Raw genomic sequence first — 288,358 nt, 5'->3', positions numbered from 1 at the left:
GGGGACATGCCAAAGTGTCATGAAAGTGTCCGTATTGTCCGGGTGTCCGTATTAAGCGGGTTCTCAGAAGAAACGACAGGTAGCATGTTTTATCGTCACAAAGAATAGAGCAGACATTTTTACGGTTCTATTGTTTAATTTCTCAACTGTAACTGAAACAAGTTTAAAATAAAGAAACCTTATGCTCATTTATCACAGTGTCGGACTAAAATTACTTAATTAATTGTTCTTGAAACACGATAACGGAATCAAAGTCATATCACCATTCTCATAGCGTCATAGCGGCAAGCAAAGAACGCGAATGAGGAACAAGCCGGCTATACAATCAATGACTGCAGCAAAAGACCAAGGAAGTGAAACTTTCTGCTTAGTAGGCAGAAAACTTTATTAAAGAACTGAAACACCGGAAGAAAGGCAATCTGATCAAACGCGTCACGCGCTGTTTTGATCCTGTGAATAATTCGTAGAAATCTGCCATTAAAATTTTGTCCTTATTGTAATTTTTCGAAAACGGATGAGCGTGACGGATCAATCGTCAATCGAGGGGCAGTGTCACCTATTTGTAAGCTAACTTTTAATGGCCAAAAAAACATTTGAATCGATGGACACGTTAAAATAATGGTTCAGCTTTTAGAAAACAATGACCCCTACAAGTACACAGGAACTAGGGTTAATTATCTTTGGCTACGGATGGCCGGAATTGAAATAGATTGTAACTTGAAAAAATTGGCCAATTTTTTTTTTCACGTTCTTCTTGCATGTGCATTATGGAGAAATCGCTTAAAAAAAACTGATTCTACTTAGTTCTTCCCAGAAGAATCTTCTGGTGCTCCGAAAGCAATTAAATGTTAGAGAAATGTTCCTCAGTTGTCAAATACTTTTGACCAAAACACAGAGAAATTGCCGTGAAAGCGCCCTCAGGGCATGTTGGTCATTTACAAACAGACTGGATGGATTAAAAACTGATCAGACAAATGTCTCAAGTTGCTGTCCCGGGGGTTCCTCGTCGGAATTTTCTTCCAAACCTTGACTCTATCAGATCAAAATATGTAATTTCAGACCTGGCTTCTCAATTTCATATCCATTTTCAGACCGGTTTCTAGAATCGATACCCGTTTCTGTAAAATCCGGCATACCTGTTTTCAGACTTTCAGACAAAGATGGTTAAAATCTATACCCTATTTCAGATAAAAACGGCTCAAAAACGTGGGTCCACACGAGCGGTTGCCGTTCAGTCTCCGTTATACTAGAAATACGTGACTCAGTACAATAGGATCATCGTGTCCTTAAGCCCGTAATAGCAGAAGTTTGTTTCCGTAATATAAAGCGTTTGCCGGAGCTTCAGAGCCGTAATGTCGTAATGTAAAGTGCTTTGTAGGCGAGAGTGTATTGCTGAAATCTCCCGCATGCGCATTAAGGATGCTGTCTCGCTACGCTGCGCAATAATAAAAGGTGTATACAAACAGAGCGTAGGCAGGCAGGAAATTCCGGCGGGTGAGCTATGCTTGCGTGAAAGTTGCCTACTTAATAGAGCTAAACACAAACTGCTAAACGGTGTGTAGCAAAACGTGACACCAGGAATTAAAAACTCTTTTCAATTTCTTGAATTCATACTCTGCTGCAATTCCGCTTGGCCTGATCGTGAAAGACTTCCTGTCAATGACAGCTTTCATATTTTTTGTTTTCAATTTAACAACTTCCTCTACCTTCGTTTGCGCAATCAACTACTCCTTTAGTTAACAAGTGTCCGGAAATACGTTATACCCTCATCCGTGCATCCCACTACTCTGTGACATCTGTATTAAAAGTTGAGTAACCAAATATCGCGACTTTTCTACGAGAATCCAGAATTCAAGGCTGCCCTGAGAGCTTCTGACGTACTCGCTTTCAAAAAAATCCTCAGAAAATCGAATGGAGTACCATTTAATCTTCCTAGTGTAGTGCAATTGATACCGAATGAAGCATTTTTTATCGACTGATAAGTTACATCTTAAAATAGAAGATCTTTTTTCGGCTTCATTCGCGCGCCACTGAGACCTTTTGTTGTAGCCTCCAACTAGAATAATCCTGACAGTGCTCGCCATTATCCTCTTTATTATTATTGAAATTTGAGGTCTAAAAATACTGAAGCATTGTTCAGCTGGCAATTGACCGGCCGGTGACCGGCTTATGACATTTACGATAAAATGCTTAACCAATTCCGCGAGGTATTGTGTTTGGAACATCTAGCTCAGTGTTGAATGTTGTTTCAGTCAAAATTCACTCAATCTTGGATAACTGCCACTATTATTCACAGTAAACAATGACGAAATACCATAACTCCTTTTGACCACTTGAACAAGATTGCTATGTATTGACTCCCAGAGCCCACATCATAACAATTTTGTGAATATATTACAACTGGGTGGCCATTTGATTAAATTTTCAACAAAATAAACGCGAGACGATTCTTTGCCAGTCAGGTTTACATCCGTTTTGCCCTTATCATAGATAAGATAACCGCACACTGTTTCGCCTAATACGAAAAGTGAACTTTGCCTCTGCGATCTTCGTTACATAAACAATGTGACAGGCTGGCCAGCCAGCTGGCTTCACAGTACTGACTACACTACATTTACATTCGAATTTACATTCCGATAATCTTATCCATAACGTACAAGTCTATTTTTCAAGGTTTTTGGTAAGGGTAGTTCATCTACCGAGTTCAATTTGTCCAAAGACGCACGAATCGTTCTTATGCATACTTGTTGTAGTGCACGTGGCTGGTGACTGTTTACAAGTCTCCCTACACAGGGATACATCTCTGAATACTGCATTTCCCAGTGAAAGAGGCAGTCCTGTTGAAGAGGATTCAGATCTGCTAAATCATCCATTTCATACTCATTATTAAGGTGCTTCTTTAACGAATACGTTGCTAGAGCGCGGCTGGCATCCCGGCCGGCGAGGCAACTGAAAGGCCCGTCAAGAAACTGAATGCCCCCTGTATTTGTGGCGTCAAAAACCTTGCCATTGACTGCAAAATAAATTCTGCTGTGTTGCACACCATCATACTTTCTCAACTCTCTTACGGTAAAGGATCGGGAATCACAGCCTTGTGATGGCGACAAATGGGTCGGTTCGTTTGTCACTTGCTGCTGTGAAATGGGAAATATTTTTCTCCACATCACTTGAAGGGATAGTAAAACTGAGCCGAGTGAAAATAATCCATCTAAACAAATTTCAAGACACCAAGTTAAAATGTCGTAGAAACCGAGTTGAACATCAATGTCTTGAGCCTTAAATCGGACTCGGCAACGCGATGTAATCCACTTGTTCATGTCGAAGCCAAACATCAAATGTTGTGCGGAGACGTTAGCGGTGTTGTGGTTCGCTTCTGAAATGCATAATCAACTTTATTTACAAGGATATATATAACACTCAAGAGACTATGGACATGTGATGTTATATTAGTCACACATGACAGAAGAACAATTTCCGGCAAGATAACACACATAGTTGATGTGCTTATCACAAAAACCATTGTTCGCCTCTCCAGGAGAGAGTGTCTTAAATTCCACCGCTGCTCTCTCCACTGACGTAAATATAATTGTGTTATTTGAATGGCGCACGGGATGTAAGTATTTCCTTTGCGGCCAGAAGGTCATAACAGATTATCCTTGTTGTTTGCGCGGCACGCTGTCATAAGTCTCCTAAAAGAGCTAAGCTGCTACAATCTGTGTATGCATCACAACAATTCACATCGACGGAAAATAAATAAACTGGAATGAAACAGGTGACCTCGTTTCACAATGAAGTAAGGAAAATAAGCTTTAAGCTTTTTGTCATTCTGGGGCAGGAGAGATGTGAAAACAATGTTTCAGTCCGCTATGAGTGGGGATAGCTTGGATACGGAAATGTTTCAGGCATCTTGAGATGTTGTTGAACTCCTATCACATGCCGATTTGCACGGATACACTGATCTAAGTGACATGCCAAACATAACAAACATTAAGGCTAAAACTGCACGAGTCAGATTTTTACATAACTGTTATTGCGACTTCACACGTTTTGCAGCGCAGGTTGAAAACATCACTGAACATAGCGGGAATAATTGCTCCCTGAATATGACTTAATTTTAGTCTTGTAAATAGTATTCTAGAACTGTAACCGTTCCCTTATTAGTTAGAACGCTCTTATAAATGCGAGGTAACGCCACTTTGCCGTAAAGGTTTAATTACGCGTCGTATGTTAGCTTCCAAGTGTGGAAAACATTAGGCCTCGACACTCGACTTGTAAATAGCGCACACGCTTTAGTAGAATACAGTCACACGCTGAACCGACAAAGGACCGCATTAGGAATATAGACAATATATATAGGGAAGGAGGCAGATAAACTGATTTAAGTTAAACATTGCAAACTTTTAACTTGTAAACAGTAAAACCCTTTCCAAGGGCTACTTTTTGTGACAACTGTGAAACCATTCCACAATAATTTCTTGTAAAAAGACCCAAATACTGCAATGAAATGACAACACAGATTGCACGAAACAGTGGATTGCGCAATATCACGCGCAGCCAGGCGAGGCCCAGAATTTAAGCACAGGTAGCCCAAGCTCGAAATATGAGCGCTAGTTACGCAACGGTTGAAAAATATAAGGATTTGTATGGGAAATAAACGGTTTATTTTAGAGGCTAAAAATATGAACGAATTCTTAAATAAAAATCACCTACTTTATTTCTCTTGTGTATGTCTTGCCTGCTATGTGGTTTTTAGGGCGATTTAGCGCGATTCCAGTGAGTTTTAGCAGTGTTTTAGTACCATCGCTCTCTCTCTATATATATAGAGAGAGAGAGCGATGGTACTAAAACTCACTGGAATCGCGCTAAATCGCCCTAAAAACCACATAGCAGGCAAAACATACACAAGAGAAATAAAGTGGGTGATTTTTATTTAAGAATTCGTTCATATTTTTAGCCTCTAAAATAAACCGTTTATTTCCCATACAAATCCTTATATTTTTCAACCGTTGCGTAACTAGCGCTCATATTTCGAGCTTGGGCTACCTGTGGTTTAAGACATGATCAAAAACTTAGAAAGTTACAGTGAAAAGTAAAGGTACGTAAGAGAAGACAGGATGAGCGATAATTGGTTTTCGAGAAATGGAACCTCGTGACACCACGTCAGAAGAGATCATCACGTATCAATTAACTGAGTAAAACACCCTTCCTTCACGAATCCTGTGACAAATAATTTCTGTTCAAATTTATTTTGTAGATATTCAAACTCGGCGAACTTGGTAAAATATTTTGCTGGTCAAATTTGAGAAGTACAGGTTTGGTGGAAAGTTTTCCGACAAATCTAAGAAAAAGCCAGGGCCAACAGTCGATTATGGGACTAACACTTTTACACCGACAGTAATATCTCAAGGCAGACGCCATCACTGCGTTTGAACACTTGAGAGATTGATTGATTTTGGGGAGTGCAGAGATGGCGCAGAGGTGAGAGCACTCGCCTCCCACCAGCATGGCTCGGGTTCGATTCCCGGACTCGGTGTCATATGTAGTTGAGTTTGTTGTTGGTTCTCGTCCTTGCTCCGAGAGGTTTTCGTCTCCAGGTTCTCCGGTTTTCCTCTCTCCTCAAATACCAACACTTCTAATTTCCAATTCGATATGGAATCTGAGGGCCACAGGTTTATCAGTAGTAACAGACTGTAAGTGACACCCTCGTTAAACAAAGTTGATTCGTATGCCGGAAATAATTTGTCATTGGATGCAATGTCAAGCCTGGTTTTCATATGATCGCAAATGATGGCAGAGAATGTTCACTTCTTTGATCATAATCTGTGATCACCATTGATTATGATTGATCGCAAAGAGCTGTCCCCATACAGTACAGCGAACGATCGGAAAGATAGTGATCTATTCCAGTTGAAACCTTTCTGGGCGCTATAAGAATATTGAGGGTCTGATATATCATATGGAACAAATTTAGCCGTTATCGAGGGTCAGTTATATTATATGGAACAAATTTAGCAATTTACGACTAAATTGGGGTTTGTATATATTATACTAACCGAGGAAGTTTATGGCTAGTCTCTTTTATATTTGTAGAATGCGTTTGTTGCAAAGTTCGTTGTTGTCTAAACTCCGGAATAATATTTGGGTGTGGAAATCTCAATATGATCGCAGATGATCGCAGAACATGGTTCTATCTTCTGTGATATAGCCCGCGGGGTTTTGGCCCTAAGCCACACTGGACGCATCCTTGAAGTACCCGCGTGATAGTACTTACAGTTGAAATATACTGTTCGTTCTCGACTTTGCCTGAACAGGGTGCGCAAGGAGTATATGGGTAATTATAACGTCGCATACGCGCATCAAGTAAATACACGAAAGGAAGGTAATCGACAAATACACATAAAGGGCACGGGTGGGGGGAGGGAGTAGTCCGAGCTATAAGACTGCGTTATTACCCGGTCGATCAATTTTCTGCTTGTCATTGAGAAATGGCCGAATCCAGGGAGTTTAAAGTGATCAAATCATCCTACGAGGACGCTCAAGGACTATTGGACGACTTAAGAAATTCAGAGGATTTTTGAAAGCAAAGCCTACATAGATTTGCCATCGCGAGATATCATCCGAATAGCAGACTTTTCTCGAAAATGCTTGAGCGCTTCTCTGAACGAGTAAAGTAACTTATACATTATTCAGATTATTGACTGGGAATTTGCACCAAAAAAATGTTTGATCAAGATTGACTGGTTCTTTGTTTCTTTTCCAGCAACTTTCCTAACTTCTTTTCACTCTAACAGCGAAATTTTTGAAAAACCTGCACATTTCGGTTAAATTAATACTGCTCAAAATGACTCCACACCGAGTAGAATTGTTCGCTACTATCGCGTAGCTTTTCAGAAGTGAACATGGGCTTATAAGAACAATTTGTCTCTCTTTCTATGTTTCTCCAATTCACGAAAGCTCGTAAATAATCAATACATATGTAACAAGGGAACTGGCCATAATAAGTTTTTTCGAAGGGGACCCACTTTGTCTGGGGTAGGGAACACCACACAGCGTTAGCCCTAGTAAGGAAATGGCAGAGCGCACGAGGCAAAGAGATCTCAAAGCTTTTTTCCTTTTTATGCCCCGTGCGATTTCCCATTTCCTTCCTAGGGACAACGCTGAGTGGGAAGTTCATGGGTTCACTTTAGCGCTTTAACGTAAACACATACCGAGTCAATTCTCTGATCTATCATTAATAACAGCATGAATGACCAATCTTATCGGATGTAAAGATGCGAAATGCCACCACTTCATCTGACTTCCAAAAACGAATTCTTCGCGCATCACATCGCAGAGGAGGGATTTATAACAGATTAATCTCAAAGAGCGGGGCAGTTGTAGTAACTTCCTTCCATTTCTATGGTATTACATGGATGCTACCTGTAGCGATTGTAGAAGTTTGTTTCCGTAGATCTCAGCCATCTTTTCAGTACATAAGTTCTGCGTGTCTCAAAAAACTATAATTTCCTACGGAAGGCGCCTACAAAATCAAAGATATTTGCATGGTTTATGACTACGCGCGAAAAAAAGATCTTTAAAACAAACCCAGAAAGAAAATTGGGGCAACCACGCATTTTTCAGAGATTGGAAGAAAAGTCATACCGCTGTACATTGTAAAATTTATTGTTGCTTAAAAACTGCGTGGTTGCCCCCAATTTTCTTTTTGGATTCCAGTAGCCCTTTGTAAGATCTGCTTTTCCCGCATAGTCATAAACGCAGCAAAAAAATACCTCTGCATTTGGAAATTGAGGAAGCACCGTGCTTAATTCGTGCCATTTTTGCTCCAATTCAAAATGGCGCCCACTTCTCCTCCCAGCGAGTTTTCAGCGTGTAATTGTAATTTGGGTATTAATGACACCAAGGCCTGATTTTCACTTGCGAAGCAAACACAAACGAATCAAGAGTCCTTAAAAACAAACATTGAGAAACGCATGCGCAAGCACTGGAACAAATAATCCAACTTGCAGTTCAGTGCGCGCGTGTATTCAATAGTTTGTATTGTATTTTGCTTTTATTTTGCTTTTAATTTCCGGACTGATGCCAGAGGATTTTCTTTTTTTCTTCACGAGAAACAGCCGTTCAACCCGTGCGGCGAAAGCGTGATGCAACTTGAAAACAAATGGCCAGCGGCAACCACTTAAAAACCCCTTTGGCACGGGCCAGGATACTGGATTGATGCCTCAGACAACTTACTTTTATTCGGTACAAAAATCTGTTTGAAGGCTTACCTTTGCCTGTATATATTATTTTGTCCAAGAAACGAAGAAATTGTTAACTTCTTAGAAATTTTCAAAAGAGGACAGTCTGCAAATACAATCGATGAGAAGGATGACATTTCTCTATACTGATCGGGGAGATGTTGGCTGTCATATAATTGTTTCATTACTGTGACTATCTTGGTCTTTTCCGTAGAAGCTTGAAAATAAAGGCGGCTATTTTCTCGTAGGCGACGAACATCAGAGCTGCTGTCGACACAGTCTGTAGAAGCTTTGCCTCGAGGCCTTTGTACATTCCCGCTAAGCCCTGTTCCCTAAGAAACAAACAACCGTCACAACCATCAAATTCTGTCGAGGCGTTACCTGAATTCAAGGCTAAAGTGCTGTCACGATAATTTATACATACAAGTTTCTCGTGAGAATTGTGAAAGAATGGAAATTGAGCCGTATAAAATCTACACAAACAATGAGTAGTTCGGAAGGAACCAATTGTATTGATGTGGGTGTATTGATGAAAGCGGCCATTCAGAGTTTATGGCACTCTTTAAACAGCGGACAACCCTCTGAAATCCTCTGGAATGTTCAACAAACACGATGCGGTCTTGCTTCTAAATAAGCGCATCCTTTTTCGTGCAGTGTAACCTTTCAGGTATAATTTACTATATTAATTCCCTAAACACCCGCCGCTCAATAAAGGATTGATCATCACATTACTGATACAGGCTCTTACACTGTACGTTACATTTGAGGCCTGTGAACAAAAATCAGGCAAAAAGTTCTAGTCTTAGTTTTGTCTAATCAACCTCTTTCCCATGGTCTCTGTTTAGTCACAATAGAATGTTCTTTCATATATCACGGCTGCATAATCTACTGTTACAAGGCCGTTCTTTAGCGCTGGAGAGATGTCCAGCAAAGCTCTTGAAGCCCATTTCCCAAGGGATGATACCTTGACAACAGCCATCAGGCAGCCTGTCTATCTGGTATCTGTCTATCTGATTTTCTTAGTACCCTTCCTAGGTCCCATATCCACTCCTTCTTCAACCAAAATTTGTCTTGTATGTCTTCTCTCTAATTGTTGATGACCTCTCTTTGAGGTTTCTTTTACAATTGATCCCTTTGGTCATGATTGGAAGGTGTGACCCTGGGTTCTCACTCTTCAGTATGGTGTCCTACCAGGCAGCGTTTTAATTTTTACTTAACACTAATGTATGTTGTTAGTGAAAAAAAAAACCCAAAAAAACGAAAAAAACACGATTTGCAGATGTACCTTACAAGTCTTGCCATGAGGGAGAAAATATCTGTCTTGCCATTTGGCGTTTTTTGCCCAGACTGTGGAAAAATTTACAGAGAAAATAAACGTTTACAATGTACCAAATTAAACATGTGCTTCTAGAGTGGGTTTGCTTCATAAACACAGCCATCTGAAAATGTCTTAGATGGATTAAAAAGAGAAAATACCAGTGACTACTTCAGTAACGACGTATATGTATGTTGTTACCTGTCTACAGGGCTGCAACATCCTTACACCACAAATGTATAATTATAATGATTAAAAAAATAAACTAAGAAAAATGCAAAATTCCCTGACCGTTTGGCGTAACAAGATCATTGAACGATGTTTAACAACTGGCTTTTAATCCATGTTGTTACTTACCCTCTGTCTGCACTGCGCCACTTGTAGAGGATACGTTAAAACTGTAGAAACCGCTTTGGCAATTGCACCCAATACAAAATATTGCCTTCCACGTAGAGCCTGCAAATGATTAGATTCATATGGGTTTAATTAATCATCATCAAAAGTTCTGAAGGATTTTCACATATTACTGCATAAGCTTTTATTTTCGGACTTCAAAAAAGTAGACTGGTTGTATTAGTGGGGTGACAAAGATAAAAATAACCTATTCTATATGGACAAATTACAAAACAGTGGAACTGAACAATAAAACGGTTCGAAAAGGTCACCATGACAATATATTAAACTTCTCTCATAAATCATAAAAAATTACTAAACTCATGGACAGGTTACATACCTTCTTGTCGTCATCCATTAAAAATTTTTTTATTGCTTCATAAACCATAAATTGAATAGCAGGATTTCCAGCAAGAACAAGAGATGGGCCTGTACCACTCCACAAGGATCCAACACCTTCTTCACGGCTAATTTTTTGCAACCCATCTATAAAACAGGCAACAAAAAGAAATTAAAGCACAACTCAGAAAGTATATTGCACAGTAGTTTAATGAATTTTCAGCAAAATTGCTCCTATCTGTTACTAGATCATTATAATTTTACATTACAAAAAGATTTTCCAGTGCAGCTCAGCCAGCTCCACTTTCTCGGGTTATTGATGAGGGGAAATCACCCTATATTTAAATCATTTGGTTGAAGAAAGGAAAAAACCACAAGTTCTGCAATTATCTTGTAGTACCGCAGTGGAAATCTCAGAAAACATAAACATGAAAATTAAAAATAAAAACCTAACCAAGTGTACGTGGCTGCCGCAAAACTGTCCTTTTCTTTGAGATCACACTGAATGCATGCTAACCACCAAAATCAACATCTGTAGCTTAATTTGAATAGCCACCAAAGCTGTCTTTTGATAACAACCAAGTAATTGCAATTGATATTTGTTTGGAAACTGCAATTTTTCTATGCCACTGTTAAAAATGAAGTGGTGCGTGAAATAAGGCCCTATGTGACTTTTGATGTAAGGTCAAATTCTCCTTTTGTTTCACAAGCAAATACAAGGAAATCTGGAAGGAGAATCTAGCAATTTATCAGAAGTCACTTAGGGCTTTTTTCCAGGCACCTCTTCAAATTATGGTTTAAAAAGGATTTCTTTGTTTATTTTGTGTAACGCAATAGACAGCCTTTGGCCACATACCCCTGGGCTTCATTGTGTGATGAGGTTGACTGGCTGTTGAGCACTCCAGCATCGCAATGCCTGAGTCATCGTTAATCTAGGTGCTAATTACACACCAAGCCAACCTCATCACCTAACAAATTCTAGCAGTAAGCCACTATGTTGAGTGACAAACAAAAAGAAAGCTATCATCTTGTGATTGTTCTTCCAGTACTATCTGCTTTACTAAAAGACTCATTTCCATTCTCTAAACAAGATACCACAACCTGGAATGCACAAAATAAACAGCAATTAATAGCTGCAGTTTGTAAAGCCTTCATAAAAAAGTTCTTATTTTACACACAGTAAATATACCAGCATGTTTACCCTTGAGTGGGACTAATAACATGCATGGTTATGCACTCTTAGCAGTAATGTTTTAGCCTCCTTGTTTCTGATTCACTCACCAATGATTCCTTTGTATTTCTTTGTTTTGTTGTTTTCGAGACCTTTTGTCCTAAACATGGCTCCTTGTAACTTTAACCGAGTGTTCACAACCCACAGTGGTGTTGTCATAAGAACATTAACAATGCCTGAAAATAAAAATTTACTGTCAGTACTCAGAGCCTGAATATCAGCCCTGGCCTCGAATTTTTCCAAAGGACTTTATTACAACACTTGATAGTTTGCAGGAGTTTTATAAGAACATAGAACTTTAAAAACTGAAGAACAGAAGAACCAAAATCTATTTCTGAAGATCATCTCCCCTCCCACAATGTTAGCGGCTCATGTGTGATGGCTCAGCTTTAATATCATTTTTTCTTTGAATGCTAAATAGAGTTTGTTCATCCTTGAATCATAAATTAAAACACTCTCCAGAATCAAACACATTTAATTGAAAGGTTATTGTTCTTATACTCTACAAATAAACAGCTTGTTAAATAACAAAATTTATAGTTTTAAAATTACAAATAAACCTAAATTCATCTGTCCAACGGAATCACTGCTATTTGAGTCTGATGTGGCTCCATATTGCCATGACAAACACATCGCTGCTTTTTCAAATAATTTATTCTCATAATTATTGGACTTCTGTAATGTTTCACATGGTTACAGTTGTTTCCAATAAAATATGCATCATTGTTCTTTTTTTCTCCACCGCAACCACTTCGTTAAATTATACAACCAACTTGTTATTAAGACCACTTTTCTGTGCCCTGAACAAATTGAAAGTACAGTGTCATTTCCATAGTTTTACAACCTCGTTCATCCGACCACCCTTTTATACAACCACATTTCAACGGCCCGAAGGTGGTCGTAGTAACCGGTTCCCACCATACAGGAAGAAAGTACTACCCTGCAAAATTTTTAAGTTGTAATTTCAACGGAAAGCTCAACAATTTCCACATTCAGTTTGCCACCATTACTTAAGTAAAAAATGTCCATGAACCAAAAGGAGAGTTTACTTTTAAAGTTAGTGGTTGCATTTACGCTTTTTAGGATTTTTAGGTTCTTTTCTTTTTTGCAATGCCCTTATTGATATCAGCATTTTATGCTGAAGAGGTCACCCTGGTTAAATAACATTTATTATTATTATGAGTAGAATGTGACATCATCTTATCCCTTCACTTCACTGAGAATCATCCACATTGTCTTCAAAACTACCACTTGCATATTAAGAACTGAATTATCAGTGCCACATTTGCTAGCACTTTGACAACCATTTCGACTGCTTTTTCTCGCTTTGCAATGCCGCCAAGATAATAAGATAGATAGATAGATAGATAGATAGATAGATTATTATGGATAATCATATGGCAGCCAAAAGGCTGAATTGTATAACTATTTACATAATATTATACTTAAATATTAAGAATATTTAAAAATTTAAGATGATGTCATGAGAGGGAAGCCACTGCACAAAATTTGTCAGCTCAATTTGTTGCTGTTTGAGTAACTGCAGACGCATTTAACATACTTTTGGGCAGCGTTTTTAAGGGTTTACTTTTGTCAGGTTGGTCTGAACCATATTTTTCTTGCAGTTTTACATGTAGGTCTAAATATTACCTTGAAGCCCAAAAATCCCTTAAATAAAATTTAAGATTTTTGTCGCAGTAGCACTTTAAGAAACCATAAGGAAATTTGAAGCACCACAAGGATACATCTGTAGCTATATCTTCTTGTGTGAGAAAATAATTGCTACTTACCAGGAGATCTACGGTAGCATTAGTCAATTTTTAAAATACAAAAATGAAATATGCCGCCATTTTTAGAAATTTTTGTGCCCTGCACTTGCTTAGATTTCCCACATGCTTTTAGCGTTCTTCCGCTCTGAATTTTGGAAACACTGAGTGCTGAACCTTTCCTTTCAAAAGATATTTAGTAATTTCCTTTGTTAACTAAATATGTAGTTACATGTACCTGCTAAGTATCCAAACATCAAATCCTGCAGTGATGAAGATGTTTTACCCTTCCCTACAAAAACAGTCTTGAGGCCATTAAAGGTGTAGAAATAAAGGAAATTTGAACAATAAAGGCTGCACAGTACAGGAAGGAGGCCACGGTACAAGGATTGCCTGAAAAATAAGGGACCGCTCATTAGTTATCAGACAGGGATTATGTCAAAAACATATAAATATTCCATCATAATTTATTTTGTGATTGGAAATGGGTAATGATGTCTTAAAATGAAGTGAATCTCCAAACAGAATAAACGTGTAATGATGATGTACACTGTAGCACCCTTGGAGATATCAGGTGATCAATACCAATAGCTTTATTGACACTCCCTTGGTGGGGCTTTCCAGTGACAACACAAAATACTACTGTGTTTATAAAATGTAAAGCCAAGTTACGAAATAAAAAATAAATATAAATGCCCATAAGGGGTCCAAGCTATAAGACTGCCTTGTTCAGCCTGCCTGTAATGCTAGAATAAATTTTGGGTGAGTTTTTCTGCCCTGATCTGATGAAACCTTGAGAGAAATGACAGAACTCATTCAAAGGAGAGCAAAGCAAAGAGAAATTGCCACCATGAAATATCATCTGAATTTAGCAGGCTTTTCTTGGAAATGCTTGAGTAAAGTAAATTACATGCTTGATTGTGAATTTGTGCTAAATATTTTTTTGACTGACAGGTTCTTTATTTTCCTAAATGCACCTCAAAATGACTCTACATCAAAGTAGTGTTCTTGGCCCTGTTCGCAGGCATCAAGTAGTTTTCCAGGAAGCAAAAAAAAATTTAATGTATTTTTTTGCCTCCTTCAAGGCACAGTATCTTCATTCATGAAAGCTCATAACTTATCAATAAGTTATAAATTTATATGGTAATGTGATGTTAACAAATTGGATCCTCTGTTGCAGCTTAATGTTTACCACCAGTGTGTCTACATAAGAAAACTTATAAATGGAAAATTTTTCAAATCGTCAATAATTTGTGTTTTATAAGAAAATATCATGAATATTCCACACAAGGTCAGTGGTTTTTTTTTTTTTCAAGTCAACTACTAAATAAGGAAACAACTACTGCAACACTTACTGTAAATACAAGTTGGTTGCATTGTTATGTAATCGTTGTGTTTTTCTATGATTTCGAAGAATGCCCATATCATTACAGCACAAATGACCAATCTTGTCACTTGTAAAGGCTACAAAATGCAACCACCTTAATTTTGAAAACAGAATCCTCTTGCATCCAATTGGCCTCCCACATAGTTGTTTTCAAGAGAGTTGTACTGAAAGGAGGTTAATAAGATTCCCCTAGAAATGACTGCATGAGAGGATAACATCTGATTCCAGATTCTGTGTATAAGTGATTCATAACAGACTGAGTGGGGGTAGTTGTAGTGTAATTAAAACTATTTGCAGTTTTAACTTAACTTGGTTGAAATTTCACAATTTAGCTCATGAATGGCCAGCCTAAAACCTGACGCATTGAAGTGATGCCTAAACAATTTCTTTCTTTCTCCGTTTAAATTAAGCCAAAGAATATAACTTAACCACACATCAGGACAATCCTTCATGACAGGACGCAGGCGGGCTCGACTGTAAGTTCCGCAAAGGAATGCTAGTAGAATCTACTAGCATTCCTAACATTCCTCAAATTAAGACTCACCGGGTTTCTTTTCTTTTGGGACTTGCAAGGTGTCGTAATCTGTTTTTATGTCATGGAGGATGTAATTAAATCGAAAGCAGACCAGACAAGGTATAAGAATATGATCTGGACTACATGTCACATCAAGAAGTGCCAAGAAATAAAAACGTGATGTGAAATTAGAGTAAATGCAAATGTACAATGTAATTGCGCTACTCGAAATGGCGGACGCGGCCGACTAAAATAACTCGCAAAGGCGGGCCATTTACTGGCGCAGAGATACTCATGAAGAAAGGTTAAGGCAGAAGAGAGGAAGGAAAAAGAGAAGACGTGAGAGGGAAAGAGAGGCAAGAAATGCTGTAGCGGGATCCTGCAAATGATTTGATAGTGTAAATATACGGTTTCGATTACGAAACAATCACGCGCATAACAGGACACAGGCGTTCTCTATTGTGAGTAACGTGGTGCAGAATTTACTAGCATTCCTAGATTATTCTGTTTTGAGACCACAAAATTGTATGCCGAAAGAATAAGATCTAAATTTAATCATCGAGCAAATGATACGTTTTCTGAAATGAAGTGGAACTTTTTCCCGGAGTATATTCAAGAGGGCAGACATAAATCAGGCGCGCTATTAAATCACCTTGAGACACGGTTAGAAGAAACATAAAAAAAGACATCGTGAGCTTGGGAGTGAAATCCTGAAAAAAGTGATCGCACGAGTGTTATTGTCAACACAGTACAATGACAAATGCATTAATTATGGTGAATCTTGAAGAATATGCATATTCATGGCACTACCATAGTAAACAGTTGCTCTCTATAAGTTTACATTTACTTTAAAATATTATTATATTTGTAATAAAAAAGTTGAGCCGGGTAAGGAAGTCTTATGTGGACAAAATTATCAGATCCCATGGCATTTGACGAGCGGTCCTGTTAGTGTTGTGACTAGTTGTCTCTCTTGCGATACCAGATACACTAATTGTCTCGCGATTTTTCGAAGGGGCTAAAAGAACCCAAAAATTGAGTACGATATTTGCACCAGAAAAAAAAGTTAACTTTTAGACGAAAGCAAAATGCACACGCACTTTTCCATAGAAGAAACACCAGACTGGCCCCGCAGAACAAGCGTTATTTTTCGTGTGTGTTTCGCGGGCGAGCGCAAAACGCGAGGAAAACGCGCACTTCAAGTCACGCACGACAGGAGTTGTGAGACATGTACATGTATATGCATACCTCTGTCTTGTTCCATCATATGAACGATGCTATAGTAAACTGTACAAGGAGAAACAACCTTCAGTCTTGTGGAAATAAATTACTTCATTATATTTTAGAGCGTGTATGTAAGGGGGGAAGAGGGGGGGGGGGTATCCACCATTCTGATCGATATCAATTGACCGATGCCTGGCTACACTGGTGACTGCATTGTCACATCATACCATGTAAAATTAAAGGCTGTGTTTTCGTATTAGCGTTTTTTTACGTTACACCAGACCGTGTCAGGTGGGTCACCCGCCATTCTGATGGATAAAAAATTAAAGGCTGAGTTGCTGTATTAGCGTTTTTTACGTCACATCAGACCGTATCAGGTGGGGCACCCGCCATTCTGATGGATAAAAAATTAAAGGCTGAGTTGCTGTATTAGCGTTTTTTACGTTACATCAGACCGTATCAGGTGGGACACCCGCCGTTCTGATGGATAAAAAATTAAAGGCTGAGTTGCTGTATTAGCGTTTTTTACGTTACATCAGACCGTTTAAGGTGGGACACCCGCCATTCTGATTGATAAAAAATTAAAGGCTGAATTGCTGTATTAGCGTTTTTTACGTCACATCAGACCGTATCAGGTGGGACACCCGCCGTTCTGATGGATAAAAAATTAAAGGCTGAGTTGCTGTATTAGCTTTTTTTACGTTACATCAGACTGTATCAGGTGGGACACCCGCCGTTCTGATGGATAAAAAATTAAAGGCTGAGTTGCTGTATTAGCGTTTTTTACGTTACATCACACCGTTTAAGGTGGGACACCCGCCGTTCTGATGGATAACAAATTAAACGCTGAGTTGCTGTATTATCGTTTTTTACGTTACATCAGACCGTATCAGGTGGGACACCCGCCGTTCTGATGGATAAAAAATTAAATGCTGAGTTGCTGCATTAGCGTTTTTTACGTTACATCAGACCGTATCAGGTGGGACACCCGCCGTTCTGATGGATAAAAAATTAAAGGCTGAGTTGCTGTCTTAGCGTTTTTTACGTTACATCAGACCGTATCAGGTGGGACACCCGCCGTTCTGATGGATAAAAAATTAAATGCTGAGTTGCTGCATTAGCGTTTTTTACGTTACATAAGACCGTATCAGGTGGGACACCCGCCGTTCTGATGGATATAAAATTAAAGGCTGAGTTGCTGTATTAGCGTTTTTTACGTCACATCAGACCGTATCAGGTGGGACACCCGCCGTTCTGATGGATAAAAAATTAAAGGCTGAGTTGCTGTATTAGCGTTTTTTTACGTTACATCAGGCCGTATCAGGTGGGACACCCGCCGTTCTGATGGATAAAAAAATAAAGGCTGAATTGCTGTATTAGCGTTTTTTACGTTACATCAGACCCTATCAGGTGGGGCACCCGCCGTTCTGATGGATAAAAAATTAAAGGCTGAGTTGGTGCATTAGCGTTATTTGTTTTGTTACACGAGACCTTGACACCGATATCAACCACGACATTGGCTGTGCATTTTTTTATTTTGCATTTAATTATTTTTACGAGTTTGCTTCATAGTCACTTCCTTCATTACTTCACCAGTTATATAGTTGCGTGTTTTTTATTGCTTTTTTGTAAAATACTGACCTCACTGATAAAAGTGTTCTATATAGTCCCCTCATTATGGTTTTGTCTGGTGTGAAAATACAATTTGGACATTTCGAGCACAAAGTGAATTTGTTGTGCCCCCTGCTCTGAAAGTGAGTATGGATTGTTCCATTTCATTGTAATTTCAGGAGTATAAATTTTAAGGGGCGCTCTGCTACACTATGAATGTTATGGCGCCTACCCCTGGAACAATAACCCGGATGATGCACAATGCAAGATCATGTTGGTCGTGTTTATGTTAAGCGTGAATATCCAAAATTGTGGTTGTCTAGGCAAATGCTCTTCTGTGATAACTTACGTCTTCTTGACTAAGCGAGACTTACCTTGGTTCTGTCCCTTGTATTTCCTTTGTTTCAATGCCTACCATTTCGCATAATTAACACGCGCCAATTCCAAAGCAGAAGAATACGTCTCTCAGGTTTTGTCTTTGCATCTGTCCGGCTTCGCTTTCATTAGCGGCTCTTAGCAATCGCTTCCTTTTATTTCTTGCTTTGCGCATCTTCCTTTTTTTTCTCTAATGAACTTCCACGCGACTTTCGTGGCTTGATCGATCACAATTTCGGAAGGGCGCGCTTCCTTCTCGTTCCCGCTAAACAGTGCCGTAATATAATAACGCGATCGCATTTCAAGATGCTTGTATATGTGCCCGCGTTTCCACTCAGTGATAGTTATTATCCAAATTTGAAAAGCCAGCGGCTTATCGCAAAACAATAGAAACATTAGCTGGGAATGTTATGTTCCGGAAGTGAATGTACAACTAGTAGATCTAAAGGCCCGGTCAAAAAGGATGGCGATTAGTTTCCGAGCTTTGTGCACAGGACGCATCGTACGAAATTCAGGCTAATATTTTTCTCACCATACAATTGCAGCGAAATTTGCGCAAATCGATCTTGTTGATTCATTACAAAACAAAGTACATGGCCAAGCAAAGCGTCATACAATCTTGGTATTTTGCCGACGCGTCCCTTTTATATGATTAAAGGTATATATATATATTTTTTGATCAGTATGATCAACAATTGCTTGGTACCTCTCATTAGACGGTACGTACATAAGCACTGGCAGGCCACAGACTTATTTAATTCGAATTTATCCTCGCCATCTTCCTATATGAGGAGTAATGCGGTAATTTTGTATCGAGTTACGATATTCAAAAACACTGTCCAGATCGCAAAGAAAGAAGTGAGAATAACATGAGCCGTTCATTCTCTGTCATATTGAATGAGATTACAGACGCCTCAAGGAACCACAAAGATTAAATCTCTGCGTGACGTCGTACTTACAGTAGACTTCCACTGCGTCCTCTCATGGTTTTTGTTTCTGGATTTTTTTGTTTGCAAATGCTGTGAGCGGGTTTTTGAATTCAAGCTTTTAATATTATAAGCTACATGGAAATAATGTGTATACATACAGTCCCTCCTCATTAATGATATCCATTAACACAAGAGCTGTGTTCTTGGCCTTCCTTTTGTCATCAACTGAGAAAAACAACAACAACCTTTAGTGACAAAAGTGTGACTTACTTCCTAATGGGGTCTGCTCGTTGTATTGTGAACAGTTCCTTTTATTTTTTGCACTAGGATCATTGGTTATCAGTCAGTTGTGCAGTTGCCAGCACCTTGTGAACATTAGGGGAATGAAATCTAGTTCACTTAATAGCTTCTTTAATTTAATTTGCAGCTAGCTGCTCACACCAAGAACTCATGTCACTGGAAGCAAGTAATGTATGCGCCACATGCATTTTGTCTTGCCAAACAGCTGTTCAACTATTTTTTGCTTTGATAAATAAATGGCCCAAACCTTCACTTTTGTTTCTGTCAGGATTTTTTTCTTGATGAGATAAAACCTTGTTGCAATGTAAAACTGCTTCAAATGCCACAGAAACATATAACAATTTGATGGAAACAGGATAAACTTTTGCATGGGAAAAAAAGTCAACAGATCACTGATTAGAAGTATTGCTAGACACTTTTAAGGCTGGTTCATACATGACACAAATGCAAGCGCAAACGCAAGAGCAAGCGCAAGCGACATTCACACGTCGAACGCAAACGCAAGCAAAATGAGAGACACATGCGCATTTCAGTATCCCAAGATGGCAGCAATCTTTTTCCCATAGTCTGCATTACCCTTGGCAAGCAGTCAGGAAACAAGGACTCTGGGAACGAGATTAAGATGGCCGGGGAGGACGCCATCTTGGTTTGAACGTAAACCATAGAGGCATGGAACAAGTATTTTTCATCTTGCATTTGCGTTTGCCTGTGCGTTGCCTGGGTTCACACGTGTGAAATGCAAAAGCAAGAGCAAGGAAATGAAAACTTTTCCATTTCTTGTGTTGGCTCTTGCCCTTGCATTTGCATTTTTGTTTGCCTTATGGTAGTTTACACATGTGTTTGCTTGCGCTTGCACTTACATTAGCATTTGCATTGCTCATGTGAACCAGCCCTTATAAGCTATTACAAAAGTAATCATTACAAATGAATGTAACTGTGTCCTGAAAACAAATGAATATTTTTTCTACCTTTCTTTAATTGATTTTGTAAATTTCTTTTCAGCAATTTCTACCTGATTTTTTTAAATTAACGTACAAAGCAAAAGCTAGAATTTTGAAAAATGTGTCTGACCAGGCAACTGCCAGGTACTTTACTTAATATTTTGACGCAACTATACAATTTAACCTTTTCACCAACCTTGAAGCCTGGTTCTTGCAGTATCCAAAGGATAAAACACAGTCATGGCAGTCACACTTCCCTAAAAAAATAGAACAGACAGCATAGAACTAATAGAATGCATACTAAATAATTCATAAATTAAATTACATAATTAAAAAAAATCTAAATTCTTCAGCACCACAGACAGACAAATATTGTTGAGAGGGGTCTACCTACTTCTGGAGTGGGTTTAAAAAAAAAAGGCTAGGGGGAAATTTACACTGACAGACTGTTATAATATTATTGTAATTAATCTTAGTAAACATACTATAGGCACTCTACCTTCATCATTAAAAGCAGTGCTTTTAACTGATATTAATAATCATGAATTATCTCTCCTGTGATTAATTACCATGCATGTTACAGTTTATTATGTCAATGGAGAGTGCAAACGTTTATTAATTAATAACAATGTGATCTAGATAATGTTTATATCATTTGGACAGCATCACCTTTGGAACTACATGTATTTTAGAATTTAAGTAAATTACAGTCAAACCGTTATTAAGCAGCACTGTATCAAATAGTCACATTCTATTAAGCAGTCACTTGTCAAAGTCCCAAAAATTACTTCTGAGCCATTAATTATTCTAATTTTGACCTCTGTAGAGTGGTCACCTCTATTAAGCGGTTGCAGTCACCCTTTACTATTAAAGTCCGAACAATCTGTTTCAGTCTATTGTTTAAAACGGTCACTAAATGTTAAAGGAAACCACTCAAAATTATTACAACAGCAGTGACAATGAAAAGCATGCCAGGTAATCGAGTTTCTAATCACCTGCAACACTGACTGTGGGATCTTGGCTCAAATAATGTTTGATCAGACAGTCCATCTTTGTACTTTGTATATGTTCCCCTTGGTCATACCATTTTATCATTGGAGTTTCTAATTCTTAACAGAGTAAGTGATTTTGTGAATGTTTTTGTGCATAAACTATACATTAATTAAGTTACCAAATGTTGAATGAAATGGTGTTTTTATAATAATTATTTTGTTTGCCAATCTAGCTGTTTGAAATTTCTGATTGAAATGCCAACATACTAAACTCAAGTGAAAGAGCGATTTTTGTTTGACTCTGAAATGATTACGCTCATGCATAATAAATACAACAAGCGAACCAGAATTATCTGGATTGGTTAAGTGAATGTAGGCAAATGTGCAAGGCTTACAGTTGGTATATCGAACACATACATAAAGCAATGCAAATGGCTTGCAAGCTAAAAAGTAGCTATTCTCTCTGGCATCACCCACATTTTGGCATTCTGATACTAAGGTCAGTCAAACAAAGCTATTTCAAATTTGGGGATGTCAACTGCTTGTGAGTAAAACAAATTTCAGCAAACTCAAGGGAACACTTTAAATTCCAAGGTCATAAGAATTTAACCACTATATTGAATTGCTTAATGTGGCCAGAACCAGCTACATACACTGTATGTATATTGCTGTTCTTGATTGAAAGACTACTCAGCGAAATTCCCCACCCTCAGACCAGAGGGGCCAGATTTTCCTAGGGGTATGTCTGGGTGGGGAGGATAGTAACAGCTTGAATATATATTGAACCATACATAACGTTGTATTTTTGAGAATTCATCAGCGACATTGATCACCATCCCAAGACAAACTCAAAGTCACATTGAAAGGCTCAACATAATTCAGAGTCACCTCTCAGGTAAGACACTCACAAATGAAATACGTGTAGCAAAGAACACAAATTTGATTAACTCGTGACTTAAAATAACCCTTGGATCGAATCGCGCTTCCAGTTCTGACAAGTATTAAAAAGTCGCCCAGTAGCCTGTCCTGATTTGTTTCCCTTTGTTTTTGGTATTATATGTTGTTCATGCTAGTCGTTCAGTAAAACAGAAAAAAAAAAGAATCGTTAAATAATGTAGAGCCAGTTTTAGCCATGTGCTCGATTACAAAATGATGTAATACTTACCACGGCGCCGGCCAGGGCATGAACGAAGTTCCGATACGAGAACAACATTTTGAGCGTATCTGGCAGCTCCAGTGCCGGTAAAAGAGGAACCAGATCATTGAAGCTTGCAGTTTTCGAGAATACGGTCATTTTAAATAATCATTTGCTTTCCAAAAACGAAATAATCACTTGTGATCACCACTGATATAGAATTTTCACCATATTTCTGTGATGGTTGCACAATAACCAATTTCTTGGTATATATGAAGTATATACCAATTTCTTACTCGTTTAGCTGGATTAGGGTAACGCGGGCTCCTATCTAGCCGCTGACCAGCCATGGACTTCTGATCCGTACGCGGGCCATCGATGGATAATGATAATAATGATAATGTTTATTTGTGTTTTTTTTTTCTATTTACATGTTGATTATTACAATCTTTTAGTGGTGTTATATAAATTTAATTAATTATTAGTTAAATTAATGTGTAAAGCAAGGAAGCTAAATGGACAGGCTCCCAAGTGGGGTATGGGGCGAAAAAAGAATCGGCCAAAACTAAGACCCACCGGAAAAGTAACATATCAAGGAAAAAAAGTTCTTAGTTTTCGGGGTCATTACTCCCATTGCCTCTGGTGAGGAAGGGCTGGAGGAACCTGGACTCAAAGCTTCTACAAAAAAGCTGTAGTCTTTTAAAACTGTTTTTGCATTGTAATATTTAAAGCGAACTCAACAGTCAGCGAGAAAGAATAACTTTTCAAACCCGAATACTGCTTAATTTGAAATATATATAAAATACCATAAAGTTCATTTCTCGTGCATTCCTGCACGCCAGCGCAGCCGGACAATAAGAATTTGTCTTTTTATTAGACCTGTTGCACTGAACAAATGACTTAAACGAAATTATTCAACTGACTTATTACAATTCGCCTACACCCTTTGTGCAAGGACTGGGTTGTGGAATGACATGTGGTGCGGTGGATTGAAAGAAACGAACAATGGCAAAAGGCGACATGGGTAAGGATTGAACTGAGAACATACCTGTGCATTAGTAATGAATATATTCATGTAATATGTGCTTTTTTGCGCTTTTTTTTTAATGGCATGGCCCCGAGCGGGTATTCATACCCAGAGTTTCAGTACAGGATTCTAAATGGTCAGGCACCTACATAGCTACAAAAAAAACCCTACTGACTAATAAGAACTCGGGCCGCGTATTAAGATCCTTAAACAACCAGTTAGTTACAGTACTTGACGATCCTGTGGCTAATCTGCAAACATATGGCGATAGGGCATACTCTATTGCGGGACCGAAACTATAGCTAACTATGGAACAAATTACCATTGGACGGAAGGAAAACATATATCATCAGTTACCTTATTTAAAACTAAGCTCAAGATTTACCTTTTAAAGACGCGTTTGATTTGTAATTTTTATTTATTGGTACCTCATTTTGTTGAATGATAATGTAGTTTTTTAACCTAATTATAAGAGTAGTTATAGTATTGTAAAGCGCCTCTTGACGAAAGTGAGTGCTGTTACGGAGGGGGGGGGGGGGGGGGGAAGGCAGAGGGGGCAGCTGGACCCGCCAGGAAAACTCTTTTTTTTTTTCTAACATAGTGTTTGAGTTTGCTGAGGTATTTCTTGTAGCTATATTAGTCCGAAATTACAAGAAATTGACTAAAAAATCCTTCAATGTGAATTCCAAATAACTGTTTTGGGAAATCTTTCGAGGCAACAGCCTTATGAAAATAATGATTTTGTAATTTCGGTTGCCTATGGCTTAGAATTTGGTGTGTAAATAAAGAGTGACAAGCCTAAGCCACTACCTGGAACGGGTTTTAGCCTTTTTAAATCTAGCTTACACGAGTATCTTTTTTCATATTAGTTTTTAAAGCCTGCGCTACTCCTAAGTATTTGTAGCGGGTTTGGAGGATTTGATAGAGACTTGGATTTAACCATCGTATGTTCAATATCACAGGTCATTTATGCCTAATGAGTTTTGATTTTCAGTCCTCTTTTGACTGAATTCTCTTCATTTTGAATATGACCTCTTATTCTGTATCTTCAACAAAGCTGTTTTTATGCCACATAGAGCATTTAAGCCGGGTTTGGTTTGGTTTGTTTACTTGGGTGATGATTTTAACTGCCTTTCCTGTTGAGATTTGTGTAACGTTACGACAGGAATTAATCATTGCTTGTTTCGTGCAATGAGCTTTCTGTAGTTGTTGTAATTACTGGCCCGGCAATTAGTTTTTGTCACAAGGTGTTGTGTTTCTTGCCACGCCTATTTGGGTTTTTGGTTCTCTAGTAATCGTTGTAGCGTGTCATAGAGCTATGCAACGTGTCACAGTAACGAAAGGCTTGAATTGTACGTAAATCACGACTGTGTTTTTGCAAATGCTTCGTTCCACTGTTATAGTGCGTTTGAATTGTGGGAGCTCAGTGATTTTCTCCCTTTGTTTACAGCAGTGCATCGACTGTGTTTTAAATTTACTATTAGATGAAAGGCAATGTTTGGCTCGAGCTAAATAAGGTGTTTATGCCATAAAAAAGCATCAGTGTTTGTGTGTGTTTTGTTTTGTTTTTTTGTTTTTTTCTTAAAAGGCCTTAGAGGCAGCTTTCCGTGTAGGGGTGCAAACAAAACGTCCAATTAGAAACCCTGCTTGTATACGGGAGACCCCTGTGAGGGATGTACGGAGTTTGCTTCCCCCCCCCCCCCTCCACCCCCAGAAAAAAATCCTAGGTACAGCCTTGTTTTTGCTATACCATGCTGACGAGAGCCATACAGCTCGAAACAGCTGTCCCCTCTACCATGTCGCTGTCTCCGCGGTCCGATCAGCCTAGCAGAAAATTGAGTTTTTTAACACCTCACTTTTCCGGTTGGGTTTTAGTTTTCGGGGTCTTACTTTCGTGACAACCCAAGAGACCTGCTAGCTGCTTCTGTCCGGCACTTTTTGTTGGAAGAACTAGAGGGGATGTTGCGGCTCACAGGACGCATGGTTACCAAGCACGAATGACGTCAACTCGACCGTCAACTCAAAATAGAAATATAGCACAATCGCAACGAAGAACTAAACGGAATATTGAAGTATTCACCATGTCTGTGAACAAAATTATCTGTAACAGTGGAAGGCTTACTCTTCATGGTGACTAGTAAGTAAATCAGTTATACTCTTGAAGCATGTCCTGTTGCTTCTTGTTCGTCATAATGCTTTGATGCCGTTTTAGTGTTGTGTACCACCAAGATGGCGTCGAGTTTACCCTGGAGGGAGACGAGATCCCAGGCTTTTTGAAAGGTTCTAAGAAGGGAAATGTTTTCATTACCACTCAGAAAGTAAGTCCTTGTTACAACATTTAAATCTGAGGTAAATCTTGGAAACAAAACTCTCGTGATGTTTGAGGCTCATTCGTCATTTTTCACAATGTACTGTACTAAATTCCACTTGTTAATTTTGCACATTAATTTAATTTGCTAGCATTTTTCTCGCATTTTAGTGAGGCGAAAGCATTAAGCATTATTCGAGCATTTTAGTGGCATTTTCCCTCAAAAGGATTATTTTTTTGAGAGAGAGGGAGAGAGAATAATACTAAACTGAAACTCGATATTAAACATTTCTTGAATGAAACGCCAAGCAGCCAAGTATCAAAGCCAGAATGAGTGACTTTATTCTTGTTGTGTTACATTGTATTTGTCTGTATAAAGCAGTAATGAATCATTGATTTATTGTGGTAGGAGTCAGTTTACACCCTGTTAATTAGTAAGACTGATTAATCAAAAGCAGGTGTATAGTGAATCATTATCCAGGCATTTAAGTGAATTTTTTGAAATAGACCGAGCATTTAAATGGCAGTAGCAGTTCACGGCTGGTTCACTATATAGCTTCACTTTTTCACATTTTTCTTCGGGAAGGGGGGGGGGGGGGGGGCGGGGGGGAGTACGGCTATCTGTACAAAAGATTTTAATTTTTTTGTAATAGACCGAGCATTTAAATGGCAGTAGCAGTTCACGGCTGGTTCACTATATAGCTTCACTTTTTCACATTTTTCTTCGGGGAGTACGGCTATCTGTACAAAAGAGAAATCTATACCCGTTGTGGCTGGGACTCAAATGATCTTATGACCTTTCGGGCTCACTTTGAGAACTACAACCTGTCCTGGGAATCTGTCCCTTAAGGCATAATTCCTTCGCTGTGAATTCTACTATTTCAACCGTTTAAACTGTGGAGTACTTCTTAGAAGTTTAATGTGGTCTGCCCAGGGCATCCAGCATAATAAAAAGTCTATTTCAATGAACAATATACTCACATTGGATATGGTACTTGCTCGATCTCTCATAACTGTGTTTTTTTTTTTTATTCCTTGGTCTACATTACACAAGTGGTGATGAAGCAAATGCAAAATGCATGGCTTTCCGTCCACTGCTAGGGCTGCACCTCTTCTTTGCAAGTTCACAGTCACTAATTTGTCACTCTCAGTCTCACTAACACTCAACTGTCACTCTTATCATGCAGTGGTTTGATGAAGATGAGGATTATTAGATCCTCATCTTTATCAAACCACAGCATTAGCTTTATTAAATCACTGCATTATTACTGGCCAAGCAGTAAAAGTGTAGACCACATTCAAAAATGGAGACAATAATATTACCGGTATTGTTGATTTTCATCTCCAGAAGAATTATTTTTAAAGAGAATCTAATAACATGTTACAACTGAAATAGATTGTAAGGTTACAATCATTTTGCATGATGTGAAAATTAAATAAAAAATGGAAGGGGGCTAGATTTTCAAAGATAGCATATTATACTGTGTCATACAGTATTCTTTGCATGAAATGTTGGAATGACTCCTTGGTAATTCAAAGAGCTTTTGGAATAATTTATGGTTTATAAGATAAAACCGCTATATTCTTTAAAGTCATGCAGTGAATATTAGCCACATCCATTTGTTTTTCTAGTAAAGGATTTTTGAAATGAAATTTATAGTTAAATTATTACTTAATTATGTCATAAAATGCTAAACAGTGAGACTCCTTAAAGTTAACAGGGTGATAGGAGTTCAAGGGGCAGGGTACATGTATCTCGTGCCGGGGGGGGGGGGTCACTTACAACATAAGGGGGTGGGGGGACTTCTAAATATGTACCATCTACATTAATTATGAACCCTCCCTTACTGTAAATTATATTTCTTCACCAGGTGATATTTGCACCAACTACAGGCTGCAATTATGGTTCATTTGCAATGAATTTTCACAGCATTCGAAATGTGGAGGTAAGCGAAGGTGTAATTTCATCACTGCCATTTCCCCCAGGCTGCCCCCAGGCACTTATCAGTTTTTGAATGATAACTTGAGTGTCTTGTTTTACAACTGTTTTTGAAATTTGGGGATTATTTACCGGTAACTGATATTGTCAATACTCAATAAAAATCTGTACTAACTAGCAGTACTTATCATTGTGTGGTTCCAGAAAATATCCATACCCCATCATGGTAGGTCATTGGAAATTTCTAAGCGCTGTCATTTTCAATGGATTTATTTCCAACCGAAAATTTACTGTGGCCACAAAATGTGTTTTCTCTTTAATGCAATCTTTCAAAAAAAAAAAAAGATTTCTTTATAAACAATGTTAAAGTTTATTGACTACCGTACCTACATGTAGAACCAAGTTTGGAACACAACTGACACTCCTCTTACTTTGTGCTCAGGGCTAGTACATAAATGATTTTTGTGGGTAGGGATTGGGGTGGGCACTTATAAACTTTTTGGGCTTTCAGGGTGGGTGCTCATTCAAAGGTGGGTGGGTAATCAAATAAATATGGTACATTTTTCTGTGGAGATCATTACAGAAATACAGAATTTGCAAAGGCCATTGATTTAGGTGAAAAAGAAAAGTAGGAAATTCCTGGGGGTGAGGTTCTTCAAAGAACTCCCTCAAATTTCCATTCCAGTGGGGTAGGGGGGATCTAAATTGAACAAGCTTCCATGGGAGAGGGGGGTATGGGTATTTTCTTGAAACCACACATTAGAGGTGCCAATGATGAAACAGGGAAATTAGGTGTTGTGTCTTTACTAGATGTGTTAATAAACAATGCATACAGAATTCGGTGGTTTATTTGTTTTTTCTTAATGCCTGGAGATGTGCCATGATGGGAAAAAGGTGTGTGGTTTCTTTACTGCAGTGTTACATGGAAATAGGACCATTCTTTTTGTAATTATGTCTACATGTCATAGAGCTATTTATTTTATCCTACTATCTAGTTCTATGTAGAGTTTCTGTTTTAATTTGTTGGACTGGAACTTCTTGTTTTCAGTCACAGAGGTTTTTTTGTAGCAATAGTAGTGATAAATATTCAAGTAATTGGATTCTTTTTTGGCCAAACATTTTTATTTATAATGTTAAGAAAAACTCTTAACTTTTTTATGGCAGGTCAAGCAGCCAATGTTTGGAGCCAATTTTGTTAAAGGGGATGTAATTTCAGAGCCAGATGGTATGCTAGTTTTTCTCATTTAGTATGCAGATTTATTTATTTGTAAAGTTGAAATTCGAACAAAGAATCAAATATGTAAATGAAGTTGGCTCATGAGGTTATAGTGGACACCCTTTGGAGATTTTCAGGGGCCTAAATGGCCCTTGCAACTTCTCATAGAGAACCTATGGATTAACAATAAATTGGTAACTGATGTCTATATGACATGACTTGTATCTAGTGTTTTCTGGTGTACAATGAGAACAATCTCCATATGACTGTGGTTGCAAAAGCTATAAGTGGTGGTGGGCTGGACTAACAGCAGATGTACTCCTTTTACATTAATTATTTTGCTGAGAAAATAGGACCGGATATAGGTGCAGATTACTGCAGCTGCTATCAGAGCATTTGTTGGTCCCTCTATGATTGTGGAACAGGATGAAGTAAATGAATGAACTTGATATAGACACCAGGGCATGGTCACTGCCAGAGTCCCTGGTGGTTCTTTTATTTCCCGCAAGAGTTATTAGTGAAAGTGCTGTGAGATGGGGCCTATGATTTTTTGTCCGTGTCAGAGAAGACTAGAAAGTTTAGACATGTGTATATGTCAGAGCAAAGGCAGCACTTTCTCCTCAGTTGTTTTAAGACCCTGAGTGTTGGTCCAGCTTGGAATCTAACCCAGGCGTACCACTCTGGAATCTGATTTCACCAATGTTCCTATACCTGCAAAGTGGTTTTGCATGGTTGGCCCAAATTTTTGGGTACCGTACCCAAAAATTTGCCATGGGCTAACCAGTCAGTGGTCATGCAAAACCGCTTTGTAGGTATAGGAACATTGGTGAAATTTTGTGAGGCATGTTTGATGCACAGATTCTATTTGCCAACATGTTTTTGTGTGTGATAATTCTGCAATGGAACACTCTGAACACTCTGAACACTCTATTGAGTCAGACATACAAATATATCACAAGAAATATAAAATCTATAAGGTCAATATTTTGTAGCATGTATACCTTTAAGTTACTGTATTAGGGATATGTTTGAAAGTTTTTTCAACTTTTAAATCACCAAGAATTGTAATGTTTGCTTAACCTCAACTTGTAGCATACGTACGACAAAGGGGCAGAAGACAGCAAAAGTTTTATATTGAATAAAGTGGCCAATGTGGCTCATTTTGCAGACTAAAATGGCAAATGTATAGGCTAAAATTGATGTCAGAAAATAATATTAATTACAATGTTACAAGTGCATCTTGGACTGCAAAAAGATCTGTGTGGGCCAAACTTAATATCTAATGCCTAACATTGGACTCTGTTGTTATAACTTATTGTTTCAAGGCCATTAATATTGTCAGTGATTGAAGTATTTTTCACTCAGTTTCACAGAACTCATAACAAGAAAGAAAATCAAAGTTCTCACAACAGGAGTCAAACCTATGATTTTTTGTTACTAGTTTAGATGTTCTACCACTGAACTACAGGAGGCTTGCAGGATCTGAGCCATTTAACTACTAGTTTCATGTTCAAGTGTTGAAAGAACCTGGATTTTCTAAAATAATCTTGTTCCAAATACAGCTGTTTCACTGACTGAAAAAATACCTCAGTCTATCATTAATTTTTTATTTTACTCACCAGGGTTAAAAGACATAACATCACAATTCTTTCAAATATTAATATAATTGTTTTTCCTTTCTTTACCTTTTCTAATCTGTAGTGGATGTTGGTTTTCAGGTGGCTGGCAGGGTAGAGGAACATTCAAAGTGACATTTAACAGTGGTGGAGCTATAGAATTTGCTCAACATTTCAAACATGCTGTAGCAAGTGGTATGTTAAGTTTGAGTGCCATACTAAGTAATGTTATTTTTAGCAACAGGTACCAACCCAGCTAAGTCAAGTTTCAGAAGCTTATATTTACAGCATGATACATACATGTAGCAACTATTCAATCTTAAATCGAGGATAGCTCCCAGCAGGCCACCAAAGTTCACTTGTGCCCAACACAATAATTTTTGGTATACTGGAAACCAAAATCCTACATTTTGTTAGTATTACAATGAGAGCCTTCCAGCCCTTCAAGTTGTGGTTAATTTAGTAGCCAGTTTCAGGCTTCCATCAGGAATTAACTGTCTGTAGTATTAAATAATTTGTCAGTCATAGATTTGATAAGTAGTCTGGTACAACTCTCTGCCAATGTCCCAATTTTAGTAACTGTTGTTATTGTGTATTGATTTTTCTTCTGGTGGTGCAAATCGAGGCCATCATACAGTGTTTATCCCTAACAAACTTGTAATTTTGTGACTAAATTGAACCTAAATCAGTAGTCACTCAGGCCACCTGCAAAATCAAGGCTCCAGCAATGAAGCATATTCATCCACAACCAGTATTATACTATGGCCTTTAATGGCAGCTTTGTACATTATGTCCACACTGTGCACAGGCAACACTTTTATAGTACTGCTGCTTTCTCCAGCCCACAGGCCTGGCTCTCAGCCACCACCACCAGCATCTGGGCAGCCTGTACTGATGAATGGAAATGGCTACATGTACAACAATGTATACCAACCTCCTCAAGCTGGTTATTATGGAGCTCCAGGACAGGCATTTTACCCACCACCACAACCTGGGGCATATCCTGGCTACCCACCACAAGGTAATGTCCCTGTTAACAACTAACCTTCCCGTAGGCCAGCGTGCCAAAATATTTTGTTCCACAAACAAGGGCCATATAGAGTCTGGAATTTTTGAAAACATCTGGAAAGAATCGGAGAAAGTCTAAATACTGTAGTTTTGTTCAAAGCTGCAACAAGTGCTGAACTGCTAAGTGAATCTTTGTCAGCTAGTTGAATTTCACTTAACTTTCATCATAGCCCTGTTGTAGAAGTGTCATTTGACTCAACCTTGAGTGTGGAAAAGGTCAGGAAAAAGTTTTGAACTTTGCATACGAAAATGTGTACGAACCTAGCACAAGGAAAAGCAAAAATTATTGCTTTCCAGTTTTACATATATTTTGATATCCAGGAAACATTCCACTGCATAATAAACAGTCAAGCATACAATTAAGGTGAAAAAAAAAATAAATAAAAATTATAGCAGAGAAATGAATCTTAACTCTTGATGTGCTTTTGACATTGGTTGTCAGTTTTTATTTATAACCTGAATTTTTTTTAGGCTTTCTTTTCACAACTACTTAAGTTGCATACTAACTGAGAGAATCTTTCTTCTATTAAAAGTTTTTTATTTACTTTGTTTTTTGCAGTTGGTGTCATGGGTCAGCCCCCACCATACCAGCCACATGTAAGTTTAAACATGGAAGAATATCCAAATTCATTACTTGCCACTTTTGTAATGTGATTCTATTTGTTGGAATCCCTAGAAAAGAAAATTAATATGAAATGAAAAATATTACTTAACCATTATGCACATATCATCAGCAAGATTCCCATAGGGTTGGCTCCCAGGGCAACCACAGGGATATGTTATGGAATACAAGGGGATGGATTGGATTGTTTACCCCTGGGCAGGGGGAAATTCTTGAGATTGTTTCAAGATAAAAAAGTACGAGGTAGGGGAATTTCTGATTTTGTCAAATCACGGACACCAACTAAGGGGATATCACATGGATTTACCACTTTTTTAAACTCTTTCATAGAGCTGAAAACTGGGAATTTGGTGATAAGAAACCATAGAATTTCTGCAGAGTATAGCTGTCATCTAATCTAGTACCCAGATCTCACTGCAGGTCTGACTGTGGGAGATCTTGGTATGAGATTAGCTGTCTCGAAAACGAGTCCTCTGCCATCTTAGTTTGCCATCTTAATTAAATACCCAAAAGTCCTTGGGAATGTCACACACTCGTTGCTTCATGTCTTTGTGACGATGGGGCAAAGAAAGGTGAGAATATTTGCTTGAATTTATCGTCATACAGTTACGAGCAGAAGTAACCTAACAGAGAATGTTGGGAAGAATGCATACTTAAAGCATTCTGCTTCACATTCCATTTGCATTCCCCTAGTGTTCACTGAGCATTCCAGTATAAAATGGAGCCCAAAAGATAATGTGTTAAGCTAATTATCATTAGGAACTCATTCCTTTTGACACTTTTGTGCACAGACTAGAGAACCAAAAATGACTTTTTTGTGTGTCAGAAATATAGGCAAACTCTCACTTTTCGCAAGACAACGCATTGTAAATTTACATTAACTCAAAAAGAATGTTTGCCAATGCAAACAGCCAATAAAATAAGGGAAAGAGACAACATAGACGAGTCCAGACCAGAATTTTAAGTTTAAAAGTCTTTTCCTTTCATGTTTCAATCAAATGGGGAGTCATCATGACAATTAACCATGGATGGGATGAAACAAAAAAAGTGTCATCCGACTTTTTCGTCTCATCGACAAAAAGATGCGAGGAAACAATAAACTTTCTTTGATTGAACTTGCCTTTATTTTGCTGTCACACTGAAACATCAAAGTGTCTCTCCAAATTGTCAGGCGAGTACTGTACGAAAGAAATCGTGCTGGACCTGGGGTGGGACAAAATATTGCAAATCTATTGTCATTTAATTTACAGTTTGGGTTCTACATCACATACTCGATGAAGGATAAACACTGAACTATTCTTCAAATAAAAACCTCAACAACCTGTTTTAAAGATTTCCGTAAATCAAAATCTTTTAGGAAGAGATAAATCTCACTTACGTCCAAAGAGGATGGGTTGCCTTTCAATTTATCGTCAGATGGCAAAATATATCGTCATACATCAGGATACACAGGCTTTTCACTCGGTTCCCACAAGGTTCTGAGGCCTAAATAGTTTTCTGAACAAAAATCAATTCTTCTCTTCTGGTTTGAAGCCAGCTTAAATGTGTAACAAGCTGGGGTAGGAGATTGGTGAGCCTTCGAGCTACATGTAGCATGTACATCACATTGAACCAAAAATGAAATGCTTAATTTCTAGGGTTCTCTAAGCATTCCCTTTGTGTTCCCCTGCATAATTTCTAGTAACATGTTCTCTATTAGGTAGCTTCTGCCTGGTTTTGTACTTGAAAACATTAAAGCACAATGCGGGGTGAAGAGAAATCAGTTAGAATTAGTGCTGTAGTTTACAGACATGTTTGTAAATCATTCTTCCTTGTCACAAAGCAAATCTTTGATCAGGTGGTATTTCAAATCAAGCTTATATCTTCATGATATGGGGTAAATCCTGCCATTGCTACTGTATAAAATCTATCTTCATATTTTCCTTTGATTTTAATATTTTTTAAAATAAAGATGTGTGGATTCTTCAAATCTAATGTGGGTTGTTTAAATCACTCTCAGACTATAGTTAACAAGTTCCCTCTTTCCCCGTTTATATAAGAGGGATGTGAGGGGGATTTTCTGCTGAATAACACCTGACCCAGGGGACTTTTTGTAACAAGCTTCCCCTACCCCCAGGGGAAATTCCTCAAGTTTGCTAGACTGATTTTACAATCCCCGTGATCAGTCCAGGAGTCGACCCCATGGGGAAGCCGATGACATGTGCATGCATTACTCTGATGTGCTGCTGTTTACTCACACTTGTACTTTTATGCCATTATTTTTTGTGTCAAGTTTGGGGTTAAAGGATCATTTAACTGAAAGACCATAAAAATATTGTACCACAACAGCTATTCAGAGGGACTTGTTTGAATTACATGTCTCTGAACTAACTGACTTTATTACCACTATTACCACTAACTGACTTTATTGCTGACTGAAAAACAACTAAAACCTATTAACTTTTGTGAGTCAACTTTCATGCCATAAATCTTATGGAACACAATCTTGAATATGTTAAACAACAAAAATGAGAGCCATTTACAACTCCTTGAGCAGTGACTGTATAGAAGATATGCAACAGTTCTTGAGCTTACCTTTGAGTAGCCTCAAACGGATGGCTTTCAGATTGTCTTCAGTGTACTAGTTACAAATACGTACATGCCTATATACACAAGCAGAGTCAACTGCTGGGTTTTTCCTGTCTGGGCAGTTATGACTTTAAATCTCTTTTGACTTTTTTCTATTAATTAGTGATTGAAGATCATTTTTACTTGTTTCACAGGAAAATCCCCCACCCTACCCTGGTCAAGCTGCGCCATCTGCCCCACCACCATCTGATGCATACTCAAGTTACACTTATGGAGGTTTGTAATGTGTTCGGCACTAATTAGGAATCAGATTCCAAATCATTACTGAAGAGCATGTATGTCAAGGAAAAATGTTCATATTTATTGTGGATTGCAACATGCATGTACCCATTGTCTTTTTGAGCTTTTTTAGTAAATCCCCTTTTCAAAAAAGACCCAAGAGAAAGGTCTGTTGTTGTAGACATCTCAGACTCACATAATTTGGAGGAGTGGTGTTGCTTAACTGACACAGGTAGACCATTGAATGTGTTTATGAAATAATTGCTGTGTGGGAATGACCAATAAAACAACTTAATCACAACTGAAAACCCCGATACAGGACTCTGCATTTCCCTGTTGTTTGTGCAATGATTTAATTTCAACTCAGATAAATTGTTTTGAAAAATCTAAGCCAGGCTGGTAAGTGAAGTGAGTCTGACCATAATGAATGCTGGGAATACTGTGGTTCCTTTAACAGGTCCAAAGGCAAGGGAAGCTTACAATACAGGACAGAATGTCTATGTACCAGCACCACAGGTAAGATAATAACTCAACTAGTGTAGATAGATTGTTAATGATACTAGTAATAATCAAAGATTAGGGATTGCGTTCGATGATCTCGATCCCAGGCTCTCTCTCCTTTTCCAAGTATCTTCCGCCCCAGTAAAATCTGCGGGGATGCCAGATACACATCCCTGGATCCATTCATTCTTTCCCTGAGTCAGCGTTGTCCCATGCAATCTCGACTCCATTCTGCATTAGGAATGCGTTCTTACTACGTCGAACGCAACTCCTGAGTCAAGGTAGATTGCTAATAGCACTACTGAAGTGAAGTTAGATTACTAATAACACTACTGAAGTGTAGGTAGAGTATGTTTCTGCATCATACGAGCTTATTGGTATATAAATTTAGGTTTTGTTACTATGCTTTAATGCTAAGCCAATGCTTATGATCGGAATCTACGTGCAACACTTAAGGTTTTTTTTTTTAACGGGTGTATGGACAATTTTGTTGAACTGTAACAGTCAGAATTCAAATCAAACATGATTGTAGAGGCATCCAAGATTTGCGGCAAAAACGTCTTTCTAAGTTTTTTGATAAACGTTTTGTTTTTAACGTTTTTTACGAGTCAGAGTCATACACATTTTAGATGACATTATGTCCATTCCTGACTGCAATTTTAGTATTTTTCATTTGACTAATTTATTGCTTTGTTTGTCTTTCTTTTTGTGTGTGTGTAGCCTCCACCGCCATATGCACCACCCCCATACAGAGATTCCGACAAGAAGAATGTGTAATAACGCCACCCGGCTAATCAATTGGAATTGTTTATTATCAATTTAAAGTCTTACTATCTAGCTGTTAAATTCTGTCGGCTGTCGATTTGATTTATTCAAGAGTTCCGTGTGTGCCGTGGTAGAGACTTGCTTATACTTTTCGGTTATTTTAAAACTGTCTTTTTTGCTCCGGTCCAAAATATTCTTACAGCACCGAGGGAAGAAATCAAGTGCATGATTTTGTCAAAGGGAGAACAAACTAGAGCGTTTTTTCCTCAGACTCGAGAGAACAACTTGAAAAAAAAAAAAAAATAGCCCCGTTTTGTTAAGTTGCAATCCATTCCCATCCTGGCCGCCCGGAGCCTTGTTAATACACGGTCAGAAACTAACTAGCTAAGTAATTGGGCAAAACGGAACCATTGTGCTTGGTTTTCCTTCGATTTCAATGTGACTTTCAGGGTGAACGTCTTAAAGTAATACTAGAGAATGGTGACAGCCTCTTGAATAGTTTTAGTAGTATTAAGTAACAATTATTTATAGTTGGATGGTTGATGTAATGAAATGTTATAAAGAGATGTAAAAACAGATTTAGTGTGATTTTCAATGTTATGGCTAATTTAACATGTACGAACGCTTACAATAACACACTGGAAATGCAAAAATACGTTAAAAAAGCGCAGTCTGACAAATTCATTTGTCATATGTCGCACTGTGCGGCAATCAGGTGCGAACAAGCCATTATTTTGCGCAGAAACACGCAACAGGCGAGTTTCAGGCGAGCTGACGGGGTCCTTCCCTCAGTCTAAGGCAGTTATTGTAAATGTGTAGGTTTTTATAATGCTTACCGATCGTTTCGCTACACCGCAGTTTAGTCGATTCACTACATTTTAATCTTGACATAAACTCTAATATTTGAGCTCAATTTACTACTGACGCTACCAGTGTGAAACGCAGAAATTGCTGCGATAATTTTTCACCCGAATTCACTTTACGAACGAGAAGTAATCGTACCGAAACGACTTTGTAGCGAAGCGACCGGATACCTAATTTAGAGCCAAAATCTAAGTACTGCTCAGATATCCTGACGAGATATCCTCACCAATAAATATACACTTCAACAAATGATGGGCCGTTGTTTATTTCTAGTTTTAGAAGCTTAACTGACCAACAAAATAGGTGCAAGTGAAAATTTGAGAAGCCAGGCGAGGTGCTGCGAACTTTCTCTTCCACGGATTTCGCTATGAAATCTTGGAGCTTCTTATGCTTCCCGTAATGTAGGAGGCCATGAAGTTGTGTTCATTTGATTATCCCCGGAAAGGCTTAGGAACTAGTGAATACCTAGACGGCGAACAGTCTCTTTTTCTGGATGAGAAGAACAGAAAAAACTGGGCGAGGGGAAAGAGTAGCGCGGGCGCCGGAAGGCGAGAGAATTTTGCGCTCACGCGACTCACGACATGGCAGCTCCTCCCTTGAATATCTTGAATATCGTGCTCGCTCGGGTTTTTGCGTTCTTCCCCCCGGATTTTCCAGCAAAAGACAGACTGTTCGCAGTCAAGTGAATACCGAAAATTGATTTATCACTTGTTTAGCAGGTACTTTGCTCCCTGCGGCAAGATCAAATGTTTGGCTAAACTATAGAACACAGGTACAGGGCCACCTCTAACCATTTACAGGACGTCAAGTTGCCTTTTTTTCTTTTTGGAAGGGGGGGGGGGGGGTTACATGGTACAAGAAATAATTTGCATATACTTGCTGGAAAGTTATTAATAAAATTTATAAATGGCTTGAACAACTGCAACCTTTAGACCAAAAGGAGCAGTTTGAAGCCTGTTTGAATGATTTTTTTTCTGACACTTGTGCATGCCCAGACTTTCTCATTGCTTTTTGTAGTATGCAAGGGATTCTGGGAAGTTCATTTGCAGGCACCGTCCTTAAGGTTACTTCCATGTTTCGCGAGTGCCTTCAGGGAAATCTAGCGTACGCGCGCTGCTTTCAATAAAACCACGGAAACCTATATATCACTGTAAAGCTGATAAATGGAAGTTTGCGAAAATATCACTGTTTTTTTATTTTGTTGGATACATAAGCGCTCAGAGGCCTGCAAACTCAATACTAGCGACGTGTACTTAACTGAATTACCCACTCTCACGTAAAGGCGCACAACCAAACAGACTGCACAATATCAATCAGGAGATAATAGGCTAACAAAGTGTGTCAGGCTTTTTCTTTATTCCTATTGGTTTGTGAGAAAACCCATTCTAAAGATGGACTGGAAAATTTTTGTAGTCCCGTCAGATGTTAACACGTCACGGGAAAAATATTTTGAATTTCGTAAAAGCCTGACACACTTTGATGCATTAATATCTGATGACCATTTTGGCCAAATTTCGTTGAAATCTGGCAAATCTACATACCCTATTAATTCATTTGAAGATGGGGAATTCGCGCAAAAACAAAAGCCGTGTTTTCGGCCTTGAAACATTTTCCGAGTTTTCGCACCTCATTAAAATACTTGTCAACGCGCTCAAGCCGCCGGCCAATCAAACACAAAGAAGCATTCCGTGGGGAGTTCTGTAAGCATTTAGTGTTGATGTAAAGCGATTTTTGTATGGGAAAAGTTAAGTCTGGCGTGAGAGAGCCACCGGCGAAACCAAAACAAAGAAGAAAACGGCAGATAGACGCAGAACATGAAACTGGCAGCCCCAGCGGAGTTGACACGAGGCACGCACTTCTCACCGCTATCAGTACACGAGGTAGCCTCCCACGCAGTCGTTTTTAGGGGACTCGTATTACCTCCTCCCCACAAACGCCTGCTTACCCAAGCGCCACATTCCTTTCCCATTGTTTTACTCCCCAAGCACCCTAGCCAATCACCATCGAGGCATTGTTTAATGACATCAAGTTACAATGGTTGCTTCCGTTTCCTGCGAGCTACAGTGTCTACAGTCTCTGTTACGGTCTTGAGAGATGCGGGAGTTAAGTTGGAATATATATATTTTTTCACTTCTGGAATGGCTGGTCATGACTGAAACACCAAAACAAATATCGAATGTGAATACAAGCGCGCTTCTTGTGCGACGTTTAGACACTGCTGGGAGAGTCAAAAGCTTCGGGAAAGTGTAATCGATCTTCCCCGCCTGATCGAGTTGACAATCGGTGAAGATATCGCCTCTTTCGGGTGCGGAAACTCTGGAGCAGATTTGTTTGTTTGTACGAAGTGCTACGGCAGACTAACTCGATTTGAGAAAGCAAAGAAGAATGTAAAAGGTATCAAGGGGAGATCTGCAGTATTTATCAGTTCATTAAAGACTATTAAACGGAAAGTTAAACGACAAAGAGCCGATCATGTGGTCCTTGTGGAAAATGTCGCACATGCCCCAGAACAAATTGCAACAACAAAGCGAGTTTCAACTGCAAAATCTTTAAAGTTTACCGACATATCGGGTAATATTTTGATTTCCTCCACACCGACAAGGTCGACAAGATTGAAGGCAAAGCTTAATAAATATAAAAGCGACTTTGCGTAACCAGTCGGCAAATGGACGAAAATATCGCTATTTCCCGTCACGAATTTTTTTATTGCAGTCAGTTGATAGGCATTTACACGAGAAATTTTGAACGTAGGGCACACGGTGCTAAAAGCTCACGTAAGCTCGGCCAATTTCACTGTTCCCGCGAGAGGCGTTCTGAGGTCAATGTCAACCTTCCAGATTTTAGAAGGTTCACTGTGATTGGCTTAGCGGCGGAAAGGAATGTGGCGCTTGGGTAAGCGGAGAAGATAATACGATTCCCCTAAAAACGACTGCGTTGGAGGCTATACACGAGGCTTCGCGCTGAGGTTCGCTGCTTATTTTCAACCGGTTAACAACGGCGAAAGTGGCTGGATTGTCGCCGGCATCTCCGATTTCGGACTCCGAACTGATGTTCGACTCTCCTCTATCCGATTTTTTCGTCCTCGAATTTCTCTGCTACCAAGGCAGTTATAGAAAATCTGACTGGTTGTACCAAGAACCCTTGTCGCTCTCCGCCAGCTGAATTTTTTTGGCTTCGTCAAATCATTTTTCGACCTTCTTTGGACCCGGTTTTTTCTTAACTGTCACCCAAGGCGACTTTTCTAGTTTCGCTTTCTTCATAACAACCTTTTACGCAATGCTTGAATCCAAAATGGAACGCTGTTTCACAGTAAAATTTGACATACAACGCCGTGACATGCGATGAACACGATGTAGACAAAAACATGCAAATTTGCCGGTAATTCGAGATCGCGGGTAAATTTTGCCGCGTAATAACTCAACACAGTCCCGCATAAATTGGATTATGACACCTTCACTCGCTCACCGCTTTTCCTACAAAACTTTGTTTTTCAGATACCTCGCGTTTTTTTTTTTAAGATGGGGGTAAACGTGAATTTGAATGGGATTTTTAGAGGTTTGAAGAAGAGATAAAAGAAAGAAAATGATTTTTAAAACACCAACAGACAGTCGATAACCACGCAAGAGCACCCCAGGTTGCTAGTGGACTAACTGGGTATCCGTCTATTAATTATTAACTACAAATTCTAATTTTAAAACCTCACTAAATCTTCAATATTTCTTATTTCTCTTAATTTTACCAATCCTTCAAGAAAAACTATCTCCTCCCAAATATACCCAAAATTCACCTAAAAATTCACAAAACACCCAATAACATTGGTTTCCGTTTTAAGCAGAGAGATTTTGGATTGCTTGAAGCGTGAACGAGATATTTCCATGAAACCGATTTTAATCGGCATGAAAACGGCTTTAAGGTTTACCCCCGCCTTAAGCTTTCTAACGGCTGTTTTCACGAAAGTTTGCATCCCTTTCTTGTTTCAACAATTATCTAAAAAAAATTATTTGAGAAAAATTCGACCTTCCTTCCCTAAAAGTAACCTTAAGCTGGAGGACAGTATTCCAGTAACGATCAACCCGCTGATAAGTATCAAGTTCAGAAACTTCTTGATCTGATTGTAGCAATGTCCACTTATCCAGAGACATCTAGCAGAGGTTGACGTTTCCGGTAGTAAGATTCTGGATGGAAGCATCTTTGGATTTTTGGTTCTTTTTCAGAGGATTTGGGAGTTAGGACCTGCCCAGCTGCAAATACATACTATTGTTACTGCGCATACGTTCTGCGCATCGCGAGATACTCGGGTTTCCTATGGGTGGTGCCTACTAATACAGGAATATTTTTTGCGCGGTTTAAAACTTTAGGGAGAAAGCAGATCTTACCAAATGCTATTGGGATCTCAAAAGAAAATTTGGGGCAACCATGCATTTTTCAGAGATAATTAAGTTTCAATTTAGGAAAAAATCCCATACATTGCTTTATACTTTGGCGTTTTTTAGAGATATTACTGCTAAATTGTCCCTGAAAAATGCGTGGTTACCCCCAATTTTCTTTTTGGATTCCAATAGGCCTTGCTAAGATCTGCTTTTCCCGCATAGTCAAAAACCGCACAAAACTATTTCGGTATTAGTAGGCACCTTCCTTAAGTCAAGAGAGTCAACTGATAATTTTAAAAAAAAGTCAAATGCATGGTACGAACATTTACAGCATTTCATTATTATACTATCAACCATAATTTGTAAACATCGATACAGTATTATAGTGTCTAGATAATTTAAACAAGATATGTTTCGTTATGATTGATAATGTGAGGGATTGTTCCGTTTGGCTGGCCCACCAGTTTTAGTGCAAAACTTAACTCTACCAAAAGGCACAGTATATGAGGAGCAGCGTAAGAACATGTGATCTAAGGAGTACATATCAGTTAAGCATTGAAGGCATGCTGATTGTCACAAATTTTGGTTCTTGGCAGACTTACCGTATTTTCTCGATTAAACGCCCCGTTTATTTAAAATTCGGCAGTTTTGATCTGCGTTTTTTCGAGGCCGGCGTTTAATCGGAGTCTGGCGTTTATTAATGAAATGCGATTTTCAGCCATTTTTCCAGGTTGATTTATTATTACCGATCCTCGGAAACCTAGGGGCAGTTTGTCAGTGCTGGACGATTTTTCCCTGGATTACCCATGCAAGTACGACTCATGTGCAATGGCTGTTTATAGTGAGCATGGACCTGGTAACCAAAGGATAAATGTCGGGCATACACGTATCGAGCTTTCTCGACTCTTCGCTTCTTCGTCAAACATGGAGGGAACATCAGCTAAAGTGAGACAGAAAAACTATCGAGCAAGCAATTTGGAACAAGGTGGCCTTGAAGTCCCTATTACTGTGCAATGCGCGATTTTCTCCCAGAAAGGACAACTCATGAAAAGACTGAAACAACTTATAAACAAACGCTGGAGGGATCCGCGCGATTCAAACGACACTGAGCACTACAATACAAGAAAGAAAGTGCGTCAATAATACAATACGAACAGGGATACATTTTTCGCTGTGCAGCAATTATCCCAGTTATGTTACGCCGGTATTTTTCCTTTGGACGTTTATTAAAATACCAAAACAGCATACCGTACTTGGTATGTCGTAACAGTGCCATTCAAGCGGTTACTATTTACTTCTAATCGGTCCTTGTGACCTCGACCCCTTATAAACGCCGGGACCGCAATTAAACGCACCCGGTGTCTATTTAGCAATCGGCCGTTTTGACCCGGCTTTTATACGAAGCCGGCGTTTAATCGAGAAAATACGGTACTTTGATTGCAAATGATGTTGTGGATAATCTTATGCTGAAACTAATGTTATTGTTATGTCATTTTTGATCTGGAAAAGGTAATTGGTACACTTAATTTTTCTTTTTTGGTATTTTATTTATTCATTTATTTAATTTTACTTTTTAAAAAGGCATTTTTAATACAAGAACATACAGAAAGATACGGACAGACATTATAATGCTAACACACAGATCACCTTACTTACAAACTACAGGGAAGCTACCCTGAGTTTCACTACACAACAACCAAGAATTATATAACTACCGTAAAGTTCCGATAGTAACGACCCCCCGAGAGTAACGTCAAAACTTTGTGGCTTCTAATAAATCCCGAAAATAGCGACCCCCCCGAAAGTAGCGAGTCCCACAAAAAGGAAGCGAGACCAAGTTTTTTAAAACTACGTTGTACACAAACCGAATACCTTTATTGTTTGCCAATCTTTAGTCAAATTTTTAATGTACAATACTAACATCTTCGTGCATGGACAAATTGATCACGATAGGGCAAGGGAAAGCCTTAAGCCATCATTCGTCCTTGACATCAGTTCACTGATGGCGTAATGTGAAAACTAAACTGTTTTAATTTCGTATTAACAACATGGAACGTTTCTTCCAATTAAAATTGAAAACTCTATATACTGCAGTATAAACGCATTGGTGTCTCATGGACTAAAAGCACTGAATTTAGCTTTCCTCCCCTGAGTCAGAGAAGAATTCGATTTCCTCTTCATCGGCTGATTCATTCATGCGGTAGTCCGTTAGACCATCGATGTTTATTTCACTGCCCCTGCTTCCAGAAATGGGTAGCGCAATACCACATTTCACAATTGAACGGATAACTGTGTCCCACCCATTTCGTGAAAAGCGCACGCCGATCACCAGCGCTTACTTTTCCACTCATAAATAGCTCTGGATTTGCGAACAAGTGTTCCGTACTGAGTCTGTCAACACTCTTCTTAAATTCCGCATTGAATGCAACATCGAGAGGTTGTGTCATGGTTTTTGTTCCCCGAAAATAACCACCCCCCGAAAGTAACGACTCCCCGAAAGTAACGAGCCCGAAAGGCTGCTAATTCCGAAAGTAACGAGGGTCGCTACTATCGAAACTTTACGGTAATTTGAGTATAATGAACAGAAAGACGAGAAAAGAAAAGAAGGTTAGGATAACGTGTATTAAAGGGAGCAAGGGTTTCCATTTTTGTCGTGGAAATCAAGTTTGTTTTTTTTTTCTCGCAACAGAACGTTCGGTTTGAAACGTTTTTCTAAATCTATCGACCAACGGTGTTCCCTTATTTAACTTAACAGCGGAAACAGCGGAAAATAAAGTATTTACTTTCAAGGACAATATAGTTGACCAGGATCGATGTTTATATCGTATTGCTTGCATCAAAATTGATCCCAAAATGAACATCCCGATATCACTAACGGAAATATTTGAAGAATTAAGTGCAGCCTTTAAATCGTCCCAACAAGTAACACTTTTGTGCAAAAGAAGAAGGGATGTTCTATGGTCTCCAACTCCTTTTCACAAAAAAAACGCATAAGGGGGATCGACTTTTTTAAACCTAAACAGCATCTCGTTTGGTACACTTAATGAATGGTTTCATGAGAGAAACCATTATATCTTAAGATCTTATTTTCTGGGTTAACCACGTACTGGAAGAAGAACAGGCTGTCGACGGATCCTGAACGAAACAAGGAATTACTATGCTATGGTGCAAGCCGATAGATCTTGTCACAAAGTTTGTGTATAAACGTTTCCGTAATTAATAATAATCAAGTCATTTTCGAACAGATAAACAGTCACGCAAACTTACGAGGTAAAGAAATCAGTATTATACTTTTTCTGATTCTTATTGGTACAAAAATATGCTCACTTTTAAAGACAATGTGATTCTTTTATTGAAAATATAACAATATTACCCTTTACTTGCATTTGTAAACAACATATGAGTCTATTTAACAATTATTTTACAACATCAAGATTGTACCCCAACACACGCCGATGTACCTCTAAGGTATATTAAGAGCTGGGCTACCTCTTCAAAGAGGTGCATACAGTGTGTACAAAACTTGACCACAGCTTATCAAACTCAATAAGCAGCAAAGGAAAGAACGACAATAAACAAACAAACAATCGTAATACTTCTTCCCTAACAACGAAATAGTTAACCTTGTAGGTAGCTGAAAAGACGCCCTTGTTTTCATTTATAGTTGCTGGCAGAGCTATGTCGCAGTCCTCTGTTAAACAAATCTGTTCGATAGAAATTAGAAAACCTCTGCGACACCGATCTGCGACACCTGGAGGAAAGACGCCAGGAGCAATTGATCACGTGATGTTTTTGGCGCAAGGATATCTTTGATTCCCTTCCACGTTATCAAAGTGTGCAATTTTTTTTGTTTCTTTTTTATTTATTTATTTATTCATTTATTTATTTATTTATTTATTTATTTATTTATTTTATTTATTTATTTATTTATTTATTTATTCATTTCATGATCAGTTCTTATCTATTTTTTGTTTTTCCTGTCGACTTTTATTTCCCGTCACTGGCTTTCTCTTTCTTCTTTCCCTGTTTGGCCATGCTGATGGCGACCAACCGCTGGCCAAAGATCCTGAGGACTCTCTGGGCGAAGTTGTAACCAAGTGAGCACAAAAACTTACTCACCCTACCCTCGTAGGGAAGTCAAAGAGACGAAAAGGTAAAGCAAGCAGAACGAATCCCTGGCCGAGAAGGTTCTTTGTGGAGGCTGCACAGCAGTCCTCTAACTCAAGCAGCATGGTGCATGATCGAGTAGGGAATGCAAAACAACAAAGTCAAAGCAACAAGCAGCGGAAGAAAAATACTGATCGAGTTCGACGATCGCGGCTCAGTATGTTCGATTCAGTACGGTCTTCTTCGAGCGCTATATTCTCGCAAAGTTCGTCAGGAGAAGGAGGAGACGACACAGGTAGGTGGAATTCATTTCTTAATCAGTCTTTTTGTTTTATTTACGCGCTCCCTTTTGCGGTAGACAGGAAAGGGAGGTCGTAAATATATAACAAGGTTTTCGATTCCTTAACTTTGCTATATTATCAGATGATTTAAAGTACGTATTAGTTGCTCCCGTGGAGTAAAACTTGTCATTTTGTTCTGCGAACTTTTCTTCACTTTTTCAGGCTTTGTACTTTGTTTTAATATTGCAGAGTTTGATGTCGACGATGAACTGCCCGAGGACGAGGAAATTGAGCGAAGATTTTCTTCTCTACTGGTATTAGAGCTGATTTATTGAAAACTACAGTTAGAGAGTTGCATGTCTCGGCACGGCGAGATGAAAGTAAACAGCTCTTAATTACAATGTCAACTCATCTGTTTTGCACATAGGAAAAAATGACACTGCCTCCAGAAAGAGCTGCAGAACTTGCTAAAAGCCCGAATGCTAACAAATGGAAAATGATTAAAGCGAAGGTAAGCCATTTCGTGAATCTTTAAGTTTAGTTTATTATTAACCCTCTTACTGACAGATTGTTTGATTAGTCTTTTGACAGACTTCGACGAGTTCCTGTGTCAGTATAATTATAGAAACCACCTATGTCAAAGTTTTAGACAATTTAAGCGTAATGTAACGTGTCTCTGGGATTGCGTGTAAAAAGTATTTTAAAAAATTGCAGAATTGATTATTTTATTTCCCACGCAAGAATTTAAACTCTTTGTATCCATGACATCGTGCGTCAGGTGTCGCTAATTCATGTAGATTTATAAACTAGTGCGTTACATTAAATTTTAATTGATCCCTTGTCACCTTGAAAGAATAATCTTACAATAGAGTCGATTAAAGCTTTGTATTGGCAGCTCGCTTCCCACGACTCAGATCATTTACGAATTTAAATGTAATGTTTGCAAAGTAAGCTCTCTGTCTGTGACATTTCCTAAGTAGGAAATTGTTATGATTGAAGGTTGCTCTGTTTCTCTTGGTTACCTCAGCCTTGACACGATGGTGTGTAATTAGTAGCTTTGCAGGTGGCAGGGCATCAAAATTTATTACGACAAAGACCTACCAAAACATTTTTTACCAAAATTATACATAGCCATACAAACCAATGGCTGAATTTTGTTCTCCCTGTTCTAATTTGAAGTTTCTCATCGGCCTTTCAAACTTTTTTAAAAGTCACTTGATTTTATGAACACAAGTTTATCACCAGAGATCCTTGTCTGCATATTTTCCACTTAATGATCTGAACTGAACTCAATAATTTGTGTTACGTCTTACCGGTAATTCTGAATATTTACATGGATTTCGAAAAAGAAGGATCGCCTGCTTCAGAAACAAGCACATCTGAATCAGACAAGACAGAAGATGATGTTAGTATACTGTGCTGAGATTAAGAATTTCTTTGTCCAACTTGATCTGACTTTAAAGATACTTAGGTGTTAGATCTGTTCCCTGGAAGAACATTAGCAGTATCAAACATGCAGTAGAACATTAAAGGTTCTAAGAATGTAAACACAGTCAGGGAAAATTCCTTTTTTTTTTTTTGCACCCATAATTTTCCTTTTAATACCACTCTGATCTTCAGTGTTGGGTGGAATTAATTCTAAAATATCTCCCATGGTGTTAGTTTTTACAACCCTAAATATCAAACCAAACTTCAAAAAGATAATGTTTTGGCCATGATTGATTATATATTACTGCATCGTAAGCTAAAAATGTGCTATTTTCTATTTTTTTTTTCCCTCTCTTAATCTTTTAGAGGAGTACTTGGCATCTGATAAAAATGTTTCCAAATACTGAAATAGTCATGGATTTATCTGCAGTAGTTAAAATTAAGACTGTCATAAAAGACTCAAAGGAGAACTTTCACCTGTGATGCCATTGGTAGTTTTTAAGGTTTCATAGTGACATTTTGGCTCAATGTTTTACAATATTCCACAGAACTTTAGGTGTTCCTGCATGCAGGTTCAAATTTCGTTTTTTTTTTTTTTTTGATTTGCAAACTTTCATGTGACCTCTTGATATCTTTAATTTTAAAACAGAGCAATGTTCAAACGAGTCCCAAAAGTAATCCAAGTTCAGTTGCCCTTTCCTTTGTGAAACTTGTGAAAAAGTTTTCCCCAGTTTTTCAGCCAGAGCTAACAGTAGGGCCAAAATCACTTGCATGATATTCCAGTGCTTGGTGCCAGCTGTTTCATGTATTTGTTTCAAGTTCTGATTGCAGGTGTATATTGGGTTTAAGTTACAGTAAATCTGTCGTGATTGGTCAGAGCAAGTACAGTGACGTTAGATGAATATGTCTGTTTCAGTTTTATTGTGCTCTCAGTTGAAAACTGTTCTGATCTCAAATATAATGCAGCCATTACGACTCGATTGCCAGCCGTTTGTTAATCTCGTTTTCATCCTTCTTCATTTAATATCATCCCCATCCGAAGGAATTAAGCCAGGCATACAGAATAACTTGCAATGAAGCCTTTTTAGGACTTAAATTATCACAGAAGTTACTAAAAACCAGCCAGGTCACTTATTTATTCAAGAGAGTAACACATGCTCAACATCGATATATCGTTAAGCTTTATACACTGCTAATACTTTTCGCTTCACTGTCAACCAATACTGGCATAAGCAACCATTTACTTAAGCATCAGTCATTTCATTTTCATGTGTTGGTGTTTTGCAGTGATTTTTGCAATGCCAATATTAGGGCAACAGATTAATCAAAATCACAAAGGAATCAAATGGGATGAAATATCTACCAAAATACTATGTTCAACTTCCAACAGTGAACTTTGAAATGGTCAAACATATTTATTTATTGCATGCTGGTATACATAGCCGCCAAGCATTGGTTTTAAAACATTTTTGGTAGTATTCAGCTCCTTTGTGATATTGTTGCCCTTAAAATGCTTAAATTGGAAATTTAGAATTTTGAGAACTGCACTGTGTGTATAAATCCATACGCTATATCCTTATATTTAGCTTCAGAAATTCCACACTGAGCACACTCTTAATGTCAATCCTTCCAAATCCAGAATCATCAATCCCCCCCCTCCCTTTGGGGATTTCCCTTTTGTTTCTATCCCCTTTGCAATTGCATGTTTGATTCCCCAACAAACAAGGTTTTTTTTCTGAACAGAAACAAATTGGATTGATTTATGAAAAGTCTTGTGCTAAGTAAGACATCCAAAACCCCAAGTTTTGCAAATCACAGATCTCTTAATAGAAACTCCTTGGTGTATGATTTACCTCGGGCATACTCTGTCTACTCAGGCACCATACAGTACATATAAATTTTATTATATAAACTTACTACCACTTGGTTTATATCTGAGTGTATAGTTGAGTTAATAAGCAACATTTTACAGTGCGACTTCTATTATCGGGGTCACTTAAAACTGGCCAATCAGATCACATTATGATACAAACAGTGAATTTAACTGTTGTTTTCTGCCTACTCGTGATTGGTTCAATCGGCTTTGGTGACCCCGGTAACAGTTAGTCGTACTGTAGTTTAGAAGCTTAGAAGACTCAAAGTTAGTTTTTCCAAAAATTATAACAAGCACAAAATTTACCAAATGAAACTTAAGAGCAATTCTCCAGGAAAGTGAAGCAAAGTTGGAAATGAAAAATTTTAACCCCTCTTCAATTTTTGTGTGTAGGTAGGTTACCTTGGGGGATAGACAAAAACAATCATATTTGGATCGGCAGATGTATCCTTGCCATGGTAACCGCACTATATGACATCGGCCTTGGGACCATGTTTTGAGCAAAAGTTCCACTCTCAAAAAGTAAAAGTAAACGAGTCTGGTTCTCGGGTGCATGTGAACCAATTCAAATGAAATTCATACAGATGGTAGAACCACTCTCCCAGTTTATAAAATTCGCCGTTACAATAATTTGGGCTTTATAAACAAGAAGAAAATGCTCGTCCTACTATGTTCCCTGTCAGCCATTTAGACAAGCAGGAAAAACAAGCACAACGATATTGGTTATTTCTCCGAAAGTACTCTTTCCACATAAACCAAATTAGCAGCAGAGATTACATAGATATTGACGTTTATAAATATCATAATATCAATTTGGGGAAAACTATACTCTGGCCATGGGTGCTGAAGACACCTGGGACAAATTGCAAAAAATTGCAAAATTGGTAATTTTGAGAGCTCTAGTACTTAGCTCAAACAGGCTTTAGAGAGAGAAAATCAGCTTCAAAAGTATCTTTTATCATCTTGTCTGCTACCTACATTTAGTAAATAAGGTTTTGGCCAACAAATTGGATGAAATATAAATTGATACAAAACCTACCTTGAGGGTTTTGGGAATTTCTTCAGGATGCTTTCGTCGCGTGGTTCTCTCCATTATCTCTCCTTCGCACGTTCCATCTTTTTGACCAAATCTAGCGCAGACTAACAGTTACGTCCATCGAACATCCAGTTTGCTGTGTTTCAGACCAGGGATGATGATACAAGTAGCCCGCATACACTTGACAAAGAATAGTAGACAAAGTCAAAAACATGGTCGTAATGCTTGCGATTTCTGCCGTCGAGCTCCTAAATTCATCAATATTATTCAGCCAGGAAGTAAAGTAAATGTGTCGAGATCGATGTACAAAGCAAATGCATGCCTTTGAACAATCCAAAATAACGTCTTTGGCTAAAATCGGGTCAGATATTGCGATAGTGGACAAGCCAAAAATGGTAAATAAACTGAACGCATAGGCCGGAAGTTCGAGAAGCACGACTGCTGACCGGATGTAACACAATGTAATGGGATGTAACACCGGATGTATGTGTAATGATATCCTCCTGTAATGGGGTTGTTTCACAATGGCAATGGTGAAGAAAGCCAAAAAAAGAAAAAAAAAAATATTAAAACAAAACGAATAAAACAAAAACAAAGGAAATGAAGCTGAACTGAAGCTTGGGTGAAAATTGAACGCATGATCATAATAGCCGCCCCCCCCCCCCCCCCCCAAAAAAAAAAAAAAAAAGATTGCTCTTTAATAGACTGTGAAAATGGAATTACAAATTCAGTTATGATAAGCTATTTGTGACAAGAGAATGAAAAATTCGCGTGTGAAATCTTATTATTATTTACCAGCACGGCAAAGAATAAGATCCATTTTGTCGCTGATTTCATCACGGTTTATACTAAGTCCGTAGGCTTGCATGTGCCTGGAAATATCCCTTTGACATTGACTGAGTTTTATATTGTTTCCACTGCACTCACAAACCGAAACGTCCCTTTTGGGATTTGAAAGAGACCAACTTTCCATTGTCCCGACCAGGATATCTTCCTTCGCACGACGATATGCAAATTTCCCTTACAGTGTTTTTGATCGACGGCACAAATTTACGTCCGGTCACCCTTCCCTCCACCAAAAAAAACAACAGCAAAAAATAAATAAATAAATAAATGAATAAACAGAAAGAATGCCAAAATTTGGGCAGGTATTAGGTACTGAATGTGAAAATTTATCGGCTTGAAGAGGACTTATTTATTTCTGGAGGAGAGGCGGGTCAAAAATTCCAACTTCGTAACTTCTAATGTGTACGCTAATGCCCCAGATCAGCGACGTATCTTACATGCAGGCCATCCTTAACATCCAATAAGCAATGAATTAAAAAAAAACAAACAAACAAACCCAGGAAACATGGGCGGCTTATGTGGTTGCGTAAAACGACAAGTGAAGCGCTTTTATTTTGTCCTCTTTATTCACCACTGTAAAACAGTCATAAAAGTGGATCAAAAGTCGTCCTTTTATCCCCCTATCAATGATATATTGTACCAAAAATACCTAAAGAAGAGATAATGCCATTGCGACAATTAGCCGAAGCTACAAAAACAAACAAACAAAAAACGCGTGTATCGCATTTAAAACTACATCCGGTCAGCAGTTTTGCTACTCACATTTCCGGTCTACATACGTTTGGTCGTAAACAAGCCGTAAACAATGATTTCTTCGCTTCTCAACCATGCACCACGGAATGTACGGCTCGATTTAGCCATAGACGTTATTCAGAATCGTGGCAGACATGAATTTGCTCAGCTGTGATCTTGATGCATCTATTTAACTTCCTGGATGGATTGTATTTATGAATTATTTCGATACTCGACACACGACTGTGTTTGACCTGTTCGACTGTTCTTTATTCGGGTTAATGCATCATCTTCTTTGGTCTAAAAGTAGATGTTCGGTGAGGCTAGGCAGTTAGATTTGTCCTTTCCGCTAGAGTCTGTGCAAGATTTGGTCAAGAAAATAGAGCGAGCGAACTGAGGAGAGACCCATCCTATACGACAAAAGCATCCTGAAGAAATTCCCAAAAGTTTCAAGGTAGGCTTTGTTTTGATTTATATTTCATCAAATTCGTCGGCCAAAACCTAATCAATCAAATGTAGATAACAGATAAGATGAATGAAAAAACCTCTGCAGCTGATATTCTCTATCTAAAGCCTGTTTGAACCAAATACTGGAGACCTCAACATTTCCAATTTTGCAATTTTTTGCAACTTGCCTCGGATGTCTTCAACACCCATCTGTATGAATTTCATTTGAATTGGTTCACATGTACTCGAGAACCAGACTCGTTTATTTTTACTATTTGAGAGTGAATTTTTCGGTCAAAACATAAACCTCAGGCCGACGTGATCAAGTGCGGTTTCCATGACAACGACGCACCTGCCAATCCAAATATGGCTGTTTTTGTTCATCCCTCCAGGTAACCTGCCTCCACACAAAAAATGAAGGTGGGTTAAAAATTTTCATTTCCAACTTTGCTTCACTTTCCTGGAGAATAGCTCTTAATTGCAAAGTTAGTAGCCACCGCAAAATTAAATTCTGATTGGTAATGACTATCATTAATTTTGAAATGTTTTATGCAAAAGTTATTCAGACCAACCAGAAATGATTAATGATATACCCATTTTCAAAAACACTTTCATCCAGAGAAATATTCACAGGTAGATATATACTTTTATTTACTACTTTTCGCTTGTGAGTGTGTGTGCGCGCTGAAATAAGCTCAATAAGACGAACAGGAATGATTGACATGTTTATTCCACTTGTTGCTCAACCGAGAGCTGAGCTACATGAGCTTGTAATCGAATGCCTACAATCTTATGTGCACATGCTTATCAGTAAGCAGCGACACCATGTAACATACGATGACACCAAATATTTCATCCCCCTTTTCCAGCCATTTAAACACAGAGATATTGTGAGGTTTAAATGATACTGTTATAAAACACGTTAGAGCACTTACAAGCAAAAGCTCAGTTCCTTATCACTCGACCATAGCTAGTCCAGTCGTAATTGTAACTAGCGTGATATAGGAAATTAAAATGAGGTGAAATGAGTTATTGAGTCAATCCATGTACTTTGGGTTGGGCCTGATAACTCAACCATATCGGCTGGCGCACATACCAGCTTGAAGGTCTACACTTGGCTGGGGTTTCAGCAATTCGGAATCAGGTTGCCAACAAGGTGAGTTTGGAGACGTTGGTTCAGATCCATCAGAGTTTTCACTGTATTCCTTTACCTCCTCAACTGGTGTTCTTTCCTGTAATCTCATTACGTGCCTCCTGTTGCAGCAGTACGCTGCACCATCTTCTCAGGGATGTCTCGTGTTTCCGCACAACCACTGCTGGTTCCCATTTTGCTTGAGGAAGGATCTCGAAGCAAACAGTTTCTCTTTCGGTCAGAACAGGCAATAGTCTTGCTGTCCGGTCGTAATATTTCTATTGAGTTTCTTGATTTTTGATTCTTGCTTAACAGAAATCTTCCACATTGATCATGGCTGGCCTCAGTTGATCATAGGTTACAGGAAGCGCTGCCCTCAGGCGACGTCTGATGAGTGCTTGAGCTGGGCTGACATCATCGATTGGTGTATTTCAGTATTCTAGCAGAGCGAGATAGGGATCTTGATTGGACTCTAGTGTCTTGTCCAGCATCTTCTTAATAGTTTGGACAGTTCTTTCATACAGCCTGCGAGACTGTGGAGATCTGGGACTCGTTGTGGTATGCCTAAAGTCATAGTCCCTGCAAATTGTTCAAATTTGTGCGAAGAGTATTGAGGACCGTTGTTGGATACTACTTCTTCAGCTAGACCATGTCTGCTGAAGATCGATTTTATCTTGTTTATGACCCTTTTTGATCGTGTTTTTCTGAGCTCTGAAACTTTCGGGTATCTGCTTTAGTAGTCAACGACGACTATGTGGGTGGGACCCTTCCAGTTGAAAAGGTTGGTGCTGACTCACTGCCACGGTTGTGTTGGTAGCGGATGGGGCAATAGCAGCTCCCTGCTATTTGGATTACAGTGCAGGGGCAGGTTGTGCATTTCACAACTGCATCTTCTATGCCCATCCATAAGATGCACTGTCTTGTCTTCTCCAATCCCTAGTTCAAAGTGTCACTATGCAGCCTTGGTGGGACAAGGATGCTGTGGATACTGTTGTTTTTTGGGACAGCTCACCCTTGGAGGGGTAATATTCGCGGACTTTTGCTTTGTCACATAGCCATCCACCACAAATATCTGAGATGAGAATCTACATGCTGTTGTCTCAGGTAATCTTGCCTTTAATTTCAGCTAGTTTTCTGTCAGTCACATGCGCAGGTGCATGTTGTTCTCAGACTCAACTTCTCGAATTTTTCTTGGACCATTTCCGATGGAAATGCTCTGGATAAAGTATCAGCTAGGTACATTTCACCACCTCTCTTGTAAATGAGGTTAGTGCCGTACTTCTGCTGTTGGAGAAACTTCTTCTGTAAGTGTTGTGATGCTAGCTCGCGAGAGTGGTTTTAGGAAGATTGCTTCCAGGATCTTTTGGTCTGTCTCAGTGGTCACAAGTTTGCCATAAATATACTGGTCGAAGTGCTTGCAGGTTCACAAAGACAACTGCTTGTAGCTCCTTCTCAATCTGTGCATACTGTTGTAAGAGTTTCATTCATCGCTTTTGAAGCATAGGCAACCGGTCCCTGATCTTGACTGAGTGCTGCACTGAGCATGTCATAATACTTCAGAGTTCCGGGAGTTAGGAGTAGCTGTTTGACATCTGAGAAAGCTTTTTCATGATGTTCTAGCCAGTGAAATTCCACATTCTGCTTTGTTATAATTCTCAAAGGGATGCTGTGACATCACAGTGTAATGATTTAGAGAAAATTAAAGGGGCCAGTATTTGATCACTGTAGGTCCCAGATCTAATCTGTAATCAGACGTTTAGGTTGAATGTGTAGTTTAATTCTCATTGCTCCAAGAGTTTTTCTGTACACTCTGGCTTTTATTTTTTACCATCTCCAGGATGTTCAACTTTTTCTAATTAAAATAGAATTCTATCTTGATATAAAAGATCAACCTCAACAAGATGAAAACCACTCAGGGTAATATGCCTCGATCCCTCCTGAAAACATCATCATGATGATGATTAATACTCAGTAGTTGTAGTAGTTTCAATTGGTAAGTTATATATAGACTATAAAACAGTTTGCAGTTAGGTTTCTTAATTTATGGATAGATTTAAAACCATTCTTAGAATGGTAGGTTTCATTATTCTGAAGAGACAAGCAAGTGTTGATAAATTAATTTTAACTAGTATTAATAATACTTCATTCTTCATACCAAATTTTTCCAATTCAAGGCAATTTGACCTCACAAATTTTTCAGTATTTATACCTAACAAAACTCAAACTGTCAACAATATACACTGAGGACTTGCCATCTATAGGCCTGAGACTTTGGTCAAGGCTTTAAACGCTAAAACTAACAAAGGAAAAATGCCTTTTTATAGGAATTAATGCAGCCCAAGTATTCATCAGGCTTCTATATTGACCAGTTAAGGACACACAGAGACATTGCATTGAACAAAACTGCTGGAGCAAACCACAAGAAACTGCTCAAAGGTTTGGAGCCTGTTGAGATGATATTGAGATCCCTGGAGGTTGACCTTCGGACACATCCAAATACTACGTGAGTCAATTATTGTATAAACTGTTTCTGTACCAAGCTTGGTACTGTATGCTGTAAGTTAAGAGTGTATTCAGTTTGTCACTCTGACCTTCTATACACCAGTCAGTATTGCTCAGAGCTTGAGGGAAGACTAATAGTTGTAGTACACTGCCTCGTTTTTAAGGACACCTTTTTGGACCACTAATTAAGTCTCATTCCTCAAATTCTGTTCCAGGGGCTACGACATCGGGCCATGCACAGTAGACGATTAGCTTAGCCTCACAGCACTACGCTGAAGAACATAACACAGTCTGTGGTCAAATTAAACCAGGCTTTGAACTCACAAGCTTATAATAGGTTATGAGTCATATACGCTATAACTACTAGGGCACACTAGAGCACTGTAACATTCAAATGACAAAGGTACTTAAATACAATTCAACATGCTTATTTTATAACTAAATTTCAACGAGATCAAACAAATGTTTTAATTTATTTTATTCATTTCACCACACACGTCACAAAAAATACGTGAGCAGAAAAAAATATTACAGTGGTGAGGAATCCTTAGGAGAAACGATAGGACTTATAGAATAAGGCTTCCACATCACAGGGCTGTTTTTAATATTTAAAGATTTTGAGAGGGTTAATGGATTATTACAGTTGAGAGGAACCACATTGATTTTACTTTTTACTTTGAAATGTTTGTTGTGCATTTCTCTCTCATTGGTGGGATTGTGTAACAGCTAATACTCAGTTTCAAAATAGTTAATTAATATGAATTTTTCTTTCAGCTGGTTACGTGAATTTATAGATGATCCATTTAGAGGACATGTTACTTTGGTGGAATTTCTGCAATACCTTCACTTAAACCAACCCTCTTCAGAAGACTCAGATGTTCCAAAAAGAAAAGGCAAGCCAGATGTTCTTGCCAGAAACTTTGTAAGTGTGTTTAATAATATTACTGGTACATTGTCAAGTGATTCAATTTCCATGTCACATCGTCAAGTTCTCAGCTGACTGGATGGCAATAGGCCTTACTTCAGGTCAGCTGACTCTAACAATGATCACCAAATTTTCTCTCCAAAATCGTGAGATGTGAATTCAAAGTTAAACTTTGCCAAGGAACTTGTGAAAACATGCATGGTTAAAAGCTGGAGACCTTGGCAAAATAATTATTCAAATTATATCAATGTGCTTTGGACAAAAAAATTTTACATCAAATGTAAAAAATTAAAAAGCTGTTAAGAAACGGAGATACTGACCCTTGACTGTGGAAAGAGATCTGATATCTGATATGTCATTGTCATACCTTTAATAGTCGTAGAGTTGTGGAGGGGGCAAAATCCCCCCATCTCACTGGCGCCAGAAGACGAAATGAAGTCGGTCTAGATAGGGTCAATAACCAAACAGTGTAAGCCTGGTTTAAACAGTGTTTATTAAATATTGGCCTTTTTGATTTACTGTTTACTTGTTTAGGTTGATGAACATTTGTGTCTGATGTGTTTGAGAGTGTTAATGAGAAACAAGGTAAGGGGATATTGTATTAAACTTCCACAGCTTCACATGTATGTCAGATCTTGGATACTTGTAAATGCATGACTGCCCAGGAATTGTTCTTTTGATATTAATTTTAATTAATGATTGCATTGCTGTTAGTTATTATCACTAATAGGACTCATAGAATATTAGATAGAAATAGATTATAGGTACATGTACATTTGTTTAAAGTTTGGTTTGCTCCCTGAAGAATTGAACCAACTTATAATAATTTAATGCAGCCTGCATCCTGATCAGAGACATTCAGTAAACATGAAATGATGTCCAAGAATTGGAAACAAAATCAATTTTTGGCCATTTTTCACTTTTAGTGTTTTTTGCATATCTTAGAATAGCAAGTATCTTTCATCTTGCTTAGTAAGCAACTGAAAGATAGTTTTAAATACCTGCAACGTTTTCTGGTTATTGGCAAAAGAAATGACAAACTATCTACAACTTACTGTTAGTAACTTCCAGTAGAATTTAGCTGTTTTGTTTCGCAGAAGGCACATTAAAGTTCCAAAACAGTCAATATATCGATCTTGGATTGACTTCTTGATATCCCCCATATGTCAGTCTAGATAGGATTAATTGATTAATCGTTCAACACCAGGTATTTTGAAACAAGCATGCTAAGATCTAGAATACCAACAGCTTTTTAGTGGCAATGTTTCAGCAAACAGAGGCATAACAGGAATTAAGGATAAACACCAAAAAAAGTATGCAATAAAATTTTTATGGTTTTATGTTGCAGTATGGTTTCCAGTCAGTCATGGGTGTGGAGGACAGCCTCAAATCCATTATCCTTTGTTTAAAAATCAACAGTTTAAAAACACAAGCATTGGTGGTTAAGGTATGTGCCTGATCTGCTACATCACTGTTTGAAACCATTTCAATCTGTGAAGTATACTGTTGCAGAGAATTAGTCAGAGTCAAAACCTAAAATATCAAATAATCAAATAATGGCCAATTGACTTTGGGTCACAGGGGTGGAGAGTCAAGGACCAACAGGGGGTCCCTCCTTGGGAAAGACCAGATTGGTTGATACCAGAGGACAAATGGTTCACATCTGTCCCCACTAGGATGGGACTCATATTCCTAGTGACAGGGAACTAAAAGGGAGACATTCCTTCCCACCCCTGAATTAAAAAATCCCAGACCTGTTAACAAAGTGTTCTTTTAGCCTTATAATGTGACGTGGGATAAAATACAGCCAACAGCTGTATTTGCCTGCTACAAATTCTTTATTATTCATTTTTACTCTGCCTGGTGTTCAGTTCAAAGCAAAAACGTTCTTTCACTAACAAAGCTTTTAATCAGGCAGAATGAGAGGATAAACAATTATAAGCAAAAGCCTTTGGAAGATGTATGACCAATGGAACAAAATTATCCACTGCATCAAGATCTACGAGGCTTCTGTGTTAACACAAGAGGAACTCCGTATTGGACTTGAAAGTGCCCGTCATACTCCCCCACCCCAGCTAACTATGTACTCCTATGTAATCCTTTCATAACTGATAAAATCAGTTGTCACCAACAACAGACTTGCCAACTCTCCCAGTTTTCCCAGGAGTCTCCAAGTTTTTCATCAAATCTCTCGGTCTCCCAGTTAGAGCACCAAATCTCCCGGGACATACCTACCGTGGCCTTTTTCAAATTTTTTCATTAATTTTGTTATTTTTGAGATGTCAAAGAGGAAAATAAAACAAGAAGTGGATTTAGTGTTCTTATTTGAGCTGTTCTCGATCGGAAAACGTAAAACAGAGTAATAAAATTTATATATATTTAACAAGTATTGTCATTGGTCAGAAATCAACCAATCAAATTGCACAATACATGGTAGTTAAATGCTGTTCTAACCGAGAGACTTTGGGAACATTGGGATGCTACATGTATAACGATTGTGCCTTTCTTTTTTCTTTGGGAACATTCGGATTATATAACGATTGTGCTCCCCGCCCCCCCCCCCCCCCCCACCCACTGAAGCCCTAAATGTAGCCTTGATGCCACGTCCCTCATAGGCTCTTCTCTGCCCCCTCCCCCCCTCCCCCAACCCCACCACGGAAGCCCTAAATACAGCCTTGATGCCACGGCCCTGGGAGGCTCTTCGCTGTTGCTGACACGGGTCTGCTGGCTGCCCCTGAAGATTTCTAGAGTGTACTCTGGGGGTTGGCAGGTATGAACGATGTCTTGCAGCGATGACCAAAGAAATGCTGCACTGGACTTGTGTCCATTTCCTCACACAGGGCATTGCGCCGCCAATCAAGAAGCTCTTGAAATTCACTGACACCAGCAGCTCAGCATTTTGTAAAGAAGTGCTTAACAGTACCTATCACATTCTCGGCCTTCCCATTGCCCTAAGGAGAGCAGGGACTCAAAGTAACATGTTGAAAGTTCTATTCACTGGCAAACTCTGCAAACTGTGATGACGCAAAGCACAGTCCATCGTCAGTGACCACGGAATGTGGCACTCCATATCGGCTAAACATGGCCATCAGATCACAGCCTTGAAGGTTTCAGTAGAGAGAGAATCAACCTCAATAAAGTTACTGAAGTAGTCAGCAACAACTAGAAGAATTTGGCCTGATAAAGAGCAGGGGTCAGCAGCTACCTTGGCCCAAGGATGTGGAAAAACTGGAGAATTTACTCCCTGACTTGCGAGTTGCAGGGAGTGAGGCAAACATCGCATTGACCAACAAAGTGTTTCATTTGCAAGGTCAACCCAGGCCAGAATATGCATTCTTGCAGACAACGAAGACAACCACCAAGGCCAATGTGACTTGAATGAGCCAAAGACATGATTTCTTTCCTCAGAGCCCTGGGAACAAACAAACTAGAGCCACGAAAGATCAAGTGCTCTTGGACAATCAGTTCCCTACAGAACTGAAAGAAGGGACAAAGGCAGAATCACAATCATGGATATTGTCTCGCCGGCCTTCCAAGATGACCTGCCAGAGAGATTTCCAGACCTGAACTTTGGTGGATTCTCCCTCAATCAGTGCCAGTCAAGATGGAGAAACACAACGCCTCAATGTGGTCCACAAGCTCTGGAGACTTGACTTCTTCAGAAGATATCGTTCCATGAAGGTATGCACTGTTTAGGGTATCAGCGAAGTATATCAGAGGGCCTTTCTTGTACCTTACTTCGAGATTGTAGCACTGAAGTCATAGAACCATTGGCTGCAGTCTTGCAGGTGCATCACAGAGACTCTTCTTAAATGTTTCCTCGATTGGCTTGTGGTCTGTTTCCATGAGGACAACATCGCGCTCAAAAATATACTTGTCAAACTTCTTGCAAGCGAACACAATAGCCAGTAGCTCTTTCTCAATTTGAGCGTATCTGGTCTCAGTTTGGGTAAGGGCCCTTGACGCAAGGCTTACAGGCTGCTTAAGCAGAGCAGCTCCTAACCCTGTATCCAAAGCATCATATTACATTGTAACCTCATCATTTTTTAAAGCTGTAGTTCTTGACTGCATGGTGCCTGCGTAATGGCATCCTGTTTTGATGTCATTCCACACTTTCTCCTATGATTCTGACTATATCCACTCAGCATTCTTCACAGTTAACTGGTGAAGCGGAGGGGAGATTTCTGACAGGTGGGAAGAAATTAAACCAAGAACTGAACTGTACCATTGAAGTGCAATGAACTTTTTTGGGGCGTGGCATTTCAATTATGGCACGCACCTTGTCAGGGTGAACATTCAAGCCCGATTTAGCTGCGTAGTTGCCTATCAACAGGACTTCTTCTAAGCACAGTTGAAGTTTCTCCGCTAAAAGCTTTACCCCACACTGGAAACACCACTGAAGAAACGTGATGCCTTGTTGTGATCACAAACAGCTTCCCATGGCTTCCTCACAAGTGTCCCTAAAAGCCCCCACTACAACATCATCTGCTACATTACTGTGGTGCTGCTAATACCCTCAATCAGTTCATGCATTCATCACTGAAGGTATTCTTCAGGGGCAGAACTTCTCATCTAACTTCATGTGCCAAAATCCATTTTTTTGTCTTTGTGACTGGAAGAAGGGAGGTTGAACACATCAACCCAATGTTAAAAGAGCTTGGTTGGGCCAGTGTACAACAGTGTACAAAAGCAGCTCCTATGGAGAGATGTAGTGGTGATTCACAAATGTTTGCATGGCTTAGTGCCCATGCAGGTGCCTGACAGAAAAAATTGACTTTGGGACCCGATGTCCATAGTTAAAACCTCCCTTTTTCAGAGGAGTTTATAATTGAACTTTGGCAGTATGTTGAATACAAACCCCAATTTGGTATGGGATATTTTAACTGGTGTTCAAGGGAATCCTTGCTTTACTCAGCCATGCATGCATTGAATGCACAGATTTTCAGAGGGGTTTATATTTAAAATCTTGCAATATGTAGAATAAAAACTTTATGATATTGGCTGTTTAACCTGGTATTCAGTAGTCAGAATTATTTGCTTAACTTAGTCATGCATGCATGGTATGTCAAATACGCCAATGTCTACCACATTATGGTTACCATTGCAATGGCTTGTCTAAGTACAATAAGTACGTCATGATAACGATTACATAGTATGGTAATAAGTCACGAAAAGATGACATGACTTTGACTTTGTTGTTTGACTTTCCCTCGCGTTACTTAATGTCATACTGTACCAGAAGTTCTGGGTATGTGACTGACAGAAAATGAAAGAAAAGAAAAGAAAAAAGAAAGAAGGGGTAAATAAATGTGCAATTCCAGAAAATATCCATACTCCCCCCATGGAAGATTTTTGTTTTGCACCCCCCATCCCCCCCAGGAAATTTCAGTTTAGCTTCATACTTTGCTTCTAAAATTTTGACTTTTAAGACCCCCCTCCCCTAAGGAATTTCCGCTGATTTCCATGGGGTGGGTATGGATTTTTTCTGGAACTGCACATTACTAGAAGCAAAGCATCGCCTACGTGACGGCTGCTTAATTAACATCAGTTTATCCAACAGTTTAGGATGTAAAATTCTTGAGCAAAGAAGCTGTGAAGGGAAAATGATGATCATGATGATCCTATTCACCTTAAGTGCCTTAAACTATAAAGAAACACTCCATTATTACCCACAAGTAAGAGAGCTCTTCACAGATGCCAGCCTGTGTGTACATAATTTTAAGCTGTACGTGACAGCTGTTATATATATATATATATATATCTTGGTGTGATTTCCTTACATATCAAAATGTGTTGTAACACATCCATAAAGTGCAGGCTTTTTATTGTTTCTTTTTCTTTTCTGGTCATCATTTCTACAGATGCTAGCACAAGCCTGCATACAGGCTGAATATTATGAAAAAGTTATTGATGCAGTGAGATTCTACTCAAGAACAACAAGAGAGATGCGACCATTTGAAACACTGGTGAATTTGATGTACCAGAGACCCATATCACCTCAGTTCCAGGTAAAAAAAAAAAAAAAACTTGGGGGATATAATCACATCAACTCTTCTTTTTTTCTTTTTTCAATTAAGACTTAATAATTGGATTACAACATCAAAGACCTAAAACTGTGACATTCTTTCTTCATTTTTCTCGTCTAGAAAATAATATTTGAAATTGTGTGGCAGTTACCAAATCAGATGATTGTTATCATCTTAAAATTGCCATCCAATTTTGGACCTTGTGAAGCATTTTGTCCGATGAGAACAATACATGTAGAAATTATGTCTGGACTACAATGTAGAATCTGTGTATTAACTGAAATCTGTGTGTTTAAACTATGAAGACAATGTAACTCCTTTGCTGGTAAAGAACGAGCCCTCTCAAGGCGTGCTTCTTTGAGAGTGCATTACGAATGCTGGCCTAGCTAAATAATTATACTTGTTAGTCACAATTTTCTTTCCACTTGTTTTTTTTTTTTTTAACTTTTAATATTATTATACTGTCTTATAAATTATGGGTTCCTCTTTAGTATTAGGCAATTAACGTGAATTAATACCTTAAATCTGTATTAGTATGTAAAGCTAGCTTAATGTCTTAGTTGTTTGTACTCATCATTAGTATTTTTCTTTTGCCTAGATTAATTAGCTGTAGCTATTTGCAGGACAAGCAAGCCACTGCTTACATGTTATATTTTTTAAAAAATAAACATTGACAGACAGACAGATAGATAGATCATTGACATGCCAATCACTCTCTGGCTGCTTGTCCTTCATAATGTAACATAATGTGCATCTCTTTCAGACTCTCTGTTTGCTTTTCTTCAACTCCCTGGTTAGCATCACACCAACATTTAACAAGAAAGTGTTTCATCAACAAGAGATCGAAAATGCAGGCTTTGATGTGGAACATCTGGAAAGGGTACAGTTGAGCCGACAATCAAAACAGAATAACTAACAGACAAATAATAGACAAGAACATATATGAACTATGAAGTTTGAAACCCAGCAAACATTAATTGGTATTTTTTCTGTATCTATTGTAAAGACAATCAAAAATGGAAAACTGTAAGGCCACTGAGTATTTAAACCGAGAAAATTAATTGACCTTTGGGTAAAAGTGAAGAAAAGCTCAACTCCACCGACTGTCGGTCGACTATCGGTTGACCTTTGGCCAGCTATCGGCCGACAGTCAACTAAGTTCACCTAGTTTAACAACAAATGGCTCCTCTAGGAGCCACCAAATGAAATATTAAGTCTAAACTAATACTGTGTCCTTTATTTAGCAGCATGTGCAAAATCAATTTTTGAATAAACAAGTTCATAAAGAATTATACATGAGCACACAAAAAATAATTTATTGACCAACATTAGGTGGTGGTGAGCTGTTCTTCACTTTTACCGACCTTGGGAATCCTTTTCATTTAGTCATTGATAGTAATCTTAAGTTGATTAATGAATTGAAGTTTCTTTGGTGAAGTTTTTTCATTGCTTTAAATTGTAGCCAGATGATTTTGAAACTTTGACTCTATTTACTGTAGACTTTGGAAGGCATGGAAGCAGCATCAGTGCGGGAATCCTTAAAAACCTGGCAGGACAACTATATTCATGTACAAGCTGTCATGGATGAATTTGTGAGTCTCAGGGAGAGAACCAAATATCTAAGAGATGAGGTAAGAAATAATTACTTATTCTGTCTGAATTATACAATCATAAATAGATTAAATCTCTGACATTTTAGTGGAGTCTATTTGTGCCTCTCCTAATTCTGATCCAGTTAGGTAATAATTCTGAATACAAGCTCAGTTCCCCCAGCATGGCTCAATAAATATTGCAACAGCTTGTCAGGCTGTTTGTTCTGATGCTGGGAATTGACCTGTGAAAAAAGCTGCTGTGTAGTAAAAGTTGTTTTCAACGAGGAAGATGAACAAGGAGCAAAGCTATCTTGAGAAAACGCAAAGGGGTGCCCTGTTCATTCCAGCTTATAATAAAATGGCTCTTGTGCAGCAGGCTGTAAAATTAACGTTTCATAGGAGAGCTGAACTTATCAAAGCAACAATACCTTTGATTGATGATAAAATATTTCAAAATTTCAATGCTTCAAACTGGCAGGAACTTTTCTATAGTCTACTGACACCCAAGCAATCTGTAATCATAGCACATAAGCGTACATAGTTCCAGATCCCAGATATCCAGTTTCTGGAGTGGGTATGGTAAACAGCTATGATCAGTAGTTGATCTTGCAAAAAGGGGAAAAAGGCAAGATGTCCCAGTTAGACTTTTTTACGTGACAGTTACAAGATTGTTGAAGCAACTTAATTTTTTAAACATTGCGGTAACGTCTTGTTATTGAGGTAGGTACAATTTTTTGCTCAACTGATTTTTTCCTCTGTAGGTTGATCTTTTGCAAACAAAACTTGAGGTAAGTTAAATTGTATGTTTCTTTGCTTTTTTTCATTTAAAGCGACCTTGGCTCCAAACGTCCATTCTCTAAATCAAGACTGAAGATAATTAAATCACGTTGATGATTAATAGAATCTCAGCATCTTGCGCCTCGCCGTCCCAGCTTTGCTGCACCACTCACCCTCGCAGGCTCCACGGGTATTACTAAAAAATAATAGCCTCTGCTACCCGACCCTGAGTATTAAAAAGCTTGTCATGCACTATTTTTCAGTAATCATCATTGGTGACCTGTCAATTTGCATGGTGCACAGCTCTGGGTTCATTCAAGAAATAATGTTTTCTTTGCCACTGAGTTGTTTTTGTATTGTTTCTAATCAGGAGTTGCAGAGAGAGAACAACGAGCTCAAACAAGCAAATACGGAGGTGAGAGGGCAATTAAACAAGATTTATTGCTGATAAAATACAGCTTTATTTATTTCTCTTGAATATGCAGCTTTTCTATTTTATTCTGATCACCTGCATGTGTTATGGTATTAACCTCTGGTGATTTTAATTCAGCTTGATCAGCGATCTGAAGAATACAGGCTGCGAGCAACAGAATTACAGACAACCTTGGAAAATGTTGTGGTAAGCAATAAACCACGGTCACTTCTCTTCTTTTAATACGTTTAGTGAATAATACTCAAAAAGGTGATTTTAACCAACCAATGCTCTTCAGGACAATGTATGTTTTATATCCAGAAGCAAAGACCTTCCTATACCGTGGAAAGCAAGACCCTCCCTTCGTAAAGAAAAACACGTTTTGAAAATGAACTACTGAAAAGTCGTATGGAAATCAAAAAGTGATGCATTACGACTCTGGGGCAAGATTTACAAAGTCCTCCTTAGTTGAGATGTATTCTAAGTATTTGTTCTTAACAATATTCTATAGTTAGAAACAAATACCTAAGACCAATCTTACCTTAGGAGGGCTTCATGAACTTGGCCCTGGTATACTACAAGATTTATAAAATCCTCACGCTGAGGTATTTTTTCATGGCAATAAGTTAGTGGATAAGAATAGGGCGCATCTCCAAGGCTTGCTTCTTTTCTTTGGTATCACTGATACGTAAGGGAACTGGCTCTCCATGACATGTAGTTTCCTTCCACTTTCATCCTGAAGTTGTTTGTTGTTTTCTCTTGTGAAATAATAATAATAATAATAATAATAATAATAATAATAATAATAATAATAACACTAATAATAATAATAATAATCATAATAATAATAATAATAATAATAATAATTATAATTATAACAATAATAATAATAATAATAGTAATAGTACTAAGATTGAAGGTAATTTGTTGTTGCTGTATAGAAACAAGTCAAACATGAAGCAGACCAAGTTGAATTACCAGGTGACCTCATCACCAGTGTCACAGAGGCCGCAGCAGCAGTGGCTGCACCACCTACCCCACCCCCGCCGCCACCCCCACCCCCTCCACCACCAGGATCAGACGGTAAGAGAGGACAATTACACTAATATCATAGACGCTCAGTGTGCTACTCTTTACTTCTCATGTGATGTTTTCTGTTGTTTTGTTTTACTTGTATGGAAGATGTATTAATGTGTTAATATTTACTTCAAATGCGACGTATTAGCAAACTAGCTACGGGATTTAGCAACGACCTAAAACCCAAATTGACTAGGAATTTTCCCATGACAAAAAAAAAAAAAAGAAAAAGAAAACGTTCAATGTGTGGTGTGATCTCTTGAATTCTCATTGTTACTTGTATCAAGTCAGTAAAGCGGTTTTCAATTGAGTGTGGTAAAACCATGGTAACTACCTCTGACAGATGCAATGAACCAATCAGAATTCGAATTCGTGGCAAAACGCATACCAGCAAGTCACGTGTTTTTATTTACTTCTCATTGGTTAAGAAAGTGGCGCGAGATTTGCTAACCAATAGCCTAGGAAGTAGAACAAGACAAAACAAACACGACACTCAAATCAAAACCGCTCTATTAGTAAGCAGTGGTTATAGCGAGTTTCATTTATGCACGTTTATTCACTTGACGAGGTTTTATTTTACTTAGAATATATATTTTTCACAGGCCATCTGGTCCCTCCTCCACCACCTCCCCCAAGTGTAGGTAAGTGAGTGGAACAGCTAATAAATTCATTCTACAATGTTTTCCAATTGTTCTTATTTAAAAGTGGTGACAAAATAATTTCAAGAGTGTCCCATATGTAGAAATTTGCTTACTTACGGCTTCATTGAGAATGATGTATTAATCAGTAAATGATACAGGCATACTCGGAATAAAAATCCGAGTGCTTCTATCAGGAGTCGAACCTAAGACCTTCCGATTACTAGTTCGGATGCTCTACCACTGAGCTACAGGAGACTCATGGGAGCGAAGGCCATTAAACTAGGTTCATGGGACAAATATCCTGCATACTGCTAGGATTGGAATGTCAATGTGTGGCATATGCGCGATGTAAATAATGTGATGGAATATGCTAAGCCTGGTGAATAAATGAGAATGATGTATTAATCAGTAAATAACAAATACGGCTTCATTGTTTTCAGACGGGACTCCATCTATTAGACGAAGGGTAGCTGCGAATAAAGTTCGCCTCCCCATGCTTAACTGGACTCCGATATCGTCGCAGTCAGATGCCAGCTTATTCTTCAAGGTACACAGTCGTGGCAAGATCATACAAACGCGATTGTACGCAAAACGTCCATCTTCTACTATTTACATTTACATTGTAAATGTAAATAGTAGAAGAAGGACTACTATTGAGTTACAAAGCTAAGAAAATTTCAATTCACTGGAGAATCGCTCTGTGAAGCCTTCATTTTACTTTGAGTGGCAAAGAAAAGAAAAGATTTGATTTATCAGTTGCCACTGTAGGTGGTTTGCAACCAATCCCTGGATATCCAAAAAGACAACGGTATGGCGGCCATGTTGGATGACAAAACAAAAGGTTCTGTCATCCAACATGGCTGCCACACCATTGTCTTTTGGATCTCTAGAGATTGGTTGCAAACCACCTATAGAATAACACATAACTGAGCACGTCCATTCCAATCACGTTTTCCATTTTTCACTGCAAAGCTCCATGCACTTAATATTTAGATTTGCTGTAAGCGTTTTCGGGGCCCCTATGTTTCAACCGTACATGTCATATAAAATAGACAACTGAAGTACAATATGTTGCTTGCTCACATCTAATCAGGAAATCAGAGATGAAGAAGTCATGGAGACGTTGGACTTTGCTGATTTTGATAAAAAGTTTGAGTTAAAAGCCAATGAAGCTTCAGAGGATCTTATTGCAAAGAAAGAACAAGGCAAGTGCGGCACAGATTTTGAAGTTAGCGAAAGTTTTACCATTTAACAAGGAGGAATAAGAAGACAAGTGAAACGATTCTTTCGTTCAAGACTTTGGTTTACGCAGCTTTTAGTTGGCTTTAAAAGTGATTATGTGAAAATCTAAATATTTGAACTGCGGAAGAAAGAATGAATAAGAGAATGAACATCGCAGTTATATACGCAACTTAAGCAGTTTCGAAAAGAAAGACTGAAAAAAATTCAGGCTTGAATGGGATTCGAACCGATGGATGACCTCTGCGATACCGATGCAGTGTTTGTTGGCTAATTCTTCTTTCTACTGTGATCCTGTCTTGGAAGTTGAAACTGGGAGAGTCACGTAGCGATAGTTATCTCTGTACATGTGCAAAGATGTTCAATAATATGAGAACGGGACGCTTGTCAGGCGTTTCTACAAATATTTTAAAAGATTAGGAACCAGTGTTTAGTTGCAAAAATTGAGTATCATTGGGTTTGAAATGCTCATCTCATTGCCACTACTATCAGAGAAATCAGCCGCTTCCCGTTGTTTCGTTCACTGATTGTTTGTTGTTGTTGTTTTCACTTGACAGCCTTAAAGCGAGCAGCAGAACAGATCACAGTTATTGAACCTAAGAGAGCAAGAAACCTTGGTAAGGTATCATTATTCATTAATTATATTCTGCCAGTGTTTTGGGCAGTACATTTCGTCTTTGAACGTGAGCTACAAGCAGTGTTATCAAACAATTTTGAAGCAGTATAGGCAGTAATTTTTAGATCTGTTTTTTAATGTCCATAATTTTAGTTATCCAATACCAAGCGTACATTCTTCGTTCGTCACGGTGTTATATGGCTAAGTATGATAAATTAATCATCATCATCCTCGAATCTTCCTCGGGAAATGTCGAAGTTTTTGGAGTTACTCTGGAGTCGTCCGGCGTCAATTTTCTGCCAGAAACCATAAAACATTTTTGTAGAGAAAAAATTGTTCCTTGATCCTGTCGTGTTGTATCAAACAAAAAAGTTTCTTTTTCAGGATCGAAAATTTATATTGAAATACAAGCTTTCGATTCCGTCTCGGAATCTTTATCAAGTGGTGTAGGACGTTTTGTCACATGATTTTAAAAGTTGGTAAAATGTCACGTGACAAAACGTCCCGGTAGATCGCCAGGAGCTCATAGACCTTTTTCATAAATGGCGGCCGATTTATTATTCTTTTCAATATATGTTAATTAGCCCTACTAGCCTCATTTCAGAGCAAAAATTCTTTTGAATTTTGCACATGCTGAGGAGGCTAGTAAGGCTAATTTTCATGAAAACAAAAGAATAATTTATCGGCCGCCATTTATGAAAAAGGTCTATATCCAACGTCGCGATTCAATGTCGGAGCCTGGCAGTGAATTTCAATAGCCTCTCTAATTCTTCTCATGAAAGTGTCGTTCTCCCTTACAACAGTTGAATCGCGACGTTGGATATGAGGTCCCTGCGATCTATCGGGACCTTTTGTCACGTGATATTTTATCACCTTATGTAAGTGTCAATGGTTTTTAGCGCAGAGCACTTATTGCGGAAACATTCCAGATCGAATTGGAATTTAGAAGTGTTGGATTTTGGGGAGAGGGGAAAACCGGAGTACCCGGAGAAAAACCTCTCGGAGCAAGGACGAGAGAACCAACAACAAACTCAAGCCAGATATGACGCGACATAACTACTGTATATGTTTTGGTTTTCGAGAGCTACTTTTATCAAATCGCTATTTGTAGGCTTTATTTGATTAAAAAGATCCAGCTGCTTTAATTATTCAAGACGAATTGCTGTGACAGTCCAAAATATTGGTGCTTTATTTTTTCTTGTCAGTTATTGCCCGCCGCCGTATCCAGCACTCTACAGAAACAATCGGAAATCTGATTGATCAGTGTGACTTGGTGGAACTGCCACCCGAACATGCTGAGTTACTCCTCAAGTTTGTACCCACCAAGGAAGAGGCAAGAAATCACGCCAAGGAAATTATTTTCCCGGCGATTGCTTGACATCATTTTTATGCGTTTTTATACGTTTCGACGTTGGAATGCTATCGTGCGCAACGATAAGAAGAGAAGCGAAAATTCATTCAGTTCAAAAAATCGCTGTAGTAGTTTTCTTATATGTTTGTTTGTTTTTCGTTTTCGTTTTTGTATTGTTATTCTTTTCTTTTTTTTTTTGGGGGGGGGGAGGTGTTTTTTTTTTTTAACAAAATAGGGTATAGGTAACTTGTCGAATTTCTTCTCTGACCTCATAATATATTTGTCTTTGTCAGTTGTTTTTCTTTACTACCCGTGTGGTTACCCTGTTCCAGATGGTTTGTCCCGTTCTTATGCTCTGTTTGTGTTTCCATTGCAGCTGGCAGGTCTGGCTCAACATGCGAATGAGTTCTCAAAGCTGGCTGAGGCTGAGCAGTTTCTGTTTGAAGTAATAACATAATCATGCATGCATCTAAAGTTTATTCACTGTGATTTTATTGTGTTTCGTGTGATAATATTTGGTCACGTCCTTGCTGACAATGGTTGTGCTTACACAGATTGCAAAAGTGGAGCGGTACGAGGCTAAACTAAGCGTGATGGCCTTTATTGGTGTGTTTGATGAGCTCATGCGGACTGTAATGCCGGTAGGTTTCGTTTGTATATTATTTGTGTTAGTTATTATGGTGATTTAAAGCATAAATGCTTGTGTAAAGGAATTGGTCAATTAACCAACCGGGATGGTTATTTCATTTTGGGAGTTAAACAGAGGATATTTATTGGAGACAGGGCGTTTGTTCATTTCTGACACCAACATCTCAGAGTGTAATAACAGCTGTCGAACAATTGAATATGGTAACCTGAATATGGTTTTAGAGCTTACACGATTGGCCCGTATTTCTGCAGTAGCTTCCAGTATATATCCGGGAACTGGGTTAACATGACAGTAATGGCAGAGCAAAAATAGTGTATCCATAGAATATGAACAAACATTTTCATAGAATAGGTTTCTATTTAGGCAATCAAGAAATGATTTAAAATAATTTCTGTGAGTTTAGAAAAGAATCCACGTACGCATTTTGACTTTTCCCATTTAAATTCGTAGGCGAAAACTGGAGTGGTTCACCATAGCTGTAGTTTTCGGCAGTGATATGAATTTCATTCGTAACAGTTTAGATTTATTTTGTATGGGGTTTCTTATCTAATGGTGTTAGAAGTGTTTTTCATATTTGTCGTTTGTTTTCAGCAAGTGGATGCTGTGCTGAGAGCAGCGACATCCATCGTCAACAGCGCGAAACTCAAAAAATTGTTCAAGGTAACGCTTTGTCGTTCTGTCTGGTTTTCCTGCCGCGAACTACACTGATGAGAATGATGTATTATTCAGTAATGACACAGGCAAACTCGGAAAAAGAAATTCCGAGTGCTCACCATTATACAAAAAACATACAACAACAGAAAGAAGACAGTACGCACATCACCTCTTGGTAACGTTGTAAAAGTCTACCCTTCCCCTCATTTTCTAGATTATATTGATATATGGAAACTACATGAATAGCAGTAGAAGGGGACTTGCGTATGGATTTAAGCTGGAATCCCTTAACAAGGTAAGATTTGAACTCATTTTTCATCAACTTGTCTGTTTAAAAGTGGTGTGATGGCAGGAATGTTTGATGGCGAGAGCGAACTTGTAAAGTATGTCAGTGCTTGTACCATTTTTCAAAGGAAAACAATTGAATGATTCCCCAAGCTTTGAAGGGTTGGAAAACTGCAGCGTTGTAGGTTAGCGTAGCCCGGTGTAGCTCCTCTCCCCGGGCGGGGGGGGGGGGGGGGGGGTACTCCCTTATATGGGCTATATAGGTATGTGCGGCGCCAAAGGGTATGGTTTTTCGACTGTTTTAGTCATAAATGGGGTATCGATTTTAGCCATTTTGCCGTCATTTTGGTAATAAATAGGGTATAGATTTTTGCACTGTAGTCCTGGGCTCGTTTTTTTTTTAGAAGAAGCTACTTCAGGTCATAAATAGGGTAGGGAAAATCGCAGATTTTGGTCATAAATAGGGTAAGGGTTTTGGGAAGCGGGCCGCACACCCCTACCCAATTTTTTTTTGAGTACCCCCCCGGGCTCCTCTCAAATGTTCTCAGTTTCAGCTGGCAAGTAAAGGAACTGGATTAGACTTGACCATGCTGTCCTGACAACTGATTGAACCAATCATTTCTTATTTCCAGTTGGAAGACACTCGGACTACAGACAGAAAACAGACCTTCCTCAGTTACATCGTGGATGTTGTACAGAGAAAGTTCCCTGATCTCCAGGACTTCGCCGAGGAACTCTACCTTGACGGAGCAACTACAGGTAAACATTGTACTGGACTTGTTCTCAAATTACAAATAAACTGTGCACAAGCGTTTCATGGATAGCTTGTTTTAATCTCAGTTGTAATAGAAATTTATTTCTGGTATCAGCAAGCAATTGTGGGTTTATTGGCTTCACAAGTGCGATGGATACCCTATACTTACTGAATCTTGAATCTTTTGCGGTAAAAAGATTGCCACCGTCAAGCATTGTCTCTTAGTTTTCATTTGCAGTTCCTAGTGCCTCACTAAGAGTTGCTTCAATAAAGCTCTGCTCGGTATCTATCCGTCTCAATTCTCCCAAATTTTACCGTTTCTTTGCCACCTTTACAGAGTTGTCCAATTTAAAAAATTCCTGTTCCACATCACAGAAGCCAGCTGGTCTGCTTCCCGGCCTCCAGATGGGAATTTAACTTCATTTGTGATTACTGTACACCCTCTTTTTATAAGAACCTTTTTTATAAGAACGTTGAGGCTGAGATTAAGCAAATTTTTAAGAACACACTAAGAACACACCCAGGCTGAGAGTCCGATAAGAATCTTTAGCTTGATCATTTGTTTGTTGTTGTTGTTGTTGTTGTTGGGGTAAAGGTAAAAGAAATGTAAAACTGTAGTCGAACAGGACAATTAATTGAAATACTTTGGGACGTTTTTTAACATTAACAATGTGGTTTTCTTATTGCATGATACTCTGAAGAATAACTCAGTTTGTACTCTCGGCATCAAAGCAAGCCTCACAAACATGTGACAAGCAACTTGATATCACATCACAGCAAACAATGCACTTTGATAGATTTCCTGGTCACGTCCGCATTGATTTATTGAAATACTATACCACACAATTTTAAGAACATCTTAAGAACTTTTCAGGCTCAAATCGCAAAAAAAAAAAAAGAACATTCAGCCTCAGCCCCAAAATTAGACGTTCTTATATGAGAAAAGAGTGTATTTTAGTAAAGGTCGTGTACACTAGCTTGGCTAAGCAACGTATTTTACTTTTTCTACATGCGTGGTAGGAGAATCGGAATGGAATCTTGCTGGCCTCCGTTTGTTGCTCGGAATACTTGGCAAATAAAATGTCACAGAGTAGGATCGCCTATGTTCTTGTCAATAGTGGACTAGCGATAGTAAACTGAGTCAAATTAAGTTCAACATGTTGGTATGGAAAGTACCCTGAGACCGGCTTTCGAGGGTGGGGGAGGAATAACCCCTACTTCCTCCGCTCCCCTGGGACTAGATCGGGCTCATCACTCCGAATAGCGGCTGGTAGTCGAGTGCAGGGGAGGGGTGCTTAGCTAGAGCCCGGCTTTTAACCGAGCAAACCTCAGCAAGCCTGTTGATTGACTCATCCTCAAATGACATTCTTCCCCAGTCTCCTTGCAGACGTTAGCAGCTGATGTACAGGGATTAAGGAAAGGCCTGGACTTGACCAAGAGTGAGAGAGACAAACAACCAGACAATTTCATTATCTTTGTATCCTTCAACCAATTCTTCCTGGATATGCAACATAATGCAAAATACATCAGCCACTCTTGGCTGTAGAGAGGTGCATCGTGGGGAGGTTTCAGTGAGAGTATTGAAGTCATGAACAAAAGGATCAGAAGACGAGGAGCAGCGTGTTATTTGTCTCAAAGATAGTAGAATATTTTACCCGCTTCACTATCCTTGAGAGAAATAGGAGACTTCTCGTTGTTTAGTGGATCAGTGTCGTACCAGCCAGGACAAACCAGGAACTATTACAGACGTTATAGAGCGTATTGAAGCTGATACTGAATCCCCATTTCAATTTACGTTTCTCTAGACTTGCTCGACTCTTAATGTCCAAATTGGTTGCGACCTTTCGTTACGATATTTTCCGTTATTCTGACTTCTGCAAGGAGGCATCAAACAATTACCACAGTAAGTAAATATCTGAAGACAGCAGAATGTTTATTGTCAGAAATGTGATCGTCGAGGTAAATTTGTTGGCTGTTCGTGATTGTTCTTAAGTACTGCTTTGTTTAAGTGGGAGTGCGTGATGTAGTTTTATTCATAAACGTTGCTAACTTTTGGGAAGGTTTTTCCTCCAAGTTTTCAGTTGATAACTGTAACGTGTGGTTGGTTTTATTTCCTTGACGTGCATGTTTCATTCAGACATTTTATAATGCGGCATTCAAGAAAGTCCAGCGTGTCACGGAGCGCTACCGAAAGATGGAGGAGGTGTACGCGCAAGTGTGTGTCCTGTTTGGTGAAAATCCCAAGGTGGTTGAACCTTCAGACTTCTTCAAGACGTTCATTGACTTCATAGCTAACTACAAGGTATACAATTTTGTTTATCAAATAAACCAATTTATTCAAATAGACCTTACTGCGGATACAATTTACGGTAACCATAAAATTTAAAATTGTGAATTTGAGATGAGACCCAATGGCTTTATGGGTGTAAGTGTACTAAATTTATTTGCATAATATTCTATTCTCGTGCGACCACAGGCAGCCCAAGCTCAATATCAGAGAACCGTTGAATTATAAGGATTTGTATGGGAATGCAACGGATTTGTGTAAATGGCAGAAACCAACATCGTTTTCTCAATAAAATCAACTTACCCTGTTTCTACTTGTATTCTTCGTCATTTATCAGCTTTTGAAGCCGATTCGAAGCGATTTCGGCGAGTTAGCGTCATTCGGGATTCCACTGTTAAGTGTAACGCGAGGCCGAACAGTATTTCAGCCATGCCCGAAGCACGAAACGGAATAAATCCGTTGAAATCATCTCTAGTGTCCCAATTCCTGTATAGAATCAAAGTAGAGATGCATATCTATCCTGCCAGTGCAACCCCGACTCAATTGAAGCCGTATCACGTTTGCTGGAAAGAGTTTAATTACATAACAATAAAGATTTTTCAAAAAGATTTTTGTCCCGAGGTTTTGACGTTGACTTTTCTTTACCACTGGCTTAAAATTAGAGTTAAAAAACAATTTTAACGAGCGAGCAGAAAACCTTCCGTTAATTTTTAATCGCGGATTAACGTTCATCGGCTTTCGAACAACCGGGCCCTGGGCATTCGGCGAAATGGCATGACCAATGGAATGGAAAATTCGAGGAATTTCCAAATTTCTGGGAAAAAGGACATGTTGTCCATATATGTGATTCTGTACGGGAAATTTAGGTTGAATAGTCTGGTAGTAATTTTGATTGTCGATGGAAACAATGGTCTTTCGACGGTCTTGACAAAAAGGACACGAGAAGGCCCCGGGAACAAATCTGTTTGCCTGTGGACAACTGCATGCTGGCCGCTGTTCCCCCCGTGCCAGGGAACCTTTGTTACCCAGCGTGCTGTTCGAACGTTCAATGTGTCCATGGCGTTCTGGCCGCGCATCTTTCGAAATCTCAGAAGCGAGCTGACTTGAAAGAAAATCTTTCTAGCAAACGTGATACGGCTTCAATTGAGTCGAAGTTGCACTGGCAGGATAGATATGCATCTCTACTTTGATTCTATAAAGGAATTGGGACGCTAGGGATGATTTCAACGGATTCATTCCGTTTCGTGCTTCGGGCATGGCTGAAATACTGTTCGGCCTTTCGTTACACTTAGCAGTAGAAACCCGAATGACGCTAACTCACCGAAATCGCTTCGAATCGGCTTGAAAAGCCGGTAAATGACAAAGAATACAAGTAGAAACAGGGTAAGTTGATTTTATTGAGAAAACGATGTTAGTTTCTGCCATTTTACACAAATCCGTTGTATTCCCATACAAATCGTTATAATTCAACGGTTCTCTGATATTGAGCTTGGGCTGCCTGTGGTGCGACGGTTGATAACCAAAATTAGTTGCACGTGGAGAATGATGGAAACTGTTCAAGCTTTCCTAAAGTGTCAAGTTGGCCAACAAGGGCCAATTTTTAAACACTACCCACCAGTCCGTTGGGTCTCATCGTTCATGGTTTGTGCTTTTTAGTTGTCAACGTATTTGCAATCGAGTGTATCCGGGTAACAGCGCTTTTAACTTCGCAGTTATCTGGTCACGTCAGAAGCATGCATTTTCCAGAGTCAATAGTTCCCAGATTCCTATAAGCGGCATGGTTTCTATCTGAGCTTCCTCGCCGCTTTTTTTGTATAAAAATTGATGCACATTTATTTAAAGCCGCCGTTACACGTTGAAACTTTTAGCTGAAACTTGTGTGCAACGGCAAACGAGACCAGTTTCACGAAGTGGTGTTACACGGTGAAACTCTTGTTTTTTCACCACTGAGACTGCTGCGAGCCGTTGCAGAAGTAGAAAGCGGTTCTACTTTTCGTGAAACTTGTCTCGCAACGGAAGTTCGAAAAAGTTTCACGAAACCGACCATGTTAAACGGCGCAACGCCTGCTGAAACTTGCTTCGCAGCGCCGTTGCAAACAAGTTTCAGCTAAAAGTTTCAACGTGTAACGGCGGCTTAATAGTGACAAATGAAGAATTGCTGAACATTTTTTTAAGAACACGTTTGGAAATGCTAAGTCAGTATTAATTGCGTACACTGACTAGTGATGGTAAGAGGACAAAAGTACGTCTCAGTTTGTAGAAAAACCTACTTCCGTCATTGTAGCCTTCACCGCTTTGTTGGATGATAAAACGATAATAATTTCTCGCCAGCTTTCGCGTAATTTGGAGCTTGTTCAAAGTGAGCTGGTATCACAAGTACGTATACGTCCTGGCCAACAGAGTAGCAAGTTTCCAGTTTGATATCTGTTTTGGAATAGTGGTGCCTCAAAGCGCGCTTTATTTTCTTCAGTCAATATTTTATTATTAGATCATAATTCGATGGTATTTTCTCACCGCAGAAAGCTGCGAGGGACTTGGAGGTATTAAAACGCGAGAAGGAGGCAGAAGTCAGTATGAAGCGCATGTTGGATAGTGGAGGTTCAGAGGCTCGAACGAAGGTTGCCAATGCAGCCGCCAATGAAGGTCAACGGAGATCCATGTACAACAAGAACAACCGATTTTTGGTCTCGTGAAGGATCTCTGCCTGTTTTATTTATAATATAAGCGCCATGTAGTTTTTGAAATGGCTTTAATTTTTGCGTCAAGGACAAAAGGAACTAAAATGGAGAACATTGATATAGATGTTGAAATGTTTCAACACTTACAGTGTAAATTTACGGTACTTTTTATAGAGAAAATATTTTGTACATAATGTAGTGTCCTTGATACAGTATCACATATATAAACAAGACGAAAATACAAGAACATCAAAAATCGGAAAAAATGTAAAATAATTCGGCGCTTAGCAGCTTTGTTGTTGTTGATAAGTTAAACGTGCTGGATGTCTTATCAAACGCTCCTTCGAGGGTTTGATTTTTAGATTACAAGCCTTGAAGGAGGGATATAAAAGGAGCGAATATCTGAAATCGCAGCTATTTAAACTCAGTTTATGACTTATTTAAGTCAAGTTATTTGGCGCTAAAAGCTATTTATTTAAAACCTGTCACAGAGTGTTCAATCTGAATTATCAGATGTCTTGTCTTCCTAACCCTCCTTAGGCGCGCAAGAGAGAGCTTGGAAATGCCGTCCGGTGTCGTCAGGAAATACTTTATGACAATGTCAGATAAATTTTGGTCTGTTCCATTGCGGGCCTGCGATCGGCACCAGTCTTTCTCACAGAATGTCCTGTGCCCACTGGGGTGTCAGTGATAAAAGTTTCATCTTTTGTAAACTAGTGGCATGAGTACAATCGTTTTTTGTTTTTTTTTATGTAGAATAAATCCAATATGCATACCACTCGTTATCTCAGAAAATACTTTTTTCCCCGAAGACTTAGTTGTTTTGTACTAGATTAACGTATATTCTTTGGGGTGAAACTGAATTCGGCGAATTTATGAAGGAAACGAAGAACAGCTTGTTAAACAAGCAAATTTAAAAACGCTCACTGTAAATAAAGGAGTTACGATATTTTGCAATCACCATTGTGGCCTTGTGTGAGTAAGTGCATTAATTTCTTGTAGTAAATAAAGTCGAGGTGTGAACACCTTTATGAACTATGTTGTTTGTTTGTTTTTGATTTGTTTTTTGTTTGTTTGTTTTCAAATGATGCCTTCAGAGAATAAAAGGCACTTTTTCATCAGTCAACTTTGAAAGATGCGTTCAATGCGTCGCAAATGCATTGAATGATGCTTGGGTATTCAGTGAGTTTAAGATTAGTTCCTTTTGAAACTGCTTTATACGGAGGAGTTTCGAGTCGAAATTTAATTATGTTACGATGTGCCCTTTTAAATCCTTTGGTTCAAAGGAATCATGTAGAGAAACAAGCACTATCAAGTCAAATATTGTAGTTGGTTAATCCCATAACCGACTCAGAGGGTTCGTTGTCGAAAACCTTGCTATCACCAATCTGTCAAAAAAATAAAGCAACCACAATGTTCGTTATATCGAGGTATAACAATTGTTTTTAATGGTGTTACGTTACACTATCCAGCATTTCTGGAGCTGAAGAATTAAATAATGTTTGTGCTCTAAATGTCTGTATGAAGCTACAATACACTGTACATAGCTACGGCACTGGAAAACTGTACAGATAATACCTTACCCTATATGTGTAATGAGCTGTTGACTGAGAAGTTTTTCTTTTCTTACAGGATTAAAAGATTTTCATCGCTTTTACCGGTGTGTTTCGCATTCATCTTTTGTTGCGTGATGACATTTTATTTGATATATCAGGTTAGATTTTACGTTTGGGCTTCCGGGTTGTGTTTGTTATAACGGGGATTTCTTCGTTTTACCGAGGTTCTGTCCCATACATTTTACCTGTAACATGTGCCTAACTTTGGCCAGCGTAAGTGACAAGCCAACTGCTTGATAAAGTGCACATGCGTGTTCAAGTGTACTTCCAGTAGTTTCCAGACTTCCTCGGTGCCAAGAGCTTGAAGAGATCTGAGGTTATTTCTGAATTTGCTGACCTGAAGTTACTGTTAAAGTTCATTGTTACATACTCGCCAACTAGAATCGTTTGTATTTTGTCAATAAAAATGCGAGGTTCAGACAGACTGTTTGCTTTGGGACACCTGTAAATTGCCAACAATTGTTTTACCGGTACCGGTAAAAGATGTTATCCAAGTGGAACCGGACGATAAGTGACAAAATAATTTGTGTAACCTACTTTACGATATATCGTCAACTCGTTCTGTTTTCAGTAGAAACGTTTGAACCACGAAACGCACAAATGATTTTGGCATTGCTTCTCCACCGCGGCAAGCGACGATTATAGAAAGGGCGTGGTTCACCTCTACTGCAGACACATGATACGAGGGCGGCTGTGAGGATTGTTAATATAGTCAACAAATTAATTTATCCATGAAGCAGAACTACTGAGTAACGAGATCACATGAAAGATGAACACCTTCAGTTTACAGGAATTCCATTTGATATGAATTTTCAAACAAATACGATTTAGCAATTATTCAGAAAGATCTAAGTGGAGTTCTCGTTTTCTAAACGCAATCCAGATTACATAAAAGCATCAAAATACGAGTAATACTTTGCAATGTCATGGACTAAATCCTAATAAGGTGATTATCCCCCTCTAATGGCCTGACCTGTATTATCAGGGATAAAAATAACCCAGTGCAAAAGATCTTGAATTTAGTCTTGTTGTCAAGTGCTTCATTATGGCCGCACTGGATTCCAAAGTAACGTGCAAGATAGGAAGTGCAAGAGGACTTTCACACATAGGCTACAAGCACAGAAATATTTTATCTGTCCACTCCACTCCTCTTTCTCTGTTAGTCTGTCTGGCTAGCGGCATTGCTTCTGCGCTAGACGTAAAGTCTGCTGGGTGGAGCTGTGAAAACTGGCAAGCAAGCCATTGAGAATATATGAAAAGGAGGCCAGTTACCTTACCACAATTCATGAGAAAGATGTCGGCACAGTAAGAGATCTTCTCAAAGTGCATTCGGAAATATAAACCTGGGATATTGGTATATTTACTCATACTTACCAAGGATAAGGTTATAATTATTTGTCGGCAGGTAAAACTAACAGGTTTTTTTATTTGTACAACAAACAGGCCACCAGATGATACAAGGGTTTAAATGTTGTCATTTGTTGTTCAGGTACTGTGATCAGTACCGTGAAATACTTGAAAATATCATCGATCCTGTTAATCTATTATTTCATAACAACTGTAACACAACGGTAGCAGTTTAACACTTCAAATCCCAGTTTTCTTTTCCAAGGATCTCCTAAGGTAACATAAAGTAAGAAATGTTGGCATCTGTGTTTACATCCATTTTCTTGTACAGGTGTTTCGTTCTTTCAGACAAATTAACGTCAATTGTCCTTTAGCCGTTGTTTAGTTTTTACGCACCAACACGTGTATTCATAATTCTAAACGTATCCGTCTGTCCAGCTTTAAAAGTGAATGTAAAAATCACATTTCCCAAAGAACTGATTAACTAGCTGCGAAGGAAGCGTTGTTTTTAAGCAGAAAGTACTGAAAAGTCTTGGCCACAGATCCGCGAGTCAGTCTTTGGTTTTCTTATACGTGTTTGTGTTTAAATGCGTTTTCTTTGTTCAAAAAGCCACTGACCGAACATTATCGTGTTCGCATAAAATAAGGCTGTCAAGCTTTAATACACCAGGAGTAATTGAAGACTAATTTCCCTATTCAAGTCCTCTATAACTCAAAGTACTTCTATTAAAACACATAGTGCATTGTATAGGAAGAGAAAATAATGTAACTCGCCAACTAAAATACCGAAATTTTAGAATGGAGAGGCAAACAGTTCACACCATACTGATACCTTAGTGAGTTAAACACATCACATCAGAACATGAAAATGTATTGAAGATGCCAGTTACAAGTGTTGTTCATATGCCAGACACCCGCTTGTCAGGTGCACAGAGAAAGTACTGGAGTCTAGTACATCAGCACTCACAGATGGAACAACACAAACGTGACCTCTGCAAACAACCTTAACACTGGAATCAGTCACACATAAATGCATCAGAAATAAATTTGCCAATTTCATCAGTTTGAAATAGTATTGCTTACGTTCACTGATGTGACTGTCTCTCAATTCAAATTTCCGTTGGTTACATTTAACAATTATTCCACGAACGCGCGTTGGATATGAGAAGACAGACAGCCAACGAGGCGCGTAGCGCCGAGTTGGCTATCTATCATCTCATATTCAACAAGCGTGAGTAGAATAATTGTTTTATTAAAAGCAATCAAGAAATATTGCTAGATTTTGCTGATTTCGCTTGGCAAGAACAATTAGAAGACAACTTAATGGTCCATGTTTCTCGAGCATGATATAATGCCTCATATACCATGACCGCTAAGCCAATCAAATCGCTCGAATTGCATTATACAACGATCCAGTTCTTAATAAAATCTATGATCCACTTTTCAGTTTACTATGACTTACACTTCAGTTTCATTCTTGCAGGCCTGTTATCAAGCGCACAAAACATCATGTACCTGTTGATTCCATTTTTCCTGTGCTGCTGCTGCTGTAGTGGTAAGCAGTTCTGTACGATTCCCTTGTTGCTTTCATTTCAGTGCTGCTTTTATCCGAACCGAATAAAAATAGCAAATGTTATCGGGAGTTTGACCAGCCAATCAGAACGTGCAAAAACAATATCCACTAGTTTCGAATGTTAGTATATACCAAACCAGTGAATATTGTTTCTGCGCGTTCTGATTGGCCGGTTAACATTTCTAACATAATTTTGGTGTCATATTGTTTGAATGATCCACTACCTGTTTGCAGGTTATGTTATTACCATGTTATTGTGTTGTAGTTTCAGCCAGTCCATCACCGCAGTGGCTCTTTGAGCAAATACATGCTCTTCCAGGCAGTGACAAGGACTACGTGACAGACGAACTGCACGCAAAGAAGTCTGAAATTCCAGAACACAAGAAGAGAAAAGACGGTGTCAAAAGGCTGTTTAACTTTCTGGATTCCGCTATAAAGGACAACGGCAGCGGAAGTGGAGAAGGTTCAGCGACCGAGGAGCATTCAGGTTCAACAGGTTTGATTGAAAACCAAGTTACCAAGAACGAAGGTCCTGAACAACAGGAGAAAACAAACTCAAGTGACTCGTCAAAACAAATAACAAATCAGCATTCAAGCAATGAACATCAAGCAACAGCAACCAAGGCGAAAACGCGTTTGCCTATTTATCACCAGGGAGGTGCAAAACGCGTGCCGGGCTTAAGTGTCCAAAGTATTAATCACTATACGACGTCAGATCAGCAAGGACAGCAAACGGCTTACTACGCTCCACAAAGGACAGTTGCATATTCGGCTTACACTGGACCACGTACAGCAACAACACAGACAACGTGTAAGTAGGAGAATTAAGCCCTACCTCTAAAGCTGCGGCACAACCCTTCCTATCTAGCACCAAAAAACACTCAAGCAATCAAAACGAAAATAATAAGGTCGCCAACATGCCAGTTAAGCAAATAAACTATAACAAAAATATTCAGGGTGAAAACAAACGATTTCTTTTTACCCTATTTCTCCTCAGATTTAACGAGTGTTTCTCCTTACGCTCGCTCAATGCAACGCCAGCAAACAGCTTATGGTAACCCAGTAACTGGTCAGCATCTGCAGTCTTATGATACAGCGTCGCGTAGGCGACCGCCAGCTATCCCCGTGCGAAGTCAAGTCAACACTAACAATTTATTGAGTCCACAGCAGCCTGCAGCTACTGTGCAGCGTTTTGTTGGTATGTCAGTTACTTAGCTTTTCACACGTTATACCTTTTGTTTGTACGACATCCAGTTCAGCAAGTGGCCCATGTATCAGACGTTTTACTGCTGCCGTGTGCTTATTATTTGTCCCTTATAGTGTTCAACAATGAACCCTCAGCACGCAAAAAAAGCACTCAAAAAACTTCTTTTTTCTTATTTTATAAACTTGTCCAATTTGCACAAATATAAGTGAACAAATGAGGTAATACAAAGAAAAACAAACAAACAAAACAAAGTGCTCTTTGCCGTAGGGTCTGGGAATTAACACGCATCCCTTTGTGCTTTTCTTGTAGGAGGTCCTCATAGATCAAATATCCAGACACCGTATTTCATCACAACCACCTTTATTAATCCAAACCAATATCCCAGCTACGACATTAACACACAGGGTATCCCTGCAGCCGACGGAAAATCACCAGAACCTTTACAAGAAAAACCTTATGGTCAGCCCAAGAGACCACGTGATCAGTTTCATCAACAGACGAGAGGTCGTATCCCTGGGAGGGTCCCTGTCAGGGCTTTTAATCGGTATCCCTACCCTCCCCCACCAGCGAATTTCCCTGGTCAAGTCCGACCTGGTATTCAGCACCGTTTTCCCTACCCACGTGCAAGTCTACTGGCGTCCCATGCTCGCCGCACGTCTGTATTACAGCATCCTGTGGTGTCTTCGCCAAGCTTCTCCAGACAGGTTTATTACAGGAACTTAATTCCACAGGGGCAGGCAGGCCTCACATTCACTACGCGGATGATGCGAAACCATGGCTACCCGGTGGTAACGCAAGCGCCAGTTGGCCGGGCTATGATAACCCGAAAACCGCAGACTCGCAACGTCTTAGCGTCACTAACTGCAGCGGCAGCGAGGCTCGTTGTGCCAGCTAGATCAGAAGCTTATGAAAATTCAGCCGCCGCGGAATCGGTTTGGTCCTCACCTGCTCCGCAGCTTAGAGCACATGCCGTCTGATCCAATACGCATCAAAGAAATGTGTCACAATAATTCCTTAGGTACAAACACAAAGCTTTAATAGCCATGATGCTGCCCTGACACACGCGACCAACATTTAATGAACTTTTAGATCTCCAATTCACAAGCGACCACTCGCTGGTTTCCTTTGCTTTTCCACATTGGAGGAAGATACATTGAACAGTATCTCGCCCATGATGTGTTTAATTGCAAAACAGTCCATTTTTAAGTAGTAAATCATAACAAGACGCGGGGTACACGTTCTCCCTCTGTACGTGAATCTTAAGAGAAAAAATCAACTGTTGTTAGGTCCATGGTTATCCCTTCACCTCAAAACAAAGCTGGAGATACAAACGATTCTGCGGAGTTCGCATACAGAAAGATCAGGTGTGATTATGCAAAGGAGACTTTTCCTTAAGATGTGAAGGTCAGAGGTCGAAGTTTTTGTACTTTTACAAGTGATAACACTTTTAAACGGTTAACAACGCCTCTCTTTTCAACATAATTCCTTCTTTTTTTGGCTTTCGGGAAGAGCTAAGGTTTTGATACAAAAAAGCCCAATTTACATACCTTTTAGTTTTCTTTAATGAATGACTTAGTGAACACACAGTGTAACTATTATTTGTAATCCTTTTTTCGCTTTACTTAATTATGGTTTCTTCTAAAGAAAACAGATTGCCATAATCATTCATTATAATCAAATCTGGGTGTCATGTAGCAAAAGGAAGTAAATGATTTACCTGTGGAAAAATTCTCAGCTTCAATTACCCTGATATAGTTACGCCCACTTTGAAAATCGTTCGGAATTATTCTCAAACTACTAAAGATAGCAAACTATTGCGTCAGATAACAAATACCGCTCGTTGTTTGAGTTACTAGTCATTCCCATAATCAAGCGACATGTGAACGGTAGCCGTTAGGAAAGGCTGTAAGTAAAAGCAATAAATTGCATTCCCTACCAACTTTGTAGTCAATTATCTATTCGTGTCATCTATTCTCATCTGTTACAGAAGCTGTATCTCTCACGTATTATTATTATTATTATTATTATTATTATTATTATTATTATTATTATTATTATTATTATTACCAGTCACAAAAAAGTGCAAAAGACGCTTTGCGCAATGTCAAGAAAAATAACAACTATACTATCGAACTTCCCTGTTTTTTGGGGATAAAAACCCTGTCGTCCCATCTGCAGACACATTGGAAGAACGAAACTAATGGATCCGTTTGTTTAAAATCTGATCCGAAGCCCATATATTACGGCCCGATGTGAACTGAGCAGTGTGTTGTATCACTAACTGCAGACCTCGAATATTCACCAGTTGCAAGTGATCCAAGACTCGGTGACCGTGGCAGCCCGCTATCACTGACGGAGGTCAGCCGCCTCGTTACACTCTCCTCACTTCGATCAATGGGACAGAGTGCGACATCGCTCCTGTTCCGGCGGTGTCCAAGACCAAGATGGCGGGGCAAGGCATTCGGAGCGCGTCTCTCAGCAGATGCGCTTGTACCTTCTCTTCCCGCAGTGTTCACAATTGAAGACACAGCACGAACACCATCGCTGAAGTTGCGTCGGTGGCCCCGGACAGAACGGTGGGGAGTGGGGGAGCTCTTCCGGCAGGGGGATGGACTGTATCTGGGTTCGTGTTCACTTCGACATATTCTTCGGTTCGGCGGAGAGGGTCTCACGTCAACTGCAATGAATAATGGCTCTTGGATTGTTCTTCGCTGCTCCAAAGGACTTGCCCGAGGAGTGCGTCTTCGTCCGTGGGGAATAGAACTTCCAGGATCATCTAGGTTTAGCGGACAGCGCTCCTGCTCATCTACCGTTTGATAGATGGGTTCTGATTCAGCCTGTGGGTTTGCAGGTCTGGTGGACTCAAGCGTGACCTGTGATTTGGAGGTTTTCTGCGGAGCTGACCAGCACCTCGCAAAAGGCGTTTTATTTAATGGTTGATAAATCCCACTGATTGACCGTGGCCTCTCATTATTCAAAAGCAAATGAGATTGGCCTTCACTGTTAAGACTGAGTGATTGATAGATTCCTTGAGATGGCGAAGCGGAGTCCTTGTTGTCTTGGTTCAAGTTGGGCACGTCGTTCAACACATTGTCATGGTTGGGTGGAGTCAAGGACTGATACAGTTCGGTACTTGATGAAATAAGCTCCTTTAGGTAACCATGCGGACAGTGTCCACTTATTCTCCGGTGCTCATCTTCAGTCGTATCCTGGTAACTTTGCCTCAGTGACTGATAAAAATTCCCTGCTTCGCCTTTGTCGTCTTCAGTCTCTCCCTGTTTTCTCCGACCGTCTCCAGGTCGCTCCAAAACATGATAGAGAGGCTCTGTTCCCCGGCCTTCAATTAACACTTCGCCATTGTTTTTGTCTTGAGCTCTGTTGTCGAGACGGCAAGAAATGTTTTCTTTTATGCAATTCTTTGCGATTGACTCAATCGGAATCCCCAATTTCTGGGTGTTGCCAGAAATCTCCTCTTCCATACCACTGTCATTTAAATCCTCTGATTCGCTATTGGTAAGTGTTGGACTTTGTTCCAGTTCAAAACTGGGAAAGAGATATTCTTGAAGGGCGTCATTTGTTCCATGCGTTGGTGGAGAAATAATTGTAAGTCCTGAAATAAACAGAACCAAAAAAGTTTTATTAGAGCAGTTTTAAATTGAGTGTTGAAAGTAATTGTCGTTTGCTTTGGTTTCGGTTTTCTTCGCTCTGTGATTGGTCAGCGAAACTGGCTCCACATTCTCAACCAATGAGATGTAAAACCAAAACCAATTCTGACTTGCTTGTACATATTTATGACACTCATTTGCAAATTCGGCCAAAACTAATCAGAATGTCTCAAATTTGCAAGGCAGTTTAGAACAAATACAACCTTGTTTGCTCACCATTGATCAATGCCGGATTCAAATGAGCAGAAGGATGGTCCTCACTTTCAGTTGCCCCAATGAACCTGTTGTTGTCAGTGGAGTGTAGCGATACTCGGTGAAGGTTTGGTTTGCGACTCTGCAGCAAATCCTGAATTGATCCAGAGTTGCCAAATCTGCGCACTAAAAATAAACAGAACCTAAATGAATAGATTCATTTGAAATGAGATGACCAAGTGATAGTCTAGGAGTCTTAACGAGAAGTTAAAGGAGACAATTGATATGAAACGATATAACTGATGAGTTTAATGTTAATGGCCTTCAAAATAATAGACAAGACAATTGATGGTCTGATAGTCTTAAGAAATGAAACGAAATAAATCATGGTTTGATGGCTCTAAAGTTAAATTTGACAGCCTTAGGAGAAGAAGTTACGTTACAAAATGATAACTTGAGGTCGATTGAGGGTCTTAAAATAGCAATCCAAATTCGACAGTTGATGGTTTGAGAGCCTAGCAATAACTTCAGTTAGTGTTTGAAAAGCCTTAAATTGAAGTCAAACAAAATAAACGATGGCCTAGGAGCCTTAAAGGGAAGTTAACGAGACAACCAACTGATGATCCGAGATTTTCTTCACTTTGTCTCCCTGAGCACAGTTCAATCGCTGATAGCTACAATAACACCAATCTTTATACAAAGTGGCCATCGTACTACCTTAGCGCGTTCTGAAACAAGGTGAGCTAGCCAAAATAAAAAGTATGCGATCTTGCAAAAAGCTTGTTCACATTTGTTGTAAAAAAAACTGTTACAAAGGGCTCATTCATAAATCATCAAAAGATCTAAAATATGAGGTGCAGAAAGCATAGTGCACGCCACAAAGGTTTACAAAGATTAATTCGTTTAGCCGTGAACAGTTCTAAATCTGACTAAATCTTAATACTTTCAAAAAGTTTTTAATTCGTGAAAATACATGGATACTTTCGGATACCCAAGGTTCATTTATGATTGCAATCATGATCTATGATTGCAATCAGTAAAGTAAGTAAATAATTCCTTTAATGTCAATAACACGAGGAGTACTTAATCATTATAGTTTCAGATAAACATTTGAGAATAAAAATTAGCGAAATTACAAACGTTTCGATATCATCATATTATTTTCAAGTGAGGAAATAAACTGAATATGTTACTTTAATACATATACTAAATAAACGAAACCTTGTATAATTTCGCTAATTTTTATCCTTATGTGTCATGATTACGCGAAAATACACGTTTACTGGTTGAATGCATTACCCTGCACAACAACGGGCGCTGACTTCGGTCAAAACAAGACTTTTTCCATCTTCGACCTACTATGCGTTTAAGCGGGGGCTTCAATGATGCCGCCTAAGGGTTTAAAACCTTCGAGGCAATAACAAAATGGTGGATTTGGGAAAATTAAAGCCGTAAACATGTTTAAATACGCTAGTTTTAGTTCCATCGCTGCCCTGTCCCGCTTCTCGGCCCCCAAAGATCTAAACAAAGCCTCTTATAAATGGAAAACAGCCGCCGGTGTCTTGAAAATTGAAATGACCAACTAAACTTTTTCTCCAATAGTAATAAAAGTTTAATCGTTTACGCACCGATACATTGTCCAAAATTTAAGCCAGTTTGTAATTGTTAAAAGGTAAAAAATAAGCACCCAGAACGCCTTTTTTCGTGGAAATATAGTGTACTCATAAATTTCTAATGACGAAGAAACGAAAGCAAATGTTGGGATCCTGTGGTTTTTATACCTGTGATCGGTCTTGGAGGAGAAGACATTGGTCTGTAGGAAAGAAAAAGAAAGCGTGTAAGGTGAATTATATTCACATCAGGGAAAATTTCCTTACAACAGTGACAAGTAACAATGAAACAAAGGATTTATTTACAAAGGAGTTAACGTCTATGAATTCAGTAATAAGCACCTGGCTTCAACTGGTTTCATTTCAAACTGTTCAGAATGGCTGTCGGGATGGGATTTCAGCCTTATGCTTCCTTTCCTTAGTCTGTAAATAGAAATAAGTAAATGGATAAGTTTTATTCTATCTCTCAATTAGTACGTGTGGTGTGATTGGTCAATTTTCCGGGCTGTATTTCACTGTACGGCCCGCTAAAATTCAACTACTTCCCGCGCGCCCGATAAACCTCGGAGAAATAATAATTATCTCCACGGAGTCCCATCTGTAGGGCTGCTTCGTCCTCCGAATTTCCAATAAAGGTGCGAATATAACACGTTCACGTGAAAATGGAATAAAATAAAATCTGAAATGTCAGCATATTAAAACTAAAACTTGTATTTCAAAACAACGTCAGTCGTATTAAGATCTTCACCTTCGTCTGGTTTGTCTTTTGTAGCAGAACATCGCAAGTACAACAAGCAGCAAAAGCAAAACACTTCCTGCTACTGTCCCATAAATTAGCATCATTTTACCTGAAAAAAATATTCACGCAAACGAAAGTTTATTAAACACGGATGAGCATCTGGTGAAAGAAAGATAGAAATTATTGCTAATGATTGACAAAATAGAGGAAAGGAACAGGGGCAAACGGAGATCTATCACACGGTTTTCATCTTTCACTTCCCTAATATAATATGAAATATTTATTTTAATGTTCAAATGCTTTATCCCACTTGTATCTTACGGCATAATCTTATCGTTAAATAGATCATTTATTACTTAATCACATATTATGGTCGTTTTAATTGACTTGACAACCGTAAAGAAATACTGATTTATTAGCACCTTTATTTTCCGTTTCAAGGGGCATGGCTGAACCCTTGGTAGTTTGCTTTCGGTACAGAAAGCTTGACAGTGAAGGCTGGTGTGGCACTCGATTGTCTGTGGTGTACTGTGTAGGAACTCCACTTGATACTTCTGTAGATAAACGTCTAGTGGGGGATGATGTCACAGGAGCTAAGGTTGTCAGAGGAGCCCACTCTGTAATAAATTATATGTTGAATTAAGTTTTCGTACAAAAAATTCAGTAGCAAATGGGTTAAACCACCGCCTTAATCAAATGATGCTTTTACGGTGCTTGTGCACTGGACTCCATGATTGGCTTAGAAATTCCTTAATGAGTGCTATGTCATGGGGTACGTTTCACGTACAGTACACGAAATGCCCCCCTGCCACAGGGAAGAACAAACCATAATTAGTTTGACATTTTTATTTTCCTGGGACACGAAAGACGAACTTAAAAATAGCATCCTTACCCAAAGACACTTATTTCAAGTTTCAGAAAACAAGAAGAGTCATCCAAGAGTTACTTGGAGCTCACGCTATGTCAACAGGAGGGAATTTTTCTAATAGCACAGAAAACGCCAGCGTTTTGGTATTTACTGTTCTACAGTATAATTATGCGTGTTTTTAATGATGATAAAACGGTTTTCTTTCGTGCATTTGTACTAATTGGTCAGATGTGTTCAATCATCGAACACGACTCTGTTGTCGAGTGACGCTGTCATAGTGAGAACAATATACCAACCTAATATGTCAAGTGTTATAGGAGGCGAGCAGACTTCATCCACTGATGTCCTCGCAAAGGCTTGGTAGAACCCGTCATCGACATGAGATGCATTCTGTATTAAGAGGCTCCCATTGGCTGAAACAGACATTCTGGGGTTTGGTAAAGACCGAACGCTGATAGCATTCTTATACCACGTGACATCTCCAGCCAATGCACGGCAGTCTATTGCCAGATCCGTGCCGGCAAAAGATTGGATTAGTGAGGGGAATCCGGGCTGAAACCACGGAACAACTGAAATGCAAAAGAATGGTATCAATATTAATGTACCTGAATGGAGACCTAAATCACAAGTCTCTCCAGTTCTCAAATAACCCTACGCTTTAGCTAACATTACAATACTACCGCGCTAACATCTTATGCCACTCTTTGCCATCATGTAGCCGCTTTCGCCCTTTGCTTGAACCTAACTACAACCTACAAGTACCAATGTTAAAGGTTCCCCGAGTACAAGCTGTCTACAGCTTCCTGTTTGATTTAAAACCGGTTCAACGTCGTGCAGCTTTCAACTTGTCCAATCAGGAATAACTCCAAGAAATGCTCATTGAGTTTGTCATTATTTGATTTACTCCCAGTTTCTGTCTCCATACCACTGTCAAACTACAGGTTCGGCGCCAGAACCGGGCCAAAGGTACCCATTCGTCATACCTGGTTTATGTTTAACAATAAGCTGAGCCTGTGGTGAGGTGATCACAGCGGACCTTGTCGTGGCGATGCATCTGTACCAGTCAGAATCTTTGATCTCCGCGTCATTAATGACAAGTTTATGGTGTGATCTGCCGCCATTCGGATAAGAGTACTTCGGGTCACGGATGGGGTCTAACTCTATGTCATTCTTATGCCACGTGATTAAAGGTATTTCTAGACTGCGAAAAAGAACGACATGCAGAATTTAGACTTACATTACTAAGTGTTACGTATCTAGCGATGTTGTTTTGGCTTGGTAAAGGAACACCAAATAAGTATTCAAAATAGTTTTAACGTGTTGCATCCTATAGCTTGCTCAACCAAAAGTCTTTTTTCATTGAGGGGAGGGAAAACCTAGCTTAGGAACAATAAATACGTTGAATGTGCTCAACAATTATGACCTTTCAGTTTAAGTTAGATTGTGAATTTATTTAACAATTTCGTCAAGTTTTGTACATTAATTTAAGTCTGATGTCCTTTCTTCTGATTGTTCTTGGAAAATTAAGTCGTCAGCTTTTGATTGGTTATCTGTCATTCCTTAGTTGTTTTGCTATATAAGTAGCATATAACTCCTATACGACCAGGATGATTGGGTGGATTCACAAAAGTGAGTGCGTCACAAACATTATGTACTCGTATAAGTATTTCATATCCCATTTATTCATCCAACCCATAACTACACTTATAACCATGAATACACCCATATCTCATGATCCCTGATCCACCTCATTATCGCACCCATGAATTTGCACAACTCATTACTTTAGTCATATTCATGAATTCACCCATGCACATCCCACAAATTCATCCCCAAAAGACACCCATAATCCAATGAATTATCCTAATTACCATATGGATTGATAACCATAATTATGGCTACCATCACTACCCTATGAGCCACCCTATGGATTCACCCACACCAATGAAGTTACCCGTAAATTGCGTCATGAAGTCAACGTTTATACATTCTCCCAAATGTACCTTAAATCACTCACAAATTCAACCAATTTACTTGTGTTATCAAAAAACATTTTTGATAAAAATCCTCATGTGTCCTCCGAGACCCATAGCCACTTCAGAGGCAGCCGAGACAGTTGCTTCGGTAAAAGTTTCTAAGTTCATGTTCAATCCGTTTTGGATTAAGCGCAGACGTTTCCGTTGAAAATTAACGTTTCAGAGAAATTGTTTCCTAAAGATTTAAATACGTACAGAAGGATTTTGGTGATCGCCAGCCATGATCGTTGGCAGTTGTATCCGAATGAGTGGAAGAAATTACTTCTTTCCAGAATTAAGTTACTTACTAATTTATTGTTTACTGTCAAATTTGATCTAAGTCTGTCACTTTTGTTTTAGGGATTATACAGGCGCGGATCCAGGATTTTGAAATGGGGGGTGAATTTTTGTAATAATGTAATTTTTTATAGAGCCAAAGCCTGGTTGAGGTGTTTGAGGTCTGTGCAGCGAAGAGCTCTCAAGGAGCTTATTAACGTTAACAACAAAGAAATTATTCTCAAAAGAGCAGATAAAGGCAGAACAACCGTCGTTATGAACGGAGAAAACAAAATCAATGACGGACAGAAACAATTGGATGATAGAAATAACTGTCAGCCACTAGACGAACCAATGGTTAGAGACACATCCCAGAGAGTTAAACACCTCATTAATGCCCTTCATCAAGCAGGGTGCATAGACGAAATGACGGTTAAATGGTTTAACCTAACACCAAATCCGCCTCGAAGCCCAGTGTTTTATACCCTCACAAAAATTAACAAACCGACATTAGTCGAAAGTCAAGACCTATCATATCTGGGTGTGATGGCCCAAAAGAGAGCCTATCATCATTCGTAGACAAACTACTTCAGCCAATAGCAAAAATAAAGGACTCGTTTCTTAAAGATACGACACATTTCATAAGGTTTATTGAAAGCACTAGGGTGCCTAGAAACGCTTTTCTAGTCTCAATGGATGTCACTAGCCTTTACACGAATATCCCACAGGAGGACTGAAAGAATCACTATAGTATGCAACGCATACGAGAACCTTCATGCCAATAACCCTCCTATAGCTACAAATTTCCTCAGAGAAATGCTCAGCCTTATACTGAAGGAGAACTCCTTCCAAACGCACGGAACTGCCATGGTCACTAAAATGGCAGTAGCTTTTGCCAACATCTTTATGGCATCTATAGAAAAGGAGATCTTAAGGCAGAGCGTTCACAAACCACTAATGTGGAGAAGATTCATTGACGATGTATTTTACTTGTGGGATACAAACAAAGAAGAAATAGAAAATTCATTGAGCAAGCAAATTCGTACCACCCTACCATAAAGTTTACCGCTGAAGTCTCACAATAAGAAACAACATTCTTGGATACAACAGTCTATAAGGGACAGAGATTTGAGAAACAATCGATTCTCGACGTGCCCACACATTACAAACCTACTAAAACATTTCAGTACACAAACTACAACAGCTGCCACCCAGCAGGCACTTCTGAGGACAAACGCTTCTAAAGTAGTGTTTGACGAAAACATTAAAAACTTTAAAACACGCCTGGTATCGAGAGCTTATCCTAGTAACCTGGTGGACAAAATCCTCTCCGAAGTTAACTTCGCAGAAAGGAAGAACGCTCTTACACAAAAACAGAAAGTGCACAAGAAAATTCTACCCTTCGTGACACAATTTCAACCATCACTGCCATGTTTGAAAAATATTCTAATGGACACTGAATGGCATTTAATACAAAACCAGCCGCTACTAAGAGAGATATACAAGGAACCTCCCTTTATCTATTATAGAAAAGGGAAATCGCTTAAAGACATGCTTATTAAAGCAAAATTATAAAGGCTTTTATCAACACAATGGGCACACAGCGGGAGTCGTGTAGGTCTGTCAACCCCATTTCAACAGGCTCAAAATGAATAAATTGATTGGTAGAACCAGTCATCGCTAATGCACATTCTCCACCTCAATTAGAGAAATCAAATATTATTTCAATATTTGACGGATAAGGAAAAAAAAAAAGGAAGGGGGCTCAAAAAAAGGGGGGTGAAAATTCACCCATTTCACCTCCCCTGGATCCGCCCCTGTTATATGACATTGAAAAATCGCTTGACTCAAGCAAAGGGGGAATTGCTTCGTTTTTGTTTTGTTCGCGCATACCATCATACTGATTTCTTTTCTTGTTTCGCGACTCTCTCGGTAAAATTTTAATCTGGCTACGGACTTAAGGACGGTGCCTGCTAATACCGAAATATTTTTGTGCGGTTTATGACTATGCGGGAAAGGCAGATCTTAGCAAGACCTAGAGGAATCCAAAAAGAAAATTGGGGGTAACCACGCATTTTTCAGAGATAATTCAGCAGTAATATCTCTAAAAAACGCCAAAATATAAAGCAATGTATGGGATTTTTTCCTAAATTGAGCTTCAATTTAGGAAAAAATCCCATACATTGCTACATTTGGCGTTTTTTAGAGATATTACTTCTGAATTATCTCTGAAAAATGCATGGTTAACCCCAATTTTCTTTTGAGATACCAAAAGCATTTGGTAAGTTCTGCTTTCTCCGTATAGTTTTAAACCGCGCAAAAATATTCCTGTATTAGTATGCACCACCCGTAGGAAACCCGAGTATCTCGCGATGGGCAGAACGTATGCGCAGTAACAATAGTAGGCACCGTCCTTAAAAGAGAACTGAATAACGAAGAAGAAAAAAAGGCCCATTCAGTACGACCTGAAGAAAAATTAGTACAAGGAATTGGAGCCTTTGCTTGTCTCAGTCAGTTTGCTCTCCGTCTGTTGTTTGCCGGTTGCCTGCCTGTCGAAACGACTTCTTTACGATCAACTACTTTGTATTAGTGTTGAATTAGATTCGTTGTCGTACCTTCCCCTTTCCACCACAGGTCTCACAAAGCACTCCAATACCACTTGAGCAGTTCCAGCTGTTACCTCGGTTGTCATGGGCGACAGAAGAAATGACAGCGGTCGATCAACAGCTCCTGAATTTGACAAACGTGTAACCAGATTACAGCATATAATGTACCAAGACTTTAGAATATTGAATGACGAACTTTTAAAGTTAAAACTAACACAGTTATGGCCAGTTGTGTGATTGGTTGAGCGAATCAGCCAACCACTCAATGCTATGAAATAGATGATGTGTACATGTACACGATGAAATTCTCGGAAAAAAATTTCCGAGCCCTCAGCAGGAATCGAACCCACGACCTTCCAGTTACTAGTCTCGATGCTCTAACCGGTGTACTCGCGAGATGCGAAGTCCTGAGACCAATAACCCCAAGCCTGTGATCTGTTCACCATATGAGTCACCCATAGCTCAGTCTATACAGTTACTAGTCTGCATGCTCTAGCATCCAGACTAGTAACTGGAAGGGCGTGGGTTTGATTCCTGCTGGGCTCGGAAAATGTCTTTCTGAGTTTTTTAAAGGTATTTTTATTCGATGCATTAAATAGAAATAGTTGTGGATTTACAAGCTGACGAACTAGGCTGTGTTCCCCAGTCAGTTCAAGTACATTAAAGAAAACAAATTTTGAAATTTTCTACCTACACGTCAACTTTATTGATCTTAACATCCATGTTTTTCAATTGCAATAGAGCGCACATGTCAAACCCAGAACTCTGAGAACTGAGGAAGCATACCTTTATTGAAGTTTAGGATAAAATGACCAAAAAGGAAAATCGAGTTATTTGCAAGCAATTTCTCTCACATCGTTGGTTATCATCTGTACTTTACACGCCTTGCGTCGAATAGGGCGGGGTTTTTTAAAGCAAATTAAAAACATCACGCAGTAACAACTTAGACAACTTCATCAAACTGGATAGACCTAGACATACCTTCTAAAACGTTCAGCGCAAAGTCAAAAGAGATTTCTTTCTCAACAACTGGATTTGTCACCAGACATCTGTATGCCCCAGAATCCTCTTCCCTAGCACCAGTAATATACAGGTCTCCTGCCTGTGAAATTAGCAATCTACCATTCTCTCCGTCAGCTATATCATCGAACACGGTACTCTGATATGTTCTCACTTGCCAAGTAAACTGTGCCTTGGGGAAGCTGTTTATCCCGTTCATGGAAAATTGAACGGATGAGTACATGGCAGCCGTGATGGTATTGTTGATAGGATTGCTCATATGAAGAACTAAACAAGAAGCACAATTTCATTTACGATTAGAAGGAAAATATATGAAATGCCTCTCATTTTTTAGCGCAAAGAGCGAATAGAAGCCGATCGGATGGCTCTGAAGAGGGCATGAGACAGAGCAGTGGAAAAGCGTCTAGAATTTGTCAATACAGTGCGGCCATTGTGCGCAGTTAAGTCCAACCGGTACCGATTACCCTTATGACTGCTTTCAACCACCTGTATTCCGTATGTGAGTCCCTTCTGGTGATCTGATCAAGAACATTGATCAGCACTCATCATACCTTATTGGTTTGAGATGAGAAATTACGAAATCAGCGAACAAGAATATACCTCGGGACCAACTTGATGCTTAAGATTTAAAAACTGTAATGACCCCTAAATTCAATGTGACTGCGTTCGTGATTCTTTAGCGAAGAAAAGTGGGATAATTTGATGCCACTGAGCTTGTTTAACCGCCAGAAAATTCAGCATCGATCACTCTTTTCTTTTAGTTGGAAGAATCTGGCTTATGACCACGAGATGACCAAGTTAGTTACGCTTATAACAATCAGTGTACTCACAAGCTATCCGCACTTCCGCCTTCAAGCTAAGTATGGAGCCTAAGTCACTGCTTGCAATGCACCTGTATTCCCCTTCATCATTCAAGGTAGCGTTAATGATAGTTAAATTTCCACCCGGCTCCATCAGTCTGTAGCGTCCAGTGCTGGGGTTAAGAATCAGTGGTGTGTTATTGTGAGTCCATGAGTAGGTAACTGGTGACACGCCGACAGCCATACATGGAATGACAGCATTGGTCTGCTCAGCAACTGTCATATCACTTGGCTGCTTGACAAACGCGAGTACGCCGGGATTACTGGAATCTGTAGTGAAAGTTAACACATGAAATGATCATCGCCACTCTAATAAACAAAGGATTGTTTGGTTTTAACAGAGTTGATGAGGTAATTTAGACACCGTAAAGAGACTCGAATGCTGACTTTTGAGCGTTAGCCCTTCGTCAGAACGAATCAAGGAACATGGTTGGGAAACATCAGTAATTAAAGTGCCTATGAAGCGAAAATTGTCTTTAGGTAGTTATAAAATTAACCCTGTCAAACATGCGATTTCAAAGTTTGAGATTGCTGGGGTACTGCCAATTTTGTGAGCGCTCAAAGTTGGGCTATTTTGCCCTCAAAAATAGTATTCGAATCGCGCGGCCAAAATGCTAGGTAACAATAACCGCTGACGTCACGTTGGTGCCAAGAATTGCAATTCATCATGGCGGAAGAGAAGAAAGATAAGCGACAGCGAGGCGGATATTGTGTTGCTGGCGTCCGTAACAAAGAGAGTTGCCAGAATCGATCGTTCACAGAATCGCTAGTCATGTTTTACTCTTTCTACAATCCTTTTTGGCGGCAAGAACAGAATGAGAGTAAACAAACTTTTGGCACCAACGTGATGTCACAACTTGGAATTCAGCATAAAACTTGATCTAGTCCTCCGACCATTTTTGAGAGCAAAATAGCCCAACTTTTACCGTTCGTAAAATCCGCAATTTTTACCCCAGCACTCTAAAACTTCGGAATCATATATTGCAAAGTGCAAATTTTATAACTACACAAAAACAATTTTCGCTTCTTAGGCACTTTAATTAATCCCAAGATAAAATTAAAAGAAAGTACAGAGCAGCTTGCAAGCTATACCTATGATTATTATCACCCTAAGACTGACAGTGTTCCCCTAATTAGGCTTTAGTATTAAGTTTTCAATATAAAACTACAGAAATAGAATCAAAAGATGAAAGGCAAAAACTGAGACACTAGTAAGATAAATAGACAAGTTTAGTCTTCAAGTTGAAGAATTTTTGCCAGTGTCGGCCATAATCATCATCGAGAAGCAATCGTAAACAATCAATCTATTTCTATGCACAGGATTTTTTAGTTCTTTACCAATGAAGTATCAGCTCTCAGGGTCACTGAAATCATCATCGGTGTCTCCATTGTGTTCCTTCTTTCAGTTTAATCTCCTTTGCCGGATGGTCTTTGTCGAGTAAGACTACTTGTTGTTTGCACAAAGACAACCCTTGCCCTTGAGGGGGTGATCTTCGTAATTCCTTTGTCCCCTGCCATCCCGAGAGATTCGAATGTATAGCTTTTGTTTTCGTTATGTTTTTGTGTTTGTTTTGCATGTTGCATCTGTTTGCTGATCCCGGAGACTTGGGCCTTGTTCACGAGTAAGAGTTGATAACTGTGGCTTTCTTGGTTCTTCCAAATATTCCACACCTTGGGTCTCTCTTTACATTCTTCAGTTTTTCAGTTTGTTTTCTTGTAAGATTTTTTGCGGAATTGGTGTGGGCATGGGAACGGATTGCAATTTTCGAACGAAAAAATCTCGTATACCCCCTGGCCAAATTTTTTTTTAGCGTACTATAGGGTACAATTTCTTGGTCGAAGTTTTTCTTATCATAGCTCCACCTCAACCCCACCCCCACCCCCACCTCAACCCCGGTTAAAATTGAATACACAAACAGCGATTAGTATTAGAAGAATAAATTTTAAATTGATACGTATCTCACAGTTAGCGATTATAGCATAATCCTCATGTTAGTTAAACAGTAAAAATTTCCTAATTAGTGTTGCTTTTTCTTCTGTGAAGACGTAATGTCTAAATTCCAAAAATCACTCTAGGCAGGGAAAAATAACAAATTTGATTTGCTTTTTGAGAAGTAAACGCCCCGTGTTGTCGTTCAGCAAGAAGATAATATTACTGGAATAAATGTGATGGAATATTTGTTTTATATATTTGTTTAAATCGTCCCAAAAGTGTCTCAAAAGTTCATGTGAATTTGCCACTAAATATACGACGAAAATTCCAGTATGAGCTCCGAAAAACAGATTTTTTTGTGCCATCACCAAAGTTGAAAAATACCAGACGTGATCGGGGTTAAATTTTTATATTAAAGGTAACTCTTGAATCGTGCAAGGACCCCAAAGTGAAGCCGGAGCTTTGTGTAGATCAGGATCAGCAATGTTGAATAAAACATAAAATAAAATGCAATCTTTACTTCGCTTTTTGCAATCCCCGAAGAAGGTTAGTTTTGTCTAACCGAGATATTGGGCAATAAAATTATTTTAGCTGTCCGATCATTCTTGCATTTTATTTTACGTTAAATTTTTATGATAGAGTTAATATTTGTTAAAAAGTAGGGATTCGCTTGAACGAAACTTCGCGCTTAACAATGACGCGCGAATCTTGATAAAATAGCAAATCTAGCAGTCTAGAAAAATAGCAGTCTGATGGGCATTTGCCTTGCGTTTATGAAGTCCCGGTTTAGACGGAGAATTAGTTGACTGCTTAGTGGACCGGCGATCTATTGATATGTTGCCCTTTATAATTTTCATCTGACTTACCTTTCAGAGCAGCGTATTTAACCAGGAAAAGAAATCCATAGCAAAACATAATATACACTGAAGTAAGCCTTAACATTTTGAAGAAACCTTGATTACTAAGTTTGGAACCAAGGATCAGCGACGGTAGTCGGGTACGAGCGACATATCATGTACTCGTGACATAACCAGATGACAGTTTACATGCAGAAACGCCCCTTCCGGAGGCACATACAATGCCCAGTTTGGGATGATGAAAATTTTCCAGAAATAGCGCTACAGTAATCGTCACGCGTCCAGCTATTCTTTCTCCCGCAATACTGGTAATAAAATACGGTAAACGTACTTCTTTGATCGTGATGCAGGAAAAAACGTTGCGTGACGGAAAGAACAAAGTGAGGTTACAATAACAGCGCCGCTGAAAGGTAATGCAGGAGTATGTGACACGAAACTCGTGTATTTCAGTCACATGCAGGGACTGGGGCACTCCATATAAAAGCAGTAGCCCGTCACTCCAAAGGGAGATTCTGATAATTTGTTTAAGTACAGTCAACTCTCGCTTTGCGGAAAAATCGCTATTACGGACACTCTAATAATACGGACAGCAACTATATCTCCGGCATAGGTACAGGGTGTCCCAAAAGTTCGTTCCCCTATTTTAAATGGTTATATCTCAAGAACGCAGCTTTATTTCTATACACAATTCTATAAACAAAGCAATTATATTTCAACTAAGTACAAGTCTTCCAAAATTTAATATCCTGAGTGCCCCCCCCCCCCCCCCCCCCCCTATTTCTTATCACATTTGAAGCCTGCGTGGCATGGAATGCGACAAATCGCGCAGCGTAGATGGCTTGATGTTCTTCCAGGCTTGTCTCAGGTGCCTTTTAGGTGATCCATGTTCTTAGGAGAAGGGTCCTTGTAGACCTCGCTATCCATGATGCTCCAAAGGTTCTCTACAGGATTGAGATCTGGCGAATTGGCTGGTCATTCCGTCTTAGCGACGAAATTCGGCAGGTTTTTACCGCACCATGCTTGGTGGACTGCTTGGGTAGCCTTTGTCGTGTGGGCTGGTGCTCCGTCCTGTACCAGCGTCATCTGCTTGTTAGAGCTGAACAGTTTTCGCTTGTCTACAGCTTCTGTTGTACTTCTGCGGCGTAGCAGAAGCTTTACTCTTTCTTATGGATGTTTTCGATGTCATAATCGGCAGTCACAGTTCTCCTTCGGGGTACAAAATGAAGAGCAGTCAAGCCACCTCCGGTCATCCCACCCCAGATCATCCATTTTGAGCCGTTCTTAAGTTGGTAAGCTTGCGGAACTTTGTCCTCTTGTGAGCCCCATACGATGTAATTTTTGGGGTTTGGAAGTTGAAACAGGTATTTGGGGCATTCATCTGAAAATAGGAAATCCTCCCAATCTTCTGCAGTGAGCCTGATGTTTAAACGCCTTTGCGAATTTCAGACGCGCGGTTCGCTGCTTTGTATTGAGGAGAGGCTTCTTTGGCCGTCCAAGTGCTCTCCATCCTTGGTTTTTCATGTACCTCCAGACAAAGTTTTTACCCCCATCAAGGCTTTTTCTTTCGAGCTCTCTTGGAGTAAAATTGCGTTTAAATGCAAGCTTTTAAAGTTTAACGTTTAACTGAAATAAATTCCCGCTATTACGGACTCTCGCTATTAAGCAGAGACCGCGGAGGGGGAGGGGCTGGGGGACTTTAGCCCCCCCCCCCCCAACGTTTTGGATGGTTAAAAAATATTTCATTTTATTTTACTTAACCATATCCATCACTTACAGAAAGAACTTACCCCACATATTATAAAGTATACTAAAGTTTTCTCCCACAAATCCGATCCGACAATTTCAGATAGTTTGTCGTTAACTAGTTTCGCTGCTGAACGGACGACTACATTTCAACCGTGAAATAATGGAATTTCAGCTGTTGTTTCTATTTTTATTCGTTTTTAGATCGGTTTTTCACGAAGATAAATTTTCATCACTGACTAAGATCGAGCGAGTTTTTGTACACGGGCATTCATTTATGAAAGCTACTTATCGCTTTTACGCGTAAATATTTGAAGCGGAGAACTATGTACAGCTACGGTCATCCTGGATCATTCAATCCCGCTGTCATAACGAACAAAAAAGCACACATGATTTACGGAAACATGAACAACGAAACTGGGTCCTCACAAGCTGATGGCTTTCACAAGAAAACAAGTAGAAAATTCCTGCCTCATCAGCCTGTTGTGTTGGTCAAATGTAAGGGCCAGACTGAAGCATTGACTCCTTACTTCAAAACTGAGAAAAGAAAGCATATTTTAGTTGATACAATTAAAATTTACATTAGTTTTGACAATTTTTGATACATTTCTAGCCATTTCAGAAGGCTTAACTTCAACATTTTTACGGGGGAGCAAGCACCCGGACCTCACTAGTTCGTCTCACGCTAACGCGTTTGCTTAAGCCTCCGCACTCCAAAACCCGCTCCACGGGCCCTGTTTTAACAGGGTCCTCGCGATCCCGAGGGTGTCCGCAATAAAGGTAGTTGACTGCATAATGTTTTGAGGGGTTTTGGTCTAGTGTGTGTGTGTGTTGGGGGAGGGGTTGGGGGGGGGGGGGGGCATAAAAAAAACCACATTCAGAATGCTGAATTCAAGGTGTGGGGTTGGTGGTCCACATTTGGTTCTGCCACAGACGCTTGATTGATCTTTTTTTTTTAGCTACCCGGAGGTATTAAAAAACGAACCAATACAATGGAATACAAAATATTTAGTTCGTTCTTTATTAACTTTAAAACAGGAGGCGCAGCCAAGTGTTTGAAACTTGATAAAGCGCGAACTGCAAGTCAGTATTGAACGGCTTCAAAAAAAGTCATGCCGCATGCAGGGATCTGGGATTTAGGTAAGTGACATGAATGTAATTAAAAAAATAATTATTTTTCCAGGGAATGAAAGTTGTGCGGTAATCAGCTTGACTGAGACGTGGTTGTTTTTTATGTCGTTGAGGCTTAGTAACTGAGAGCTAAAATTCTTCAAAACGCGCCTCTCGCGAACAAACTGAAAGTGCACAGCAGGAAAAAGCTCATTAATACAGTCAAACCCCGTTATTACAGACACCGTTGGGACCAGAAAAAGTGTCTGTATTACAGAGTGTCCTTATTAAGCGGGTTAATTTTAAGGAAATTGTATGGAGCGGGACCAAGAAAACTGTCCATAATTATAACAAATGTCCGTATAAAGCGGGTGTCCGTAATGCGGGGTTTCACTGTATTACGGACACCCCGATAACATGGACAGCAGCTAAACCCCCGGCAAAAATAGAGTACAGACGTTTGAGTGAAATAAATTCTCGCTATTAAGGACACTAACTCGCGGCCCTGAGGGTGTCCGCAATAAAGGGAGTTCACCGTAATTAGCCGCTAAACTTGTGTTCCCAAAATGCAAAAGATGACGAATTTCTCCGTTTCAAACGAGAAGGCGAACATACCACAAAAATGAAATTGTTGATGAAATCCCACTTTTGAGTAAACCAGGTTCAACAAATCCTGTTTTTATTGGAAAGGCAAAAAGTTAGCGGTAGTGTTGACTAGTATGTAAACCAGTTTATTTTTTTTCTCACCAGCATTTTCCAACATTGCTAGAGACCCGTAGCTTTCGAGAGATTGAACAAAACACGAGGATTTGAATATTCGGCACTTTTGCTTGTTCGCACTTCCCTCCTCAGATGTTGAAAACTTCCCCCTGACCGTTAACCGGGGAAAAAGGGGAGACCGTAAATTTAATCCCTGTTTACAGCTATCACTGTTAGTAAAGTGCGCACCCCGGCCGCGCATTCTAAACACAGCGCGGTTGTCACGAAGCTACGACCCCGAAAACTAAGACCCAAGACCTAAGACCCCGAAAATTAAAGACCCTTTCATTTCTTGATATGTCACTTTTCCGGTGGGGTCGTAGTTTTCGTAATAAGCTTTCGTAATTACGAAAACTAAGACCCCATCTAATTTTTCTTGTTTATCCATTTTATTTAAGATGAGTCGGGGATGAAAGAGGCAGTGTTACTTTCCCTTATTTTTGTACTTTTCTGAAGGTGAGCAGAAGTTTATAATTCGGTCTTGACACTGTTATTCGTTCTAGCCAGTTGTAGCTGAACGAGAGTGAATGTTGCTCAATTCGCACTGAAAGGCACTCGTGCCAAGGAATATATGTCGGAACTGCATGCTGAAGCTCTTGGTATGAATACCCGTTCGGGGAGATACCAATTAAAAAAAAAGCGCAAAAAAGCACGAATTACATGAATATAAAATTATTAATGCACAGGTAAGTTCTTTCTTCAGTCCGAACCCTTGTCGCCTTTTGCCATTGTTCGTTTCTTTTAATCCACCGCAATACATGCCAGTCCACAACCTTCCTTGCACAAAGGTTCTAGGCGAATTGTAATTAGTCCGTTTAATCATTTTGTTTGCGTCGATAAAAAGACAAATTGTCCTGGCGTGCAGGAATGCACGAAAAATGAACTTTATGCATTTTATATAGTCAAATAGGCCATTTTCACGATGGCGTCACTCGACTACAACTACCAGAATTCATTTCATTTTCCTTTTCAAATTTTTATCCGTCTATTAATTATTAACTACAAATTCTTATTTTAAAACTTCACTAATTCTTCAATATTTTTTATTTCGCTTAATTTAACCAATCCTTCTAGAAAAACTATCTCCTACCAAATATACCCAAAATCACCCCAAAATTCACAAAACACCCCACAACATAGATTTACGGGATGAACATAGAGTTTTTGGATCGCTTGAAACGTGAACGAGATATTTCCATTAAAGCCATGTAAAGTGCGGTAAAATGGCGTTTACGTTAAGTTGCCCCTTAATATGCGGGGGTGATGGCGACTTTTTTTTCATTATTTTTTGGATGTTGGGAGGGGAGGGGTTAGAAAATTGAGGCGGGTATATGTATCAAAAACAAGGTCAGCATTATTTTTTTAATGAAGGTATTAGGCTTAGGTATTTGCAATAAAATGTTACAATACAAAAAAATTAAACAGAAAGACTACAGCTTTTTTGTGGAAGATTTGAGTCCATGTTCCCCCATCCAGAAGTTCCGTTCGTCCCTGGTAATCAATCAACCCGAAAGGACTGGGTAAGAAAGGAGAAAAACATGGAGGCTGATTCGTGCGGAAGTCCCTTTTCCTTCGTTTCTCGTCGATCTCCGGTTGTTTCGTTGCATGGAGCGGTATGTTCAAGCCAGCCACTAGCTACAGGCGTAGGAACACAGATTCTGAGGGCTGGAGGTAATGCAGCTGATGCAGCTGTAGCTGTGGCCGCCGCCCTTAACGTGACGGAACCATGCAGTACTGGGATAGGAGGGGATGCCTTCTGTTTGTTCTTTGATGCTGAGAGAAAGATTGTGAAAGGAATTAATGGAAGGTACATGGTGTATTTACCAATAAGATTGACATTCTAATAAGAAAGGATTTACAGAAACAATTTCAAAATAAAAATTTTATAGCACAATCAGAGCCAATTCGTGCTAAAGAATTGTCCCGGGGGGGGGGGGGGGGTACTCCTCGGAAATCTTGGTGGGGGTGTGCCGCCCGGGTCTTCAAATCCTGACCCTATTTCAGACCTAAACATGCCATTTTCCACACCCGTTTTCAGACCTGACTTCTAAAATCCATACCCGTTTTCAGACCTGATAATTATGCATCAGTGCCGAACGGAAGTTGACGCAAGGAGTAAAAGTAAGCTGGAATAACATAGTTTATCTATTTCTTTTTCTCGCTATCAGTTAGTTGTTCCAGTTACGTACTGAGAAGAAAAATATGTTTGTAAGCTTTAATAAATGTTCCCCGCCCCAAAAACCCGACCCGATTTCAGACCGTAATTGTCAAAATCTATACCCAATTTCAGACCAAAAAAGGCTCAAAAACCATACCCTTTGGGGCGGCACATACCTATATACCTTATATAGGGGAGTACCCCCCCCGGGAGAATTGTATAAATTAACTCCACTTGAACATTGACCTTTGTTTTACTTGAAAACGAAGCCAGGATGTTTTCGAAACGTAGTCTCTTTTTGCTAAATTTTATTTTAGAGATTGACATTCTCAGAATTTTCCGTTTATTGATCGACAAAAAATTTTCGCATTAGTTTTAAAAAATTTTTAAGCTTGATGCAAATCTTATAAAATTAAAAAGTCGATATTTACGATTAAATTGATATCTGCAATTGAAAAAATTAATTCAACTCTCATAATAGACTGACCCTTTTATCGATTTTCAAAACAAATGATCGATTACTTCAAGCACTTTTACCAATTTCCCATCCAAAGTTGGGTAATCACAGAACTGAGAACTGTCATCTCCATAGTTGGCTGGGGCCAATAAATTTATTTCCAGGCATTTTGTGTAGTTTTGTTTCTTTGGTGACAAATGAAAACAGAACATGCTTAATTTAGCCTTATGTTAAAGATAGGGGTATTGGGGGTATTTGTGCTCAAACCACAATCCTACAAAAAAAAAAAAATCGGCAAAACCACAATACCGCCAAAAAATCAATGGAATACCACAACTTCAAAACTGCTGGGTTACTCTTCACTGTGTCCTACATCTAACCAGAATTAACTCAGTTACTAAGTGAACATACTTCTGGGTATTAATAAACAAGTGAAAAAATCTGGTGCAAGATGGTACATAAATAACCTTTCACATTTTTGATTTTAAATTTTTTACATCAAGGGTTACAAATGGTATATTGCACCAGGGTAGTAATATTATTGGTTGTTTGTGTTCATTTGCCCAATTTTCAAAGTAAGTGTGTGCAATATTTTTCTCCAGTATTACAACTGCTTATTGACTCAATCAAAGCAATCCAATTCAGCCTGAATAAAAATTAAACCCAATACTTGCCAATCATGTATTTCACGTTAAATAAGTCTAGACATAATAAATCACCATAATCAATATTGGATGTGAAACCTTTTTTCCAGTGGGCGGGCTCCATCTAAGCTGACGTTAGATCTTTTGGAGAGTAAAGGTGTTGTAAATTGTGGAACTACCCATGGTCACCTGCCATACAATTCTGCTCATACTGTCACTGTCCCTGGAGCTGCTGCAGCCTGGTGTGATACAGTGGAACAATTTGGCAGTGGAAAGGTAAACGGAATCAACTGACCAATCTTGCTAATAATTATTTTTGCTAATATTTTGTTGTGGTAACATTAGCATTATTTTTTGGGGGGTCAGCAAATGTTAATGCCATCTATGTTTTTCAATGGCTGATTAAGCTCTTTTTTAAAGTGTACCAGAAACTCAACTGACATGGATTCTTGTTTGTCTTAACTGCTCAATGCTTTAGTGTAGACTGCTGTACCTGGTGTTATAAAGATTTGAACAAAACTAGAAAAGTTCATACTCAGTAAATTTCCTAATTTTTAGATATGCATGATAATGTGGTGAAGTTATCCGCACCGTAATGTTGTCTTTTTGCTCAGCTGGTTGAGGAAACCATGCAGTTAAATCCTGCCTATGAACAACCACTTGACAGAAATCTTGTTATTTTAGTCAGTTTTGTCTTGGTCACAGACCATATACATTTTCAGTAACATTAACCTGCTAAAACGTACACACCCTTTAACAACTAGAACATATTTTCTGGTATCAACAGTGTGCAAAATAACTGGGTTGTACTGTAGTTACCATGGCTCCCAGTCTCATTGCCCCGCAACATAATTTGTGAAGGCCGTGTTCCCATATAGGAGGGGGTTCCGTTGATTGACAATGTTTGAGCATTAATAACTCAGTGTATTTTGCTCTAAATCAACATAATAACAAATTATCCACCAAGCACTGTTGTTTTCTTTAGTTATCAATGGAAGATATTCTGCAGCCAGCAATCAAGCTCGCAAAGCATGGTTTCCCTGTTCACCCAGTGGCTGCACATTTGTGGAATGCAGGCAGCCCTCTTTTGAAAGATCCTGCAAACACACATGGTTCTGATTTGCTGTTAAATGGACAGGCTCCCAGACCTGGTGATGTCATGAAAATGCCACTATTAGCTTCAACATTTGAGGTAAACCATCTCCTAATTGGATGATCAAATTCACTGTAGTCAGTCAGCTCTTTAAAGTTGAATAAAATACTTATGGCCCAGTTACATAAAGGTAAAAATACGTGTAAACTATTCTCAAGTGTGGTTATGAGGAGAAAGTGCTGCCTTTGCTCTGACATCTGCAAATGGTTAGAATTTCTAGTCTTCTCTGATAAGGACGATAAACCGTAGGCCCCGTCTCACAACCCTTGTTTGTAAATAACTCTGTGGGACGTTAAAGAACCCACTCACTGTTCGCAAAGGGTAGAGGACGTAGTTCCCTGTGTTGTGGTCTGGTCTTTGTGTGTAGCCTCTCATGGTTGGGTGGGTAAATGCTCGGAGATATTAGCTGCATTAAGCTACTCTGTAAATCCGAGGGTAAATAAAGATATGTGAATGATGATGATGATAATGATGATGATGATGATGATGATGATGATGATGGTGATGATGATGATGATGATGATAATAATGATGATGAATGGTGACAATGATGATTGTAAACTTTACAAATTTATAGAGGGTAAATTACTTAACAGTCAAGGACCAAAATTTTTTAAAGCTCTTTTTTAGCAACTGTGATGGTCTTCCATGTCTTGCTTATAATTTATAGATTTATTTGTTTATTTTTTTTCCAAGACCACCTCCTGAAAACACTCTTGGGCAAGGCTGCCTCCCAGTGAAAGATCATTTTACCATCATCATCTTCATTATCATCATCATCATCATCATTATTATTATAATTACTATTATTAATATCATTATTATTATTATTATTATTATTATTATTATTATTATTATTATTATTATTATTATTATTATTATTTCTTTCATCTGCAGATTAAAATGATGAAGGGCTAGGAGTATCACTGACCTGTATAATTTTCATTTTCAGGTTGTTTTTTTGTTGTTTTGGCCTTCAATTCTCTAGGAAACATTGGCCTGAGATTTTTTTGTTGGTTTTTTGTTGGTTTTTAGAGTATAAAACCCATGATTATGGATAAGTTTTTCATTTCTATCACAAAATAAAGTCCAAAGCAGTGGATAAACTATCAACTTTCCTGAAGGAATTAAAAGCCACATGCAATAATGTGAGCCAAAACAACAACAAATGGTCAATAATGCGCTATAGGTATGTGCACACCCTTCCAATGTTTGTACTAAACAGGCTGATCTGGCTATTTGCATACACTAGTTGAATCATTTAGAATATCGACTATCAGTCTACGCCATCGCCTGATGAAGACCAGCAGTATAGCTGTCGAAACTTCGTGATCCACATCTATGTGACATCTATTGTACAAATTGGACAAAGTAATACATATTAATTCCTTGATTTATTGTAGGAGCTGTGTTCAAAAGGTAAAGATGGTTTCTACAAAGGCCGCATAGCCAAGGCTATCGTTGATGTTGTTCAGGAGCATGGAGGTGTGTTATCCCTTGAGGACATGGACCAGCATCACAGTACATTTGATGAGCCCATCTGTACTTCATATAGAGGGATCAATGTTTGGGAAATGCCACCTAATGGACAAGGTATCACTGCACTGGTGGCATTAAATATCCTGGAGGGTTTTGACATCAAAGGTTAGGGTTAAAAAAGCAAAACATGTTTAGATAAATTTGTTGTAAGAAAACATTGTTTTTGTAGACTTTGTAGTCCATAATTATAGACCTGTATGTTGTTTCATACACTGTGTGTTGTAAAAGCAGTTTACTGTGGAAAGTGACAGCACTGTTGTGTTAGCAGTCACTCTCGAGTTAGTTTATCAACTCAGCTGTTCCCTCTACCATCTTCGTAAGCTTGGTTTCCAAAATCTCTTATGTCAATGCAAATAATAATGTCATAAATGGTACATTGTTCTTGTCTTAAAGTGCACCTAAAACCACCCATAGGAGTACTTAAAGGGTACTTAGTCCAAATCACATTCATTTGCGCGTACTTTACAGTTCAAGCTGGATCTTGTGCCCCCCATCTGTGTGACCAGTAGCTCATCATGAGTGTTGAGTGTTAGAGCATCCAACCTGCAGGTCCGGTGTGTACCATTCCCACTGTTGACTCCAGAATTTTTTCTGAGTAACTTGACTTGCAATAAACAACACGTACTCTTCTTCGCATCACCAGTGTGAGTGCTTCGGCACACCCAAGGGGACTAGTAGCAGGGACTTGTTACATGGACTAGTCCCCTGTAGTATTTATATAGGAACATTTAGGACGCTTCAACAGAAAGTCGCGGAAAAGTAGAGACGAAAATGGAGGGGTGCTAAACAGTGAAACCGAATTTACTAAATTAAACACACAACACTAAAATAAATCAGGTCAATAAAACCGCAAATCTAAAAATTAGCCAGTGTTTCATTTGGAAACGGAGACGGAGCTGCAATGATTTTAATTCTCATTGAAATCATCGAGCTGTTTATTTACTTTTATTTTAGAACATTCTAATCGTTCTTCTCTCCGACTTTTGTAGGAATGGTTCATAACTCTAGCGAATACATTCACACCCTAATTGAAGCACTGTCATTAAGCTTTGCTGACACGCTCTGGTATAATGCTGACCCAAGCAAAGTTGAGGTCCCTGTGAAAGGATTGCTGTCCAAAGAATATGCTGCAAAACGACGGATGCTGATCAAACCAGACAGGTTTGTTTTGTGTTGAGGAATATTATGTAGACATGTTTTTACACACACACACTTATAATTACCAAAGAGAGGCTACTGTTGAAAGAAAGCGACTGTGTGCAAAGACTACTCAGTGCAACAAGTACCACACAAGTGGTCGTCAGTTATGACAACATGCCATCTTTTTCATTTCGTTAGGCTTATTTGTAGGCAAAATTAACTGACCACGGGATGTAATGCAGCCTGTTCCAGACGTTCAAGTTGTGGGGTTTGGGAATGAGCGAAAAATATAAACATAAGGTACAGGAATGAAGGAGAGACAAGTACTTGAAAGCCAGATACAGATTAGCTGTAATGAATTTTATTAGAAACCTCTTCATGCTGGAATGCTCTGCTTACAAGTGAGGCTGTCTAGCTCAGTCTGTATCTGCATTTTATGTTTGTTGTGTTTTTTGTCTGTCAGAGCATTAGATGGTTATAAACGCGGATCCCCATTCAGTGGAAGCGACACTGTGTATTTCAGCGTAGTTGATGATCATGGTAACGCATGCTCCTTCATAAACAGTAATTACACAGGTTTTGGAACAGGCCTGGTTCCTGAGGGCTGTGGATTCACTCTTCAGGTCAGTGTCACTGTGGTAAAGCACAGGGAACCCATGTCATGGACAGGTTTCTAAAAAAGGCATTATAATTAGAAGTTATTGTGTGATTTTAAGTTTTGAATTAATTTGACTGTTTCATTTGGCGAATTTCATAAATAGATGTTTAGACAAAAACCTGAATAAGGTAATTTCTTGTTTGATCTTTTCGATATTTGACATTAAGTATTCGACGTTAAGTGTTCCCTGGTCTCTTTTGTCTCTCGTTAGTCATATCTTGTGAAAAAATAGGGAAAAGGTAAAATGATGAAATGCGAAACTTTTAATTAAATTATTTTAAAGGAACGGTCTTTCTGATGCTGCAAAATGACATTTTCCCCTGAAAAATAGTCAAAACTACATGGTGATAAGACTTTTAATTTCGCGTTCCAATTGTTTGTGGATTGCAAAAGTCTTCATATATCAAAATCGCCTCATACGCCTTTTTAACTTTTCTTGCATTTCAAACTGTTTTGCTTTCCGCGATCCAATCAACGAATACTTGATTGACGTCATTAATCAAATAGTCGACAAAATATCCACGGCCGTGATATAGATTTCTGTAGTATCGACAACATAAACAAAAAAACATGCATGCTGTGTGTATGTAGGCGGTACGATCAGGGGTATGACGCAACACCCATTTGACGAGTTTTAGACTTATCACGTGACGTGCATTACCACACGTGATCGTCACCATATCTTTATTTGGAGGAGAATAACGCGAACATGTTTTTAAAATCGTCGTCAATACTTTCACACAAGGTGTGGTGGTCCAGTCGTTTTACTCGCAAATGAATTGAAATCCCCTTTTAAACTTCTGTGGTCTTTCATTCCTAGCAGTAATTTCTCAGTCATGCAATGAGATTCTTATAGTCGGTAAACATCTGCTAAAACTATACCTCTTCAGCAATGTTCAGCGTGCTGCTTCTTTTTCTTTTTGTGTTTTGATATCTTTGAGCTATAAAAAAAGGAATGAAAAATTTGATGACATGAATTTATGCCAGTAAATACTTTTTTCTCTCCAGAATCGTGGAGCTCTTTTTTCTCTGAACACTGAGCACCCAAATGCCTTGGAGCCAATGAAAAGACCGTATCACACCATCATTCCAGGAATGGCCACACGGATGGACACTGGCGAGTTACATGCCTGTTTTGGTGTCATGGGGGGCTTTATGCAGCCACAAGGACATGTTCAGGTAAAAAAGAAAAACCCCTTACGAATAAATTCCTATATTGCCTGGAATTTGAATCCATGAACTGGTCTAAACTCCAGAGTTGATGTTCCGTTACCAATGAAAAATACGAAGGTAAAGGGAAAAGGGGAGAATTGTAGGCGAAACGTTAGCATGCGAGAGCACACGCCTTTCCCGGGTGAAACAAAAGCGAGAAGAGGCGTTCCGGGTCGGAGCACAGGCCATGGTTGAATCTCATCCACTTTACTGTTTTACACCCATTCTTATTCCAGGTCTTGCTCAATATGATTGACTTTGGAATGGACCCTCAACAGGCCTTGGACTTGCCTCGATTCTGTATCAACAGTGGAGAACAAGTCCTTTGCTCCGTTTTGTTAGAGGAGGGCATCTCAGAAGCTGTCGCTGAAGAGCTCAAAAAGCTTGGGCACAAGATTGCATATCCTGTGTGTGGACATGATAGGAGTGTGTTTGGTAGGGGACAAATAATCGCCCGTAAAATGGCACCCTGCAAAAATGGACCAGATAGAGTTGTTTACTGGTCTGGATCTGATCCCAGAGCAGATGGGTTAGCTATTGGATTATGACGGGATAATTAATTACAATATAAATTATATAAGACAAACAACAAGGGCTTGACCGACACCATCAATGATACCACTCCATGGACACCAAGAAGTTTGATGCTTGGTCAACACGTCATGCATGTACACAGGAATCCGGCTGGTAACAAGTGTATAATTGATGAAAAATCCATCCTCGCAGACCCAGGGGCAGCTAGTCGGGGCGATGTCTATTTTCCCTCTCTCCGAGAAATTGTCGAGACTGAACAAAATTGGCAGAAAATCATTGTAAAGGTTTATGTAATCTATGATCAGGCCTAATATAAGCAGCCCTTTTATTTGGTACCAAACAGCGGTAAAAGGAAAGCGTGAGCTTGCTTTTCCAGACGGCTATTTTCCTGCCGCATTTCGTGGTAAAAAATGGTGCAATGTCAAATTTTCACTTGCTTAGATGGTCATTACTCGAAAAGGGTGTGAACCTCAAACAGACCGGTGATCAAATGAAAAAAAAAAAGCTCGTACCGGTCTGACCTTTACTTACCCTAAATTAAAATTTACATTAAAAAAAATAAGATTCCAATAAGAGAGTATTTTGAAATATAATTAATAATGAAAATAAGCGAAAAAATCCGACGTTTTGAAGTGTATTAAAATAAGATTCAACTTTTCATTTATTAATAGATAAACGAAAAACTAACACAAATAAAGTTATTTCTTAAACGGAATAATTTCAATGTTTATCTTTTGCACCTTTCGTTCTGCAGACTTTATGCTTCCTTGTAGCTTTTTTCTACTTTACAACCCAGACCTGTCCATCGCAGTGTCTATAGCCGCTACCCACCCCTCTCAAATGTTTCTTAGCGAGTGTAAATTTTCTGATCCATTTTGGAAGGCGTTAATTCCAAAACCCGTCAAGAAAATTCAACTTGCACAGTTCATTTGTCTGGCCACTGTTCATTTTACAAATCATTCGTCCCCTGGAAGCGGTCTCGTAAGACGAGTCACGAAAGAACTGCTTGGGCAGGTTTGGATTTTATGTTGGAAAACATAGCAGATTTTTCTATTACACACTAAGAAACTGCCAGCTCATGAAACCAGGATAGCCTATCTTTAGTGTGATTTCGTTCAATTTATTGATTTTTTTACGAGAAGCGAACAGAGATGATTTGCGTTTGATATCTTTGTCAATAGATAGATTACTTTTGCCCATCTATAGCATTCACACGACCATTAAAGTAAATTCATAGACAGGAACAAATAAACTATGGCTTTGTTTCACACTTGGTCATAATGAGAAAATTGAGACTTGTGATCAAAAGCTTCTCACAGGTCGTTGTATGAGCTCACGTTCTACTGTCCTTGCCATCCTGCTGTCCACACAGCTCTACACTACACGACTCTACACTTACCACGACATTCCACCGTCCACTTCATTCCATTGTCTACAACATTTTATTGTCCATAACATTCGATTCCTCTATCCTCGCCACTGTATAATTTTTCTCGGGATCATTTGCAGCCCACTATGGCGATCATTTGCGGTTCAGTTTAGGGATCATTTCTGGTCGGGCTTCCTTTTATGGCTCCGGGATCATTTGAAAATGCGAGTCATTTGAGCGTTTATATTTTATATCATATATTTTTAAATTCATTTATTTTCTTTTGTGTCCCCAATTAGTAGAAGGTTTTTTTTCCTTCGGCTAGTCTTGTATTTTGACACAAATAAGGTTGTCATTCATTCGTTCGATCGTTCGCTCGTTCGTTTCGCTCATAATCTAATTGTTAAATAGAAAAGTGTAAAACGAAACGGTCTAGCCAAAACACAAATGGACTAGCATTTCATATCGAAGCAGGGTATAAAAAAGTTAAATAGTCGAGTCAAATAGCGAATAGCTTACCCTTCATTAGTAACGTAGAACAGACAAAACGAGAATGGGCTAGTTCCCAATTGTAATCTAGGAAGGGTCCCTTCCTCTTCCCGACTTATCTAGGAAGATCGAAGGGCCTCTACTCGCAGGGTATCGTAACTATTGTAAAAGCTGCCAATATTTTCGATGAGGAATTGAGGTATCATTAAGAATTTACATTATTTAGGTCTGACAGAGCGTATAATTTTAGCCCAACGTTTTTGGATAAATAGCTTATACGCCTATAATATTCGGATGAGCATTTTTATTCGCTAAGATTTTCGCTTAATTTTCGCAGTCACAGGTATAGCGAAAAACGTCCCCTAAACTTTTCTAATAAAACTATGGCTACCACGTTCCCTCGAACTTTCGACAAGACCCAACATGATAGTTAAAACTTTCGGATGAGACAAAAAAGGCCCCTCAAACTTTCGACACGACTAACAAAGTTCCCCTAAGATATCCGAACAGATAAATATTTTTAGGGCAGTTCCAAATTAACCAAACAGGCGTCTAAGGCATACAAAAATAAATTTTAGGCTCTTCTGACGTATTTAGGAAGATTTGGTCGTTGGGTGCCCCTGATTTGCGAAACTTCTATATTCGACTGTCTTGACTGAAATGTGACGCGGATCGTTTGCGATGAGGTCCCTGACAAATGAGCTCCACTGAATTTCATTCCCTTTATATGCGAAGATATAGCAATGATGGACTGCCGATGATGCAGATCGACGTTTGGGATAAGGAAAAAGAAAAGAAATAAAAAGACACACACAAAAACTTAATTAATTAATTAATTAATTAATTAATTAATTAATAAAACAAGAGACCCCGACCCCGGTCCCGCGGTTTACTGACACCCCTTGTTAGCTCCAGACCAAACAGTTTACCGGATGTAAGTGTGTCGCAGTCTCTCACAGTCTCTCAGAAGAACTGCAGCGTTTGTTACATTCAGATAGAATTCTAAGCAAATCCAACAAAGGAGTTTCCGAAACAGTGTATATCATATCCAGTTTGAACAACCGATTGCAGTATCCATCGGCTTTATTCTGCCGCTGCAAGATAGATAGTCAAGAACCCACACTCCAATTCGACTCCATTAAAAAATGGTAAGTTAAATTTCTTCTCAAATGAATTATGGTTTGAGAAAATGAGTTATTTCGTTGGGCTCATTTTACTGTGATCGGTTGCGACTAGTCATGTAAACAAACACCCCAAGGTCAATTTAAGTCAATTTTAGCACAAATTTCTTCAAATTGGTCGACTCATTTTGAAGCGCTCGCTGGAAAACCCAACCAAACTTTAATGTACGTAAACATATAATATCTCAAGGCTTCAAAACCAGAATTTGGGGCAATTTGGAGGATTCCCACTTATCAAGAGCTCGATTTTAGTTTTACCTATAAATTTTCGCATTTGTGAGCTCTTGTCAACTAACCCTAACTAACCCTAACCTAAACTCTAATATAGCCCTAACTCTAAACCCTAACCCTGGAAAAACAGCGGCCATTCGGTCTATGTGAGCGTTCCATGAAAGGTCATTGGTTATCGTAAGACCTGGTAGCTTGATACTAATGACCACCTCCACCTCCTTTCCATCGACGATGACTGGATCGAAGGCCTGTGATTTTTTAGCAAATGAAATTCTAAGTTCTTTACATTTGTTGGAATTTAGCTGAACTCTGCTTCATGTGTCCAGCAGATGTCACGGTCTGCTATACACAGGGCATTGTTAACACTGCCCTTGGGAACAATTTCGGACTTTGCAGTGTCATGTAAAAATTTCCATAGGTACGGTGAACTGATATTGAGGTCATTAATTATTAGAATAGACATTTGGTACCGTGAGTCCCACTCTGAGTAGCAGCCTTTCGCTATTAATCCTCTGAACTCTATTGGAGAAGAAGTCAGCAATCCAATTAAAAACACTTCGTGGTATACTCATCCAAAAAAGGCGTTCAGTGTTCTCCGACTTCTCCGACAGGGGTCATTTCTGGACGGGCAGGATGAAACTGGTCCGTATTCTTGACCAGGATAAAGACATAATGAAAACATTGTAAGGGCTGTATGTTTCTCGTTCAAGTGCTTTTCTCAACATCCGAAACTTCAAAAAAACTGACGAGAAGGAGAAACACTTGGCAGGACGCAAAAGGCGTGAGTTTGAAAAGGTACTCGGCGAGTAGTTTTCTCCCTTACTACTGCGGGATTTTAGACGAACATAATGAGAGTTATAGAGTGAGATTTTGCGTGAGTTAACACGTACCTGCCCCATTGTTTTGTAAGATCAGAGGTCTGTGTCAATTTCACGTCTCATTCCAAAGCAAAGCATAAATAAAATGAGTTTCTTTCGATATCTTTCATTGACTTTGCATTCTCATAATACACAGTCCGTAAGCCCTAATTCAAGTCTTATTGGCTAGCAGAGGCCTTCAATGAATGAACGAACGAACGAACGAACGAGCGAACGATCGAACGAATAAATAAATGATAACTTTATTTGTGTCAAAATACAAGACTAGCCGAAGGAAAAAAAACCTTCTACTAATTGAGGACACAAAAGAAAATAAATGAATTTAGGGACTGTGCAATAATTATCAGGAGGGGGGGGGGGGGGGGGGCTGAAAAACCAGAGGGGGGGGCATTACCTAAAATTGCTGCCAAGATAGGGGGGGTCAAAGTAAAATCACTCATTTGACAGAGGGGGGGCCTTAAGTTTTATTCGAAATGTAAATAAACTTAAACGCAATTAAAGATTCTCAATACAGGCCTCATGATAGACTGTAACAAATATCAATACGAACAGCTGTTAAACGATTATTGAAAAAATTCCATCAAAATGAAAAGATAACTGATTAATTTTAACCCTTCTTCTATTTAATTAAGCTGACCCTATGTAAAGCAAAAATCATGCACTTGTTTTTTAGCATCCCCCGTAAAACAATGGGAATCAAACAGATCTCGTAGACAAGCTTTGTCGGTTTTTGATGTGAATAAAAGTAATGTTTCTTCATCGACTGAATCGATTTGCTGAATTCCATACATCTCTGGCTCATAACAAAGTTCAACAGGCTCTCCTCCCAAGGATCTAAATATAATGCAAGCCCTTTTTCATCTGTTATTTGTTCAATCTCCTGTTCTTTGATTTTTTTCTCTGCTCCTTTCTCTTTCTGGCTTCAGAAGTTTTGGATTTTGAGCCAATGTGGCAAGCACCCCGGTACTTAGCAAATGCTTTGTTTAAATCTTCAATCAAGCGATCAATATCCTTCTACAGGAGGTGTGTGAGAAGTTGATGGTTGGTGAAATCACTCTCAAACGTTTTGTTCAACACCGTGAGTTTATTGCATTGAAAGCTAAAAAAAGGGAAGCTGAGCGCAATACCCTTCCAGACATTAACTGGAAAGAAGAAGATGAAGTCAAATCCCTCACAGTAAGACAAATTAAGATCTATCTTAAGCAGAATAATCTTCCTGTATCTGGAAGCAAAGCCGTGCTGGTAGCACGTGCTCTTGATTTCTCGCAAACTGGAACACGAAACAACGAAAGAATTAGTGCCAATGACAGTCACACAGAACTCCTATCCAGTGATTCCGAATGCGACTCTGATTCTCACACAAGCACTTCCGAAAACAACTCTGAGTTGGATTCAGATGACTCCGAAACGGATGGCTTTGTTCAACACTCATATGAGGTATTATTTGTTCCAGACGACGACATCCAACAAGTAAGCGTACGCTTACAGTAGCATGACAATATAAAAGGCATGCACTTAAAGGCATCTATGGTAATGGTGGCGGCGAGGAGTGAGTGCGTGTGTGTGTGTGTTGGTGGGGGGGGGGGGGGGGGTGCGACGTTATTTTTAACATAACAGAGGGGGGCTTAGAACTAATTTTTTAGTTTTGGAGGGGGGGGTACTGTCTAAGTTTTTGCTAGATAACTCTGGTTTTTCAGCCCCCCCTCCTGATAATTATTGCACAGTCCCTTAAAAATATATGATATAAAATATAAACGCTCAAATGACTCGCATTTTCAAATGATCCCGGAGCCATAAAAGGAAGCCCGACCAGAAATAATCCCTAAACTGAACCGCAAATGATCGCCATAGTGGGCTGCAAATGATCCCGAGAAAAATTATACAGTGGCGACGACAGAGGAATCGAATGTCATGGACAATAAAATGTTGTGGACGGTGGAATGTCGTGGTAAGTGTAGAGTCGTGTAGTGTAGAGCTGTGTGGACAGCAGGATGGCAAGGACAGCAGAACGTGAGCTCATACAACGACCTGTGAGAAGCTTTTGATCACAAGTCTCAATTTTCGCAAAGAAAATGTCGTCCCGTCCCTGGGTCGTCACAAGGGCACCATGTTTAAAAATAAAGTGCGTACATTGTGGCTTTCTGATAATTCAAGTATAATCTGCCACGTACTTTAATAGCAACGATGAAAGTCAATATAAGATCCAAATCTACCTCGTTTTTCCTTTCGCCTTCATTTTTAGGATCTTTGTCAATATTTCCAACTGCACATACTTACAGGAATAACGCCCAATGAAACCACTGATAAACCTTATATGACAGACTGCTTTGTTTTCTTGGCTGGATGTCACTCGGATTTCACAGCGGCTCTCTCTCGTGACTGACACTGCAGCACCAAGGAATATACTTGAGAAATATTAAATACGTTTTTTCCCCTTTTTTTCTTTAAGGTTACCGTATGCCTTCAGAGGTGTCTCGGGTCCAAGCGATGTAGCGCGTCCAGTTAAACTGTAGATAACCTAAACCCCTATATCAAATTAAAGCTTATAGAGCTGGCTATCAAACTATACCAAGAATTTTGAAATAAAATAAATTGTCGAATTTTTCACGACCTCTAAATGCAAGCGTCCGAATCACCTTTTGAAAGCTACAAGTCTAAGCGAATTTTGTTTTTCGCTTATTTAATTTGGTCCTCAGTTTCCGGACCCAAAGCGCTAAAAAACGTGTCTGCGTTTTGCCATATTCAATCGCAGTGAAAAGTTACAGAACATTTTCAAAATAAGATAAAAAAATGTGGAGTGATCGTACAAAAATCGCCCTCGGAGAAACAATATTTCGAAAGAAAAAATTCGCAGACACGTTTTTGTTGTTTACATGTTAAACTAGCTACTGTCTAAATTTGAAGGCAAACGAACAAATTCCCTTTGAGTTTTAGTTCTTTAAAGTGTCTCCTCGAAGTGAAAAAATTGATTCAAGAAAACAGTGCTAAAAATTCGGCAATTCATTTCATTTCAAAATTCTTGGTATAGTTTGATAGCCAGATCTGTAAGCTTTAATTTGAGGTGGAGTTTAGGTATCTACAGTTTAAACCGGACGCGCTACATCGCTTGGGCGCGAGACACCTCTGAAGGTATACGGTAACCGTATAGCAACTGTGGCGTTTGTCTCCTAAAATTTACCTGATCTTACTTGACTAATACGCAATTCAATTTTGGTTCCTTTCTGTCACTTATCTTTTTTGTCACATACGTTCCTATCATCAGAAATCCACGCAATTCCATATTCTGCAACAAGACATGGTGAAAAAGGGGGGTCGAAAGATTCATTGCTATGATGATGGTTTTTGGTGTAGGATTTAACTTTTTCTCCGGTTGGGATCTAGGAATCAGGGCAGTTAATGGGAGAGTCTTTCAGAGTATTTTTACTTCCAGGGATCGTGACTGGAGATTTGTTGCATCCCCTCTCCCTTCCCTTCCCTCCCCCACCCGCCAAAAGAGAAAAAAACGTATTTGGAATTACAGTAAAACCCTCATTAAGCGGACATCATCTATTAAGCAGACATCAGCTAGGGTACCTACAGGATTTTCTTCCCATGTTTACTGCAGAACTAACCTACAGTATAGTCAGAGCGCCCCTCTATACAGTGTAAGCGGACACGAAATCCAAAATGAACCCATTTTGACACGAGAAACCTGCATTAAGGGGACATTACTCTTGGAGTGTTGTGTGACTACTGTCTACTTCTGAAGGTATGTTTGTACCATTATTACTTGGGCGGAGCCCAAGGTATAAAATAGGATCAAAGAGGGGTCTACTGCGCGTGCGCTACGTGTTGGCTGATTCTGGGACTTTTCTGGGACTGTTGCTGTATCTCTCGTCGATGGATCGCGAACGTGACAAAGTTTAAGTTACTGTTCTGTTATAGTCAATCCAGGTCACGCGTGAACAGTAATTCCAAGAATGAAATGAACATTCGAATTTCTCTTTGTAATGTCCGACGTGTGAATGAAATGTTGGACATCTCTCTGGAAATCGTTCCGAAAAAGACGCATTAACTGAAAAAAAGATTCAAAATACTTGGGAAACAATTGATATTCTTGAAATATTCAATTTTGCAATGTAAAGGAAAATTCATAGCTTTATACTGTCAAAAAGCTAGGGAAATTTATACGGGAACTCTGAAATATCGTTAGCGATTTTGAAAACTGACATGTAAATTTCAAAACTCCGTTCAAATTTCAAAAATATCGTTCACGCGTGACCTAGCCTGCGAACGCAGACGTATTTCCGGCCGTCGCTTCACTCCGCCGAAAAATAACGTCTGCGAAAACGAACCCACAAACGATTTCCATGACGTCATTCCCTTTGTCTCGTTGTTGACCAATTACGTTCCGCTTTAGAATGGGTCAGATTCCTGCGCGCGAGAGCGCGCGAGGAAAGACGAGAATTTCAGCTTTGGCATCCATTTACGAAAGCGATGGATGAAATTCCAAAGAAATTGACATGTTCCGAGGAGTTTTGCTTTCTATGTAAAGATTATTTTTCGCTGCCTAAGTCTAAAATCAGAGTGTTGGGGAAAAGTGCAGTGGATATTCCGTCATTAATCCTCAGGGCGACAAAAGTAGATGTCAATGTTTACGTCGAGAGAGAACGCTTTGCTATCTGCCGCACGAAATGTTATAATCGGCTCGTCCGTTATCAAAATGCTCTTCGAAAATTTGAAGAGATCGGTGCTGAAATACAGCAAGATTATCAATGTGATAATTCAGTCCGCGTCAAAAGACTGGCTAAAGAACCAGGGACATTGCCAGAGGCGAAAAAAAGCCTAAAGTTTGAAGACACGTGCATTGAAATACGCCGTGAAAATTCACAAGTCCAAGATGTCTGTCCTTCTATATTCCCTCTCGCTCTAAGGCCGGGAATTGTTACATCCTTCGCCACACCGTCTGTCTTTGCTTTTGGAGCTGTTAGCCCGATAACTGGGATCCAAAAAAGCGGTCTGATCCAGAAAGCCTTCGGAGGTTGCAGCGGTGGCCAAATGTTTACTTCTACTCCGCGCCGTAAACCCGCAGAACCTGTGCTGGAAAAACAAGTATTATCTGTGACAGAACTCCAGGAAACGCAAGTTCATATTTCTGTAACTTATCCCTGTGGTAAAACAGTTCGTAAGGAACTCAAAAACGATCTTTCAGTCCTTGGTAAAGCAATCGCGCATGGTCCTAATCAGCGAATTGCGACCGCGGTTCTAAAGAGTGACACGCTTAAACAAATGGTAGTGGAGAAGGTTCTCAAGTTGATGACTTTGCAACTAAATGAACTTTGTTCCCGCAAACGACCCTCCATCTTAAGGGCTAACACAAAGGAGGAAATAGTGAATTTCGACTTTGAAAAAGCTTGCCTTGAATTAAAAGCAAGAGCCCCAATATTCTATGCCTTTTTGATGACCAGTGCATGCATTGGAAAGGAAAATCCTGAGTGGCTTCCTAGTGTAGCAGTAGCAGGGTCAGTCCTACTTAAACAGCGCAACTCACATATGAACGCCTGTGCCACAATAATTGGAACTCTTCTTAAGTCAAGATCTCTGGAGGTTAGGATTAAATAAAACTACATTATAATGGAAATTGTAAATGATGCACGTCTGAATTTTTTGCAAACCATTGGCTTCTTAAGGTGGCTGATAAGAGTTTCCCGCATATTTGAGCACCTAAACTTTGTTACATGTAGATCAGCACCACCACTCTAACATAATATTATTATGGAATTTAACAATTGCCGCCTAATCATTGTTGAACAAGTTATTATCCTTTTCTTGGCATTACAGGTATCATGACAACAGCAAAAGCATGTTAGTACCCTCAACTTTGCCCTAGTTGCAGATTCAGTGCCACCTTTAATTGTCAAAAATTCACCGTTAATAGGGTAAATTGTGTTTCAAGCTTTTGAGTCTGAGTACCAGCTTGAACTTAATTCCTTCAAAGAAGTGTTGCCAATACAAATCATACATGCCTATTTCTGCATTTTCAAGGTTTAATTGTTATGCTGTATTCTTGAATGATTTTCCCAGGCAACTATGGATAGACTATCAAAGATGAAAGTGGCATGCTCAAGTGTGCGAGTTCGTGCAAAGCTTGATGTACTTGGAGAAAAACATGACCAAGAAATATTGGATCTGCAGCAAAAGATGTCCAAGGAGGAACAGTTTGTTGCTGGCAAGGAGAAAGCTCTTACCATGCTCACCAAAAGCTGTACTGCAATTGGCCACTGCTGTTCTAACACCTGTGCCCAGAACCTTGAAAAAGCACAAACAGAGCTTAAAGAGGCCAAGCTGAATCTACATCCAGGCTTTGTTATTGCATTTGATAACATTGACGGAAAACTAGAGCGCAAGCACATGACTAAGGAGAATCAGAATTTTGATTTCCACTGGGTCAACCATAAACTTATATTGAACAGAGTTTCTGGGAACAAGCTAGATACTTCACCAAGAGAGATTAATGGTGTACCTAACATCAAATTCCTTCCAAGTGTGCAGGACGAGAAGAAACAACGATACAACTACATTGTGCTTGTGGCTAGAATTCTTGTGGATCACTTAGAATGCTTCTCATTCTTAAGAGAAGTGTGTATCAACCATATTCCCCACAAGTATTCCAAGGAAATGGCTCAAAAATCTGTTTGTGTAGGTTTAGATAATGTCAATTAACCTTGTTATGATAAATTAGTGTTAACCAACAAATAAATGAAGATTAATAGGGTACATATTTCCCGGTTAACAATTTCGGCTGCCCAGAAACACTGGGAGAAAGGCCACCTGTGTTAGCAGGCCACCCCATCTATGTCATGACCTCCACTGGCAGCAAGGGGTGTAAACATAAACACATTGGGAAGCAGCAATGTTATAAGTGAATTAATATAAGGTTGCATAGGTGGTTTTCTTATTGAAAATATTGTTTAATAATATTATATTATTATTGAAATATTTATTTCAGTTACCCATGGGCATATTGTTCAAGAATGAGAATATTACTGAAGACATCATTCATATCCTGAGGCATTTCCAGTCATACCTCCCATTTTCCACTAACAATGGAGAGAAGAAGTTTGTGAACCAGCTGTGTGTTGGAGATCAGTTATCCATTGAGAGGGCAGTGAATGCAATCCATTCAGTTTCCAATGGATACACAGCCGAAGACCGTTTGGAAGGCTTCAATCTTCAGCTTGGTGACTGGCACACAGGAGTTAAGATCCTTGATGTATGTTTACATGTTGATTTTACAAGTTAATTTTTACTACTATGTGCTTTGTCATTTGGTTTATAATGATAAATATAAATTAGTTGCACAGCGAGCCAAAGGAAAAAATTTTTCTACAGAATTTAATTAAGTGTTTTGTTTATTAAATCCTCATCAAGTTGTACCAAATAACACATTATCTGGACCATTAGCAATTATTAAAAGCAGCTTAAAGGGCCTTAATTTTTAATGAAAAAAGAACTAAAGGTTATCAACTAACTATCTTTATTCAGTTTACAAAATATAAAACCATACAGCTGAGTTCATTGAGGGTCAATTTCAATGTCTTTTTTGTTCTGGTTTCTTTTTTGCATTAATATAAACAAATTCTAATCCTATCCCTACTACAGCTGTTATACAGACGTTTCTACTCTGGGGGTTCTTCAGGTGACCAATGCACCATGTTTGCTGATCGCAATTTGATTAATCGCCGTAATGTACGGGAAGATCCTCACACTGCCTACAGAGCAGATAGAGATTTCATGGTCTTGGTGGTAACAGCTCGTGTTATTGCTGCTGCCTTTCATGTGCTTGGATTGGATAGCAGACAAGGCAAGCCCAAACATCTGCCTATTCCTAAAGATCTTAGTAATCAAAGTAAGCTGCAGAAACTTCAGTTTTTGCACAAGGCGGCTGGAATGATTGTTGATGAGCTAGTGGTGGATGAAGGAATGTTGAATGGCTCCATAGAAGCCATGGTATCAGCCCAGGAGAGGCAGGAAGTATTGCAACAACTCCAGCTAAATCCAGATGGGCGTTTCCCTTGCCGTTTTCCAGGCTGTGCAGTGTCTTTCAAGTACAATGGCAAGAGTAGGAGGAGACATGAACAAGGACATGATCCACCAGTTGATATATCAGATAATTTGCCTTCCACTCCTGACAAGTCCATACCTTCACCATCTACGGAAGCTGATGACATGTTGAATTACAACTGTGCACTTCTTTGTGAAGGGCTATTTTTCATGAATTTCTTGGATGCAGTGTCTGAGGGTGATGGTGAAAGGCTTATTAGGCAGTACAAGTACCTCATGCTGCTGTGTAAGGCAGATGGTTCTCACAGTACAAAGTACGCTCTAGAAAGCTTGTATCAGTTGCTGCTTGTCCATGGGCTTAGTGAGAAAGAGGCAGAGAAACTGATATGGAACAGAGGTGTAAACAACCATGGTGGCCCTGGCAAGAACATACCCCATGACCTGGAAGTGGAACACAGCAACAATTATATTAAACAAGGGATTGGCAACTTGGGTGTCAATGTGAATGAGAAAGCAGTGACCCGAATCTCCAGGGCTGAAAAACCAGCAAGAGAAATAACTGGCAAGGTTGAAAGAAGCCTTCATCGATTTCTACGCTCAGGGAGACATGTTCAGCACTTCCCAACTGGAGACTTGGATGAACTGCTAAAGAACTTAGTACAGAACAATGCTTTTAAGTATCAAGAGGGTCGCAAATTTAAACATTTCAAAGGATTTCAAAGGGATGTATTAGAGCATCTAGACATGTCTAAAGCATATATGTGGATCAATGAGCATAAGCAAAAACTTTCCTCAGGTGATAAGGCCAGATAAACTTTATTAACGTGTTAATAAAAGATCTAGCAGAGGGTAAGCCCTCAGCTAATAGGGGACACCTAACTAAGTGTTAAAAAATGTATGAAAACTGAAACAAATCTGTATAAAGCTAAATAAGAAACTAAAACTGTAAATGTATAAAAGATTAAGAACCAAAGGAAGAAAATCATACAGTGCCAGTAAGTAAATAGTCATGAAACAGCAACATTGTTCACTACCTCATTTCCTCAATTCAAATCCCATGATTATTTTAATTTTCGTTTCAAAAGGGGGTTATTATTTCAATATAAAATTTACTTCTTATTCCTTGAAAATGGACTTGAGCATACAAACAACAGGAATATTTCTGTGGTGCTAAGAGTGAAAAGCATGTACATTATTATAGAAAAAATTGTAACAACCTGTATTTGTAATATTATTATTGTTTCTGTTTTAAAGATTAAATCAAAGGTGTTAATTCTTAACTTGACAGGGACAGGGTGAAATAAAGGGGAGGGAAACAGGAAAGAGAGGGGGTGTTCTTTGAGGTAGGCAGATGGGGGCGATTACTTCCACCATTCTCACCCCACCAATCCACTGTACTGAAAAAGATGGCGACTGGTACCTTTACCCATAATTCTTAGCACAACCTAAAAACACTCACTCAAACGCACAGAAACTAGAAACTTCAAACCTAGCATACACAATGTTGTTAGCACAGGGACGAACTTCGCCAAAAAATAGGGTTTTCTATGTGCCTAATGGCTGTGTTACATGTAGGCTCTCAAGGTATTGTTGTAAACTGTACAGCCTACTTTTTTTTCCGTATGGTGGATTGTTCCAGGTGGCCATTAGTCAGGGATGACTGTTACTCATACTGACAGTATTCCTAGAATTTTTTAAAGATTTAAAGTTTTCCCTCTCTTTGCTATTGAGCCAATGCTTTCTGTAAATTGGTAGAATCGAAAGGTTAGCAATACTATATTCTTGGAACTGAAAAAGACATATTGTCAGTTTTAAAAATAAAAGCCTGCAAACAGAGACTGTATATTTTTAGAAGTGTGAAACAGCAATTCTGTTTCCAAGCTAAAAACTTAATTAGCCTGCAAACACAGATGGATTTCTGGCTTTTGTGTCATGCGGTCAAAAATACAAAAGCTGGATTGAATCCGCCTGTGGGGGCAGACAATACTTTAATTGCTACAAACTGTGTTAGCTGCGTACATGTAGCACCCATGCGATAGAAATGGAATTAAATAATACCTTACTACCCAAGACCAGGGCTGACCTAGTAGCTCAGTCGGTTGCAGCGCTAGTAATGTACTCCAGAGTTCTTTAGTTCAAATTTTTCTTTCACCTCAGCAAACCAAATCTCCTTCACAGGGCTAGTAAGCCCAGGCAAATGTCAGACAGAAGTACTCACTTTGACACTCAAAAAATATAATTTAATTCCATTTCTAAAATTTAATTGAATGAACACATTTTTCTGATCAAGAGCCTACAGTAGACAGCATCAAAGCTTAAGTTCATCACTGCATTTAAGGCAGCAAATGGTACTGCACTATGTGCATTATCCATTGATGCATTGTTTGAATCATCCATTTGGGATAGGCTAAGATTCTCAATTGCCATATCTGCTAATTCATCATCCAGGGCAAGATCATTCCAGTCCTCTGGTAAGAGCTCTTCCTCATCAGATGACAGGTCATTGTCTTCTATGTGAATGTGGCAATCATCCATGTCCATGAAAATGCCATTCAAAATTTCATAGATTTTAACTGCATGTTTCAAATCCCATATTTCAATCAGGTTGCAAATGTCATTCATTGAAAACATTTCGGGGCAGTGAATGAGAACTTGTGAAATCTGAATATCAGAAAATCCCAGAAGAAACTTGGGGTGAGTGAAAGATTTTAACTTGCAAGTTGAATCTCTTTTCAGCAGATTTGTAAGTAAATGTTTGTGGTAGATGTCAAGTTCAGTCCTAAGTGTCTCTCTCTGTTCATCTGTCACATCACGTTTCCTGGACAGCTCATTCATAGCAGGCTCCAAATATGCAGGATAATTCAAAACCTTGCAGTTTTCAAGACCACACTTACACATTACAGACCAGTTGTCGCAACACAAGTGAATTGGGTTGGGTTGGTGAAGATGTTCTTTATCAAAGTACTGCAGGAGAAAGTTCCGTCTGCAGTCTTTGTGTTTGACGTACTCCTTCATATCTTTTTCTACGTGTATTAATTACATACTCTGATATAGAAAACAAGCAGTGCTGCGATTGCCATCCCGTCCAGCCCTTCCACTCTCCTGCATGTAGGATTCTACATTCTTTGCTGGTCCAAAATGGACTGTTCTGTACACCTCCTTGCAGTCGACTCCCATGCCAAAAGCAATTGTAGCCACTAAAATACGGACAGATCCTTGTTCTCTTTGGAAGGACTGTAAATTATTCTCTTTGTTTGATGCAGGGGTACAGGAATGGAGCATTTCAAGAACCACCTTTTGAGGCTCACTATTCTCAGAGTTCACACAAATGTGTTCTCCTAGAAGGGACTTGATAGTTGAGTAAACCACTGCACACTGTTAAATAGTCTGGCAATAAATTATTGTTCTAGTAGCTTCCCTACCACGTGCAATAACTTCCTCAGCTATCCAGGCAAAGTAATGTGCTAGGTCAGCATTCTTCTTCATGTATTGGACTACATAACTAATGTTCCCTTTATTCGGGCTTCCAACAATGAAATGAGGATCTCTCATTCCAAGCACCTCAAAAATTGTCTCCCTTGTATCTGCTGTCGCTGTAAGGGCAATGAAAGGGACTTCCAAATGCAGGGACCTGAACTCATTAAGTCTTGAAAACCACACTCTGAAGGCTGCATGTTTATTTGACTTTGATGTACCCCTACAAAAATATGAAAACCACATAAGTTGGACTCCTTTGGGTACTGGATGCAAATGAAATGAAGCCAATGTTGAACCATTGTTTGTGTATTTGGTGCAATATTGTTTCTATTATTTTACGCCAGACGTGATATAATTATATAGTTGTGTGTTGTAGACATTGGCATTAAAAAATAATAAACTGCGACATGGTAGAGGCCAGGAATATATAAAGCATAAATACATTCGCATGAACCTTCCCATAAATCACGGTGAAAACAACAATTTCAACAAATAAACAAATGTACTGCATGTATCACCTTCTGAATTTAAAGGAGATGTCATGTTATCAAAATAATTTGCATGCACTCAACAACAATTTCGATTTCATTGTCTGAAATTGACATAATATTAATTCCAAAAAAGTACGAGGAAAAACAGCCGAGTAAAGCTTGACCTAGTTAAGAAGCGTGATTTCAGGTAAACAACAAAACAAAAGAAAATGTCGATCTCAGACATTCTGAAAGATGCTCATTTCACAATTGTTCATTTCGTTCCATTTGGAGGAGGCAATAAGTCAAGTAAAAGTCCCTGTATAACTTACCAATGGGATATTATATGAGCTTCATCAATAGCCACAGCTCGTACGGACTTCTTGTAACTGTCACTTGCGACCATTTTACGCCACCTTTCATCGCCCAACCATGTTTCTGGCGATCCGTAAACAATAGAATACTGGCCATTTTCCACTGCTTTCCTCTGCGATTCAGTGATTATATCGCTCAGACAAATAGCACTTATTCCGAGCCAGGTTAATCGACTCACTTGGTCTTTCATTAGGCTAACTAATGGCGAAACTACGATTACTATATTTCTCTCACGTGCTGGCTGCAGCGAAGCAAACACTTCGGGTAATCCCTGAAATATCATTGACTTTCCAAATCCAGTAGGTAAATTCACGAAAACATCCTTATTATCCAGAACGATGCATCTTATGGCCTCTTCTTGTTGTTGATTGAGCTTCTGTATTCCAAATCTTTCACAAGCTTTTCTGAACGCCAACTGCACACAAGACGCAACATCGTCCGCCATTTTTTTTACACGCGTACTCGTGTGCCTCACGCTAGACACGCGTGTTTAGTTCTGGACTTTTCTGAACCAAATTGTGATTGGCTCAAAAAGAATGACGTCATGGAAATCGTCTGTGGGTTCGTTTTCGCAGACGTTATTTTTCGGCGGAGTGAAGCGACGGCCGGAAATACGTCTGCGTTCGCAGGCTACGCGTGACCTGGGTTGACTGTAAATGGTATGGGTACGTAGTAATATTCATAAACTTCGCGGCTAATATTTTGGATATGTAAGAAACTGGTGTTCCCGAGTGGTTAATTTTCTGGAAAGAAAAAGGATGATTTCAGCCGTTGCGAAATGTGGCGCGTCAGGAGCTTCAGAGTGTTATGTGATTCAACCAAGTTATCAGTGGACGAAATTAAAAATTCTACAGTGTTCCATAGCCGGGCGACACGTTAAACGCGGCAATGTGTCAAGCAATGATTTACAACTTGAACCCGTAAGGTGTTTTTGTTTTCGTGCCAGAGATGACCACGTGACTATGTTTATACTTCATTAGCCGCTCGCTGTTTTCAGTTATCAGAAGTTTTTCTGGTGATAATTATTTCGCACTATTCTCGTCCAAGGATCCTTGATTCTTGTCTATGTACTCATTTTTTCAAGAAAACAAATCCGCAAATCTCACGTTTGCTCTCTAAAAACAACGAGCGAGCACGAAGCAGTCAATTATAGAATGAACGGGACACTTTTGCTTGTTTTGGTGAATTGAAGCTAGTTTATATATCGCATCGAGGGATATCCACAAATCAAGCGTTGAAGTAAGTTGAAAAAACGAATGAATCTGTGAGACAAAAGGCCCGTTTACACGACAGAAAAAAATAGAACGGTTCGAACAAAAAGTAGAACGGCACGAATAGTTTCTTTCGTGTAAACTATGCGTACCCGACTTTTACCCGAGCCGTTTTTTATCCGTGCCGTTCTACGACGGGACCATAGGCGCCTATGGTCTCGTCGCGGAACGGCACGGATAAAAATTGGTTCCGGCCCCATCCTTTATGGTCTTGAGCATCGTGTATACACATACGTACCCGCTCCACTTGATTTGTTGCGAGCCAGTACTATTTTGTTCCCAGTCATTTGCCCTTGTGTGCATGCGTATTCGGCTTTACTTCCTTACGACAATGGCGGAAAATCAAGAAAAGGGGCAGAAGACGAAATCGAGAATAAAAGCGACCCAAAAGGACGTTTGGGCTGATGAAGAAATTGACATGTTGTTGAATATATTTAAAGCATCTTCAAATTCACGAATGCAAATAGAAACAATTGCCCTGGAAACCCAAAAAGAAAGGTTGGAGACCGATATCCCTCAGTTGAGGCTATAAAATACAGAAAAAAGGCAATATTTTTTCTCACTTCAACGGCCTTCCACATTACATGATCTTGACGTATTATGTCCATTTGCAGTTCATCAACAAGGAAGTGGAACGTGTTCCTGGAGATACGGAAGTTTCTATACCATTCATCGTCAGAGTAAGGGTCGCATGCCAGGTAGAACCAAGCACTTCTAGTTTCTTCTGTCAAATTGCTCTTTCCGCAGTGGAGTGCCCTATTACTAATGCTAGAAGAACTAAACTGAACTTAAATTTTCGTTTCCGACAAAATCTTTCTTCCAGGCATATTTTGGTTTCACATTGCTTCAAAAGAGATCGACTTGATTTCCTTCTAGACAGCAAACGCGACAGATAAAGTGACAATCCATCGTCCGTCGCCATATTGCTTCACAAGCACGTGCGGTTTAAACGAAATACATTGATGGGCTCAATCATTTTCGGTCCCTAAAAATTTTGTCGTGTAAACAGCCCTTGCCGTTCCACCAACATTTGGGGACCGGTGCCTCTTTTTATCGGAGCCGTTCCCTGATATTTCTCGTATAAACGGTAAAAAATTATTGGACCGGTTCTTGTTTCTATCCGAGCCGTTCCTCCTTTCCTGTCGTGTAAACACGACTAAAATGCGATCCTGGAGTGATAACGATCAAAACACCATTTGTTTGTTTACCTTGCGGTTTAAAGCGGCATCCCAGTTCAGACGCCGAACTTTTCATGAGCCGAACTTAATTCAAATTTATAATAAGGTCGGCCCAAATCACAAAAATCCCGCCTTTTGATTCAGACGCCGAACTTATAAGACAATGAGACAAATTTTTCGATTTTACATTGCAACATAAGAAGCATTATAAATAAGCATGCTGATTTTGTTGACTACCTTGATTCCTTAGATCACAAATTTTCGGTGATAGGTTTAACAGAAACATGTTAAATAGCAACAATGTGAATGATTTCCCATTATATCAATACAGCTTTGTCGGAAGGGTACGCAATCATAAAATTGGCGGTGGTGTGGGATTATATGTAAAGCAATCCTACCAGTACCGTGAACGACATGACCTCTCGATTAACATAGATGATGTAATAGAATCACAATTTATTGAGCTGGCTAGACCAGACAATATACTTGTAGGAGTAATTTATAGACCTCCAAATAATAATTTAGATCAGTTTAAGGAAAGCTTATTACAATTACTTCAGAAATTGGATTCCCAGAAAAAGAAGTGTTTCCTTATGGGAGACATAAATTCTGACCTGCTTAAAGTTGAGGAAAATCGACATTCAAATGATATTATAAATTACATGTTTTCATCGTCTTTTTACCCACTCATTTCAAGACCCACTAGAATAACAAGCACAAGTGCAACACTAATAGATAACATTTTTGTTAATAGCTTTGAAGATAATTTTACTACTGGTCTACTATTAACAGATATCTCTGATCACCTACCTATTTTTCAGATAGCGACTACCATAACTAATACTAACACGACCCCAATCAAAGAAACAAAATATAGAAAGATAACAAGTGAAACTCTCAAACTCTTAAATCAAAAACTAAAATGTGAAAACTGGAAAGAAGTATACAGAGAAGCAAACCCACAGTACGCCTACACTACATTTTATAAAATATTGTATAATGCATTTGATGAAACAGTACCACTAATGAGACGAAAAATTAGTTTTAAGAAGTCATATCAAACCCCGTGGATCACAAAAGAAATTCTGGCCTCGAGGAAACTTAAAAATAAACTATATAAAAGATTCATTAATAACCCAAACAATACAAATGAAAAAAATTACAAAACCTATCGAAACAAATTTAACAAAATTAAAAGACTTGCAAAAAAATCGTATTACAACGGCAAATTTCAAGAATCACAAGGCAACATAAGACAAACATGGAAACTAATAAATGAGATAACTAATAAAAATAAATCAAGTTCAGAATTACCAGACAATTTTATGAAGGATGGTAACATAATTACCGATCCTAACGAAATAGCAAATAACTTTAATGAATACTTTGTTAATGTAGGACCTAAATTAGCTGAAAAAATACCACCAAGCAACGTGAATTTTAGCTCCTATTTACCTGCGAATAATCAGGATTCAATATTTCTAGACCCTACTACGGAAAATGAAGTTAAGATAGAATTTAATCAATTGAACGTCAATAAATCAGGTGGCAATGATGAAATGTCCCCAAGGGTGATAAAAGCAATTTCAGATAACGTAGTGAAGCCACTAACATACATTTTTAACCAAACCTTTCTGACAGGAATCATCCCTAATGAATTTAAAATGGCAATTGTTACACCAGTATTTAAAACAAATGATAAGGAATCATTTTCAAACTATAGACCCATTTCCGTGCTCCCATGTTTTTCAAAAATATTAGAAAAGTTGATGTATAAGAGAATCATAAAGTTCCTAGACAAACATAATATTCTAAACGAACATCAGTATGGCTTCCGTAAAAAGCATTCAACAAATCATGCAATATTGGAACTAGTAACTAAGATAACAAATGCAATTGAAAACAATCAATACACGATGGGTGTATTTTTAGATCTGTCTAAAGCATTTGACACAGTGAATCATGCTATCTTGTTGCATAAACTAGAACACTATGGAATAAGAGGAATAGTGCTGGAATGGTTTAAAAATTATCTACAGTTTCGAAAACAAGCTGTTAAATATAAAACAACAAAATCAGATAGCTTAACAATCAGTTGTGGAGTGCCTCAAGGCTCTGTGCTGGGGCCTCTTTTGTTTCTAATCTACATCAATGATATATCCAAATGCTCCCAAATATTATCTTTTATACTATTTGCAGATGACACAAACTTATTCCTGATTCATCATGATCTAGAAACTCTTATCAGAATTATGAATGAAGAACTAAAAAAGGTAGCATTGTGGTTAACTGCCAACAAGTTATCACTTAATGTAAATAAAACACATTTAATGATATTCAAAACTAGGAAAAAGAGGCTAAATTATAATGCACATGTAATTTTAAATGAAAACCCCATTGAAAAAGTCAAGTATACTAAATTCTTGGGAATAATCATTGATGAAGAACTCTCGTGGAAATATCATATTAATCATATTGCAACGAAAGTCTCAAAAATGGTCGGCATAACGGCAAAAGCAAGACATTATTTATCCCTCAAATTACTCTTAACACTTTATAACACCATGATTTATCCATATTTAATATATTGCAATGTTATTTGGGCAAATACCTATTCTACCAGGCTAAAGTCTATTTTCATGTTACAGAAGAAAATTGTTAGAATTATCACTTTCTCAAATTATACAGATGACTCGAGACATCTGTTCAAGTCTTTAAATATACTCGATATCTATGAATTAAACATATATTTAACTGGGATTTTCATGTATTGGTATTACCACGGTAATCTTCCAGCATATTTCACAAATTTTTTTACCAACAATGAAAGCATACATTCTTATAATACACGATCCGCGACAAAAATACATGTTGAATTTAAAAGAACAAATTATGCAAAATTTTCTCTCAGGTGTAAAGGAGCAACTATGTGGAACAGTCTACCTGATGATATCAAGAACATTGATTCTTTTGATCGTTTTAAAAAAGGCTTAAAATTATATATTCAAAATCAGCCGTGTAATTAATAGTAGAACAAATAGGGTTAATTAGTAAAATTATACCTACAATGTAATTAGTTTACTTGTCATTAGTCCGCCTTCTGTAATTAGTCTTAGTAAATTGTGTTAATACTGCGGAGATCTTTTAAAAAGCTATGGAAGGCGGAATGGTGCAAAATTCAAGGAATCAAAATCGCGTCCAACATCAACAACCAATCTGCAGTTCAACATTTTCTTTCTAGATCAACAATAAAATCCGTCCAACTTCAACGGCAAATACAATAACCAACAACGAAAGTAAGTCAACACCAACAACAATTCCTCTCGTCTTCAACAACGAATCACCTTCAAAACCAACATCGAACAGCGTCTCAACTTCAACAACACAAAATTCGTTCAACAATTTGGGAACGAGCGACTGGCTATGGTCGGGGGAGGTTGGGACCGAAAAAATCCATCGCTGGGAAATAGAAGATGGCGGCCGGCGGAGCTAGCGCTGCTAGCCATAGTATCGGATGGGACTTGTTTTTTATAGATTTGGAACAGCTAGTCTTAGATTATGAGCAATTGAAAGCGTCAAACTTTACTACAAACTATTCCTTAGACGAAACTCTTCTGGAAAGGTTTGAAAATGTTGTCCAAGCTTTACGAAACGTGTTTCTTCATGTCCATCATTCACATTCAGTTGCTGCTATATTGTCAGAAATTGCACACAATCTCCAGCTAATGTACTGGGACTGTATTCGTCATGGTTATTTTCCTTGTCGCTCGAGATGCTCTCAAGTAGCAGTTTTATCATTTAATTTACCAGAAAGTGTTAAAACCGGGCATCCAGGAAGACCCAAGTTTGATATACATGAGGAAACTCTAATTGAGCTGAGGTCACTGGGCTTTAACTGGAATGAAATTGCTCGAATGTTATTGGTATCACGCTGGACAATTCAGCGCAGAGTGGCTGAGTTTGGACTAGAGCATTTGTCAAAATTTGACGAAATTAGTGATGATGAGGTGGACCAAAAAGTTAGGAACTTTATGCAAGAACATGGTTGCTTTGTTGGATCATCCATGATTCGTGGATATTTTCGCTCTCAGGGAATCAGAATCCAGCGAGATTGCATTCGTAAGAGTCTAGCAAGAATTGATCCAAGAAATGCAAAAATTCGATGGGCCATTACCATCTCTCGACGTGCATACTGTGTGCCTGGCCCAAACAGCTTGTGGCACCTAGATGGCCATCATTCTCTGGTATCTTGGGGATTTGTTATACATGGAGCTATTGATGGCTATTCACGTTTAATCACTTATCTTCACTGCTCAAGCAATAATCGCAGTGAGACAGTGAAAGAATTGTTCGTAGATGCCATCCAGTCATTTGGCGTTCCGTCAAGGGTCCGGACAGATCAAGGTGGGGAAAATGTTGGTGTCTGGCAAGAAATGGAACAAAGAAGAGGCCCAAACAGGGGAAGCTACTTGGCAGGCAATCAACCCACAACCAGAGAATCGAACGGCTTTGGCGGGATGTCTTTCGTTGTGTGGCCCACATTTTTTACTACACATTCCAGGTAATGGAAGAGAATGGTTTATTGAATATGGATAACCCAATTCATAAATCTGCTCTGCATTATGTGTTTCTACCCCGTATAAACAGAGCTATTACAAGTTTTAAAACAGCATGGAATAACCATCCTCGTAGAACTGAGCACAACTGGAGCCCACAGAGAATCTGGTCCAATGGTATGGTTGATATCAGAAACCGTACTTTGACTGCGGTAGCAGAAATCGCTGAGGCAAAGCCAGCTGTTGATGATTTAGAGTGGTATGGATTTGATCCAGCTGCACCTACACCAATGGATGAAGAATTACCCACAGTGGAAGTTGATGATGCCACTCTACTTTCAGATCGTATCTTAGACCAGCTATGTACTATGGTTAATCCACTACAAGAATCAAATCGTTATGGAATTGATATATACACACATTGCCTTACTACTCTTCAAGGTCTAGTTACTAATGAGTAATGTACACAGAGAAAGACTGAACATTTGGGGGTCAGAAATTCCAATATGGGCCCTGCCAAGCAAAAGGGACCTTTCACTGTATGTAAACTTTCAGCAACATTATTTATCAAAATTTTGCATGACATCCTGGAGATTTGTTCATCTGAATAATCAAATTTTGTGAAGGACTTTTACACTATTTGGTCGGAATAATGAATTTCTGTAATTAGGTCCATTCTCAATTGGCAGGGTTTATATTTAATCTTAGGTACATGACCAAACAAAGCTTATCCTGTGGTTGACCACTACAGTAAAAACCTGCCAACAAGAATCTAGAATTTTAGCCTAGAAAGGTTCTTATAGTATTGGTTTTTACAGGGAAATGAGGGATCAAAATCAACAATTTTAGCCTAAAAAGGTTCTGATATCTAGGTTGTTATCTGTGGGTTTTAATGTCTTTTTGGTAATATACAGTACAGTACTAGTACAGGACCTCCTCCCCTTCTCTCAGAGATGTTGGTCAGTGGGGTTGTATCTTAGCAATCTGTGTACAACAGCCCCCCTCTCATTTGCCCCTCCTCGCCTATACTGCCTTCATTGTGCTTGGATTCAGAGAATAATGGACCATAGAAAGGAAGCTACTAATTGAACAGTACATGTTGGTAAATTTCTCACATGTTTATTACCTACTTGTTACAGCTGTTCATGGACTACAGACCAATAGTAAACAGATTGCTTTGGGTTTCCAAAGCATTGTAGGCATGCTAACAGAATTTGAACAAATGCATACATGTAATGCTTGAATATGAAAATATTATTTTACTTAACTCTCTGGATTGGAGTGCAGGTATCAGAACCATGAAACTCTACTAAATCAAAATAGCACTATTTCTATTCTGTGCTTTTGTTAGCTGTAAATATTTAAGAGTATTTCATGTGTCTAATGTCTGCACTCTAGCTTCTAAATGCTTTCCTGAGTGTTCTGTTGTGTTTACAAATACGCTTTAACTAAAATCACATTGTTTGTTTTGTACTAAACAGTTGTGTTCAACTCAACATGAAAATTTTACAAGAGAGTCCACAATATGCCCACAAACTCTGATTCCCACTTAAGTTTTTCTTGGACTCCTGAATTCTAAAATAGCTAAGAATTCCTGAATATCTAACGTTGGATTTTAACATCCCGAATCTTGTCTCACCAGAAGCTTATATGTTGTAAAGTGGAGTAGGAATTAAGTAAAATCCCACATTTTACATTCCTTAAACCTATTGTGTACCCTCCAAGAACTTACAATTTTCATAATGTCAATTTAGCAAATGTATCTTCGAATGTATCTTATTCTGTTTCTTAGTTTAAAATTTCAACCTTTGTCTTGTAAAATAAATGTTGCTCTGATTTTAATTTCAACTATTGAATTGCAGGGGAAGGTCCCCATGGTTGCACTCCAAAATGATTGGGAGGTGCAAATTTGTGGTAAATAAATTATAATCCCCCAAACTCCCCCAGGCTTGAAGGAAAACCTGAAAAATCTCGTCACCAAAAGATTTAGATGAAAAAAATATCACAATCAAAATTGGATCTGCAAAAAGTCAATGATAGATTAAGGGGGAAACAAAGATGACCCAAGTGAAAGATATTAAGTGTTCCTTGTGCAAAAGAGAATTCAAGTGGAAAGCGGCAGGGATATTTTTACTGTAGAACTTTCCCCCGGACTTTTGTGTAGCCTATATGTTTGAGTGGTCATTGAGTCATCGGTGATTGCAAACAGTGCGATGCAAATAAATCAGAAAATAATAGTTATTTTAATATCTGCCTCTTTTCTTACACAATGCCCCTGTCAAATATCTATTTCTTTACGTATTGAAGCACTCGTTTACTGCCAATTCTCCATTGTTTTCAATAAAAAAACAAATTTCCTTGTAAAATAAAACTACTCCAGAGAATTCACAGCAAAAATTTCCTACCCCACACCCTTAAAAAACATGGCAGATTCCAAATCCCCCAATGTATCACACCTCCTGTGGTTTCAAACCTGGTGTACCCCTTTCGGGGGAAGGTCCACCATGACCCTGACAATGAATATGTCAAAGGGTTACTTGAAATGTGAATGCTGAAAAGAACTTTACTTGGGGATTCTTGCATATACTGCAGTCATTCTATTTAAAGTGTAAAGAATGATTAGCAAGAGTTCAACAGTTATTACGCAGAATACATCCTCAAGAGCATTTTTTTTTTAAAATGAGGAAATGCCAGCAGATTACTAAATGTTCAAAGCTACATTACGAGGGGGGTACACAGAACATGTCAACTGCTGTGATAAATGCAATGCCAACCAGATAAACTGTGTTACATGTAATATAGCAGCAACTGAATGTGAATGATGGACATGAGGAAGCACGTTTCGTAAAGCTTGGACAACATTTTCAAACCTTTCCAGAAGAGTTTCGTCTAAGGAATAGTTTGTAGTAAAGTTTGACGCTTTCAATTGCTCATAATCTAAGACTAGCTGTTCCAAATCTATAAAAAACAAGTCCCATCCGATACTATGGCTAGCAGCGCTAGCTCCGCCGGCCGCCATCTTCTATTTCCCAGCGATGGATTTTTTCGGTCCCAACCTCCCCCGACCATAGCCAGTCGCTCGTCCCCAAATTGTTGAACGAATTTTGTGTTGTTGAAGTTGAGACGCTGTTCGATGTTGGTTTTGAAGGTGATTCGTTGTTGAAGACGAGAGGAATTGTTGTTGGTGTTGACTTACTTTCGTTGTTGGTTATTGTATTTGCCGTTGAAGTTGGACGGATTTTATTGTTGATCTAGAAAGAAAATGTTGAACTGCAGATTGGTTGTTGATGTTGGACGCGATTTTGATTCCTTGAATTTTGCACCATTCCGCCTTCCATAAAAAGCTCATTAGAGCTTGCTGGATCTCCTGCCTTATCCGATACTACATGTATATGATTATGATGTATATGTTTGAATGAAAGAAGGCGAATAAAGAAACTGATTCTTATTTGAAAAAAATAAGCCGAACTTAATTTAAGCCCCATTTACACTACAGAAAATTTTTGGCACGGCTCGGATAAAAATGGCACGCGTACCCAAAAAAAAGGTTCGGCTCGGGTAAATTTTGTAATGTAAATGATTTTGCCGTACCAAATTTTATCCCTGCCGGCCCAAAATTTCACCCGTGCTCGGCCCTTCTGAAAAGGTAGTCCGAGCACGGGTGAAATTGGTACGCGTTCCCAAAAACTCGGCCCGGCTCGGACGAAATGTGTAGTGTAAACGATTGACCGTGCCAAACCAATTTTTTCCTGACGGGCCTTCGTAACTGTGGTCAGCACCATCTGTTGGAGCATGTGTAGTAATTCCATTCAACATGGCGGAGTCGGCGCGCCCTGCAACAAGCAAGTCACCAAGAAAATCTCACCGTCACTCTAAGAAAGGAAATGAAGTAAAGGAATACACTCCCTGTCCCTGAATACTGTTTCTAGCAACTCAAATCAGTGACCATTACGTGTTAACATCCAAAATCGTTGCTCGATAGGACAGTTACAAGGCAGCATTGCTGCTATGACAATGAACATATTGGCATCTTCACGCCTTTTCTATTATTCTGGAAAGAAGAACAGGAAGAGACTAATTTTCGACGTCCCTGCGACAAGATGTGTGGCCTTTTTAGAAGTAGACACTCCAAATACTTCTCACCCGCCATGTTTGAATGAAAGAAGCCATTGGCCGCATGCGCCCTAAGGAATAATCGCGTACGCTACCCAAGATGTTGAGCCTTTTACCCGTACCAAAACATTTTCTCACGCCGCTTAGCACGGCAGAAAAAAAGACGTGTAAACAGGGCATCAGTGCTATAGTTTTTGGTACGTGTACCATTTTTATCCGAGCCGTGCCAAAAATTTCCTGTAGTGTAAATGGGGCTTTACTTGAACCAAAACCAATCGAAATGTTAGCGGTTATTTTTTTTATTTGAAATACGTTATGATAATTTATGCATTAGGTTCGGCTCATGAAAAGTTCGACGTCTGAATCAAAACCATTCCAAAGCCGAAATTCCCAGCTGAGCCGTTCCAAATTGAAACAGCCGTTCTCAACTGATTCAGACGCCGAACTTTTCATGTATTTAATTCGAGGTATTAGGTTCGGCTCACGAAAAGTTCGGCGTCTGAACCGGGTTAAATTTGACACTCAAGCAAGTCTATATTACGTTGCTGTTTTGCTTTAATAGGTCCGGTTCATACGTCGAACTTTACATGACCCGAACTTAATACTATTTAAGGTCGACCCAAATAATTAGGCCCGGTTCATACGTCGAACTTTACATGAGCCGAACCTAATCATTTGGTTCGGCGCATGTAAAGATTAACGTATGAATCAGTTAGGGTCGACAGATTTGTATTTGGGTCGACCCGCCGTTCTATTCGACTGCGCCAGTCGAATAGAACGGCAAAAGTTCGACTTCGATTCAGACGCCGAACTTTTCATGTGCCGAACCAAATGGATACGTTACGTAAAAATTATATAAATTATATCTATCCCAGAGGTCTGTGCATTCCATCGACTTGGTATGTGCGCAAAGGACTTCATTCTGAACAAGATGACGGGCAAAGAGGAATATGCTTGTTCTTCTTGTTTCAAAACAACTAAATATACTTGTCTGAGATGCGAAAGATAAAAAAAAAAAAAGAATCTATTCTTGAAGTGCACACGCACTTCAAACCGACAGAAACTTTCTAATAAAGGCTATATCAAAGGTGAAGCGTCAAGACTTCTCAGAACAAACTCTTCAAAAGCAACATTTGAAGAAAACATAACTCTACTGATTCAAACAGAGATTACGCAACAGAGGTTACCTCGATAACCTTATAAATAAAACTCTTTCAGAAGTCAACCTCCGCGAAAGAATGTCGGCACTACAAAACAAACTAAAGATCCGCAAAAAACATTTTGAGGTTTGTTATGGAATATCGCCCTTCTGTGCCTAACCTAAAACTATTCAGGGATGGAGACCGTAAGCGTGGGTCCACGCGTCACCAATGAGTTGTACCAAAAAAAAGAAAAAATTGCCCCCCCCCCCCCCCCCCTCACGTCATAAACCCGCGTGAATACACGCAAATTTGCGTGGGGCTACTTCCTTCTATGTGACACGGAAAGCAGCTGAGAAAAGATAAAAAAGTCCTTACCTGTCTGAGTACATGTCCGTAGAGTGTAAACTTTTTTCATTCATTGAACAGTAGCAACGCACGCAGCGCCACCGTTTTTGGCGCCTTTTTTACTATACTGTGAGAGTCATGTGATCAATAGGCCGCTTATTCCAACTTTCCCGTCTTCTTTCAATTGTAACCTTTTCTTTGTGAGGGTCTAATTCCTTAAATGTGGGCACTGAGGAGATATTCCCTGGCAGAATTTTTAAATTTGGACGCCATTTTGAACGGGGAGAAAAAAATTCAATTTCTCCACGCGCGATCCTGGCCGTTTACACGTGTGCGCGCACGCGCGTATGGCGCAATTTTTTTCTAAAAATAGTTTTTTTGGTACAACACATGGGGACAAGCCTACAAGTCAAAATGGCATCTCGTTACGGTCTCCATCCCTGATTATGGCTCCTGGTAAATGACACTTGATAGAAAATCAGCCTCTGCTAAGGGAGATCTACAAAGACCCTTCCTTACTTTCGTACAGAAAAGGGAGATCTTTGAAAGACGTACTCGAAAGAGCAAATTAATTTCGAAGTTCATATTCTTCCTATCTCGACCAATAGTTAACTAGAACTTAATTATTTGTTCGACCTTAATAGGTATTAGGTTCGGCTCATGTTAAGTTCGACGTATGAACCGGGCCTTAGCTCGGCAGTTGATTCAGACGTCGAACCTAACTGGAGTCGAACTTAATTAAAGATAAAGTGAGAAAATAGATTTTCGTGGTCAGCGGCTGTTGTTTTTACTCAACAAGATTCAAATGCAAGCACGGCTCCTATTGGTCGAGATAGGAAGCATATGACTTTCAAAGCTAATTTGCTCTTACCAGTACGTCTTTCAATCAAAGATCTCCCTTTTCTGTACGAAAGTAGCGGCTGTTGTTTTTACTCAACAAGATTCAAATGCAAACACGGCTCCTATTGGTCGAGATAGGAAGCATATGACTTTCAAAGCTAATTTGCTCTTACCAGTACGTCTTTCAATCAAAGATCTCCCTTTTCTGTACGAAAGTAGGGAAGGGTCTTTGTAGATCTCTCTTAGCAGAGGCTGATTTTCTATCAAGTGCCATTTACTCACCTGGATTGTTTTATGTTAGGCACAGAAGGGCGATATTCCGTAAAAAACGGCAAAATGTTTTTGTGCGTTTTTTGTTTGTTTTGTAGTGCCGACATTCGTTCGCGGAAGTTGACTTCTGAAAGAGTTTTATCTATAAGGTTATCGAGATAACCTCTGCAGCGTAATCTCTGTTTGAAAAGAGTAATGTTTTCTTCAAGTGTTGTTTTTGAAGTCAAGATATTGTTCTGAGAAGTCTTGAGGCTTCGCCTTTAACATAGCACTTTTTGGAAAGTTTCTGTCGGTTTGAAGTGCGTGTGCACATCAAGAATAGATTCTTTTTTTCTTTGTTAATCTTTCGCATCTCAGACAAGTATATTTAGTTGTTTTGAAACAAGAAGAACAAGCACATTCCTCTTTTTCCGCCATCTTGTTCAGAATGAAGTCCATTGCGTATGCCAAGTCGATGGAACGCGCAGACCTCTGGGATAGATATAATTTATATAATTTATACGTAACGTATGCATTTGGTTCGGAACATGTTAAAGTTCGACGTCTGAATCGAAGTCGAACTTTTGCCGTTCTATTCGACTGGCGCAGTCGAATAGAACGGCGGGTCGACCCAAAAACAAATCTGTCGATCCTAACTGATTCATACGTCGATCTTTACATGCGCCGAACCAAATGATTAGGTTCGGCTCATGTAAAGTTCGACGTATGAACCGGGCCTTAGGCCCGGTTCATACGTCGAACTTTACATGAGCCGAACCTAATACCTATTAAGGTCGACCCAAATAATTAAGTTCGGCAGTTGATTCAGACGTCGAACTTAACTGAAGTCGAACTTAATTCAAGCTAAAGTGAGAAAGTAGATTTTCGTGGTCAGCGGCTGTTGTTTTTACTCAACAAGATTTAAAATGGTGGGAAAGATGAATTCTGACATGGAAGAGCTTGTTTGGTAAAATAATAAAGACAGGCCAAACACGGCTCCTACTGGTCGAGATAGGAAGAATATGACCTTCAAAGCTAATTTGCTCTTTCGAGTACGTCTTTCAAAGATCTCCCTTTTCTGTACGAAAGTAAGGAAGGGTCTTTGTAGATCTCCCTTAGCAGAGGCAGATTTTCGATCAAGTGTCATTTACCAGGAGCCATAATCAGGGATGGAGACCGTAACGAGATGCCATTTTGACTTGTGGGCCTGTACCCATGTGTTGTACCAAAAAAATCTAATTTTAGAAAAAAATTGCGCCATACGCGCGTGCGCGCACGCGAGTAAACGGCCAGGATCGCGCGTGGAGAAATTGAAATTTTTTTCCACCCGTTCAAAATGGCGTCCAAATTTTAAAATTCTGCCAGGGAATATCTCCTCAGTGCCCACATTTAAGGAATTAGACCCTCACAAAGAAAAGGTAATAATTGAAAAAAGACGGGAAAAGTTGGAATAAGCGGCCTATTGATGACTTGACTCTCACAGTAAAGTCAAAAAGGCGCCAAAAAGGTGGCGCTGCGTGCGTTGCTACTGTTGAATGAATGAAAAAAGCTCACGCTCTACGGACATGTACTCAGACAGGTAAGGACTTTTTTATCTTAAGTGAATTTTTTCTCAGCTGCTTTCCGTGTCACATATAAGATAGTAGTAGCCCCACGCAAATTTGCGAGTATTCACGCGGGTATATGACGTGAGAAGGGGGGGGGGGGGATTTTTTCTAAAAATAGACTTTTTTGGTACAACTCATGGGGATGCGTGGACCCCACGCTTACGGTCTCCATCCCTGATTATGGCTCCTGTATTTACTCATCTGAATTGTTTTAGGTTAGGCACAGAAGGGCGATATTCCATAACAAACCTCAAAATGTTTTTGCCGGTTTTTAGTTTGTTTTGTAGTGCCGACATTCTTTCGCGGAGGTTGACTTCTGAAAGAGTTTTATTATAAGGTTATCGAGGTAACCTCTGTTGCGTAATCTCTGTTTGAATACAGTAATGTTTTCTTCAAATGTTGTTTTTGAAGATTTTGTTCAAAGAAGTCTTGACGCTTCGCCTTTGATATAGCCTGTATTGGAAAGTTTCTGTCGGTTAGAAGAGCGTGTGCACATCAAGAATAGATTTTTTTTTATCTTTCGCATCTCAGACAAGTATATTTAGTTGTTTCGAAACAAGAAGAACAAGCACATTCCTCTTTTCCCGCCATCTTGTTCAGAATGAAGTCCTTTACGCACATGCCAAGTCGATGGAATGCACAGACCTCTGGGATAGATATAATTTATATAATTTATACGTAACGTATGCATTTGGTTCGGCGCATGAAAAGTTCGACGTCTGAATCGAAGTCGAACTTTTGCCGTTCTATTCGACTGGCGCAGTCGAATAGAGCGGCGGGTCGACCCAAAATACAAATCTGTCGATCCTAACTAATTCATACGTCGATCTTTACATGCGCCGAACCAAATGATTAGGTTCGGCTCATGTAAAGTTCGACGTACGAACCGGGCCTTAGAAGGCGTGACTGAGTTAAGTGACGAAAAATGTCGTCTAGTACAAATACACATGCCGTTCACGGTAGACCCACACTAACAGATGTTGGGCGTTTTCGGAACGGGTGAATCTCAAAGAAAAAGTAAGAGATATTTAATGATACCAACTGGACGAATGGACAGATTGTCAACAAAGCAAAATGGAAAGCAGTTTTTTTTTTTCATTTTTTTTATTATATTAATCAAAAACACATAGTTACTTACATTGTTCCTACCCTATTTACAATACGACGTGTACTCTACTTACAATAAAATACAATGCAATACAATACTTACACGTTACCATGCAAAGCTAACATACGGTCTACAAAGGATACGCTTACGCTACAATACAATGCAATAACTTACACTATTATCAGTTCTTACTTACTTACTTCTTTGTTTTATTCCTATTATTTATAATTACAGCGTTGCAAATTAGTATATCGCAATAACCAACAACACTACACATAACCTATTATTAATTACTTACAATTGCAATACACATTTTGAAACGATCAATAAGTAAAGTAATCAAAAGCAATTCTGAAAAAAAAAAATACATTACTGACAATTACAATTAAGAAAACGCTGCAGTCATATTTTATTATTTTATAATACAGTACCTATATATACAAAGCAGTTTGTTTTTTTTTTCTTGAATTAAGGGCAGTGAAAGCGGAGCAAATGTACCCAAAGTCAAAAAACAGGCAAAATGTACAGTGGATCGAGACACACTGATAACTAAAAAAAAAAACCAAGGCTTTCTAACAAAAAGTGTTCAAAAATTCCCACTTTTTGGAATGAGCGCATTCCGCATTGGCCTCCATATTGGAAATTGATTTCAAGTATTGTGGAAAACCTTCTACCTTTGGTGCGGTTTCTTTTCTTTTGCTCATTGATTTGCTGGTAGTTCTTGGAAGAATCCGGCTTTAGACCGAGAGCGACAAGTGGGTCTATTATGTAATGTTCGGGAGCAGTTGCTCCACTTGCTCGTTGCAGTTGCTCGTACCTCTGATTTTTCTGATTGTTGTATTTTTTTTTTTTTTGTACATATACATATATTTTTTGGCATGTTCCACAAGTGCAATGTTCGCGATTGTGCATCATCAGCAAAATCTGTTGTAATTGTGTTTGGTGATCGTAGTGATGTGTTGGAGAAAACTATGAAGATTACTGTACCTAGTTTACCGAAGGAAAATGGTGTTCCAGTGAAAATAAACGTAATTTTATTGAGATTTCCTCAAGCGAATTTATTTTTAGCAAAAATAATCGCGTTGGATTCGACAGGTGTGTGTTTCGACGCGATCGTGCGCCCAGATCGTGTTACCAGTGAAAAAGCTGAAACATCTGTCACAGAAAGCCCAGAAAATAAGGGTATCAGGGTGGAATGGTATTCGCACAAATACTCCGTTGTCGCCAAAATTCAACATTATCTTAGGTACACTTCATGGTTGCAAAATTCGACATGTTGAGTAAGAGAGTAATGTTTTATCATTTTTGTTTACTCATCCTTTGGGAGACATTTTCGGTTGAACTACATCACGTTTATCGCAAATACAAAGTGATGCCTTAGATTTTCAGCGAGTCTTTTATCGTTCACCTGTCATCAAAGACTGAACTAACGTGCATGCTCAGATACTCCTAATACAACGACGCCCAAGTATACGCTCCACAGCGTCTTGTTTTGTAGACTGTTACAGTTAGGAAATAATGATTACAAATTATAAATTTTCAATTGAAATGTAACGAAGTACGGTTCCAAAATTTATCAGAACCTGTATAAAATAAACACTCAGTATTACACAGATGCTAGCAAGTGTCATGACGGTGTCCACTTGATACAGGTTTCATTGTATGAGGAATGTACATATATTATACTTGGAGATGACAGGATTAAGGAAACCTATAGAAGCTAGCTATGATTTCAGTGCAGCAAATCTCTGCAGTGCCGTAAGATAAAGTGAAAATAGTTTACTGTGCACTGCCTTGATTTAACTGAAAAACACTATTCCTCTCTAACAAAAACTTCACAGCATCAGAATTACCTTCAGCAGCTGCGATCATTAAAGGTGTCTTACCGTCAACGTCTTTAGATTCAATGTCAAGTCCAAGAGAAAGACACTTCTTTATGATGGTGACATCCCCACCTTGTGAAGCATAGTGTAGACAAGTCCTGCCAAAGTTGTCTCTCAAAGTTGGATCTGCACCATTGTCAAGGAAACAGTCTACCACTGTCACATTCTTAGTGTAGGCTGCAAGCATTAGTGACGTCAGACCTTCAGTGCTTTTAATGTTTATGTCAAATCCACGTGAAAGTATGGCTTTGATGATGTCAATGTCACCTCCTATTGCGGCAAGGTGTAGTGAATTTACACCAGAGACGTTCTCCACAAATGGATCAGCCCCCTTGTTAAGAAGACAATTCAAGGCCTCCAAATTCTTAAACGCAATGGCAACAGCCAAAGGTGTCATACCTTGGCCACAATTATCTTTAATATCAATTTCAAGTCCTTTTGAAAGGAAAGTCTCAATAATGGCAACATTGCCACCTTGAGAAGCAAAATGCAACAGACTCCATCCACCTTTGCCTATCAATGACACATCTGCATCTTTTTCAAGAAGATAGTTTACAGCCTGAACATTGGCACAGGCTGCAGCAACCATCAATGGTGTGTTGCCCTCGTCATCTCTTGAATTAATGTCAACAACAGAAAGCAGTTGCTCTAGGAGAGCAATGCTGCCATATTTTGATGCAATCAACAGCACGTTCCTTCCCAATTTGCTCTTCAAAAGTGGATCTGCTCCCTTACGAAGGAGGTATTCAACAACCTCTAACTTGTTTTGAAAAGCAGCTATCATTAATGAAGTAATTCCATTATCATCTTTAGAATTTATGTCAATGTTGTTAGAAAGTACCGTTTCCACAATTAAGACATTACCACCTTCCACAGCAGCATGTAGCAAATTTCTTCCTTTGTTGGTTGTTAGGAATGGATCTGCCCCTTTCTCAAGAAGAAAATTAACTGCCTGCATTTTACCACTGGCAGCTGCAACTAACAGCGGTGTTCTACCAAGACAGTCTTTTGAATTTAGGTCAATTCCAAGAGATAGCATGGTCTCAATTATGGCAACAACACCTCCCTGTGAAGCCGAGTGCAGCTCATTCCATTCCTTGTTTTCAGCGGGTGGAGTCTTTTCCTTGTCCACAGCTTCTGCATCACCCAAGTTTGCTATATTCACTTGATATGTGGCACCAGTGACATCCTTGAAGTCAGCAAGAAAAGAAGTCATCTTGTCCTTGCCTCTAGAAATCCCTGATGGATCTATCAGTAATAGCAACATAAACAGAAAATGGAGTAGAAAATAAGCATTGCCCAGTAGCTGGCTAAAATAGCGACCTTACAACAAATACATTAATAAATAATATTATCAACATGTATGTACCATGTGGCCTGTTGAAATCAAGAAATGCAATTATTTCACATTTTTATCTCATGGCTGTTGATTAACAAGTTTTTTTAAAGTTTGCAATGTGATGCGTTTCAGGGGAGAATTGTGCCATTCCAAACAATGTTTGCAGATTTGAGTCATATATAATTTGTTCATTCATCAAGGATTTCAGGCTTAGAAGTATTTACTTTTTTTTGGAAAATTAAATAACAATTTTTCATAAACTGCCCTCAAAACGTAGGCAAAGAAAATATTATTCCAAACTCACAAACCAACTATGTAGCTAGAAATAAACTATTTTTACCAAATTTCGTTGTCGAAAATGGACAGGTTACTGGGTTATGCATAACCTGGAAACGATTTCACAGCTTGCTCACACTCAGTTTCAGTCTTTAAACTTTGATAGTGTTCTTGGGGTGACTATTTGCTGATGAAAACCTTGACCTTGCCTAGTAATTGTTAAATGGATAAAGACTGGCCAAAAAGCATTAGGGGACTTCACCCTTGTCACCTTAAGCTGATTATGTCTAAGAGATCTCAAACTCCTTTATGCAATTGTTAAATAAAGCATGGAGATTTATACCTTAATTAATATAGATACTATGCTAAGAGTTTCACTGTGACTCACAACTTACTAAACATTATTATTATTCAAGACAGGAGAGCTTGTTAGAATAAAGAGGCACGGACTGTGGAGGGAGAGGGGCTGGGGGGGCTTGACGACTACATTTCAATCGTGAAATAATGGAATTTCAGCTGTTGTTTCTATTTTCATTCGTTCTTTGATCGGTTTTTCACAAAGATAAAGTTTAATCACTGAATAACTTGGAAGGAGTTTTTGCACAAAGGCATTTTATAAAACCTACATGTACTTTTCACTGTTAAGCGTAAATATTTGAAATGGAGAATTATGTCAGCTACAGACATCCTTGATCATTCAATCCTATTGTCATAATGAACAAGGAAGCACATAATTTATTCATTTACGGGAAACATGAAACACGAAACTGGGTCTTCACATTAGCTGCTGGCTTTTTCAAGAATACAAGTAGAAAAATTTCTGCCTCATCAGCCTGCTGTGTTGGTCAAATGTAAGAGCCAGACTGAAGCATTGACTCCTTACTTCAAAAGAAAAGAAAACATATTTTAGTTGATACAATTAAAAATTTACACTCAGTGATGACAGTTTTTTATGCATTTCTATCCATTTCAGAAGACTTCAGTTTAATTTTTTTCTGGGGGAGCATGCCCCCGCACCCCCTAGTTGTCTCATGCTTCAAATTGTCTCATACTCCAAAACCTGCTCTGCAGCCCCTAAGAGGTACACACCAGTGAAGGTTTTTGGAGAAAGGTCACTTTCTAACAAAGAGTACCAATAAAGTGAGAAGTCACAGACACTTGAAATTTTGAAATTATGGGATTTGTTAGTCAAGATGTTCACAAAGAGAATCATGAAATATGCCTACTTGCCAAAAATCAGCATCTTATTGCAATTTGGGGGTGCAATATTAGTATTGTTACATGTATGCTCCAATGACTCCATACAAATCCTTCTAATTTTGTTTCTGTTTGAGACAAAATTAGATAGGATTTGTATGGAGTCATTAGACTGCAAGCAGTCCTACTTTTTTCCTCGGATCATGTACACAAATTGAGGGTAAAATTATGCAAATGAAAAAAGTGAATGAGGAGATTGGGGAGAGGGAGGAAAAAGGGCTTGGCTGCTCACTTCAATACAGCCATTATGTGCTCTCACGGGCTACGTAACTTAGGTGAAGAAAGAGACTGCTCACGATCTAGGGAGTCACTGGAGCATAACAAAAGTAATATCTCACCCCCAGATTGCAATAAGATGCTGATTTTTGGCAATTAGGCCTTTCATCATGCTCTTTCAAAATATCTCAACAAATCCCCACTGAATTTCGGAAATTTAGTTTTTGTGATGTCATCACTTTTAGTACTTTATATTTAACATTTAGAGAGGAACACTAAAGGTTACTACAACTGTGGTCAAAACTTGTTAAAAAAAGTGCACATTTTGTGCATAATTATGTATATATCAATCAACCTTGAAGAAAACAGTGCCTGGAGAGCAGCAAACCTTCACTCCCCCCTTACCCTAACTCAATGTTGCTTTGATGGCCAGACGATGATCCAGCCTTTTTTTTCAGCGACAGAGCAACATTGATGAGGTGGAGGAAGGGGGGCTGTGTTGTTGGCATATTATTGCAGCGGTCAAATTGGGAGATCGACTAAAAGTTTCTTAAGTTTTGTCCACAATTGTAGAGAAAGAGAACTTAAATAAAAGCCGATTTTTACCATTTTGAGATACTGTTCAAAACATATTACTGCACCAGCAATTTCTTTTAGTTAGAAATCGGGCTAGGAGGACTGGGGACTAAAGGATTTAAACAACCAAGTTGTAACTTACCCATTCTCCTCAATTTAGCTGAATGAGATGGTTTGTCTGTTAAATCCTGTATCATTTTTTGGAATTTCTCACATTGAGTGTTCCAAGGGTACGTCTTGTGGTAGTTCTCTCTGAGACAAGTGGCATTGCCATGTCTTTCTCCTGGCTTCTGTTCGGACAACTGCTTGATTTTCTGGGACCACTCTTCTGGATCTTCTGATTTAACAGTAACAGAATCTCCACCATCTACTTTCTCTAGTGCTTTGGCTATTCCAGATTCACTGGTAACAAGAACTGGTACAGTAGCAGAAATGGCTTCCAAGGCCACCAGGCCAAAGCCTTCAGTACGAGATGGAAGAGCAACTAAGTCTGCTTCATGGAACATCATCTTCAACTCCTCTTGATCACAGTAACTGCGAATTGTAACTTGTTTACGTGTGATCTTTGTGTTTTGTAGAAACCAATCCTCTATGCTTCTGTGTTGACCTTCAGGCGAACCAACAAAAGTCATCTTAAATTTCTCTCCAAGTGAACCAATGGCATCAGCAATAATATCGTACCCTTTCAGAGATAGATCTTCGTACGTTCCTCTGCCAAAGACAAAGACACTAAACTCCTCTGGACAAGTAGCTTTGTCTAGCTTCTTCTGATCTGACAGAAGAGAAAACTTTTCCAAAATTCCAGGTGTGATGACTTGTACCTCTTTGCCTGGGAGGCATCTCCTGTACTTCTGCTGCAGCCTTGAGCCAACAGCAACAACTGCATCTGCTGCTTTGCTGAGTTCAACTTCTACTTTATGCTTCTTCTCATTATCTTCAATTGTATCAGTTACAGAGCTTCTGGTTTCTTCTGTTTGTTTGTATTTTCCAAGGTCTTCACAATAGACATGCACAAACTGCACCCACTTGCAGTTTGTAGTTCGCACAATACAGTGGGCAGGGGTACCAAACTTACGTCCATGACCTATCACAATATCAGGATGTGGAAGTTCTGGAGGTGGAAATTTCAGCCAATCTAGGGGATCAGAAGCTCCTGGAATAGTCTTTGCCGTGATTAAGTTCACTCCATTTTTCCTGGCATCTTCTCTGTCTGATTCATTGCTTTGAGAGACGTAGCAGTGAACCTTAATCTTGTCACCTGATGTTTTAGCCAGATTTACTGCAAATTCTCTGTTGAAGGTTGGCAATCCTCCCTTAGACGACACCCACTCCTCACATAGAAACATGACATTGATGTGCAGCTGTGACTCATCGCTACTTGATGTGCTTGGTCCCTGACCAAAAGCTTCTTTGTGAACTCTCTTCATACCTAATGAAGATGCACACTGTCAACAAGTTTGGAAATAACCAAATACTTCTTTACATTTAAGTTAATTACATTGTATTTAACTACAATTCACCAGCCTATTGCCAGATTAACAAAACTACTGACAAATATTTTTTTGTTAAATTATTAATTTATCATTTTTTAACTGTACTGTAAATGGTTTGATACCCAGGAATCATATCATAAGTACATATATTATGATCATTGATGTGAGTGTAGTCCTGAGAAGGACAGTTTGAGGTGACATTGACTGATGAGTGACAACCTGAGCGGAAGTCATCATCAGAGTCAAGCAATAATAATAATAATAATATAATAATAATAATAATAATGATAATAATAATAATAATAATAATAATAATAATAATAATAATAATGATAATAATAAAAATGATAATAATAATAGTCTTTATTAATTCATAAGATAAAAAACTACATATCTTTTTTTACAAAACAGTTTAAAAATTACAGCACAAAATCATATTAAAAAATATAAAATCACAAAGCTAGGTCACATTTAAAAATTAGGCGATTAAAATAGGAACACTTCAGTTGATCCGTGTTCAATTTCGGTCGGTGACTAGATTTGTGTCTGAGATTGTATTCTGTGACCTTTATTTCAGGCATTACGTTTTCCAGAGGAAGTTTCTCTTGCCGTTTGTCAAAAATTTTCCTGTCTCGTTTTTCTAATAGATCATAGATGTTAACTGCTTTAGATATGTATCTCTGCTTGTGACACCGGTCCAGGAAACACTGTACAGTTGTAAGCTTTGTTTTAACAGCACTGTAGACTGATAGACCATGGGTCAAATTAGGGATAACTACATGTCTGCCTGAGTATAACCCTCCTTTCTTAACTATCTCAGTATATAAAGACATTTGTTAGCTTTAATTATGAGTAGCTTGTTGCGTACATGTGTAGTAAATTGGCAATCTTCCTGGAAAGTAATACCAAGAATGGAGAGTGCTCTGGTTTGCGAAATACTTGACATGAGAGGAAAAACCTGTGTACAACTTTTCATCCTAAAAACAATTTCTTTGCATTTACTCAGATTACAGGACATACTGTTATTGCTGGACCACTCCATAAACTGTTTAACTATTGTCTCAGATCTATCAGACATATCATACACAGGTGATATTAAATTAGAATCGTCTGCATATTTAGCTAACACCGGCTCGTCTAAGAGGTTTACCTCAAGGTCATTAACAAAAATGTTAAATAAATGCGGGCCACTGACACTCCCCTGGGTGGTACCCTTATTTACTACTTTCTATTCACCAACAAACAAGTAAATTGTGGAATGTCTGTATATGGTATAAACGTCTCTGGTTATTGACCTAACTTTCAACTAAGTCTAGATGTTGTTGGTAGTTTGTCGGTTAAGCTATGATGTCATTAGCTGTAATGACTGCAACTCAAAAGTCTGTTTGTAAAATTAGTCAAATTCTCTATTGTTTGCCTGTTTTGTCGATGTTATCAATAGTTGTTTGTAAGGTGTAGGTCATTCAGAGCATGTACAAATCTGTACTTCTCTACCTTTGAAGCAAGAAGCTAAATTGATCTTGAATTGACTGCAGATGTCTGCAGTTCTTGGTGATCTTTGCTGGTCTTGAGCAAGTTAATTGAAATCTACCAGCCAGATCAGTTGATTGCCATTGAAACCGGGCACAAGAATAAATAAAGATGCATAAGATAGCTTTTTCTTTGTTTGACCTTCAGTCTACAAGCTTCCCATTTTTTACGCAAAAATTTGCTGCTTATGGGTTGGTGAAACATAACATAAAAACTTCCCTCTTACATTTAATTATCGAAGAACAACAAACTCTTTTGAAGGCTCACTTGAACACAGTTCAACTCGAAGAAAGTCGAAAGCTTTCACATAGCGTGTCTTGAAGGAAGGGGAAGATAACCTACATGTACTTTTCCCATTCTTGTCACCATGCTCTTTTGTGACATAATAAGTTATGTAATACAAAACAGTAATTCCACCCTACTATGAGTCCCTACTGTAAGCTCCAACAGTGAAACTGCAATTCAAATATGATGATGAAGGTTGTTAAGCAGGCTTGTGACGTCACCCTTAGAAAGCAGAACTCACAAATATTTTAACATCTGGTTATCTCTGGCTGATGCAACAAAATGGTGCACAGATTTTCTGAATGTCATGTATCAACAGGAGTCTTCACAAATTGTTCCATATGGCATAAGATTACAACTTTTTAAACTGAATGAAAATTGACGCACAATGGCTGTGGCTGCTTTTTCAGGTCAGTAAGCGAGTGAGAACCAGAAATCTTGTGAAAACAATTACTTTTCCGACTTGCTTAAAGTGAAGCAAGTCAGTGTACTTCAATAGCATTCTTATTAAATTTAAGCCACCAAACCATGTAGCTTAAGTGACTGAGTCAGTAATTAATTTCCACCTATAAGGAGCTACTTGCAGTCACTCATTTAGTAAGGCTGCATGTCAAATTGGAAGAGTAACACATGTTCTATGCTACTCACTTCTCCACTGACTAGAATCATTTGTTGCATGTTTGTATCGAGTGATAAAAATCTGCGAGTCAGCGAGCCATGCGAGCCAAGGTGTGAGCCATGCGAGCCATGCGAGCCGTGCGAGCCATGCGAGCCATGTGAGTCACGCGAGTCATGCGAGCCACCGTATAAATGTTAAGAATTTTTATTTGTTGTATTTACATTCACATAAGAACAAGAACAAGAGCATCGGAACAAGATGAATAACATCGCAATATTTAATTCTTACAGTGGGACAACGCAAACCATCATATTTCAGTTGTTTGTTACAGTCAACCCAGGTCACGCGTGAACGATATTTTTAAAATTTGAATGGAGTTTTGAAATTTACATGTCAGTTTTGAAAATTGCCAACGAGATCTTACCGTATAAATTTCCCTAGCTTATTGACGGTATAAAGCTATGAATTTTTCTTTACACTGCAAAATTGAAAATTTCAAGAATAACAATTGTTTCCCAAGTATTTTGATTCTTTTTTTCTTTTTCAGTTAATGCGTCTTTTTCGGAACGATTTCCAGAGAAATGTCCAACATTCCATTCACGCGTCGGACATTACAAAGGGAAATTCGAATGTTCATTTCATTCTTGGAAATACTGTTCACGCGTGACCTGGGTTGACTGTAATTGACACGTCAGGACTGATTGTCAGTGTCATTCCAATCTTGTAAGGTATGATAAATGAGTACTCAAAGATGAGCGAAGTCAATATTGTTGCACTAAATTCAATTTGAAAAGAAGCAGCGTAACAGAAGCATTTGTCGTCAGCTGGTGGGTCGAATGCTATCTCGAAACCAGCCTCTGCCACTCTAGTGGCGAGTTTTGAAGAAAGACTTGTCTAAGGGAAAGGACAACCACATGCAGCAGTCAGCCAACCGACAGAGTTCTGATAACTCTGATTCTCCACTAAAGACCAAACCTGTTAAAATGGCGCGATTTACTCACCATTTTTGACGCCAACACATGGAGTCAAAGTGCTGTTCTTTTCTTTTGTTTTTTTTGTTTTTTTGTTTTTTTCTTGAATGAAGTTCCACGTGGATATCAATGAAAGACATGCGTCAATAGATACCTATTCGAGTAGCGGTGCAGCCGTATGTTTTTCTCGGATTTTTTTTCCCTGAAGTCTTGAACCTTAATAAATTTTTGCGTATTGTTTTTATTTTTTTGCGCATCTTGGGCGATTTTGAATAGGAAAAATTCTCTCCAAAATTATAACAAAAACGAAAAAAAAAAGAAAACCAAAGAAAAAAATTCGTCCAAAATTTTCTCACGCGAATGTAAATAAAACAAATAAAAATTCTTAACATTTGCACTGTGGCTCGCATGGCTCGCATGACTCGCGTGACTCGCATGGCTCGCACGATGGCTCGCATGGCTCGCTGGCTCGCAGATTTCGCAGACCCGTTTGTATCTTGTCTTACTGAATGTGGGCTAACCAAATCACAAACAAAATGGACCATTTGCCTCCAGATCCGGAAAATAATGTTCCTGCCAGATATTTTTTTGTACTGGTTAAAAACCATATGCTTGAACCTGAATTATGGCCTTTCAAGAACCCTTGCAATTTTCCTTTTACAATGTTTCCTCCCAATTGTAAAAAAATTGCCTCTGTTCTTCTCCTCCTGCTTCTAATAATTATTGCAAGCAATCTCTGCAGCCTTTAATGAAATCGGTTCTTAAAAAAAATATTATAGCTGATCAAGGACTGGGTTACAAGTTTTAAAGTAGTTAGTTTGTTGTCATTATATGCTCAGTTGTGATACCTGCACCAAATATTTTTTTAGCCACCATATAAATTGCATGCGAAAACTGCTGCATTTTTATTCGTTTATGACACCGTATTGCAAAGAAGCTGAGGACCCTTTTGTGATCCTATTGTTTCCTTTCCCAAAGTGCTTTCTAAACGAAATATATGAATTCTTAATCAGTTGGTCAAATAATGTTTGAGCTTGAAGGATAAATAAACAAAATTTACTTTATTCAAGTGTTCCGTATATTTAGAATGGAGTACTAATTGGGTACACTATCACAATAGAACTGGTATTTGGAAATGTTCGTTTTTGAGGAGAAGGAAAATCCGTAGTACCCAGGGAAAACCTGTTGCCTGTCAATGACGGGAACTCAAGCTACATATGACGCCGAGAATCAAGCTCGAGCGACACTGGTTTGGAGGTACAGTGTTCGCACAATTATTAAGCTAGCCTTCTCTGTAAATAAGAAAGAACCACCTTCTAACCAACTTACATGTTTTGGTCATCAGGAACTCTTTGCATGCTAAGTAATCTTCTTGAAAAATAGTAGTTTGTAAATTTACACTTTCCACCTGAAATCTTTCCTTGATGTCATTGGTCAGTAAGCATTTCTCGGCTACGACATTCAGGTAACCAGAACAATAAACTTTCCACAGTTTTTCAAGGACTTCTTCATTTCGACACTCCACTGCTATGCGCATTCGTGACTCATGTTGACTTCCATCTGCAGGTATTGAGTCACGGAATTACTTTAATGTTCTGCAGGTACTCAGGCAATGCCTCAGCCTGCAATATTCCTCAGACAAATACATTTGTGGTAGGTCGTTTCTGTCTGTAGGAAGTGTTTACCAACACACGGTGCATGTAAAACGAGACAAAAACCCTTGGTGAGGTCAGTAACAGAAAATCCGCTTAAATTCTTTCGAATTCGAAACAATATCAGAAAGAAAGACCTGACTGTTTTTTAAGTCGTGGACACGTATGTCAATTGTAATATATGCACCACTTGATCACATATAGTGCAATCATTTCAATTCATCTTTTTAGTGACGTTGTATATTGATTGATTATTGCTTATAACGTTTCAAATGTAAATATTTTAGATACGAGACAATTTCAATTTTAAACCACAATTGCCATTTTTTTATTTTGAATATTCTTATAGTCTGCACTATTAGCTAGCAAGCTAAATACTCAGAGACTGAAATAAAGTTCATTCATTCATTCATTCATTCAGTCAGTCAGTCAGTCAGTCAGTCAGTAGTGAGTCAGTGAGTCAGTCAGTCAGTCAGTCACTCATTTATTCATTCATTCATTCATTCATTCATTCATTCATTCATTCATTCTGTGACAGTCCACTAATGACGTTGTTTTCTTTCTAATTATCGTACGTCCACTCATGATCAGCACACATATTACAAGAAATATTTGTCAAAGCTGCTTACTCTACCACCACTTTCACCGAAACTGTAAAACATAAGAGCAACAGAAAAGACGAGTAAATACTCTTTGCAAGAGGAAGAAAAGCAAAAAGTACAATTGGACTTATTATATACAGAATATATTTAGTTGACTTTTATTAGTTTTCATTGACATTAATTCAGTAAGTTACTGCAAGAGAGCTCAATAAACTATTATTGTTATTATTATTATTAAATTACTATTACTATTATTATTATTTTATTTTTAATTAAATAAAAATAATTCTTTATTAAAATATTCCACACAAATTGCTATTTACAAGTTAAAAGTATATAAAAAAAGAGCTATTAAAAACCTATTCACATTTCATTTCGATTTATTATTATTATTATTATTATTATTATTATTATTATTATTATTATTATTATTATTATTATTAAATCATCGTCAGTCATAAAATTAGTAAAGTTGAGTCCAGGATCATAATATGAGGACTGAATTTGGTTCCATTAATTTTTAAAATTCTAATGCAAGTACAAAATCAAGTAAGAGTGTAGAAATTCCTGCTAAAATTGCTCCAATAACAAGAACATTTTGAAGCTCTCTGAATATGTAATCCATTGGCATACGGCCATTGAATTAATCATTTTAAACTTTTTTTTCTTTTTGCTATTAGACTTCGCCTTCAAAATAAAAACTACAAACAGGACATGACAACATAAACAGAAAATAAACAAGTACTGGGTTAAGGCAGGGTGACCACGACAGCTAGCGCCAAAAAGAGTCTAACTTTCCCGACACCATGTCAATGGGCGTCGGCGAAGGGTTATCGACACCAACTCGCACGGCCTCACACCCCGCTGATATCGCATCTATGTTCAATGCGTACTTTACGTCTGTGTTTAGTACCAAGGACCACTTAGACCCGACACCAATGATAATGTGTGCTCCGAACTATTAGGATTATTCCAACTCTGGCTTAGCAATAATTGAATAATCGGACTAAAATTTCTGTTGACACATCTTGACCAAGGTGACCTGAGAGCCAATTCATCTGGACACGCTCATAACTCGTCAATAGGTAACTTCAGTAATTTTGTCCGGTAAACAAACAAAATTCAATTACATCCGCTGAAGCACGTACGAATGACGTGACTATATCGTGGGAACAATTGCAATTGTGCATGCTTGATAGGGTTTTTCCACAAGTTTATTATATAAACATTTATATCGAGTAGACTTCAACCAACTCAAAATTAGTGATGCATTAAATTGACAATTTTACAACACATTTTGCCTAGAATACTTACTTAAATTTAGCCAAGTTTGTTCCCTTTTTTTTGGTTTTGTCTTTTGCATTGGTCAAGACGATGGTTAGATTGAATCTAGGGATGGGAATAAATCTTTCATTGCATTCTGCAGCATCTCTAGCTATAGATACTTACAGTTAAGGTGATTCCATCGAAAGAACGTTTGTAATGAGAATTTTTTGAAAATCTCTACAGATGTTAAGTACATCTAGTACATCAGAAAAATAAAATAAAAAGAGGGGGTCACCGTGCTTGTTTTCACCCTAGAGGGCTGTAGTATCTCACTATTTTCTAGGCATGTGACCTCAATATTAAAAGGGCTAGTCTTCAGCGAGAAGTGCCCACTACTTCCAGAAAGTTAGTACTGACAATGAAATACTAGCATTTTTCTTATAACAGTACTGTAACTTTGTAGTAAAACGCCATAAAGTGGCTAAATAAATTAATCCCATGGCATAATAGGGGACATTCGAGCGGTTGTACGCTTCCCGCGAAAAGTCCAAAATTGATCGTAGTAGTGATTCCACAATAATTTTTCGAAATTGAATAATGAAAAATTATTGAAACTGGGATATAACTTAGAGAGTCGTATTTTCTTTAATTTCGTTGAATAAAAAATGGGGGTCACCGTGCTCGTTTAGAAGAAAAGGACCATTTATTTTCCTGCCGAGCTTAACGTCAAGAAAATCCCGCAATGTTGTGCGTGCGCGCGCTCGTGCGCGCGCTAAATGACGCGAAAAATTATGCGCAGCAAGGATGCGCAATGCAATTCAGTGGAATCACCTTAACAGTGAGGTGCAGACTTGTTGGATCAGGTCCTTGAGTAGACTGGGTATTAGTTTCTTCGGCAACTTGAGGCTGACCTTCAGGAAACATTTCCTCTTCACTTTCCGTTGAATCTTGGTTGCTTTCTGAACAATATTTAAAAAAAGGAGCTGTTAATTATCTCTTTAAAGTTCATATTTTGATGACGTTGATACTAAACACAATTTCTATTGAAATGTTTTCAATTACTTTTTCACCACAATAAACACTGCTTCCTACGACTACGTGGGAAAAAACTGGCTGCAGGAGTTGAAGCCCTGAGGTGACGCTGACCACAATCTGAGCGCTATACTACACCAAGTGAAGGGAGGGAAGGGGGAGGGGGAGAGACTATACAATAGACGCATGTGCTAGCCACCGAGGTACAGGAAGACTCGGGAAGGTCCAACAAAATATGACACCTTTTCGGCTGATATACAATAGAGGTCAATAGAGATTACTCACTTACCTGGGACAACCGTGACTTTTCGATGGCTTGCAAAATCAAAATCTTTACTAACTATTGACCAAAGCGGGTAAACCTCGACTTTACTTAAATTAGAAGCAAATCCACGTCTCCCACAAAATAATATTTCTTTTGAAATGAGCTAGCGTACTATTTCGGTGAACACTTCTTGCAAAGGGCATTGGTAACAGTTGTTTTCTAATGTGCTCATCCAAAGGTTAAATTTGCTTTGCTTTTTGAGTTGTACTGAAGTTCCCTACGACAATCTACTTTGCACTTAAGCCACAAAAATTGGCCTTGGTACCAACTTTTTTTTGCGTGACGCTTTCAAGAGCGCTTGTAAGCAATCCGACATAACAAAATTAGCACTTTCTTAGGCTCAACCTAAATCGTCGCGCCGATTATGTCATAAAAATGAATGCAAAAGTTAGTCAGTCTGCTTACACTGCTGGGAATGATCTACTAGTGTACTACGATCATCCTGCTCTCCTGTAATCAGGCCCTATCTGCAGCTTTAATTCGGTATATTGTCAGTTATGATAGCGCAGCATTGACAAGGGTTCACTTTACAGTTAATCAGTCACTATGAGTTTATTTTATTGTGGAGTTTGCATGATAATGGATAATAAAAACTAAGGCATTCAGGTTTATCCTCTACAGTCTAGATAGGGCTAGGTAATGGGAAATTGGTAAATGAAATGACCCCTTACGCAAAATAGAATTAAAACACAAACTGCTTTTGTAGACTGACTCACGTGAAAAATGCATGAGGAACAGCTTGCAAATAAAATAATCTTCTTCTAAAATCGTTGTCTCCAACTTTACAGACTCCACGTTTAATCTCTCCTTGATTTCATCCGTTAAAAGGCGTTTCTCAGCTTCTACATTCAGGTGACCACAACGGTAGTCGTCCCAAAGACGTTCAAGAATTTCCAACGTTTTGCACTGGACTGAGATGATTAAACTACCCTCCTTTGCCTGTCTCTCGATTAGCTGAAGTGCTCCTTTCAAGTAGTAATGAAGGCTTTGACCCCATTGTTCAAATGGAATGCGATCTACCTCAGTTTCAATAAAACATTTTGCCATTTCTTTCATGACAAGGTTAGGATCTCCACTTTGGCCGTCTTTAAAGGTAACTTCTTTCATTTTGATTTCCACCGACACAGTACCTTTAAGCAAAACCGTAAAATTTAAAAAAGGGTTAGCTTTTCTCACTACATTGCTTATAAGTTACTGCCAGACACCTGGTACCTCGCACTGGTACACTGATTTGATTGTTAGAATGAAAGTCGCCTTAAAATTGCTCAGAAGGAATTGATGTGGTTGGCACCGGTACACAGCACTTAAACTTGAGGGATCAATACTACCACTGTTTATGAGCTGATATCACAATAATGTTATCAAACAAATGCCTAATTGTTGGCCTAGATGTTTCATCGACTTTGAAAGGTACCATAGCAACAATAACCTATTAAAAACAGCACTTAGTTTAGCTTCAAGTAATCTTAATTCAAAAATGAGCATAGCCTGCGAGCAAGCTCTCTTGGGGGTGGGAGGCGGGAGGGGGAAAGAGGAGAGAGCTTGCAACGATGTCTCAGGAATTTGAATGCCGCCCCCAATACTCCCCGCGGCTCCCTGACGGGAATCCTTGCTGACAAAAACTATAGTTTCTCTGATCGAGTATGCCTACGAAGTGGCACAAAAATCAGAAAATTAATTGAAGGATTTTACTTAATTGTGAGTACACCAAAAGCCGATTGACTAAAAGGTCGAGGTCACAAATGTCGTCCCAAGGGTCAAGCGAATCTTGCCGACTGCAGTGTCAACGCCACAAAACTACTGGACCTAAAAAATGACGAAAACTGGACACAGTCCGGCCAGGAAAAAAAAAGCAGTGCAAGGAAATCGGAAGGATCTCAATTTTGCAGCTGGATCTCCGAGAACGAGAACGCAATTCTCAATATCGACAATGTGGTTTTATTGGAACACTCAACTCGTGTGAAATTTGTGATGTTGTGAACGAGTAGCAAAGCAGACGTGAGAGTGCCAGATCAAAAGGAAATCATTGCGCTTCTAAAAAACGTTGCCCTAAAAAAGCTAAGTTATTTAGAGAAATTCTTGCAACCTTCACAAATAAAAACTCCGCCACCATTTTTGTGTTGTCAACACGACACCGGCGAAGAGCAATGACGTAAGCACCAAATTCAATATCCACCAATCAGCATTTTGCGTCGAAAAATTCAACGCAGAAATGAAAATTCCTGAGACATTGTTGCAAGCTCTCTCCTCTTTCCCCCTCCCGCCCCCCACCCCCAAGAGAGCTTGCTCGCAGGCTAAAATGAGCACGGAGACCACCCTTTTTTTTATTATCAAATCGTAATCAGCATGCCAAGAAGCAAGCTTTTTCAAAGTTTAATAATAAAAAAAAAGATATTGTAAGGAGAGGTTCAGAGTTACGTTCGAAACGTAACGTGGCTCAGACCCCCTTCCTTAAAAGTTTTTCGTTGCAAAAAGTTGCGTCTCGACAGCAGGTTGATTACAATTTAAAAAACAAAATCACCTAGCTAGTTTTTGAGCTACCGGTATACAGTCTAACCTCCCTGTGTGATCACCTCTCGTAATTGAGACCAAAATTTCCCGGTTAAATCACCATAGTTTTGGAAATGACCACCTTTCGTAGGCTACTGCCACCACTTGAGTTAGGCTGCTGCTTTTTAATTATATGTTGTTTTAACCTCTTATAAGCGACCACTTGATAGAAGGCCCGATCTCACGACGGGTGCTTATTCGTAAATGAAATATCTTTGAAGATGCAAGCCATAAACGTTGAGACATGTTGTTGAAAGCAATGAACTGTCTTACTATGTTTGGTAAGGTGAGTTTTAGGCTTAAACTATCAATTAAATATGCAGAATTAAAGCTTATATGATCCGTGAGAGGCTAATATTCATATAAATTGTACTTTTTTTAATTCAGAATTCTTATTAATATACAGCACACTGAATATAGAACTGGACTTGGCACAGCCAAGTTGTCTGTGTTAAGATGTTCTTCTTCATCATCAAACCTACCTCATAAGCCATATTGAGTAGATAATACGGCATAGTGCTCTCAGTTCGGCAATCATGCAGGAAATGGTTTGTTTTCAGCTTATGAGTCGTCACTTGAAATGTTAAAAATCTTTTCTACGACATCTAAAACGATATTGTGCCGAGGTTAGCTCCGAGTTAAATATGCATTTGTAGACCTGACATTAGCACAGACCAACCGGACTGAAAATTAGACCACCTGTGGTCTGACTTCTTCTAAGCGACCAGGGGTCCGTTTCTCGGAAGTCCCGGTAACTTATCGGGCCCGATAAGTTGCTTTGCTGTTAGCTTTGAATACTAAATTTTAAAATTTTATAATTCTATGAAAACATTGGCCAAGTACCATGTCTGCAATCAGTGTGTAATCGGCGAAACAACATTCAAAAATAAACTTATCGGGACCGGTAAGTTACCGGGACTTTTGAGAAACGGGCCCCAGCCCCGCTAAGCAACCTCCTAGGCTTGGCATTTTGGGTGGTCGTTAATGGTGGATGGACTGTATTTACCCAAACCTAAAATGAGAGCTGTTTTTGAAAGGTTATATTGTTAATGTTATCTATCAAGTCACAACAATGACTATAACTTGTTTATCAATGTTAGGGTATAAATTGGTGTGATGTCTCTCGACTTTACTGACTTAATTAAATGTAGATGTAGATTTGTTTGACATAATTATTGTGGTATCCGCTGATAAAGAGTAGTAGTAAAGATAAATCAAATTGCAACTGAGGGGAAAATGCTGGAAACCGTTATGAGCCACGTTAAGACATATTTTACAAATGTATTTCCTCTCAGCTATCTTGTAATTATTTATGAATAGGCTAATCAGTGAATAAACGGGAAGTGGAAGAGTTCATCCGCGGGGAGACGCTATCATGAGACAGGGTTGATGGGGCAAATATCCTAAAACGGATAGTGTCCATCCGTGAAGAAACCCCCACTCCCCTTCCCCTTAGGCTTCTTGTTTTAATTTATTAACAAACCGGTTGCTTTTATGGTATTTTTATCGTGAACTTTCCATTCCAACCTCTCGTTTTAAAGGTAAAATTTGTGAGCTTTCAACTAGAAATGTGAGCTTCAGTGCCATTTCTGTGGAATAAAATTTGGTAGTTGACAATAACAGACAGGGATCTCTGGGCGCAGTGTAGTCTGGTTGTTACTTTCTGTATGGAAACTCACTCCCTAATAGGGTGCATGAACATGTTGCTAAGGCCCGGTTCAAACGAAGCACTACTGCTGTGTCGAAATTGTTTAATTGATTTCGACACGGCCGACGGTTAAGAGTTTGAATCGGTTGTCGATCTTGTGCCGCAAGTTCCACTGGTTCATGGTTATGTCGCATTGGCCGGACTAACGTGCGGCACCGAATTTCTGCCTTGTCAAAAGATAGCCGGCACACATTATGATGTGTGAGCATTGATTTTCATGCAAAAGTATTAAATATGGCATAGAGGTCAAATGTCCGCATAGTTCACGTTTAAATACGAGGAATGAATCAACAGCTGCAGTTTTACCAAAGTTCTGAGGAACTCCACTTATTAAATTCGACACAGCAGAAGATGAACGTTTGAAACGGGTCTAATTGTCAGGTGCAAATGATCGGAATGAAGAAACCCTTCTAAGGGCCTGATCTCCACGCGCTGACTTAGAGGAGTGGTTTATATATTCAGCTAGTTTTCTGTCAAAATTGATATCATAGTTACACTCAGTGTCCGAACCCATCCCTGAGTTGACAATCAACAAAGTCATACTCTTCTTTGTTTTAGTGTAGATAGTGAGATCCCAATATTTCGTTGGGTAACCGCCTTATGAATAAAAATTTCATACACACGCAAAAAAAATATCTGAAAAAAAAAGTATGAATCCGATAATTTTTGCTATAAGGTAAACTTGTACAAAAAAATTACCTGAGTTGACCAGAAGAAAGATTTTCTTTACAATCTCACCACCAGTTGAAATAAAAGCTCTATGTATCTGCTATTAGCATACCTCAGTGACCAACTATCACGTAAACGCGCAATCTGATTGGCTACACAGGTGCCGTCTATCGATCGATAGACGGCACCTGGAGCTGTTGAAAATGGCTTCCCCTTCGCGTTTTCGTGAAGTTTGTGAAGAAGACGCACAAAACGTTTTGCAAAGTGAGATTCCAGAAAAAAAAAAAAGAAAGCTACAAAGTATTGAATAAAGATTTTTAAAGGTAAGTGCCGAACAATTTCCGAAATAAAATGCTTTATTTAAAACCAACAAATTTAAGTTCGTAAGTAAACAAAACGAAGTGGTCAAAGAAAAGTAACAATTGCAGTTCTTGATTTGCTTTAGACTGGTTTTCAACCCAAAAAGAAATTACAACACCCATTGAACAACAAACCAAAGCCGCATTAAACAGGTGTTTGCAGAGGTTTTATGTGTCAGTGAGACAAACAAATGGTGAACCGTTTAAAGTTTCTTCACTTAAAGCCATGCGAGCGGCCATTGATAGATATTTGAAGCACAGTTCTACTAACTATGTTTGAAGCAAGCACCTATTAACAAGCCGGGGTCTATCATCGGTGATTATAAATTTAAGAACTGAAGCAAATGATGTGCTAAATGCAGTCTGTAAAAATCTGATGAAAGAGGGAAAAGTTCGTCCAGTTGTTCATAAAACTCCCATCACAAGCGAGCAATTGCAAAAGTTTTTTGAAAGTAGTCAACTGGGAAATGCAGATACAAAAGATCCTAAACAATTACAGCAAACCACGTGGTTTTACACATACCTGTATTTCAGGAGGAGAGGAAAACAAAACCAACGCAGTCTCACTCCAAAGATGTTTATAATCCGCCAAACACCTCAGGGTAGACGATATTTTGAGCTGCAAAGAGTTTCCAGGGGCGGTTTTGACAACAAAAAACCACCAAGGCGGCGTAAACGACAACACCGACGAAGCAGACGGCAAAATGTTTGTCAACTCTTTTCCAGAATTTGAAAATGAAAAGGATTTTGAAATTAAGCTTAGTTTGAGCTTAAAATCATTTTTTCTTCCACGGTTTGCAAGTTTCTGAGACTGCGCAATGTATGGCGAGATCAGTGTGTAGCTTTGTTTTAATTGATGAATGAACTTTGATGAATGAACTTTGCAAATGCGCCAGTTTGTCAGAGCGCGCGGGATTTAACATGCATCATTGCACAAATGTATCAAAATTTATGAAATAAAAATATTTTTTGGCTTGATAGATCGATCACTGAGGTATGCTAAAACAATTAGACGGCTCGCTCTCGGTTTCTATTGCCTTTGATAGTTGGCTCGGGGCAAGCCGATAGAAACCTCGAGCTCACCATCTAATTGTTAATTAGTAGCTACCCTAATGTCGGAAGTACTAATATCCTACAATATCGCAGTTGTAGGAAGGGAATTTTTCACAAATTATTGTACAGAATATTATTATACAATACCTGGATCGTGCTCAGTTGAGTCGTGATCTTGGTGAGATGTACTTTGCTGTGCTCTGCTGTGACATTTTAAAGAAGAACCTGATAAGAGAATTAAGCAGGGTAAGCTAAATAAGAGCAGGCCTTAATTTACATGGCCTGAATACATAACCCGGCTAATAGGACCACCAAAGGGCCTTGGAAGGATGGTTGGGGTTGCAGTATTGCATGGTACATCATCATTATTGGCGGGGTTGGGGTCCAGCTTTATTCTTATTCCTTCTCAATTTTTTGCTGTGTCGGCATTTTACAATTCTAGCCCTTCAGTTTTTTATTTAATGTTAAATAATAAGAACCTTCCCAGAATCCTTTGCACCTGAAAAAAAGCAGATGCTAATTAAATAACTTTTACAAAACATGAAATAAAACTTGCCATAAAATATCACTCATATCAAATTTAGCGTGATGACGTCATCAGTCATGTGACCACACCCAAAACGCGTTTGAAGTCATTGCAAAAACAGACAACTGTCAATTCGAAAAATAATCAATATAGTCAGCAAGAAATTGGTGTCAAGTATATAGAAGGGGCCATCAACGGTCTTGCATCCAAGGGGGCTATGCACACAAGACACAAAAACCGAAAATCTGGGCGACTAGGTCGAAAGGCATACCTTCGTGTGTTAGAGGCGCGGTATTGCAACATAAATTTGCATGTGTTTGATATATTTAAAGGAAGTGTCTTCCATAGCAAAGCTACCGTGGTGAAGTCATTGGTCACGTGACCAGGACGCTCCAAACTTTTCTCATACAAATCAGTTGAAAATCTCCTGTTTGGCGCCTTATGAAGTTTAAAATAAAAGCACACTTGTCAATGAGATTTTAATGTCGTGGCTAGAATAGACGTAATTTTTTTCCAGTTGTGGTAGCCTGGAAACGAGCGAGGAAAGTTAATAACATGACCCTAGAGAGAGGCTTTTATTTTGACGCTTTTTTCTTGGCTACCATTCAGCTAGCGTACATGCGCAGTGGTGTTCCATCCGGCACTCTCCCCTTTTCTCAGAGGAAAGCGGTTTGCAGAATTATTTCGCTCTCTATTTTTTTCATTCTTCTCCTGTGAAAAGTTATGAACAGTTTATTAGACAGTGGACAAGATTTAGTGACTGCTACGCAAGTCAAGTCAGCTGTTCAGGAAAAAAAAAAGCTATGTACGATATTTTATTCCTTCTTCTACAAACATAGCCCGGGATACGAGTTAAGAACGTGACTGGCTGCTGCAAATGGCTTATTATCAATAATTTTTAACTCTTGATTAACATATTCCAAGCTATTTACAAGTTCCAACTCACAAAAAATTGACTTAGAAAAGTTCGACGCATTAAAAAATAATTAACAACAAAGCTTAAATTATGCCAGAAAATCATCCAGCAAAAATTCCGAGTACAAACCCCAAGACACACGCGTTTGACTGGAAATGTTTAACCTGTGACAGCATCTCGTTTTGAAAAATAAATTTCTGTTCAAATTAGAGCAGCATAAGATAATTAGACCATAATATAATAATAATAATTAATAATGATGATGATGATGATGATGATGATAATCATCATAATCAACGTACCCTGGTAAATGGTGTGCATCGTTGAAATAAGCACTTTACTTTGTTTCTCCCAGCTGTACTCCTCCTCGTACTTCTCTCTTAGTTCTTTAGACTCTTTTAGTCGCACCTTTCGGCTTTTGTCCCTAACATTCTTGATACCTTCAGCCCATACTTCCCACTTGTCTGAACCAATCAATACAGAGCCACCAAATGGTATTCCTTTTAGAGCTTGTCCAAATCCTGAGTTGCGACTCACAAGGATAGGTAGGCCAGCCGATAACGCTTCAAGTCCTGCAAGCCCAAAACCTTCTGTTCTTGAAGGCATGACGGCAAGATCCGCTTCACAGAGCACCTTTTTCATATCTTCCCGACTTTCTAAAAAGGTCCTGACAGTTAAGTCATTGACAGAAATGCCACACTCGACGAAATAACTTGCTACTTCCTGTTGTTTCCCTTCCGGTGCACCAACGAAGATAAGGTGAGTGTTATTTAGTGAAGTGACAGCTTTGGCTGCGATGTCAAATCCTTTCAATGAGAAATCTTCGGCCTCCCCGCGGCCAACAAGAAGTACTTGGAATTTTCCTTCCCTATCAGGAACCTGAGCAACTTCGGAAAACTCCTTGAAAATACCAGGCGTAAAACTGACAATTTGATCCTTCTTACACGAGCCAAGATAGTCAAGATAGGAACAAAACTTCTCATTCAACTTTGGTCCAATGGTCACGACAAAGTCGGCCCTTTGGCAAAGTTCTACCTCGGTTTCATGCTTTTTTTCACCAGTTGAAATAGCATTGGCATATTTCTTATGCATTCCGAGTTCTTCTGGGGCGGTATGTACTACATGAACCCATTTACACCTGTGGGACTTCCTTATGACTTGTGCTTGGGGACCAAGCTTTACTCCATGACCAACAACAACATGAACGGGTAAATCATCTGGTGGAAAGCTTAGCCAATACAGTTCATTCATTCCCGGAAGCCTGTCTGCTTTAAGGAGATCAACTTTGTGATTATGAGCTGCTCTCTTGTCCTCTTCATTCAATTGTGGAACAAAGAAAGTGACATGAAATTCCTGATGCCTCGCTAAATTGATGGCCAACTCTCTGTTGATGGTGGACAGTCCCCCTTTACTAGATCCCCATTCAGATGCAAGGATAAGAACTTCTAACTTTGACGATGGCTGAGGTCCGCCGTATTCACGACATTCCCCTGAACTGGTTGCCATTTAAAAATGCAGAGTATCTTCACTCCTAGAAAATAATTAATTAAATAAAAACTCTCACCAGTAACATTAGTCATGTTTCACATTTTCAGCCCTATGTTGAGTAACGTTTAAAAATTAAAACCATTCATGAAAATAACCAAAAGACCGCGTACGGTTCATAAAATAAAATAAGTTTTCTCATTTTCCTCTTTTGAGTCTTTAAGGTTGTGCACATAAAGCTTATCTGCCAAACAGTGTCTTAAATTCAAAATTAAAATGCAAATGCAGTCTGTGACAGCGAGAGCATTTCTGATGCAGTCACTTGATCGAGTTACTTCAGTTGTGTCCCAAGACTGTATTCAACACATTTGATTCCCTGAACATAAAAATTCTTCAATGTGTCCTGCAAGAGCTGGATTCACGAAGCCCTCCTAAGTGAAGATGTGCCCTAAGTATTTTTTTGGTTATCATAAGCCTTTTGTTGATATAACAATAGAGTAGACAATAATAAAAATTGTTTAGAAACAATACTTAGGATATAACTTAACATGCGAGGGCCGGCCTCGTGAATCTAGCCCCTGGAGATTTCCAATAAAAGGTAATCCAAGACAATTTTCATCATCATTATATTCATCATCATTATCATCATCATCAATTATTGTCCTCAGTAGAAGAAAACATTCAAATTACAAGTCAAGGTAGTGGGGAGGAGACATTAAGAAACCACCAGGCTAATAAGAGAGGCCACCTCGGCTGTTCATGCCGCGTAAGTGTGGCTTGGTCAATTCATGATTTTACAAATAAAAACTCCCAACATTTTTTCCTTAAAGGTGAAAAATCTATTTGAAGAAGTAATTGATATCGGGAGAGAGTTCCAGATTTTGGGACATTGGTAATAAAGGATTGTAAATTGCTTAAGATTTGTGCGACAAGAATGCCATAGATAGCGGTTGGCTGTTCTGGTTCTATAACTGATGCACTTGGCTACTTGAAATCTTAATGACTTAATGTTGTTCATGTGGAGTACCGGGCAGACGATTCTGGAATACATGGACGACATTGTTTTGCTGGGATTTGTGGGGAAAAGGTAAGAAAACTATGTCCCCAGTTATTACTGCTTAAAAATGCTACATTCAGGAACCCCTCTTAAATTCAGATGTATTCCAAGTATTGTTCCTTTACAATTGTTAAAAAAAATACTTATACGAGCACTAAAATAGCCTTTCTACATGCCTTTAAATTTCCATCCCTACAGCTGGTTATAAACACACTAAAATAAATAAAGACAGGGTTATGGAACTTTCTTTTCATTGAAACATTTAGGATGCTCCTATGTCTATTCAACTTTTCTCAATTTAAGCGGTGTTTATTCTTTAAAACGTCAAATTACCAGTGGACGCCTTTTTTTAATTTAATCTTTTTTCGTCTTAATTGAGTTTTTGAAATTTAGTAATCGGCGACAGTTTGCAGTGCGGAGAAATCACTAAGCGTGAGCGAGAATAAATGATGTCAAAGAACGGAGGGCGTGTTAATTGACTTTATATTACTTAACATTAGTTTTACTGTAATGAGATAAGAGAAACAATCCCAAGCACAGGCATAAAGGGGGAGAACCGACACGTTCATATGGTCTCTGAGTATTTAGCTTGCTAGCTAGTAGTGCACAGTATAAGGACATTCAAAATAAAAAAAACAACAATTGTGGTTTAAACTTTGAAATTGTTTCGTATCTAAAATATTTACATTTGAAACGTTATAAGCAATAATCAATCAATATACAACGTTACTAAAAAGATGAATTAAAAGGATTGCACATCAAGGCGTAGACCAGTTCCATAAATGACGGCCAATAAATTGTTCTTTTAATTTCGTGATTATTAGCCTAACTAGCCTTGTTAGCATGTACAAAACTCAATAGAATTTTTACTTTAAAGCTTTGTTAGTAGTGCTAATTAACATACATACATTAAGGAATAATGGAATTTACACGTTTGAATGAGTTTGTTTTACTCTTAAAAAAAGGTGCCTTTGCGACGTTTATAGCAGATAATCAATTTATGTTTTTCCCTCTGGGCTTCTCCTATAAACTTAACTAGTGAGTGCTGTATAGACTGAGCTCGTTTATTGGGCACAATGATCTTACTCTCACACAAAACATTTGGAGTAAAATGGCTGAGGGAAAGCCCCAAAGCCGCTTTTATTAAAATAACCAATTCATACTTCATATAAAATTATAATCTGTTAAAAATATTTTGGCCCAATAAAGGTGAGGGCAACCAAAACGCCATGCCATATGGCTAACTTAGATTTCCCTATAATGACTTTCTATGGCTTCACTGCATACCTATTTATCATAATATAAAAACAAAGCTCCGCGAAAATGAAAATAAATGACCCGCTAGGCTTCAGATTTATCAGCATTTTCTTGAGATTTGGCGATCGAAGCGCAAAAAAGATGGCGTGACATTCTGTCACGGGTACAAATAGTTTTTCTTATTAGAAAAAAATGAAGCGACATTTTTAAAAGGAAGCATTTTTCATTCGCAGTAGAAAAATCTTTGGATCGAAAGTTCGGTAGAGTTACTGACCAACATATATTGCGGCTGCTTTTTATAGATGGAAATTCCAGAGTATCCGTTCGCTCTGTGGCTGAGTATTATTGTGTTAAAACAAATAATTGGAAAATTTCTTTGCCTCTTTCTTTATCACTGCCATGGATAAATTAAACTAGACATAGGTTAAACGCAGCAGATTTGAACTACATTAATCTGATTAAAAATTTCGACTGTAATGTTAAACTGCATCGTTTGCATGAAATATACGTGAGAAGTACTGATTGTTTTACTCGTCCGTTGATCACGAGCGCGTTTTTGAGATCTCTGTAAATAAAGAAAAGGAAGAGAAATAGCATAAAGGGTCCATCCCCGTTTTTGAATTATAGATTTGCAAAAGAAAGAACACGCACACACAACGACAACAACAACAACAAAAACAAGACAGAATTCTGAACGTTGCTAAGGGAAAAAGTAATAACAATAAAATTAAAACCGTTACAAATTTAATGAAACCAAGATAGTGGTCAATACTCATGTTAATGTTATTTTGCTGCGCTTTTTGATCCTGAAATATTCTTTGTGTGAAGATGAACGAAATTAACTAATTAGATTTTTGAACGTTGCAGTTTTGGCCTATGAATAAATTGAATTATTATTACACCAGAGAAACAGTCAGGAACTGTAAACAAAACGGCGAGCATGGAAGTTTGCTGTTCGTTTAAGTCGATAGTTAGTGGGCCATGTTTGTTTACTCGCAGAGGCAGAACAAGGTCCAGCGAGATAGTACCTCTGCTGTCCTGAGTGTGTCCTGTACAAAGAATATTGACCAGCACAAGTCATGTTATGGTTTTCAACATGAGGGGAACGAGGGCCATGTTTTCAACGCCAGAAAACATCAAGACAATGACGATTTGGGCTTAGCTGTTGAGAAACATATTGGGCCCGGTAAGTTACCGGGACTTTCAAGAAACGGGCCCCTGGGCTTATAAGCCGCGGCAGTTTACGGTATTCCTGGATAAATAGGAGAGAAGGTAGACACAGAAATACCAAATGTAGAAGCCGTAGCATGTCCTTATTGCTACTTCGTGACTTAATATTGTTGACACAATGTTCTGTTTAAGTTCTTTTTCGCTTCTCTCCAGAAAGAAGTCCTTTCCTCTCTATCAGGTGTGGGACTTATTAACAATAAACGTACCGACCAAATTTGACAGCATTTAAATGGTGATGTTATGCTTTGTTGGTCTTCGAATATAATGTGCCTGTTTCTGAGTATTTATTCTGCGTGCCAAAGTATGGAAGCAAACGGACATTAGTTACAAAACTAGTCCCTTAAAATCATCCGTATCCCCACTGAAACATACATTGAGACATTGCGTAAACATATAAATCTTTATGGTGACACTTCCAGTTCATGGTTGTCACGCAACAGTGTAGCTTGCGAGTTGTTTATTAAAAAAAAAAAGAACAAATTAATTCGTAAACTGGACTATTTTGTTACTCAGAAGGTAAGAGTACAGAAATAACCCCAGTGCGGGTTAATGAAGAATTCGCTGCTAAATTCTTGTTAAAACATGCATGAAATGATCATGAAATACTGAAAACCTCGTCGTCGACACACTTATATGCTTGTATCGAACGGGAATAGATGAAGAAGATGGCCAAAACTTATGTTGGATTTTTCATTAAGGTATCAGCTTAGTTTCCATACCTTTGTGAGTCAAATTGACGCACGTTTGTGATTCTCTTTTGGCTTTCGTGGTTCGCGGTCACCGGCTATGTCACGCCATTGTTTACAATGCGAATGCCAGATTTTCGACAGGGTAGGTGATAAATTCGAGGCCCTGCGGGTCACTTAAAATAATTTACCCAAAGTTTTGTTTTAATGTTATGATTGATAAGTACACAGTGAAGCCATAGAAAGTCATTTTACGATAATCTAAGTTATCGCCCATGGGTAAAATTGCCGGTATTTCAGTTCGAAAATTTGGTTGTTAAAAATTTGCATTTATAGCATGTTGTTCTAAATCTGTTTTGGGCATAAAAGTAACCTAGGTTTTGAATGTTTTTCTGTAGAACAGAAGATGAAGACCTAGAAAAGCAATAGATGTTATTTCATGATCCGTGACTGGCTGTGGATTGATATGCAGCCGGCCAAAGTTAAGAAAAATTCCACCCGACCGTAAGAAAATTTTGAACTCAACTGAACTGAAAATCATTTTTCGCTTGTTTACGCGTAAGGAAGCCGTATTTGGAAAAACTAACTACAGCCTGATTTGTTTCTTACTAAGGCCTACCTATGAGCACAATATGAGCTAAATCGATTTTTTGACTTTTGCCACCAAAAGTTGAGTTTGGTCGATATTTGTGGAAAGCCGCTCTTAAGAGCTAGCCTAAATGTATTACAAGTAAAAATTAAGGCATAGATTGTACCCTCCGTCGTCTACGCAGCTGCAATTAGAAAGAGCTAAGGCGTCTCGGGAAATGGGCATCAGGGAACAAAATGGTACCCTAACATAACAGCTTCAGTTACTCATGAAAAAACCTATGATGTTTACGCTTAATTGACTCAGTAAACAAAACACCTTCAGGAATGTTAAGCGAGACAACCAGCATTGCAAAAACATGGCCAGTGTATTATATTGTTTTGGATAACAGTAAATGCATTGATTTCACTAGCTCAATTTTCTACAACTTAATTGTCAGGGAATGAAAAGTATTCTTAGATTTGATAACTGTAATATTTTACTTACAACTTGATAACTAATAGAAAATAATATTTATCACATTACATAGGTTGCAGTTGGGTTTCAACATTAAGCAAGTCACAGGGAGTATTCAATGAGCTTGCCCTTTTAAGACCATTCACCTTTAAAACCTATTTCTATGACACTGCACATGGGGTGTCAGGGAGTTCTTCAGGAACTCCTGGAAGAGCACATCTAGCTCCTTTTGGTAATAGATTTGCCTATACAGGTGTACATAGACCTGGGAAAGATGGAAAACAAGAAGAACAGACAAAGATGATTGGTCTATAAAAATAATATCAAGAAATTTGGAACTATTTTGACCTTAATTTAACTTCAATAATTTTTACATAAAAATGGGAACCATTACTTAGAGAAAAGCCACAATGAACTAAATGATAACACATAGCCTTGAGAGGACTGTCACAAATCCTGGCTTTGATCCACTCTTTGGTCATGCTTTGCAGCTGTGAATTTACCACTTAGAAGCCTGGGTACATGTATGTCAGACATAGCTATTAAATTTAGAGCACCCCCCCCCCCCCCAAACAAAAGCATTGTTACAAAATGGTTAATTCCCAGCTTCTGTTATGCTAAATGAATAAATCCCTGCAATGCCCTGGGGATTGAAGGGCTAGGATTTCAATTGACTGATGCATTTATGTTTGTGGCTGAAATGTGCACCTTACAAACAACTTATTGATGGCATCAACAAAAAACAATAGACAGAACAACCTGTAATGAGTATTAAATTTCACCAACGTTAACAACAGAGGAATAGAAGATACTTGACTAACTGCTGAGAAACATTAGAGAACGTAAGCACAGAATTTTGCAAGTCATGGATGACAACCGAAAGTTGAATGTTCCACTTGTTTGTTTGTTTTTGGTTCTTGCCAAGGGCTGCAAACCTTGCTTCTATGTCGTTCAGTGGCTTGCCACTGTACTACGGATGCAGTAAGCAGAGTAAGGTCAGAATGTACCAAAAGGGAAGCATTCAACGGTGGCCCACAGATATCTGTTACTCCAATGCACTACATAATTGGACTTTTAATACTCTCCACAATAATCTCTACAGAGACTGGTTCAACTGTAATGAAATAAGCTTAAGACTGTACTGAATTCGAACCAAACCGAAACAAGCCACTTTCGTTTCAGAAAACATTCAATAAGTTAATTTCCATTACAAAGGAATGGAAAGCTTCAATAACATATTTCCGAGCGAAATAACCTGATCTAATCGGCAAGAGATGCAAAGGTACCATGAACAGCCTGTATTCCAAATCCAAAGAGCGGCACTGGTCAAGAGTCCTGTGAATTCAACGAAAACCTGTTGCTGAAAGCAATTATAAGCTCCTCGTTCCTCGAAGTGTCTGGAAACGACCCAGACCCTGGCGGATATGTTAAGAGTGCCTGACTGTAACTTTCGAGAATCGCTGGCCAAGCTTGAAAAATCGAAACTCTTGATAATTTGCCTGAAGTTTACTTTTGGGGAACTATCTTCGAAAATATTATTTGAATGTTCTGGAAATTTTTAGTTTTCGAGAATTTTGGAGAGAACGAAATAACGGGTTTTGCCTCATTAATTATGCAAAAATCTCACTCAAAATTAGCCAAGTTCAATACGCTTGTGTTGAAACAGTACGCAACGCTAGAAAGCGAGGTCGGTTTTGAATAAGAGCATAACTCACCTACTTTCTATCAATGGGACCTATGTAAACTTTTGTAGAACTTTGGAGGGTTTTATGGCTCTTTGAAAAATTGACATTTTGAGGACTTCGCGATGAGGCGAAAATTGAGTAAGTTTGAAGGTTTAAAATGCATCTTGGTATGTCAGGTATCGACTCGAGAGGAACTTTGTGATAAGGCTTGGGTCTTCGTCTTTAATAATACGAAATAAAAAATCTGGGCAATCAATGCACGCGCTGACGAAAACCAAAGTTAGCGAGGCTTCGTTAACAAATTTGCATAATTCGCAACTGTTGAGAAAATGCTATGTTGTGGCGACTCGGTGAAAACATTGACCCAGGCTATCTTCAAATGGTTATTTTACCCACATTGCATTTGTCTGTTTCTCTTTCTTGTTTTAATAAGGTGTTAGAAAAGGTCTGGCAAAAAATGCGTGATCGGAAAAGAAAATATTCGTCAAATTCTGGTGGGAAATTTGCATAATGCAAATCTTCCAATAAATCTTTCTGCAAAGGAATCTGATTGGGAAGGTTTCGTTAAGAGACCATTTGACCGAAACACCCCACATAAAAGGAGTCAAAACAACGTTTAATAATTCGATTTTAACCAATTATTGTCGAATCTTAACCTTTAAATTAATAGTGCCAAAGTGATACTCGCTATTGCGTTATCTGCGTCACGTCAGTAGCTGTCGATAAGTCTTAGAATATAATGCCCACAAACCAACTTGTGCTGCGAAATTGCCAATTACGACAACTAGAAAAAAGACCTTTATTTACTGGCATATGAGTGGTTTTGATAAAAATAAAACGTTCACATGACACTTGAATCACGTTTAAAAGATACATGCTTGTCAAATGAGATGCGAAAGTTGGTCAAAGTGAATATTTTTAATTAAATCAAGTTTGTTTACTGGAATGCATGCTTTTTCAAATAGCTAGTCCAACCTTCTTCAGTGGCCTTCCAAATAATGATCACCCAGAATTGGGTCAGTCAAAAAAGCTCTCAATTCGTGTTGTTTGATACTGTACCTTCGCAAGTGACTGAAAAACAATGTCAGCTGGCACGCCATATTTTAACGTAATTACTGGTATGAAATATCACACATGCACGGATACACGCTTCAAAAAACCTGTGTGCTAATTTCCGTTTAACAAAATAATAACCTACCTACAGTCCACATTGGCTGTAGGGCATGCATTTATCTTTGTCGAATGTCAACAACAGAAACACGGGTATCTCAGTGACACTGTATACACGCAATGTCTACTGCATACATCAGAGGTAGCCGAAGCTCTATGACCTTTGTTTGACCTTTATATTTTGATGTCACGATGAGTGTTACGCAATGGCGTAAATCGTTACGGTTTGTATGGGAATTTAGGAACGTGTTTTGGAGTCGAAAATAAAGGACATAGATTGAACAAGAATTGCTTACCTTGTCTCCTTGATCTCTTGCCAGTGTTTGTGCGCCATATTTTGGCCATTTTAGTACGATTCCAGTGGGTATTTAAAGGTTTGTTGAACATTTTCCTTGCTCTATATCCTGCTATATATGTCCCCAAAAGGTTGGTCACTTCAGTAGCAATAGTTTTCGTTGCAACGTCAACAATGAGGTCAGTACAAATTCTGAGTTGCAGACAAAGGACTGCGGACCACGGACTGGGTATAAAAGAGAAACTAAAGTAAGGGGAGGACTTCGGACTACGGACTACGGACTACGGACTACGGACTGGGTTTAAAGGAGAACTGAAGTCTGAAAATCATATTTTTCTTGTATTCATTCTCAGTAAGTTTAATATGTATCAAATCAAGTTTCGGTAGTTGTTTTTGTCCCTTTATTGTTTTTTTTTTTTTTTAGAAACAAAACAAGGACTTGGAATAAAATAGTGAGGATCGACAGTGCAAACATAAAATCTTCCTTTATCTCAGCGAAACAGCTGGATTTTAAATACGCGCTGAAGAGAGCCGTCATTTTAGTTTTAAGCATTCATCTCAGGGTTCGATATGGTGAAAACTGGCGTGATTAAATTCGCAAAAGGATGTTTGATGATCATGATCGTGATCAGCCAATGAGCCCACGTGCGCAATCATCTAGATGTCGTACATAGACATGTATGCAGTAGACATTTCGTGTATACAGTGTCACTGAGATACCCGTGTTTCTGTTGTTGACATTCGACAAAGATAAATGCATGCCCTACAGCCAATGTAAACTGTAGGGCGTGCAGTCAGTCCATAGTCCGTAGTCCAAAGTCCTCCTAACCTAATACGAACTTTATCCCCACCCCGTGGTCCGCAGTTCTTCGTCTGCGACTCGTGTTTTATAATGACCGCGTTGTTAACGTTGCAATTTATTTCAAAGAATACTATTGCTACCAAAGTGACCACAATTTTGGGGATATATATCTATAGTGGGATATCGTATAGAGAGAGGAAAATTTTCAGCAAACCTTTAAAAACCCATTGGAATCGTACTAAAATGGCCAAAATATGGCGCACAAACACTGGCAAGAGAGCAAGGAGACAAGGTAAGCAATTTTTGTTCAATTCATGCCCTTTACTTTCGACTCCAAAACACATTCGTAAATTCCCATACAAACCCTTATAATTTACGCCATTGCGTAACACTCATCGTGACATCAAAATATAAAGGTCAAACAAAGGTCATAGAGCTTCGGCTACCTCTAATGTATGCAGTAGACATTGCGTGTATACAGTGTCACTGAGATACCCGTGTTTCTGTTGTTGACATTCGACAAAGATAAATGCATGCCCTACAGCCAATGTGGACTGTAGGTAGGTTATTATTTTGTTAAACGGAAATTAGCACACAGGTTTTTTGAAGCGTGTATCCGTGCATGTACACGTGTCATTTCATACCAGTAATTACGTTAAAATATGGCGTGCCAGCTGACATTGTTTTTCAGTCACTTGCGAAGGTACAGTATCAAACAACACGAATTGAGAGCTTTTTTGACTGACCCAATTCTGGGTGATCATTATTTGGAAGGCCACTGAAGAAGGTTGGACTAGCTATTTGAAAAAGCATGCATTCCAGTAAACAAACTTGATTTAATTAAAAATATTCACTTTGACCAACTTTCGCATCTCATTTGACAAGCATGTATCTTTTAAACGTGATTCAAGTGTCATGTGAACGTTTTATTTTTATCAAAACCACTCATATGCCAGTAAATAAAGGTCTTTTTTCTAGTTGTCGTAATTGGCAATTTCGCAGCACAAGTTGGTTTGTGGGCATTATATTCTAAGACTTATCGACAGCTACTGACGTGACGCAGATAACGCAATAGCGAGTATCACTTTGGCACTATTAATTTAAAGGTTAAGATTCGACAATAATTGGTTAAAATCGAATTATTAAACGTTGTTTTGACTCCTTTTATGTGGGGTGTTTCGGTCAAATGGTCTCTTAACGAAACCCTCCCAATCAGATTCCTTTGCAGAAAGATTTATTGGAAGATTTGCATTATGCAAATTTCCCACCAGAATTTGACGAATATTTTCTTTTCCGATCACGCATTTTTTGCCAGACCTTTTCTAACACCTTATTAAAACAAGAAAGAGAAACAGACAAATGCAATGTGGGTAAAATAACCATTTGAAGATAGCCTGGGTCAATGTTTTCACCGAGTCGCCACAACATAGCATTTTCTCAACAGTTGCGAATTATGCAAATTTGTTAACGAAGCCTCGCTAACTTTGGTTTTCGTCAGCGCGTGCATTGATTGCCCAAATTTTTTATTTCGTATTATTAAAGACGAAGACCCAAGCTTTATCACAATGTTCCTCTCGAGTCGATACCTGACATACCAAGATGCATTTTAAACCTTCAAACTTACTCAATTTTCGCCTCATCGCGAAGTCCTCAAAATGTCAATTTTTCAAAGAGCCATAAAACCCTCCAAAGTTCTACAAAAGTTTACATAGATCCCATTGATAGAAAGTAGGTGAGTTATGCTCTTATTCAAAACCGACCTCGCTTTCTAGCGTTGCGTACTGTTTCAACACAAGCGTATTGAACTTGGCTAATTTTGAGTGAGATTTTTGCATAATTAATGAGGCAAAACCCGTTATTTCGTTCTCTCCAAAATTCTCGAAAACTAAAAATTTCCAGAACATTTAAATAATATTTTCGAAGATAGTTCCCCAAAAGTAAACTTCAGGCAAATTATCAGGAGTTTCGATTTTTCAAGCTTGGCCAGCGATTCTCGAAAGTTACAGTCAGGCACTCTTAAGGTTTCCCGTCACGTGACGTCGAAGGCGGAAAATAACGGTCTTTACGCGGGATGCCCACAGGGCTGCCGTGTCTAGGTTTCGGTCGGGTATCTTTTTTTTTTTCTTCGTCTGTCCTCGTCTGGTAGGGATTTATTATTCTGATTGTCTTCATCAAAAGCGACCCAATCAAAATCTATTATTGGTGCTCATGTCACGAAGGAGGGAACCCACTCATCCTAGACTGTTCACAGTCACCCTATTTTTCCGTGGGATTCTCGAGACTGGTACGCTTCGATGGAACTGCCGCCATCTTAATTTTTAAAAGCGAGTGCGATCTGGGGAGAGTGTCTAAACTACCGAGGGGAGCGGGAGTGGGGGTTAGTTGAGTGGATGAGGGGAAGCGAAAAAATAGCGGGACTGTAATAGCCTGCGTTGCAGCCGGACTTGTCACTCAAGACCTATAGAGAACTCGATATAGTCCGGACCATATCAGGGATTGTATAGACTGTCTGCGACGCAGGCTAGACTGTAACAGCTTCTCGTCTCGCATTCAAAAGGCCCGTTGCACCAGCAACTAGACAATAGTAATTCTGAAGTGTTGACAGCGTGACTGACGTACCTTTCACTAGCCTGAGTATCAGGCCTTCCTAAGGGGAGGGGGGAAGGGGAGGGGGAGGGGGAGGGGAAGGGGGAGAAGAGGAAAGGAAGGCCTGACACAAAACCTTTCAGAAGTTTGTGTCGAACGTCCGAATTTTGGACGTTGGCGCTGATTGGACGAAACACAAAAGGTTACGTCACACCGCCGGAAACAAAAATTATCATGATAGACTAAACAATGCAACTGTCGCATGTTTTGTATTTTGATATCAAAGGTCATTTCTGACATGTTACTACAAAGTCGTTTCGCTACACTGCAGTTCAGTCGATTCGCTACGTTTTAAAATTGACATATTTTCTAGCGTTTGAACTCAATTTACTTTTCATGCAACCACTGTGGAACGTAGAAACAACTAAGATAATTTTTCACCCGAACTCACTTTAAGAACGGGAAATAATCACATTTTTATACTTAACGGTATAGCGAAACGACTTTGTAGCGAAACTACCGGATACCTTTTAAACTGGATGTCGATTAAATAAATGTAAATACATGAAACATATATTTGACCTGCGGATGAATGATCAAGTATTAGAGAAAGATCCTCGCACTTACTGCACAACTTAATTAAAATTTAAGAAAGCGATCTCTGGCTGCAGTCTTCGACGGGTAAATAATTCACCACTCATTTTACCCGTCGAAAACTGCAGTTCGGGCAGTCGGAAGCTCGTAGTTTTTAAATATTTCAACCAGCGATCGCTTTCTTAAAGTTTAACTATGTTTCATCCTGGCTACGGCCCCTCAATAATTTTACGCAACTTAAGTTACGATCACCTCGCCACCAGGGAGTTTCGCCACCAACCAACTCGCCACCACGGAACGACCTCGCAACCAGCCAACTCGCCACCAAGGCAAGTCTTCTCGCCACCAACCAAAACTAGAGTAAATAAGTCGAGGAGAAATAGCTGTTCGGGCGACTTTAATATTCATCGATTTGCTTGTCTGTATGCAGTTTCGATTATATTCGATTGCCGAACCAATTTCAAAACAATCGAACGTATTAAGTCTCTCAACGTATAAAGTGTTTGGCTATAAAACGAAAAAGGACTTTTAAAAAAAGACAAAAAAAAGGACCACACAATTAACACACAAATTTGTATTGGTCATGACTTTTGAAGATTTGGTGGCCCCCCACAGGGGGCCAGTGGCTCCTAAAGGAGCCGTTTTTAAGAATGTAACGGTTCAGCATCTGGCAGAAGGCCCGTTGATGTAGCTACACAGCTTTAGAAGGCGGCGGGCTGAAATTTCGTCGGCGTTATAGTCCTCCCAGTACTTGAAAATCTTGGACTGCAACAGGCGGTACTTCTTCCTCTGGATGCGGGACAGCTTGCCGTCAGACACTAGCTGTATCTGGATTGATACGAGCCTAGCTTCCTTGTGTAGCAGCTCCACTAGCAGGTAGAAGTGAAGGTGGACTTGGTTGTTGGCTCTTCGATTGAGACTGTGGTGCCACCCCTCGATGTCCTTGTTGGTTCTCATGGGCAGCATGTAGACGGCCGGACCAGCAGTCAAAAGTGTAAAACGAAACGGTCTAGCCAAAACACAAATGGACTAGCAATTCATGTCGTAGGAGAACATGAAATAGTTAAATAGTCTAGTCAACTAGCGAATAGCTTACCATTCATTTGTAATGTAGAACAGACAAAACGAGAATGGTTTAGTTTCCAATGTTCAAACAGCACATTGTATTCTATTAAATCGCGAATGGTACAGCACAACATCAAATAGATTAGCGATGCGTGAAATAGCGTAGCGTAATGTAGAATGGTTTACCGTAGCATTACAAAATAGCAGAGACAATTAAAGAGTGACGCAGGCAAAGTACAAACTGTTCATCTTTCTTTACTAGAATAGAAAAGTGAAAACGAAACCGTTTAGCCAAAACACAAATGGACTAGCAACTCAGAATTTCAGTCGCTGTTTCCATCACACGCTCGGTAGATCGCCTGTGTGCGGTTCGAATTTGTCGTTTCCTTGTGATTTCAGTTGCCGAATTTGCTTGTCTTTCTGTTGCCCCAGTCAGGAGATGCAGGAATGGCTGTAGACTTTCCTTTCTTCCCCATGTTTACGAAGGCTCTGTGGTTTGCTCAAAGATTCAATTAATCTAGTACCCTGATCTCAGCCGGTCGGTTCTGGAATGTCGAATTCAATCAGAATGTTTTCCTGAATTGTTCAGAATGCTAGGCTTTCTTCGTAGATTTTTCGATCTATCCAACTGGACCATGTAAGCATTCTTCATTTTCAATCGAGCACATGGGTTTTTCTATCCCATGATACTAGGCTAGCAGCGTGTTACAAAGATAGGCCCGGAAAGCGTGCATAATCCTAACATGCTAATCCTGTGACATGCAATCCCTAATAACTAGAGGTGAATCCCCGGGGGGGTACTCCCTTATATGGGCTATATAGGTATGTGCAGCGCCAAAGGGTATGGATTTTCGGCTGTTTTGGTCATAAATAGGGTATCGCTTTTAGCCATTTTGTCGCCATTTTGGTAATAAATAGGGTATAGATTTTTGCACTCTAGTCCTGGGTTCGATTTTTTTTTTAGAAGAAGCTACTTCAGGTCATAAATAGGGTAGGGAAAATCGCAGATTTTGATCATAAATAGGGTAAGGGTTTTGGGAAGCGGGCCGCACACCCCTACCCAATTTTTTTTGGAGTACCCCCCGGGGTGAATCCATGGTTACTATGAAGTAGGATGGGGTGCTTGGTTGTATATGGAAGTTCAGCATGAGACATCCTGCCTCTGCACCTTAGAAGACCATCAGAATCAGTAAAGAGATCAAACTCCCGGATTACAGAAAAGAAAAAAATAGAGTTTCTGTGTCTTGCCTACTTCCAGGGAACAACGGAACCGATCAAGCGGGGTTTGAACAATATAATATCCAAGTCGCTTTAAAACCACACCAGACCATTGGTAACCTATTTCTCAAGCCTAAAGACCCCGTTCCAAAAGATCAGGCACGCGGCGTAATTTATTCTATTCCTTGCAAAGTTTGCGACAAACAAGGGGACAAACTCTACATCGGGGAGACCAAACGGAAATTTAATACTCGACTCAAGGAAAACCAAAAAGCGGTCGAACAAAAACATCCCAAGAAATCTGCACTCGCCGAACATTGTTTACAATCTGGTCACACTATCTCGTGGGAATCGTCTACAATATTACGTGCCAGCTAAAGTTGGCGAACCCGACGCCTTTTGGAAGCATGGGAAATCATCACGTGCAATATTCCACTTAATCGCGATGACGGCATGTATCTGCCCCAAGAGTACAGGGCCTTAACTTTATTGCACAAAAACTAACTCTAATATATTCCGTTTTTACAAGCAACTACGCGATCTTAAATAAACTTGTCACTTCGCTTGCATTTTATTACCCCTGAAGAAGGCTTGTGCAAGTAGCCGAAACGTTGGGACATTAAGATCTTTTTAATACCTTTTAACCAGTGTAACATTTTTATATTTATAATGGCAAAATGTTTAGCAGTATTTCATATATTGAGTTTCCTTCGGTGAAATTTTTTTACTCTGATTTGCTATCTTGGAGAAAACATCACAGGGTTGTTGGGCCGATTGTGCCAATATAACAGAATTTCCTATTTGTAGTACAAAGGAAACTCGATCGCAGGTCACGAGGGCCTGCGTGATGAGGAAACCTCCAAAACACAACACGGCCATTGAACTTAAACGTCTATTCAACCGTTTTCGCATCCTATCCTCTTTATAGTGCAGTTGGATCTGTCCAGGCGCGCAAATGATCCTCTGACGGGAAATGATCTAGTCTCACCATAAATATGGAATGGAATGGACTCAAATTTGGACAGTGGATTTAAACTTTATACACTTCATTTTTTTTTCTTAATAACATTTAAACTATCAAGCTTCAATGTAACAGCTTAGTGCAACAGAAAAATTTACCTCTAAACTGGAACATACATTTTTTTAATTATACCATTACAACGCCTAAAATGTCCACGAATTGTACGAAACTCCTCATTTTTCAAATACAGTAGGGCTTAAAATACCTCAAATTGGGGATCATTTGCGGGGCTGTACAGATCTTTTAATGCCTTCAGTTTATCCAAGATATAATGACGACCTCCATGCAATCATAAACAAGGTTCGACGTTTAGGGCCTTGCATTGTTTCATGAAATTGAAAATCCATCAACAGTAAATTGAAGGAGAGTCAGTTAATTCGGTTTGTCATAAGCTATCATGACAACATTGTCTCCTCTGACAAACAACTGATTCACGTGACGACGCTTAAAAATCAAACACTTGTTGCGACCAATTAAGATCGGTTCTGCCTTCATGCAGTCAATCTCACTTGATGTTTCCTTTGAATTATCCACGCACTTGTATTCAGCAACACTTTTGATAATCTTCTCGTCTCTAACTGTGGCCATTTTATTTCCTGAATCCTTCATTTTAGTGCTGCAAGGTGCTTGATTATTGCTGTTACATTTGGCAATCTTAGTCGTTGAAGAACCAGTTACCAACTTGATAGATGAATCAATTTTCTCTTGGAGTCGTAATTTCTTACCTTGCCTCGTATCTGTGCTGTCTGCGGATCTGCTTCGCTTCTTGGGATTCCCCAGTCGGGTTTCGATACCACTTCCAGACTTTGTTTTCATCTTGGAAGCAATACTGGCAGGTGATTTCTTAAGACCTTTTCTTACCGCAGTTCGTGGAGATACTTTTAGTGCAGTCTTGGCTTGTCTAGTTTTACTTTTCCCAGTGAGATCACCTTTAGTAACATTACTAGCTCCGACAGTCTTTGTTCCAATTTTCACCTTGGAAAGCCTCCCAAGTTTGCTTTTCTCTTCGCTATCTATCTCACGAGGGGCTGGCGGTTCTTTCACCGCTTTCTTGGCCTCGCATTGGCCTTTCCCGGGACGATCTTCAATTTTGTCCCTCCGTGGACTCTGTTTCTTCATCTTTTTATCACCCAGCGAAGAACCGTTAAGCTTCCTAGTTGTTTTACTAACAGAATGAGAGTTAGTTCTTGCTTTTTCACGTCTAGACTGGGCGCTAGCATGCTCGCCTTCTTTGGAAGACTCTTGATGATGCTCTTGTGTCTTGCTTTTTATCAGTTGAGAAGACCGTCGTGGCTTCTTACGCCCATCACACGTGCCGGGTTGTTTATCCTTTCCTTGATAATGTTCTTTTCCCTTACTAGGTTTATCCGAACGCTTTTCTGCACTTCCATTCTTTTTTATAGCTTTGCCAACAGATTGCGATCCAGCGAGAGGACGATCAGTTTTCGTTTCTCTTAAAGAAGGAGTTTTACTTTTGGGTAAAATTCTCAGCTTTTTCCGAGCTTCACGCAGCTTCGTTCGTAGATCAATGTTTCCAAGAACAGATGAAGAAGGTCTTCTTTTACCATTTAAACTTTCGGGCAGTTGTGAAGAATGTCGTCGTCTGGCTGGGAAGAACTCTTCTTCCTCCTTTTCCAATATATTCTTGGTTTGGGAGCCTTTACCAAAGCTTGCACCACACGTTTTCACAAGCGATGTTTCAACAGCAGCCTCTGCGTCTGAAGCAGATGAAGAGAGCTCACCTTCCTCCTTTTCTTCTCTGGTAGGCTTTCCACACGCAGGAGTCTCATCCTCTTCAGAGCTAATCTCACCTTCTTCTCTCTCATCTTCACCCGCCCATTTTTTAGCCGTTTCATTGACTGTATTAAGCAGTGGGTTATCCATTTCTCCTTTGGTTTGTCCGTCTGTTTTTATGCTGTTACAGGGCCCTTCTGCACCTTTAATGCAAGGCATGTCTCTGTTTTCGTCCATTGTCCGCTCTTCCGAGTTAAAGCCCTTTTGTGACAAATCCAAAGTTCCCGATTCATTATTCACATCATTCTGAGTCTCTTTTCCTGGTGGATAAACCAGGTTATCAACAGAGGATTCTGTTTTATTCTTTAAAGTCGCAATAGCATCCAACGTATCAATGTCTTTAGCCCTATCCTCACAAGGCAAAGAATTACCGCCTGGCTTCTCCAGTTCAACTGGTTTGTCAAACACTTCACGTTCCTTTTGATCTAAGTATGTCTCCTCGTCTTCGCTCAACTCTTGTACAATTAGTGATGTCCCCAGTTGAAGACCATCTGCATTTACATTACTAAACTGCTCATTTACGCTCGAACTATGTTCGTCAATTTGTTGTCCAAATTTATCATCCCAAAAGTGTCTATTTTCTTTTCCTTCTTGAAATGAATTTCCACTCAAATGAAACTCTTCACTCTGGAAAAGTGGTTTCCTGGAATTTGACCTCGACCCAGAACACTGTGCATCGATTGGCGCTGTTTCATCCATCTTGGATTGACTTTCAGATCCATTCACTCTTTCATCAAAAACGTCATTGGCGGGTTGCGAAGAAACAAAATATAAAGGGAGCTTCTTTTCCTCAGCAAGACTGTTATTGGTAGCAGTTATGGATACTTGAGGGGTTCCGACAACCAAGTGTTCTAGTATGTCGCGGCTGGCATCATCACCCTTGTCGGATTCATTGGAAACTCTTTCGCTCACATGTCTTTTCACGTCAATAACAGTAACACTACCATCTAATTCCATTGGGAAAGTGCGCGTCTCCACATTTGGAGAAATACAACGATCTTCTTTTGCGCAAACAAGCGGAAATCTCGATGAATCCGTTGGAAGGTCCGCGTGAGAAGATATATTGACTGTTCTGTTTTCTTTCCTTGGACTCTCAACTGGATGTGTCACCAAACTCAAGCAATATTCACTGAGTTCGCTTCTTTCTCTGTAGTAGAGCTCTACATTCGTTTCTTGCGATTGAAGTGAACATTTTTCGTCATGGGAAAAGCCACCGTTACTTTGCAAACAGCATGAACGCTCAGTGTCTGCTTTTTCAACAGATTCGTCTTTCACGTGTACTGCAGTGAAAGAATGCGCTGTTTCGAGAGCCTGAGTGTTCTCACATCTGCTTACTTGATGTTCAACCATTTCACTGGTATCTATCACATGCCTTTGTAAATGAGCCTCACTGCTGATATTTTCAACTTGGTTCAAATTTCCAGTGAATTCTACGTTCTCGGTGCATTCACCAGTTATGCTCTCGTCAGGAATATTTAGTTTGCTGTCAAACAAACTTGTTTCTTGTACTCTTGTTTCACTGTTTGTGTTTCTCTCAATGGTTTCTCCACATTCCTTGCTAGTGCATGGATGCTCGACGTTATCAACGTCTTCAGCCTTCATCATACAACAACTGATATTATTTGCTGAACGGACACTTTTCTCCATAATTTCTTTCTGCTCAAGTTTAATGCCATAAATATCTTCATTCGCCGGCAGGATGTCAACTTCAGTGACGTCACTATTGTCGTTCATAATAGTTGACATCATCGCTGTTTTGTTACCACGGTCTTCATGTAATGCATCATCAAATGTCCTCTTCTCATTCTCCGTGATTTCCACATAAATCATATCTGGCTCACTGATCTTGGATGGGAAGGACTTTAGATCTGTCAAGTTCACATCGCTATTATCGCAGTTCTCTCCATCTTTGTAGCTCAAGATTCTGTCGTTATCGACATTGTTCTTTTTGTTCACTTCTGTAAGGTTAACACTTTGTTGAGTTTCATCAGTTCCATCCTCATTAATTATCTGAACATTTGCGGCCACAGATGAAATGTCACCCTCACTGATATGTTCAATGTGATCATTCACACAAGCCAAGCGTACTGTTTCAGGCTCCGTAGACCCCGAAACCTGACCAACAGAAAAAGCAGCTGTTTGCAAAGCTGTACTCAAAGCTTCCGCAGAAGGCGTGGAAGATTCGTATTCAGTGATGCCCGTAGGAAGGTCAGACAAAGTAGCATAACAGTCTACAAAGGTGACATCTTTACATGAAGTGTCCAGTAGAGGTTCATGCGTTTTACATACAACCGTACCTTCTCTGTCAAACTGATTATTAGTGATGAGTTGATCATCAAGAGATTCCTGTATTTTTTCTTCACAGCATGAAGCTTTCTCTAATGCAGAGGGTGGTTTGTCAACAGCGTCAACTTTCAAGGTTTCAGAAGGAAGTTCACTTTGACATGTAGTATTTTTCTTTTTCTTTTTCTTTTTCTTTCTCGTTCTCAGTGACTCTCCATTGAGCTCGTCTTGTTTAATTCTTTCCTCTAACGTGTATACCTCATCAACATCGAAAAGAGCCTGCAAAAGTTTAAAAAAAATATGGTCAAAAAGCAAAACATATTTCTACATGATCCTCTTTATGACATAAAAAATCACAGTATACAACCTAAAATGATCAAAGGTTAGGACCAAGCACAAGTGGTAGGCGTTATCTCAATGCTTTCTGATATATGACGTGATGTGTTGTAGCTTTTATCATCCGGCAGAATGTTAATACATCATGTGACATAAATCTCTCTCTCTCTTTCGTTTTTTTTTTAATTCTAGAAGAGAGGTTTTTGCTGTGGGCCCACAGGCCCCACCTCACACGCAGTACTGAATCTGTCAGTGCTCGGTATTCTGTCATGACAGCTCCTTTGCATACTCACCCGGGAAGCGACAGCCCCATGCAAAATTCAAGGACAAAAAAGACAGGAAATTGTTTTAAAACACAACACCATTACTCCGACCATTGTCGACATCAGCCTGCTAAATCAGAGTCAGAATGAACAATAAAAATACAAACAGGCACCTTATGTCAAGAATCAAGAGCAACGAGTATGAACACTCACCAGATTCATATGCTTATCAAATGCTACAAGATATCCAGACAAAACACTGCGCAGTCCCTTGTATCTCCTGGTCCAAACCTTCACTCTCCGCCTCTCAATAAGACAAGTATGCAGTACACTAAATGGTCCTTCAGTATAAGCTATGAAATTAGAAAAAATGAGATCAAAATGAGGAAGTGGAGTGATATCCTCCGAATTTTGAACAGGCTTATAACTGAGGACTGTGCGTGGTAGGATTTTTATGAAAATAACTTATCAACAAAACACTTGGAATCAAGGATACAAACTGCAACACAGTGGGTTTTTTTTTTCATTTTATCCCAAGTTCCCTCCAATCAGGTAATATGCCATGAATTTTCCTGCCCTTGTCATGAATATTATTTTCGAAAAATTGGTGCCCTTTTTTCACAGAAGTGTTGGAACACACAAGCTCATTGGAATAAGGCAAAAAAAGTAGTAAGAAAGGAATGAGCACATGAACAGGGAGTGAGTGTTTAGGAGAAGGCTTTTATCCACAAACTGAAAACTGGGCATGTTAATAAATGCTTCCTTACAAAAAATTCTTAATAATAGTACCAAAAGACAATGAGCTGGACAGTTTTGCAGATAACAAAAATTGCCAAGCTGCTAGCAGTCCCTTCCTTGAGGGTGCATGATACAGGGAGCTATGAACCACAAATGAGCAAACCAGCTGAAGAAAGACCTGGGTTTTTTTTTAAGATTTTTTACCCTACTGTATTTTACAGTGCGACTACTATTTACCAGGGTCACTTAAAACTGGCCAATCTGATCACATTATGATACAAACAGTGAATCATTCCAACAGTTTGGGTTTTAACTGTTGCTTTCCGTCTACTCATGATTGGTTCAATCAGCTTTGGTTAAATTCATTGTTCTTGTCCTGCAATCTGATCGGCCAGTTTTGGTTAAGTGACCGTGGTAACAGTACTCACACTGTAAGATGGGCACAAAAATTATGATCAAACAGAAACAGCCTCTACTAAATTTCAAATTTTTTGGAGATTTCCAGGACACTGATGCCTCACCAACTTGGCTGACCCTGTGGACAGCTCCACTCTTTCTTTAATGTCAGGGTTATCCTTTAGCTGGTGCAAGACTGCAAATTATAAGTGTTTGCTTATTTACCCCGGGGTTCAAAATTACCTTCCATCCTTTGTATTACGTTCATCCGTTTTTTCTTTGTTTGTTCTGCTTTGAAGGCCTCCTCAGCCAACATGAATTCCTCTAGTTTTGCATCGTCCATTCTTCCTTCACTCTTTTTGTCAGATTTTCTTTTCTCTATTTTGCCCACTTCAGATTCCGAGATGATTTTAAGCCTTTCTTGTAAATCGTTCTTCTCTGCTGGTCGGTACTCTGGCTTCAGGTTTCTTGTTCTACTGCCAGTTTGTCTTGAAGAAGCCTGAGTTTTTGAAGGCTTCACGTACTCGCTGGACTTTATCTTGCCCTCTTTGATGGCATTTGCATATTCTAAGAGGTTGTTGAATATGTGTATGTTGGGTACTGGTGGGTGAAGGTCTTTTGAGTACAGAGCCTTCAATGGGTCGAACTTTGGGGATAAAAAATTCAATTTTTCATCAATCTTTCTTCTCGAAGACGTTTTGGCCGCCATCTTGAAATCGGTGTTAGTTACCAGGCTCCTCACGCTCAACTTTGTCCCCAGTCCTTTCCCGCACAGTTTGCACGATCGGCAAAAAGACCACTGGATTTCAGGGAATAGGCTGATCATGAGAGATAGGCATGATTCAGTCAAATTTTTATTTATATCAGGGTCTAGGACTCTTTCCACACCAGCAATTAACGAGCACGCGGTGGGGAAGCCGACAAGCAACGAAATTAAAACGCAACTATAATTTTTGCTATGAGCAAAGATACTTAACGCAGACGATCTTCATACTTTGATCACATATTTTACAAGAACCTTTTAACCCCTTTTTGAGCTATTTAAAAAAAAAGCTCTATTGTTGTCGTGCGGAAAAAGTTTTTGATTGGTTTTTCCTTACTCAATCACGTGATCGCTTGATCGCAAGGCCTGTGTTTCAGCTCTTAAGCAAAACCATGAACTAAACAGAAAATCACAAACTTTCGCTTTTCCTCCTAGTCTTGGATGCAAAATTTATCCTTGTCAATTCATGTTTGTAGAAAATTACGATATCCACGTAATCCAAGGGCTTGTAGTGATGTAAGCTGTATTCAAAGGCCGCATTCGCAATGTCGGCTAGAGAACAAACATGTTCGTCTCGATTCGTCTCTGTGGTGTGGTTGAAAGGTAAGATCCTGTACACCACTGATGTTTAAGTTAGAAATTTCTTTTCATTATTGATCCCAAGGCTAATGTAACGTCGCTTAAAATTAAAAATTCAGGTCATTTGGGTTCTTCGTGATTGTTTCAAGTCCTTTAATGTGGGGCGAACTAACCAGGAATTAAACCGCTATTGTTAATTGTTATTGTTGTTATTATTATTATTATTATTATTATTATTATTATTATTATTATTATTATTATTATTTACGTGTTGTTCACGCGTAAATTTTCAAGCGAGGCTCCAATATGCCGTATTCCCTGAATGAAAACAAACCTTTCTGAAACGGTAAATCAAAAGAATAAGTTCTAAGGAATACTCGACAGTTTAAACGGCGAAATTATCTCATCCCAGCACGACTTATTCATTATTACTATCAGACTGAGAGACTGAACAAGCCGACCGTTTGATGTAAATGGATCCTGCACCGTTTTGCCCAACTCATTAGTCACATTAGTGGCTCCGGGGTACTGGAAAGAGGCTTCTTCACACTTTGCCTTTTGACTGCAACAGTAATCAGCGGATGCGGCCAAATCTAGTCTAGACAACAACAACAATAACAACAATACTTTTATTTCGCATTTCCTTTAAACGTGATATTCTATATGTATATTTAGTTAATTAAGTTTTATAGTTAATAATAAGACTAACTAAATATAAATATCTACGGTGGAAATGCCCAGTGCCTAAGTAAACCGTATAGTTTTCCAGTTTCTTGCCCCTTTTCTTGGGAAAGTAGAAAAACTGGGATCTTTGATATCTTGTGGTAGTTTTTGCCAATGCTCAACCGCTAGAGCTGATAACGTTGTTTTCCCAATATTAGTCCTGAAACGTGCTTTATAGAAGTTATCTTTTGAAGCGTATCTGGTATTATATGTGTGAACTTCACTGACGTAACGAAAGTGGTTTTCGAAGATGCTAGGGAGCTGCTTTTTATGCCACTGGTAAGAGAACTGAAGTAAAAGAAGTGTAAAAATGTTCTCTACTGTGAGTAGGTCTAGTAAGTTAACTGTATTTTCATCATATAGAGTAGCAAAGAATATCAGGCGATGATATGATTTTGCTTGACTTGAATTTCCTTAAAATGCGATGCACACGTGACAGGCGCTACCCCAAGCAAGTACCGCATATGACAGTAGAATGTGTAAACTTTGATCTTTACCTATAAGTCAAATGAAATTAAATAGTCCTGCTCAAATAACAAATAACATTAATACAGACAAGCAAAATTTACCCATGCAAATCAGCATACTGGAATTAGAAATGAATGTCGATTCAGTTCAATTTAATGTTTGAAGCTTGCAAAAAGCTGATTACGGGCTGCTGTTGGCTTTCAGAAAATACTAACAATAGCTGCCCTTTTTCGCACTTTAAAGACGTATTTGCCTCTCCAAAAACTAAAGGGATTAGGTTTTTAATTTAGGTGACCTTGCACTACAGAAAATGCTAATTTTCCTTCACAATTTAATCCTAATTTCTGAGGTGGGTAATGTCAGTCTTACCAAACAGATATTCCACCGAGCTATTGGGTGTCCCTGTGACATTTCGATTGAAATTTTCCATTGCCTAAAACATCATTGTAGACATTCTGTGGAATAAGTTTTATTTGGGTTAAAATCATCTTAAGGTTACCCTATACCTTCAGAGGTGTCTCACGTCCAAGCGATGTAGCGCGTCCGGTTTAAACTGTAGATACCTAAACCCCTATATCAAATTAAAGCTTATAGAGCTGGCTATCAAACCATACCAAGAATTTTGAAATAAAATGAATTGTCGAATTTTTCACGACCTCTAAATGCGAGCGTCCGAATCACCTTTTGAAAGCTACAAGTCAAAGCGAATTTCGTTTTTCGCTAATATAATTTGCTCCTCAGTTTCCAGACCCAAAGCGTTAAAAAAACGTGTCTGCGTTTTGCCATATTCAATTGCAGTGAAAAGTTACAGAACATTTTCGAAATAGGATTCAAAAAATGTGGAGTGATCGTACAAAAATCGCTTTCGGAGAAAAAATATTTTGAAAGAAAAAATTCGCAGATGGGGTTTTTTTGTGTGTATGTTAAACTAGCTACTGTTTAAATTTGAAGGCAAAGGAACAAATTCCCTTTGAGTTCAAGTTTAGCTCTTTAAAGTGTCCCGTTCAAGTGAAAAAATTGATTCGAGAAAGGTATACGGTAACCTTAAATTGGCTTAGCTAGAGCTCAGTTCCGGACAGAAAATTGAACGCTTGAATTATTCATAGCAACCAGTTACATTTTGAAATGAAGTTTGTTTGTTTGTGTGGCCCGACATGAGTGCTGCTAAAAAGTGCTGCTTTTTCGTGTCTCTTCGCTGGTTAAAACGGGTTGTATCATGTTTTATCATCTTTGGTTTGGCCATGGCAATTGTATTTTTATTATTTCCCGGTGAAAATGAAAAGAAGAATCATTCTGTGAAAGACAGTCAGAACGCAGCTGGTACTGTTGAATACCCGCCTCAATTACTAAAAGAAGGATTTCACGAGAAAAACAACACTGTGTTGAAAGGAAATACAAGACACGTCTGAAGACTTCAAATGAAGCCGAGTCGATGTTATGTGTTGGCGGCTTGCAAAGGACAGTTGTAGGGGGACGCGAATTGTTCATTATAAAAAATGAATGAAAATCGACAAAGGAAACAAAACAAACCACTCAGACCGATTTATTCGACTCTAATGGAAGAATCGGTTGCTCGTCAACAGGTTACGATCCTCACGAGGGGAACGTTTGTACTGAGAAAGCTGAAGAGAGGTTAGTGATGGCTACTACAATCATTGGGTCAAATCCTCACTTAAAATCGAACAACACGTCACCTCTCCCTACTAAAATGGCCAAAAGACTGGTGCTTCCGCCTTCACTAGACCACAATAAACAATCGGAAGGTGACTTTTGAGAAGTAGCTGAATATGCAAATACATTTTGACTAATCTGGGAGACAACACGGAATCAACATTCTGAGCATTATATGGGGTACAATATATTTCAGAGGCATATTAAATTTAAATTCTATAATTTCAGCAGAAGTAAAAATATTTTATTTTTCTACCCTTTTGTACTTGTGAATTTATTATGATGTGCAAATTATGCACAAACATGATAGACACCAGTATGCACGTGGCAAGTGAATTATTCTGTGAGATGATCAGATGGTCTCCATGGAGATCATTTGGACCTTAAGCAGCATCGAGGGCGACGGCAACGAGAGCATCAAAACACAATGGTTTTCATTAGCAAAACCACTGGCCCAACATGTGCGTGATACACTTTGGTACTTTTCTTTGCCGTCCTCCACAAAACAACAACGTGAAAGTTTTGAGGAGAACTTCATCATACAAGGGTGGATTTTCCTTTCTGTTTCTCTTCTGTACTTGAAAACCGCCCCTACGAATTCAGCACCTGTACAGTTTGGCCATATTACGCAAATTAAATGGTTTGAAATTATCGCAAGTTAGTTGAGAGAACGCGAATTTTTAAAATTTCTAGGTTATGCGTTCGGTGACGTCGTCCAGGTCGTCGTCGCCGCCGAATTTTCCCAAAATTCGACATTTTTACATGTACATGGTTACATTTAAGCTTTCTGGCTTGATTTTGCACTGATTTTTTGCCATTTCTCATAACCAACTAAGGTGAAATAGTGAAATCAAGATAGCGGATTTGCTGACGTCATACGACGTCAGCGCCATGCAAAATATATTTTTATCTTGTAGCGCAAGCTAATGGTTTTGCACTCCATGTGAATTTATTTTACTGTGACTAAATTTAAACCTTGGGGGTTGATCAACATCCCCCCCCCCCCCCTTTCAAATTGGACCGGGTACGTGTTTGCTGACGTGAAAAATGCTTGCAAGGCTTATAATTAGAGCTTCCTTAAAAGAAAAACATTCGTATTACTCGTATGTATTCGTATGTATCCGTATGTTAGTCGTATGTATCCGTATGTTACTCGTATGTTACTAGTATGTTAGTCGTATGTTAGTCGTATGTTAGTCGTATGTATTCGTATGTATGCGTATGTTCCGTATGCCGTACTCGTGTGTTACCCGTATGTACTCGTGTGGTGTTTTAATCATGATCCATCAAATCGTTGTCATCGTTGTCACTGGTCATTGATGGCCGGAACTGGTACGGAAGTATGATTGGCGCATCACACATGAGGAACTCCGATGCTGCATGTACGGAAATTCGAATATCTGGCCTCCGTTTTTATCCAAGGACAGCGGTGAGTGGCTAATAAGTTACACCTTCACTTAATAGCCGGTCCTAGTAGAATCTTTCCAAACAATTAGAAAACTCTTGGCTCCAAAACTGGAACAATGTTAGGGAAGCCGCGCCAAGGGCTTCCACTATTTTGATTCCCTGAATGCTATCAATTTTTAACGCACTAGTTGATAGTGTTTTTCTCGCGCCCTGATTGGCTATCCAAACGCAGGATAGTAATTCCTTCTTACCTCCCGGCATGGTCCTGATCTGCGAATGCTTTTTCACCAATTTCTCAGGAACAAGAACAAGAGGCTAGAGCTACCGTACACTTAACACAAAGAGTATTTACAAAGGATCATAGAGCTTTGGGTATATATACGTACCTGTGGAAATACGCGACACCAAATTAAAAAGAATTCGAACGCTGGCCATTTCCAGACTTGTGGCCTCACGCACAAGTATTAACTGACTAATTGGGGCTGGTTATTAATATACATGGGTTTGATATATACTAAAACAGTTATTCACTATCCATCTCCACTCCGGTGATCGTTTGTACCCAAACGGAGTCGAGTCGTACTTTTTGGGAGTGATGCTCCTTCTTTTGCTGTCCAAGGTAATTTCTTGCCTCAGTAGGCCATGGAGGGACTCACACAATCACACGCACTAAAAAACGAGACACTGATGCGTGGTTCACGAGACCCAAGTCACGTTTTTACTCAGTAAAAAAAAAAAAAAGAAGTGTCTTCGTGACTCGAGCTGAAAAATCCAGCCAGCACATTTAACTTTTAAAAGAATTTGCAGAACAAGTTACATCTTAGTTACCGATCAAGTAAGCGGGTGGTCACGTGCCATCAAAGCCTGTTGGAAAAAAAATCGCGAATTCAAAGTTCTAAACCGTAACAGTTAATATACCATGTCGGTTAAGCATGAGTAGTAGGCGCCAGGTCTAGGAAGACGGCATTTGTTGTTTTCAAGGCATTTCTTGATAAGGACCAGTCTTGAAAGCAACTTAGGTGTGCAAGCGTGGACTTTCCTTTCAAGTAACCAAACTGATTTGGGTTTAAATAATGCGCACAATGAAGTAGACAATTCTTGTGCACATTCTTTCAAGACGCGAGGCGAGATCAGATCAGGCTAACTTCACTAGCTGCCGAGGAAGGCTGCTCAATCTATCGCTTGTGGGTAAAATACTTTGTTTTTGTGAAAAAAACGGATGAAAAATATAAATTGATCTCTTGTGCAACAATTGTGCGTCCGTGATTTAATTTCCACCTTGTCCTTTGTTCCTTCTCGTTTTGATTTAACGTAATTTCCAGAATGGTTTCAGATTGTTGTCTGACTTCCGTTTGTCCGCTAGTTCCTTTGAGGTGTTGCCGTTTCGTCGAATTGTATTTCTTTTTCAGTGAGTTGTTTAGAGCTCGATAAGCAGCACCATAGTATTTATTTTTTAGTAACAAGGACGGTATCTACTATTGTTACTGCGCATACGTTCGGCGCATCTTGAGATACTCGGGTCTCCTACGGGTGGTGACTTCTGATATAGAGATATTTTTGCGCGGTTTAAAATTATTCGACGAAAACAGAACTTAGCAAGCGCTCTTGGTATCCAAAAAAAAAATTGGGGGTAACCATGCATTATTTCAGAGACAATAAGGCTTCAATTTGGAAAAAAAACACCATACATTGCTTTGTATTTTTACCTCTTTTTAGAATGATTGTTGCTTAATTATCTCTAAAAATGCGTGGTTACCCCCGATTTTCTTTTCGGATGTCAGTAGACCTTGCTAAGAGCTGCTTTTCCCGCATAGTCATAAACCGCCCAAAAATACTTCGGTATCAGTTGGCACCGTCCTTAACTCTAACAGGGAAGAATCACCAAGGATAAACACAAAGTGATTTTTTTATGTTTTATTACAAGGATGTATTTCCATGTCTACAACAAAATAATGAAAGTTCAAATCCCAGGATGGCAACTTTATTCAAACAATGATAAAAATACAACACTCAATGACTTGCTTGCAAGGCAAAATTATGAGCACCAGACAATGAAATAATGACACCATAAAATTGCCATTAATGGCTCCAGTCATTTCTAGCAATTTCTTCCTCTGCTTTTTTCCTGATTTCTGGATGAAACTCAAGGTATTCATCAACCTTGTAAATAACAAAACGACAACAACAAATTGTGTAACTCTGTAATCTTAAATTTCAGTCTGGCTAGCATAGAGTAAAAGTAACAAATCAATGTCAACAAACTCCAGAAAGCTGGCAAAACGTCAGCCTTTACCAAATTTGCAATTCTCCAAAATATCAAAGTTATAATTCAAATCTCATGGAACAAGCTTACAGTCAATCTACATCACGTATGAATGGTGTTTTTGAAATTTAAAGGAAGTTTTGAGCATCGCCAACGAGATTTCAGAGTTCCCGTAGAAATTTCCCTAGTTTATCAACGGTATAAAGCTATTAATTTTTTCTTTACGTTACAGCATTACGTATTTTAAGAATAACAATTATTGTTTCCCAAGTATTTTAAATCTGTCTTCAGTTAATGCGTCTTTCTCGGAAAGATTTCCAGAGAAATGTTCAAGATTCCACTCAAACCGGACATTACAAAGAGGAATTTGAATGTTAATAATAATAATAATAATAATAATAATAATAATAATAATAATAATAATAATAATAATAATAATAATAATAATCTTTTATTAGGAAGCTTCCGTTCACTAAACGTGGTTTTCAGAAAGGTCCTATAAAGATTAAATATCAAAAGGCTAAAAAATACAATATATAAGACAAAATTTCAATATGATAAAACCAGCAATTCAAACTAGAAGCTGAAACTACAAAGATATCGATGGGGTTAAAAACTTCAAATTGATAAAAAATAAAAAATGATAAAAGCAAAAAAGCTAAAACTACAAAAATTCTCACCGATAGGCTTAATTAAAAAACCTGGCAAACATGTTTCGCTTAAAAGTAGCAATATTCGGTGCATTTCTGGTCTCTCTCTCTAATTCATTCCAGTCTTTTAGAGAGTGACGGCAAACTCTCTGCTTTCCCCAATTTCTGGTAACACGGGGTAGTCTGAGCATGTCTTTGTTCCTTGTATTATAATTATGAATGTCACTGTTTGTGAGTAAATTCATAGAGTGGTCCATAAGTCCATTAATGCACTTGTAAATATATATATACAACGATGGTAAGATCTACGTTGTTCTAGGTTCAGCCACTTTAAAGTTACCAGGGCATCAGTAGCTGACGAATAAAGTGGCCTGTCTAGAATAATTTTTGCAGCCTTGTTCTGCAAAACCTGTAGGTCATTTCAATCTCGGAAATACTGGTCACGCGTGACGTAGACTGACTGTAAGAGGTAGTATAGAAGAACTTCTTATGATATACTTACTGTCATTTCTTCAAAGGGTTTCATAGATCTGATTTTCTGCAACTGGAAAATAGCAAAATTAATAGTTCCCTCATATGGAAGCAGCCATTGCCACTATCAACCCTGTGATAGATGGCTATCTAGCAATAGAATCCTACATTAACCATGTAAGTTTTTCTGTTGTCTGTGACTGTTCCAACCGTATGTTATCAGACCTGACTCAAGGTCAAGAATATGAGATATCCACAAGTTACTCTTTTAAGCAGACGAATGAAGTCCAACATTGCTGTCAAGGTGAAGCAGTAAAAAGCCTAACCTTTTTTTCCTTTTTGATTCCACAACTCAAAAACAATTTTCACCTCCAAATGTGCAATTTTTCTTGAATTTGACACATTTTTTTTCCAAAATGGATGTACCCTTATTCCTCCAAAGTGTGCCAAAACCTCCCAAAAGTTTTGTGATTGAAATCAGTAAAATTTATCTGTAGAAGTATTTGTTGTTTATATACCTCAGCTTCCAAGTGTGCAATATCCTCATTAGCCGCCTTGATTGTCTTGACAGCATGCTCCTCCTGTAAAACAAATAACACATGTACAACAAATCCTTGCTGAGCCCACAAGTACCTCAATAATATTTTATTATTGAACGATAACAGAGAAGGTAACACCAACATCATTGTGTTACGAGCCAACCCATCCATTCCCTATTACACCTCCCTCCCTCCTCAAATCAAAATAAAAAATTGAAAAGGCTTTACAAAGAAAACCATACATCATATAATTTTGGTAACACTAAAAAATCCCCAGATGCAACTAAAAAAATAAAGAATTAATTATAGCCACTTAAAAGCAACTCTTCGTAGTTTTTCCATTTATTGCGAAACGAAACAATTCTATTGGATTTAAATGCAAGATATTTTTCAGTTTCGTATTTATTTTCAAGAATTTTCTTGAAGTGGCTACCAGACGGTTTAATGTTTTGGTGCCTACAACTCCATAAATAGGTTTTCCCTAAAATTATTACATAATTAACTAGATCCATTCCCTCCTTCAAGATTCCTTTGGTAACGTCACCCAGTAAAAGACAACTGCAACTACTAATGTTCTTCAGAATGTTTGAAACAACGTCCATCCAAAAAGAGTGTGAAAAGGGACAACTAAACAATATATGATTTCTAGTTTCAGTGGTATCTTGACAAAAGGAACAGTTAGGGCTTGAAATGAAGCCTATTTTAATCAAAGGCTCCTGTGAGCCAACTCGTGAATGCAGATGACACATACTAATTGAAATTTAGACGGCTACGGAAACTTCCTCAAAAGCTAAAAGAAATTATATCTTTGCCCGATTATGTAACGAAAAATGACCATTCTTGTACTATTAAAATGATTGTCAAATTATTCTGTACAGATTGAATAAGCCGATTATTCTGATGCGCCGATTAAAAAAAATCACGTGTTTTTTTTATTCAAATTTCATGGGAGCACGCCATGTGCAGCTACGTCATGCAAATTCGTGCCCCCGATAGTCCGGGGCTACTGGATTTTGCGATCGGGCTAGTGGATTCTAACCATCACTTGCCCGATGGGCAAGTGAAGTTTTTTTGGGAATTAAAATTACAAAATTACTGTAGGGCAAGCCGATCTCACAAAGGGAAATACGTTCAACAAAGTATCGCATTACATTTCATGCCCGACATAAATGCGTGAAATTTTTCCTTTGGAGTTCAGTCCACGCAATCCTCAAGTAAAAATAATGAACTATGACAAGCTCTTGCTAAATAAGAATTATTTATCGACCGCGTCCTTTTGCTTTCCCATAAATTACCAGTTGTAAATTTCGAAAATGAAACATTTTTCCCCTGTGAAACCTCTATGAAAGCTGACAAGATCTTAAAGTGTTCATTTCACCAGAAATTTGCATAATTTTGTTTACGACGTCAATGATGCGTGACATGGCACGTTCCGCTTTTGCGTGAAAACTGACAAATTAAATTATTTTTAATTAAATTATTTCTAAATTAAATTATTTTTAATTCTTAGAAGAAACCGCACTTTGTAGAAAAAAACGAAAAAAACCTATAACTTTGCTCAGATTCAACGAAAAATCTCCATTTTTACACTGAAATGATTGTCAAATTATTCTCTACAGAATGAATGAGAGAATTCTGACGTGTCGTGAAAAAAAATTTTCACGTTTTTTTTTTCACTAATTGAGTTTACGACCCCAGACTTTCTGAAAAATTGAAAAAACTTGTAACTTTGCTCAGCTTGAACGAAAAATCTCCATTCTTGCACTAAATGATCGTCAAATTATTCTCTACATATTGAATAAGAATTTCCTGATGCGCCGCGAACAATAAATGTTCGCGTGTTTTTCCCACTAATTGAATTTGAAACTCACTCACTGCGCACGCCCGAAAGTTAACCACAAAATCGACTGATCGACCAAGTCAAAAGCCAGCTATTGCTATAACTCGTTCATTGCGCATGCGCGCATTCACGAGTTAAAAAGGATGTCATTGGTAAAAAGAATAGACTTCAATATTATATTGAAAAGATCATAAGTAGGGCTCACTGGAAATTCTTATGGGTAGCAAAAATGCTTCAGTGATATAATTATCTTCTAAATCAAATTCTTCCCTTAACTTGGCCCATTTCTTAGGCCTTTCATACTTGAGCTTTATTAAGAATCGATAGTAGTCACAACATTTAAAATTTTCCAAATCAAGAACGACATTGAAAGTAAATAAAATAAAATAAATTAAAAAAAAAATAAAAAATAAATAAATAAAATAAACAAAAAAAAGTGTGTCAAAACAGGATAAAACATTATTGGATAAAGCAACATTCCAGAGTTTTGATTGGTTTAGCATCCATGGTTTATGTAACTATTATTCCACAAGCAGGTAATGGATATAATTAACCAAATAAGCATATAGACTGTGCCAAGTTGGCTATGGTCATCCCATATCCAACAGACCCAATTAAATAATAATAAATTCTCATCACAAGAGCAAAGCGTAGCTTTCAACCATATCTTACAGTCTTCATCAGCAAAGTGAGCTCCACATTGTCACATGATTACATGTTGTCTAGCCATGTGTCAACAAGTGATTAAAAATGGCAAGAAGATCATAGCCCCCATCTCCATTTAACATGGGATGTTGGCGTCTAAAGTGATGGCTTCCTTCAGATTTTCTTTTGATTTCCACAAACTCTTTATCAAGGTTTTTTCTCCTTCCCTCCAATCAAAATTGTTTCTTTAATAAAAATAAGAAAAACTGATAGATCTTCAGAGACACAGACAACAGAATCTATGATCTGGAGCTGGTCATTTTGTTGCAATAAATGAATAAGAAAGGGTGAATTTGATTTCACATTAAATACATTAATTTAGTTAAAGTGCCCCTAGGACGAAAATTTCATTTTCCATCTTTTTCCATTTTCATGTAGAATATAGCCCTCTTACTCATGTTACCAAATTTCAATCCTTTACGGTGATTAGAAGTATTTTTTTTTAGCCTTTTATTCAAGATTTCACGGCCGCCATTACTTGGCCTTGTTCCGGAAGTTAACAAGGCCGCTTGCTGCAAATTACAGGAAGTGACATCATTGGCTCAACACAAAAAATTCCACATGGCTAATTTTCATATGGATTCTACTTCATAAACTGTATTCTGCTGTTATTTAGTTCGCAACAGCAGAAATCTCGAATAAAAGGCTAAAAAAAAAATACTTCCAATTGCTGTAAAGGATCGAAATTTGGTAACATGAGTAAGAAGGTCATATTCTACACCAAAATGCAAAAAGATGGAAAATGAGAATTTTGTCCCAGGGGCACTTTAATATCAGATGAGATACCAGTGACCATTCTAGAAGAAAGAGAGAAGGAATGAAGAAATACATGAACGAACAAATGAAATGAATATGAACACAATCTTACCAACTCCTTCTCATGCTCGTCAATTTGTGTAGTCACTTCATCCTTTGGATATGGCACAGTTACTGCCTCATACTGCAGACAAAACACAATCGCTTCATTAAAGAACAGTAACTGATTTTTTTAATCAACAAATACATTCAATTAATTATAGAAGATAAGGGCAATTTTCCACTGACTGAGGGAATGAAATACTGATTTATTCAATTAACCCCCACCTTTGAATAAGCCTCCACCTAAAATAAGTGCCCACACTGAAAGCCCAAAAAGTTAATAAGTGCCCACCCCACCCCCTCCGAACAAAAAACATTTCTGTGCGTGCAGTAAGAGGAGAGTTCTGTTCCAAAATTTGTTTTAGATACAGTAGTTAATATTGTTTAGGCTTGTTCATGTTAGCTTTTGCACTTTGTTTTGTCTTGTTGAAACGAAATAAACTTGTCGTCCCTTGCTTTGTTATTCTCTAAATATATCCTTGCTTATGGAAAATGTTGGGAAAAAAATAAGCCCCCGCCATTGAACTAGCACCCACCTTGCATAAGCACCCACCCTTATGAGCCCAAAATTTTAATATGCGTCCAGGGTGGTTAATCTAATAAACATGTTGAGTGGAAATGTTTTTCTCACACACCGCTGGGGCCTGGGTATAGGTCATGTGACCTTAAGGGGAGACATTTGCTTTTGTTACATCCACCATTACCGACCTTCATTGTTTTTCCTGCTGAACATAGCTCATTTTATATGAAATAGTTTGAGTCTTTTATTGATGTTACACCATGATGAAGATTGAGGCATGGCAATGCTGATCGACAGGAGCAAACTTCCGCCACAGAAGAACCGCCAAGTTGAACAACAGAACTGCTCCAGCAATAAAAGGAGCACACCAAAGAATTGAAGAAAATCAAGAATTATTTGGATATCACTGAATGTTCAAAGTACAAAAAGGTGAGTGATTTGGAGCTGGTGTTCAAGTTTGAAGGAAATACGAAGTAGTATAAGCTGAATTCTTTAAGAAGCAGAAGCCACAAAAATAGATGTGCCTGGAATGCCCTGCCTCCTTTTCATTTTATATTTCCTAACTTAAAACTTAATAGTTTCTAGGAATTACAAGAGATGGAAAAATTTCCTGATGGGTCAGTACTAACAAGTCTCGTGAGAAATACACACACTCATTAAACAGATATAGCATGCCCTCATTCATCTCCTAAGTCATCTACTTACAGCTTTCTTAAAAGCTTCAACCATTCCTGGTTTGGATATATTCTTGGTATAAAAATCCCAGTTAATTGGTTCTGGTTTGGCTGCAACTGAATCCAGGCTAGAGAGATGAGACATTAAAAATTCTGTTAAATCACTGTTGGAACTGGAGCTGTGATTAAGTAATGTTTAAAACACAGGCAGCAGTGCTTTATCGGGATTTAAAACCACGAGGGGCAGCCGAGTGGTTTTAGACCCAATAAAAGGTTTTTGAACGGCTTCGAAAACATCCCTAGAAAAGCATGTCAAGAGAGTTCATAACAATGACGCTTTTGTGGATGTTAGAAATTAGCATACGAGAAAAACATTAAACACCACATACTAATAAGGAGGAGGTTTTATCGGGTTTTAAAACCGCTATATGTGATGTTTTATCGACCATTTGATAGATCAATGGGCTTATGAGCTTTTGAAGCTTTGAAGAAGTCAGCTCCACAAGAAAAACTGCCGGTAATAAACAAAGAAATACTCCCATTCTTGTCTTCTTTTAGTAACATTTAAAGTGTAAGTAGCCCACTACCTTAACTGGAGCTTACACCTATAATAATGGTTCAAATGAATCAGTGTTAGTGTATGTTTTCCTATGAAATGTTACATTCACTGATCCACTGTGTGACTAAGGACTACAGTGACAGACAAATCTTTATCTCATTATTATTCATCAACAGCAGTCCACTGTGAGGGGCAAATTTTTCTTCATTATTGTTCCGTTAATGCATGACTGCAGATTGCAGAAGCAGAAAAATATTTAGTTCATCACTATTCCTAAGTTACCTGGTGGACTGCAGTTTGGAAAAATTTTCTCCACAGCCCCATATATTAAATATACAATGCACATGCGCTATTATCATACAAGCCCTAGGGTGATACTCGCCAAAATAAGCCACAGTAAAAACCTACATATAGGCTGAAATTTGGCCAAATAAGCACAATATATAGAAAGAAAAAGTGTGCTTTTAGAGCAACTGGAAACATATAAATGTAATAGAGTACAAAACCTAAATCCACGCAACAGAAATAGAACAATTTAGAGTTAAACACAAGGTATGCAGATAACTTTGTTCAGTGAGATCAGTAGGGTGAGTAACTCATTACAGTGGAACCTCAATTTTATGATATGGCAAGGGGACAACAAAATCAGATCATTAATCAGGATATCGTTGTGAACTCACTCCCGATTTCTAAATTACTTTTGCCAGGACACAGAATGTTGATTGTTAAATTGCAAATGTAGTTAGATTGACAATCGTAAAATCGGGGATCCACTGTTACTAAAACAAATTTTATGTAGATATACCAAATAAAGAAATAATAATGATTTTTTTTAAGAACCTGTTCAGCGTAATTTCTTGATACACATCCATTATATGAGAACCATTTCAGCCTGTTGCTGAAAATCACGGTTGTTACATGCAAGGTTTTAAAGTATATAGGTAGGTGCAGCACAAAAGGGTATGGTTATTGAACAATTTTGTCTCATAGATTTTAACAATTTTGCTCTGAAAGAGACCAGGGGCCCGTTTCTCGAAAGTCCCGGTAACTTCCGGGCCCGTTAACTTATCGGGGCCATTATCGGGAAACTTTACCGGGCCCAATAATGCGTTTCTCGAAGCACCCGTAAACTTACCCGGTAATTTCCTGGCCCGGTAAAAAAAATAGAAGACCATTGCCAGGCTCTTGCACGCTTCACGCTCGTTCGCAAGAGAAGGAGAACGACTTAGGACTACACCAATCCATTTGATTCATTCGAGAAAAGCACGGTTATGGATGAGACAGGATTGTCTTCATACTTTTTGAAGGGCAATACAATACGTTCTAAGTTTAACTTTTTCGTTTTATCAAAGGGGAGCAACCAAGAGAGATCACTATTTTGCATCATGCATGGTATCGGCAATTACTTTCAGGAAACTCCCTAATGCGAAATAGAACCTGAAAAGTATTATGAATGTTATCATCATGAATTCTTGTTGTGAGCATCAAACTAATAGTCAGGATCAGTATGTAATTCCTTCAAAGATGTAGAAGAGATGAAGCTAAGCAAGCTATGGCAACCGCCGGGGAAACAGTGTCTGCATGGTGTCCTATTTCAACGCCTATTTGAACAGTTCGTACTGATACAAATTTACTTTTAGCAGCCTTAGTAAGGTCTATTGGGAATGAGGAAGGATCTTATACAAGTTTTAAAATTGAATAGCTATAGTTCAACTGGCGTGATTTGATCGTCTTCTCCGGCAGACATCAAGCACTATTTTTACCGATCTGAAATCGGCTTTTGTATCATACAACAAGGCTCGATCAGTTGAAATGCGACTGAAACTATTTTGCGAAAAGTGGAACGATTTTTAAGTTCTTTATTCTCGTTTATTTATCGTGTGTAAGTTTCTTATTCTTTATCCCTCTAGCTAATGCAGCAAACACTGCATTTGTGTATTTTGAGGACGGTGCACAATTCGACTCTCATCGCGATCGCTCTGTTTATATCAATGGTTATGTTTACATTTATCTCAGTGCAGCATGTCAGATTTCTAACTTCCTCTTTCTTATGAAAATTCTGCACATTACAAGAAGGAAAACAATATCGCTTACGGTAGGATTAGTTTTGCATGATAGGAACCCATTTTATGCTAAAAAGGAAGCCATTTCGAAGTAATAATGTGCGGCGAGTGAGCCGTGTTTACATGACAAAATATTTATTTTTTCTTTCGCCGTTGGTTGATAATTTATAACAATAAAATAACAATAATTTCAAATTTATATAGCGCCCATATGCAAACACCCTAAGCGCTTTTCAAAGATCTAAAACAACACTTACAGCAACAACAACAACAATAGTACTACGCCTGTATTCATGCTTGCTTCCGGAGCCAGCGGGCAGCTTCTCGCTTTATTTCTCCACAATTCGTCTCCAAGTTCATTCACGAGCCACTCGATTCTCGCTCGCGAAAGCCTGAATCTTTCTATGACTTCACAGTCAGCCATGTCAGCCAGAATTAGTCGTCTTTGACAAGACCGAGGACTTCTAACTAAACAAAAATGTTCGCCTCCGGCCGCCATTTTGTTTAGTGTCGCAACATTTGCGATTTCCCGGTAAGTTTACGGGAGGTCATGACCTCCCGTAAATTACCGGGCAAGTTACCGGGAAATTTACCGGGATCGTAAATAACGGGAGTTTCGAGAAACACCCGTAAACTTATCAGGGACTTAACGGGCCACTTACCGGGCCCGATAAGTTACCGGGACTTTCAAGAAACGGGCCCCAGGTCTGAAAGGGTACCAAACAATTACATAAATTGGTCCCCTCCCCCCCCCCCCCTCGCGAGATACTAGCCCTCTACCACAAATGGCAAGCAAGATTAGAGTTTCCATTGCAAAATGTATAATAATATATAATTGATGTAAGGGGCTGTGCGGAAAACTTACCCCAAGATTGTTCTTGTTTGATTCTTATTCATTCATACTTAACTAGAGAACGATGGCCGCGATATTGTATACTTGCTTGGAGTAACTGCATGCTATAGCCACATTGTTGTTAACTTGAACATTTACCCCTAGTAAAACTGAACGGTAGTTTTGTGGAGTAAACTCTTAAAGGCAAGCTACAGCCGCCATGTTCCTCATGCGAATGTTTTGTGTTGTCATACTTGTCATCAAAATACATGAATCAAAAGGTTATGAAATGGCTGAACGCAAACGATCGCTATAAGCTCAGTACTAACTCACCTCGTTTTAATAGTTTCATATTTCATCCTTATAGCATTCATATCTGGTTTTGCTTCCGCGGGACATTTTGTCGCAATTTTAATCCAATCTGGAACGTACTGACCAATCCTTCTGGCCGCCATCCTTCGATAAAATAAATTCCAATAGCAAACTGTGCCGGCAAGACGATCCAAGATGGCCGCAGAGGGGGACGGACTGCAATGAACTCTGGGTTGCTGTGTTGCAAAGAGATCGGGGGGAGGAGTAGGGTTCTTTATAAAGGTCCGTTTTATTATGTATGTTAATTTATTCATTAATCATCTGGTTCAAAAACCACTTTTTTTCCTACAAAAAAATATATAATTCTAGCTAATTTAACAAACTAAATTAATGCTTATAACCACACAAGGAAAACTTGTAAATTCCGTGTGTCTTCCTCCCCCTCCCGTCCCTAAATCTCCAGAAATGTAACACAAAAGGTACCCTTTTTGGCTCGGCTCGCACTATCCGAGTGTTTTTTGACCTGGGAGAAGGTCGAAGAGAAGGTCAGTACATCACATTGTGATGGTACCGGTAAATCTCTGCTATAGTGTCAAAGATCTGTCTTTGTAGAAATCCGTAGCAGATATCTACATTAAGCCACTGGAGGTAACGGTTGGTGAATACCAAGAGACCATGATGGTCCCCACTGGCACTGCTGTCCCAATTTCCGAACAACCAAACGAACTGGCTCGTAATATTGATACCGGTACAGCAAATGATATTGTCAGAACTTTACGACAATGCGATTCGCAGATATTTTCGGGCTGGGAAAACTTTCCGAACATCTATGATGAAGAAACTATCCTAGCGATGGAGCAAATAGCAGAGGAAGCAGCTGAAGTGTTGCGAGACACCAGCGGCGAAACCGCCATTGTTTTGAGTGGGTGTGGTACATCTGGAAGGCTCGCGTTTTTCTTAGCTCAGAAATTTTCTCGTCTAGCTAAAGCACAGCAGGTGTCAGCGAGTTACGAATATTTGATCGCAGGGGGAGACATAGCTTTGTTTACATCACAAGAAGCACCCGAAGACGACTGGAAAAAAGGCCAAGAAGATTTGGCAAAGGTGTCCCGTAACAGAACGAAGGTGCTGTTTATCGGTATTACATGTGGCCTTTCGGCTCCTTATGTGGCCGGTCAACTGGATTATTGCATGAGTCACCCAGATGTCTTTATCCCTGTTCTTCTTGGATTCAATCCTATAAACCAAGCCAGGCAGAATACAATAGAAGGGTGGACTAAGTCATTCTTTGATGTTGCCAAATCTTTGAAAGGTAAAAAGGATCACCTACTTTAGGGGGAAGGGTACCCCATGGACTGCGCTGTACGGGGAAGCTTTTTCTCCCTCATACAATGTAAAAGGATAACAATAAAATTTTATTTTTTTCAAGAGTTAGGGAATAGACTGTGAAACGAAAGGATGGTAATTTAATCTAAGTATTAGAAAGGGTAGCAAAAAGTGAAAAATTCCCACTTGTTATGCAAATTAAGATTGCACTTGCCACAATGATAATTTGCAAAAATGTGACTTTCGCTTTTCTTTGAGGTGCAACAAAGGGAGAACAATTCTTCGTTTTTTTTTTTTTTTATGTATGTGCATTTGAACCTCTCTGCAGCATATTAATCATTATTGAATATCCCCCCCCCCCCCCCCCGATGGTAGACTAAAATCTGACTTTAGCCAGTCTAATTTGGGATAAAAAAAAAAAAAATTAAAAGTCGATAAAACTGGCTGAAGTTAAAAAACATGACCAACATGACAGGCTGATACTATCCATTTTATTTGGCAGAGTTGCAAATCACCATTATTTGACCCCTATCCAATGAAATCTTAACTATGGCCAAACAAGATGCCTGGACAGATTTAATACTAATTACTATCACAAGTGATTTAAATTTGCCTTGATCAGTGTGATATATATAAATTATATATCACACTGATCAAGGCAAATTTAAAGCACTTGTGATAGTAATTAGTATACACTGTCATCCAAATGTATGAAATTGTTGCAAAGAAAATAATAATTTTATGCTGACAACATGCTTAATAATCAGTTCAACAAATGATATTAATGAAGAAAGAAAGTGTATTCCTCTTATCTGTTTGTTAGTTCATTTTATTTTGCTTTATTATATATTTATTCAGAGGACCCAATTGATAATTTATGATAGCTTATACTTTTGTACTGAAGACTTATCCTGATAAGATATATTTGTATAATAATAATAATAATGATAATAATAATAATAATAATAATAATAATAATTTTTGTTATTGTTTTATAAAATAATAATAATCTTTATTAAAATATTTCACACAAATTGCTATTTACAAGTAAAAGTATATAAAAAAGAGCTATTAAAAAACCTATTTACAATTCATTTCAATTAAAAAAATAATAATAATTTCAAGCAAAATTTCAGTAATAATTTTTTTAAATATTTGATTTAAAAAAAAAAACCTGAGACTACTTTCAAGCATAATATTTTTGTAAAGAGAAAGAAAAAAACAAATGTCATGAAGTTTAAATTGTTATATTATTATTATTATTATTATTATTATTATTATTATTATTATTATTATTATTATTAATTATTTGATTTTCATTTTGTGTGGCCAATTAATGGTGACTTGGTCAGAAGGATGGGCTTTGAACAAAGAAAAATCATTTGTAGCTCCTTTTTTCAAAGAATTAAAGGGGTTTTTATTTATTTATCTGCTTTTATTAATAAATGCCAAATTTTGTTTTTAATACAGATTACAACAAGGGCATCATTCTCAACCCTGTTGTTGGCCCAGAATCCATAACTGGTTCATCCCGTATGAAGGGTGGAAGTGCCACAAAAATTCTCTTGGAGACCATACTGCTACAAGCTCACTTCACTCTAATTAAGCCACCTTCAGTGCCAGCTAGCATACTAAATGAAATCCTTACAATGTTTGAAGGCATGTGTTCATCAACATATCTTGACTGTTTAAACATGTCCAAAGCTGTTGAGCTTGCTGCAGAGAGCTTACGAGGTAATGGCCATGTCTATTACATTGGATGGGGTTTTTCTGGATTCATGGGCCTTTTGGATGCTTCTGAATGCGTTCCGACATTTAGTGCCAACTTTAATGATGTCAGGGGATTTCTTCAAGGAGGTTATGGAACTCTCAAAAACAGAGAAGGAGAACTTGTTGTAGATACATCAAACAAACTGCTTATTTCAGTGGAAGATTTTGAGTGCAAGTTCATGCCTGAACTGACAACATGTGACACAGTAATTTTCATTTTTCCTGATGTTAAAGATTTGCAAGAAGTCAAAAGGATTTCCCATCTCATTGATGACAAAAGAGCACTCACAATCGGCATAGTTTGTGAGAAAGAAAAACTCTTAAGCAATCTTTTCAAATCTGTTATTTACATCAAAGAACTATCAACACATGAAAAGCTCTTAGATGGGCTTCTAATTAACCCAGAATTCACACATTTTGTAAAAGAATGCCTCGCAGAGATGTCCATCAAGTGGATTCTTAATGTTATTTCAACTGGTGCCCATGTGTTAAAAGGAAAAGTTGTTGGAAGTTTTATGATTGACCTCAAAGTCAGTAACAACAAGCTGTTTCATCGAGCAGTATCAATAATTTCAAAGTTTGCCAGAGTTGACCAAGAAAAGGCTTGGCATGCTGTTCTCCAGTCAATATACAGAAAGGATAGTATTGATTGTGTTCTTGATAAATTGGTGTCTGAGCATGTCGCTAGAGGCACTGTAGTACAACAAGTGGTACCCGTTGCAGTGTTAGTGGCTACAGACAAGTTCAATGTTGAATCTGCTTTAGAAGTCCTGAGAACAAGAACGGTTTCTTATGTTCTTAGAAATCTGAGCCTTTTTTGACCAAGGACCTATCAAACCAATTGTTAGGATGAAATTTATTTTGGGGACAAAAATTATGAGTTTTACAATAGTCTAAAATAATTAATTAATTTAAAAAATCCACAAGTTTCAAAGCACTTTGCCAATAAATTTTAGCGTGCTGCCACAAATTATACTCTAAGTTATGATTATGATGCAATTTAAGTAGACTGTACAGTATGCTGTGATAAAATAAGGTTTTCACCGTAATCTATTGATCAGCAAATTTCATAACGGTACAGAACATAGGCATGCAAGGTGTGCAGAAATGATGACTCTTTCTGCAAAATGTTATACCATTTTATTGCAAAAGTTAAATTTAGGTACAGGGTTATAAAACAAATCAGATTCTTCCAAATATTGCTGGCTTGATGAATAAATTCATTGACCACTGGAATTCCTGTGAATGAAATGGATGGACGTTCTTGTAAATTAGGAGTAATTTTTTTTGTATATTTGAGTTTTTCTGTTTCCTTTTCCTGTTCTTGTATATTTTTATGTGCATTTAACTGTTAAAATAATATTGTGTGCTGATTAAGTATGGTGAACGTTGTTGTTAAACTGTTATCATAGGGTGTTTGCATCTATTTTAAGGGGCTATAAGTTATATATTTGATTTTTCAATGTGTTTATACAGGGTAGGGGTTACAAATTTTAAATATTCAAAATTACTGTTTGATGATGAAAATAAAATAATATTACTCTGTTCACTGTGTACAAAGATTATGTTTTCAGACAGTAGTTTTCTTGTAATTTTGCTGTGGGGCAAATTTCCCAGAACTTTGCCTAATTATTGTAACACCACTTACATCTTGTGCTGAATTATTACTGGCCCATCCTTGGACTGGAAATCATTAGCTGCTCATTGACTCCACTCCATCACCAAACATTTGCCACCATGCAGACTACCGGTATCCCACCAGCTAATTAATGATATCATAATGGCTTAAAGTATAATATCTTGACCATTCCATCTGGCAAGGTTCATTACTGAAAGACGATAGAATTTGGAAAAAGTATATAGTTCCAGAAAATATCCATATCTATTCCATCCACCCTCATTACAGAAGGGATTGGAAATTCCAAGGGGTGGGTGTCTCAATGACCAAAGAATTTAAAGAGATGAACGAAGCTAAATTGGGATTTTTAGAGGGGTAGGGGGGTCTTCAAACCACTTTATGGAACTACACAATTACCTATTGTTTGAGCATCAAACAAAACCCATTTTACTGGCACCAGTTGTTTAAAGAGTGGATAACTTTATCCAGCAGATAAATCGTGGTCCAACAGCTAAATGTACATGTACTCCAAGCAATACATTTTATCTGCTGGATAGCAACTTATCCACTGGGTAAAGTTATCCAGACCACTCTTAGAACAACTGGGCCTGGTCTACCTCTGTTTTAATGTTGTATGTTGTTTTAAAGTTTTGCGCTCTCTAGATTTTTCCAATATTCACTCTGCAGGGCTTTAATGAATGCTGTCCATAGGTAGTGGCCACTGTTGACAGCAGCTCCAGAATACGCCTGCACATCTTAAATCTGCCTGCACAATTTTGCTTTGATGATCCCCTTCATGCTAGTACATGACTGTTATTTCAACAGAAGTCAACACGATTCTCACCCTTTTTTTTCCCTCACACCCCAACTATGTTTTCCCATATAACTTTTTCACAGATAAGAAATGTAGACTGCAACTTTGCATTCATCTCCCCCAGAAAGAAAAGCACGTCATACCATCAACCTTCTGGATGTTAGAGATGGCTTGTGACTGGATGCAGCCATCTTCCATTGCAAGGCAATGGAAGATGGGTGAAGGATGCATACTAATACTACAGATCACTGACAGACTTGCAAAAATAAAGATAAGTAGTATTGAAACAATGGGAGTATGGGGAATACAGGTAACCGAGACAATATTTATAGTTGAAAAAAGGGTTTGAAAAATAGACTGAAAAAGATCCTTGGCCAAACAATGATCAGTGAACTACAATGAAAAGATCAGTGTGGTGCTACACAACAAACAAGCCTTTGGAGTCTTTAAATAGGGCCATCTTTTTCATTGTAATTATCATCATCAAAATACTGGCAATTGTGTGTTCCCCGTTGACTCCTGACAAGCATCCCACTGATTCCATAACTAGATCAACTGACAACCACTGTAGTAAACAAATTTCATTGTACTAATACTTTATTAAGCTATTGGTCAGAATATTTTACCCAAAAACGTAAGTAAATTCAGCACCATGCTGTGCAGTAGCCTGCGTGAAGACAACTCTTACTTCCTTTGCAAAGGAAATCAGAGACATCTGCATACAGGCTAGGTGGGCAGCGGTGCTCCGTAAGGAATAACAAAATAAAGTTTATTTCTTAATTTCCTCTTGCTTTGACAATATTGATGACAGAATGATCGGAAGTCTGCATTCAATCCATTACTTCAGGATTAATTTCAAAATCTTCACAGATCAATGCAACATAAATGTATTCATATGTAATATAATAATAATTATTTTAAAATAGGTTCTTTGTAATACATATTTTTAAAATAAAATTACTCATCTCAATTCAACAGCAAAATTATGAAAATTCTAATTAATGATGCTTTAAAAACACACAGGCAAGTAAAAACTAGCGATATACTGTTCTGACGTTTCAGCAACGTCATGAACTTGCTTGTATTATTCATTCCTTGAGAATGGCGTCATGACGTCGCCAAAACGTCGGAACATTATATCGCTAGTTTTTACTTGCCTGTAAAATTATGAAAGGAGCTAGAATTAGCGATTGTCAGTATTAACTCTTGTTCACTTAATTTTCTAATAACAATAAATAAAATAAACTTCTTCCAGTGATGGAATCAACGGTAAAAAAAAGAGAGGGGGAGAAACCTTTCTTGGCAAATTTGGTTCAGGTTTGCAATTTATTTCACAACTTGTTGGTGTAATATATTAAACCGGGGGACTAGTGTTTCATCCAATTTCCAAACACCAAGAATTGGGTTGAAGAAACAAGGTACAACCAAGTGTTTTTTAAAACCAACTTTGAGGTGTTTGGAAATTGGATGAAACACTCTTGAGTATTTGATATAGCTTCTCATATTATTATTAATTCTTGGAGAACTTCAAGACAAAAGTTCACCAAATTTTATAATAATTAAGGTTGCATTTCCAAACCTCTCTCACATTAGTGATTTCGATTGTTTTCCCTTTAAGAGTTAATAATTGACTTGAGAAAGGTTTTTCCTTTCAACATAATAGGGGTACAAAGGGTCAGTCATTTGTAAGTAACAATCTGCTGCATACTGAAGTAAGTTTGGGATTTAGTTCTTAGTTAGCTGAGGGCTAGTCTAATTTTTACATCATTGTGATGACTGTCTAAACTGTACAATAATAATATTGTTAAAATACTAAATACTCCTCTGATATATGGCTTGATACACTGTTGGTTCAAGTATTAAGATTCTTGCCAACTCTACATTATCATGCTAGTCAATGAATAAATGTTCCCTAAAAATTGTTATGCTACAAAAATTATGTGACTGATTCAATCTGAATATGATAATCAGAAACAATGGTAATTTCTTTCCAACAAATTTATAGACATTACTAGATACAGTGCATGCCAAAAAGGAGCTGCATTGAAGGAATGGGCAGAGCTATTAGTGAGGAGAACAAGTGCCATAAAGGGCACCTCTATTTCCTTTAGAACTTGGATTTTTTTTTTAGACAAAAGCTTGGAAAATATTGTAAAACTGTCATTTTGAAACCTTCAATCCATGCTTCCAAATATTGGTTTAGTATCCATACTCCCATTCATCACCTGAAGAAAGCTAAGCATAAATTTAAGTAAACTCCTTTCCACTTGCATTTTGTCATTTCATTCTTTACCAAACTTGACATTTCTATTTAAATAATAATTTATTATCATATAATTGTGTGTTGATTATTCATTAGACATTAGGTAGATGTACTCTAAGGTTGAGAACTTTCACTGCATCTTCAGGAGTTAACCTGTACACTCCAGCGTCTTGTAATGCTGCACACGATGGAGAAATGCCTTCACCTTCATCAGGGCTACTCTCTGAAGACTTAAGCAAATCTCTCAACAGCACAGCAGATCCTGGTAGAAGATTTAACAAGATACAAGCTTCCTTGACCCTGCAGAAGAGTAACCCATCTGTGAGAATGTTGACCATAAGCTGCAAAAGCCTGTTTCAGTTAAATAATGTCCACAACAGAACAATATTTGTAATTAATCAAAGGCTCCTGTGAGCCAACTCATAAATGCAGAAGTAAATAGTGGCAAGGTATAAAACATTGTTTGCATTGTGTTTGGTTGGCCCAGGACTCGAAATATAAGCCATAAAGGCTTAATAAGGGGCCTCACGGGCATTTTATGCCGCACCCTACGCAGCTTAGATATTTAGCTGTTCCCCTCAGCAAGACCTAGCTCCTTGAATAGTTTTGTATTTTTTAAGAAAGCCAATTTTGAAAATTGTTTGGAGCCTTTGGAGTGGTTGGCTTTTAAATTAAGGTGGAAAAAAAGAAAAAGAAAATTATTTCCGTTGGCTCAGGATTTGAACCTGGGACCCTTCACTTCTAAGTCAGTGCACAATTCCACTAGACAACATGTCCAGGGCTTCTAAAGAAGAGATTAATTTTTGTATTAATAAGTTGCTGAGGGTGTTCGGACCACCAAAAAAGAATACACGAATGAGCAGGGAACACTATCAGACATTTCTCCATCGTATTTTCTTTTTCCATTTTGCGTGAAATCCCTGTTGACTTGGACCACAATCTCTGCCTTGAACAGCTTTCAACGTGGCGCTTTCAGTCACCAAGATAAAAAGTTGCCCATTAGTTTCGGTAAGTGGAAGGAGTTAGCAGACAACACACCTACTAGCTGTTTTCTTTTAAGAGTAAGTCATTCGTTGAGTTGATTATAAGTTATTCATTGAGTTAAAAGGGTTTAAGAAACGTAACATCTGTTGGTCACTGTTACCAATCTTTGCAACTAGTGAAATTATCCATCCTAGATAATGCAAAACGTAACTTATGGTTGGCTTAGCAGCCATGGGATATCAGCACTTATACCATGCCCAAGAAATGGTGGCCAGTATTTCATCTTCTGGTCTTTGGTGCAAAATAAAATCACCAAGATCTAGCAGTACTTGTTGCACTTTTTAACAAAACACTTTTCCACTCATGCTTGGTGAATATTGGATAATTATACCCAACAGGGCATTATCTCATATCCAACATGCCTCATGGAATAATTTATTGTTTAATACATCATCAGGTTTACATAATTTACGGGCTTAAGCAAAGACGTTTGGGAGTCATGGATGACAAGTGAAAGTTATCAGTAAGTGTTCTCTTTGTTGGTTTGCTTTTGTTTCTCACCAAGGGCTGAAATTATCTTTTTTTGGTGTCCAGTGACTTGCTATTAGAGAGGCAATGGAGTAACAACATGTTGAAGGGGACACATTCAACTTCCAGTTACCATCTGTGGCCCAAGAACACAACACAAACATCACAATAGAAGGAGTTGATCTCAGACAAGCTGTAACAGTCCACTTATATGTTTCCCAGTAAATGCAGGCCATTTATGACTTAATTATCAATGTTTCCTTGACTTACTCTTTAAAGAAATTCTCTGGTTTTTGGGTGTAATCCAGAAATAATGTGAAGAGATTCTTTGTCAAGTCAAACTGTAACTGTGCTGCCCCCCCCTCATTAAAATGACACTGCAGAATTATCTGTGAAGAGAAAAAAACAATCAACTGAGAACAGACATTTTATATAAATATAGTGAAAGGAGATGACTGTATGTGGTGAAGATTTAATCAGCAGCGACAATAGAGCAGGTACTATAGCATTTCATCAATTTTACAATATTTGCATGCTACGAGTGTCTTACTTTGACCAGTATAATATACTGTGTGTTGATACTTGTAATGGAACAACTAACCCATTTAGTATGATCACTTGATTCATGGCTGAAAGGCATTCCTCAATCAATTTCTTTGGCTGGGATTAGGAGCATATCGATGTCAATCTCAGAAGATTTTTTCTAGGTACATCATCATTTTACTTTGCCTACATGTATAAGATATAAGCAGTAATATCACCAAATGGGACGATGATTTGTGTTGTCTCAGTTACTGTCACAATTTTGTCAGTCCTCCAAATGCAACATGGCTGCCAATAAACACATTTAGCCATCCACACACACTATAAAACCCTTTCCATATATTTACTCAGCCATTCACCTCTTCAAATATAAACGTGTTGAGAGCTTGTGAAAGATCTTTCCACATTATACTAAAGATACTGGTTGCCAGCTGTTCCTGGAGAATTTGTAGCCTTCCTTTCAGAAACAACAACATCTCACAAGCAGACGCTGACAAAGACATGAGAAGGACATCCTTCGGAGAAGGAATTGTGTGCCACCTGTTAAAACAAATCACAGTCAATTAAAAATATTAAATTATGCTTATTGCACTACTTGCAACGTAATTTGAATATCACAAAATAATAAAAGAAACCACCATAAATTCTATACCATAAATTGGTTATTAATTTCATTGAACTTTAAAAAAAGGTAAGGCCTTCGAGAGCCACTGTCAGAGTTTACCCCAGTTTCTTTAGTATGAAGCAGCCAGGAAGATGAGATATGATTCTAGTCCAAAATAGGTCACATCCTAAGCATTTTGACAGGTTCTCCCCAATTTACTGTTTTTTGGACCAATTGGGATGGTTTTCTGTGGTTTTGGAGATATACAGAATTCCAAGATGGCGGATCCAAGACAATGGTTGTGAAGAACAATTGACATGACTCTCACATGATATGACATCAAACAGGGGAGAAGATAAAAAAAGCCAGGCTAAATAGGATTACTTACATGTAGCATTCACCTTGTTGGGAATACAAGACCATGCAACTTTATTCATAAAAAGAACTTGACACTTAAAAGTTCAATCAAGAAAAACCCAAATTACCATTATGGCATAGGTGCCTATTAAACACTTACTTTTCTTTTTTATAGGGTTTGCTCAACATGCGGAATCCTTGCACAACATGCTCTATAATGACAGAGATCATGTGTTCTTTTAAATCTTGTAAGGATTGCATAATCCCCTGAAATACACTCCCTACTGTAGTTGACTCCTCTTCCTGGCTTTCACCATCTTCAGCATCACATGCTGCATGTACATTACTCTCGCAATTTTTAGAGGCCATGGATGAGTTCTGATGTTGATAGAGTTGGAGAAAAAGCTGAAAAAATAATTTGGTTATTTAATTGCTGAAACATCATTTGAATAATACCTGTAACATTTACAAAAGTAATTATTGATAATTTCTAAATAAGCAGAGTGTAAATTTACTGCAAGTTTCAGTTTTGAGTTGATTTTGTAAAAACTTCAGATGAATGTGATAAAGATTAGATTAGAAAGATGTTTTAAAAACAGATTTATAGGTAATACCATTTAGGAATCCAGGGCTGGGTTGAAAGCCGATTAACGCTAATCCACGATTAAAGGTTAACTGAGGTTTTCATCTCACTCATTAAAGACAATTTTAAAGGCTGATTTTAAGCTAATGGTAAAGGAAAATCTAAGTCAAAACTGAGGGACAAAAATCTTTTGGAAAACTCTCTGTTGATTAGTAATTAAACTGGAGTTATAGTTCACATTAAACCCAGGATTAGCTTAATCGGGCTTTGAACAACTGGGCCCAGAAGTTTAAACAAAAGTTATGAGTCATGACCCAATGGTGGTTTCAGGCTGGCACAGATTTTCTGAAAGTATGTGTTTGATTCCTCTCTCCACTACACAGGCCTTTTTGGTCACCTGCTGTTGTGACTAAAAAGAAGGGAGCACTTCTTCCAGGAAATGCAGCAATCGGATGGAAGATACTTGGTTGTCTGATAAATGACCAATAATTATGCCATGAATTCTATGCAAGTGCTACAAAAAATCAAAATTATTTTATATACAGAATAGTGAGGCAGAGCCATTTCTCCTGAGTTAAGGAAAGTACATACCACTTGTTCACTCCATTCCTGAAGAATAAGCTCAATATAATTAGCAGCATTCAAAACTGAGCAGTAATGGAGCCCAGCAGGTGCAAATGAAGTTTCTTCTGCTTCAAGAGTCAGCCTGGAGATAAAACTGTCAAGAAGGAACAGCTGAACATCTAGAAATTCCTCTTGGCGACCAACATCTGGTAAATTTCTATATCGATCTGTTGAGATGAGAAGGGACAACAATTTAACTCACTTTTTTAAATCCAAGGAAGTTATAACAGTTTCACACTTTGTGAAAATTTAACAATAAAAAATAGAAATAAAAACTTGTAATAATCAAAGATTAGGAAGTGTGTTTGATGATCTCAATGCCAAGTTGGTGATGATGTCATCTGCCCCAGATACAAGTCCCAAGATCCATTCATTCATTCATTGATAGAGTAGCCCAGAAAGGAGAGACCTGGGACATTTTTCAACCAATCTCAATTCTCCCCCCTTTCAGCATAAAAACCAAAAAAAATCAAGCAACAGCCAAAATTAACACCAGAAAGCAATTAAGTAGTATATAAAAATCAGAAAAAAATCAAAAATCCGACCACTTTTTCAAAAAAAAGTGTCCCAAATCAAGTCTCCCTTGATTTGCGTAAAAATTATGGTGAAACCAAAAAAACAAAAAAAATTCAAAAAAATTTTCAAATAAAATGGATTACTCACAACTTTCCTCAAAACAATTAACACAAATTTGTAAAGAACGACAGATAAAATATGCAGCAAAGATGAGAAAACAAGAGAAGATTGAAATTCTCTCACAGAATGATCAAGATCCTTCAAAAATAATCCACTCAGAAGCTAAAAAAAGAACAACAGATTACACTAATAACTATCGAGACAATGAAGAACAACGAGAAAAAGCAAGAGAATGTTCACGTCGTTGGAGAAAAAACAACCCTGAGAAAGCGAGAGAATATTGGCTTCAATGGATGGCGCACATTGAAAACGAAAAAATTCAACAAGAGAAAGAACTAGCAGAAAGCTGGAGAGAAAACAATCCTGAAAAAGACAAACAATATTGGGAAAAATGGATTGAACAAATTGAAAAAGAAATTCAAAGAGAACCAACAAATTATTGGGAAAAAAATCTCGGGAAAATTATGGGATAAAAAATTAAATGAAATTTTGATTTCCACAGAAATTCTCTGGAAATTATTCTCTTTTGAAATCATACTTAACATTTCCAATCTCAATTTTTCCATTTTTCACAGCATCAGCAATTCGGTTTGCTGATATTTGAAGTTTTTCCAATGCTTGTTTTCTTGTGTCAAATTCAAGTCTTTCATTTGGTGACTCAAAAACAAATTTTCTCAATTTTTTTTTGTTTTGAAGGAAAACCAAAAGCTTTTCTGAGTTCATCGTTTGTGTATGCCATTTTGTTCTGAATTTTTTTTTTATTTGCCATTTTCAAAAGACTTGCATGAGTTGGATAAACTTTGATTTCATCACTTTTTGAAATAATTTGGTTCAAATAATCCAATGATGAACCATTGAAAAAAATTTCAAAAATATCTTTTCCACTCACTAAAATTTTTAATTCAATTTGTTCTTTTTCCATTTTATATATTTTTAAAAAAAATTTAAAAAAATAAAAAAAATTCAAAAAAAATTTTAAAAAAAAATTTAAAAAAAAAAAATATAAAATGGACAGATTGAAAGTTCCAGAATTAAAAGCTGAAGCAAAAAGGCTTGGACTGAGAAGATTCAGTCGATTGAGAAAAGCAGAACTCGTTGATGCGATAAATCAAGCTCTTGAACGAGAACGTGAAAGAGCTCGAAACCTCTCACCCATTTTTGATGAACCAGTTCCAGAAATAAATTCACAAATTATCCAACCAACAAGGGCAGTGAAAAAAAATCAAGATCAAATTCAAAGAAGAAAAGTTGAAGAAAAAAATCGCCAAGAAATCAGAGAACTTGAGGAAATGCTTGGTTTGAGAAAACCAACAAGCCCTTCTCTTCCAAAAATCAAAATATCAACACCCGAAGAAATCGAGAAAGACAAAAAAATCTCAAAATTGAAAGAAATCAATAGAATAAGAGCAAAAATCACAGAAACAGCAACTGCATTGAGTGGTTTTGCAAGACAATTTCGAATTGAATCAGAAGGAAATTTTGATGAAAGTGAATTTATGCAATTTGTCAAACCAGATGTTTTGCGATTGATGAGAGAAAATCGACAAACAAGAATTAGACTCATTCTCAATTGCTATATGACAAGAACTGATTTGACCAACGGAAATATTATAACTGCTTATCCATATTTTCATTCTCAAACAATTGAAAATCATGAAGGGACGAATGAATCAGAAATCATTGACTCTATGATTGAAACAATCAAAGAAAGATTTCAAAATTTCACTAACAGAGGATCAAACTGGGTTCTTGAAAGAGTTCTGTCACTTGACGTTCAAATGACACAATACATCCCACTCAGAGGGAGATCATACATCCCACTGCCAAAAATTCTAGCAAACAAAAAAGCAATTATCAACATGAAAAATGATGATAATGAATGCTTCAAATGGTGTGTCACCAGAGCACTTTTTCCTGCAGATAAACATCCTGAAAGAATTGACAAAAATCTCAGGGAAAATTCAAAAAGACTCAATTGGAATGGACTGAAATTTCCAATTGATGTGAAACAAATAACACATTTTGAAAAATCAAATCAAAACATTTCAATCAATGTTTTTGGATTTCAAGAAGTTGTTTATCCTCTTAAAATATTCAAAGCTCCAGAAAGGCAACACCAAATCAATCTTCTTTTGATTGCAGATTGTGAAAAAAAGCATTATTGTCTCATCAAAGACATGAGCAAACTGTTGTCAAGTCAAATCACAAAACACAATGGATCAATTCATATTTGTTTAAGATGCTTGAATGCTTTTCAAACAAATGAAAAACTTGAAATTCACAAAGAGATTTGTCAAAGCAATGAATTCATCGAAATGCCAGAAGAGGGAACTTTTATCCAATTCGAAAATCACATTCGCTCACAAAAAATGCCATTTGTCATTTATGCTGATTTCGAGAGTCTTGTTGAATCAATCAGCGGATGTGAACCAAATCCAAAAAATTGTTTCACCAACCAGTTTCAAAAACACAAACCTTGTGGGTTTTGTTATCACATCAAATGCTCTTTTAACGAAAATCTTTCAAAAACTGTGACATATCGAATGAAAAGTGAAAATGCAGACATTTCTCAAATCTTTGTTGAAATGATTGAAGATGATATCACAAGGATTCAAAATATTCCATCAAAACCCTTGATTATGACACAAAATGACTGGAAAGATTTCAACGAATCAACAAAATGTTGGATTTGCCAAGAAGAATTTGAAGAAGACGAAAAAAAAGTCAGAGATCACTGTCACTTCATTGGGAAATTCCGAGGAGCAGCTCACAACTCATGCAATCTAAAATACAGAAAGCCATGGTTTACTCCAGTGATTTTTCACAATCTTCAAAATTATGACGCTCATCTTTTCGTCAAGAATCTCGGAAAAACTGAAGGAGACATCAGATGTATTCCAAACAACGAGGAAAAATACATTTCATTCACAAAAAAAATTATTGTGGGAAGCTGGATTGACAAAGAAGGAAAAGAACATTTGATCCGACATGACATCAGATTCATTGATTCTTTCAAATTCATGGCATCTTCTCTTGATGCATTGGTCAAGAATCTGGAAAGAGACAAAAAGATTGAAACAAAAAAAAGTCTTTTGAGAGAAAAATTGAAAGAAAGAGGAAAAACCCTGGAAGAAGAAAAACTTTCTGAAGAAGAAAAAAAAGAACTGGGAGAAAAACTTGATCTTCTTTCAAAAAAAGGAGTTTATCCTTATGACTTCATGGACAACATCAACAAATTTCAAGAAACAAATCTTCCCCCAAAAGAAAAATTTTATTCAAAACTCAACGATGAACACATCACACAACAAGACTTTGAGCATGCTCAAAAAGTTTGGAAAACTTTCAAATGCAAAAACATGGGAGTTTATCACGATATTTATCTCAAAACAGATGTCCTTCTCCTTGCTGATGTTTTTGAGGAATTCAGAAACGTTTGCCTTGAAAACTATGAACTTGATCCAGCATGGTATTTCACTTCTCCTGGACTTGCATGGGATGCATCTTTGAAGAAAACTGAAGTGAAACTTGAACTCCTCACAGACATTGACATGCTTCAAATGATTGAAAAAGGCACCAGAGGTGGTGTTTCAATGATTTCAAACAGATTTGGAAAAGCCAACAATAAGTATATGAAAGATTTCAACCCAGAAAAACCTTCAACATTTATCCCTTATCTTGATGCAAACAATCTTTATGGTTGGGCAATGTGTGAACCTCTTCCTGTAGGTGGATTTGAATGGGTTGACGAAAAAGAATTCAATGACTGGAGAAATTTTCCTTGCATTCTTGAAGTTGACCTTGATTACCCAAAAGAACTTCACGATCTCCACAATGATCTCCCACTTGCTCCTGAAAGAATCATTGTCAACAATGTTGAAAAACTCATTCCAACTCTCAACAAAAAAGAAAAATATGTGATTCATCACAGAAATCTGAAGCAATATCTCCAAATGGGACTCAAACTGAAAAAGATTCACAGAATCATCAAATTCAAAGAGGAAGCCTGGTTGAAACCTTACATTGAACTCAACACAAAACTAAGAGCAAACGGAAAGAATGATTTCGAAAAAGATTTTTTCAAACTCATGAACAATTCTGTTTTCGGAAAAACCATGGAAAACATCAGGAAAAGGGTGGACATCAAATTGGTTAACAACAGATTTTCAGCATCGCGATTCGCTGCAAAACCAAACTTTGAAAGTTGCACAATATTTGATGAAAATTTGATTGCAATTCACATGAAAAGAGTGAAACTTCTTTTTGACAAACCAATTTATTGTGGAATGTCGATTCTTGACATTTCAAAAACTCTCATCTTTGACTTTCATTATGATTACATCAAACCGAAATATCAAGAAAAAGCAAAACTCCTTTTCACAGACACTGATTCTCTTTGTTATGAAATGGAAACAGATGACTTTTTTCAGGATATTTCTGCTGATGTTAAAGAAAAGTTTGACACATCAAATTTCCCAAAAATACATCCTTCAAACATTCCAACTGGAATAAACAAAAAAGTCATTGGAATGATGAAAGATGAAGCTGGAGGAAAAATCATTGAAGAGTTTGTTGGACTCAGGTCAAAACTTTATTCAGTCAGAATGTATGAAGACAAAAAAGAAGAAAAAAAATGCAAAGGAATCAAAAAATCAGTCATCAAAAAAACAATCACGCATCAAGATTACAAAGATTGTCTCATTTCAGGAAAAAAACAAATGAGATCAATGAATATCATCAGATCATACAAACACGAAATTTTCACAGAAACAGTTAACAAGATTGCTCTTTCTGCAAATGATGACAAGAGAGTCATAAGAGAAGATGGAATCCACACGTTTGCAAAAGGACATTATAAAATAACAAAATGAATCCAGAAAACATTCCATTCAATGCTTTAATTGTTGGACCAACAAATTCAGGAAAAACAACTTTTCTTGTGAATCTTCTCAAAACAAAATTCAATCAAAAATTTGATTTCATTTTCCTCCTTTGTCCAACATTCGTCAACAACAAAACCTGGGATAATTTTGCTGAGAATGACAAAGATTTTTTCATTATCATCCCAGAACACCATCACATCAATGACTGGCTAAAAATAATCTCTTTTGCCTTTGAAGGAACAAACACATTGATCATTCTCGATGATTGCGCCTCATCAAAAGATGTGAAAAAAAGGACAAATGAACTTGTGAAACTTGCTTTTTCTGCAAGACATTCAGGAATCAGCGTTTGGGTTCTCACTCAACAAATGTCAAGCATAGCAAAACCTTTCAGAGAAAACATTGCTTCTTTGATTCTTTTTTTCACTCCATCAGCAAAAGACATGAAAACAGTCTTCGAAGAATTCGCAGGAGATTTGACAAAAGATGAAAAGGAAAAATATATGAAAGAGTTGAAAGAAGTCAAGTTTTCTCATCTTGATTTCTCCCTCAGGCATCCTTTTGAAATTTCTTTGAACTGAAAAAATTTTCATTTGATTTAAAATGGAAATCCAAGAACAAGAATCACTGAAAGAAGTCATGTCGCTTCTTGAAACTGAACCTCAACCAATTGAAACAGATCACAGAGAAAATCTTGCCATTTTGGCAGCAAGTGGCCAATGCAAGGAAATGATTGGAGTTGAACTCACACAAGATCAAATCAAAAGACTTTCCAAGAAAGATGTGGAAAAATATTTCAAGAGATACGAAGCTTCTTTGTCTTCAAAAACTTGCGGAGCTATTGTTGAAACATTTTTGCAAGCAAGTGCAAAAGCACTTTGTTTTTTCCTTCCTCTTGACCAAGAAAAGTTTTTGAGGGGATTGAAAAATGATTTCATTGTCAACAGAGAACTCAATTTGATTGCTGGAAGTCTTTATTTGAAATACGGAAAGTACATGGCTGCTGCGAGTGCAAGTCTTTTGGCAGCAAACAGTTTGAAACTTGACGAACCTATGAAAGAACCTGTTAAAGAAATTGAAGAAGAACTTGATAAGAACCTATGAAAGAACCTGTGAAAGAAATTGAAGAAGAACTTGATAAGAACCTGTTAAATAAATTGAAAAATTCAAAAAAAATTCAAAAAATTTTTTTTTTATTTTTAAATAAAATGGAAAGTCTTCAATCATTATCAGCCCGAGTTCTCGCAAAAAACAATTTCAACGAGAATTTTTTCCATAAAAAACTAATGTGTCATTGGGAAATAAGAAATGCAAAAAAACAAGAAATTTTCGATCAATTCAGTGTTTATGAAAATTTATGTTTGGAAATTGAAAAAATCCTTGATAAAACTTATGAAATTTCAGAAAAATATTATAGATTTATTAATTCAGCAACAAATGGACAATATGATGATTTGTTTTATGAAATTGAAGAAATTTTAGAACCAAATTATGAAAAAAATTATCAAGATCCTGATGAAATCAGAGAATTTTTAAATGAGTCAATTGAAATTCTTGAATGGATAATAGAAAACGAAAAATCAATTCAAAAAAAAGTTCAAGAAAAAAAATCGAAGGAAAAAAAAATTGAAGAAAGAATTTTGAAATTTGATGAAGTTCATAATGATTATCAAGATTTTGATGAAGATTCCCCGCCTCCAGATGGGTATAACGAAAATATTGCAGCAAAAGAATTGATTGAAATTGAAGAAATTGAAATAATCAAAGATTCATTGGGTGATTATATTAGAAAAGATTATTTGGATGGAATTGAAATGATAAAAGAATTTTTGGAAAAAAAATTGTTTTTTATTTGAGTTTTTCAAAAAAATTTCATTTGGAAACCAAATGAAATTAATCTTCAAGATCAAAAAATGACTCAATCTCTTCATTCGTCAAATCATTCTTCAAAAATTCATTTACTTTGACTTGCTTTGCATAAAGGTTGAGAAGCACACCGTTCTTTGAAAATGATGAAAAACACGCCAGAACACAACCACGCATTTTGATTTCTCTGTTTTCATTGAAACATTTGCTTTGATCCATTCTTTTGTTGAACTCATCAAAAAATGGAGTATTTTTGTTCATAGAAATGCCGATACCACCAAAACAAGTAACATTTTCTTTTCCTGCCAAACGATGGATCCGATCAAAAATCTCGTAATTGTCAGGTTTAAGAACAAGTTGCAGTCTTTGACCATATTTTGTGATGACAAAATCACCCCTAAGTTTTTGGAGAAGATCTTTGCCATCGTATTGAATTTTTTCGAAATTGTTGCCTTTGTAACTTGATGGTATCAATTTGAATTTTTCAGGTTCAAGAGTCATATTTTATATAAAAATAAAAAAAATAAAAAAAATGAAAAAAAAAATTAATTTTTCATTATTATTTGCATTGATCTCAACAAAAGAAAAAGAGAAACAGAATAACCAAGAACCTTGTGAAAGAAAGGTGTTTTTCTCTCATTTTCAACAATTTTTTCAACATCCTTCAAGATACCCTCTTTCAACCTCATCTCGTGTTTGAGTCTGTCATTAAAAACTTGCATGAGTCTTGTCTTTGTTTCTCCCGTTTGGTTTCGAAAGAAATGAAATGTTGACTCATGATTTTCTTGAAGATTGTCTTTTTCAAGATATTGCTGATGTTTTTGTCTGTTTTCTTCTGATTCATTTTTGAAATATTCCAAAAGCACTTCAAGTTCTTCTTTGTTTAATTTTTCCATTTTAAATGAAATAACAAAAAATTGAAAAATCATTTAAAATGGAGACTCAAGAAGTTAAAGAACCTGAAACAAGTTCTGAAAAAGAACTTGAAAAAAAAGAACCTGATTCTGAACAAATCACAACAACAGTGAAACAAACAGTTCCAAAAAATCCAGGAAGAATTGCAGCTGGAAAAAAACTTGCTGAACACAACAAAAAAGCAAGAGAAGCAAAGAAAAAAGCAAAAGCCGACACTAAAATCGAAACGCAAAAAGAAAACCCTCCATCAAGTGAAGACTTGAAAAACGAACAAAGCAGTTCATTTTCACTCACTCAAGTGCTTTCTGTTGCCAGCATTGCGGTTTCAGTTGTTGGATTGTATTACAAAAGGGAAGAATTGAAAAGTCTTTTCAAAAAAAACAAAGTGGAAACAAAAAAAGCACAAAAAGAATTGATTGATCATATGGTTGAAGTTGAAAGGCAAAACGTTACTCAAGTCCCACATAGTGGAACGCAGCAAGCTGCAACAAAAAAAATTCCAAAATTAAAACAAATGGATTAATTTGTTTTTTCAAATAAAATGTCAGACAATAAACTCGTGAAAACAATGACTGATGCTGCAACAATCACTGGATTGGCTGCAGGATTTGGTTGGCTTGCAAAGAAAGTCATCAAGGAACCAATGACTTCTGATCCTTCCTCAAATCTCATGAACTATGTGAAATTCACTGTCATCATTGCTGCCTCTTTGGCAACAAAAGATTATCTTGAAAAACAAAAAATATTGCCAAGTTAAAATGGCAAGCATCGCAATCATGATTGGAGGAGCAATAATCAATGCAACCGCCTTTGTTGGTGGATCATATCTCGCAAAATTTATTTCTGGAGATTCAGAATCAGCCTCACTTGAGGAAAAAAAGAGACACAACCTGGCAGTTGAAAAATATCAAAAAGAACTCGAAAAATACGAAGAAAATCGTGCAAAATTGAATGATTGGATCCAAACAAATGACAGAATAAAAGATGAAGCAAAACAAAATTTCACAAACACTGACTTTGCTTTAAAACTTTATAACAAGGTTCATCAACAAAAAATTGAGCATCTCAAGGAACCCCAATTTTCAGACTTTTACCAACCAAGCGAATCTCAAAAACAGGGAGAGTTGATCTTTGTTGGAACATCAGCTTTGGCTATTGGATTTGCAGCAAGTCATTTCCTTTAAAAATGTCAAACAAAAAATTGTCAAAAATTTATTATTCCCCAAAAGGATATTGGAAAGGTCTTCAAGCAGCGAAAAAACTTTCTCAAGAAGCCAATGTTCCAGAAGATGAAGCAAAACTTTGGTTGATGAAACAAGCAATCTGGCAAATCTACCTGCCTGTTCCAAAAAACATCCAAAGACCAACATTTGATGTTGAACTTCCCAATGCAGTTCATCAAGCTGATCTTCTCTTTCTTCCGCATGACAAACTCCCAAGAGGGAGAAAGATTTTCAAATATGCCTTGACTGTTGTTGATGTTGCAAGCAGATTCAAAGCCGCTGAACCTCTCACTTCAAAAGATTCATCTGAAGTTTCAAAGGCTTTTCAGAAAATTTACAAAGGACCTTTGAAATGGCCAAAAATTCTTCAAGTTGATCCAGGAAGAGAATTTATGGGTGATGTCACAAAGGAAATGTCAAAACATGAAACAAGAATCAGAAGAGGAAATCCAAATGTTCACCGTGATCAAGGAATTGTTGAGAGATTCAATCGAACTTTGGGTGAAAGACTTTTCAGTTTTCAATATTCCCAAGAAATGAACTTAAAATCAGGTGAAAGATCCACGGAATGGGTGAAAAGACTTCCAGAAGTTGTGAAAGCATTGAACAATGAAACAACTCGACTTACAGGAAAGAAACCAATTGACGCAATCAAAAAAAAGGTGGTTGATTCAAAGAAACCAAATTATTCAAGACCTGTTGGAAAAAATGAAAAGAGACTCGATTCTTCAGTCAACGTGAGGTTTCTTTTTGCTCCTGGTGAACTTGAAGGAGGTCAAAGAAGAGCAACTGATCCGAATTGGTCTCTGAAAGTTTTTTCAATTGACAGAGCAATTGTGAATGAAAAAGAACCGGTTCTTTATTATTTGAAAGATGGTCCAAAAAGAGGATTCGTCAGAGAAGAGTTAATGATTGTTCCTCCTGGAACTGAATTGCCTCCGGTTTGAAAATTTCTTTTTGATTGATCAAAAAGAAATTAATATGCTACACTCTCAAGCTCTTTGTTTAAAATGCTGAATTGTGCATCAGCCAAGATGAAGATGTGACATTTGACATTTCCTGAACCACTTGCTTTTCTTTTGATTGACAAATAAACTCCGTCTTTTGTGTTCACCAATCTCATTCCACTTCCATGAAGATCATTGTCTTTCATGCTCCTGAGATCGATGAACAATCCAAACTTGTCTCCAGCAAAGAATTCAGTTGCGTTCATTGAGGAGTTTTCCTTTCCAAATCTTCTGAAAACTTCGTTAAACATGTCTCTCGTTTTCATTCCTTGACTGAAAATCTTGTTTGGAACTCCATTCACGTCAACTTTCACCTCTGTGATGTCAGGATTGAATGTTTTTTCTGAATCTCTTGCACCTGCAGTGTAAGGTTCGAAGAAAAGGAGGAGGATTCCCTTCATTGATCTTCTCGGAACATTGATTGATTCGTTGATGATTGAGTCTGTTCCCTTTGCAATTGTGATTGTTTTGTGATGAGTGACATGCTCAAACATGAAACGATCTCCGTTGAGAAGATTTGAATTGACTTCATCTGAAAGCTTTTTGCTTTGAATAACCTCATATTCAAGCTGAATGTTTGTCAATTCATATACAAGTTTTGTTGCATCTGATCCCTTCACAACACCGCTTGCAGGAGCAAGGGTCAATTCAAAAACCAGTTCATCAGACAAGGCTCTTGGATAAAAAACTCCATGATCTTTCAAAATTTCGTGATCAAGTCTGATTCTGTATTTGCTTTTGAAGATATCATTGAGCTTGTTTTCCTTCACGACTGAAGAAGTTGGTTTGTCTCCAGCATTGGATCTGATTTTTGAGAGAGCCTCAGATTGAATTCCCTCGCTCAACATGTTTTCTCGGTCGTGTTTTGTCAAAAAAAGATCTTCCCATAGCTTGAAAAGATCCCAACCGTCTGTGTCAACGAGAATTTCTCCAGCAAACTTGATTTTCAATCTGGAAACCAATGCTCTTGAAACATTGTTCACCAGAAAATTGTTTGCATGACCACTCACATCCAAATCAAAAATCAACGCGAGTGAATCTGGAACCAAGACTGTTCCCTCGTGAAGCTTTGGGACTGGAATCCTGAGTGTTTCACCTGGGGAAGCTTTGTTTGGGTTGAATGTGACTCTGTGAACAGTTCTGTCTGCCTTGAGAGCGTTTGATGTTTTTTTCTCAAAATTCGGATTGATTTTTTCACTGACTTCCATTTTAATATATTATTTTTAAAATGGCAGAATACATTCCTTTAGAAGATCTTGATCCTGATGAAGAAGATAAAAATGAAGATAAAGATGATGATGATGATGAAGATTCTGATCAAGAAATAAACAATCCCAGTGAAAGTACTCCAAAGACAACAATGAACAGAGATTATGGAAAAGAAGGAGCAAGACCAAAAACTGCAGAAACATCTTTCATTGAAGGTGAAACTCAAGGTCGACAAACGTGGGGAGAAGCGCAATCCCTCACAAAAGCTGCATGGGATGATCTCAGTATATTATACCCAAATGCAGAAGATGATAAACTCGAAGCTTCGTTTTTCAAAGATAAGATAGAAGTCAGGATGAAAAAAAGTGGGAAAAAATTCTACCCATTAATGACCAAAGAGCAAACAACAGGAAAAGAAAGATTAAACCCACAATTGCCAAAAGAAATATTATCTGCTTTGGGAACTGATGCTGAATCTTTGATCGCTAAAGATAATTCTGAAATAAGAGAAAACCGGCAGAGACTGAGAGAAGCAGAAAAACAATTGAAAAAAGCAGAAAAGAATGCTGAAGAACTCCAAAAAAATGCTCAAGAAATCAGAGATTATAGAAACAAACTCGAAAAAACGCAAGCAAAAATTGATGCACTGGAAGAAGAACATGGTTCGAGTCTTGAAAATCAAACAGAATTGCAAAGACTGAAGCAAATGAAAAAGAATTTGCAAAAAGATTTTGAAAATGTAAAAAAAGAAAATGTGGATTTGCAGAAACAAGTGAAAGCGAAAGAAAAAGAACAAGCAAAGGTTGACAAACTCAAATCTGATCTTGCAAAAAAACAAAAAGAAAGAAACACTCTTGAAGAAAGGCTCAACACGACAAAAACCATTGATGAACTGAATGAAAGAGAGGCTGAACTAAAAAAACAAATTGAAGGGTTTTATGCAAAACTATCGTAAGTGACGATTTTGGCCATTTTTTAAATGTCATCCAAATGAGCTGAATTTTTGCATGTGGTCTTTGATTTATTAGAAAAACATTGCCCTGTATTTTTTTTCGCAAATTTCTGCTTCATTTTGAAGAAAAACCTTAAGCAAAAAACGCGTCGGCGTTCTTTGCATTCTTTTATTCAAAGCGGAAACAAAAGAAACCGATTAAGTTCTTTGTTTCGTAAAATCAACCGAGCGGGAAATTTGAAGTCCGATATGAATAACAATGGTATTAAAACTTTATTGAAATGGTTTCGATTAGTATATGCCGCCGTGGCACACTCGGTTAGGCGAGTGGAATGCTGACTGCGGAAGGTACCCAGTTCGATGCGCGCATGAATCATTTTTTTCTTTCCATTCACGGTCTCTAATTTTTTTTTTTTTTTTTTTTTTTTAATAAGCAGGGTTTGGGTGTATTTTTTTGGCCAATTTGGTCTTCGTTTACGACAAAAAACGAAGGGCTTGGTGGAAAACTATGCTAAGTGGAAAATTTGCTTGAAATTTTTTTTTCGTCAAAAGTGCCTGAATTTTTGTTTGTGGCCTTCGAATTAATGGAAAAACATTGCTCTGTATTTTTTTTCGTTGGTTTGCGCTTCGTTTTCGAGAAATAACGCATGCAAAAAAACAAGTTTTTCTTGGCGGCGTCTCTTTGCAATCTTTTGTTAGAACGAGAAACAAAAGAAACCTTCTAAGTTTCACGTACCCGAACACAAGATTCAGTAATTTTGCTCGTGGAGTGTTTACATCCGATTCGCGGACGCGCAAATTAAAACAAGCCCGTCTCCAAATATTCGCTTGCTTAGAAGATTTTAAGACCTTTATCTACCTTTAAATGTAGCTATTTTGAAAAAAGTTATTTCAAAATAGCTATTTTTTGTTATTATACAGGATATTCGAAGTGCGGGGATAGGCCGTTCGCGTGATGATCGCAGCGGGTGTTAAAACGTCTTACTGGAAAGTTAATTTCTATCTAAAAAAAATTAAGAATCAAAACATTTCTTTTGAACATACACGGCAAAAAAAAAAAAAAAAAAGGCTCCAGGTGCGCGGGTCGAACTGACGTCCCGCTTCCAGGTCGCTCAATCAGAAAACATAACAAACCATTTTATACGCGCCTCGAACTCGTATTCATCCAAAGGAACGAGGCACACAGCGTCACAAAAACCATAAACTAAAGAATTTATAGTAAAAATTTCACACTTTCTAACAACGTTACCTTTGTGGCACACGTATAAGTTACTCGGCCCCGGACGCGATATAGTTATGAGGGTTTAACTCTCTTCTCGACCACGGATGAAAATTCCTTTTTTTTTTCTCTCTCTCTCTTTAACCTTCTTTGTCTGCCAGTTTTCGCACATTTAATTTTATCTAAATGACCCTTCGCTCTGCAAAACTTATTTGGAAGCGCTCCAGAGAAAGCCAATGTTTACATGTCTTTGTCAATAGCAACGCGAATGCCTTCTGCGTTAAAGTTACATAATATTTACACTGTTTTACAGCGGTTTTGCCAACGATAAACCAATGATTCAACACAATATTTTTTTGTGCTTATAGTTAATGTTTTGCAAAACAAAGCTATAACGGGAACAAAGTCAAAACGACGGGAACGAAATCTGTTCTTTTCGGAACAGCGAGCATTGAGCTGATTTTAGTTCACGGCTTACCTCCTACATTGTCGTACGCCAAGCCTAAACGCTACACCAGATAGAAGTTACATGGGTGCATGTCAAAGACATCGAAACACTGTATCGAATCCGTCGAGATTTAAACACAGAAGCCAATGTTTACATTCGATCACGGCTTTCTGCGTAAGTTACAAAATGAACTTTTCAGTCAAAATTAATTTTACTGCTCACCAGTAATCCTTTTTAAACCGACTCAATGTAAGTAGGTTTTTGCTGAACGTTTGCGTGTTTTGTTTAATCGAACACCCGAAGCGGAACACAATCAATACATCTTCTTATTAAAAGAGCGCCTCTTTTTTTTTTTCTTCCTTCCTCCTTTTTTATATGCCTTAAGCTTCCCTTTTGATTAATATTTTCACGTGAACAGGCCTATTTCTTTTGCAACATGATAGAAAATAATATCATTTTTCTTTGAAAAGTCTTCCCGCGACGAAAATGAAATTACCGCCTTCTGCGTATAGAGTTACCAAATAAATTTGCGCGGTTTAAAGCGGTTTTGCTGACGATAACCTAATCTTCTAAAGAGAATGATTGAAAACTAAGTTCTTGGAATATAAAGTAAGAAACACGTTTTATAAGATACTTTCCTGAGTGAATGCAAAATCTTGTCATTCAAGGGAATGTCACGCTCGTAGGTGGAAAAAAATATAAACAATGAAAAGTTGACCAAACCACTCGCAAGTGTTAGCTGAAGTGAATTTCGGGAGTGCTACTTTCATGATTTTTGTACCCTCCTGAGAAATCGAGCAAAGAGAAAGCCTCCGACTTAGGGCCTCTTCATATGATCCCGGTTGACCGGGCTAGCCCGCTTACCGAGATCTCGCCTCATTCCTATTTCTTTAGTAAAAAATTCGAAATTTCCCGCTCGGTTGATTTTACGAAACAAAGAACTAAATCGGTTTCTTTTGTTTACGCTTTGAATAAAAGAATGCAAAGAACGCCGACGCGTTTTTTGCTTAAGGTTTTTCTTCAAAATGGAGCAGAAATTTGCGAAAAAAAATACAGGGCAATGTTTTTCTATTAAATCAAAGACCACATGCAAAAATTCAGCTCATTTGGATGACATTTTAAAAAAATGGCCAAAATCGTCACTTACGATAGTTTTGCATAAAACCCTTCAATTGAAAATGATAAAGTAATCCTAGAAGATGAAAACACTTCTTCCCAACTGAGAGCAGAAGTTGAGGCAAGAGTTGCAGAAAATGAAGAGGAGCTTGCCAGGCTGGGAACACAAATTGAAGAAATAGAAAGAGAAAGGCCTCTTCGAGAGAAAATCAAAAACATTTTCAAGAAATATGGATTCACAGTTTTTGCTGTTTTCCTTGCTGTTGGCACAACAATCGGTGTGATTGTGAATGTGCTCTCAAAAGGACTCAAATCTGTTGCCAAAGGAGTTGGAAATGCTTTGAAAGATCTTGGAAAAAAGCTTGGTCAACTTCTTCCTGGATTGATTGGTTCAATCGTCAGTTTCATCTTCAAAACTGCAGGACAAGTTGTTGGATTCCTTGGAAAAAACGCTTGGCTGTTGATTCTTGCTGTTGCAGTTTTCATGGTTGAAAAGATTCAAAAGAAAGCGAGCGGAGCGAGCGCGCGATAGCGAGTTAAAAATTGAGTTTAATCCATTGGATTGGACTCAACGAAAAATCCGATAAATGGCAAATGCTCCGAGTGATGCTGCAATGATGACGCCAGATTTGAAAGTTTCGTGTTGACTTGATTCTTCTTTTTCTTGGTTTTCACTCGCTTCCTGAAGTTGTTTTGTGACTTGTTGTGAATCCAAAGACGGTGGTTTTGTATTTTTGTTTTCATTTTCTGGATTTGAAGAATGCGAAGTTGATCTGTTGTTTTTTGATTGTCCTCCATCCATATTCCTGGCTCCAACTTTTTTTAAGTCAACATTGACATCAGAGTTGACTCCGAGTTTCATGTTTCCAGTTGCTTTTTTCAGATTGTTGTTGTATCCAACTGTGCTTTGAGTGTTAATGACAAAATTTGAAGGCATCAACCATGTTCCTGGTGAAATGGCAAGATCAAGCCTGACTTTTGCCTCATCAATCGCAAGCTGATATCTACTGATGCTTTTTGACAAGTCAGGCTGTCTGATTGCATCTTCCATGAGGACGAGAAATTCTCTTTGAGCTTCCTTTGCGCCTCCAAATTCACCAAGGATTGATGATCTAACGTTGACTTGTGCTCCAAGAATGCAATAAACGAATGCTTCAATTGATTGATTGATTCTTGCCATTCCTGCTTGAGAAAGTCCATTGAGAGGTCCGTTTGACATGAAAAATTCGAATTGTTTGTCAGCTCCTTGATCGTTTCTGATGAAATCAATTCTGTTTCCTTTTGCGTCAGTTCCGCCTTCATCGGAGAATCTTTGACTTGATGGGTTTTGAAGGGTTGCTGGAGGATAAGTCCAATGCTTTTGTGCATAGTCTCCTTCTCCTGGATAAAATATGTTAACATATCCAAGTCCAAAATTTTGACCAAAGGTGAATCTGAAATCTGCGTTTGGCGAGATTTGAAATTCTGCACAGATTCTCTTGTATGAAGGAATGTCGAATTTGTTTTCAGTTTGACTGAATGTGGGATCACCTGGGAGAGCAGATTCACTTTGAATTCCTCCCATTTCGAAGAGAATCCTTCTTGTTGTGAAATAAATGTGGAAAAGAAGAAAGGACTTGATTTGAGGTGGGAGTGAATTGACGAGATGTCTTGAGATTCCAGAAGCTGTTGTTGCGCACCAAAAGGCAAAGTTGAGTTGTTGCGGCCAATGGTCCATGTTTGGTTGATTCAGCCATTTTCTTGATTCTTTTGCTGTTTTGTGGGTGATCTTTGTTTTCGCGAAAATTTCTCGGAATTTTGTTGTGAAGCTTTCGTTGGGTTTTACAAAAATTTTGATTGGTTGGTTAAGGATTTCCCCAAAAGATTCGGGGATTTTGTCTGAAAATGGAACAGCTGGAACTGGATTTGAAGGATTTGAATTGAGAATTAGCTCGATTGGAAAGCCTCCAAATCCAAGAGCTTTCTTCATTTCAACAGACCAATCTTTGGGGTTGGGTGAAACAATTTGCCAATGTTGACCGGGAACAATAACCAAATTTATTTGAGCTGTTGCGTGTGTTTTGTCGGTCATATCCACTTGTGCAACGAATTTGCTGAGGTCAGCGTTGGGAAATTTGGCTTTGAAGTTTCGCCACGCTTTTTCTTCTGCTTGTTCGGAAAGTCTTTTTGCTTCTTTTGGGTGGAAATCTATCCATTTTAACAAGTTTTCCATTTTTTATGTTTTGAAAATAAAATGGTTGTTTTGACTGTTTTGACAAATTCAAATGATCACACGGTTTACTTTGATGAACCAATTGAAAAATTTGGGTTCATCAGGTTGATCAGTTGCTCTTTTTATAATTCTTGGTTTAATTTGAAAGAAAGAGGAGAAATCAGCATATTTGATGACAAAAACGTTAGTGCTGTCAATAGAATTTATCCTGGAAATTACACTCTTTACACAATCGGTAAAGATATAAAGAAAATACTTGAAAAAGTAAACATCAAAGTAAAACTTGATGACCAAAAAGGTCCAATTGTGATTGAAAATCCTCTTGGAAGAAAAGTTATTTTTGATCGTGACCTGACTCATCTTCTTGGTCTGATTGATATCAGTCAGGACGTTTCGCCAAAAGCCCAACGACGGCACACTCTGAAAAGTGGAGATACCATCATCAATCGTTTGGCTTCATTCAACAACCTCTTCATCAACTGCGATCTTGTTGATAAAAACGAAAATTTTTTCAATGAAAAACCTTCAAATGTTTTGGCGTGTTTTGACATCAAAGGAAGTCCTTTCGAAAGAGTTGAATATTCATCAAAACATAGCCCGTTTCGGAAAATAGCAGGTGGGAAAAAAATAATCGATTCTTTGCGAATCACAGTGACGGAAGAAACTGGTGAGTTCATCGATTTTAATGGGCTTCCGTTGAGATTTGAATTTGAAATTATTTGAGATCTTTTAATAAAATATGAGTGAACAAAATATTATTCCAAGTGCGCCACAACTTTATCCTTCTCTCGAAGCGAACAAAGTGAGCGAGCGAAGCGACGTTGCGCAATTCAGATTGAAAAAGATTTGTGATTGTCAAAAACAACTCGAAGGCGAAATTTCTCATTACAAACGAGTGAGCAAAAAATACAAGAGAGCAAAATTAATCGCTTCGAAAATAACATCCGTTTCAGTATTTTTGACAACCGTGTTGGCATCAAGCAGTGTTGGAACTTCATTGAGTGGAATCGGGATTGCCGTCGGAGTTCCTTTGAGTTTGACAGCATTGATCACGACTCTCATATCATCGGCTTCAATGGCTGGAAGTGCGAATTTTGAAAGAAAAGTTAGAAAACATGAAAAAACGGTTTCTCTTGCTGAATCGTCGCTTTTGTCCGTAAATAGATTGATTTCAAAAGCATTGAAGGATGGATTTATTTCTGATGGCGAGTTTGACTTGATTTTGCGAGAGGTTGAAAAATATTTTTCGATGAAAGAGAGACTTCGAAATAAACAAATGAAGGAAGTGAAAGTGAAGAGTGAGCCTGAGACGAAGCCAGTTGATGTTGAAGCCTTGAAAGAGGAGATTAAAAAAAAATATCAAAAAAAACTCGGATCACTTCTCGACGTAACGAGTTGAGAGTTGAATTTGAGAAGAGATCAGGAGGTTTTTCGTTGTTTGTTTTGCGGGAAAAAAATTAAAAGCGATTAATTTACATATCCAAAGAAGATATGTAAATTTTAGTTTGGTGAAAAATAAACATCACAAGCGTATGAAATAAAAATCATTTTATTTAGTTTTAAAGACATTTTTTTTCTTGGCAACGGCGGACATTTATGGCCGCTGTTTCTAAGGCATTGTTTTCTTGGCAACGGCGGACATTTATGGCCACTGTTTCTAAGGCATTGTTTTCTTGACAACGGCGGACATTTATGGCCACTGTTTCTAAGGCATTGTTTTCTTGACAACGGCGGACATTTATGGCCGCTGTTTCTAAGGCATTGTTTTCTTGACAACGGCGGACATTTATGGCCGCTGTTTCTAAGGCATCGTTTTCTTGGCAACGGCGGACATTTATGGCCGCTGTTTCTAAGGCATCGTTTTCTTGGCAACGATAAAAAAAGTTTCAAGTTGTTTGTGACCAAAAGGTTTTAAACTCAGGAATCTCAAGAACTTTGAGAATATTTGATAGGTTGTTGCACATCTCTGTTGTTGTTAAATCAAGTTTTTTCAAGCGTGGAAATGGTTGTAAAGCCTTTGCCAAAGCTCTAAGTCTTCTTGCATGACGAACAGAAATGTCTGTGTTATTTGTAATCCACTTATCGAAAGTTCCAGTCACGCGCTTGATAATTTTTTCCCTTTGATAAATTTGTGATCCACTTTCCAAGAGAAGACCAAGATTGATGTCCGCAACAAGAGCTTGATTTTTTTTATGTTTACCGAAGAGTATGTGTTTTTCTATTTGAAGTGAAATTTCTTCCCAACTTTGGTAAACAGAAGAGTTAAAAGCAGGCTCTGCTTCTTGAAGTTGCTGATTTATGATTCTTGATTTCAGAAATTCATGCATTTCTTCCACAGTTTGTTGGTGTCTCCGACTTCTGTGCCCAAACAAGTTTCCAAGACTCGCTTTCGGTTTGCTTGGTTTGTTTTCTTTGAAGTAAACACTCGCCGCGATTTCATCTTCTTTTTGTCCTTTATCAAGACAGGTCTCAAGAAATGTTTTCATTTCATCGTGGTAGTTAATATATTCCTTCAGTATTGCTTCTTGTTCTTTAGAGATAGTTAAATTTGTTGCAACGCCAAGCAATTCAGTACCACAAGTGTCATCCCACAACATTTCCCCATCATCAGCCATTTTAAAATTGATGCGAAAATGCATTGATTGCTCTTTTATAAAAGAAAAAGGAAGTCAATCCTGTCAAAGGATGACCAATCAAGTGGTTTTAACATGATGTAATCGAACAAACGTGATACTATTTTTCTTCGGTTAGGAAGTTTTTACTTTTGACTTCCTCTAAAGCTGACGTAATATTTCAATTCGCCACAAGAAAGGAAGTCTTAAGCGGTTTCCTCTTAAAATGTTGTGAAGCACGTTTACTTGATTTGGGACACTTTTTTTTTGAAAAAGTGGTCGGATTTTTGATTTTTTTCTGATTTTTATATACTACTTAATTGCTTTCTGGTGTTAATTTTGGCTGTTGCTTGATTTTTTTTGGTTTTTATGCTGAAAGGGGGGAGAATTGAGATTGGTTGAAAAATGTCCCAGGTCTCTCCTTTCTGGGCTACTGATAGATTGACTGTCCCATACAATCTCAACTCCAAATGCAATTAGGAGTGCATTCTTTCTACGTCCAATGCAATAAACTTAGAGTTTGTAGCACTGTAGTGCTAATAATAATTATTAGCACTACAGTGCTACAAACTCTAAGTTTATTGCATTATTATGTATGCTATATGCTTAATTATATATTATTATTATAAATTATTGGGAAAACCATGTATGACTTGAACAAACTTTACAAAGTCAACACAGTTTTTCAAGTTTCTAAAACCTTTTTCTTTTTCATGCAGATCGATCTCTGTTTTCAAGACAAAGTACAATAACAGCACCTGTTCACAGTTCTATGTTTCTCTATTGTCCTTATTTTACATTTTGTAATGAAGCCTACTTATGCTTAAACATCATGACATTATTTCAGCTGAATAAATCTATCATTAAGTTTTCACCATACCTGTTATCACTGAGAGAAGAGTCATAAAACCTTCTGCACACTCAGGGATCCGCGTGTCATCTATACTACCCACATCTTTATACTTCGCTGACCAAGCTGACGAGGAGGACAGAACTGACTCCATGTTTGACACTGCATCTGAATATAAAAGGGAGTGTAGAGTATTTATGAATTCCTGCACAAGGGAACAAGGCTTACACTTGGCTAAACTTAATAGCAAAAATTTTATGGACAATTTTTAAAATAATTATCAGTATTTTAGTCATAACTGTACAACATTAAAAGTTATATGAACTAAGAGAATGGTGAAGAGGATTCCAAGGAGTATCACAAAAAAACACATACTGTATTAAAGGATCAGCACAGAACATTTTTATCACAAGCCTATTACCAACTGACCAAAACCACACTGAAACCAAAATGAATAGGTCAAATCATACCAAGCACACCAAGCTGAACAAGCCAGACTTGACCCTGAAATTTTATTTCTATGGATAAAAATGAAAATTTAAAAATTTCCTCTCTGAACACATGCAGTAACTTCACCTTACAAAGTATCAGTGAATGCTTAGCATTTTCACTCTTCAAAAGAAAACAAACCCATTTCAAATACAGTTATTCAATACTTACACATGTAAATGCAAAAAAATAATTATAATTATTATTATTTAATAATAATTTCTAATCTAAGGATATTCATCATGAGTTATTAAATATTGGGACCTGTCAAAAAGTCCAGATATCAAGGTTCGACTGTTGCTAAATAGCAACAGTCGCTACACCAGTACTTACAAAACATGAAATAAATATAAAACAAAAACAATTATTTTCTGTTTACAATGATGATGATGGTGGTGGTGATAAAAATGGTGCTTGGGCTGGTAACGGAGATGTTGTTGATTATGGAGATATGGTGGTAGTGGTGATGGTAATGCCTTGATGGTGACTGAGGTTCACCACAATATTGAAGCACATAATCAGAAAGCTGCTTGATTTTTAAACCAAGGCATAAAAGGACAACATGCTAGGAACATTAATACATTATTTTTTTCCCTCAGTTTTATGTTTTTGATCAAGAATGAAATCTGAAATGATAGTCAAAAATCATTATTATTAAGCTATAATTGTTAAGAAAAAACCTGCCACAAAAATACTTACAATTTTTTTCTAGCTCCACCCATCTCTGTAGACAAGCATCAGTAGTTAGGACATGTAAACAGCTGTGTTCAGTAGACTGGTAATTATGAGCCAAATGAAGCTCTTTGTTGAATAACAGTATCTCATCAATCATGTGAGAATATAAATTGTCATCATCTATTATTTGTGGAATGCTGTGCTCTAATTTTTTCACAACAACTTTCAACAGCCCAGAAATAAACTCCGTCTGAAAAAGAAACCAGGACAATTATGAGGAAAAAAACATGTAATAATATTATAACTCAACCTGTGACTGCACCTGACAAACAAGGCTGTGCAATGTATTTTTTCAGTGGCTCGTGGCAGCTGCCTTACAAGCACTTTGTAGCGGCTAAAGATTACCAACAAACAAAGTTTGCAAAATGAGTAACCAATTACTGATACAATGTAGTTTGGCCATGAGGAATATACAGTGCCCTGCTGGTACCAACAGGGCTCCATAGGAATTGTATAATAACAGTATTTTTTATGTTTTTATAGCAGAAACATTTTCTAACCAAGAAAAGGTAATTTACACATATTTTATTTTCAAACAGTCATTACGTTTCTGAAATGACTCAAGGTATGCACTCAGCTTTTTACCTTTAAGAGGTGGCTGTACATACTGTATTACAACAAGTTACAGCTGTAGGTCCTAAATCAATGGTATCATACCTTCTCAAACTCATTAATAATCGATCAAAAGAAAACAAAGAAAATCACTACCATGACCGTGGTTTGGATATGTGATCCTAATTACCATAAAATTTTGCCAACTTTATCCTTGAATTTCTACAAGAATTATTGATCATTTGAGAAGCCATATCAAACACTCAAAAGTGTGTTTCATCAGACATCCAAACACGTTGAAGTCGTTTAAAAAAACCTGGCTGCGCCTCGTTTTTTCAACCTACTTCTCAGTGTTTGGATATCTGATGAATTACGCTTTCTCATGTTTGATATATTACATCCAAGCCATACTGTATGATATACCAGGTCACCTTTGCATCCACTGATCCAAATTCAGTTCTTTGAAGTATAGGCTGTATTGTGTGCTGTAGAAAATCACTGTGATTCTTAATCCAATTGAGGACTTGTGTAAAATACCATTCAGGCTGAAAAAAATAAAAACATACACATACAAATATCAGTAAGAAAACTAACAAACTGAACAACCTCTACAGCCAAAAACATTGACTATGGTCACACTGTAGAGATTAAGTTATTTAGCACATTAAATCACAAGTAAGCTAAACATCTCATCTCTACAACCAAATGGAGTACCCATCCATTTTTGAAAGAACACAAAGTATACTATTACAACCGATAAAATGTAATTTTGTGACAACAAAGAAAGACAACCAGTTAAAATTTGATACTGAATTATTTAATACTGAATTATTGAAGAAATGCTCATTACATTTTACCCCAATTGAATGCATTTTGTAGTTCTTACCTTTTCAGGGTTGTTTGTTTGTTTGTTGCCATAAAAATGGAAGTGGAATCTTTTTCTGAAAGGCTTCAACAACCAATCAAGAGGCAAAAGAATGTCACTTTGAACATCAGGTGTTCCTGATGAGGTTCCCTTACTGATGGTACAATCAAGGAAAATCAGACTCATTCCACTATTCCTGCTTGGGTTGTTTCTTTACAAGGATGACACAGTCAATTATCTTACTTCTAGAAAAAATAACTAATTAATCAGAACAACAAGCTCAACTTTGACAGAGAATACCCTTGCATTAAAATTTTAAACTGTTGTTCTCAATTTGAAGTTGGTAGGTGATCTTTACTGTCCTTTATATGTACGAAACGTCCTTCTTTCCTCCCTTCCTTTTTTACTAATTTCTTAGGTGTGATCTATAGAACACAGGTCTCATGTAAAGCTCCATATCATACAAAAAAATAAGAGCTTCACATTTCAGGATTTGCCAGTTTGCCAAGGGGTGACAAGAGAGTGTCAGGTGTGCACTGAATTGGTGTCAAATCAAATTAATATTACTGTGCGTTGTCTATTTATATATTGTTTTGTCTATTTGCGTTGTCTGTGCGTTGTCTATCTATTCAAATTAATATTACTGTGTGTTGTCTATTTAAGGAAGTTCCCGGCTACCAGTCGAAGTATTCACATTTCAGAGTGAACGGCTGCTTAGAACTAAATAAGAAATGTATGGCTAGCAGGGAATTCAAGGGTTAAAATTTCATCCCACATCATTCCTAGCATTGTCCAAAATCACTAAACCTATTTTATGGTAAATTTTTCCAACCAAATTCTAGGCCATGGCACTCAGCTACTAGCTAACAGGGCTTCCCATCATACTCTCTTTGTAACTGAACTTAAATATTAAAAGCCTCTCCCCTCTCTAATAAATTTTAAATGTCGACAGTTATGTAATCATCTGTATTTACGTTCAATAATATTGTAAGCTGGTAATGCTGACAAGCTATTGCCACCTTTAAAAGACTGCAAGGATACAACTGTTGCAGTTTAAGAAGGAGGATAAATACATTTTCTAGTCTGCTGTAATCATCGGATGTTGTGGAAAGTGGAGGAGCAGTTGAAAGTGAAGTGAAAGGCCACTTTAAAGCTTTCATGATGTCATCAAATTCACTGAAAGAATAAATACAACAATATCAAAAAGTCTGTTACCAGTAAATTGTATAATATAACATTAACATTCTACTTCAAGACGAATAGGCGACAAAACAATACTGGACAATGTTTTTCGATCAAATTGCAGGTCACATGCAAAAATTTGGACAAACCCAATTAAATCGAAAAACGGCCTAGAGTTTGAGATACCGCGGTAGGTCGGTTATGCTCTCTGCCCTTCAATTGGTTAATTGCCAGGCCAAATAGCTTAAAACAGGAGATAAAATAATGTCTCAAGGGAAATAAACAACAACACAGATGGTTTAGCTCATTATCAGTAACAGCTTTTGGTCATTCAAGATCTTGTTCTATTACCTCGCTAATTTATTGAGAAGTATCTTCTGCCAGTGCAGTTGCATTTCCTTGACAAACTTGGTTAGGTTACAACATGCCGAGTCACTTAGTAAGTGAGCTAATTCTGATAGCACAGCTAACTGCTCCACAGCCCAGTTTAACTGACCACTTTCGGCAAACTGCTGAATCTGACAACTGCACACATTAATAAATTGCCATTAATAAATAATTAACACCCACACAAATATTTTGGATGCAGGCTTAACGTTGTAAATTTGTCATCATTCTTCAAACAGGCAAAGAACTTATCCCTGAATGAGCATTCACACTCAAAGAAGACAATCAAAAAGAAAACATCAATTTGTAGCATAACATGGCAGCATGTCAATAACTGGGGGCTTCTTATGTACATTGTTGTTTAACATTTTTCAGTTGAACCTAGTTTAATTTTTATTTCCTTTAAACTGTACTCATTACCAAAACCGAGACAAAGGCAAATAATATTTCAAACTGGTTTGAAATTTTTAAACTACAACATACACATGCTCACGTATGGCTTAATAATACAAACTGATTACAAATAAAGCTACATTGATTCAAAGTGACCTCTAAGCAATCTCAGTATGAACAATACTTTTTTCTGTCTAGCTCACGTCTCAAATGATTCTATGTAATTGTATAGATCTTGTCAGAATTACCACACAAAATACACAAAAATAACTTGTTACCTGACTGCTTCAATCTTCTGTATCCAGCTCACATATGCTCGAAATCTCTCAACCTCAGCTATCTGATTAACTAAACAGGAAAGTTTCTCTGCAAGGGGATGCAGCTTCTGAAGATGGCTGTCAACTTTTGCACTGAGCTGTTCGTGTTCTTGTTGAAGACTTTTGATTTCTTTCACAGCTGAGCAGCCCTCGTCAAGTACGACTTGAATCTTACTGGGCATTTGACACTGGGCCTCATGTAACTAGATACAAAGAGAACAATAATAATAATAATAATAATAATAGTATAATAATAATAATAATAATAATAATAATAATAATAATAATAATAATAATAATTATTATTATTATTATTATTGTTATTATTATTGTTATTGTTATTATTATTATTATTATTATTATTATTATTATTATTATTATTATTGTTATTATTATTATTATTATAAAGTTAACAAAATTAATGGAAAGAATTCATCATGCTTAACACATTCATTTGGCTCCTTGGTTTTCGCACCTCTTGGTATGTCATCACTTTCACTCCAAGAAGAAGTTTATGGTAACCAGCTCACAAAGTATGAAAAAAGTCCTACAAAGCGTACCTAACTGATCATACAGAATGAATTGGACCAGAAACACTTAAAAATAAATTTTCCATTTTTCTTGAATTATTGAAGAAAAATTGACCTTCTTTACTCCAAATTGAGCTTTTACCACCTCACGTTTAACTGTACAATAGTGTTCATGTCTTACATGCTTTGTTTATAATTTAGTTTGTTATGATGGATCACCTTATATATACATGGAAGACAAGCAGAAGAAAATTATTTGCATTCTTGATAACGAATAATAAGAAAATGTACTGAAGAATGAAAGGACAATGGTTTATTGGAATTTCAAGTTTAAAAACACAATTACAACTGCCTTCGTAATTAATATGAAGGAAAACTATCTTATCTTGTCACTGCATTTTAAAATCAAAATTTGTCACTATGAGAAGCATTGTAAATATGTAGAATCATTAAGTATCATACAAAATCTTGAATCTTGGATGCATTAGGTTTCTTTCTTTCCGGCTTTTTCTTTCGAGAATCCGCAATATCCATCAAGTCAACAGATGAAACGTAAGCAGTCGCTTTCCTAACTTACAATTAAAACAACTGCTCTTCGCTCCGCAATTTCTTATCTAACAAACAAAAGTCTTGAGTTTTAATTATATCACAAATTGACCGCTTGACCTTCTCTCAGCTTCTCTGTGAAATAGAATGTGACCAATTTACTTGTAACCACGATTTTCCGTCGGTTTAACTTAAAAATAACTATTCCCAGGGAAACAGCTCACTGCTAAGTTAGTTAAATCAGTAATATTTCTTGTATTGACTTATTTAAACGTATCGGTCATGGATGTGCTCTTTCACACGTGAAAAATATGTGATCCTCATGAGGCCTCAGCTACTTTCTTTGTACACATTTTCTGGGCTACTTACCTCCGTCTCTAGGTTTTTCTTTTTCTTTAGAGCATCTTGAAGTAGACGAAAAACCTCTGAAGCCGAAGACTTCTCTGTTCCCACACTCTTATTCAGGAAATGAATGACTTCTTTGCTCAAAGATTCGTCTTCACTGCTGTCGTTCGCCATCTTTGTTCCTGACGAGGGGCACTGGAGACTGGTTAGTCCAACTTCCGGTATGAGTCTGGGGCTGGATGAACACTCCGGTCAAATATCATGATTCTGTTGCGCTGACTGTTTCGTGTTTCAGTCCATGAAAGAGTCCTTTGTTTAAAAGAGACTCCACCTGAAGTTAATCTCACCCAAGAATTCCCACCCCAGGGTAGGTTTTTTTTTTTTAACCTTGGTTAGGTAGGCTTAAAAGGCGCGCAGGCGCTGGGGACGAGATCTCGGCCAGCAAGCTCTTTTTGTCAGTTACATGTTCTTTTTATATTCGCCGGCTACTACCATAAAACACTTCTTGGACACACACAGGTACTTATATAAAGTCTAGTTATTTTCAAGTATTTGTGTGATCGGTTTACGGTCAGATCGTTCCAAGTCAAGTTATTTCTTCTATATCTTTCCACCATAACGACGACATCAAAGTTTCCCGCGAATCACGTCAGTCAGTAAGTTAGTTAGCAATTTCTTTTTAGAGCTTGTTCTTTTTCCTTTTTTCTCTCAATTGAATGGTGATGGGTGCCTTTCTTATCACGATGATCCTTGGCAAAACTTTTCAGTCAGGGATAACGGCCATCAAAGTCTGAAGAGCATTGCTACAGTACTCACGTACCACAACGTGCCGGACTGCAACAGATATTTGAAAAGGTGACAGGCCGAACACGACTCTCGCTCGGGTTGCTTATGTACCTTAGACTTCTGGATTAAGTGCTTTCCTGAGTACGTTTCTGAGAGATTTTTCTTTTCGATCAAAATATGGTGAGATCTCTCTTTTGACCTTTTGATTTTGACCATGAAGGAAACTACACAAATTTACCAAATGGAGGTTTTCTTATCATTCGGAGCCGTTTGTATTAGTCCCTTTATACCGCTGTGTACGCTAGGTCTGTGGCATTTGTTTAGGTTTATCGGCTCAAACTACAAGGTCTCAGGGAGCACTGAAGAAATTTTATCTGTAAAGACATAGGACCCGTAAATTTCTTTCTCGTCTAGGACGGTGAAACTAGATTTTCATTGTACATTTTCGACAACGGACTTCCCGGATCTCGTTCTTTAGAGTAACATTTTCTGCATCCCGCTTCGTAAAATCGTCAGCTCACGCGTCCCGTCCCTAATTCTAATCCCGAATATCACGGTCACCCTTTTCCGCTAAAATCCCGAATCCCGACCTTTAAAAAAGCCAAATCCCGGATCCCGAAAAACCTATTGGGGACCCTCCACTGAGTCAATCAGCAATCAGATCATAAGTTTGCAACTGGAAAAGAGGGTCTTCGTCGTGTGGAAAAAGGCTTTCTATTTGAGAAAAACGCTTCCGTAGTTCAAACCGAAAATTTGGGCTAAATGCCCAAGGTAACCTTCTTTCATCATGCAGAGCACTGAAACGTGAGCTCATATAACATACTGAAAGACTACTGAACAAAACGCGATTCTGGGGGGGTTGCGGTACTCCTTGGAATTCTCAGTGGGGGTGTGCCGCCCGGTTCTCCAAATCCTGACCATATTTCAGACAAACATGCCATTTTCCACACCCCGTTTTAATTCATACCCGTTTTCAGACCTGGCCTCTGGTGTAATTAAGCTTTGTATCAGTGCCGAAGTCAAGAATTGGTAAAATTCACCCGAAAAATTCAGCTCGAATGATATATTTTGGATGCTTTTCTTTCTACACTATTCATTTGGATTTGAAAAGACAAACACGTTTATACACTCTCGTGGTTCCCTTGAAAACAATACCCAATTGAAGATTATAATGGTCAAAATCTATACCCGTCTCCAGACCAAAAAGGCTCAAAAACCATACCCTTTGGGGCGGCACATACATATTTAGCTTATATAGGGGAGGACCTGTCCCTCCCCCCCCCCCCTCCTACCATGGCCCGAGCGCGATTGTCCTTATCGTAAATGTGCTTCAGGGACCCGGGTTCAGGGATCAAGCAAGAATAAAAGGGTTTGCTTGGCCAAGAATTGACCGCAAAATGATTGTATTTCCGTAGGATTAAACCAACAAGGCACGATAGAGGCACTGTAGAGTTTGCACCAGTGTGCGGCGCGAGATTGTAAAGTTGACGCATTGGAACGGCACATGCAGTCGTGAACCGGCGCTCTCGTACCCTTCAATATAATGGCCTATCTTTGTGGTATTTCTATCTATGTTTCAGCAGAAGCGATAGTAAAGGAGCTGCAGGATAAATACAGACAGACAGGTTGGTATAAAATTATTGCAGCAAAAATAACTCGTATTTTTCAGATTCCACAATCCCGCGAACTGCTGTTCCAGACTCACTGGGGATACAAGTTGTCGCGCAAGCATCTCCACCAACTTGTCAGTTCTCAGAAAATCTTTCAACCTTAGCTCAGGCATTATCCTGAGATATAACGCGTGAAGAGTTTTACGTACTAAATATTGAGTGGCTAGAAAGAGTCTCATTGCAGACTATGACAAACCAAAAGAAACGACAAATTAATCTGCCATTTAATATGATTGCCCTTTCCCCAAAACTACAATGTTTAACATGACAATTTACATTCCCAGGGCAAAACCATTTATTTGCTTTAGATTTACATTTAAGATAAAAATACCCCAACCTTACGCCATTTCAGCTTGTTCCACTTAACACCGCCATATTAAAATAAAATACGGCATGCATTTTTACACTAATTGCAGTTATGCTAACCCACTCCCAGAATTTATAGATTCAACTCTTAATAAATAATTTTTATGCATGGCTATCTCTGGACACTAGGTATTCCCCATTGCCGTTACAAACCAGTCAAGTACCCAGCGTTCAACATAGCACATATGCGTGGAATAAGATTGGTATGACAAGTGACTGGACCATGGTGTGGCAGCCTGTAGTCCGGCCACAATGATGATAGAACTTTCCAATTGAAAACAACATTTTAATAGGTAAATAATATTTCAAGTCTCATTTGGTAACTGGTTTGACACATTCCTGTTGCCAGTGAAGGCGGGAATCTGTGAGAGCTAATGCACAGGTTGTTGAATTTCGTTTTGCTGACATTTTTTTTTTTTTATGGGAAGTAGTATTTAAAAATGTTGCTTGTTTCTATTCGTAGAAATTAGTAGAACGCCTCTAAAATTTAGGAAAAATATCAGTAGTTTGGTATTTGGCCTTTGCCAAGAAGTTTCTCTCTTTTTCATCGTGGCCGGACTAAGAGCCCGCTGCCTGAATCAAACCACAAACGCTATTTTCGTTCTCCTGAGCAAGAAATATACGTTTGTGTCTATTATGGCCAGAAAAGGGAACACATATTACAGCCCCGTTGGTAACAACAGCAGATAAGCAGTCGATTTATACTAGCACTCTTTATCAGTTGATACAACAGTAATGGTATCAAAGACATGCCTAATTATTGGTGAACAAGTTATGGTTGTTAACTCGACTTTATATGTTCAAAACATAGCAACAATATTGCTTGTTAAGAACAGCCTTAAATTTAGCTTTAAGTGATTATAACTCAAAAGCGAGCTCGGTGACCCCCATTTGTACTATTAAAGTGTAATGTTTCAGAGACACCTTAAATTTTCGACAATTTAAGGTCGCTCTGAATCCCTCTCCACGATGCATTATTGTAGTGTCCACTGATAAAGCGCGGTTGTAATAATCAATCACAAGGTAACTTAAGGAACTGTGCTGGAAACTGTTGTGAGCCACCTTAAGGAATATGCTAAGATAACTGATAGCTTTTGTTTACATGCTTTAGCGTGGTTTATTGCAAAAAACACATGACCAGGTTATGACCAGAAATCAGTCTGCCCACGTAAGGAGTCTACACCTCTTGTTACTGACTTTTTGTGTTCATAAAAACCTTCAAATTGTTTTAAGACTGTTACATTTTTAAAACTATGTTTAAGATCGCGCAGGAGCCTCATTTTAAAGAGTATGTTGGAATCGTGACGACTGATTCTAATAATATGTACGCAGATTATTCATGACAAGATTTTTTGGCGTGCTTTTAAAATAAGTTATTCAATGCATTCTGGTTGGCGGTATTAGTAATAGCAATAACAAGTATCTTTATTATTAATTAGTAATCTAACAATATCCCTGCAAATTTCCAGCGCGATCGACTTCAGAAATTCAGAGATTTTTAAGAAATTTAGGAGTAAAAACCTAACACCAACCACAGAAGGTTAGCTTATGAATTTATTGCCAGATAGGCAAGGGTCCTACGCGACCTTAAATTTGGCAATATAGGAATGTCCTCAGGTGCAACGTCAAAAGTAGCAGCTGTAACCAAAACCTTTACAATTAGACCTTTTAGCCTTCCTTGCTTAATGAAATCCTGAAATGTCCGCATAAAAAGCCGCTGAGAACCACTCTCTTGTGGTGCTGGCACTGTTTGTAGCGCTCTAACTTTGGAGTGCCTGTTAACTGAAGTTCAATTAACATAGCTAAAGTATACTGTAAGCAAGCTGTTCTGTCATCTTGCAGCTCCAAGAAGTTCTTGAATCTGTGGAGGAAAAAAAAAAGATAAGAGAGAAAAAATTGATTGGTCTCCGTTGCAACTCGTATATTTGTTTGTATTTATATGTGGCCAGCTTATTTCACGTCATAAAAGAAGAAAAGAAGGTCATCCCACAAATATGGAAAGTAACGAAGAGTACGAAGAACAGCCCTGCATGGAAACCACGAGCCTGCTCGTAGTGGTTTACAACAGGAAAAAATGCAAACGAGTCAGTCAGCCTTTTCACGATCAAAACATTTTAAAATCCTTCAAATATAACTTTACTCTCACGATGATTTCACGGTTTAGATACAATATGGTCGCATTACATTGAAGACTTCTTTTGAAACTGCTTCTACAACACAACAAAGGTAAAACAGTCAATGGCTGACCTGCATTGTAAGCCAAAAAGTACACCTTCAAACTCACTCTACTGACTCTATGAAAAACTTCAGTCCTCAACCGGAATCGAGCCGAAGGACCTTGGATGCCGCTCTAACCACTGAGCTAAAGGAAGACTCGTGCGGGCAAGCTTGGCAATTCACTAAGGGTTGTTATTAACATCCTAGCAGTATCCAAGACGTGAAACCTAGTACATGACCTAGCTTGCCACCAGTCTCCTAGTAGCTCAGTGGTTAGAGCATGCGCGTGACCGGTGTGCAGATGTGTTTGATTCCCATCGGGGACCTGTCGTGCTGAATATATAAACTACACGGCCGAGTTGCACAACGACAACGACCTGTGAGGGGAGAGGGCCTCCAATGTGAATTTTAAGCTGACCGAAACAAAGTAAGAAGAAAAAAAAATAGAAGCATGCTACCCTCCAGACTATCCAACACACTCCCCCAACCAGGATCGCTACGATGTCTCGGAAGATTTCTGGCATATGATAGCAGAGACCGTTTTACCTGTGATTTGTACATGGATTTAACATCTTCCAAGTCCATCTTCAACTCCTCACATTGTTCAGCTTTTTCACCGTACATTTGCAACACAGCATTGTGCCGCTGCTCCAGCTCCTAAAACGCATGACAATGATAAGTGAAACAAGGTTAACTTTGACACGGATTTTAGCAGTATCACTTTGATAACACGCCATCAGTAGGCTGTGATACACGGGGCTCTGTCCAAGTGGTTCAGCATGGAGCAGTTGATGTTATTCATCTGCTGACAGTGCTGTAGTATTACGTGCTAGACAGGCTGTTTACCAAATACTGTGCAAACAAATATAGTTCACTTTTGCCTAAAATTTCATTACTTACTTATTTAGGCCCTGCATATTGCACGTAATAACGCATTTTTATATTGAACAGTAATTTGTAAGAGTTGCTTGATTCTATGATGCAACAGCTAGTCCATACAATAAGGCCATCTAAAGAGAAGAACAGGTGGTTACAAACAATTTGTCTCCTTCCTACAAGACCAATTTATTTACAGCCAATCCTAGTAGATCAGTACACTGTTAGAGATTGTAATTTCGTCATACCGAGGTCTCTGACTCTTGCACACTGGGTCCGGTGACCTGCTCCAAAGTCAATGATTTCACAACATCTTCTGCGCTTTGTCTATTTTTTAAAATCACAAACCACCCTCTTTCCTCTCCTCCTACAAGTGCCGTTCCTTACCTTGTGTCGCGTTCGCAATTCAGCCAACAGTTGGCTGTCTCGCTCCAGGTTTTCTACCCTTGATGTGAGAATGGTTAGTTCTTCTGTAAGCGAATCACGCGTTTTCTGCAGAGAGGTAATTTCCTCCTATGGTAAAAAAAACTACGCGGTTATTCGTATCTCTCGGAAATTCATAAGAAACTATTAAAAAAAAAAAATTCTTGAAATTTCTTTGAAAAATCTGATCTGCTAACCAAGCCTGGTATTCATTTCGTGTGTTGATGTATTTACAGGTTTCATCTCTCTGTTTACTTTGCTACTTTGTTCTTGTTGTTGTGAGCTTGTCAAACCGTGTTCCCTGCGATGTCTCAGTTTAAAACCTTCCCAATCTGCCCAATACCTGTAAAAGTTCAATTTCGCCATCCTTTTGCTTGACCTGAGCCTGCAGTCGTTCTACCATAGCGGTACTACCTCCCATGATTCCTCTGGAGATGCCATCAATAAAGCTACCGCTGCTACTCTGCCGCATATGTGTCCTGTGGGGGGAGGCCTCAGGAAACTCATCCTATAAGAACATTAGACAAGTATACTTCATCACGCTTTTGCTCTTCAAAGAAGTAAATAACGGCAAAGTCAATTCACAGTAAAGCCGTAGGATCGGTGCTCAGAATGTGCGAAAAGCTTCGTCATATTTAGTTTTAAAAAAGAAGAAAAAATATAAATTCATTGCAAGTTATTTGATTTTGTTAATAATTAACAACGCAGGGAAGAATGTCTTAAATAATTTCATTTTTTCTGTTGTTGTTGCTTTGCTTGTTCTTGGTAGAAATATGGCGTTTTTGCACCGAAAACCGGAACTGTTGACAAACCATTGTTCGTTGGATTTGTAACTTGCAGACACTCGACTAGTTCCAAGGCCTCGGTCATTTAGGATGTAGTTGCCCTCTACTAAGTTGATTACTAATCATCTCCTACCTGTGAGAGTTCACTTGAGGCAGAGGGTGATGGCGGGACTCCAGAAAGGCTGGATTGCTGCAGTAATATTCGCTCCTAAAAATATCAACAGTGTTGAGCATGGTGACAAAATATCCGGTCGAAATTTATTCCATTGCGCGTATGCCACACATTGACATTCAAATCCTAGCAGTATGCAGGATGTTTGTCCCATGAACCTAGTTTAATGGCCTTAGCTCCCACGAGTCTCCTGAAGCTCAGTGGTAGAGCATCCGAACTAGTAATCGGGAGGTCTTAGGTTCGACACCTCGTAGGAGCACTGGAATTTCCTTTTTCCGACTTTGCCTGTGTCACTCAGCGAATAATACACCATTCTTATGACTGCCATTTGTTCTTTCATGTTTGTTTGGAGGATATGGTAGGGAGAAAAAATTGCCGGCATTTCTAGTAGCTGTCGGTAAGTGACAATATATAGCACTTTTCTTCTTAGTTGTTTTGTTGTTGTGTCTGTCTTTCTTCTTTTTTTTTTTTTTTTGTAAAACGAATGTAAGGTAAAGGCAATGCTTCATTTAGTAGAGTTCTTTAACTGACCGATCAAATGTCTTCATATAAATACTCCCTATTCATATAGACAGCGTCAAACCGCAGCAAACTCACCTTCTCATTCATGGCACTTTGAAATCTCTTCTTCTCTGTTTCCATCTTACTTTTTTCAACAGCCAGCTGCTGTTCAAGTAAGGCCTGCAATGAACATGTCACGTGACATCAACGTGCATTCTGAGGTTCCTTTTTACTTTGAAGAATTTGTGAAAGGCACAAAACAAGAACTACTATTCTGGAAGCGGCAAAAACTACAATCAACATTATTGTATTTGCGACAAAAACACAACTTCTTCGCCTCATCCTTTTCCTGGCATCTTTTAGCTTTCGTCAGAGGATTTTACAAGAAGAGTCTCACAAGGTAAGCTCGTGGGGAAACGGTATTTGTAAGTGGATAAATAAAGGTAAGCTCGTACTACGAGCCCAAGTAGCCCACACGGCTGGAGCTTAACCCGGCCTCTGTAGCACGAAGCAACTTGGAGCATTAACAAAAATCAATCCGTAAAGTGGCCGTGATAAGAATAATAAAGAGGTGGCCGTAAGTTGCATTGTAAGCCGTTTGTAAGTAGAACCATCCAAACAACTCTTTAATGTCAGTACCTTTTCCACATTGTTATCTTCCATCATTTTTCGGTATTTGATTTCCATTGCCTCTGCTCTAGCAGCTTCCCTGGAACAATTCAAAACAAAAATCAGAAGAAAGAAGATGTGATTGGACATGGCAAAGCAATGGCAACATCGATAGGAAGGAGTGTACGTAGCAACAACAACAACAAAGAAACTTTACTAAGAAAATAACAAATACAATACACTAATCAACAGGCAAACAGACCGGCAACAAATAAAAATCATACGCGCTCATTAATTCTATGTTTGTGGAAAAACAAAACAGGGAAAGAGAGAGAATAAAATACGCCTTGGTAGAATGAAATCACTCGGGGAATAATCACATCTGTGCTTAATCAACCAAAAAAGAAGTGAACTATGAGTTCAGTATCCGATCAATATGAAATTCGTTCCTGAAATCATCTGAGTGCAAAATTCAATTTTGAGTGCCGCCATTTTGTAACAATTTTTGTGACGTCATTCTGTCCAAACCAACTAAAAGAAAACCGTACCATTCAAATACATTATGAGATTCAAACCAATTTCGTTTGACGGAATGACGTCTCGACGAACCGGCTAGACTCCTAAGTCCCCGCTCAATTATTTGGATTTTGAAAATAATACATACTTATTAAATTAGATTGGAGTCTTGGCAAAACTAAGGCTGCGTGTAGTTGTTGCTGTGTTGTTTTTGTAAAACTGAACAATCATTCAGCCCTATAAGTTTAGTATACAAAACATCTATTCCATGAGCGCACTGGACATGAGGTGGTAGCTAGGTGATAGACAGCCAACGTATTAATGCATAGTGCCGAGTTCACTATAATCATCCCATATCCAGCAAGGGCGAGCAATTAATTATTTTATCAAAAACAACAAAAAAATATTGTTAGATCTTCCTGATTTCATTTTTCGAGAAAGACAGACAATTTAATGGCCAATATTTGTGGAGTATGATATACTATGGCTGCTAGGCCAATCAAAACTCTGGAATTGCATAATACAATGAAACAGTTTTTTATTGATTATTGTAATTACCTGCTCCTTGCATCCTCTGCAGTGTCTAGCTTGGTTCGTTCCACCTCCAGAGTAGCCTCCAGCCGTGACTTGTCTTGCCGATATGTGATCAACTGCGACTCCACCGCTGCCACTCGAGACTTTAACTCCAGCGCATGCTCCGTTGCTACACGTTCCTTCTCTTGTGCCTCAGCCAGTTGAATCTGAGCCTCGTCTGCAACACAAGGTCATCAGTCACAAAACAAATGTGAAAACGCAAAAATTCAGAGTTGCACTTACTAAGTCTCTCTGTTAAGTTCCTCTCCACTCTCTCCCAGGTTTGGGTATGGTTTCCATAGCTGCTTTGCAGGTTTTCAATCTGCCTCAAAAGTGGTCTTGTAGCTGTGAGTTGCACAAACATAAAACAAAGTAACATAAACATAACATATATTAATGCCAGAAAGAATAATCAAGTACTTTGTTAAGTTGACAACAACGAAGTCTCAGCATCATTCAATTTTTGTTAAGTTGCAAATGTTGAATGATCTTGAAGTGAGTCATTCATTAAATGAACACTATTCCTAATCATCAGCAAGGTGGCGGTTTGTATCATATGTTTACATACCATGCGTCACACTTTCTGTAAGTTCTTGATTCCGAGCCTCTGCTTCTTGCAATCTCTGTTCAAACCATTTGATATATTTTTTAGTATACACCACACAAGTGAATAGCACTTTTCGTGCTTGCTGATTGGCTAGCTCAGAGGTAATTAGCCAAGTACCATATTCACCTCCAAGCGACCGAAGAGAAACAAGATGGCTTCCCATTTCGCCACGGTTACTTAAGAGGAAATTATTTCGATAAGCGAGGCGGCTGCTAAAAAAAAAAAATACATAAATGGCAACAAAGTTTGGTTTGACGGCAATAAATGGTAAGTTATTTAATCTTTTCAACCTCGTATTCTAAGGCGAAAAATGAAAATACAATCACTTGTTTACGAAAACTGCCGAGCACTAAAATTACAATGAAAACAATGAAACATCTAATATTTTTCAGCATGGTTTCAACGACAAGACAAATTTCAAAGAAAAAATGAAGAAATGACACCGTAGGAACTAAACAATTATCTCCAAACGTTTTACGCAAGAAAGCGAGACGGAACTTTTAGAAATCGCTTACTGCATGGTGTGCGAGATTTTAAAATTTCATACCATTTGTCGGTACATTGTCAGAAATTGTGTGGTATGTACTAAAACAATTATTCACCTCAGTGTCGGTGAAAGTGATGGATATTTACCTCTCCGCTTTTCGGCTCGGTAAATATCCATCACTATTCACCTCCACTTTGGTGAATAATATTGTTAAGTAACAACTTCCTAGCCTGTTCCAGGCGTTCAGATAGTGGGGTGGGGGGCAGAGTAAATTGCATTGCATGTGAATAATAAAGGCAAGGAGCAGGGAAAAACCACAAGATACTCGCATCACAATAATTTTTCCACTGCTCCCTACTATCTGAATACCTGGAACAAGCTAACAACTTAAAATCAGGCACACAAGCTAAATAAATCAAAAAGTGGGATTTTTTACAAAACATTTAGTTCTTCTTTCCTCTACGGTGTGTTTTACAAAATCAGTGATCAAAACTTTTTATGATATTTATTTAATCAATATACATATTTTTTGTTTTGTTTACGGTGTTAGTAATGTTGTAAGTGAAGTTAGTAGTTAGTAGTATATACAGCCACATTGTAAGTAATTAAGCTAAAAAAATTGTATGTTTGAAACACCATTTTAATGGCAAATAGAGTTTTGTATTGTTAGTAGTGTAAGTAATCTGTAGTGAAAGCATTGTAATATAACGTAAGTAATGTGTTCTTGAAAATAAAGTCTAATTTTGTTTAAAAAAAAAAAACAAGCTAACAACTTTCACACACATCTAAGTATATTTCTCAAACACGAGCTTCCTTTCATTGTTATTTGGTAGTCTCTGAACCAGACATAGATCTATTCACGTTCATTTTAGAGGTACTGTACTGTTCTGAGCTATCATTAAGAAAATAATACCATTGTATCCAGATTTACCATTCAGGATTATCAGTTTATTAGTCACACATTGCGGGGCAACAATAGTATTTTTCAAACTTGGATACAGTCAAACCCCGTTATAACAGACACCGTTGGGACCAGAAAAAGTGTCTGTATTACAGAGTGTCCTTATTAAGCGGGTTAATTTTAAGGAAAAAGTATGGAGCGGGACCAAGAAAACTGTCTGTAATAAGGAGTGTCCAAAAGCGGGTGCCTGTAAAGCGGGGTTTCACTGTACTTAATTACAAAGTATGACAAGAGGATTTATTACAAAATCACAGTTAACTTTGAGTGAAACAACTAGCTGTTGTCATTGTTAGTTGGTTTAATCACATCAAACTTTATGTCAAGGAATAGATTTTCAGTCAGAATAAGTGCACGCATTAAAATGGTAAGGTGAACTCACAAGGAAATTCACCTGTGATTTTACTGTGATAATTTTCTGTATAATCTCACCTGCTGCAGGTCACTAATCTCCTGACGAAGGTTATCTTCTCTTCTGCTGGCTTGCTGCTCACCTCTTTGAACACTACTCTGAAGATCACTTATCTAGAAGAACAAGGTCCCTGAGGGTTATCATGCATGCATGTCCAGCAATAAAACTAAATGACTCAGCTTTGCTGCACAACATAGGATAATACAGTCACTTACGCATGCATTGAAGTTACTCTAAACAAAGGGATACAGGAGAGAATGGTACAAAACCAATAAATAAAGTGTGGCACTGTAATACAGCAACAAAGTTGGAAGCAGGGAGTTGTGATTTTGTTTTGTTTATCTTACATTACACTGTTTCAAATAGAATTAAGATCCTTGCAGTTGTGAAAAGAAAGCCTGAAAAAAATTCAGGCTTGAGCAGGATTCGAACCCATGACCTCTGCGATGCCAGTGCAGTGCTCTACCAACTGAGCTATCAAGCCAACTGGGAGCTGGTCATATTGTGAGTTTGTAATACACCCGAGAAGGATGAATAAATGAATGTAAATATATGAAACATATATTTTGAACTGCAGATGAAAGATCAAATAGAAGAAAGATCCTCGCAGTTAGTACGCAACTTAAGCATTATGACTAGCTCCCAGTTAGCTTGATAGCGCAGTTGCTTAAGTTGCATACTTATTTGATCCACAGTTAAAAAATATATGTTTCATATATTTAAATTCATTTGTTACACTGTTCGTTTGGCCAAGAGAAAACCAGATCCCTGGGATGAGTGGTATGCTGAGCAAGGAAACGCAGCATGTCTGGGGCAATTAATCCAGGAAAAAAAAAACAGTAAACCTAAAACTGAGCTCAACCCAAGAAGCCTGTTTAATAAAACAAACACAATGAAAAAAGCCTTCAGGATAATTTCTTGAAATATTCTGTCTTCGTCAAACAATGAGCTCAACTAATTAATTCCCACACCTTCTTTCAAATCTCCTTTCACTTTTAATTGTTAACTTCATAATTTTACACACAATAGTTTTATACTGAGTAAAAGGTATACCTGGAATTCTAATGTTTCAATTTCTTTTTTAAACTGTCTTTCCCTCTTCTGCATTGCAACTCTTAGTCCTTCCTTGGCATTCATCTCAGCACTGAGAGCTGCTTCCTGTCAAAAAAATTGAAATAAATATTGATAAGAAAATTGTCCCTCAAAATAAAAGAACTTCTGCTTAAAAATCGATCATAAACTAACCTGTACTGCACTGTCTTTAGATGCATTTTCTTTATGTAAATCTGCCAGTTGTCTGCAGTTGAAAACAAGTAAAACAAGAGGCCTTATTCACACAATACTACCAAAACAATATAATTTATTGCAAGAGAAATAGCAAATTGCATTAATAAATACAGCCTACTTTGACCCATAACAAACAGAAGGGATGTAAATGCCACAACTGTGAAGAGTCTAGTGGCAACAGAGTGAACTGCACCTGGCTTGGCTTGTAAGGAAGTGGGGGAAGGGGGGGGGGGGGGTTTGGGGCAACAGAGCTCATACACGTTTAAATCTCACCTTTCCAAATTACCAGATTCAGCCAAATGGTAGTGTCACTCTTACACATACAGACTACATCCACCCTCCCCTCCCCAGTCTGGGTTCTATTTACCAATCCTCTTCTTTACTCAGGAGACTGCTCACAGGCTAAATACAACTTGACGAGATATCACCTAAGGCCATACAAAATCATAATGTTGTCGTCGTTGTTGCCGCCACCACCGTTGTCGTCATCCTCATAGTAGTAGTAGTAGTAGTATTTATTGGTAGTACTCTTACTCACTTGTAGGCATTATCCAGTGTGCTTTGCATGCTTCTCAGCTTCTCATTAGCATCATCTAAATCAGACTAACAAAAAAGTTGCATAGTTCAAAATTCTGTTTTTTCCAAAGTTGCAGGATCTCTCCCTAACAACACACCACCAGGAATGAATAATTAAAAATCATCTTTAACATGTACTAATATTGCATCAAGAGGTTATACAGGGTACCCACGTTGAGTTTTGTGACTTTCTCTTCTTGTTTTTCAACATATGCATTCAGTTTTGTGATGGCATCTGAAAAACAGATTTGCTGTGATTACTATACTGTTGGAAGTCAAAAAGTATGCTTATCAACTTTAACTAAATACTGTAGCATATAAAGGCACATAGGAAAAGGAAATGCCATTTCTGTCAACTGGGTAATATAGATTATCTGCTGCTTCATAAACACTTCTTGCTCAATGCTTTTACCCTAAATGACTTTTATTGTCAAGAACTCAATTTAAACTATTGAATAGTGTGGCATGTTTCATGTAAAACTTCACAATACCCCTGCACACAGTTTCAGCTAAGGGAAGACAAAAAATAATTATTTGGAGGTGACCAAAAACCCTTGCTCCTTGTCACTTATAGGTGACCCCAGCATTGACTAAGTGTAACACCACTTTCACCAGACTTCTTGCACAATGCGAAAAAAATAAAGATGGCCATGATATGAATAAATTAGTATGTGTGGGGCAAAACAAGCTGTATAATTCATACAGAAATTTATAATGGCCCCATGTGATCAGATTTATGAAGATTTCACCTATGTGACATATACATTTTCACTTCAAGTCATACAATGTATTGTGTCATACATGTATACGAACTCAACCCATAATTATATGACACACACCAGGAACTGAACCCAGTCCACATTGGTGGGAGACAAGTGTTCTCACCACTGTGCCATCCCAGCTGCCCTTTATCTGTACAGTACATAACATGATCTGTCTTATCACAATCTGTACCTGCTTGCTTCTTCTCAGTATCTTCTTTCACTTTTAGGATTTCAGTAAGTCTTGCATTTTCAGATGTTAGTTCCTCTATTGTTTTGCTGTTGAAACAACAATGCATAATTGAAGTTAATATTAAGTGGCCTCATTTATGCCGCACTCTATGCCACTTACATTTTTTAGCCGTTTTCCTAAGTGAGATTGAGCTAACTATATAGTTTGGGGTTGTGGTCCCAGATTCAGACTAGCAGGTCTGGAGTGGGCAACCGACTCGAACACCACAGAAAACGAAAGCAAAGGCTCCTGTGAGCCAACTCGTGAATGCAGATGACACATAGTAATTGAAATTTAGACAGCTACGGAAACTTCCTTGAAAGCTAAAAGAAATTACATCTTTGCCCGATTATGTAACGAAAAATAACCATTCTTTTACTATAAAAGTGATAGTCAAATTATTCTCTACAGATTGAATAAGATTATTCTGATGCGACGATTAAAAAAAATCATGTGTTTTTTTATTCAAAGTTCATAGAAGCACGCCATGTGCAGCTACGTCATGCAAATTCGTGTCCGATAGTCCGGGGCTACTGGATTTTGCGATCAGGCTAGTGGATTCTGACCATCACTTGCCCGATGGGCAAGTGAAGTTTTTTGGGGAATTAAAATTACAAAATTACTGTTGGGCATACTTTTTCTAACTTCCAGGTAGATTTGTGTTTTTCAAGCTGATCTCACAAAGGGAATTTATCTGTTCAACAAAGTATCGCATTGCATTTCATGCCCGACATAAATGCGTGAAATTTTTCCTTTGGAGTTCAGTCCACGCAATCCTCAAGTAAAAATAATGAAATATGACAAGCTCTTGCTAAATAAGAATTATTTATCAACCGCGTCCTTTTGCTTTCCCATAAATTACCAGTTGTAAATTTCGAAAATGAAACATTTTTTCCCTTTGAAACCTCTATGAAAGCTGACAAGATCTTAAAGTGTTCATTTCACCAGAAATTTGCATAATTTTGTTTACGACGTCAATGATGTGTGACATGGCACGTTCCGCTTTCGCATGAAAACTGACAGCAAAACTTTTTTCTTTTAGCAAACTAATCTACTTGATGTAATACTTTTGTATGAGAAGGAAAAATATGATGAAAGATGTCGAGTTTTCATGTATGCAAAAAGTTTTGATTAGCAGTGAACATTTCAGTTAATAAGAGTGCTTCTTTCAGCTGAAGACATTTTCTGGCGTGAAATATTTTTTGGTGGCAAAATTTCAAGTTGCGCAACGGTGAAAAAATCGGTGAGGCCTACAATAAATAAGGCCACTAGTGCTAAAGGTAAAAGCTCTAAAAACCGTCTTGTTTATTCGAAGTCCATGCCGACAATTACTTTTAAATTAAATAATTATTTAATTAAATTATTTCTAAATTAACTTGTTTTAAATTCTTAAAAGACACCACTCTTTGTGGAAAAAAAACGAAAAAACCAATAACTTTGCTCAGATTCAACAAAAAATCTCCATTCTTACACTAAAATGATTGTCAAATTATTCTCTACAGAATGAATAAGAGAATTCTGATGCGTCGTGAAAAAAATTTTCACGTTTTTTTTTTCACTAATTGAGTTTACGACCCCAGACTTTCTGAAAAACTGAAAAAAACTTGTAACTTTGCTCAGATTCAACGAAAAATCTCCATTCTTGCACTAAATGATCGTCAAATTATTCTCTAGATATTGAATAAGAAAATCCTGATGCGCCGTGAACAATAAATGTTCCCGTGTTTTTTCCACTAATTGAATTTAAAACTCATTCACTGCGCACGCCCGAAAGTTAATGACAGAACCGACCAACCAACCAACCAACCAAGTCAACAGTCAGCTATCGCTATAACTCGTTCATTGCGCATGCGTGCATTCACGAGTTAAAAAGGAAAAAGATAAAGTATTTACTAGGGTATTACTAGAAGCAGCACATTATGCAAGTGACGGCCACTTAATAATAATGAATAGAAGTAAAGAAAGCTTCCTTAGAGCCACAAGGAAGACAATTAACACCAGAGATTTTATTATTACCTGTTTTTCTTTATTAGTGCTTCGTTTTCTTTTTCTTTGGCTCTCAGTTTCTTTATAGTATTGTTAATTTGAAGTTCCTGTTTAGACAACCTTTCCCCTAGTATTAAAATGAAAAAGACAGTTGATTCATGCAACTAAACAGAGACCACATTTAATACCTGCTCTGTGTAAGTCCTTTTGAATTGGCCTATCAGGAGCAACTTCTAAGTAACCACAGTAAAGGGGCCTTTACCAGGGCATACCGTGACAACACTTTTGTGTGTTAATTTTAGCCACGATGGTACATGTCATGTACATGATCCTTGAAAATACATTGCATGGTCAAACATCCATAAAAGTCACTGAATGAAAGCAAGAACAAATGTTTTTGGACCCCCATTTTGGACAGGGTCCACAGACCACTTAATTGGACTCAGTCCATCGACCTTGCTGTTTTTGTCCCCACAAAAAAAAAACAAGGATAAGAGAACTCACATGCATTTACATATGCATACCCAGTTCAAGTTGAACAGGATTCTTCAGCCTTGAAATAGTTTGAACTACCTTTGCCTGATTGTTGGCTATTGAATGGGAATATTTCTTCAGTTGGTCACTAATTAACAACATCAACAAAAGCTTGGTAGCGATGCCCCTGGAAGCGAAATACTGGACTGTACTGAGTTGGACTAACAGAGGAAGTTGAGTGAGTTATGTTATCCCCTTTTTTGTTCGGGGGGGGGGGGGGGAAGGGGAGGGTGCAGGGGTGGGGGTTAGAAAAATAGGGGTCCCATGGACTGGGTCCACTTCAGTGGTCCACAGACTGGTCCAAAAGGGGGGTCCATACTTTGTCCTTGCCCTCTAAATGATGTATTTATCTCGCTGGTTTTTTAATTGCAGCATGCTTCCTTACGTAAAAACTTTCCAACCATATAATACTCAAATCTAACCTTAAACTACAATTCTATCAAATGCAGTAGTTGATGAGATTTTCATTTCACCACTGAGAACTAAAACATTTCAAAGTTGCCTTTATCATGATTTTTGTGACCTGACCGCTAATAAAATGACCTGCTGTCAAATAACCTATCAAGAAATATTTTCTACGTGACACATACAAACGTACACATCAATACTGTATTGATCAACAGGAAAATACAACAATTCATTCTTCTAATAGTGTTTTGTAAATTACCTTCCTCTAATAGTTGAGCAATTTGATCATCTTTTTCTTTGAGTAGAGTTGTAAACTCTTCAGACTGCCGGTCATTCCTGACAGAAATATATGGAGCATGTTAGTAAAATATGTACCAAAGTAAGTACCAATAAGCAACTTGATTTTGCTTTTAGACTTAAGAATATTTTGTCCTTCAGCTCAAAGCTTTTGACTCAAAGCTTTTTTTGTGATGTCTTAAAGCCATATTTTAATTATTGCTTGTCTATATTTATTACCACTGTAGTGGGAAATTGGACAGGCTTCATAAAAGGACACTTAGACATTTTCATAACTATAGGACCCTAGCAGATCATGTTGGTTATGACTTAAAAGATCAGAGAATTCAGAATACTTTTCTTGTCACTGTTTTCAAATCTTTGAATAATAATGCACCTGAATATCCTAATTAGTTCATGACTTATTCAATCTTAAGTAGTGTAAACACATTTTAAAAATTGTTGGACATCGTTTAAAGCCTTAAAAAAAGAAAAAAAAACTTTATTCTCTAAACTGTCAAGATAGTAGCAGACTAACTACACAGATATAAAACAACTTTTCAAATGTCACGTTCTGTTACACAAGGGTACGTGTATGTTATGTAGCTAATACAAAGAGAGTGACAGGTGTTAGTACAATCATTATTAAACAACCATATGACAATAATTATTACAATTTACGTTAATTTTTACTACACACTACAACAATAATGATGGGATGATAATGTTACAAAAAAGAGGAAAGAGGTATTGTACAACGATAACAATAAATTAACATGCTTGACTTTGTTTTTCCCACTTCATTGACATGGTTTCTTACCTTAAAAAATAAAATCTTATTATTATATTAATTATCATTGCAAATATGTGTGAACAGTGAAGCAATCTGCAGAACACGCAACACAGTAAGCCTGTGAATTTTGTAACTGCTTCTGGACAAGTGAATTTTCATCCATCCAAGACAGGTACTCATGGATGCACAGTTGATACAATCCCAGAGGCTTTTAACTGTTAAAGGTACATCAAAAGATTCATTCCTACCTGATTCACACAGTAATAAAACCCATACAGTACATGTACGTGTGATCATTTGATAGTCATATCTGTAACTGGTGTAAAATATTTTATAACTTATAATTTGTATATTTCTACCCACTTGGAGTTAAGATTTTTCTCTGTTTGTTCCAAAAGTGCCTTCAACTTATCTCTCTCCTGAAATGAAATTTCATTTTTACAATTACTGTAACTATTATAATTCATCGATATAATGTTTAATTCATGTTAAGTTATATGTTATTGGCACACTTTTCTGAAAAAGATTTCAAGTATTGGCACGTTCTGAACTTCTGCTTACTAGTTCAGAAGCTGTAGATGCTATAAGAGACTTGTGGGGGAAAAGCCATTATATAAGGGTCTTGACTGACAGGTCAACAAGTTAGTGAGCCACCTCAAAGAGAACTCTGTTCAAATTAGCCCATTAACAGAACAAACCTTTGCGGCTGCTTGAAATTTATTTTCTGTGGCTGCAACCCTGATGGTAAATTCCTGTCTGACTTCTTCTACTTCTTCATCATCTTCTTTAAGAGCAGCCTCCGCTTGCTTCAGTTGACTAACAAAAGGAAAGACAAACCAAAAGTAACTCTTTTTTATTACTTCTAATCAGTTTTCTTATTTGCAGGTCTTGTACTAAACTTACATACCTTCTTGACAAGGATCATAAGCATTTTGTAATAAAATGATCAAAGTACACATACAAACCTCCTCAGTATGGAAGCTGTCTCCTGTAGATCCACATTCTCTTTACTTAGTTCAACTAGCTTATTCTCACGTACTTCCACCACATGTTGAAGGTTTATGACTTCCTACAAAAAAGTAATTAGGGAGATTTTTTCTTAAATAATGTGATATTATTTAAGCAAAAATTAGCCCAAAATTTAACTTTTACCAGTGTAAACAACTTCTGATCATCATTAAATGCCTATTTTAACTGTATATCTATGTCAAATTATTGATTCACTATTATAGCTTACTGCTAAGGCCAGCAGCGGTAGCTGTGTTACTAACAATCCAGAGATATGACTCACTAGACAGTACTACTCGTTTTCTAATTATACCAGAAATACAACCATTTTTCCAGAAAGACATTTTCCTTTTGCTTATTGACTTCAAAAACTAGTGAAAGCCCTGCACAGAAATGTTAACTTTTATGGACATCACTCTTTTTTTGCAGCAAACTTTTCATTTATTCACATGCAAAAACTATAACTATACATTAATAAATTATTAAATAGATGCACCAACTGATTGAATACTTGCATTGTGGAGTTCTTTGATTTTCCTCTTCAAGTCTTCTGTACTCTCAACAGAACTAGCATCATTCTCTACTAGGCCCCTCTCGTTTTCTCCTGCATTCTCTGGTGCTACAGCACCCTCTGTAAGAAACAGTGAACGCTCGGTTCAAACAGCCAAAATCACCCAACAATTAAAAATAAAGATAAGATAATGCTAGGGTTATTATTATTATTTTTTTTTTTTGGTTCAAATGGAGAACAAGGCAATTAATCACACTTTGTTTGAGTTGCTTCTGAATCATTTCTTATGAATAAGTTGTAACAAAGCTAATTTGTAACAAAGCTAAGTTGTAACAAAGCTAATTGTTCAAATTTTAACTTAACTTGTAACACCCATTAACTACATTCTAACTTAATTGAAAGATAACCCGCACCTGTAAGCCTGCTTCACATGTGTGAGGTAAACACAAGTGAATCTGCAAAAATGTACAAGAAATGTACAAGCAAGTTTGACTGCTTGATTTATGAAATGCTCTTCATGAAGAACATCAAGCCTTCACTGAACACTCAAACAGAATCGATTTGCGCCAAAAATTTTACCTAACACTCTAGTAGTTATATATTTATAGTTTTTATTTACTAGTTTATTCCACCTTTGGGACTCATATCCATAAGGACATAAATTTTTTCTCTATTGTTTGTAATCTAATAATTCCAATTGCCATTCCTACTTTTGACTTGATATGCTGATGTGAACTAACACCAAAACATCATCAGCTTTTAAAGGTTTACGGTTTTTCTTATGTATTTCAAGCACATAACCTTAGTTTCTTTTTTTCTGTTCAAAAGTGGCAAAATAGCAACAATACAATAAAAGTTAATTAGAAGGTTAATAGATATCAACAATAACATCAGCAATAACAATGTCAACATAATAAAAGTTCGTTTAGAATCTCGCTCTTGACTGGAACCTAATTGTTCCAAATATCTGCCACATTCTTGCTGAGGGGAACAGAGCATATATTAGTATTTTTGTTCTCACATGCAGCACTTATTCAGGGGAAGTGCTTTTTCAAGCACTGTATAAAACATACTGAGAGGACTGTGAAAGGTGCATGTACATGTGACATATTATCAGTGATTTGATAAGTAGATAAAAGACATTTTAAAATGACTTACCATTAATCATAGACAGATGCTGTGTTTCCACTTCCTTGCAAGGTATCTCTTTTATTTGCTGCTGTGGAATACTATCTTCAGACTGTTTGCTTTCTTTACCAAACGCTACGTCTTTAATCAGTTCTGTTTCATTCACAAACACTGGTTCATTTTCCTTGATACCAGTAAATGATATGTTAACTAAACCTTCACTTTTATTCAAGACATCACTGTCTTCAGTTGGATCCGGTGAAGAGGCCTCTCCAATTTTTGTTTCTTTGTCAGACTTTTTGTTAAAAACGTTATTTGGTGTGGAGCTAGCAAGTGGCACACCCTTGTGAAATCTATGTTGATCAGTTGATTCTGTGGGAAATGCGTGTTCAGCTTCGTCCGTAACCACAGTATAACTGACTGTTGAATCCATAACAGGAGACGTGTCATGACCTTGGCTTACTGAACTGCTAACTACTCTAGCAGCAACTTCCTTGGCATTTTGTGAATGAATAATACCATCGGTCTTCACTATTCTTTCAAGAGTTATTGCATTTGTTTCATGTGACCCCGCAGGCTGCTCTAATACAGAAGAATTCATGGCTTGAGTGTCACGATTTTGATTTTGTACTTCCACAACTGAAACTGGTTCTTCATTAGCAGCAATTGGTTCTTCTTTTTGAAGATCTTTGCTGCTTGCCTCCACAGAAATGTTAAGCAAAGGAACACTGTCATTCCCTGGTGTATTAAGCTCTTCATTGTTATGTCTCTGGCTTTGTTCAGCAGGGGAAGTGTTTGAATGCTTTAACTCCAATCCTTTGCTTCTTTGCACAGGTGTAACACTGTTGTTTTGTGCATCACAGCTACCTTTTGGTAAGTTACCTTCCCCTACTTCAGAAACATCAGAGCAAATTTTGTTTTCAATTTTATTACATAGGTCTTTGGCAAAATCTCCTGTTTCTTGCTGTTGTGATAAATTCACACTTGGCACTAATAAATTACTTTCTGCTTTTGTAGAATCTGTGATATCCATGCCATCACTTTTATCCTCTTTTAATGGTTTTGCAGACGAGATGCTATCTTTATCTCTTGCAGTGTTAATAGCCTCTTTTCTGTCTTCTTTGCTTCTAACTTTTCTTCCAGCTGCTGTTCCACTTACTCTAGAGCCAGGTTTTCTTCCAGCAGTTCTACGATTTGATGTTTTAGAATCATTATTTGTTGTTGATGATGAAAGCGAGTCACCCAGAAATGATGACCAGAATGAATTGCTTTCATTACTGTCAATGTCTTTGGAATCAGTGTCACCCGAGGAAGATTTCCTGGGGGATTTTGAGGGTACTGTAGTAGACAAGGATGAAGAAGATTTTCTGGTTGTTAAACTCTCTCTTGCAGAACCAGTAGACACAGAAGAGAAATCAGATTTTTGCTTGCTTGAAGCTGTAGAAACAGAACATGAAACCATAACAAGAAACTTTTGGACACTCATCCACCCATCCAAGATGGGTATGTACTTCTGTATTATCTCAGATGAGTGGATTTCCAAAGAATTGCCTTAAGACTATAACTATATTTTAATTGCTTCTTTACATTATTTTCTAAATGCTCTTCTTAACCTTTTCTCATTGCAATGATTATATTTCTGAACTAAAATTTTTAACCTTAGAAGCCAAATAAGATGTTAAGGTCCATGCAGAGCTCATACTATTTTTGTTCAGAAATCATCATTGTGGCAGGAAAGATTTAAGAAAAGTATAATTATAACCATTTTGTGAAGTAAACAATTAAGTTTAAAATTATCACTTTCTGCACAGAACTCATTTCACAAAATGTCAATCTGTCATATTTTGCAAAACAGGACATTTCAGACCTCTTGACTTGCTATTTTTTTTTTTGTCATCTTTTTTTGTCAACACATCAAGGAATATTAAAAAAAATATTTAAAAACATAACTTCACTACCATGGACTATAAAGAGTTTGCTTCACAAAATACAGTCCCGGTTGTTCAAAGCCCAATTAATCTAATCCTGGGTTAACTTCAACCATGAATATTGATTCAAGTTTAATTGCTAATCAGCAAGGACTCTTTAAAACAAATTTTGTTCCTCAGTTTTGACGTAGACTTTTCCTTAACTTTAGCTTAAAATTAGCTTTTAAAAACATTTTCATTGAGCGAGATGAAAACATCGGATAATTTGTAATCAGGGATTAGTGTTAATCAGTTTTCGAACAACCGGCCCCAGATCATTACTCAACTTAGAAACCCCACGCTTTCAGTGTTTATTATTCTTTTAGTTTATCACAAACAGAAATCCAACTGATATGATACTACATAACTATAATTCTACAATTTTATTCATCATTTTGCTTCATTTCATCATTCCTGAAAAGAAATCTCAGAATAAGTTTGGTCAAACATAAGACCATGGTAATTCATATTACCATATGTGACCCTCCAGGGGAAAACACGGACAAAGGTGATAGCACGCTCACAACACGCTAACACAGCACGCTTAGCGTGTCTAGATTCACGGATATGCGCATACTAATTTGCAGAACAATTTAGAACACACTACCTTTTGTTTGGAAATAGTTAGCACGCTAAACCTTTTGTTTCGATAAGTGTGCTCGATGTCATGCTTAGCGTGCATTTTAACACGCTAAAACTTTCAAGAACACGCTTGAATAATAACAGAAACACCAAGTCATTTCAGCTGTCATTGTTGAGACGAAAGTTTGAGCAAAGTTTATAAATAAACGCGACTGATTTGCGTTCAATGTGCGATCCCTTTCAAACTGTGAATTAACAATGAAGGTCAAAGTAGCAAAAATTTTCATTTTACTTACTTAAAACTTGATCTCGAAGGTACAGCACAACTATTACGTCTATATTGCCGACCAAAAAATTGCCGAAGATTGAAGAAGTGTACGGATATGAGGCACGTCATTTTCAAAGCTTATTGGATATTTTCCAAACGATTATAGGCTCCTGCGAAGACAGCTGAGCAGCTTCTATTTTCCAACGAACCAAAATGTCATCCAATTTGCCGTGACACAAGTGACGTGACTGAGGCGCTTAAACTTGCATAATATTTTCCCCATCAGATTTTAGAACTGAAACATTAATTTTCTTCAATTTTGTACCTGTTTTGCAGCGCTCACGCGTGTCATACTTAAGTGAATTCTCTTGTTTACACTTCCGATAAATTTCTCATTACGAATGACTCTGATAAACCACACCACATTCAACTGTATCGAGAAACAAAGTGAGCTCGAACTGTGATAGAAACCTTTCTATTTTCGCTTTTTTACAGTGAAGAAACACGTCCAAAATTCTTATCAAGGGCAGATCTATGTCACGTGCTAGGTAACCAGAACAACGTGGATCAAGTTTCATTTTGTTGAAAACAAAACACGCTCAATAAATTTGCTCAGAAGCATGCCAGCGTGCTGTGGGATTTGAATGTCCTTTCCAAGTGATAGAAAAATCATATTTGAAATTAATTTTGTTTGAAGCGAAAAAGCGGGGAATGTTTCTTGTTCTTTTGATGTTTACATTTTTTACCGGTACTTCTCATACACGTACAAATGCCCTTGACGCTACCCGGTAGAGAAAAATATATTTTTAGCTCGTTAAATCTTAATCATGTCGACCAAATGTGAAGAAGGATTGATGCAAATCCATAGCACGAAGTTTTCGGCTTTTTCCGAATAAAGGATGACAAGTTGACAGCATGACGAAAAGGTTTTTCCGAATGTCTGCTTCAAATAAAAGTAAAGTGGTCACGCTTTGGTGTGTTTTCACACACAGTTTTTGTTTTGAAGTTTAACACGCTTTTTTTGTTCGATGGATCACGCTTCTTTGTTCGGTAGGTCACGCTTTTATTGTTTTTAGCGTGTCCTGTAAAACAAAAGGTTCAGTAATGAGGCAAGATTCTGAACACGCCTTAAGCGTGCTAAGATCAAATTCTTTTGTTTTGAAGTGGAAGCGTGTTGTGAGCGTGCTATCACCTTTGTCCCTGTTTTCCCGTGGAGGGTCACATATATGAAATCCAACATTAACAAGGCACTGTTAGGTTTGCATAATTTGAATTCTTATTATTAATCAATATTTAACCAGAAAGCTCCTTCACTAAGTGGTTTTCAAGGAGGTTCTGAGTTGAATACTAATTACAATAAAAATGTGACTAACAACAATAATAGAGAAATGGATAAAAATGATAAATACAATAAAAAACGTTCAAAAAGTAACTCATAAACTTGAAAAATAAGTAGATCTAAATCTCAACATAGACTCACAATTCCTAATATCATTGCTTAAATTGTTCCACTCCTTAATGACATGAACCTAACCGCTGTTTACCCCCAATTAGTTGTAACGGGGGACAAACGGAAATCATGGCCATATAAATGTGTACTATACTTGTGCTTATCTTTCAAAGGGGTCAGTCTTAGATATCATCACACATCAAGCATGATACATTGGAGCACTTGGGATGGAAATTGCTGGTGAGCAGGAGGAGGGGAATGAGGTTGTGTACTGTGTTCAAAACCCATCACACTCTTGTTTCTTTAGATGGCTTGATACTGAATGGGACCAATGCAAAGGACACACCAGTCACGATTGTTCCTTACTTACCTATTTGTTTATTTATTTATTTTTATTATTATTATCAGCTTATTTAGTTAGCCACTTCTTTTACTGTTACTAGTGTGTACTGTTAACACTCACGATGATCTTCAAATTTGAAGAATTAAAGGCGCTCGTTCTTTGGAAGAAGATTTCGTTTAAGTTTTGTTTCGTTTCGTTTCGTTTCGGACGAGGCCCTTGGGAAACACCTTAATATTTAATTTATAGAAAGCGAAAAACAAAATATATGTCCTAACCTGAAGAACTTGGAGCTGCATCACTTGTTTCATCTTTAATATCCAAAACCCGGTCGATGGATTTTTGCAGATTTTGCGCCTGAGAGAACGCTGTTTTAGCGAAAGATGAAAAACCTGAAGTATCAAACCAACTCATGAGTACAACGTGTTTTAGTAAAGAGCGCTTGTATAGCACCTGGATTACAAGATGAACATTATTTCCAAGGGAACTAAGGAACGATAGGAAAAAACTCTATCCACGTATGATCGCCGCCATTTTGTTTACCAGTGACATCATTCGGGTCCAATCCTCGGTCCAATCGAAGAAAAGGGCCCCGACAGGGACATAATTGGTAGGAACCTCATATATGGTAATTAATTATTATGACCCCAATTTTTATTTTCAGTTATTGTGTCCCCAACGTCTGTTTAAAAATCATTATGTCCCCCAACTCTTATTTTTCGTTTATGTGTCCTCCTTGTCACTCTATTACCTTCTTTCACTGTTATTCTGTTACCAGGGTAACAAGGTAACACTAACAAGGTAACAGCGCAACAGTGTAACAAGGTAACAGAGCATAACAGGGTAACAGAGTAATAATGTAACAAGGATTTTCACGAAAGCCAAGACCCCCAAAACCAAGAACTAAGACCTAAACCCCCGAAAACTAGGACCGCCTCTTTTTTTCTTGATATGTCACTTTACTGGTGGGGTCTTTTCGTAATAAGCTTTCATTATTACGAAAACTTAAACTCCATCTTATTTTTCTTGCTTATCCATTTTGTTGAAGATGAGTCGGAGATGAAAGAAGCAGTGTTATTTTTCCTTATTTTCGACTTTACTGCAATAACATCACCAATTATTATCGCACGTGATGAGAAGCCCGTTGCAGAGCTCTCAAGTCTCACGCATTGAGCGTGACTCACGCGGAGAAGAAGAAGTTAACACGACGCGTAGGAATTAACGCAACGAAAAATAAATTCTATAATTATAGCATACCGCGGGCCCAGGGGCTTACATTTTTCAAATGACCTTTTTGAGGGGCTTATATACAGAGAAGCTTACTATAGGAGGGAAATTCGCGTTTCAAAATCGGCTGGGCTTATAATTGGAGAGAAATTTGTGTCTGCAATTTTTCAATGTGCAAATGATAATATTGGGCGCGCTAAATACAGTATCAATTCATGACAACGGTAATCCCTGCGAACATGCCAACTTAAAACACAAAAGCAATAAACTTTATTGAAAATGTAACACCGCACCTGTCGTAAAATCATACCAGTTTATAGTTCATGTGGTAGATTATACCTCATAACGTAGTTGATACTCTTGGTAGCCCATACGATAATGATTCAAATAAAGTTCAGTATACGGAATTGTTCTCTTATAAACAGAAAGGCTTGCTGACACCTCTCTCTCTCTCTCTCTCTCTCTCTCTCTCTCTCTCTCTCTCTCTCTCTCTCTCTCTCTCTCTCTCTCTCTCTCTCTCTCTCTCTCTCTCTCTCTCTCTCTCTCTCTCTCTCTCTCTCTCTCTCTCTCTCTCTCTCTCTCTCTCTCTCTCTCCATTGTAATACTTTACTGCAAATACCTAAGTCTAATACCTTCATTAATAATAATGCTGACCTAGTTTGCGCTACATATACCCGCCTCAATTTTCTAACCTCCCTTCCCCTCCCACCATCCAAAAAATTAATGACCTCTTTGAAAGTCGCCATCGTCCCCGCATATTGAATCATGCGGCCTTTCTACACTTAACTGCACTGAAAAAAAAAAGCAAGCGCAATTTTCCTCAAAGGCAGCTAAAGTGATCAGTTACTTTTACGTCGTGTCCATAGAAAGAGGCAGAAAAAAGCCCGCATTCTTTCATTTTCTTGTGATTCAAATTATCATTCATAATGTACATTTTTCTTTCGTTTTCTTTAAAAAAAATTCTCCCTCACAAAAGCTGCAATTTAATCATCTTTTTATCTTAAAGGATAAGTATAAGTTAAAATATTTTTTGCCCGCTTTCTCCGTTACTGTTACCTTGTTACTCTGTTACTCTGTTACCTTGTCACTCTTCTCCTCTGTTACTGTGTTGCTCTGTTACCTTGTTACCTTATTACTCTGTTACTCTGTTACTCTGTTACAGGGTCGTAACGAGGTATATGGGATCAGGGATCAAAGGCAAAAAATGAGGCGGGATCAGGGATCACAGTCACAAGCCGTGAGATTTGGATCAGTAGTGCTGCGAGGAGGTCAGGGATCAAGTTTTCCGAGAGAAAATCAAATATCATAAAATGATAAAATTCAGTTTCATTGGACGGAAAGAGCTGCCACCGTTTACAAATTCAAATGTATTTTTGCGGTAACATTTTGTTCCGGTTCTAAATTGTATGCAATACGATCTGCTGGACTAGTATGACTACAAAACGTGGATACTTTTTTCGAATTCATAAATATATTTATACCATGTTCCCTTTTTTTAGTATATATCAATGACTCTCTGCTGTGATTGACTCAGTTTGTTGGAGCTATACATAACTACAGTGACTGATCTTCCGAATTGGTCTGAGTCTTTGACTGCTGAATAAGGACTTAGGAAAAAAAATCATACAATGGACATTGCCTTTTGCCAACGTTTTCCCTCTGCCTAAATCTATCATACGAGGATGGCGCTTGGCACTCTGAACAATAAAGTTAATAAAGACGTCTTCATTTGTAGAGACATATACATACCCTTTCGACAGTGAAAGACGAAGTCTTTTTTTAATACAAAATCCTGTTATCAAAAAACTCGTTATTGCACTTGGTACTGTACATTACTGTTGTATTTTTTTTTCTGACCAAGCTCAAGAGACCATATATGGTCTCTTGCTAACCTTAAGCACAATTCGCTCCTTAAACAGCTTCTGATAATATCATACAAAGGAGTGTGGCCAATGTGCGAGCCAGCGAGCCAGCGAGCCAAACGTGCGAGGCATGCGAAGCAGACATGCGAGGCATGTACAAAACATGCGAGACTTGCGAGGCTTGAACAACCCCCAACATAAATGCTAACCGTTAAGTGACCTTTTTTGTAAAGTTGATATCATATTTCGTTTTTTAAAACTTTCTGCGACTCAAATTTCCAGCTAAAGCATTCGAACAGATCATATTTTATTAGCTTACTCAAATACGCCTCTAGAAGACCACCAAACGATATGAAAACACAGGAGACAACAATTTGAGTGTTTTTCTTTAATATGTTTTCTTTGGTTGGCCCTGTTTAAACTTTTTAAGAATCTACATGCATAATCCAGTGCGTAGATGTCTTTTATTTGCTTTCAGTGTCAATATTTAGCAGGTTGTATGGATTATAAGCTGACCGCAGAACTGGTGTAAAAAGGGAAGAAGAACTAAAGTTGATGCGTGCGACAGGTCGGGAAACTCGCCATGTTAATTTAATAAAACCTGGTAAAAAGGTACCAAGAAAATTGTGAGCTCACTCGGCAAAACTAAGAAATTATCATATTGTGAGTTCGTAATATACCCGTGAATGATGAATAAATGAAGATGAATATATGAAACATCATATATTGAACATCATATATCGAACTTCAGGCTTTCTTTTCGCAACTGCTTAAGTTGCGTACTAACTGCGAAAATCTTTCCGTTCTATCTAATCTTTCATCAGCAATTCAATACATGATGTTTTATATATTCATTTTCATAATGTGAGCTCGTAGTGTACCTGTGAATGATAATAAATGAATATGAATATATGAAACATCATAATTGCATTGAACATCATATATGACGATATATGAACTTCAGGCTCTCTTTTCGCAACTACTTAAGTTGCTTACTACTAACTGCGAAAACCTTTTCCGTTCTATCTAATCTTTCATCCGTAGTTCAATATATGATGTTTCATATATTCATATTCATTTATTCATCATTCACGGGTATATCACGAACTCACAATATGACCAGCTCCAAGTTGGCTTGATAGCTCAGTTGGTAGAGCACTGCACCTGCATCGCAGAGGTTATGGGTTCCAATCCTGTTCAAGCCTGAATTTTTTTCAGGCTTTCTTTTCTAATTCGCAACTGCTTAAGTTTTGTACTTACTGCGATAATCTTTCCTTTCTATCTAATCTTTCATCCGCGGTTCAATATATGATGTTTGATGTATTCATATTCATTTATTCATCATTCACGGGCATATTACGAACTTACAGTATGACCTGCTCCCAGTTGGCTTGATCGATAGCTCAGTTGGGATGATAAATCATTGCACTGGCATCGCAGAGGTGATGGGTTCGAATCCCGTCCAAGCCTGAATTTTTCAGGCTTTCTTTTGAAAACTGCTTTTTAAAAGTTGCGTACTAACTGCGAGAATCTTTCTGTTCTATCAAATCTTTCACCCGCAGTTCAATATATGATTTTTCACATATTCATATTCATTTATTCATCATTCACGGGTAATTATTACGAGCTCACAATAGGGGGCTTCACACTAGAGCTTGTAAGTATAATCTAAGTGCACTTGAAACCTACTTTGAGTGTGAAGGGGTAAAACCTACCAACTTGAACTTTACTTAGTGACCATGGAAACTTTCGCAGTTCAAAGAAGCCGAAGTACGCCGCCAAGTATGGCCAACACCACACTTGAGAACGTACTTGACCAATAGGGAAAGGGAAACCAATTGAAAGCCACGTGCTGCGGTGCCAGGACAGATAAACATTTTGCCGTGAACTAAAATGAATTAAAAAAAAAAAATCAAAATGGATGGTTGGAGATACGCCTCGCAGTTTGAGGACTCCATGGAACAGTCTTTTTTGTAAGTAAACATAAAAAAGAAGGAAAAGCCGATTTAAACTTACGATCTTATTTGAATTTCATCTTTACGGACAGCCTGAACCATCGATTTTCAGTTCAGAAGATGTCGCCTGTTCTTTTGTTTTGTCGCCAAGTACTCGTAAACAATGAAGTACCTATGCATTTCCTGTAATGTTAAAACTCTCTGAGTTAAAATTAAAGACAAAATAAAGAGTAAACAACACAAAACGTTTTTCCGTTGTAAAGGCTTCAGGATTTTCCGGCGAGCAGTCGCATTTCTGATTTTACCGCGAACGATGATTGACAGCTTGTGCTTCAAGTGTATACTCTGTCACCAGGTGTGAAGCCAAGTTTTCTAAAGTGCGACTTGAGATTTTCAAGTGCACTTGAATCAAGTGCTTACTTGACACTAACTTAGCTTGTAGTGTGAAGCCAACAATTGTGACCAGGGGCCCGTTTCTCGAAAGAACCGGTAACTTATCGGGCCCGATAAGTGATTTTGGCGATAAAAGTTTGTTAGCAGAAGGTCAATTCTTGTTAGCTTTCAATACTAAATTTTAAAATCATATAATTCTATAATAACATTGGCCAAGTACCATGCCTGTAATCACTGTGTAATCGGCGAAAAATCATTTCAAAATACACTTATCGGGCCTGATAAGTTACCTGGACTTTCGAGAAACGGGCCCCAGCTCCCAATTAAGTTGGCTTGATAGCTCAGTTGGTAGAGCACTGCACCGGCATCGCAGAGGCGATGAGTTTGAATCCCGTTCAAGCCTGATTTTTTGCAGGCTTTCTTTTCGCAACTGCTTAAGTTGCGTACTTACTGCGAGAATCTTTCCGTTCTATCTAATCTTTCATCCGCAGTTCAATATATGATGTTTCATATATTCATATTCAATAATTGAGGAGTTAGAATTATGCTTTTATAGCCTTCAATTTTTACTGAAAAACCTTCGAGTTTTGGACAAATTTTTCCAACAATTATGCAACACTTTCTTTTAAGACAAAAAATGCTAGCTGACCTAATATTTCGCATTTTAATATTCGCCTCTCCGAAAGCGAAGGAACTAGTATTTCATTGTTGCGAAATTTTGAGCCGACATTTCGCCAAAGGAAACTTTAGACTTTCTTTATGACTAAATCCGCAAAACTCTGAGGGGATTAAGGCTATCCAAAGAGATATTCACCAGAATGAGCCGTTGGATGCCCCTGGCTTAATGAAAAGAAAACATTCTAGTGAAAGGTTTTGCTCATTGTCGTCCAAACTCCGTTATTTTATAGTTAAAAAATTCGCAAAAAGAATTAAATTATTCTCAGGTTTGTTTACTGCTGCTATACCTTTTAGCAAGAGATAAAAAAAAATCCACAATTTTAAACCGCTTCTTTACATCATGAAAAATAAGATAAATCAGCTCTTGGTGTTAAACACCCATTAAAAACGGCAATAAGGAAAACAGTTTGACAAACCGGGTAGACATATTAGCTAATTGGCTATTATTAATTAATGATCTGCGTCAGTAACTGAATTCAAAAGCGCCTTTTTTTCCTTGCGCTGGTGACGAATCACAGAACACATGGTAATTTCCTCTTAAACATAAATAGAGCAACGGCGGCTTCCTCCTGACAAACCGGATGAGTTTGTGAAAGCAACAACCAAACTTTAGAAAATCAGCAAATATGAACACAACGGTGAATGGATCGTTGACTTGCTCCAGTCCGTTCAATCCTACAGCAGCTGAGCTTGGAAAAACCTTTGCTTACTGCCAGATCGTCGTCGTTTCGCTGATTGGGAATGCCATTATAGGAATAATTGTTTACAAAACGCACACCTTAAGAAAACCTATCAACTTCTTTATCGTCAACATGGCCATGTCCGACCTGCTGCCTCCAATATTCCTGATCCCACGGGATCTTTCCTATCTGTACGCCAACTCCCGCTGGCTTATCAGTGGCCCTCTTGGCCACGCCCTGTGTAAACTGGTTCCCTTCTTATCAGATGTCTCCACTGGTGTGTCTGTTCAGTGCCTGGTTCTGATAGCAGTGGATCGATTTGGAGCTGTGCTATTTCCCCTCCGTTCCCCACTCATCAGTTCAAAGCTGTGCCTCTTCTTCATTCTCACCACATGGTATATTAGTATATAGTATATATAGTATATTCGCCATATTTAGTCGCCTACAAACTTGTTGTGTACTCAGAACAACTGTTTTGTGTCTTCCGGTGGAATGAAGCCTTTGGAGAATCCTTTCCTGTTAACAATTACATACTTGCGGTATTTGTGGTATTTTATTACATCCCTATCCTCATGTTGGTCATACTTTACTCTGTCATCGTTAGCAAGCTTAATTCAGAGAAGATTCCAGGCGAACAATCAACCAACGCTGAGCAACAACGAGCGAAAAGAAACAGAAACGTGTTAAAGATGGCTATTGCTATCGTGTTAGGGCTTGTACTGTGCCGGGTACCGCTCAGTATTTTCTCCTTAATATTAAACTTTGTATGGGACAGCTTTCCTTGCATGTACTTTCTTTATATACTGGAATATTTTCTGGTTAACGTCTGTCTCAAATTGTGCCATCAATCCTTGCATCTGTTTCATTTTCATTTCCAACTACCGCAATGCATTAAGGAGATTTCTCAGGTGTTTTAGCGGCGCAGTGCACGCGGCACACTGAGCAAGCGGTTCGTTGAACGTTTAGTCGAAAAAACGAACTTATGGCGGGTTAACTTTACTATTTAGGAACGAATCAAGATTTAGATAAAGCTGCTAAAGTTTACATCACTGAAAAGCACATAAATTTAGTGAAATGAAGTTTTCCAAGAAAGGATTGTTTTTCTACGAAACTATTCTGATCAAAGTTAAAATTGATTATCAGGCTCGCCGGAAAATAATCATTGTAAATATGCCTGTTCAGATGCCGTCTAATACAAATAATTTATCTGATATTCGTTTGACAAACTTTGCTGAACAGTTCAACAACAATTCTTTAAACCTCGGACTGTAAATAAACAAACAAGAAAGATGTAGTGGATTTCAAACTGTTCCCTGTTCGGAATTTACCTGTATAGCAGCTTCGCTGTTATTTTAGAAACACTAATTATATTATCGTTAGCTGTATCGTAGAAACAAAATAAATTCAATAAAATGTTATAACGTAGTTCTGTTTTTAGCTGTATTCTTTTGTCTTCCGTTCAAACCTTACCGAACTGAAAAAAGAGCAAGTTAAATTCCACCCGCGAAACATCTTCTACCCCGCAATTTTCCTTTCATCAGCGCTTCCTATGCCATTGCCAAAAAAAGAAGTGTAACCAGACCGGGGTTTTTTACCGCGGAAGCAAGAAGTATGTTGTCACCAAAGTCTTGAACTATACTTTAATTTTTTTCCATTCATCCTTTAACTTGTTATTTTAAGCCGAAACTGACGTGGCCGCATCCAACAATTCGTTTTGTCAACAGATTTGTCGAATCGAACAAGCTCTCGATTTACAAAAAAGGCGTTCTTTTATCAGGTTTATTGTCAAACACTTTTATTATGGATCTCTGGCTCGGCAGATTGAGCAAGCACTCCCCGTGTTATCTCTTCACTTTACTTTACTTTTTTTCAGTCCTTTTCCTAGGTTCTGTGCGAGCTCACTGTCCATTGTTACTGTTTTCGTACAAATCCTCAGAACGAAACAGAGTTCAATAGCGTCATAAACTTTCTTTCTTCTTTCGTTGTTGCCAAATTAAAATAATTCAATTCTTCACATCTGTTCGACTGATCAGTGTATAATCTATGTAACACGACAAGCGCTGAAACCGAAAGCAACTTCAAGACATGAGCAGGCTTATGCACGGAGATTGGTGCAAAGTTGAATAAAAGAAAAAGATTCCATTAGTATAGGTCTCGCCCATTGATTATTGTCCAAATCAAACTGTTTTAAATACACAGTCAGGACAAAAACTAACACACAATCAGAGAGCATTGATAAATAATAAATGTAAATACTAAATTATAGATGGTCTGTATGGGGGCATAGCTCTGTGTTAATTTCTCGGTACAACGAGTGACGTGAAAAAATTTAATTTCCCCACTTGCCAAGATGTTCAAATATTTGTTTTTATTAGACTCTTTAAAGAAACATGTTGTATAATTGTTGGGAAAATATGTCTAAAACTCGGAGGTTTTTTAGTAAAATTGAAGGCTATATAAGTATAATTCTAACTCCTCATTTATTGAATATGAATACATCAAACATCATACATTGAACTGCAGATGAAATATTAGATAGAACGGAAAGACTCTTGCAATTACTACGAAACTTAAGCAGTTGCGAACAGACAGCCTGAAAAAAATTCAGGCTTGAACGAGATTCGAAAGCATGACTTCTGCGATGCCACTGCAGTGCTCTACCAACTGAGCTATCAATTCAACTGGCCTTATTGTGAGTTCGTTATATACCAGTGAATGATGAATAAATGAATATGAATATATAAAGCATCAAGAAGTTTCAGTAAACAGGACGTTTATTGAGCAGGCTTTTCAGATGAAAAACAGCTCAGTTAAAGATGCAACGATAGTCGAACAGTTGAAAACATATTTTAACAAGTTTTTCCCAAAACTTCAGTTCCACAAAACAGACCTAGATCAAAAATGTTTTTAGTCCACCTTAGGTATAAGAATCAACAAAAAAGATGGAGGCTTTGGCTTTGTAAGAAATTGCATCAAAAGATAACAATAATACATTCAAGGAAGTGCATTGAGTATAGGCATAAACAACAGCTTGATTTCGCAGCTTCATATATTCATATTCAATAAGTGAGGAGTTAGAATAATAATAATAATAATAATAATAATAATAATAATAATAATAATAATAGTAATAATAATAATAATAATAATAATAATAATAATAATAATAACAACAATAACAATAATAATAATAAATTCAAGGAAGTGTTAGTCTGGGAGCAAATGCTATGAAATGAAGTCTCGTGGGAATTTTGTGGTGAAAGCAAACCACCTATCTTGACATGTTACAGAGACCCTAAATGACGAGAAAAATGTTGGCAATTCAGCAATCTGTTGGTAGGTCAATTATCGACAGATCAATTAAAGCATGGAAAGTACAGCATGGAAAACCAGGCTCGCATTCCTTTATGTCTCATATAATAAGTTTTTCCTGAACTCATCATCGCACCAGATTGACGAAAACTATTATCATCTGTCTTCCTGAAGTTGGAAAAGAGAGAAACTGAGAGCATTTTAGGAGCTGGGACTAGGCACGTGGATTCACGCAGACACATACACAGACAAAAAAAAGGAAAAAAGTTGTATCCCTCTCAAGCGCGTCCAGCTAAAATGATCTAAAATTGATTTTTATTTTACTGTTCCACTGTATGGGCTGGTACTTATAAACAGAACATCCATAAATTACAACTTTTGCAGAACTTTGCTGCCCGTATACAATCATATTACCCCGGCCTTGAAAGCTTTTTGCTGGCTAACCGTCGAGGAACAACTTCGGTTGCGAGACGCGACAATGATGTACAAATGTGTTAACAATTTAGTGCCACCATATATTAGCTGTAAAGTAGGGAAGCGATCCAATGCGCACGCTGACAACCTCCGCAACAGTGAAGATCTAAACCTGCCAGGATGCCGGACAGCGGCTGTCCAAAGTGGCCATTTTTATAGGGCAACAAAAGTGTGGAATAGTCTCAGTAACAACACTGACTAGAACTACCCGATCATTAAGATCATTCAAAAAGCATGCCAAGGCAGAATTAATGAAAAAATATGACACCGGTTGTTGACTATTATTAGCAGTAGCAATTTTACGTTGTTATTATATCAAGAACATGTAAGTTTTTATATTTAATATTGTTAGCTTTTAGTTGTATTTTATACAGCTATTTCAATTAACGTTGTCGGATCAAAGCATAAAGCTTAAAGACATCTTCAAAGAGGCTGCCACTTGATATCCTAACATTTCTTTCATCCAAATGGCTCGCCATCGTATATCTTCACTGGACGGACGAGGCAGAGCTGATTTTGATTAACTTATTCATAACAAAATCCACCGAGTCTTGAGGTCTTGTCTTACAGCTTTATACTTTGATCCGACAACGTTAATTGAAATAGCTGTATACATATTGTAAATTAGATCTGAAAAAACCCTCGGGGAGAATTAATAAAGTATTGTATTGTATTGTATTGCCTTCACACTTTTCCTCATAAGTCGAAAAAACACTTGTATAAAATTCTGGAGATATGATTTAATGTTGATAGTTCCTGTAACTCAGAGACGGCTGATGTGGATATCAATAAAGAGTATTTACGGTCGGCAGTTTCTGGATGAAAATAGAAGGCCGCCATGTTTTCTTACAGTCGTTGTAGTGATGCTTCCCCTCACGAAACTCGTTCTGTTATGTTTATTTCGATAATTTTTGCACAATGATGGAGCCTGAATCAGTTACTGAAGTTACTCCACTAGCAAAAGTTGCAAGATTTCAATGTATCGACTTCTCACGATGAATAATATGTCAAACACAGACACAGTCGAGGAGCTTGTGGAGAGACCTGTTGATCATAAGAAAGTTCTTCAAGTTTTGAAAAAGAACGAGCATCCTATGGCGATGGAATATAACCAGAAACGTGGAAACGGCAGGCAAAAACTACCTCACAAGATCTTACAACAAACTCGGCGACATGGCATAGGAAGTGCTATCAAGACACAACCCACTCAGGTAACGATAACTGTAAGCTTTACATTTTGTTACTCTATCGATGATAAATATACTTCCGGTTTTGGAATGTCACCTGACCACAACAGAATCTTAAGAGTGGAGACACAAATCGCCAGAAGCGCCATTAAACGTATGGTAGACAACGGTGGCGTGTACCTTCCCCCAGATATAGTCCAAGAAAGACATGTCTTCTTTGCTGTTGATAACGTTTATTTTGCAGAAGATACCATAGACGGTACACGCACCTTACATGGGGCAGCTATGGCTATTTATCAAATAAGTCAACTTGATGACCGGAAACTCGTTCTGGTGCTTGATGATCCAGTTCAAAGTCGCTCAACAAAGGAGCTGCTACAGTCAGTAACTGAACTTATGGACTTTCCAAGCCTGCTTCGAAGCCACA

The 288,358-nt window shown here is 38.1% G+C and overlaps 15 protein-coding genes and 2 pseudogenes across 21 annotated transcripts; 8 read left to right on the top strand and 9 right to left on the bottom strand.

Moving 5' to 3' along the window:
• Window positions 1–2,077: 2,077 nt before the first annotated feature.
• LOC146484393 (membrane-associated progesterone receptor component 1-like) lies at window positions 2,078–4,331 on the bottom strand. Its single transcript, XM_085104898.1, has one exon. The coding sequence runs from the start codon at window positions 3,330–3,332 to the stop codon at window positions 2,643–2,645; it is 690 nt and encodes a 229-aa protein (XP_084961024.1). The 5' UTR covers window positions 3,333–4,331; the 3' UTR covers window positions 2,078–2,642.
• Window positions 4,332–8,019: 3,688 nt separating this feature from the next.
• On the bottom strand, window positions 8,020–22,948 carry LOC146484392 (peroxisomal membrane protein PMP34-like). The gene is made up of 9 exons (XM_085104897.1): window positions 22,720–22,948; window positions 20,759–20,819; window positions 19,480–19,546; window positions 13,520–13,674; window positions 11,566–11,691; window positions 10,286–10,431; window positions 9,910–10,008; window positions 9,523–9,584; window positions 8,020–8,569 (listed from the first exon to the last, which is right to left on the bottom strand). The coding sequence occupies exons 1-9, from the start codon at window positions 22,846–22,848 to the stop codon at window positions 8,431–8,433; spliced, it is 984 nt and encodes a 327-aa protein (XP_084961023.1). The 5' UTR covers window positions 22,849–22,948; the 3' UTR covers window positions 8,020–8,430.
• Window positions 22,949–25,696: 2,748 nt separating this feature from the next.
• Window positions 25,697–37,711, top strand: LOC146484391 (WW domain-binding protein 2-like). Its single transcript, XM_085104903.1, has 10 exons — window positions 25,697–25,853; window positions 25,929–26,034; window positions 27,896–27,970; window positions 29,128–29,188; window positions 30,898–30,990; window positions 31,637–31,816; window positions 32,423–32,460; window positions 35,248–35,329; window positions 35,790–35,848; window positions 36,554–37,711. Exons 1-10 carry the CDS (start codon window positions 25,714–25,716, stop codon window positions 36,608–36,610), a joined length of 891 nt encoding a protein of 296 aa, XP_084961029.1. The 5' UTR covers window positions 25,697–25,713; the 3' UTR covers window positions 36,611–37,711.
• An 8,246-nt stretch (window positions 37,712–45,957) lies between these two features.
• Window positions 45,958–78,430, top strand: LOC146484390 (formin-like protein 3). Its single transcript, XM_085104896.1, has 27 exons — window positions 45,958–46,234; window positions 46,470–46,534; window positions 46,648–46,731; window positions 56,039–56,217; window positions 56,991–57,138; window positions 57,676–57,726; window positions 58,490–58,588; window positions 63,003–63,149; window positions 63,931–64,047; window positions 64,667–64,798; window positions 65,521–65,547; window positions 65,907–65,951; window positions 66,087–66,155; window positions 66,890–67,031; window positions 67,628–67,666; window positions 68,107–68,213; window positions 68,760–68,871; window positions 69,463–69,522; window positions 70,727–70,854; window positions 71,249–71,317; window positions 71,427–71,513; window positions 72,113–72,181; window positions 72,390–72,470; window positions 73,093–73,219; window positions 74,591–74,691; window positions 75,352–75,516; window positions 78,021–78,430. The coding sequence occupies exons 1-27, from the start codon at window positions 46,063–46,065 to the stop codon at window positions 78,192–78,194; spliced, it is 2,796 nt and encodes a 931-aa protein (XP_084961022.1). The 5' UTR covers window positions 45,958–46,062; the 3' UTR covers window positions 78,195–78,430.
• A 2,469-nt stretch (window positions 78,431–80,899) lies between these two features.
• LOC146484389 (uncharacterized) lies at window positions 80,900–85,904 on the top strand. 6 transcript variants are annotated; one of them, XM_085104828.1, is made up of 5 exons: window positions 80,900–81,200; window positions 82,626–82,697; window positions 82,981–83,526; window positions 83,713–83,913; window positions 84,232–85,904. In XM_085104828.1, exons 2-5 carry the CDS (start codon window positions 82,652–82,654, stop codon window positions 84,897–84,899), a joined length of 1,461 nt encoding a protein of 486 aa, XP_084960954.1. In that variant the 5' UTR covers window positions 80,900–81,200; window positions 82,626–82,651; the 3' UTR covers window positions 84,900–85,904. The 6 variants fall into 6 exon arrangements, with proteins under 6 accessions (XP_084960954.1, XP_084960957.1, XP_084960956.1 ...); XM_085104831.1 differs by having other exon boundaries at window positions 80,901–81,200; window positions 82,626–82,694; XM_085104830.1 differs by lacking the exon at window positions 80,900–81,200 and adding an exon at window positions 81,250–81,418 and having other exon boundaries at window positions 82,626–82,694.
• Window positions 85,905–86,002: 98 nt separating this feature from the next.
• On the bottom strand, window positions 86,003–100,621 carry LOC146484388 (uncharacterized). The gene is made up of 10 exons (XM_085104851.1): window positions 100,573–100,621; window positions 97,744–98,043; window positions 96,875–97,180; window positions 95,903–96,017; window positions 91,980–92,197; window positions 91,293–91,565; window positions 90,537–90,745; window positions 89,561–89,592; window positions 87,804–87,982; window positions 86,003–87,532 (listed from the first exon to the last, which is right to left on the bottom strand). The coding sequence occupies exons 1-10, from the start codon at window positions 100,619–100,621 to the stop codon at window positions 86,163–86,165; spliced, it is 3,051 nt and encodes a 1,016-aa protein (XP_084960977.1). The 3' UTR covers window positions 86,003–86,162.
• A 5,073-nt stretch (window positions 100,622–105,694) lies between these two features.
• Window positions 105,695–115,722, top strand: LOC146484387 (uncharacterized). The gene is made up of 8 exons (XM_085104902.1): window positions 105,695–105,982; window positions 107,545–107,710; window positions 108,420–108,626; window positions 109,991–110,231; window positions 111,116–111,287; window positions 111,730–111,889; window positions 112,933–113,103; window positions 113,373–115,722. The coding sequence occupies exons 1-8, from the start codon at window positions 105,714–105,716 to the stop codon at window positions 113,682–113,684; spliced, it is 1,698 nt and encodes a 565-aa protein (XP_084961028.1). The 5' UTR covers window positions 105,695–105,713; the 3' UTR covers window positions 113,685–115,722.
• Window positions 115,723–122,086: 6,364 nt separating this feature from the next.
• Window positions 122,087–126,676, top strand: LOC146484386 (uncharacterized). The gene is made up of 4 exons (XM_085104895.1): window positions 122,087–123,404; window positions 123,882–124,496; window positions 124,807–125,070; window positions 125,460–126,676. Exons 1-4 carry the CDS (start codon window positions 122,295–122,297, stop codon window positions 126,672–126,674), a joined length of 3,204 nt encoding a protein of 1,067 aa, XP_084961021.1. The 5' UTR covers window positions 122,087–122,294; the 3' UTR covers window positions 126,675–126,676.
• Window positions 126,677–126,695: 19 nt separating this feature from the next.
• Window positions 126,696–130,728, bottom strand: LOC146484385 (uncharacterized; annotated as a pseudogene). The gene is made up of 2 exons (XR_014863648.1): window positions 130,141–130,728; window positions 126,696–129,558 (listed from the first exon to the last, which is right to left on the bottom strand). The product of XR_014863648.1 is annotated as an uncharacterized LOC146484385 (transcript).
• Window positions 130,729–135,794: 5,066 nt separating this feature from the next.
• On the top strand, window positions 135,795–140,528 carry LOC146484384 (uncharacterized; annotated as a pseudogene).
• Window positions 140,529–147,893: 7,365 nt separating this feature from the next.
• Window positions 147,894–177,866, bottom strand: LOC146484383 (uncharacterized). Its single transcript, XM_085104837.1, has 7 exons — window positions 177,742–177,866; window positions 169,998–171,226; window positions 168,402–168,478; window positions 162,631–163,057; window positions 161,389–161,516; window positions 152,282–153,584; window positions 147,894–149,723 (listed from the first exon to the last, which is right to left on the bottom strand). Exons 2-7 carry the CDS (start codon window positions 171,199–171,201, stop codon window positions 148,372–148,374), a joined length of 4,491 nt encoding a protein of 1,496 aa, XP_084960963.1. The 5' UTR covers window positions 171,202–171,226; window positions 177,742–177,866; the 3' UTR covers window positions 147,894–148,371.
• An 8,654-nt stretch (window positions 177,867–186,520) lies between these two features.
• On the bottom strand, window positions 186,521–193,410 carry LOC146484382 (uncharacterized). The gene is made up of 3 exons (XM_085104894.1): window positions 192,945–193,410; window positions 191,781–191,920; window positions 186,521–191,247 (listed from the first exon to the last, which is right to left on the bottom strand). Exons 1-3 carry the CDS (start codon window positions 193,408–193,410, stop codon window positions 187,264–187,266), a joined length of 4,590 nt encoding a protein of 1,529 aa, XP_084961020.1. The 3' UTR covers window positions 186,521–187,263.
• Window positions 193,411–200,211: 6,801 nt separating this feature from the next.
• Window positions 200,212–210,827, bottom strand: LOC146484381 (ATP synthase peripheral stalk subunit d, mitochondrial-like). Its single transcript, XM_085104904.1, has 6 exons — window positions 210,620–210,827; window positions 206,864–206,960; window positions 205,649–205,720; window positions 202,215–202,277; window positions 201,728–201,769; window positions 200,212–200,472 (listed from the first exon to the last, which is right to left on the bottom strand). Exons 1-6 carry the CDS (start codon window positions 210,739–210,741, stop codon window positions 200,392–200,394), a joined length of 477 nt encoding a protein of 158 aa, XP_084961030.1. The 5' UTR covers window positions 210,742–210,827; the 3' UTR covers window positions 200,212–200,391.
• A 288-nt stretch (window positions 210,828–211,115) lies between these two features.
• Window positions 211,116–215,243, top strand: LOC146484380 (glucokinase regulatory protein-like). The gene is made up of 2 exons (XM_085104901.1): window positions 211,116–211,910; window positions 213,395–215,243. The coding sequence occupies exons 1-2, from the start codon at window positions 211,274–211,276 to the stop codon at window positions 214,513–214,515; spliced, it is 1,758 nt and encodes a 585-aa protein (XP_084961027.1). The 5' UTR covers window positions 211,116–211,273; the 3' UTR covers window positions 214,516–215,243.
• A 1,462-nt stretch (window positions 215,244–216,705) lies between these two features.
• LOC146484379 (RAD50-interacting protein 1-like) lies at window positions 216,706–250,292 on the bottom strand. The gene is made up of 13 exons (XM_085104900.1): window positions 250,123–250,292; window positions 248,639–248,880; window positions 247,932–248,105; window positions 247,440–247,574; window positions 246,420–246,552; window positions 245,965–246,078; window positions 244,946–245,171; window positions 243,788–243,925; window positions 222,580–222,779; window positions 221,566–221,810; window positions 220,804–220,984; window positions 220,172–220,290; window positions 216,706–218,689 (listed from the first exon to the last, which is right to left on the bottom strand). Exons 1-13 carry the CDS (start codon window positions 250,270–250,272, stop codon window positions 218,482–218,484), a joined length of 2,265 nt encoding a protein of 754 aa, XP_084961026.1. The 5' UTR covers window positions 250,273–250,292; the 3' UTR covers window positions 216,706–218,481.
• A 2,465-nt stretch (window positions 250,293–252,757) lies between these two features.
• Window positions 252,758–276,717, bottom strand: LOC146484378 (TATA element modulatory factor-like). Its single transcript, XM_085104899.1, has 24 exons — window positions 276,442–276,717; window positions 271,587–272,993; window positions 270,429–270,548; window positions 269,875–269,974; window positions 269,608–269,725; window positions 269,273–269,328; window positions 268,100–268,176; window positions 266,929–267,025; window positions 264,874–264,959; window positions 264,093–264,154; window positions 263,882–263,946; window positions 263,302–263,353; window positions 263,110–263,214; window positions 262,077–262,169; window positions 260,161–260,215; window positions 259,836–259,937; window positions 259,578–259,770; window positions 258,534–258,603; window positions 257,991–258,074; window positions 257,355–257,429; window positions 256,780–256,944; window positions 256,401–256,526; window positions 255,684–255,794; window positions 252,758–254,781 (listed from the first exon to the last, which is right to left on the bottom strand). The coding sequence occupies exons 1-24, from the start codon at window positions 276,575–276,577 to the stop codon at window positions 254,752–254,754; spliced, it is 3,585 nt and encodes a 1,194-aa protein (XP_084961025.1). The 5' UTR covers window positions 276,578–276,717; the 3' UTR covers window positions 252,758–254,751.
• Window positions 276,718–282,904: 6,187 nt separating this feature from the next.
• Window positions 282,905–283,369, top strand: LOC146484377 (RYamide receptor-like). Its single transcript, XM_085104850.1, has one exon. The coding sequence runs from the start codon at window positions 282,905–282,907 to the stop codon at window positions 283,367–283,369; it is 465 nt and encodes a 154-aa protein (XP_084960976.1).
• Window positions 283,370–288,358: the final 4,989 nt, after the last annotated feature.

Source organism: Pavona decussata, unplaced genomic scaffold (genome assembly GCF_977016875.1).
Source record: "Pavona decussata unplaced genomic scaffold, jaPavDecu1.1 SCAFFOLD_34, whole genome shotgun sequence".
NCBI lineage: Eukaryota > Metazoa > Cnidaria > Anthozoa > Scleractinia > Agariciidae > Pavona > Pavona decussata.
The sequence above is the reverse complement of the archived record's forward strand: the minus strand, read 5'-3'. Positions and strand labels throughout refer to the sequence as shown.

Excerpts from the sequence above, each read along its gene's own strand:
- LOC146484393 (XM_085104898.1), bottom strand. The coding sequence starts at position 3,332 with ATGTTTGGCTTCGACATGAACAAGTGGATTACATCGCGTTGCCGAGTC.
- LOC146484392 (XM_085104897.1), bottom strand. The coding sequence starts at position 22,848 with ATGACCGTATTCTCGAAAACTGCAAGCTTCAATGATCTGGTTCCTCTT. Across the intron at positions 20,820-22,719 it reads ATGCCCTGGCCGGCGCCGTG|GGAAGTGTGACTGCCATGAC; the intron begins GTAAGTATTACA and ends CTATTTTTTTAG. Across the intron at positions 8,570-9,522 it reads CTCATGGCAAGACTTGTAAG|GGAACAGGGCTTAGCGGGAA; the intron begins GTACATCTGCAA and ends TTTGTTTCTTAG.
- LOC146484381 (XM_085104904.1), bottom strand. The coding sequence starts at position 210,741 with ATGGCGGCCAGAAGGATTGGTCAGTACGTTCCAGATTGGATTAAAATT. Across the intron at positions 206,961-210,619 it reads TATGAAACTATTAAAACGAG|CCTGGATTCAGTTGCAGCCA; the intron begins GTGAGTTAGTAC and ends TCATCTCTCTAG. Across the intron at positions 200,473-201,727 it reads AACCCTTTGAAGAAATGACA|GTTGATGAATACCTTGAGTT; the intron begins GTAAGTATATCA and ends GTTATTTACAAG.
- LOC146484391 (XM_085104903.1), top strand. The coding sequence starts at position 25,714 with ATGACGTCAACTCGACCGTCAACTCAAAATAGAAATATAGCACAATCG. Across the intron at positions 26,035-27,895 it reads TTTTCATTACCACTCAGAAA|GTGATATTTGCACCAACTAC; the intron begins GTAAGTCCTTGT and ends TTTCTTCACCAG. Across the intron at positions 29,189-30,897 it reads TGTAATTTCAGAGCCAGATG|GTGGCTGGCAGGGTAGAGGA; the intron begins GTATGCTAGTTT and ends GTTGGTTTTCAG.
- LOC146484380 (XM_085104901.1), top strand. The coding sequence starts at position 211,274 with ATGATGGTCCCCACTGGCACTGCTGTCCCAATTTCCGAACAACCAAAC. Across the intron at positions 211,911-213,394 it reads TGTTGCCAAATCTTTGAAAG|ATTACAACAAGGGCATCATT; the intron begins GTAAAAAGGATC and ends TTTTTAATACAG.
- LOC146484383 (XM_085104837.1), bottom strand. The coding sequence starts at position 171,201 with ATGGCAACCAGTTCAGGGGAATGTCGTGAATACGGCGGACCTCAGCCA. Across the intron at positions 168,479-169,997 it reads GATGCACACCATTTACCAGG|GTTCTTCTTTAAAATGTCAC; the intron begins GTACGTTGATTA and ends TTCTCTTATCAG. Across the intron at positions 153,585-161,388 it reads GTCTGCACCTCACTGTTAAG|TGTGCATCTTCATTAGGTAT; the intron begins GTGATTCCACTG and ends ACTTGTTGACAG.
- LOC146484387 (XM_085104902.1), top strand. The coding sequence starts at position 105,714 with ATGGAGGCTGATTCGTGCGGAAGTCCCTTTTCCTTCGTTTCTCGTCGA. Across the intron at positions 105,983-107,544 it reads GTGAAAGGAATTAATGGAAG|TGGGCGGGCTCCATCTAAGC; the intron begins GTACATGGTGTA and ends CCTTTTTTCCAG. Across the intron at positions 111,288-111,729 it reads ATGCTGATCAAACCAGACAG|AGCATTAGATGGTTATAAAC; the intron begins GTTTGTTTTGTG and ends TTTGTCTGTCAG.
- LOC146484388 (XM_085104851.1), bottom strand. The coding sequence starts at position 100,621 with ATGTTTTGCTATGGATTTCTTTTCCTGGTTAAATACGCTGCTCTGAAA. Across the intron at positions 97,181-97,743 it reads GGCGGAAGTGCGGATAGCTT|TTCTTCATATGAGCAATCCT; the intron begins GTGAGTACACTG and ends CTTCTTGTTTAG. Across the intron at positions 89,593-90,536 it reads ATAAAGGTGCTAATAAATCA|ACCAATGTCTTCTCCTCCAA; the intron begins GTATTTCTTTAC and ends TCTTTCCTACAG.
- LOC146484382 (XM_085104894.1), bottom strand. The coding sequence starts at position 193,410 with ATGGCGGCCAAAACGTCTTCGAGAAGAAAGATTGATGAAAAATTGAAT. Across the intron at positions 191,921-192,944 it reads CGTAATACAAAGGATGGAAG|CTTATACTGAAGGACCATTT; the intron begins GTAATTTTGAAC and ends CTAATTTCATAG. Across the intron at positions 191,248-191,780 it reads TTGATAAGCATATGAATCTG|GCTCTTTTCGATGTTGATGA; the intron begins GTGAGTGTTCAT and ends AAACTTTTGCAG.
- LOC146484377 (XM_085104850.1), top strand. The coding sequence starts at position 282,905 with ATGAACACAACGGTGAATGGATCGTTGACTTGCTCCAGTCCGTTCAAT.
- LOC146484379 (XM_085104900.1), bottom strand. The coding sequence starts at position 250,272 with ATGGCGAACGACAGCAGTGAAGACGAATCTTTGAGCAAAGAAGTCATT. Across the intron at positions 248,106-248,638 it reads CAGAAGATTGAAGCAGTCAG|TTGTCAGATTCAGCAGTTTG; the intron begins GTAACAAGTTAT and ends TAATGTGTGCAG. Across the intron at positions 218,690-220,171 it reads CCAGAGAATTTCTTTAAAGA|GGTCAAGGAAGCTTGTATCT; the intron begins GTAAGTCAAGGA and ends ACTCTTCTGCAG.
- LOC146484386 (XM_085104895.1), top strand. The coding sequence starts at position 122,295 with ATGGATGAAATTCCAAAGAAATTGACATGTTCCGAGGAGTTTTGCTTT. Across the intron at positions 123,405-123,881 it reads TTAAGTCAAGATCTCTGGAG|GCAACTATGGATAGACTATC; the intron begins GTTAGGATTAAA and ends TGATTTTCCCAG. Across the intron at positions 124,497-124,806 it reads TGGCTCAAAAATCTGTTTGT|TTACCCATGGGCATATTGTT; the intron begins GTAGGTTTAGAT and ends TATTTATTTCAG.
- LOC146484378 (XM_085104899.1), bottom strand. The coding sequence starts at position 276,577 with ATGAGTTGGTTTGATACTTCAGGTTTTTCATCTTTCGCTAAAACAGCG. Across the intron at positions 264,155-264,873 it reads TACTGAGAAGAAGCAAGCAG|ATGCCATCACAAAACTGAAT; the intron begins GTACAGATTGTG and ends TCTGTTTTTCAG. Across the intron at positions 257,430-257,990 it reads AAAGTGCCATGAATGAGAAG|GAGCGAATATTACTGCAGCA; the intron begins GTGAGTTTGCTG and ends TGATATTTTTAG.
- LOC146484389 (XM_085104828.1), top strand. The coding sequence starts at position 82,652 with ATGTACCTGTTGATTCCATTTTTCCTGTGCTGCTGCTGCTGTAGTG. Across the intron at positions 82,698-82,980 it reads GTGCTGCTGCTGCTGTAGTG|TTTCAGCCAGTCCATCACCG; the intron begins GTAAGCAGTTCT and ends ATTGTGTTGTAG. Across the intron at positions 83,914-84,231 it reads TACTGTGCAGCGTTTTGTTG|GAGGTCCTCATAGATCAAAT; the intron begins GTATGTCAGTTA and ends CTTTTCTTGTAG.
- LOC146484390 (XM_085104896.1), top strand. The coding sequence starts at position 46,063 with ATGGTGCATGATCGAGTAGGGAATGCAAAACAACAAAGTCAAAGCAAC. Across the intron at positions 46,535-46,647 it reads GAAGATTTTCTTCTCTACTG|GAAAAAATGACACTGCCTCC; the intron begins GTATTAGAGCTG and ends TTTTGCACATAG. Across the intron at positions 73,220-74,590 it reads CCTTGACGGAGCAACTACAG|TCTCCTTGCAGACGTTAGCA; the intron begins GTAAACATTGTA and ends ATTCTTCCCCAG.